Source organism: Lingula anatina, chromosome 5 (genome assembly GCF_051362555.1).
Source record: "Lingula anatina isolate TDL-2025a chromosome 5, LinAna3.0, whole genome shotgun sequence".
NCBI classification, from domain to species: Eukaryota; Metazoa; Brachiopoda; class Lingulata; order Lingulida; family Lingulidae; genus Lingula; species Lingula anatina.
In genome coordinates, this window is record NC_141771.1 from 488,896 (window position 1) to 733,674 (window position 244,779).

Genomic DNA, 244,779 nt, shown 5'->3' on the forward strand with positions numbered 1-244,779 from the left:
ATTATTTAACGGGTTGGGCTGAATCTTATCCAATTCCAAATAAAACTGCTAAATCGGTAGAAAACGCCCTGGCAAATGACTTTTTCCCCCGCCACTCTATTCCACAGATTATTATCTCTGATAGAGGTAGTGAATTCAGTGCATACGAATTCAGAGCATATCTATCGGGTCTTGGAATTGATCACAGAAGAACAACACCATATAACCCTGCCTGTTCAGGGAAAATAGAGAGATTCAATGCCACTTACAAAGGTTTGTTATCGCGCTTAGTGAACAATGATGTCAAATCGTGGGAGGGACAAATAGCAAATGCTTTATTCGCTTATCGAAGTAGCATTTCCACGGTTACAGGTTTTAGTCCATATTTTCTAGTGTACGGCAGACTGCCACGAGTCCCCCTATCTAAATTGCTCACCTACGGAGATAATACAAACGCGCTAAACGGCCGGTTAGTGGAACTTTCAGATGCGTTAGCGATAGCTAGAGAGAACCTCCAGACAGCACGAATAGAAACAAAGCGACAGTATGACGCGAAGGCCAATGCCGAAAAGATTGAAGTTGGAGATAGTGTCATTGTTACGGCACCAGATAGAGTTACATTTGGGTCAAGGTATGATCCTATATTCACAGTAACTAGGTATCGCGGAAATGTTTTTTGGCTAGTAAATCAGCAGACAGGTAAAACGCGCACGATAAATAGGCGTAGGTTGAAGTTAGTAGAACCAAACATAGCTTGGGAAGGGATTGCACCTAGAGCTCGGAGAGTTTTCCGAAGACCTAATCCTGCTGCAGTACCCGCGCAACAAGGTCCAGAATCAGCGCAAACAGCGGTTAGAACTGACATCAATGCACACGCAGAAAATCTAAATCGCGAAGAAGCGAATGATGTGGTGAGTGCAGAAAATGATAATAATAAAGAAGACACGGAAAGTGTTGACATGTCAGACTCGGAAGAATCAAACGATATCACACAACCTAAAAAGCCAATTGTCATACCATCACACTCGCATAATACACGATTTAGAAAACGATGCATGCAACACGCCGAAACACAAGTTGTCCCAGATGAAAATCAATCAAGTCCCAAGCCATTTAAAGTGAGAAAAGTGGGTCAGAATGATACAAGAAGTGATGATATGGAGGTAGATTGCTTAACTACGGCGATAGGAAGGTCCTGTAAATGCAGCATTTATGATAATGTTAAGAGATCATAGAGATTTTTAAAGGATTCCATGTAAAGATAGAAGAGAAAATTAGGAATAGGAGAGAAGATATAGCGGTAGCACAGAGTATGATGGGAAAATATTCATTATGGTAATTGGATTATTCAAGCCAGCCTGTGTCCTCACTACTAGTGGTGATGGGGCGGGTTAGTATGAGGGATAGGGCCCATCCTTCATGCTTAGGTGAGAGTCATCTAATTTCATAAATTGAAACCCAGAGTATCTGTGGGATTAATTAAGTGATAAGATTATTTTCAATGTAATAAGGTTATTTTCAATGTAGGGTATAAATTTTGATAGGATTGAGTAATACACAGGCTGTACCAGAAGTGTTATTAGTAAAGCGGGCGGACAGTTAGGTATCTTGATAAAGAAAGAAAATAAATCGAATGCGTTGATGATTTGATATATATATATATATATATATATGAACATGTATTTTTCTTTGTATTTTCCAGACGGAAAAGTCGAGAAGTGAAGGGAACTTCAAAACAAGATGTGAAGAGTGTCCATGGGATTATATTTTAATGTTTAATAAATGTATGGGTGTACTATAAAAGACACATAAGACCTACAAATTTTGAGGAAATTTATTTTCTTTGGCCTAGCAAGTGCAGGTCAGAACGATAATTGTAGGTCCGGCAGTGCTGGATATTGATTTTTGAATGTTTTATTTTTTATTAAAGCCTTTAATTTTTTCCTTTAGGTAAGACGAGCCTCACTCCAGAGAACCACAGCCCCGAATTGAAAAAAATGATGAAATATGTGGGAAATCCTATTTTACAATGTATGTTATATTAATGATTCCAATTTTTTTTTCCTCTAGACGAGACGACTGATTATCTATAGATGCCTATGTTAGGATTAGATTAACCACAATTTATATGTAATGTATATTGTTTTTGTCGGGATCGGTTTCTTTGGTTTCGGATTTGGTGTCGGTGTGTCCTTATTGCAATCTTTTGCATGGGTTTTGGTGGCAAGAGTCTCTTTCAGCGTCAAGGTCTGCGACACTGTAACTCTGGATCAGGGTCCAGTTCTACGATACGTAACGGCCCTGGAAGGAAAAGACTGCCACACCCACACCACACCACAAGACCCTGAAACAGTCCGGATACCGAACTTTTAAATCAGCGAAAAAGTGTATATTACAGAAGAAGAGTCGAGTAGTCCGGCGACTAATCCGGTTACTCTGCCAGGTCTTCCCGGCAGAGGTTGGGCGAACTGGACACCCTAACAGAATGAAAAACAAAATCTGTTGAAGATCTGCGTATCATTCCAGAGTATTGTATATGACGTGTTATAAGTGGAGCATTCATTAATATGTATACTAGGTTATAAGTGTAATTTGTTTAAAACCAAATGATTATTGGGATGTAACAATAATTGAATACATATATTTGATAAAATATAATTATATGAAGTATCCTATATAAAATTTATAAGGATGGAATGGGGTACAATTTGTACCATTTTAAACGGCGTTATTATCATAATAATTATCATTATTTCATTGTTGTGGTCGATGTGAGAGTATCTAGTTTCAATATGTTGTTTGATTTTAATCCTCATGAAAAGGTAAAATTTGTTTTGTAGGATTCATGTTTACAGATCAAGTATTACAGATTAAATTTAAAGTTTGGCACAACTGTTGAAATGGGTTTAATTAAAAGGATTTTTATATTCTGGGAATACAGGTTGTTCATGTTGATGTCATTTTAAAATAATGTACCATTATTTTTTATAAAGAGGGGAAGGCGTGTGGAATCCTGCATAAATTCCACATTGTGTAGTCATAGTTAATCAACATGTTATTATCTAATTTGCGTCTGTCCTGTATACATTTAAATATTATTTTCTGTAAAGGCCCATAGGTAGGCCTATGCTTGAGACAGATGCATATCACCTGTTAATATTGCACAACAATTAGTATGTAAATAAGTAGCAGCCACATGTACACGTATTTAAATAAGAAGCAGCCACATGTACACATAGATTCCCTGTAGATAATCTGTATATAACTTGAAACTTGTCCATAATAAAGACACTTTTGATCTGAGACTGAAGATGTGAGGTTGTTCTGTTATGCTTCTCTGTGCACGTAAAGTGAAAGACTGAGTCGAATCTGGAGTCATGTCGGAGCCCATAGATTAGTTAATTCGTTAATGGAAATTGATACACTGGAATTCAGTACAGTTATAAATTAAAGTTAAAGTCATTTTAGACGGTTCACAACAGTATGTCGAACAGTAGCTGCACCGATATTTCTTCTCATTATACTTAAATTTAGGAAGATAAAAAACTTGACTTGGACTTGTATATTTTCCCACCGGTACGATAGGTATTTAATAAACATACCGGGTGGTAGATTTTTGAAAAATTAATAAGCGTACTGGGTGGAAATGGAGCGTACCGATGGGAAGAAATTTGAAAAATTAATTGACGTACCGACCGGTACGTTTATTTAATACTTCAAGGTATATGAGGAAACACCGGGCGTGATAGCCGCCATTTTTTTAAAGCTGCAGTACGGAATTGTGGGATACGGCTCACTTCGGGAAACCCCTTCCAACCACGTGACTGGTTTTTGCAGACAGCAGAGCCTAGACAGGTTGCGTAACGTGCAGTTAGCACATCGTCGCGAAGCGAAGCTCAAGCAGAGCGAGAATAAAGCCTTCTGCGCGCGGGCAAAGATAATTGCTTTCAGATGGCATTTCTGTACAGGGTGACTTAGTTAAAATGAAAATCTATCTAGCTAGAGACATATCTGTGAATATCCGTAAAAATCTATCAGTCGCCCTGGTAGAGGGTACATATAACCATACATCCACATACTTTTAACCTATTGTATTCACATCCCCGATGTAGATTACCTCTAAGAGCCCTGTGTGACAAATTGACCTGCACATCGTACTATACCTACAAATTTCATATCTATCAGGCATATATACACACACTGGACAATAGAAGTGTCACCCCTACTGAACCAATACTTTGGGGGAGATAAATCACTGTGGAATGATATGCTCCTGGTATCATTTTATTAACATCAAATATCACAAAAAGTCCAACAGTACAATTCCATGGTACAGCGGTTTTATATACTCATTAGTCTCATTATAAGTAGACCAGGCATTATAACTTTGATTACTCTGATTCAGGGGGTGACACATCTATTGTCCAGTGTGTGTAGGAGTACAACATCATGTGATGGTTTGTTAATACAAAAGAAAATATAATGCACTCGTATACACATACTAGAAGTTAGTCCGCGTTAATCACAAGAAAAAAGAGGATGCATAATGATAATAATCACCAAGTAATATACCGTACATAGATTGATATCAGATACCATGCTTCTCAAGCATGTTAATATAAACTGGAGATATCAGCACGTACAAAACTCATACCTACATGTATGACAATCTTAAGTTACTCATTAAGAAGATAACTAATTAACGGGGAAGATATACGTACAAACACGTAAAGTGCCACCACGTACATTTTAATATAAATGTAATCTACATAATTTGGTGACAAGAAAGGCCACATTCAGAACAGTGGACTAACTAGTCCGCCGATCAAATATGGCGCCCCACTCAAAAGCTTGCTGTCTTATCCGCTAATAGGGGCCATTCAGAATAAATGATCTGAGTATCAGCTGATCCAAAGATCCAAAGATCAGATATGTAGGACCCTACATGAAAGGAAGACCGATTATTCCTGAAATGGTCTCTCCACCTCTCACACGGCATCCCACGCGTCGTCCCTCGACCGGTCGAATTAAGCCGAGATTTAATGACTGTGCCCCTGTAGGGGCGTGTGAGAGGCAGAGAGACTATGGCCCCATTCAGAACGGATGATCCGTGTACTAACTGATCCGCCGACTAAATATGGCCCACCGCAGTTCAAAAGCGATGCCGCTGATTCCTGATGGCCTCCCCGCCTCCACAAGCGCCGTCGCTGCAGGGGCCTAGCGTTTAAAACTCGGAGCAGATATTTACTCCGTTTAAAGGCGCGAGTGGATTCGGGGAGACCTTCAGGAATCAGCGGCCTCGCTTTTGAGCTGTGGTCGGCCATATTGTCGGTGGACCAGTTAGTACTCGGATCATCCATTCTGAATGGGGCCTAGTACAGGATTAAGCGGTCTTCCTTTCATGCTTGGACCTAAATAGAGAAGGACAAGTAACGCGGCATCTTCCTTTGAAGCTATGTGCGTTCGGGTAAACATTCGCCTATTGTCTCACATAATCTGTTTTGATAGCTCCACGGGCGTCTGAACAGCTTACTATCAAGGTAGCGCGCGCTGTGCTTCAGTGCATTTCTATTGTTTCTCTGCATTGATAAGGCAATTTCTCGCAGTCCCTCGTGGTTGCTATGATACAGCATTGCCGCCATCTTGCAGTTGCGAGCACACAGGTTTCCGTCAACACGTGGAAATTTATTGAGGGGTTTTCGGCATTTTTCCCCGTTACCTCATAAAAACGGGGTGTGAAGTTTGTCTTCAATACCTGCTGCCTTTCCCTGTCCGTGAGCTAGTCTCTGACAGGACAGGAATACGCACCCAACGACCGGAAATCTCATTCCTACATGTACCAGTAGCTGTGACACCCCGGAAGATCAATCAAATTTACCCAAGAACTGACTGCTGGTGAATCAGACAAATTAAAAATGGACCTTTTTAGCATGTTTGTGAAATTATATATTACCATTAGGGGCCACTCATTTCGCAGACAGCTTAAAGAAAAGTACCAAGAATCTGTGTCTGCATCTACGAAAGAAAAAGGATTGAGAAAGTCTCTCAAAAGGAAGAGTAGAATTACAGCTTGAATTATTACCTAGATTTTCAACAAACAGACAGTATGATCTTGTGCATTTATAACATTTGGGTTTTTTTCACTTAGCAATTAAGATCTTAATTAGAAATTTCATCTAGGTTTACATTTATTTTAATTAGTTATTTAAGAGTCAGATTTGTCGTATTAGTTTGGTAGAAAATAATACACCAGTAACCAAAATATGGCTTTCTGTTTTCAGTAACTGAAAAGCAGTCGTAATTCAAGAACTTATTATAAGTATTTATAATATTTGTTTTTTTTCATTCAGCAACTATCTTTCATTTTTATTTCGCTTTATTTTTCATTAAAAGTTACCCGTTTACAATATGAGATTAATTTCACCAATACTGATCTTATGGTAATAAAAAATGCATATATTTGATATAAAAAATCTTCTTTTTATTTCTTTTCACTTCCTTTTTTTTTACACAACTTTAAATAATAAAAGATTTGACAAATAAGACGCATATCACTGCAAGAGGGTCAATATCAAATGCGAGTATGAATTTTATCAGGATCAGATTTTTTAAACCTGTAGTTAGTGTATTCTGAGGTAATTGAATATGCAATTTCAATCAAGCAAGAAAAAACTGTCTAAACATATAATCCATGTTTTTTACATTTGATTTTTTTTTTCATTATAAGATAGGAAATATAAAACAACTTGAGTACATTCCAATATTTATTATTATAAAAGTAAACATTAAAATTTTAAAATGCTTGTTACAAAGCTAGTGATGATGAATAAACAATACATGTGCAGTTTTCTTGTCTTGTCTCTTTTTGTGAATGTCATGTTGGAGTTCTTTCCTATTTGTATCCAAGTAGTATTAACTTATTTATAAAAGGTATAAACTAATTTCTCATTGACCTATGTGAATTACTGTCCAAATGTTTAATTAGCGAGTCTCCTCTTGGGCAATGGTGCATTGTCCAATTTTAACTTTCTTGTGGAGAGAATCTGGAAGAGAATAAGAATGTTTTTATCACAAACTACTATAAATGACAATTGCCTTTTTTACTTCTACTTGGACATTTGAGCCACAGGTAAGCCTTATCAAATGCATCTCAAGATTCTACCTGTCAGGTAGATTTTCCCTCTAGTTAAATTTACTTCCCTTGTTAGGCATGGACTTTCTAGATCATTATCAGCCAGGTAACTAAGCCGTCTGGCCCTTTGATGATTTGATAAAGCCAGCTAGGTGCTATCCAAAGGCATGTCTCAGGATTATTTCAAAGATTTCAAGCACCTGATAACAAGATAATGCAATGTAGCAAGGCAATTACAGAGGTGAGACTCTTATCACAAATGTGATCAAGATCTACTTTTATGACCATTACCCGAGTAAATATAATCATGAACTTTGCATGTGTACATGTCCACATATACACTTTCACTATAAGACCAATGAGGGTGTTTGTCAATCGTCTTTATTCTGTTTAGGGAATCCAATTTAAAAATGAAAAACTAATAATTATTATTCTCAAACTGGAGCAGACTTTAGCCGGTCATGTGAATATACATATATACTTCAGAGTAGAGTTAATGTCAACTTTGATAAAAGGATATTAAAAGGCCCACAGGTGCGTTTTTTGTGTGTCACAATTGCATGGGTGGTGCCATATTGCAATGAAAGCCCATATTAAGAGTTAAAAAAATAATAATTATCATTCTCAGACTGGAGCTGACTGGAGCTGGTAATGTGTAAATATATATATACTTTCAAGCAGTGTTAATGTCAACTTTGATAAAAGGATATTTAAAGAATCACAGTTGCGTTTTTGTGTGTAACAATTGCATGTGTGGTGTCATATTGCTATGATAGCCCATATTGAGAGTCAAAAAAATAATAATTATCATTTTCAGTCCAGAGCTGACTGTAGCCGGTAATGTGTAAATATATATATACTTTAGAGCAGTGTTAATGTCAACTTTGATAAAAGGATATTAAAAGGATCACAGGTGCGTTTTTGTGTGTCATAATTGCATGTGTTGTGCCATATTGCAATGATAGCCCATATTGAGAGTTATAAAAATAATAATTTTCATTCTCAGACCGGAGCTGACTGTAGCCGGTAATGTGTAAATATATATATACTTCAGAGCAGTGTTAATGTCAACTTTGATAAAAGGATATTAAAAGGATCACAGGTGCGTTTTTGTGTGTCACAATTGCATGGGTGGTGCCATGTTGCAACGAGAGCCCATATTAAGAGTTAAAAATATTAATTATCATTCCATAATTCGGGCTCACTTAAGCAAGTAACATAAACCTATACATATTGTACACAGCGGTGTTGATGCCACCTTTATCTAAACCGTACGTAAAAAATACCAGACCTAAAACGATGTCGGCGAGTCGAATAAATCGGAGAGGAATTGCGTCATTTCAATTCAAAACACGATTTGAGATTAAATTATTGCCGCATCTATGGCTAATTCTTTACATAGAGGTAAAATTTCGAGACTAGAAATATTTTTCTATCGGATCATAGCTAAAGACAAGTATTCGACACCGCAGTTGTACAATTTTAAACACTCATTTTACGGCAACAAACACGATTGCCTTCACCATATTGGGCATTTTGAATTCCTCCATTAACAAACATACCTTATTCTCATCTAGCATCCAAAATAGCAAAAGAAATTGTACTTACATTTTATCTCTATATGTGTCTTGACTCATCCACCCGAACATTTTCCTCGCGTTATCACCAGCTACCTGTCCAAATGACACAAAAAGTCATCAACAGCCGCGATATGCTCGCTACCTGTACGGGAGGTCACGTGATCCGAACGCACATCGTTTCGCGAAGAGCTCGCGCTAAGCCGATTATCCTTTGATCTTTCTCCGCGTTACTTGTCCTTCTCTATTTAGGTCCAAGTTTCATGTGAGGTCCGCCATATTTGATCCTTGGATCATCTGATACGCAGATCTTTTATTCTGAATGGCCCCTATAGACACCGAATAGATTCCCCTTGGGAAGTATTCAAGTGGGTGGGCCATATTTGACCCTCGGATAGTTAGTCCACTACACTGTTCTGAAAGCGGCCAAAAAGACTTCAGTATAGGTTACAGCGTTAAGACAATTCAGGCTGGAGTAATTGTATATAGACATAAGAATTCAAGATAACACAATGGGTTTGCTGTATCGTCATTATACCATTAAATTAATGGGGTTTCAGTAGGATGAACGATCACCACAAATTGATATAAAATAGGCGTTAGGATACATTCACTCTAATTAGATATATCCAAGCTTGTTTTAATAACAGAGCAATTTCCCCACTATAACTTCATATAGCTGCATTATGTATATTTTTATACTCTGTATATACATGTATATTGCAGCTCACATAAATTATTTCTAGAATCGATCGAGGAACTATAGGTACCAGTATATTGTAGTTAACATCACAGCTGTGGCGTATTTGGTCACGTGTCTCGTGTTATTTCATTTAATGTGACACGTGGTGCTGACGTCAGGTAACAACGGCAAAGTATCAAAAACGAGAGCAAAATATGTTTAAAATTATGGATGAGTATTTTAAGAGCCCAATCCTTCATTACAGAACTTGATCTCCTTTCCATAAGTTGATCCATTTGCTTGCATATGGTCGTCTGGGCAGTGTTTTAGTAAACAAGGAGTCTATACATCCACTGCAGTGAGATTCCTGTGTGCTGTCATTCAAAATGTCACACAAGTGCAGCATTTGTTATTACCTCCGCCAAGGAGGTTATGTTTTCACCCCTGTTTGTTTGTTTGTTTGTTTGTTTGTCTGTCTGTCTGTCTGTCTGTCATCAATATAACTCAAAAAGTTAATGACCGATTTTGATGAAATTTTCAGGAACTGTCAGAAGTGGGCCAAGGAACAGATGATTAGTTTTTGGTGGGAATCCGGATCAATAATCAATCAATAATCAGTGATCCGGACCAATAAACAATCAATAATAAAAAATATCGAAATTTTAGGGGTGAAACGGCATTGGATGGAGACTTTGCTGCCTTGGCGGAGGTCTGAGCTCTCTGATTGCTTTTCTAGTTTGAATATATGACAAAAATTTCTACGGTATGTCAGCAGTGTATGAAATGGCCCCAGCCCGCCAGCCCGAGGCTAGTAACTTTCAGACCGGGCGGGTAAGATTTACAAATTACCCGCCCGACGGGCTGGTTATTTTTACAGCCTATTTTCAGCTTGTATTTTGTCGATGTTCACAAGCGATTTCAGCAAAATATCAAATCAACTCACTGTTTTCACCCACTTTCATAGAAGCAAAGAATTAACCATAGCTTGCAATCGAACGCTCGTATCGAAATGTAACCAAGTCTCCCTCTCAGTGGCCTCGTTTTCAAAGTTCCGTCTTTGTGATATGAAGTTGAAAGACAATTTGAAACGAGGCATATTGTTCAGTGCACAGCAGATAACGTTACGTCATTGTTTTGTGTAGAGGAGATACCGCGAGTAGCAATTTGTAGGTTGAGAGTAATAAAAATGTGAAAGTATAAAAAGTTATAATATTGATTAAATAGACTTACAGGTACATGAAGTGCTTATAATCAACAGTAATAAAAGCAACGGAGGCAAATTAAAGGAGAATTTTACAAAAAAATTGAATCCCAAAATTATGAGTGAACGTACGAGTTTATGCCGTGCGTCAGATGTAGTTCTTTTCCCACGTGCTTTCATCTTGGGCTGTCAAAAATGAAAAAAAATTCTATCAAGTCCGATAGAGAAGTTCACAAAAGAAAAACAATTGAGAAAAGAAATAAAAATAACAAAGATTACGACAGAACCAAACGAAAGAGAACAAATTTGGACCCATGGAAAGGTGACTTCGATTTGCAATGAGTCGAGCGGCAACATTTTTTGTAAAACCGTAACTCGAAAGTATCACGCATTGCGACCGAGCGCAAGCATCTCGATCCAATAACTCGCCCCATATAATATATTGTAGCCTCTATGTGATGTAGCTATTCTCAACAAACGATGCTTTCGAGATACGGGGCCCTGCAGGACTGTCTATGGGCCATTAGCGTGCAGGTCCGTTCCCGACCGCTTTAAGCGATATTCAAAGGGACCCTACGTGCTGAATTCTTTCTTCTTTATTGTCAGCACAGAGATCGATTTATTTGACAAGAATATATATACAGGGTTGCTACTTAATATGGAATATTTTTTATCATTGTTATTTTTGAGTACTGATTAATTTTTTTTTGGCTTGAGTCATTAAAAAAGTATGCCACTGAGTAATAAAAACATCCAGTCTTCTGTTGTGAGATATTTTGGTCAATGATATCAAATCTGACATAAGATGCTATTCAAAAAGAAAGGAACACCCCCAAAAAACCACATCAACAGTTTAATGTCAGTATTAACTTTAAGCTAAGATATTAAAGTAAATGATAGCCTCCGGACAGTGATATGTTACACATACAGTCAAAGAACTCACTACAGTAAATCATGAAAAGCCAGTAATTGCGGGTATGACCTCCAGCAGCCGCTTGCAGCGCCCTCATCCTACATGGCATACCCTGTAACACGTTTTGTAGAGTTTGGATGGGGATATCATTCCACGCAGTGATATTTGCCTGTCGCAGTTCATCACTATTTACCGGCCAATGACCATAGCTATTAATTTTGTGAGTTACTTTTGCCCAAAGATTTTCAATTAGGTTCATATCTGGAGAGTTTGTAGGCCAGGGCAGTTGCTGAACCCATTGGTTTTGAAGAAAAACAGTGATTCTGCGGCCTCGATGTGGGGTTGCGCAGTCGTCTTGGTACACAAAGTTGTCCTTGAAGATGGCTCTTACCAATCGAAGCATCGTTTGCCGTAGAATGTCTCTGTAGGAATCCTGGCTGAGGTTGCCTCTTACAAAAACCAACTGGTTCTGGGCACCGACATGAAATTCTCCTCAAACAGAGACGTTACAACCCCCTGCTTGCACCCTAGGTAGTACACAACCATCGTTTTATGTCCTTCGTACACGTCGGTGGACACGGATTCGACCATCAACCCTAAAAGATCCATATGTGGCCTCATTACTGAAAACGACGTGATTCCAGTGTTTTGGCTGCAAACGCACGTGGTCCCCAGCCCATTGCAGGCGTCGCTGTATATGACCTGCTGTTAACAGTGGTTTCCCTACTGGCCTTCGTGCAAAATAACCGGCTTGCAGTAATCTCTTGTTCACGATTGACGTTGAAACGGGCGTTTGAATGACATTCTGCCTCTCTTTTCTGAGGACACTGGTTGCCTTTGTACGACCAGCACGGCGTCCTCTAAGGAGAAGGCGATCCTGTCTTCTTGGTGTGATACGCGGACACCATGGTCGAGGTATTGGAGTAGGTGCCCCTGTTGCAGCATTTCTTTGGAGGACTTTACAAACGGTTCTTGATAAATGTTGAATTACCTGGCAATGGCTGTCCGTTTCTGGACATTTTCTCTGAGAGCAAGAGTCCCATAGTAAGCTGCTTTGCTTAGCTGTCGAACCATATCTTCAATAAGGTACCTGTCAAGTTTCAGTGCGATCCCTTTGTTGCTTCTCTAAACACACTCCAAAGATTGACCAAACCCATGCGTTTTTATACAAGGGCAGAAATTGCCGAAAAGACCACCCCTCACATTTCTGACCACAGAAAATGCAACTGTATGCATCAATTGTTTCGAGAGTTGTATGGTAATTAGGTAACACACCTGGCTACTCAGGGAGTGACACCTCAGATTTGGATGTAAAGTAGTTAGAGAGAAAATAAATATTTTGTAGAAAATTTACTCGCCAAAAAATAATATTCCATATTAAGTGGTAACCCTGTATGTATTTGGTCAAACTTGTTGCAATACAGAAAAGCAGAAATTATGATCAAATGATATCACGAAATCGGAATAAAAGTTATGAATAAATTATTGAAGAAGAAAAGAGACAGCCTGCAAGTTGAACATAAACTGAATTGACTACCCCGCCCTCCCCCGCCCGCTAAAGGGCCCTGAAAATTTTTGGTATTTTAGATGGTGAATGGTGCCATTTGGTATGGTTTAGAACTATGATTCAACTAGTGAAAAGTCTTATTTCAACAGGGGAGCGTTTTTTTTTTTTTTTTTTTTTTTTTTTTTTTTTTTTTTTTTTTTTGCAGAAATTGAAAGGGGGGGGGGGCGTCAGGACCCCCTGACCCCCCTCTAAATCCAACACTGACAAGGTATCATTCAGTAGAAATTCCAACCAATTTCTAAATTTCCATGCATAAGGCATGATATTGCCCTTTCATTTCCAAATTACTCTCCCAAGAATGCATTCTAGACCCCCTCAGCATACCTCTCTTAACTCTAGGGGTTATCATAACTAGGGCAGGTAACTACATGGCCGGGCTGGTAACTTTTCAGAGTTACCTGCCCGGCGGTCTGGCTAGTAATTTCCTTGAATTTCATACACTGCATAGTATGTGCATGCACAAACTTCTGTTAATGCAGGGGGATTCTGTATAAGCAGATACTTCAATTTGGGTTTTATGGCTAGTGTCGGGTGGGGCTATAACAAAGTAAAAAGCCGGGCGCCCATGTGACCAGAGCCCGGCAACATACAGGATGTCCCAAAAAGATGGTGCCAGTTTCGATAAAGTAGCATTTTCTGTTGAAAGGAACATTTAACAATATATTTTCACGGACCTGTCTTAAGCCTCTCTTTCAACCCATCGTGCGTGCTTAGAGATGGTGCGTTCTCGGAGTTCTTGTCAGGCGTAGCGTTGTCGCAGGATGAAAATTAAATCGCAGCGGACGTAAGAAGTAAGTACTTTATGATTAGGTGTGTCATGCTCTAAACCTGGGTCCCGCAAGTGGTCTGTACGCCTTTTTGGAAGTAGGAAGAAGTAAGGAGCACGTACGATCTGTACTTGTGTCGCATACAGTGAGTGAGATAATCGTACGTGTATTGCAAGTGAAGCGTACGTTTTTAGAAATCGTACTTACGAAGTAAGAGAAACGTAAGAGAAACGTAAAGAGCACTTTTTCAGTACTTTTGTCTTGCGTGCTACGAGCGTGCTCCAGGTGTTCTGATTGTCGCAGACAGTTTTCGGGCTGCGTGCTTGGCCAATTTTTTGCACGCAAACCGCTCGTAGAAGCACTCACGACCGGTTGTAAGAGTGGCTTTAAGCCTAGGTCCCAACTGAACGTAAGGGTTGCTACGTGTGGTCTACGGCCAAAAAAAATGGGGAAAATGTGGGAGTTCGTGCGTGAGGAGTACGTCCATCGTGCTACTTTTTGAGGACGCAAACAGCAAGTAGAAACTTTTCACCAATTACATGATTTGTTCCCTGCGATCTAGCTACGTCCTAGCCGGACGCAAGGAACCTAAAAACCGTGCGTCCAAAACGTAGTTGGGACCTAGGCTTTACTACTTGGCCAATTTTTTGAACGCAAACTTCTCTTAGAAGCACGCACGACCGGTTGTAAGAGTGGCTTTAAGCCTAGGTCCCAACTGAACGTAAGGGTTGCTACGTGTGGTCTACGGCCAAAAAAATGGGGAAAATGTGGGAGTTCGTGTGAGGACGCAAAAACAGCACGTAGAAACTTTACGACATGATCAGCAGCCGCTACGTGCGATCTAGCTACGTCCTAGCCGGGCGCAAGGAACCTAAAAACCGTGCGTCCAAAGCGTAGTTGGGACCTAGGCTTAACAGACAGATACGTTTTGTGTGGTTTATAGACTGACTTTTGCAATGACAGTGCTCAATATGGCATGGAGAATTCTCATGAACTCCGTTCGAATATTATTCTCGAGAGCATCAATAGTTTGGGTGTTGTTGACATAAATTCTATCTTTTGAGTATCTCCAAAGAACCAGTCCAAAGGGAAAAAGTCTCCAGTCGTGCTCACCGACCTTGAGGAGCACAATCTACAAACCTATCCTCTTTGGATTGTTTTATCTGGAAATATCTTAAAAACGTGACACACACAACGTAGAGACTCCTACCAACATAACATTACATAACAATAACATAACAAAACATATTTTATATATACCTTATATAATGGCCAATGATCCTGGAAAGTTCCCAGTTACCGCCCTGTGTATGTATTATATCATAACCTCTGCTCTCTGAATTGAATGGAAGAAAACCCGTACTGTGACTTCAGCTATATGTGGGTTTACTGTTATGTCAGACTGCATAAAATAGTGACAGATGACGACGATCTAGAGGTTTCAAACATTTATTCACCGACCTATTAGTCAGCGGATCAACGTTGTTGTGATGACAGCCTTACCAGCATTGTTCACATCTCTTTCAAAACTTTTGTCTACATCTCTTTAAGACTTCAATCTTTAGACCCATCTTTAAAAAGTTAATGTTGATTCCACTCTCCCACTAAACGATAGACCAGTGGCCAATTTGTATTTTCTTTCAAAGGTCGAAAATATTATCCCTGTCAGATTGTTTGATTATCTCAAGTGATTATCTCAGAAAACCCAGTCAGCATATAAGCCTGGCCATAACACAGTAACAGCACTGATTTGAATCAAAATAATTTACTGATTTGAATGATTAGGGGTGAAGAAAAAGACCTGTCAGCGGCTTTTGATACAGTAAAGCATCAATTGTTTCAACGAAATATTATTGACGACGCAGACTTTACGGTAATGATCAGCAATAAGTTGTTGTTAAATCGGTCACTTATTCTTAACTTAACCGTTTTTATGCAAAAGGTAATTTGCCCGGACCCACGCGAGCCAGCGTTCGTTTTCGCGACTTCACGATTCCGTTGTGACGGAATAACGTGCGTCATCTGGGATATGAACTCGTGACTTTCCGTCACCGTTGTTGGTGATGGCTTTGGATTTTTATGGCAGTCAAGCACACTACCGACTGGTCCGCCCACCCTCTGTACGTACGGGTTTCCTCTTATAGTAATCAAATGCAATTTTTAGAAATTTATAGCAAAAAATATAAACACTGAACATCCTAGAATTCGAACTCACGCATAAGTGTCTAGCTGTGTCCAAGACAGTGGAGTTACCACGGAAGCCGCAGAAGCTTCGTTAGTAGGCTGTAGATCAAATGGAAACTTTCTATCTACTTGTAATGTTTACATCGACAATGACAATCGACATGAGTAATTTATCCCGCTCAACGCCAGTCCCCGAACATGGTCTTATCATCAATTTTGGAGTACTTGATGTACATGAGGCCTTGGATATTTTCCCAATTGCATTTATATTAATGAAAACAACACCTTGATTTTGTCAAAAGTTTATTTATTTATTTATTTTTCTTTTAGAATCATCATGTAACAGTAATGCAAGGCTGACACTTGCACGATTTTGGCCCCGATTTTGTCGTGGCAGGTCGTGCCATTTTGGGGCACGAAGTGGGAGGCTCCCGCACTGTTCCCTACTAGTTCATGCTTAGTTCACGACGAGTTCACGACGAGCTCACGAATAGTTTACGAATGCATGTCCACATTGACACAAAGTGGCACGACAAGTTCACGCATAGTTTGCGCATAGTTTACGCACTTCCCGCATTGGCACGACGAGTTTGCGCAATTCGGACGGTGTCGTGCCGACTTGGGCACGCGATATACGTGAGCTGCTCGTGAATTATTCGGCAGTTCGTAACAGTCGTGGGTCGTGGCATGGCGCGCACTGCCACGCACTTGCACGCATCCTCTCGCATCGTCCCGACGAGATCACGACGAGTTCACGAACAGTCGCGAAATTTTGTCGTGACCAAAATTTTGAATTTCTTCACGCCAGTTCACGACTAGTTTGCGCACTGACACGACTCGAGTCTTGCCAATGCGTGCCACAGAATCGTGCAAGTGTCAGCCTTGCTTTACATTTCAGAAAACATTACATTAAATAGAAAGCTATTTTGAAAGTTTATTGAAACATCTAATGGTCAAGTCGGGCATTAAATTCACACTTTCTGAAATACTGGCGTCGGGCGTGGGAACAGTGGCATATTCAACGTCGTCTTTATCTAGTTCTTTCAGTCTGTGTGCCAGCTCTTTGGGAGACTTAAAGTCGTGTGTGTCTATGTGCCAGGACGAAGGGATGCCAAGACGCGTGTAGCTGTCCTTTAACGAGTGGCATTTTTTGCTCAAATCATGGAAGTTCATGGATATTTCCAGCCTCAAATAAAAATATAATAAAAATCGTCAAAACAGCACCGTCACGCGTCAAATTCTTCAACTTCCAACTTCCACGTGGAGCGTGAGTGAACGGCATCAGGAAGACCGATGTAAACGGAATGCAGGTACGCCCGGAATAGGAATGGTAGTCCTAATGGGACCTGTATTCCTGAAATATATATTGAACAAAAATATAAACGCACGAAAGAATATGTTGATTTATTTTCATGTATGGAACTGGAGTATATGGCCAACATTAACAGTATATTTTCCTCAACAAATAGACATCACTTTGAGAGCATTACGGGAAGTTTAAATGCATAGTCCAAGAGTTAGGGCATCAACTACACCATGGGGGTCAACATCCTGAGTTCACATCAGACACTAATAACAAGGATGGCCACCATCAGCTTCGCACAGAGCAGTACACTGGCAGCGCATGGGCATCACCAAGTTGTCAATAGTGGCCTGAGGGATATATCCCATTACTTCTGGAGTGCTACTCGCTCTTGGCGAACATTCTCGGGAGCTGGAACATGATGATGAAAACGCTGATCCAGAACATCCCACAGGTGTTCAGCGGGCGACATATCGGGTGTGGTAACACATGGTTGGCGGATATGCGGGCGGTTCCTCATGCTATCAGTGACTCTGAAGCGTGTTCTCAGACGGCTGACAGTGGAATGATGCACATTCTGGCATGTTGCAACTTCTGTTACCAACAAGCCAGCATTGAGCAAGCCGATGGCATGCTCCCTCATGATTTCAGACATCTGTGGCATGTTGACAAGTGACAGAAATGCACATTTTGGTGTGCCCTTTTATTGCATAGACTGTAAGGAGTGTCTGTTTATTGGTCATGCAGATTGACCTCCACTCGTTCATGCTCCATTAGTCTTATGGGTGGAAAAACTAAACCTTTAAGTATACTCACGGGAATCATCCAAGTGAAGCCAGACCACTATACTTGATCAGTACAAATCCATCAATTCACAAATAAACCATCAACTTCGGCATATTTCATGATTATCCATTTTAACTGACCATTTTAGTTTCGTGCGTTTATATTTTTTTTGTTCAGTATATATGCATAGGACTACTATTTTCCCTGCAGACCTGCATTCCATTTACATCAGTCGGCGAAGTGAAGGTCCGCCCGATTTTTATATCCGACACATTATATTACATGTACTACTAGGTAAAAACCAGTGACATGAATAGTACGCTTTAATTGAAGGTGGATGTTTTTTTAAAAGTGCCGTCAACGGATCTAATTTGCAAATTTATGTCACAAATGAATGGATAGGGATACTAAAATAAAAATAAATGTATGAAAATTTCTCTTGCGTTATTCTTCATAATGATATTTTTTCATTCAGTCTGTCAATATCAAAATAATAAAAGGAAATACACACATTTTATTATTTATTATATGTGACTTTCATTTAATACTAATAGGACTACCATTCCTTTTACACTGGTCTTGTTCACTGCCGAGTCCAGGTGTAACGTGACAGCGAGTCCCCCATAAGAGAGAGTCCCATTCATTTGTACAGGTGAGCCTCGCCCTAGATTTTGACCCACTTAGGTCAGACTAACCCTAACCATTATAACTATATGGAGCTCGAGGGCGTGTAACTGCATGCCAATACAGTCATGGAAATGAAGAAAGCAGACTCTTCGACTGATGAATAAATGTCTTTATTGGTAAACCACCATGAAGACCGAAAGCACTGTGAAAGCTAAAAATGAAAATAAACATGATTTACTTAAAGGCCTTGTTAAATGAGACAGTTATTTTTTAAAATACTCACTCAAGGCAAAGTTTACTCTATTACAACTGAAATCTAATCTGACAATTCAGACAACCTTTAACAATAACAAACATAACTAGTAATTAACACGGAACTCACCGTTCACGCCCTAGACCTATTGTGAATCAAGCTAGCTATGTCTATTTTCCAAGTCACAGTGAAGACTGAGAAATCAGATTTGGACTTTAAACCCTTCCGAAAGCCTTTTGCCATGAACAATACAAAAAACGAAAAGGCAGCGGCTAAGGGAAGCCAGAGTGCGGACAGTCTCGCACCAAATAGTAAAGTGGGCAAAAACAACAAAATACGAACTTATTAAAGTAAATAATATTTTTAAATAAAAGACAAAAAAGTACCTTAATTTTAATCCTGTCCTTTTGTGATATTAATAGAGAGCTAACCATGCAGCAATTCCAAGTGGGCAAACGGGCACTTACAGGGCGGACTTTCTGTCACAAGGACCCTCAGTTTCATTACGCCGGTTTTGATTGTCTCATTCGGACAGAATGGTTCTCGTTTACAGACGAAATGGTGAACATGACCGATTTGGTAGGTTAAGTGTTAAGGTTTGGGCGGGTACAAGTGGCACTTCCAAGGCAGAACTCATGATGATTGATGGAAATCTGAAGAGTGGAGAAGGATGCCCCAGGTCCGCATTCCAGGTGTGGTACATGCAGAGCCGGATCCAGAATTATTTGAAGGGGGGGGGGGGGATCCGCTGATGCGAAGCGGACTCCCCCCCCCCCTTTGGCGTGGGGTTTGGGGCTCGGTGTAGGGCCCCGAAATTTTTTGATATTTTATAGGGCGAACGGTGCCATTTTGTATGGTTTAGAAATATTACAGTCAAAATTCTAATTTCAAGAGGGGACCATTGGTGTGATTTTTTTCAGAAATCGAGGAGGGTGGTGTCAGGACCCCCCTGACACCCCCCTAAATCCGCCACTGGGTACATATATTGTCCATGAGGAGGAAGGTACTAGTCTGTATTACAACCAGGGGAGGACACACATGTAACTGAACAATGTAATATTACTTCTATAACAATATTGTATAAGCAGTATATTTAAACCATAAATATTAAAAAAATTCTTAATTTTGCCAGTTTATATCGGGGCACAGGTTCGGTGTTGTAACTACATGTAGTACTATAATCAAGGTGAGTTGGGGACAGTGGAGTATTGTTTTAGGTAATCTGCCAAAGCATTAAACCTGTATTGACCTGTTATAATTGATAAGATAAAACCTAAATTCAAGATTAGTTGGAGAGGGAGGAGTATTATATCATGCAGTCTGGAAACCCAGATATCGATGCGGTCACAGCACGTGGGGCGGTGGGGCGATCATTCCTTGCTGTGAGCAGAGTATTGTAACCAGTGACACTGCGCTATCTGGGAACTTTTTACGACCATTGGCCATTATAATATATATATATATATATGGGCCATTCCGTGGTATTTTTTTTGCCCTTACGGAAGGACATTTGACACTTCAAAGGAAAATATTTTAAAAAGTAGAAAAGTTAAAAGGTCAATTTTTTGTATGTTTATTCCTCTATAAGTAAGTTATAATTAGGCAAAAAATTAGGCTTAAAAAATTATAGTTACGAAAAAATTATAATAAATAGTTAGCATCTCGGAAGGTTGTGAAATGCACATGGAATTTCAACAACAAAATTCTGCTCTGTCTGTGGAGATGATATTAAAGTCAAATCAAAATATGAATATTTGATTATTTCACTTTCTCAATATATAAAATCAGTTTTTGGAAAAAATAAATTCAAATATTTTGCATATAAAAAAATCAAGTAGAACGCTTCTCGGAAGGACATTTTGTCCACTGCTAAATAAAATGTAAAACAAGGCTAATAATAATATTTTATGAATACATACCATCATACAGAGAGTCACCCATGATAGAGCGTCCGCTTCCCATTCATTTGTAAAGGTAAGCCTCGCCCTAGATTTTGACCCACTTAGATCAGGCTAACCATTATAGTTAAGTGGAGGGCGAACTCTATGTTACACGGACACTCAGTTTCGTTACACTGGCTTCTTACTTTGCTACAGCCCCATCCCGAAACCAGCCAAATTGAAATATCAGCTTTGACTGGGTTCCCATGCCTAGATCGATCCATCTGGATGGGTCTATCTCCCTGGGAAATCTCACTAAATTGTTATTAACTAACCGGCTTTAATGTCTCTCACGCCTACCGAATCAGCTAACAACTTTACTAAGCGTGACAGACATTTGATAGCAATTTAGTGAGACTCCCCAGGGAGATAGATCGATCCAAATATCTGTGGAAATGGTCCCTTATACAGAATCCCCCTGCATTAACAAAAGTTTGTGCATGCACGTACCATACAAACTTTATCATATCTTAAAATAACAAATGCTGCGCTTGTGTCACATTTTGAAGGACAATCTCACTGCAGTGGATGTATAGACTCCTTGTTTACTAAAACACTGCCCAGACGGCCATTTAGAGGTACTCTATACCGGGGATGTGAATAAAATAGGTTAAAAGTATATGGATGTATGGTTATATGTGTGAACTGTTAGCATGCTATATATATCATGTGATAACAAATATGTTAAAAATTCGATGTGGAATAAAAGTACTTTCACCATCGTGTGATTCAGTATTATGTGACAGTTAATGTGTTACCCCACCTTTATAATAACGATGTTGCTGGAGTCATAACAATAGAACTGTAACTTTTCATATATCTCGGATTTGACAGCCATAAATTTTTGTGCTCCATTACTACTCGTTTTTTTAAAGATAAGCTTATCTATCGGGGCCATTGAATAGGCAGTCAATCAATCAAGGTTTAATAGTTATAACTGATAAAGGCTGTACTAGAGGAGCCATATTGGCAAAGTGGGTTTACTTCACTCAGGGAGTTAAAGGTAAGGATCGAGCGCGTTTAAAACAAAAGATACCAGAATATGGCGTAATAGGAGTGCCGGGTAGGTAAGCGGTCGTACGGAAATCTACCGGTGCTTACCAACCCCGGATGACATTAACTGGGACTGGCAGTGACACAGCCAAGGACCTGTATGTGTGTACATGATTTATATACCACAAATAACCGTAAAAATAAGAGGCCAAGTCGATGCAGGGACTGAACGGTAAACACGAAATGGGGGGGGGGGGGGGGGGTGTGGTGGACAGTGGGTGGCTGGAGGAAATTGAAGGTTCAAGACAACGATGCCAGTTACATGGTCGCGCAAAGGACGCAGAAAGGACGCCGTCCAGTGTAAAGGGGGCTTAAGCGAAACACAAGTGAAAATAATTGACGAAGTTGATGCAGGGACTCAGCGGTAGACACGGAATGGGGATGGAGGTGGGGGGTGGGGGTGGGAGGGTCAGTGAACATGTGGGGTGTACAACAGGTGGCTGGAGGAAATAAAGGCTCCAAGACAACAGGTGTATCAATTTTAAAACATAATGGCGGATTCAACCCCACCTTCGCCCAAAAAATCAATTTATGCAATCTAGGGTTTTCATTGCATTGAAACTACATGGTCATGTTACTCTCGGACATGAGCATACACTGAACAGGGCGGGTGCCATATCATCAAAACTACGATGAATGCAAAGATAACATAGAGGTCTACATAGGGGTAGCTCAGCTGATTGCACACCTCAGGTAGAGGTAACAATTAGGCAGACCAAACACATTAAAGGACATTCTAAAATTACTAACAGTGTAGTTCTCATCGACTAGGCTTATTACAGGCACAGTTATTCAGGCCATTGTTTTTTTAATATCGGAAATGACACATGCTGCCTGTACAATCATCATCTTCAGTTGTCTAGCTCACATATTTCACGAACTGTTACCTGTGGGATATGTGAACAGGAAGTGGGGAGAGAGAGAAAAAACGCATGTTTAGTCACAACACGGGTCGATCATTGTTTGAACGTGTAGCCTCGATGGTTATTCTTTTATGTCGCATACAATGCTTGTGAATGACTTCACCCGCAGCTGGGGTTTTAACAATAGGATATTATTGCGCCTGTGCACAAATGTATTTCTGTCGGAATGCGCTGAAGCTCGAAAGTGTAATATATGTAATTGTTGGAAGTGTCGCCGTGGTCTAGGTAGGTTTATGAGGGGTAGATACCCTTTCTTATCAGACACGTCTTTTGCAGACAGGTTAAGAGACGCATGCAGTGTTTATAGCATTCAATAAACCTCCTGGACCTTTAGGCCGACCAAGCTGTGCTAAGATTTCTGTCCGTCGATAACTGAGCATGAAAATCCCCTCAGAGTTACTCCGAATACTGTCAGTTGCTGTGTTTGTCGCTATCATAGAGCGCAAATTAAATGTCTTACTCCCAAACAGGACGTCAGGTACGCTATCCGCCATATTTTCTGGCTCCACGTGAAAGTCGGGGGCGTTCATTCCTCACCTAGCGACAGAATGGGCTAAAGAAAGAATGCGCTGAAGCATCAGGTAAATTCTTTTCACTCACAGCATGTAGATTTTGAGGGGACTTGAAGTGTGAATTCTTGTTATCTTTGGAATAATAGGTTGCAGTTTATGGTACCGGTAGACGCTTTTCGGCTTATTGTGATGTTATTTATAATTTGTCAACAGGAGATCAAGTGGTTTGACCTTTGCGGTAGACCTTAGGTTTTTTTTATTACATGTAGCGTTAGATTTACATGTTTTAGTGCACGTGTCTGTGTGTGTGTGAGAGAGAGAGAGTGTGTGTGTGTGTGTGTGTGTGAGAGAGAGACTTTATCATCAGTAGTAACCATATACATAGGCAGATACTAGTATAACACAATTTAAGATGGATTATTAATATTCATATGTGGAAGTTTAAAACATTTCTTTTGAATATAGTAGAATGCACAAGGAACATTATATTTGTTCAAATTTAAAAATAAATTAGAAAATTAAAAATAAACAATTACCTGAATAACTGTTATAATAATAAAATATGAAGGTAACATGATTTTTTTTTGCTTTCAGATGAGTATACCCCGAACCTTTCCCAGACCTAATTCATACAGTGGGGTTTGTATAATGTAGTTGGAAATCTTCGTCAAGAAGGATTTATATAAAAGCCTGTCATCTTTTTTGATAGTTGGACATCTTTGTTAAAAAAGAAAAGACTGTCATCAATTTGGATAGTTGGACATCGTCGTCAAGAAAGAAAAGACTGTCACCAATTTGGATAGTTGGACATCTTCGTCAAGAAAGATTAATATAAAAGCCGGTCACATATTTCGATAGTTGGATATCGTCGTCTAGACGGATTTATGTAAAAGGCTGTCATCTGCTGGATAAAGGACACTTCGGAAGATTATCAGTTCACTGTATAGTTTAAGTTTATCAAACGTGATGACTTTCATTTGTTAGTCATTGCAAATCATAGCACATCATGTCTATAAAAAGAATATCCCTTTACAAAGTCGAACAACAAACAACTGAGGCATTTGCGGCATCCATCGTACTGGTACTTATGTAGATCTTCTGTCCAGCCATGACAATTAATATGAAGATATTGTTACAAAACGGCTTGATTGCAATCATCGTATCCGCACTCCTCTTTGGGATGCTTCTTTTAACAGAAACCTATAAAACCGTAACTTTTTCAAAGTTTATTTTACCACAGCCAATCTACGGAAATCATGACAAGAACGGATTTAAAAAAAGTCCAACGTTTTCAGGGAACAAAACAAAGATTTCAGAGGCACCAAAGGACGCTAAACTTATTTTATATTGGATTCCCAGTTCTTCTGGTTTTGACTACTTCGGGTTGAAAAGATATCACACCTCATTCGAAGGTTTGAAGTGTCCCGTGGGGAACTGCAAGGTGATGGAGGATATGAGTGCTGCCTACGAAGCCGATGCCATCATTTTCATGGGTAGAGCATTAGGTAAAAAACCAGAAAAACGGAACCCCAAAACGCGCTGGATATGGACCAATCACGAGAGTCCATGTCACACGTACTTATCCAATGATTGGACGTTTAACTGGACGATGACTTACAGGAAGGACAGTGACATCTACAGTCCATACGGATTTCCCCTCCTTGACGAAAACCACGATGAAGCAAAGAAAAGGGACTTTCTGTCAGTTGCCAGGAGCAAAACTAAATTAGCGGCCTGGGCAGTCAGCAATTGTAATGCTCCAAGTCAACGTATGGAATATGTGAAGGAATTACAGAAATATATGAGCGTGGACATTTATGGGAGTTGCGGGCCATTTAAATGTGGACGCGACAGGGAAGCTAAATGTGATGATATGTTTAACAAAACGTACAAATTTTATCTGTCTTTTGAAAATAGTTTTGCCACGGATTATATCACAGAAAAATTATATAAAATCCTCCCATTGGACGTTATCCCGGTCACACGTTCAGGTGCCAACTACACGCGTCTTGGCATCCCTCCGTCCTGGCACATAGACACACACGACTTTAAGTCTCCCAAAGAGCTGGCACACAGGCTGAAAGGACTAGATAAAGACGACGTTGAATATGCCAAGTTGTTGCAATTAAAGGCTGGTATCCAAGTCTCTTATTGGATTCGTGCTTATTGTAATATTTGTGCCAAGCTTCACTCTCAAACGGAACCAGTGAAATCCTACAGCGCCCAGGATATACGTAGTTGGTACGGCACATGCAAACCCCCTGATGATCTGCGGTTTATGACTCGAAGCAGGCGGAGTATAGAAGAAAATTTCATTATGTGAGGAACGGACGTTTTATCGGCTAAAAGTATAGTACGTCTTGTCGTTATAAAACACACACATCAAGGCATGTTCAGAAAACAGCAAGTAGTTTGCTACAATGTAACCATTTTATGTGCGGTTTGTTACAAAGTAATCATTTTAAGAAGAGTTTGTTACAAAGTTATCATTTTACGTGCGGTTTGTTACAAAGTAAACATTTAAAGAGCAGTTTGTTACAAAGTAATCATTTTAAGAGCAGTTTGTTACAAAATAATCAAATTACAAGCAGTTTCTTATAAAGTAATCATTTTACGTGCGGTTTGTTACAAAGTAATCATTTTAAGAGCAGTTTGTTACAAAATAATCAAATAACGAGCGGTTTGTTACAAAGTAATTATTTTAAGAGCAGTTTCTTACAAAGTAATCATTTTACCTGCGGTTTGTTACAAAGTGATCATTTTACCTGCAGTTTGTTACAAAGTAATCATTTTACGTGCAGTTTGTTACAAAGTAATCAAATTGCGAGCAGTTTGTTACAAAGTAATCATTTTAAGAGCAGTTTGTTACAAAATAATCAAATTACGAGCGGTTTGTTACAAAGTAATTATTTTAAGAGCAGTTTGTTACAAAGTATTCATTTTAAGAGCAGATTGTTACAAAGTAATCATTTAACATGCAGTTTGTTACAAAGTAATCATTTTAAGAGCGGTTTGTTACAAAGGAATCATTTTAAGAAGAGTTTGTTGTAAAGTATTCATTTTTCGTGCGGTTTGTTACAAAGTAATTATTTTAAGAGCAGTTTGTTACAAAGTAATTATTTTAAGAGCAGTCTGTTACAAAATAATTAAATTACGAGCAGTTTGTTACAAAGTGATCATTTTACCCGCGGTTTGTTACAAAGTAATCATTTTACGAGCAGTTTGTTACAAAGTAATCATTTTAAGAGCAGATTGTTACAAAGTAATCATTTAACATGCAGTTTGTTACAAAGTAATCATTTTAAGAGCGGTTTGTTACAAAGGAATCATTTTAAGAAGAATTTGTTGCAAAGTATTCATTTTTCGTGCAGTTTGTTACAAAGTAATTATTTTAAGAGCAGTTTGTTACAAAGTAATTATTTTAAGAGCAGTCTGTTACAAAATAATTAAATTACGAGCAGTTTGTTACAAAGTGATCATTTTACACGCGGTTTGTTACAAAGTAATCATTTTACGAGCAGTTTGTTATGAAATAACCATATTACGAGCGGTTTGTTACATACTAACTACATAACGTCAGTGTTGGAGGGACATGTGAGTGAAGAAGCAGTCGTTAGTTAGCGAACGGTCGTTAGCCTCTTCTTATAGTGAGGAATAACCACAAAATTCTGGAGCTTTCGAACGTTTATCCACCGACTCCCGCTTCATACAACTTCACAAATATTTATACTCAATTTCTCCGTACTGATCACGCATTTACTTGTTTTCTTTTCCATTGTCTTTGCGTGATTACGAAATATTTTCCATTCGCATGTTGCAAGTCACCACGCAACATTTCCTTATTAGGTAATCCCCAAGAGACTTGTTTTCAATTAAAGATAACTAAAATATTATTTGGATTACTCATACTTGGACCTTATCCAAAACTCAGTTATCATGTGATAAATAGATGATCAAAAATAAAATATGTTATGAAATTAACCAATCACATTAACTGTTACTGACTTTGACCTTTTCCATCTTTTTCTGACACTAAAAACATGTTCTACACTTGTTGACTCTTGGAGAAACTTAACTTACACTCAATAACTCTTTGTCCCTTTTACTCTTTTGATTCCGCTTTAATTGTTATCTGTAATTAGTGAAAGTGTAAGTAATTTGCTTTACAACACTCTCGCTAGTTATGAGTGCCGTTTCACGAAGCTATCGCTAGTTCTCTCGCTCGTTATTGTGTCGTTGTTACCATGGATATTTAACGACTGGTCAGACCAGTCGCTAACTTCAGAGTTTCATCATACGCATGCGTAATAAATGAAACAGAAAGGTTGCTTAGTCACCGTTTTCTGTCGTTTGTATGCCATGCAGCGTTTGCCTTTCTTGCCTTCGTGCTGGAAGACGGCAACGTAGACATCACGTTTTCTTCAGAGGCAAAATTTATTATAACATATGAACGATGATGCAATTTAAGAAAGGTCTTACTTGTCTGTTGTGATGGGAAAAACGGTGGAGAGGGCAGTGGAGATCCTTTACGACAACCTCAAACCAGACGTTCATTTGCTATTTCAACCGCCAACCGTTACAGAGTTACAATATTTATGACATTTCTTACGAAAGAGTCCCACTTCAGGTAGACTGTTTACGGTGAGTAACGAGAAAACTAGGAACCGAACTTAACAACAGAACTTAGCGATGGGTTAACGAAAGCTTCGTGAAACACCACACGAAAATCGCTAACTTTTCTCGTTAGCGAGATAGTTCTGTCGTTAGTTATTCTAACTAATACCCCCGTCACACTTAATCGGAATCAGCAGGAATTAAGAAGAATGAGGCTGAATGAAGAAGTTTAAGGGGACAGATAGGGTTAACTACGCTTAAAATCATGTTTTTGAGTTTTTTGTGTGTTTCTATTAATCAAAAAAGTATCTAACGTTGGCTGTAATAATTATTTTGAATTTGCACCGCAAAATGTGTCTTTTGATGAGTTTTTCAACCGGCACGCGCCCCAGTCAGGCTGACAACTAAGCCACGCCTCTGTTGCTAAGGGCCGTTGCCATGAGGGGGGCGGAGCATAGGTAATGAGTTATAAGCCGATTACGTGTGCGGTAATAGGTCATAAGTCTTACATCAGCTAAGCAGTGAAGAAGTCGAGTACGCTATGGGGAAGAGAAAAGTTCGTGTTAAAAAGCCATTTCCAGAGGAAAGAAAGAAAATTTTGAAAGAGAGTATGCGCGGCGGTTGGGGAAAACCGGTATTTGCTGAGTCGGATGACGAGAGAGAGAATCTACCTGGAGCGAGCGCTCGTAAGATACTGAAGGACTTAGAACAGCCCTCGGAGTCTTCAGACAGTGCTCGCGAGGAAGAAACCGTAGCTACTGGGACCTTTAAAAAAACATTTGAACTTCATTAGGCCTATACAGCTTGTTTATTGGGAAGTCCAACGACACAGTAAATCAGTCTTTTGATTTTTTGTAATGCATATGGAAATAAAATTGGGATTTCTGAGCAAAATGTTATCTAGATTTCAGTAGAAAAAGGCTTCATGTTACATAAAAGAGAATAACCTCATGTTAATCTTCATACCTGGTTTAAATCGCACACTATAAGCACTTAGTCATTGTTGCAGGAGTAGATAGACCTAATGTTAAAAAAATGGTAGCCAAAGACAAAGGCATCAAGATTCCCAAGATTCCTCCATGGAAACCGCATACCCAGTCTAAAAGAAGCGAAAAAAGACCATAGCTGTTGTAAAAATTACATAATCATCCTAGTAGGCATACAGAAAGAGAAAAAAGGTTTTTTGATAAAAGTTATATAGTTTGTATATGTAGCTCCCAAAAATTTTTTGCATCATTATACTTAATCTGTATACTTGGAGTAAATAAAGAACTATCCCAGGAAAGCCTATTAGATAGAAAAATACAATGCCAACATATTTTACTTTAAACCCTGTTTGTAATTGGATAAAGGTTTGTACACTTGCAATAAGAAATTTTACCTTATCTTACCTGTCTAATCTCAGCTTTCACCTGGTTGGGTATGATTGCCCTGATAAAAGAAAGCACATCTGCTGGGAAGCTGTAATGGCATCCGTCCGGCCCAATGTCTTGCTTCTGTATAAAAAAAATTACAAAAAATGAATGTTATAACCAAGTGATAGAAACTGGATAAAGTGAACTTCTAATAAAAATCTTATTTGACCTTTTAAAAGTCAGACTCTGTAAAGAAATAGCCCTATACTATTACAAAATACTTTAACCAACACATTTTACACGTTTGTAATAAAAAGTGAAAAACAACATTTTTGTCCTAATGTTTTGCAAAGGAACTCATACTGAAGATTGCTATATTAAAAATAACGTGTTTTTTTTACCTTCAATGCCCTTGCCCAAGAGCTGTAGTGCATGAAACGAATTTTAATGTGTTTTTCCTTTCATTTTTGCGGCTGTGACTGTATGATCTAATCCTTTTGCGAACTCTTTCCCATCAAACCTAAAAATAAAAGGAAGGTATGATAAATACGACGCACGTGGTACCTCAACACATCAGACTTATTCATAAGATAACTTCATTCAGTGCCCTGTGTGATCTAGTATTAGACGCAATCCACGGTAAAATGCCGACGCAACTTTTACATGCTTCAAAAGATTTGAATAGATACTTTTTTACAATCAACACGTTCGTGGTTTCAAAACTCACCTACACTGAGCCATTTCACTCAAAAGCCTTCTCTCAGCCACTTTTATCGCTGGTTCTTGTGCAGCTGAGCGTCTCCCCTTTATCTTAGCTGGCATTTTGAGAAATACTGCTATGAGATAATCGCTGGATTTTTCCGTTGATCTGACGATTACCAAGTGTCGTGCAAAATAATCCTGCAGCGTTACCCGTCAAAAAAACTCGTGTTAACACAAGTGACGGACACTTGCTCTCGACACAGTTTTATCTGATCACTTTGCCGATAACAAAGAAGGAATCTCTCAGGTAAAATTACTCGATTGCCGAGGAAGAGCCATTGAAACGATCAAATGCAACTTCACACCTCTTAATTGCGGTTAAACGTAATCGCCTTTGTTAGCGCTTCCTTCTACTTATCCTTGACACCCTACGGGGCATCACTAGGCTAGGACCCTCTCCAGAGCTGTCAATCAAAGTGGCGGCACGCTTACATGCCTAACGAGTGGTCGGAAAATGTAACAAAAGCACGATTTTCTGCCCCTTCAAAGCACCCAAACAAAATATTTTTAGATGACAATAAGCAATGGTTCCATCTGATCGTATAACCGATAACAGGTAAATTTGCCAGCTAAGCATTTTGACTAATAAGCCCTGTTAACCAACCTGTGAACGTTTTTGGCTGTTTTAACAGCTTTCTATATTGACGAGATAAGTGAATTGCTGCCGAGTATATCTCACTATCTGAGCAACCGATCGTTACAAAAGTTGCACCTATTGTTGTTAGGAATGTGGACTACAGCATGATATCAGGGGTTTAAGAGGAAATTGTTTGTTTGAAAGTTATCGCCTTTTAAAGTGAATAACCCATTGAAATATGGGCTGATTTAACGTAAAAGGTGATAAAATCAAAAGTAAATAGTTAAAGACAATTCCCTGGTACCGCGCTGTAGTGCTTTCACCCAGCTTTATGAGACCTTTTGAATCACTTGAATAGCTGTCTTGGTTATAGAGAAAATCCCAATACCGAAAACGGCATTTTTCCCCTCAAATTGGCGCCAGAGCGTCATCCGTTGGACACTGTACTTAATCCCCGTCTTTAATTGGCCTTTTGGGAAGTTTGTTTTAATTTTTTATTAAAACTTACAAGCCCAGGGCTTTGTTTCTATGACTTTGGTCCTTTTACTATAAGTCCCCTTAAAAATTCGCACCACATTCGGGAAAAAAGTTCAAATTGATCTTAATTCTTGTAAGAGTATCGTTGGAATACTCAATATGCGCTTGAATTCGCCTGGAATGAAAAGTGCACTTTCGGCTGTATTAGCTCTCAAATGCAGTTCGAATGTAGTTGGAAAACTAGGAATATCTATAATGCTGTCAGAAGGCAGTAAGAATATTTAGAATATACTTTGAATGGCGTACTAGTGTAGTTCGATTGCTGGCAAAATTAATATTTCAGCTCATCCGAGGCACATTCGAAACATTCTGGCGGGATTTTATACCCCCGTCAAACTAGAGGCGGAATGATTAAGAATGGCGTCGGAAATACAATTCTTTGTGCATTCCTGGATATTCGAAGAGCATTCTAAAAATTGCGAGTGCATTCCAAATATTTTTACACATTCTTGTGGCCGGCTCGAATGTTTTTGTCATGTCAAAAACTTTCGAAGTGCATTCCAACTGGAAAATTATCGAATGGCATTTGAACAGTATTCTAACTGCACTATGACTGCATTCTAAATATTCTCACGGCATTCTGACAGCGTTCGAAACATTCTGATCAGTTACCATTCCAGTGGCGTTATTTATACACTCTGGGCATCGTGTTACATTCTAAACATGTTAGAAAGTAATTTTAAGTATTATAGGTATTTCAGCTGCATTCTGTTTGAATTCTTTATAATTCAAACGATCATTGGCAGCCATACCGGGAGCATTTTGATTGCATTTGAGTTTGCTTCGTATATCATTCGAGGTACCTTCTTACATACTTCAGCCTGTATTCGGCAAGCAGTCAAACCACACTCGAACGGCATTTGAATTTCATTCGGAATATTCTGACTGCATTCTAACAACATTCGCAAATTCCCCACCCGGTTGTGGCACGAATTTTCAATTAATTTATTCTGGCTGGTTCTGTTTGATTCCTACTGGTTCCAGATAAGTGTGACGGGGGCCTTAAGTCACGTGCCAGTTCGAATATCCCTCGTATGTGATCAGAATGTTTCGAATGTTGCCAGAATGCAGTGAGAATATTTAAAATGCAGTCATAGTGTAGATAGAATACTATTCAAATTCCATTCAATAATTTTCCACTTGGAATGCACTTCGAAAGTTTTTAACATTCGGGCCGACCACAATAATGGGTAAAAATATTTGAAATGCACTCGGAATTTTTAGAATGCTCTTTGAATATCCAGGAATGCACAAAGAATTGTCTTTTCGACGGCATTCTTGCTCATTCTGCCTCTAGTGTGACAGCTTCATGAAACGGGCCCCAGGATATCTGAAGGACCATTCCCAGACCCTATTGTGCTAACTGTGTATCAATCTATCTCCAAGGGGATTCTCACTAAATGGTAAGCAACTTAAGCGGCTTTGATGTCTGTCACGCTTCTGAAGCTGCTAGGGGTAACTAATTATCGTTTAGCAGCTTCAGTATGCGTGTCAGACATCTAAGCTTACGCTTAAGCTTAAGCTGAAAGCGATTTAGCGAGAAACTCCTCGGAGATGGATCGACCCTGTTAGATCGATTTAGGTATGGGAACCACACACACCAAGGCATGTTCAGAAAGCAGCGAGCAGTTTGTTACAATTTAACCATATTAAGAGCAGTTCGTTACAAGGTAATCAAATTACGAGAAGTTTCTTACAAAGTAATCAAATTACGAGCGGTTTGTTACAAAGTAATCATTTTAAATCTCAGGGACAAAATATGGCTTTGGTTTCCTGTCAGGTTTAGAAAACACAAGGAGAAGAAATTCACCGACCCGGTGTAATGGAACAGAGGGTGTGTGTTGCAGAAAACCCGCCCTCCATTTAGTAAAAACGGTTAGGGTTAGACTGGGTTCCCATACCTAGATCGATCTAACAGGATTGAGCCATCCCCAAGGGATATCTCGCTAAATTGCTTTCAGTTAAAGCTGCTTAGATGTCTGCCTCGCTTACCGAAGCTGCAAAACGATAATTAATTACTCCCTAGCAGATTCAGTAGGCATGGCAGAGATGTAACCAGCTTTTGTTGATTGCAATTTAGCGAGAATTCCCTTGGAGATAGATAGATCCACAGTCATTACGACAGGGTCTCGGAATGGCCTGACCTAATTAGTGGGTCAAAATCTAGGGCGAGGTTTCCTGTAAAAATAAATGGACAGCGGACTCTCATATAAGTGTTGTAATCGTTGCTATCACTAATTGGTCCTATTTAACTTTTAAGATAAAACTTTCGTGTAATGTTAAGATAATTTGCGACCACTACATTGGATATAAAACCAGGCAACAGCCTGGAAATAATCAGAGTATAGTTTTTATAATGAAGCTGTGGTGTTGTTACTTTTCTCTCCGGGCATAACCCAAGTCGGGGAATACTGTACCGAACCATAAAACTTCAGTAGACGGATTAGAGCTCTTTGAGTAAAATATACCCCGCGGTATCTTTAAGAACTCAATACAAAAAGGGCGTAATAAAGTGAGATTTAGTTATTAGTAATTGCTACACGAAAGTTAAATAGGACCAATTAAAGTTACAATACCAATATGAGCCGCGTGCCCATGGCCGGGACTCAATTAAAATCAATTAATATTTTATCAGAAATTTTCTGCGATCTGCACACGGGGGACACTCTGTCACGTTACACCAGTGTAAAAGGAATGGTAGTCCTAGTAACGCAAGTATTTGTAACTAGTTTAACCTACGGCTTGGGCTTCGAAAACTAAGATGAACGCAAGCGAGCTACGAGTGAAAAAATTTATCCTTTTGTTCCAAGCGCAGGTGACAGGAATGGGAAACAACTTACCACATTCCAGTCACACTTAGAAAAAGACTTTGCTAACAGCCTAAGTGAATTTTATGTGACCAAAATTGCACATTTGACTAACTTCACCTGCCACCCACATACCTGCCATATAATATGGAATATTTTTTCAAACTATTTATTTACAATTTTTCCTACTTTTCTATACTTACAAATGATAACAATTAAGTTTTAAATCTTGTTTTAATAACTTTTAGTGATCTATGCAGTGTATTTGTCATATCGGCTCTTAAATTGAAGTCGAACCGTTCAAAGCGTTATTTCAATCTCCATATTTTCAAAATTATCATCTGTGAAAGAGTTATATGCTTCAAAAAGGACGCTCATATCAGTGTCTATTCACAGCAACGGCCATCGGTGCGTCTGGCCTCATCTGGCTGCTACTGGCGCTCTCAAGGTATTGCTTCTAACAGGTTTCTTGGGATTTGAACTGGGATAATATTCCAGGAATCGATCAGAGATTGTCCAATATTGTTCAAATTTGTTGTAGGACCAGTAGGCCGTTGATTCGGCGAGTACCAGCGACTGTCAGATTGTACAGACCTCCAATGTGGCGATCTTGATGGTCGCGGTAGTTGCTCAGACCCTTGGTTCTGCAAGTAATCTGCAAATACAGTTGCTATGCGTGGACGGACATTTTCATCTTGTAATTTGCAATTGTACCTAAGGTGTACATTAGCAAATGCTGGGGGGGGGGGGGGGGGCAGCTGGTTCCAAAATCTCTCTGTATTTGTTCTGGTTCAGGTCTCTAACGGTGACTACAAATGAAGATTTGGCACCAACGTGAATTGGACCCCAAATCCAAAATTCCCACCGCCCCAAGATAAAATTTGACCTCATATGTTAAAGCTGAATATTGCCAGTGCTGTGCCCAGAAACGTTAATGGTTCCCATTGCGAAAATATACCTGATATATTAACCTCCTCAGACCAGTCTGACGCTTACAAAAGGCCTTGAAAACGTTTTTTGAGGCAAATTTGCCCCTCTTTCTGGTGAGAACAGGTTGTTTTTGTTTATTTGTAGCAGCCAAACCGTAGGAACAATGGATCCTTCCGATCCATCGCCCTTCCGACCATTTACTCTTAACACCGTGTAAGGATTAATAATAATAATAATAATAAGATTCTTATATGGCGCCTTACAATAATGGATAATATACTGAAATAATTAAAATGACTATAATATTTTAATCTAAAACGCTCATTGGAAACCATTTAAAATTTACACTACTAAAATAAATATATATATATATGGCCGCAAAAGTGTGGGTTTTTAAAAGAGATTTAGAATTGTCAAAGTCTTCTGTTTTTTCTAATAAAATTTGGTATGGCATTCTACACTTTTGGGGCGTAGATTATAAAAGCACGGTCTCCATAACTTTTGAGGCACCCCTTCTCTAAAATAAAATCATTCTCAATATTAAAACGTGTAGACCACTGTGGTAAGTTAAAACAGATAAGATCAGATAAATTTAATAGTCCTTGTAAATGGATCGCCTTAAAAATAATACAAAGTATTTTAAAATCAATCCTCTGCTTCACAGGCAGCCAGTGTAATTCTTTTAGAATGGGAGTGATATGGTGTGTACTATTGCACTTAATTTGACAAACCAGTCTTGCAGCTGAGTTTTGAATAACTTGTAACTTTTTAATCTGATAGTCACAAATACAAAAGAGGAGACTATTGCAGTAATTTAATCTTGATGATATAAATGGATGTACTAATTTTTCAGTGGTTTTGTTATTTAACACTTCCCTTATTTTTCCAATGCGCCATAGTGCATAAGATGCTGATTTACACACTTCAGATACACGCTTTCCATAGTGCCTTTTTCATCGAGGGTAACTCCCAGATCTTTTTACAGATTAGATGGTTTTATAAGAACATCTCCTATGCAAATGTTAGCATTTGCTGCATTTTTCCTATTTGCCTTGAACCTTGATGTAAACCATATCAACTCAGTCTTACTATCATTTAAAGCCAACATGTTCACTTTCATCCATTCTCGAATCTCTGCAAGACAAGTCTCCATAGAAGTGATTGTTGCAGACCGGCTGCTCTTGCATGTAATGTATATACTTATGTGTTATCTGCAAAAATAACAGTGTTCAGACCATGCTTTAGTATGATATCTTCTACAGGTAACATGTATAATGAGAATAGGATTGGACCTAACACAGACCCTTGTGGGACACCATACTCCAAGTTAACTGGCTGAGATAAAACTGACTCTATTGGAACCCTTTGTGTTCTGCTTTTCAGGTATGAGGTAAACCAACTAAGTGCAAGTCCACTCACTCTAAAGCGATGCTGCAACCTGTGAAGAAGAATATTATGACCTATGGTATCAAAAGCTGCTGAAATGTCTAGAAGAACTAAAATGACATCTTTTTGTTTATCCAGGGCAAGCATTATGTCATTGTGGGCTCGAAATAAGAGCTGTCTCAGTGCTGTGGCCTTCTCTATAGGCAGACTGAAATTTCCCAAGGATATTATTTTCAGCCAGATAGCTGCTTAGTTGGGAACATGTCATTTTTTCAAGAAATTTACCTAAAAAGGGTAGATTTGATATTGGTCTTTAGTTTTTCAGGACATTTTTACACAGCCCTTGTTTTTTCAGTAATGGTCTAACAATTGCAGTTTTGCAGTTTGATGGAAAGATACCTGTTGAGAAAGACAGATTTACTAATCTCAGGAGAACCGGAGATAACACATTAATACACTCTTTCACTATATGTGTTGGCATGGGATCCAGAGCACAAAACTTAAAATTCATCCCCTTTATAACAGAGATAATATCCTTCTCTGAGACCGGTAGGAAATGGCTCAGTTGGACCCCACCACCCTGACTGGCACACCGGTCTTGAAATTCACTCGGTGATGGATCTGATTCTGAGGATCCTGTGATAGAATTTTGAGTTAAGTCCTTACGAATATCCTTGATCCGGTTTGTGAAGAAATCTGCAAAAACTTGAGGAAGTGTTGACATTTCCATGTCAGGAAGCACACTTGGCTGGCTTAACTTAGATTCTGAAATCTTGTCCACAATCCTAAAGAGTTCCCTTTGATCAGCACCTTCAATACAGGTCCGATGGAAATCATTTTTTTTTTTTTTTTTTTTTTTTTTTTGCTTTTCAAGGAGGGTGTGATAGTTAGCTTTGGCAGTTTTAAATAATTCCCGGTGTATTTCCAATTTTGAATTGTACCACTGACGTTCAATCTTCTTGATCTTTTTCCTCTCTTCGCTTAGTTCAGATGTAAACCATTCAGCCCTCTGTTTCACCACCTTGACTCTGGTCTGCATTGGTGCAATGTCCTCCATGATCTTGGATATAGACGTATTACACAGATCAACTAAGGTACTTGGATCTGTGGTCTGTACGGCATCCTCAAAAACATGTTTAAACGCATCGTTTAGGATTACTGGATCAAGTTTTGAGATATCTCTACGTTGGGTGACTCTTTTTGACTCTTTTTGAAGGTTCCGGGCATGCAAGGTCTGCCACAAAGTAGATTGCAGCATGGTCTGAAGGAAGGCTGTGGTCTAAAGTAAAACTTTGAAGGCAGAAGTCGGTGCGAGTCAGCACTAAGTCTAGGATATGTCCCTTTGAGTGGGTGGCTGTTCTGATGTGTTGAGTCAAACTCATTGATTCAATCAGCTCCTTAAACCTCCTAACATCGCTGCATATCTCGTTATCCATGTGGATATTAAAATCTCCAGCTATTACCAGGCGACCTGGAGAGAACAGATCAGCACCTTCTGAAAGCTTGGAAAATTCGTCTACGAAGCTAGATACGGTGTACTTGTGCTTCTTTGAGTAGGGTGGACGGTATATCAGAATCAAATGCAGCATATCTTTCCGGGTGGAGACATTCACATCAAGGAATTCAAAACATTTTAACTCTGACGCCTCTTTTTTCACAACTTTCATGTTGGACCGTGTCATAATGGCAATGCCACCACCTTTCCGGTGATTCCTAGGTGAGTGATGACTTGTATAGCCACTGAAAGAGGAGTTAAAGTCAGCATCAAAGAAATTGCAGTTTTTACTATTTATCCATGTTTCTGTTAGCATGAAAATGTCTGTATTATGCTGGTCTATAGAGTCACATAAATGGGGCACCTTGTCAACCACGGATCTGGCATTCCAAAGAGACATTTTGATGTTATTGTCTAGATGATATGAAGATACACATTTTATGGTACACAAAGTTTTTGGTCTCTTCTTTGTTGATAATGACAGGTAATTGTCTCTGCTTATCACTGCCTGCCCTGCAGCCCCTGTGTGTTGGTAATACAGGGCTTATACCACTTGTTCTATTGTCCTGAAAAGGCTCCCGGGCAATACCGCATTACTGTCTGTAACTTTCCTGCCAATTTCATGCAGTCTGTTCATTGAGAATCTCATCTTGGGTTGTTGTCACGGTAGTACTGAAATATCCAGGTGGTCCTTGCTATATTTGTAAGCAACAATCTCAGAAAGGCTTGGAAAAATTCTCCAAGTGACTAGAATGTCCATAAAGTGTCCAAAAGAGTCCTGGTGTATTCATAAACGTATTCCGTGGAAGATTTCCCTCCAAAACCCACACTTTCAATAAAAAACAGTAAAGTTTGTCAGAGATCATTAGCAGGGCTGCTGCAGGTGCGCACCTTGGCCTTGACCTGTGGCATATGGTGACATTTTTTAAAGCCGGGAATGGAATTTACTATCCAGCTTAACATAAAAGGAAACTCAATTGCAAGATTTCTCCTTTTCAAAAAATGTGAATAGAATTCTTATAAATGATTTTTTTTTTCAAAATGAGTGAAGTAACACTTAATTTTGACATTATTTGTTTCGAGACATTTTCCTGTTTTAATCATTTTTTCTTTCCTTTTACTAGCATCTACTATTTTTTTAAAGTTGTACTGTAAAATCCACTGAACAAACTTAGCTTTTAGACTCAAAATAATATTATTAATAATAATATTAATAATAATAATAAGTAAGTTTCCTAACATCTGCTGGTCCGAATCAGAATTCACTGGTCCGAATAAAAATGTCAATAAGATTGGATGTCTTCCCCAATTGCATTAATATTAATGAAAATAACACCTTGGTTGATTTATTTATTTATTTATTTATTGTTTTAGAACCAACATGTAACAGTTACATTTCAGAAAATATTAAAACTAAAAGAAAGCTCTTTTGAAAAAATACTGAAAAATCTAATGGCCAAGTTGGACACTATTAATTCACACTTTCTGAAATACATGTACTGTTCCAAACAAAATTTTCCAGGCCGCGGGCGGGGGAACAGTGGCTTACGTCGCAGACTGGTGCAGTGTACTAAAGTCAGAGGATCTCAGAGGATCGTACTCCAGTAATTAAGTATTCGTGTCATAAACCGCAGATCATCAGGGGGTTTGCATGTACCGTACCAACTACGTATATCCTGGGCGCTGTAGGATTTCACTGGTTCCGTTGGAGAGTGAAGCTTGGCACAAATATCACAATAACCACGAATCCAAGAAGAGACTTGAATTCCAGCCTTTGATTGCAACAACTTGGCATATGCAACGTCGTCTTTATCAAGTTCTTTCAGTCTGTGTGCCAGCTCTTTGGGAGACTTAAAGTCGTGTGTGTCTATGTGCCAGGACGGAGGGATGCCAAGACGCGTGTAGTTGGCACCTGAACGTGTGACCGGGATAACGTCCAATGGGAGGATTTTATATAATTTTTCTGTGATATAATCCGTGGCAAAACTATTTTCAAAAGAAAGATAAAATTTGTAAGTTTTGTTAAACATATCGTTACATTTAGCTTCCCTGTCCCGTCCACATTTGAATGTCCCACAACGCCCATAAATGTCCACGCTCATATATTTCTGTAATTCCTTTACGTATTCCATACGTCGACTTCGACAATTACAATTGCTGACTGCCCAGGCCGCTAATTTAGTTTTGCTTCTGGCAACTGATAGAAAAGCCCTTTCCCTGGTTTCCTTGTGGTTTTTGTCAAGGAGGGGGAATCCGTATGGACTGTAGATGTCGCTGTCCTTCCTGTAAGTCATCGTCCAGTTAAACGTCCAATCACTGTCTAAGTGCGAGTGACATGGACTCTCGTGATTGGTCCATATCCACCGTGCTTTGGGATTCCGTTTTTCTGGTTTTCTGCCTAACGCCTTACCCATGAAAATGATGGCATCAGCATCGTAGGCAGCACTCTTATCCTCCGTCACCTTACAGTTACCCACGGGGCACTTCAAATCCTCAAATGAGGCGTGATATCTTTTCAACCCGAAGTAATTAAAACCAGAAGATCTAGGAATCCAATATAAAATAATTTTAACATCCTTCGATGAATCTGAAATGCTCGTTGCATTAACTGGTGGTGTTGGACGTTTCTGAAATCCGCTGTTGTTATGATTTCTATAATTTGGTTGTGGTGAGATAAACCTTGACGAAGTAACGGTTTTATAAGTTTCTGTTAACAGAAGCATCCCAAAGAGGAGTGAGGACACGATGATTGTAATCAAGCCGTTTTGTAACACTATCTTCACATTAATTGTCATGGCTGTGTAACGTTAGTAAGTGACAGCATGCAGCGAATAAGAGCGGGGAGTGTTTTGTAGTGTCACTTTAGTTGATTGACACGACCTTATTGTACTTAAGCGAAGAATGTAATGTAGACGGGGAGAACGATGTAAGAGGCTGAACGATGAGGAACAAACTGTAGATAGCGTAGTTAGAAAGCGATAATAAAGAATATGGGAAAACATGGAATTCTTTAGTTATTACCTCGCGCCACCAAGACAAAGTCAGTGCCGTCGTCACAGCTGGACAGAAGATCTTCATAGGTACCAGTACGATGAATGCCGCAAATGCCTCAGCTGTTTGTTGTTCGACTTTGTACAGGGAAATTCTTTTTATAGACATGAATTGCTATGATTTGCAATGACTAACAAGCGGAAGTCACCACGTTTGCTGAACCAAAAACTATAGAGTGAACTGAAAATCATCTCCAATATGTCCTTTATCTTGGTAGACAGACTTTTACATAAATCCATCTTGACGAAGATGTCCAACTATCCAAATAGACGACAGGCTTTTATATAAATCCTTCTTGACGAAGATGTCCAACTATCCAAATAGCTGACAAGCTTTTATATAATTCCTTCCTGTAGATGTCCAACTACATTTTGGAATCCCCGCTGTATGAATTAGGCCTGGGTAGGGTCCGGAGTGCACTCATCTGAAAGAAAAAAATTGTTTCCTTTATTATCATAATATTAAACACGCACTCAAATTTCAGATCTTCATTTATTCAGATTATTGTCTTTTTTAATTCTATAACTTGCTGTTCAACTTACTAGACGAATTTTTTTAGAATTTTGTTACCGTCCTTTGATGTATGAGTTGCCTTTTGTTTGGTCTGCGCCTTGGAATCTTTGCATTCATCGTGGCGTTGATAATATGGCACCCTCCCTGTTCAGTGTCTGCACATATCAGAGAGTAATATGACCATGTAGTTTCAATGCAATGAAAACCCTAAATTGGATAAACTTCTATATATTAATTGGTTCTTCGGGCAAGGATGGGGTTGAATCCGCCATGATGTTTTATAATTGATACGCCGGTTGTTTTGGGGCCTTTATTTCCTCCAGCCACCTGTTGAACATCCCACATGTTCACCAACCTCCCCCACCCCCACCCCCCCACCCCCACCCCCACCCTGTGTGTACCGTTCAGTCCCCGCATAGATTGGCCTATTATTTTTACGGTCATTTGTGGTACATATATATAAATCATGTACACACATACAGGTCCTTGGCTGTGTCACTGTTGGGTTGGTAAGCACCGGTAGATTTCCGTACGACCGCTTACCTTCCCCGGCACTCCTATTACGCCATATTCTGGTATCTTTTGTTTTTAAGGCATTCGATCCTTAACTTTAACTCTCTGAGTAAAATTAACTCACACTTACCAATATGGCTCCTCGTGCTGTGACCTCATCAATTTCTGGGTTTACTGATATGTCAGACTACGTAATACCCAACTAACTAACTTTGAATTTAGGTTTTATCTTATCAATTATAACGATTCAATACAGGTTTAATGCTATGGCAGATAACAATACAATACTCCACTGTCACTAACTTACCTTGATTTTAGTATTACATGTAGTGACAACACTTGGGCTGGGCCCCGATATATACTGGCAAAATTAAATGTACATATGAACCGAGTGTTGGTGGAGCGTTGATTCCCAGTAACACATATAAACCACTTCTACTAGTTTCTTCCACGACTCAAATAAATTAGACATGCCAAGTGATAAACTGAATAAATCACCTGACCAGCCACAAAAGAGCTTTAGACTGCTCCTTTCTTTAAATTTTTTGTTCAGAAATTTAACCTACTTATCTGGCCTACTTTTCTGCCCCATTAATATACAGCATAGAAAGCTGGCATAAAAATACGTTCAAATATCATTTTAGGGTAATATTAAACAATGTCTTTTGGTAATTCTCTTAGTTATACCCCTTGCAACTATTGGCGGGCCTCTGGTTGGCGTTTGAGACAAAAAGTTGACTCCATTTACATCTTTAAGAAACACAATTCTTTTTAAATTTATGGTTTAAATTTACTGCTTATACAATATTGTTATAGAAGTAATATTATATTGTTCAGTTACATGTGTGTCCTCCCCTGGTTGTAATACAGACTAGTACCTTCCTCCTCATGGACAATATATGTACCCAGTGGCGGATTTAGGGGGTGTCAGGGGGGTCCTGACCCTCCACCCCCCTCGATTTTTGAAAGAAAATCACACTAATGGTCCCCTCTCGAAATTAGAATTTTGACTATAATATTTCTAAACCGTACAAAATGGCACCGTTCGCCCTATAAAATATCAAAAAATTTGGGGGCCCTACACCGAGCCCCAAACCCCACGCCAAAGGGGGGAGGGGGTGTCGGCTTCGCATCTGCAGATCCCCCTTCAAATAATCTTGGATCCGCCCCTGCATGTACCACACCTGGAATGCGGACCTGGGGCATCCTTCTCCACTCTTCAGATTTCAAGCAATCACCATGAGTTCTGCCTTGGAAGTGCCACTTGTACCCGCCCAAACCTTAACACTTAACCTACCAAATCGGTCATGCTCACCATTTCGTATGTAAACGAGAACCATCCTGTCCGAATGAGACAATCAAAACCGGCGTAATGAAACTAAGGATCCGTGTGACAGAAAGTCCGCCTTCCATATAGTTATAATGGTTAGGGTTAGCTTCACCTAAGTGAGTTAAAAGCTAGGGCGAGCCTTACCTGTACAAATGAATGGGAAGCGGACTCTCTATCATGGGGGACTCTCTGTCAGGTTACACAGGGACGCGTCAGTGAACAAAACCGTTGTAGCTCGACAAAGAGTCCCCCATGATAGAGAGACCGCTTCCCATCCAAGTCTTCCCAAGTCTGCATAAGAACACGTATTCTTTTACTGGTCCGAATAAAAATTCCAATAAGACTGGATATTTCCCCCCCAAAAAAATTAAAAACACTTTTATTCCTTTCTCTTTATTAAACCATTAGTGGTCTGAGTTTTACTTTTCAAACTCATTTTGGCCTTTATTGTATTTAATTATCATTACTCCATCCTCTTTTACACTAACTTTCAGAAGCCTGTGCAAAAATATATGTTTATTTTATTTATTTCTTTTTTATTTCATTAAGTTCTTTTCGCCTATCCTATATTATATTTCAATATTTTAATTTGTAAATTTGTAAATTTTATTCTCACTCCATTTTATGTATAACTTCAACCTTTTGGTTGCCATGTCTTAATAAACTTACTTACTTACAATTGCATAAATATTAATGAAAATAACACCTTGGTTGATTTATTTATTTATTTATTGTTTTAGAACCAAAATGTAACAGTTACATTTCAGAAAACATTAAATCAAATAGAAAGTTCTTTTGAAAATTTATTTAAAAATCTTATGGTCAAGTTGGGCATTAATTTCACACTTTCTAAAATACTGTTCCAAACGGAATTTTCCTGGCCTCCGGAAGGGTAATAGTGGCTTACCCCACAGATTGGTATAGTGTACTTAAGTCAACGATCTCAGAGGATCGTACTCCAATAATTAAGTGTTCGTGTTATAAACTGCAGATCATCAGGGGGTTTGCATGTACCGTACCAACTACGTATATCCTTGGCGCTGTAGGATTTCACTGGTTCTGTTGGAGAGTGAAGCTTGGCACAAATATCACAGTAACCACGAATCCAAGAAGAGACTTGAATGCCCGCCTTTAATTGCAACAATTTGGCATATTCAACGTCGTCTTTATCTAGTTCTTTCAGTCTGTGTGCCAGCTCTTTGGGAGACTTAAAGTCGTGTGTGTCTATGTGCCAGGATGAAGGGATGCCAAGACGCGTGTAGTTGGCACCTGAACGTGTGACAGGGATAACGTCAAATGGGAGGATTTTATATAATTTTTCTGTGACATAATCCGTGGCAAAACTATTTTCAAAAGACAGATAAAATTTGTACGTTTTGTTATACATATCCCTACATTTATCTTCCCTGTCCCGTCCACATTTGAATGGCCCGCAACCACCATATATATCCACGCTCATATATTTCTGTAATTCCCTCACGTATTCCATACGGCGGCTTTGAGAATTACAATTGCTGACTGCCCAGGCCGCTAATTTAGTTTTGCTCCTGGCAACTGATAGATAGTCCCTTTTCTTGGTTTCATCGTGTTTTTTGTCGAGGAGAGGAAATCCGTATGGACTGTAGATGTCGCTGTCCATCCTGTAAGTCATCGTCCAGTTGAACGTCCAATCGCTGGCTATGTTCGATTTACACGGACTCTCGTGATTGGTCCATATCCACCTTGTTTTGGGGTTCCGTTTTACCGGTTTTTTACCTAACGCAGGACCCATGAAAATGATGGCATCGGCATCATAGGCAGCACTCTTATCCTCCGTCACCTTACAGTTACCCACGGGGCACTTCAAATCCTCAAATGAGGAGTGAAAACTTTTCAACCTTAAATAGCGAAACCCACTGGAAATCCAATACAAAATAAGTTTAGCGTCCGTTGGTGCATCTGAAATGCTCGTTGCATTCATTGAAAGTGTTGGGCGTTTCTGAAATCTGCTTTTGTTATGATTTCTGTAATTTGGCTGTGGTAAGATAAACCTTGACAAAGTTACGGTTTTATAGGTTTCTGTTAACAGAAGCATCCCAAAGAGGATTGCGAACAAAATGATTGTAATCAAGCCGTTTTGTAATACTATCTTCAAATTAATTGTCATGGCTGGACAGAAGAAGATCTACGTAGGTAAAGTATGATATATGCCGCAAATCCCTCGGTTGTTTGTTGTTCCACACTGTCTTCCCATTAATTGTCATGGCTGGACAGGGCAAGGGCTGCAGAACTTCCAGGATGCGGCAAATGCTCCAGTTGTTTGACTTTGTAAGGGGTATTTTCATTTCTTGGAGGTTTCCTTTTAAACAAATGCAATGCCTGATAAAAGGTACTCACAGAAATTGCTTAAATAAAACTAATGTTTAACGAAACAAATCTAAGACTGAACTGAGATCTCTTCTTTAAAGTCCTTTATCCAAATAGACGACAGGCTTTTATATAAATCCGTCTTGACGAAGATGTCCAACTTTCCTAATAGATGACAGGCTTTTATATAAATCCTTCTTGACGAAGATGTCATACTATCCAAATAGACAGACGACAGTCTTTTATATAAATCCTTCTTGACGAAGATGTCCAACTTTCCTAATAGATGACAGGCTTTTATATAAATCCTTTTTGACGAAGATGTCCAACTATCCAAACAGACGGCAGTCTTTTATATAAATCCTTCTTGACGAAGATGTCCAACTATCCAAACAGACGACAGTCTTTTATATAAATCCTTCTTGACGAAGATGTCCAACTTTCCTAATAGATGACAGGCTTTTATATAAATCCTTTTTGACGAAGATGTCCAACTATCCAAACAGACGGCAGGCTTTTATATAAATCCGTCTTGACGAAGATGTCCAACTATCCAAATAGACGACAGGCTTTTATATAAATCTTTCTTGACGAAGATGTCCAACTATCCAAATAGACGACAGTCTTTTATATAAATCCTTCTTGACGAAGATGTCCAACTTTCCTAATAGATGACAGGCTTTTATATAAATCCTTTTTGACGAAGATGTCCAACTATCCAAACAGACGGCAGGCTTTTATATAAATCCTTCTTGACGAAGATGTCCAACTATCCAAACAGACGACAGGCTTTTACTGTATATAAATCTTTCTTGACGAAGATGTCCAACTTTCTTAATAGATGACAGGCTTTTATATAAATCCTTCTTGACGAAGGTGTGCAACCAAGGAGTTATAACAGAAGGTCTGTTATAACTCCTTGGTGCAACTATCCAAACAGACGACAGACTTTTATATAAATCCTTCTTGACGAAGATGTCCAACTATCCAAATAGACGACAGGCTTTTTGATCCTCCTTTTTTGACAAATATGTCCAACTACATTTTTCAAATTACTCTGTATGAATTACATGTAGGCCTTAGAAGGTCTTGGAGTGCACTCATCTGAAAATAAAGAACAAAGTTACCCTCATATTTTATCATCGTTCAATTAAAAAGGCACACCAGTTTTCAATCTATTTTACTGGTGTCCAGTTTAATAATAATAATAATAATAATAATAATAATAATAATAATTTAACTGAGCACAAAATGTTTCATATGAAGGCTCCTTCTACTTCAATAAAAATACAGTGTTTCATAACATACATTATCACCCCCTTCACCCCCGGCCAATTTGGATTTTCGCCAAAAACAGGACTTTGGAGAAACTTTTTTGGGGTATATTGGGGCTGCAGAGCAGCAATATGTGGAACAGCCACAGCGATAATATCGTGTTCATATACTGTAGGTAGACCCGACTACTTCGGATAAGAATAGCTGTGAATGCCCATGCTCATCCCTGAAGACAGGTTTATCGACCCCCATAAAAATGTTGTATTTTAAACTATATTGGTCATATTTTGATATTGACCATGGCATTTCGGCATGCTCTTGACCTCTGATAACTTCTAAACTTTTTTCAAATGAATATTCATGCCTTTGAATATTAGAAATAATACCTCTCACTAGTTTTTAAGTTACGCAGTTTTCATATTATATTCACTTAAACACCCCCTGCATTGGCGGCCATTTTGGAGATTGTGGCACTTTGCCATGGTTGGATTCTGGTGGAAAATGAACTGGGATATATTGGTCCATAGCTGAACCACATTCAGTTGAGAAACCCTTGTTAAAATTTCTTTCCAACCTAAGTTGTTCATTTACTGGGCTAGCTGGTAATTTTTAGTCTCTTCTAATTCCATTATGAAGGAGGAGCACAGTGGACCCGGAACAGCCACTAAACATATCACGTAATTAAATACCTCTAGCATCGTGCCTCTTGTGTAAATATCTGTATTATTTTTAATAAATAAACACAGCTTAATGCTGTTCAAGCCACCACACATACCTACACAACACAAGCAATACAACACAAAATAGTACGTTTATCACACACCACATCCATTGATTCAAGTACACGCAGCATACGCACACAGCAACCCAGTATTCACTTAATCGAAACCTACTCACCTTGACTTACACGCCCTTGATTTTAATTAAAACACAAACCCTCACAGAAACAAAATCATCACATAAGAAGCCACACATAGATCGCCGGTGTGACAGAAATGGTAGGCTACTTCTAGGAAGTCTGGTGTCCCATATGATTACCACTGTTTAGGATTAGTTGGACTATCAGGGTTAGTATATGGGGCACATGTCAACTGTACAGAGTAACGTGGAACGGAGTAGGTTCCGAGCGGACTACCATTCCTGTCACACCGGGAAGACAAAAAAGTACACACACTGGACAATAGAAGTGTCACCCCTATTGAACCAATACTTTGGGGGAGATAAATGACTGTGGAATGATATGCTCCTGGTATCATTTTATTAACATCAAATTTCACAAAAAGACCAGTAATACAATTCCATGGTACATGTACAGCGGTTTTATACTCATTAGTCTCATTATATGTAGACCAGGCGTTATAACTTTGATTACTCTGATTCAGGTGGTGACACTTCTATTGTCCAGTGTGTGTACGTGTAAATGTTATCTGTGACAGCCATGTTGTTTTCATATTACTTACAGGTAATAGAGAAGGAGAAGCCGCACTAACCTAAAAAAGCATGCACCTTAACTTGCAGTTTTGAACCCATACTGTACATATACAGATGGCTGCCATAGTGTTAACGAACTTGAAACCCCCGGATTTAAAAATAATGTATAAAGGACCCTGGGCCAGAAGACGGCCTCCGTCCACCCCTTGCAGGTGTCGAACTTACCCACAATTCTTCCGATTGCCAAAAAATACTATACCTGCTCAGGTAAGTTGGGGTCCAACTTATTCCCTCCTAATGTCGTCTCACTGGGACTTCAATTGCTTGCTATGTACCGCCAGATCAATGACAGCCAAAAATAGTTCTGTTGGACGAAAGTCTCCCTTACAAAGCAGTAGATTGAATAGCAGCTGTTTATTTGCCCTCGCAATAGAAAAGGGTATGTTTTGCTGTGTGCGGGACACACAATGAAAACATGAATACAATAGCGTTGCACGACAAGGTTATTTTTCAGTGACCCGAATTGTGCACGCTGGCTCCACAAGGTGTCGCATGTGTAGACCGAGCATTTCAATGGAAAAAGATACTTCCAAATATTTGTCCATAACTGGCATTATTTTTCATTTTATTCGCAAATTCGATAGTTACAGCAATGGTCAGTAAGCATTGCGTTTATGGCACATGCAAAATTGTCTCTAGACACACTAACAATCCACTAATAAATAAATGAACAAACAGATCTGCAGATATGCAAGCCGTGGGTTCGGTTATGTTGAATACTTATAGGGAGAAGTTTAATATAGAAAAAGTTTCCAAGGACACTCGTATGTGTACTAAACATTTTATGCGAGGATACGAACCCATCCATCTTATAATGGTATGGACGATCATTTGCAACTTATTATGAAGATGCATATTAGGGAACTAAGAAGTATTTGGTCCAAGCTTTCAAAAAGGAAATTCAGCGGGAAGCTGTTTATTATTGATCAACAGTTACAAATGTACTAGTAATTGACATTTGACGAGTTATTACTATTATCATTGCTATTTTTATTCATTATTAATTGTTATCGAGCGGAAAGGTTAATAAGTAGTTGGATAACATTTTATCAATGTTGTTGAGCACAAGCTAAAGTTTTCCTCGGTAGCTTTTGGCAAGCCTGATCGAAGGCCACCAGACTGATCTAACAGTAGGCCTACGTGTTATCACCCACTAACCGCAAGGTGGAATTGTTGTCCTTCAAAAACACGTTGTCTAAATACATGTAGTTTCAAGGAGCCAGGGAAATGCCATTGTCACAATAATAAAAGTACATTCTATTCTTCTGCCCGAGTTTTTGTGATTTTACCAACTACGCCAAATTTCAGAAACTTATCGGGTCAGAAGTGAATTATCAGATTAAGATCTGACACTGAGTGCGATGAACAGGCCACTGATCATCTTGTTGTTATCTTTACCCATCAGCTGGTGAGATTGGTTTGACCATACCTATCTTGCTCCTCTGTTTTACCTTGAGAGGCGTTTTGCTCTTTTCCCAAATGTTTGATTTCATTCTCTGCATTGCACCTTTGTTGATTGCTGAAGTATCTCTGCTTTTCAAATAAGTATTGTTACTTTGTAAGAAAGTGCTCGTAATATGATTACTTTGTATCTAACGATCGTAATATTGTTATTTTGTAACAACTGCCAGTAATATGATAACTTTGTAAAAAAACTGCTCTGTTAGCCGGTGATAATTTAATCTTCAAATTATAAAGTAATCATTTTATAAACTTCAGATCATCAGGGGGTTTGCATGTACCGTACCAACTACGTATATCCTGGGCGCTGTAGGATTTCACTGGTTCCGTTGGAGAGTGAAGCTTGGCACAAATATTACAATAAGCACGAATCCAATAAGAAACTTGAATGCCCGCCTTTAATTGCAACAATTTGGCATATTCAACGTCGTATTTATCTAGTTCTTTCAGCCTGTGTGCCAGCTCTTTGGGAGACTTAAAGTCGTGTGTGTCTATGTGCCAGGACGGAGGGATGCCAAGACGCGAGTAGTTGGCACCTGAACGTGTGACCGGGATAACGTCCAATGGAAGGATTTTATAGAATTTTTCTGTGATATAATCCGTAGCAAAACTATTTTCAAAAGAAAGATAAAATTTGTACGTTTTGTTATACATATCCCTACATTTATTGTCCCTGTTGAGTCCACATTTGAATGACCCGCAACCCCCATAAATGTCCACGTTCATATATTTCTGTAATTCCTTCACATATTGCATACGTCGACATTCAGCATTACAATTGCTGACTGCCCAGGCCGCTAATTTAGTTTTGCTCCTGGCAACTGATAGGTAGTCCCTTTTCTTGGCTTCATCGTGGTTTTTGTCAAGGAGGGGAAATCCGTATGGACTGTAGATGTCGCTGTCCTTCCTGTGAGTCATCGTCCAGTTAAACGTCCAATCACTGTATAACTTCGAGTGACATGGACTCTCGTGATTGGTCCATATCCAGCGCGTTTTGGGATTCCGTTTTTCTGGTTTTTTACCTAACGCCGGACCCATGAAAATGATGGCATCGGCATCATAGGCAGCACTCTTATCCTCCGTCACCTTACAGTTACCCACGGGACACTTCAAACCTTCAAATGAGGTGTGATAGTTTTTCAACCCCAAGTAGTCAAAAGCATTAGAATTGGGAATCCAATATAAAATAAGTTTAACATCCTTTGATGCATCCGAAATGCTCGCTGCACTCAGTGGATGTGTTCGACGCTCCTGAAATCCGCGCTTGTGAAGATTTTTGTATTTTGGTGATGGTATTATAAACTTTGGCACACTTACGGTTTTATATATCTCTGTTAAGAACAGCAGTCCGAACAGGAGTGCGGACACGATGACTGTACCAAGAACGATGTGCACATGTAGCAACACGTTCATTGTCATGGTTAGTCAGGACAAGATTTACAGATTTACGAAACAGATGGCAGGCTTTTATACAGGGGTAGAAATCCTTCTTGGCGAAGTTATCAAACTATCCAAGATGACAGGCTTTTATATAAATCCTTCTTGACGAAGATATCCAACTATCCAAGATGACAGGCTTTTATATAAATCCTTCTTGACGAAGATATCCAACTATCCAAAATTACAGGCTTTTATGTAAATCCTTTTAACCAAGACGTCCAACGCGCCAAAGAGACAAAGGCTTTTCTATAAATCCTTCTTAAAGTGGATGTTAACAAATCCTGCTATTAGGTCTAGGAAGGTGTCAGAGTACACTCATCTGAAAGTCAAAAACAAAAGATGTCACCTTAATATCTTATTACCACGCAATTAAATGGCACGCCAATGCTCAAAAACTTTTTGAAAAAACGTACGTGTGAATGATTTGATGCATCCAGTCGGTTTGGTATGTGAACCAGAAAGGTTAATCCTACTAATGGACATACCTAATTTCTCAGCGCACCTGCGCTGTGGCCGACTCTCTCTGCTGCTTTTGTAGTAAATAATTATTACTCATTCTAATCACTTTGTGATGTCCATGGTCATCAGTATGGTCATCAATAACCAATAACCAAATTACTAAGAGTTGAACGTACATGTACTACCAGCTGACTTGCGGGTGCATGGACTAATGCGCTGAAATGACCATAAACAGCAATTTCAAAAAAATTAAAGATCATTATAGAAATGATCTTAAAATGGACTGGCCCTGCTTTTAAGATCAAACCAATCTGACAGGTATTGGTCCAGCAATCCTCCGATCTCCCACAATGGGGTTACCTGTCTTCACAATGGGAGAACGTTACTAAAGTCAGACCAGTTATAGCGTTACTCATTGATTAAAACCATGTTAGATCATTTGTGATCTGAAATTGCTGTTGATAATCAATTCAGGCGCACTAACGATGTTTCCCAAAATTAACCAATAGTATGGCAAGATAGATCGCTAATATATATATATCCCATTTTGATTATTTGTTTGTGAAAGCTGTCCATATTACCCTTACTTTGTGAACTGAACACCCTGTTACTTTGGAGGGCTAGGCTTGATCAAGTCTGTGTCAAAATTCTTTGAGGTTTGCAGAAAATGTCTCCCTTTGTTTCTCTGGCTCCTAATTTAGCCCAATGTCTATATTTTTTATCTAGTCCCAGGGGCGGATTTAGAGGGGATCCAGGGGGGGCTTACTCCCCCCCCCCCCCCCCCCCCACCTTCGGTTTCTGAAACAATCACACTAATATTCCCCTCCTAAAAAGTCTTTAGCGGGCACCAAAACCCACCACAAGGGGGCCGAGGGGCGGCTTCGAATGCAAGGCATGTCATTCGTAAATAACACTGACACCCCCCCCCCCTCATATCCTGGATTTGCACCTTTCATACCACCTGTATATCGCAGATAAAAATGTGTCTTTTTTATAGAATTATTTGTCAAACAGCTATACCCTTGTACGCGGGTTCGAATCCTAGAGTGTTTAATGCAGTAATTTTGCTAGATATAATTTCTGATAATTGCATTTTTTTACTAGAAGTAAAACGTATATTAGGTGGGAAGGTGGGTGAGACACATCGCTGTCGTTGGCGTGCGCGGCTGCAAAAAAAAAAAAAAAAAAAAAAAAAAAAAAAAAAAAAAAAAAAAGCCGTCATCAAGTCACGAGTTCGAGTCCCTGATAATAACGCATGTCATTTCGTTACAGCAACGACCTGACCCTGCAATCGGGAAGTAACGGGAAAAAAAGCCGGTATAGTTTAGAATAAGTGAATAAGTCGATTTGACAAAAACTTATTGCTGTTCTTTATCTTAAATTCTTCCTTTCTCTTCACTTTTAAAGGCTTTAAAATGATGCTCAGGCGGGGATGACCATAGTTCTCTATCATTTACCATCTACGCCACAGATCAAACTTGAATGCAGTCAATAGCTAATCTGGCATGGCGTACCGCCCTTTCAACAAAAAGTGCTCGTGCACATGATGAACTATAACTTAAACATGATACCAAGTTCGCAGACTGGCGATGCGCGGTATGAAATACATATGCACGGCTCACGGCCTATTGATTGTTATAGCAGATATATACATGTACAGCCAAACTGGCCCTCTCTGTAAGAAAGGAGAAAGTTTCTATTTGTCCCGAACCCTATCAATGAAGCCTGTGTGGCTACGTGGTAACGCCGTCGTCTTGGACACAGTCAGACTATTTTACGCAGGTTCGAATCCCTAGATGTTCAATGAGATATTTTTACTCAAAATAATTTCTAATAATTACGTCTGGTTATTATAAGATGAAACTCGTTTGTTTTGAGGTTGGGCGGTTCAGTCACGGCGCAATCGGTAGCAAAAAATGCCAAGCCATCAACAAACCATGGTAACGGCAAGTCACGAGTTTAAGTCACAGACGACGCATGTCAAGAAAGAGCTGGCCCCGCAATCGAAAACGAATGCAGGCTCTCGTGTTTCTGAGCAAATTGCCTTTTGCATAAAAATCTGGTATAGTTTAGAATTAGTGATCGATTTTGACAACAACTTATTGCTCGTCATTATCATAACGTCTGCGTCTTCATTTATATTTCTTTTCTCTTTGCTTTAAAGTCTTTAAAATGATACTTATGCGGGGATGGTCAGTGATCTCTATCCTTTACCAACTACCCAACGGATCACGATTGAACTGAGTCAATGCTTTACCCAACAAGGCATTGACTGAAGGGTTGCTACGTGTAAAGGTTACGCTATCACAGATGTTTGGGTTATGTCTTGCACCCACCAATGAGAAAATGATAAAACACGTGAAAATTGAAACATAGAGTGCAAATGAAAGGTTACAGAACATGTCAGATAGAATTACATGGTTGTGGTGGAGAGGGTAAAAACAAATATTTCACAAATAATTAAAGGTCTTACCTTGAATTGCTGCTTTGTTAGTACCAGTACCAGTAGGCCTACACAATAATTCCACTAACTCCGCATATTAATCCTCGTCCTAGAGGGCATTCCCAGAGATTTAGATCGATCTTACTAGATCGACCTAACTCCCTGGGGGTTCACGCTAAATTGCAGTCAGCCGACCGCGCACGGAAGTTAATTACCCCCTTACAGCTATTAGTCGGCGGGACGGACATTTAAGCTGGATTATATGGCAGTAATCTAGTGAGACTCCCCACGGGGATAGATCGATATTAAATCTATGGGAATGCGCCCCTCGTGTTTAAAGCTCCACTGGAGGCAAGTGATAAACTCACTCATTTACATATTTTGTTTATATAGTCAGTCATTATTATCATTCACTTAGCTTCATTCTTCCATGACTATTATATCATTCTCTGTGTAAGTATGCCTGGGGCAAATGCATATATCTGATGAGTAGAAACCCTCACTTGTTAACTACTGCATTGCAATTAGTATTTAAATCAGTTGCTGCCACTTTGTTTGCAGATCAACCCGGGAGCCACCGGCTCATATGACGGTTATTTAGGAAAATATTAGATTTGGCCTCGTTTTCAAAAAGGGGAGCGGTAGCTCTAAGAAAATGGCGGGATAAGAAGGTATAAGATGTACATATGTTTATACAATGACAGGTTGATTTATATACTAAAAATTCAACAGGACAATACAGTATAGGCTTAAGTTACATTTTATACACCAAAGGAATGTTCGTGTATCGATTTCAATCAGTATTTTCTTACGTTACTGGCTAATAGCACAATGGCCGCACACAAAACGTCATTGTAAACATAGACCTTTGAATTGTGCCAAATGTAGCTTAAGGGCTTTTTTCTTTAACTGTTCCTGCTTTTTCATAGTTTGGTATTCGTTTTTGAACAATTTTTAAAATGTGCGATGGCCTGTAACTTGTAGGTTTTCACCATTTCCAACAAGCTGTATAGTCTCCGTACCGGGTATCTATCATTTAGTTGATGGAGTGATGGCAGTGGCGTTCTGGTCTCAAATATGGAATGAATGTCACCGTTTAAGTGAAATATTTGAAACTTGGCTTCTTCAGCAATTTCTTCGTGTTTTTGCGTGAATAATATTAAGTGGTTTGCAAAATGACATTGTCATCCGTCCTGCATACACGTATACAATACGTATGTGCATATGGTGGTGTTCCGGTACTTGTTTGCAAGGCGGTGTGTGTATAGGGCGGGGGGGGGGGGGGGGGGGGGGGGGGGGGGGGGGGGAGGGGGGGATTGGTAGGTACTAGTAGCTGTGGAAAATACAGTATTGTCAACTAACCATAGGCATGTTTCAAAAGATGAATCTTAAATTATGGCTTTAAACATGTTTACATTTTTGCTGAGGGGGGCGTGTGCAAATGTATTGTGTTAATCTTTTTAGAAAAAACATGTAAATCCCAAATAAGTTTGATTGCATTGGTTGGGGGTTTTGAGTGGAAGTGTGTCATAAAAATGCAAGTATAACAGAGATGAATAATATGTATGTGTGCATGTACATTAAATGAAACAGGATCTTCAATGAATAGGGCGTGATAGTGGGAAACACCGCAATTTGTGGTGCTCTGACTTGCATGTGTTTTCTAATATTTTCAGACCTTGATTCAAATTGGGTTTTTAATTGATGATGGGTGTGCAACTTTGCCTAAAGTTCAATTTCAGATGATTTTTGTTTATCATTACTGTTATGAATTATGTATAAATAGTGCAGTTTAAGGTGAAGATCGATTGTAAATAGTGCTGTTTAAGATAAAGATTGATTGTTATAGGCTACAAAGATTGCAATTAATTTATCACCAACTGGCTAATTAATGCACAATGTAATGTAAAATAACAATTTTTGCAACATACACCCCATTTCCATAGATTTTTAGATCGATCTATCCCTGTGGGGAGTCACTAGATTACTGTCAGCTTGGCCGGCTTAAGCGTCTGTCCCGCCTACTAAAAGCTGTAAGGGGGTAATTAACTATGGTGCCCGCTCGGCTGACTGCAATTTAGCCTGAACCCCCAGGGAGTTAGGTCGATCTAAAACTTAATCTTTAGATCGATCTAAATCTCTGGGAAAGCACCCATATACAGTACATGTACCCCTGGTATATATATATTTGCACAGTTTTAATAACTTAAGGGTGTAACAATCTTGACATTTTCTGTTGGTGATACCATGTTTCAGACTAGTTGAAATGTCTCAGAGTAGTTGAAATGTAAAAATAAAATAAAATAAAATAAAATAAAATAAAATATAACAATGTAACTACATATAAATTGTCTTTCATTTGTTATTTTTCATGTTTTAATGAAAGGCATACCCTCATCAGTTGGCCTCATGTAATAAAAAAAGGGTTATTTACAAGGGAAAAAAATTAAAATTCATTTACATTAGCACCATGGTAAGTGCCAAGAAAAATTATTTTCCTTGTCCCCAATTCTTAGTTGCTCTATGTTACTGTGTGAGGGAAAAATTAAAACGTGCTGAAGTGCTTGAGAAAGAACTATGTCAAAGCGAGGTTAATATACGGATGTTGTAAGTTCGAGTTCTAGGCTTACGCGGCCGTGAATTGATTTGTGCCATTCACAGCTTATGCAAATTTCTTTACATTGACAGAAAGCTGAATAAATTTGCCACAACTTACTGGTAATTAAAAGTTGTGCGGACAGCCCGAGAGCCGCTGGTTCATATGACCGTTATTTTCCCAATTATTAGATCGTGGCCTCGTTTTTAAACAGGATCTCGACTCTCCAAGAAAATACGGCGGGAAACGGGCATAAAGAAGGGTAAGATTAATACGTGATTATGGAATAACTGTAGAGGTATATCTTATAAAACTTGGCCGAACATTTTATTATATACTTAACTTATATTGCATACATCAAATGACATTTATTTCACGGAGTATTCTCTGATTTTACTTGCTTGCACCAAAATGCTTTTTTGAATTATGACAAATGCAGCTTAACGGGGTTTTTTTCTCTGTTAAGATTTTTAGACAGCTGAACAATTACTTTTGAACATGTGAACATTCTGGGATCCGGAGATACTTCTGTCTTATAGACTTTGAACATATTTCTAACAAGGTGTATATTACGCTTAATGACCATTGTGTCAAGTGGGGGCTGTGGCAGTCATGGCGTATTTCATGAAGAAATCTTCAAAATTTTAGCCGATTCACAAGTATAAGACTTCCGGTTTTTTCGAAAAGCCACCTAGTGGCAGACCGATCGCCCCTGTGCTGAAACATTTTCGTGTTAGCCGATGAAAATTCAATGTTCAAATTATAAAGTAATCATTTTATAAACTGCAGATCATCAGGGGGTTTGCATGTACCATACCAACTACGTATGTCATGAGCGCTGTAGGATTTCACTGGTTCCGTTGGAGAATGAAGTTTGGCGCAAATATCACAATAACCACGAATCCAAGAAGAGACTTGAATACCAGCCTTTGATTGCAACAACTTGGCATATTCAACGTCGTCTTTATCTAGTTCTTTCAGTCTGTGTGCCAGCTCTTTGGGAGACTTAAAGTCGTGTGTGTCTATGTGCCAGGACGGAGGGATGCCAAGACGCGTGTAGTTGGCACCTGAACGTGTGACCGGGATAACGTCCAATGGGAGGATTTTATATAATTTTTCTGTGACATAATCCGTAGCAAAACTATTTTCAAATGAAAGATAAAATTTGTACGTTTTGTCATACATATCGCTACATTTAGTGTCCCTGTCGAGTCCACATTTGAATGACCCGCAACCCCCATAAATGTCCACGCTCATATATTTCTGTAATTCCTTCACATATTGCATACGTCGACTTTCAGCATTACAATTGCTGACTGCCCAGGCCGCTAATTTAGTTTTGCTCTTGGCAACTGATAGGAAATCCCTTTTCTTGGCTTCATCGTGTTTTTTGTCAAGGAGGGGGAATCCGTATGGACTGTAGATGTCGCTGTCCATCCTATAAGTCATCGTCCAGTTGAATGTCCAATCACTGGATAACTTCGAGTGACATGGACTCTCGTGATTGGTCCATATCCAGCGCGTTTTGGGATTCCGTTTTTCTGGTTTTTTACCTAACGCCCTACCCATGAAAATGATGGCATCGGCATCATAGGCAGCACTCTTATCCTCCGTCACCTTACAGTTACCCACGGGACACTTCAAGCCCTCGAATGAGGTGTGATATTTTTTCAACCCGAAGTAGTTAAAACCAGAAGAATTGGGAATCCAATATAAAATAAGTTTAACATCCTTTGATGCATCCGAAATGCTCGCTGCACTCTTTGGATGTGTTTGACGCTCCTGAAATCCGCTCTTGTGAAGATTTTTGTATTTTGGCGGTGGTATTATAAACTTTGGCAACAACAGCAGTCCGAACATGAGTGCGGACACGATGACTGTACCAAAAACGTTTTGTACACGTAGCAACACGTTCAGTGTCATGGCTGGACAGGACAAGATTTACAGATCTACGAAACAGATGGCAGGCTTTTATACAGGGGTAGAAATCCTTACTTGACGAAGATATCCAACTATCCAAGACGACAGGCTTTTATGTAAATCCTTTTAACCAAGACGTCCAACGCTCCAAAAAGACAAAGGCTTTTCTATAAATCCTTCTTAAAATGGATGTTAACAAATCCTGCTATTAGGTCTAGGAAGGTGTCAGAGTACACTCATCTGAAAGTCAAAAAAAACAAAAAAAACAAACAAACAAAAGATGTTACCTTAATATCTTATTACCACGCAGTTAAATGGCACACCAATGCTCAAAAACTTTTTGAAAAAAGTACGTGTGAATGATTTGATTCATCCAGTCGGTTTGCTATGTGAACCAAAAAGGCAAATCCTAGTACTGGACATACCTAATTTCTCAGCGCATCTGCGCTGTGGCCGACTGTCTCTGCTGCTTTTGTAGTAAATAATTATTACTCATTCTTGCTAACCACTTTGTGATGTCCATGGTCATCAATTACCAAATTACTAAGAGTTGAACGTATATACGGTACCACCAAGCTGACTTGCGGGTGGATGGACTAGTGCGCTGAAATGACCATAAACAGCAATTTCAAAAAAATTCAAGATCATTATAGAAATAAAATGGACCGAGTTTGCTTTTAAGATCAAAACCAATCTGACATCTATTGGTCCAGCAATCCTCCGATCTCCCACAATGGGGGTACCTCTCTTCACAATGGGAGGACGTTACTTAATTCGAAGTCAGTCCAGCTGTACTGTAGTGTCACTCATTGGTTAAAGGGATAATAACTCTTCGTATAAGATCTGTACTGTAGTATTTCACAATAAAAACACTGTAATCAACTTATGGAAATATAATGTATTCTGTTTTACCAAAAAAAACGGTAGTTATAGATTTATTCTGATATCTGAGCTTGTCATCGGACCACGTGACCTCCATAGATGACTACATGTATACTATGTACATAGAAGTAGAGAAAGTGGCGCTTTCTCTACTTTTTTGACTCTGTAATAATCTCTCAAGAGATCTCTTAAGAGATAATTACGCTTTCTCTACTTCTATGACTCTGTAATAATCTCTTCAGAGATTATTACACAAAAACAATTTTTCAGAAAAAAAACAGGACCTAATTTTGAATGTAGAAATGGATTCATGAACCATTGGTAAGTATGGGAAAATTGTTATTTAGTCCAGGAAAATTCATTTTTGGCCAAAACGAACAGTTATTATCCCTTTAAGACTATTATAAATCGTTTGTGATCTGAAAATGGTTTTCGTGATCATTTCAGGCGCACTAGCGATGTTTCCCCAAATTAACCAAAAGTATGGCAGGCTAAAGCGCTAATACCTGTATATCCCATTTTGATTTTTTGTTTGTGAAAACTGTCCATGTCACCCTTATTCTTTTAACTGAACACCCTGTTAGTTTGGAATGCTAAGCCTGATCAAGTCTCTGTCAAAATTCTTTGAGGTTTGCAGAAAAAGTCTCCCTTTGTTTCTCTGGCTCCTAAATTAGCCCAATGTCTATATTTTTATCTACTCACTAGTGCCCCCAGGTCTGCTGGAGCTGCTCTTTTACAATAACGCACTGGCAGATTTTTACCTGAGATAAATATTGCCAGCGACCGTGCGTTCGTTGCATTCAAGACAAAGGCTACCTGGGAGTTAAAGGGCACTTACCCTCCAATTAAGAAGTACAGGAAGTTCTAGTCAGATGGACGATTAAGATAAGACTTTTAAAGGTAACTAGCATTATTTGCCTATGAAGGCAAGCGAGACGGGGTGTCAGAACACTGGGGCGTATATTATTTACACGTTTGCACACACAGGAGACTTAAACTTACAATCGAAGAGGATTTGCTATTATATTCTATGTAAAATATACTAAATGTTGAGAATATAAAATCATGGTCGGCCTGAAAAATGTACACACAGTGCATAAGTTCGTAGGTGTGACTAGTTACACCCTTGAATAAAATAAATAACATAAAACAAGGTGGAATATAGTGAGATACATAAAATTACATAGAGTGAAAAAGAAAATTAATTAAAACCAAATTTAAAAGTATCCCCACAATCGTTAATTTCATTCCTACGGCATGCATCCAGACTTTGAAAATGTCTCACGTACTTAGAGGCTCCAGTAGTGGAATGGTATGCTACGTCTGAAGGCTTGCATCGTGTAAAGGTTACGCTATCACAAAAGGCGGGCCATGGTAATGGCATGCACCCACCAACGAGACAATGATTAAATACATGAAAATTGAAACAAAGAGGGCATATGAAAGTTTAGCCTACAGAAAATGGTAGATGGAATAGAATTGTTGGGGTTGAGAGGGAAACAAAGAAATATTTCAAAAATATTTAAAGGTCTTACCTTGAATTGCTGTTTTGTTAGTATCAGTACATAGTACAGGTAGCTTCACAAACTCTGCGTGTTATTCCTCGTCCTGGTGTCGCTGCTCAGCATGTAAACGATGTCCACGGAGGGTCGCCAAGGTCACATGGTCCTAATATATGCTAATATATGCTAAGGTATAGATATGAGCAATTACGCAAATTACACTTATCAGTAGGTTGTGCCGAAACATGCAGATACCTTGACGGCGGATGATGATCAGAGAACGTGGAAGAGTACCCTCTGATACCAATGATATACATATAGAAAATTTACAAAAATGAAAAATTCTGATACAAAACTTAAGTAGCCAAGAATTCTCGCTTTTTTTTATCAGAGAGTATGAGTGTGGCATGTATGCAGGACAGAGGCAAATTAGATAAAACATGTTGATTATTATGATTATACAATGTGGAATTGGTGCAGGATTCCACAAGGATGGGAAAAACGAAATGACCTGGCGGCAGGAAGAACCCCTGAATGTTAGCATGATCAAAACGATTGAAGTCATGTACCCGGTATATAAAACTATAATCTGTTTTTAGTTATTAATTAGAGAATGGTAATGCACCAATTGCATTGTTGGTATTATATTAGGCCTATATTGTAAGAGGTCGTGATAATTTATGTTGCAGTACAGAATTATTAATTGAAAATTGAATTGAATTAAAAATTTTATAAGAGCTTGAACCCATTATTGTACATGTGTAATTGGTTCAAGATAAGAGACACAAAAATGAGTAGGCCCCCAATGTCTCGTGAACGTCCCCTATAACGTTAATTATAATCGAGCATATTTGTGTTATAGGCCTACGCGTGTAAGTTATATAGAAGTTTTATGTCAGAAAATCACGTATTACTCATCAATCAAATGTGCCGCGCAAAATAATAAGCCTATCATTTTATCCTGGTGGCTCTTTTCAAAGAAATTTCAACCAGATATGCATCTGTTGTGGGCGCCGCATTGATGGAGCGAATTTTCTCTTTCTAGATGAAAGGACCTTAATTTAGAAATAGAGACAAATGAATAAATAAATACATGGATGTAAAAAACACTTAAAGTCAGTTAGACCTTCGTATAGTAAAAAATAAATTGATAGATAGATAGATAGATAGATAGATCACCGATTCCCCTTAAGCGCTTTTTGCGGTAAGGCAGTCGGCAGAGTACTGGTTATACACATGTGCTTACTGTAGTAATGAGACCGTCATGTCTTGCTCTCCTGCTTTTAGAGATTCATAAACGTGACCTAGTTATGGAGAGGTGATTTTCATGGATCAGTTTAAACAAAAACATTGCCGAATTCGAACCGTTGCTCTCTGATCTTATCTCGCCGTGAGTTGAAATGCATTTATGTATTTGTTAAAAAGATATTTGGTTTTATAACTGCCCCAATAGTTTTGCATTGTGAGTTTTTATTTGACATGTGAGGTCGATTTATCCTCGATGGCGAGAGACAGTAGTCACTGACTCACTTACTCAGGCAGGGGCTCGCCGTGATCTGTTGATGATTCTAAAACCACGTAGAACTTTTAATATGGTACAAGAGACCACCATAATGGACAAAATCCCGATATAATGAATTAATTGTACAGAAAAAAATCGGAAAAAATCACCGTGACTTGCCCTTACAAGTTACATATGTATCCACTTACCAACTAGAAGTCATGGTCATTTACACTGTGGTGGCAGTACAATATAGTCTTGTTGATGAAAACTCAAAAAGACACTGAAACAATGCTAACATGATGTGGAAATGGGGATCGACACTAAGTTACATCATTACTTACGACATATATATTTAAAATTACCGGCATGGTTTCACTGTGAAAACACAGAACCAAGACATTTACTTTTACATATGTATTTTAACCAACCAACCAAACAAAAAAATATAAGCATTTGAGCAATTGTCTATCTGTCTGATTTAACAGATTTTACAATATTAATTGCTCTGCAGAGCAAAAAATACTTGTGCTCATTATGAATGTGAATTGGTTATAACAGCCTCTTCCCTGTCTTCCCTCAGGGTGGGGATGGAGTTTCACCCCACTATTCCACCAGGAGACCTTCCCCCTGCTGAGACTGCAGTTGAAGGTTACCATGACAGCAGTCTCCAGGGAGACTTGGGTCTCTATGGTGACCAGTTGCCAGGCAGCATGGAGCATGAATACAAGGAGTTCCACAGCATCTTGGTGGACGGTGGCAGCCATTTTGGAGTGTCAGCTGTGGCGTTTGATGGCCAGGAAGAGCTGCTGTGGATGGGTAACCAAGGGGTGGGTGCCAGTTATTCCGACAGCTGTCACAGTCTTAAAAATCACCACAGACATGTAATGGTCAGATGTTATACAAGCCTGTAGCCAGAAATTTACCAAGGGTTTTTTTTTTCTGAAAAAGTTACTCTTTTTTCTCCCTTAGTTGATTCAGTTTCAGAAATGGCAAAGAACATGCATCCAACTCCAATTTAGAGTAGACCTTTTCATGCCAACACCTTTAAACAAAGTGTAAATCTAACACAGTGCGACATGGTGAAAGAATTTCATATAAGTCAAACATCCAGATGATTCAGTGATGTCTAGCCATCTGCTGTTAGATGTGACCAGCCATATTGGCCACCATATGACACTCCTTTCCTTGGTGAAAATCATTGGTTATGATCCCAATGTTGATCCTTTATTGCTTGTAAGTCTAGCATAAGATTTATCCTACCTTATGGAAGTATCAGAGCCTTTACTCTGTTATAATAGCTTTATAAAATGATCTCACATACCGATGTTTATTGTTAAGTCTGTTCTTGCTACTCCACTTCAGGGTCATGTGACATCATACTATGGCCAGGGCATGCAGAAGTACACATCATTCCAAGTGGATGCCAGGTTTGATGTGAGGCAGCTCCTCACTCTGGACACGGGCGTCCTCTCCCTGATGAGGAACCATCTGAGGTGTTCTCACAGGTTTGGCAGAACGCTGTTTGACTATGGGTAAGGCTTGGAATAGGCACAGCTTTTTAGAAATTTTGAGTGCTGAAATCAATAAGTATGTGAAAAAGTGAACACTTGTTTTTTCACAAAGTGAAATAGTGAAATAAGATGTAACGATAGTTTTCTGGTCATTCTTAACTGTTGAGAGTTATATCCATAGAGCAAGTGAAATTGACTGATGCTATCTGTAGGTCAAGTTGAATATTTGCAGTGTATTAATATTCAGACAAATATTGTGTATAGAAGATGGCCCGCATTATATTACACAGAAAAATAAGAGAATACTGTTAAATTAATTGAAAAAAGAAAGGGTGTGAGTTGCGCTGTACATTGTGTTAGTTGTGCCATACATTGTGTTCTGTATTCCAGAGATGAGAGGTTACAGGACATGCAGTGTATGCTGCAGACAGGTGGAGATAAGTTATTGCTGGGAGGACACCAGACCAAGATGCTAGAGCTGGACCTGAACAGTGTCCAGGTGGTCAAAGAGGTGAGAGTTAGGACCACTGGTCAGTGATTATATGCCTTGACCACACATCAGTTTATTTTACCATACAGTATACTGTGAGACTGTGATGGTTGAGAATGTTGTAGGTGTGATTGCACTACAGAGTTATCCTGTGAGGTGTGACACTCTTTGGTTATATCTTTTATATACTTAAACATGCACAAAAAACTGAAATATTAGGGATAGTCATTTGTGTGATGTCTTTCGATTAAATATGTTGAGATATTTTTGTAGGATATCCATTATCTGACTAGGTACAGTGCTATGTGTGCTATACCAACTAGGTATAACATAGAAGTGGTATGGATTTAAAATGAAACTTTTGCTAAAATATTTCCCCGAGGTGTATGTTGACTGTGTATTTCATTGTATAAGAGATAATAAGAGCACATTGTTTAAAGTCATAATAACTCTTTGTTTTGGCCAAAAATTGGATTTTCCTGGAAAAAACGGCAATTTTCCCGTACTTACCAATGGCCAACGACCCCATTCCTGCATTCAAAGTTAATCCAGGGTTTTTTTCCTAAACGTACGGTTTTTTGTTAAAATCTCTTAAGAGATTTTAACTGACGGAGCTCTCTCTGACATTGCAAAGTCACTGGTGACCTACTTAAAACCGCGGGAAAAGCAGACAACAACAACACTATATAAGATTCATGAGATATATTCGTCTTTTTGTTAAAAATGCATTTATATCCGCAATGTGTGCCATTCTGGGCTTTTCGTTATCCGACGCACTGTACAAAAACTCGCAACTTACGTCTGCGTCTGCACTAATGCGTTTGGCGCCATGTTATTTTGGTCTCGAATGAACGCGAGAATCCGCGTGACACCATTACGTCATTAGCAACGAATGCACTTGTCGACCGGAAAAAAGGCATCGTAAGCCCTATTGACAAGCACAGATTTTAGTTTTCCTACAATAACGGCCGTTTTAGTGGTAAAATACAATAGAATATATTTCCATGCGTTTTTTACAATGTATTTCATGCGGATTTTTGAATCTCAAAGGAAGAGTTATTATTGCTTTAATTATCCTAGGTTGATGTAGAAGAGGCTGGATGTGCCATCATGAGGCAGACAAACAAGTACCTGTTCAGTGGCGACACCAGTGGCAAAGTAAGAAACTATGATAAAGGAATGATTTTAGTGGTTGTAGTTGTTTCTTTTCACACACAGAGGCTCCAAATATCTGTCAGCATGTCTCCATGAGGTCAGTGCTCTGTTACATATTTCTTTGACAAACAAAACCTGGAAAGATTCCAAAATTGTGAAATTCGAACCAATAGAGATACACAGTAAATGCAGTTAATATTATAATGATATGAAGTCTTTATGTACCCTCTCCCACAGGTGACCCTCAGAGACCCCCGCACACTGAAGTCGGAGCATGTGTTAGAGGCTCACACTGGAACACTCTCTGATATGGATGTCCATGAAAACCTGCTGATCACCTGTGGATTCACCAGCAGGTAGCACTAGGCAGGCATTTGTGACAGTGTGTTAGATGAGAATGTGTGTGTTGTGAATGTGTTAGCTGAGGATGTGTTAGATGTTAATGTGTTTGATGTGAATGTGTTAGCTGTGAATGAGTTAGATGTGAATGTTAGATGAGAATGTGTTAGATGTGATTGTGTAAGGTTTGAATGTGTAAGATGTGAATGAGATATCTGTGACTGTGTCAGCTGGGAATGTGTTGGGTGAGCTGGTGCTGACTATCAGTGTGCTCTGCTGGTGAAATGATAGGTCTCATTACTTAACAGTTTTCAGTAGAGCTTATTAAATTAAGAGAAGAGTTACTGAATCTGCTTACTTTTCATCCAGGAACAACATGGGTAACATGGCTGTGGATCGTTTCCTGAAAGTGTACGACCTGCGCATGCTGCGTGCGGTGACCCCAATACAGCTGATGATTGACCCCATGTTCCTCAGGTTTATGCCGACGTACTCCACCAGAATTGCTGTCATTTCTCAAGTACGTTTTGGTGTTTAGAAATACTTTCTGGTATAATCTGATACATTTTAAACTGTATTTTTGTGAATTTTCTTTAGGTTGTTGCTTTGAGAGCTTAATAAAAAATTTACTACGAGTGTTCCAACTAAATCAAATGAAGCAGATAGGAGTCAGTTTTGTGATTGGGAGAAAGATTGAAAATTACCTTTTAAAATAAGTTAAATTATCGGAAAAGCATGCTGTTTTAAAAGTCTTTCAAATTCTCAGCCATTACTGCCAGATACTGTTTTATCTCCTAAGTCGTATAAAATATTTTCCAAAAAGGAAAAAAGTCCTGTGCCAATATCTACTTCTCTCTCTCTCTCTCTCTCTCTCTCTCTCTCTCTCTCTCTCTCTCTCTCTCTCTCTCTCTCTCTCTCTCTCTCTCTCTCTCTCTCTCTCTCTCTCTCTCCAGCCTAACTTTGATTGCTATTCTGTCTTCCAGGCAGGCCAGTTCCAGCTAACAGACACAGGTGCTGTTACACCAGCCTCCCTGTTTATGTACCAGGTCCACACAGAGGGCGCTGGCATCATGGCCTTTGATGTCTCCACCTCCTGCCAGACTATGGCGTTTGGTGACAGTGCCGGTATGTACTACTACCCCTCCTTCTTCCCTCTCTCTCTCTCTCTCATTTTCTCTCAGTTGATTTTAGACTGCTCTGGGAAAATTTTCTCTCTCTTTCTCTCTCTCTCTCTCTCTCATTTTCTCTCAGTTGATTTTAGACTGCTCTGGGAAAATTTTCTCTCTCTTTCTCTCTCTCTCTCTCATTTTCTCTCAGTTGATTTTGGACTGCTCTGGGAAAATTTATTATGCCCTCTCATAAAGTACTTGTATATAATTCTTTTCATTTAGTGTATAATGCATAATTAGAGATATGGTCAGCTCAGTGAAGTGATGATAAGATTGGACTCTGTTCCAGGTATTTTACACCTGTATGCTACAGGAGAACATGCAGTGTACAACACCTTCTCCAGACCCACAGAGTTTGCTGATCAGGTACACCTAATGAAATGCTCTGTATCTCAACTAACACAATGGTATATCTCAACTAACACAATGGTATATCTCAGCTAACACAATGCTATATCTCAACTAACACAGTGCTGTATTTCAACTAAAGCAAGCTGTATTTCAATAAATAGCTTCTAGAGCTCAACTAATAGAACTTGTGAGCTCAACTTTGATCAAAGTTAAGTCTCCTCAAATACACTGTACTGATTATACAACACATTGTCAATATTAACTGTACAAGAATTCTCCTCACAAAACTGAATGTTTTAGATAAAACTGTTTTATCATATCCAGACATATTTCACTTAAAATTATTTATTTTGCCAAAAGTATTTGAATTCATTAATTATGCCTATTACTCTGTAAATGTACAATAGGTGTTGGTCTTTGAGAATATAGTTTATTTTTATTTTGATAATAAAAAAATTCAGTTTTCTGAATGGGACTATCTATCTTTCTGTCCAACTATCGATCTATCTGTATTTAGGACTTGAATATTGAAGTAAGTGAAAGTCATCGGGTTGATGTTATTCAGTGATTTTTGTATATTTCAGCCTCGTCCTCTCCAGCCAATCAGCATCACTGATGAGTTGACGCCCTATGCCATCATACCAATGCCATACCCAGACAGTAGCCAGAAACTGCTCTCTGATTGGCCAGAACATCTGTGTCAGCGCGTGTACAGGTAGGCAGTGTTATTGCGGAGAATAATGAGAAATAGTTCGACAGATGAGAATGCAATCCTACATATACTTTGTACCTTTATGTCTACCTGTAATTGAAAAGATGCGGAGCAAATAATTTGGTGTTAAAAACAAGACCATATGGTTGTATTTAAATTTTAATGTCATTTTAAGTCAAAGTGAAATTGCATTAATTTTGTTCATATTATGATCATAAGTTTAATAGAACTTCTAACTGCTCATAATGTCATTTCAGGAAAACTCAGAATATAGACAACGAGATTCTGCGCTCCATCATGACGCGAGATAACATGGGGTACGCCCCCAACCCTGGTATAAAACAGCGGAACCAGGTCCCTTATAAAGTCAATACAGGCACTACGAAGGGCAGGCACAGAAAACCTAGTGTTCCTGAGTCTCCACTAGGAAGAGGTAGTGTATACACACATGATATTTTAATAAATTTATAGCTCACAACCAGTGATAGCTTTCCAAACTCTGGAATAAAAAGTTTGTAGTTTGTTGTGGACTATAAGGATGTTAACAAATTGAGGTCATATTGTAATTTCCTATATCCAGGCAGCATTGGAATTTAACATGAAATTTTTAGGATAAACTAAAAAGTTCTGACAGATTCCTTGTAGAACCTAAATAGAGTGACAGGTGTGTGTATGTGTGCTCGTGTCAGTTTTTGCAAAACAAACACTTCATTTACTCCATAACAGCTCTACTGTTTTAATACTGTTTCATTTGGAATATAACTTCCATGAACAACATTTATTTCTTACAGAGTTAAACAAATATAAAACAGAGAGTTTACTTTCTCTCAGGTGATGATCCCTTTGTCTCTGTCCCCAAGACCTACCAGAAGGTGGAGGTGAAATATTCCAAGCATGGCTGGGAGGACTTTGACTTCAGACATTACAACAAGACCAACTTTGCTGGCCTGGAGACACACATTCCTAATGCCTACTGCAATGCCATGCTGCAGGCAAGTTGGGGGGGGGAGGACTGAGACAATAAGTGATGGATGCTTTTACTTCAGCACTACAAAACGGGCATTGATAAAGAACGGTAGGATGAAGGAGACAGATCTTAAGTGGGCCTGGTAATAAACTGTTTTCAGTAATTGTAATGACAAGATGGCAGACTAGAAATTTTATCAACACATGGTTTATATTGTAGGTGCTGTACTTTATAGCACCTCTTGGGGTGTTCAGGAGGGTCATACAATAAACGTATAAACAGATTTTTTGTTTTGTAGGTGCTGTACTTTATAGAACCCCTGAGATGTGTACTGGAAAGTCATCTCTGTCTGAAGGAGTTCTGTCTCTCCTGTGAGCTGGGATTTCTGTTCCATATGTTGGACAAACAGAAGGGGCAGACATGTCAGGTTGGTTGAGATACAGCATTGTGTTGGTTGAGATACAGCATTGTGCTGGTTGAGATACAGCATTGTGCTGGTTGAGATATAGCATTGCATTAGGTGTGTCACAGTACCTAAATAGAAGAGACAGATATGCCAGATTGGTACATAAGACAAGATGATGGGGCTTGGAAGTGAAACTTTTATCCAAATATAAAATTTAAAAAAAAAGAAAATGACAAGAAAAAATTAAAATTTGCAAAGCAGATTTTTGGCACTGAATCTGGAGAATAGTAATAATAATGTGTGCAAAGTTTGGCATGGTATAGGACATCTGTAGCTTTGAAATAAAAAAAAAATTGGATGCTTAGAAAAACTAAAATTTTAACTGAAAATATAAAAGCTAGAACTAAAACAGTATAACAATATATTTCTATATTTTATTGCAGGCGAGTAATTTCCTGAGAGCTTTCCGTACAATCCCAGAAGCCTCTGCGTTGGGTCTTATCCTCAACGACAATGAAGAATCCAGCGCAAAGACCAACTTCTCCCGTCTCATCCAAAGCTGGAGTCGCTTCATAGCACAACAGCTACATACTGTAAGTTGGAACAAAATATTGATTTTCAAATTATTGTCTCATGTTTTATATAATCGATACAAGTATTATGCATGCTAAATACAATATTCATCACATACTGTTCACATGAACATATTCTCAAATTAACTAGAGAGAAATCAGGTTACATCCTATGACATATAGTATATATCTTTATAACAAAATATTTTGTTAAATTTGATTCTCTGTCTAAAAAAATTGATAGATTAGTGAAAACAAAAGTGTGAATTGTCTTTGTTTTCTACCAGGAAACCTCCCAGAAGACCAAGACCAAGATAGCAGAGATAATTGAGAAAGAAGAGAGGAGACAGCAGGAGGAGCACGAACATGAACAGACAGCTGATGAAGGGACTACAGAGGCGACACCTACAGTTGAGGAGGCCACTGAAGCACAACCCTCAGCAGAACCTTCTGCAGATGAAGAGAAGGAGAAAGAAAATGAGAAAGCTGAGGAAAAAGTTGAAGTGACAAGGAGTGGAGAGATGTTAGTTAATTTGGCAATTGGTGAATTTTGGACAAAACTTAAAAATGTTACAATTCCATTCATTTTTGACATTTTTTGCACAAGTAGCCTGGTCTTAAGGACTCCTATCGGAAATTGTAGCTTGTTTTATTTGTTACTATTTGTCGTTATTTTCAGCTCCCCTCAGACCACGGTACCTGGCCGGCTGTTCTACACAGAAGTGATCAGCTCATTCAAGTGTCGCTGTGGTCTCAGCAGTTCCAGAGCAGGGACGTCCACACTGTGTAATCTTACATATCCCGAGATAGATGACAGTAAGTGTTGTGGTCTGTGGCAAACCAGACGTACTGTGTTGTCTTTTAGTTTCATTGACAAGACACTGATATTAGCTGTGCAATGTCACCAAGCTATGATGAATGTCTTTGTAGAATTGTCAGTATTATTTATTTTCATGTTGAAATTTTTAAAATTATATATATATATTACATTTGCTGTTATATATTAATATTGCCATATTTTGTAATGTAATATTTCTATATTCAGGCAAAGGTCTGGTACAGTATACATTTACTGTAAAGTATTTAAACATATTTTGTAATGTTATATTTCTATATTCAGGCAAAGGTCTGGTACAGTATACATTTACTGTAAAGTATTTAAACATATTTTGTAATGTTATATTTCTATATTCATGCAAGGGTCTGGTACAGTTTACATTTGCTGTAAAGTATTTAAACATATTTTGTAATGTTATATTTCTATATTCAGGCAAGGGTCTGGTACAGTATACATTTACTGTAAAGTATTTAAACATATTCTGTAATGTTATATTTCTATATTCAGGTAAAGGTCTGGTACAGTATACATTTGCTGATGTACTCAGACACAGTATGGTATCAGAGCAGAACACACAGGCCTGGTGTAACACCTGCTCCAGATATCAGCCTCATGTAAGGACACAAAACTTCTTGTAGATGATTACATAAGAACTTCTCATGAATAATTTGATAGTGCAAAAATTTTGTGAAAAGTCTTGAATATAATAGATAATTTTAAGTAATGTCAGCTCAGTAAGGACCAGATAATGCAGGACATCAGGCAAACTTCAGAATACGGACAAAATTGCATCGAATTAAATGAGGTACTTAAGCAAAATCGTAATGCTTATTTTGTCAGTTTGTTCAGATTGAGGATCAGTGGATTTATGATGTTTTCTAGGTCCAAACCAAAGTATTGAAGAATCTACCAGATGTCCTGGGGGTGAACTGTAAACTGGACAATGAGAGAGATCTGGAGTTTTGGAGTACCCAGAAGATGGTATAGTGATCATCATATTGATATTTCATTTGCAGGATGATAAGAATTATTTTATGTGATTGGCAGGACTATGATAATTGTTTTATCTAAATCCATTTGTTTGTTTAGCAGCTGTGTATGATGTATCAAAAGAAAAACACTGGTGCATGCAAATACATGCACGTGCACACACACACACACACACACACACACACACACACACACACACATTCATGTATCCTTTAAGAATCAGGTAAAGTTGTTTTTATATATTTTTATTTTCCTTTGACACTTTTCTTTTTATCCAGAAGATTCAGATGTTGTGCTTGTGTGTAATAATAATATAGAACCTTTATATGAAACATGACAACAATATTTGTCAATATTTCCAGTTATTAAAGAGACGACAGGAGGAAATGGAGGCCAGGAATCCAGATTTACAAATGGCCGCTGCCTACGCTGCCGCCATGCAGAGAAAGCCGTGCAGATATGGCGCTGCCTGCACTCGCAAGGACTGCCACTTCTGGCACAATGATCCAGAGAAAGATAAGATGTGAGGATGGAGAAATACAATTTATTTCTGAACTTCTACTCCAGATTTTAACAAAAGTGCCTCACAATACTAAATCAGGTTGTCTTCAAGCTTCTTCCCCTCCTTTTAATTCCGTAACATGAAGTCATGGAGGCACTGTGCTTATATTCCAAGCACCAAGCCTTGGTTTTCATTCTTTTTTACTGTGTTTTCCATTCTTTTCTGTTGTGTGCCAATCAGGCTTCTGGCAGATGCAAATGTATTGTATCAAATGTGCTTACCAGTTTACACTATGCCAGCTATTTGAAAATGCATTGAATAATGATTTACAATTTACAGCCGAGTTCTCATTGGGAATATTAGAAAGATATTTTTGTCCACATTTCCACAACTTCCAGTAAACATAAAATAATTTATCACCATTTCTACAACTTCCAGAGAAATAAAGAAGTCTGAAGACGAGCCTGGTTGGATTCCATTTCTGTTGAAAATGAGGCTGACACCAGAGGGCAGTGTGGAGGTGGAGGAACAAGAAGTGACAGAAGAGGTGAAACAACTTTTTCTTGTAGAATGAAAACTTTTGTAAAGTGCTCTGTGTCTTTTCTATCAACTTAGACCATTTAAGCCAAGGTTCTGTTTCTGTAATCTAGTTCATATAGACACCTAATGAATTTTAGCAAAATATAAACAAATAAAGATTTTTGTATGTGCACACCATTCAAGTATGGAAACATGGCCTTAACACTTTTCTGACATTTTCCACAAATCATGCTTGAGCTAGACTTCATATACTCTGACGTTTGGTTCCAGAGATTTATCCCAGAGCCAGGCTACACGTATTACGACCTACTGGCCACTGTGGCGCACGTGAAGGATGCCAAGACAGGAGGTAACCTGGTCAGCCATGTCAAGGTTGGGGAGACGTACCACCAGAGGAAAGAGGGCGTCACTTGTACACAGTGGTATCTCTTCAATGACTTCTCCATCACTCCCATAGAAGAGGTCAGTAACTTGTTGAAACAATTATTAGATATTGTATCATTCTTATATTACACTTCAAGACAATGAATTGAAGTAATTTTATCCAAGTAATTGTTACTGTGTTTCATGTCTGACAGAGGAACTTTCAGTCATATTTTGTAAAGATGATCAATTTTAGTAGATGCTTTATACTGTACATTTTCCATAGCTACTTTTATAAAGTGACTTAGTTTTAATCATCGTCAAAGAAAAAGAAAAACACTGCTGTTTGTCAATGTAGCACATATTGTTAAAATTATATATATATAAATATTGGTTATATTACAGAAATATCATATATTTGTATTTGTGTGATGCCTACAAGATGTGTGTTTATTCCAGCAAGAGGCAGTCCAGTTCAACCTGGAGTGGAAGTTTCCATGTCTGATCTACTTTATAAGAAAAGATCTTAACCAACATTATGACATACAGAGTAAGTAACACACTGCCATTTTAAAAGCACACTATGTGGATTAGATCCCAAACAAAAATTTAATTTTCCTGAAAATTTTGTCACTTCTCCTGTGATCAACACAGAATACCATATCCAAAACTGTTGACAAAGTTAGAGTCCACACACAGCTTCAGCAAAGATTTACCAGTATAGCTGGAAATTTTCTCAACAGGTGTAAATTGTTTTTTTTTCTGCCTGTCATGTGTTATCCACAGCTGGTCATAGGAGTTGTCAAAACACATGAAAATTTAAAACCACCATGCCATTGAACCTCCTCAGCAGATAACATCACCTCGTATTCAGTTTTAACTTACTATTCACCATGCTGTATACTATGATTCTAGTCAAGAACCCTGTCAGCTCAGATGTGCTGTTTGCTGATGCCTCATTAGTCAACCCCAAGAGAAGGAAGATCACCTACTCCCCTCTCAGCCTGGATGAGCTGCCACAGAAAGGAGACCTGGTGGGCCTGGACGCTGAGTTTGTCTCCTTGAACCAGGTATGTTCTCTCTCTCTCTCTCTCTCTCTCTCTCTCTTTCTCACACACACACACACACACACACACACACACACACATAAAAAACATTCTCTCTCCAACTCTTTCTCTCTCTCTCTCTCTCTCTCTCTCTCTCTCTGCATGAGGTAGGTTGTCCCCATCTCCTGGTGGGTCTTGTTTAGTTCAGTTGTCCCATGCAGTTAACATCTTGTTTATTTTGGTGGCATTCATGAATACAATGTGTTCATTAAAGCTATGCAAAATATGGTGAGTGAAAGCAATAAATAGTTTTATAAATCCATTTAGAGATCTAAAAAGTTATCTTAATCATGCAGGAAGAAGCAGAGTTGAGAAGTGATGGGACACGTTCTACCATCAAACCCTCCCAGATGTCTGCAGCCAGGATTACCTGTATAAGAGGGTAAGATGACTTCACTGAAGTATTTGATTACCTGTATAACAGGGTAAGATAACTTCACTTAATAAGTATTAGATTACCTGTATAAGAGGGTAAGACAGACTTCACTTAATAAGTATTTGATTACCTGTATAAGAGGGTAAGACAGACTTCACTTAATAAGTATTTGATTACCTGTATAAGAGGGTAAGACAGACTTCACTTAATAAGTATTTGATTACCTATATAAGAGGGTAAGACAGACTTCACTTAATAAGTATTTGATTACCTGTATAAGAGGGTAAGACAGACTTCACTTAATAAGTATTTGATTACCTGTATAAGAGGGTAAGACAGACTTCACTTAATAAGTATTTGATTACCTGTATAAGAGGGTAAGACAGACTTTACTTAATAAGTATTTGAAGTATTTAATAAGTATTTGAATAACTACCTGTAGAAGAAGGTAACACAGACTTCACTAATTATCTGTAGAATGTAAAGCTTTCTATCTAACCTGGTCCTAAAGCTACATTTCAATAATTCAATAATTTACTTTTTGCTTAGTACAGCAATATCTAAGGATTAAATTCACTGCTTGTTTAAGGTGTTTATAAAAAGTTAAATCGGTTTTGTTGCCAATGTGCTTTGTGCATTATTTCAGACAAGGAGAGGGTGAGGGGGAACCCTTTATAGATGATTATATTGCTACTCAGGAACAAGTAAGTGACAAAATTTTCTCTTTCTCTCCCAAAGACACACACACACACACTTACATGCTCATATACTATAGTGCAAAGTTTTAAAATCAACATCAGAAAAGATGTTTATAGGTAGAATGTAGAAAGTTATAATTATTGCCTTTTTTGATATGTTGAACTATTTTGTTTTGTAAACAGTATTAACAGCATTATTTACTGTTTCTATGCAGGTACATGTGTGTTATAAACTTACATTTTTTACTGTTACTAGGTAACAACTAACATATTCCTTGCCCACATATATCATGTTGTTTATAGGTTGTAAGAGATTGACCCAATTTCTTCCTGTTGCTAGGTAGTAGATTACTTGACCCAGTTTTCTGGCATCAAGCCTGGAGACCTGGATGTAACAGTGTCCTCCAAGCACCTGACCACACTGAAGTCTGCCTACATCAAGCTCAGGTATTTGGTGGACACTGGGGTGGTCTTTGTGGGCCACGGCCTGAAGAAGGACTTCAGAGTGATTAATTTGGTGGTAGGTGGTGCCTGGTTCTCTCTCTCTCTCTCTCTCTCTCTGTTCTGACATTTCAAATTATCTTTGTTGATCCATCCTCCATTTTTTGAAGGTCTTCCAGAAGACCCAGAAAAAAGGGTTATTTTAGTAAAGGTGTTTGTATACTGCTACCAGTATATGTGAATTGTGTCACTGTCATAATAATCATAGTTATTATTATCATTATGAATATTTTTAAAGACTGCTCATTGTACATGTTATGTAAAGAAAAAAAAACTTGAGGTTCTTAACAGACAATTTAAAGTTACAAACTCTAAAATGCTAAGATATGCTCATATTAATAAGACATAAAATAATGAAATGATATCCACATTCCAGGTTCCTAAAGACCAGATAGTGGACACTGTCCATTTGTTTCACCTGCCACGCCAGAGAATGATCTCCCTCAAGTTTCTGGCCTGGTATTTCTTAGGTAAGTTCTTTAGTACAAATCTGTGACAACATTAATAATATAGAAGTACCTGATGGATCATGCAAATTCTGAAATTTAAGTGGAAAGTCTGAAGTTTTCCTCAGCTACATTTGATAAAACAAGAAGTGTTAGCAGGGAAGTGTGGTAATGAAGTATTTGATGAATTATTTCATATGATTATGTAAGATGAAATTTTTTATACTGTAAGAGAGTTGCGGGAGAGTTGCATGTATGGTCTTTATTTAAATCATGCATTCAAGCCCATTTGTTTTCAAATTACAGTGTTTTCTCCCCAGAATAATTTTCAGTATGGTTTAACATGTTTTATTGTATTTAAAAGCATTTTGTTGTTGTTTTTAATCCCCAGGCATCAATATTCAGTCTGTTACCCATGATTCCATAGAAGATGCCAGGACAGCCCTGAAGCTGTATAAGAAATACCAGGAGCTCTCTAATGAAGGAGGAGATAAAATCAGAGAAGCTCTCAAAGAAATGTATGAAAAAGGGCGCCAACTTTCATGGAAAATACCAGAAAATGAACAGTGACTTTAGCTTTAAGTTAATAAACACTTTATTTTACTGATGACTAGGGGACTGCCTTTAATCTGTATCAGAAATGTTAGCAGCTCTCTTTGATGGCAGAGATAAAATAAAAGAGAGTTGGGAAATATATACATAAGAAAAAGGATGTAAAGTAGCATGGAAAAGGCGTGAAAAAGAGGAATGAATCTAGCTGTTTTTTTACCAGAGAAATACTGTGCTCTGTTGAGGATATGAGCACTGCCCAGATAAAAATTACAAAAATCTCGTTTTTATCTTGATAAAGATAGAGGGTCCATTTTTTATTACTTTACTTAACTTTTGTATCCAATTTTTTTAAATGAAACATGAAAAGGAAAATTAGTAGTGGCTTTAGTTGATTCAGTTTGTTACAAACTTGCAAGACTTAGTTAAAAATGATCGTACAATGTAATTAGAGTAATGAACCTGACATCTAAATAGTGTCTTGTAAGGAAAGCATTGTTGAAAATATATATGCTAGTACAAGAAAAATTGGAAGCAAGCATAAAAAGTTCCAGAAAAAATACACTTTGCTTATTATTATTTTTATTCATTTATATATAAAAGATAGGCATTGCTGAATTGGGACATATTTGCGCTTGTATGATTTTAGACAGAACAAATATTTTGACCAGAAAAAGAAAGTAAGATATGATTGCTAATTTTAAAATGAAAATTTATTTATAAAGAATGGTTTGACAATAAGGTAAAGTTCATTTTACTCAAAAGAACATTTTTGTCTGTAATTTTGTATGAAAGAAAAAATGTGAAATAAAGAAAATCCAAAGAGAAATTTGTTGTTAGAATTCATGAAACAGTTTTTTGAAAAGTAAGAGACTGTATTACGGTTATGGACAACAAGCTTTCGATGAGTTGAATCGATGGCCATTATTTTTAACGAATGAAGAACTTGTAGGAAATTCGATTTGAATGTAAGATTTAGCCCGTCTTGGGAGTAAACTCTTCTTACAAAGAAGGTACGTTTCACAAGAAGTCTTACCAGCAAGCAAAAGAGGGAGTGGCAGCTCATCTGTAGAAAAGGTTTAATTAATGAAAATGACTTTCGAACTGGTAAGTAGTGGCATAGAAAGTAAGATAAAGTAATTGTGCATCTACAAATGAGGTGAAAATCGGTTAGTACAGATAGAAACTAGCATAGCGCAGTAATTTGAACAGTAGGCAGACTACGGCTAGAGCTGCCGGTGAGCTGCAGGTCAAAGGCCATTAAAGAAGCTGTAGCGCATTTCTGGGAGAGTGTAAAAACCACCTGCCAGACCAGGGATCGAACCCGGGACCTCTCGCTGACAGGGTTAGTGCTCCACCGCCTGAGCTATCCGGCCGTTCTACCCTGCGTCTGGCACTACTCCCCCCCCCCCAAAAAAAAAAAAAAAAAAATGCCGAAAGGCGCGAGCCCTAGCTTCTTCAGTTTTATGATACTGTCAACTCCTTTCTTCATACAGTACACTACATCATTCTTATTTTGCTATTCGTGGTTTGTAGGAGTTCCTCAAGGCAGCTGAAGATGTCAAGAACTTGAAATCCAAACCCACTGATGCCGAGATGCTGGAGCTGTATGGGTTGTTTAAGCAGGCAATGATAGGAGATGTGAACACAGGTAACACATAGATTATTGCAGCTTAGAGAATGTGTGTGTGTGTGTGTGTGTGTGTGTGTGTGTGCATTAGAGAGAGAGATGTAGTAGATAGACCTGTAGACCTGATATAGTAGTTAGACTTCAGTTTTATAATATTATCAACTGTTTTCTATTGTAGATAGACCTGGATGTTAGACTTCAGTTTTATAATACTGTCAACTGTTTTCTATTGTAGATAGACCTGGGATGTTAGACTTCAGTTTTATAATACTGTCAACTGTTTTCTATTGCAGATAGACCTGGGATGTTAGACTTCACAGGGAAGGCAAAGTGGGATGCCTGGGAAGGGAGGAAAGGTGAGAGACATGAGCCACATTTGAATATGCCACACCTTTTATGCTAACCAAAAAAAAAAAAAGAAAGAAAGAAAGAAAGAAGTGGACACTGTTGATTGTAGATTTTAGCATCCCAACGGCTAACTTCTTTAATATGGAAGATAATCAATCACGATGATGAGTTAACATGATGTTTAAGAGCATGTAATTTGGCCAGTTACAAACAGTTATAGACAACAGGAATGATTTTATAATGAAATACGTTTTGTTGCCTCTTGTGACAAAATGACAAAGGAAATAAAATTGTAAAAAGAGTAAACATTTTTGAACCTCACATGAAAGAGTAAGACCCCATTCCCAGAGATTAGATCAATCCAAACTAGATCGCCCTAACTCCCTGGGGGTTCACGCTGAATAGCTGTCAGCCGAGCGGGCACGAAAGTTAATTACCTCCTTACAGCTTGTAGTAGGCGGGACAGACATTTAAGCTGGATTATCTGACAGTAATCTAGTGAGACTCTCCACGGGGATAGATCGATCTAAAATCTATGGGAATACGCCCTTAGTCTGGTGATCAAGACCCTTAATGAAGGGCCAGATTTAACCTGCCCAAAAACTTTTTTTGCCAAGAAGAATGATCACATACAAACTCAAAGGTTGTTGAAAGGTTGTGTTACCTGCAGTGTGAGTTTGAAGTGATTTATTCAAGATTTCAGTAAGTGCTGGGTAAACAGTGTCTTTTATTTCCTCATTTCCTAGGCATGTCCAAGGAGAATGCAATGGAGTTATATATTAGTGTGGCCAATAACCTGGTGGAAAAATACGGCATGTTGTAAATGGTGAGTGACCTGGTGACCTGTGCTGTGACCTGTGCAGTAACCTCATTATTGAACTGTAAGTGTACCCATCTCTTGGATTTAGGTCACCTATAATCTCAACTCGTTCCACGTAAAATTTGGGCTTTGTCGGTATTGGGGTCTAGGTGTGGCACTCATTGCAATGCACCCTTGTCTAAAAATGGCAAAATTAAATGCTAATTATCTACCCTAGGGAAGGAATAATGGGAAAAATTTCTACAGACGGCTTTCCAAAAGTCATATGTGTAAATTTCAAATATGCCCTTGGATTTGACCTTTGACCTTTTTTTCAAGGTCAAATGGGCCAAAATTTTCAAAAAAATGAATTTTTTTTCGAAAAAAAAAAAAATTATTTGCCCTGTTATTCAGACACCACACAGACTTAACCAATAATATTATTGGAAAGTGTTACCCTTCAGGTCATCTTTCATCTCCGTGAATTTGGGGTCAATCGGTGCATTATCACGGGCGTAGCGGCCATAAGATACCGAAACTGAAAACTGTCTCTAATTCGGGAACCGTTAATGCTAGAGACCCATTCTTTTTTGCATTTTGTAGAGCTTGTAAAGCCCAATACTGTTTTTTTTTTTTTTTGTTTTTTTTATTCCATATGGTTTTCGAGTTACGCTGTATCAAAAAGTACATATTGGTGGTGAAAGCAAAATGTACAGTACGGTAAAGAATAATAAATTTTGAACTCCGGAAAAATAAAACATAAGGCTTGGCAAAGCAGACAACTTGTGGTCAAAAATGACATTATTTCATCAAATTTGAACTTCTGGTACTTCAGAGCACCGCCCATTTCAAGAATTTTGACCAAAATGACCTTTTCTTAATTTTGATTAATTTTTTCTGTAGGAAATTTATGGCACATTATGGTAACTCCAAAATTATAACATTTAGTCCCTTATATCCCCAAAACTGGCAGAGACAGGTCCATAGTTACTATTGAAGTTGAATAGGAAGTCATATACTGGCAATCTTACTGTGACCTTGAAATTGACCTTTGACCTACTTTTCACCATGAACTAAACTTTGCAAATTTTGGTTCCCTTTTATCTCCAAAACTGCCAGAGATAGGTCCATAGTTTCTATTGAAGTTGAATAGGAAGTCATATCCTGGCAATCTAAATGTGACCTTGAAATTGACCTTTGACCTACTTTTCACCATGAGTTGAACTTTGCAAATTTTGGTTCCCTTTTATCTCCAAAACTGGCAGAGATAGGTCCATAGTTTCTATTGAACTTGAATAGGAAGTCATATACTGGCAATCTAAATGTGACCTTGAAATTGACCTTTGACCTACTTTTCACCATGAGTTGAACTTTGCAAATTTTGGTTCCCTTTTATCTCCAAAACTGGCGGAGATAGGTCCATAGTTTCTATTGAACTTGAATAGGAAGTCATATACTGGCAATCTAAATGTGACCTTGAAATTGACCTTTGACCTACTTTTCACCATGAGTTGAACTTTGCAAATTTTGGTTCCCTTTTATCTCCAAAACTGGCAGAGATAGGTCCATAGTTTCTATTGAACTTGAATAGGAAGTCATATACTGGCAATCTAAATGTGACCTTGAAATTGACCTTTGACCTACTTTTCACCATGAGTTGAACTTTGCAAATTTTGGTTCCCTTTTATCTCCAAAACTGGCGGAGATAGGTCCATAGTTTCTATTGAACTTGAATAGGAAGTCATATACTGGCAATCTAAATGTGACCTTAAAATTAACCTTTGACCTATTTTTCATCATGAACTGAACTTTGCAAATTTTGCTTCCCTTTTATCTCCAAAACTGGCAGAGATAGGTCCATAGTTACTATTGAAGTTGAATAGGAAGTCACATACTGGCAATTTACTCTGACCTTGAAATTGACCTTTGACCTACCTTACGATGAACTTAACTTTGATTGTACCATTTTAAGTTATATATATATATATTTTTTTTTTTTTTGCATATTTTGAAAATTCTTGTTGATTGCATTTTTACAGCTTGTCAAGCATAAGACTGGTGGCTGTGTCCCTTTTTTTGTGTATGTGGAGGTCTATACGAATGCGCTTGCTCCAGCTGGTGGTACAATATTCGGAGGCGGTATCGCCTCTCTGATCCTCTAGTTCTCTTTGTCAGTCTGTTTTGAGAAATGGCATTGAACTTGGATCATATTTTGATTTTTTTTTTTTTTTTTTTTTTTTTACTGTGCTTCCCCACAGTGTGATAGTTGTCTTCTATGTGACACAATGATTGTGACAGAGCTGGCACAACTAACACAGTCAGCCAGTGCTCTGCCACATGTAGACCAGGGCCCCATATCTCTAAAGCTTCGCTATGTTGCGCAGGGGTGCGAGCATGGCGATTCCGTGCTATTTGCGAGTGCAATTGCACCCACCTGCTATCTTGAAGCCTTAGCAAACCAAAAAATGATTTTTTTTTTTCACCATGATGCTTATCTAGAGGTTGTTTTTATTTATAAGAATATCAATTATAAATACTGATATTTGAAGTGTTTGACACCAATAAAATGTCAAAAAACAATTCAATAAGCGAAGCTTGGACTGACACAATTACTGACACATTGGTGAGTAGTGTTCAGTCTCACAATAATAGACATTGTGGAAGGTCACGGTGCGTCCGAATGCTTAGTTTCTGCAGACAGTCTGCTTTTTCATTTTGTGTAGAAAATGACACGTTTAAATTTATGATTATTATCAATAGACTACACAGATGAATTATATTCATCAGAAAATATAAAATGATGTATGTTTAATTTTAAAATTTTAATGCATAATAAAACATGACTTTAGCATTCTTGACGTGAACATTTATCACAACTGTATTATTATAAAAATTAATGGGTCATCTACTTGTAAACATCATTTCACTTGAAAGGAAATGGTCAGACAGTGGTCTCTCTTTTAGTATAGCCAGACGTCTCCGACCACACTCTTTAATAATAATTTTACCAACGTAAGTCATCTTCCTACCCTGTAATTAAGAGCATTTACCTCTAGCAAAAGTCGATTGTTCAAATAGACTATATAACCTGTATGTATTCTCTGAGAGAGGTAGTAGTAGCTGTAGTAGTGGTGGGAGCAGTGTTGCTAAATAAAACCTGGGAAAACTAAAGGAGTGTTGTGTTCCTTCCTGGCTGTGAAATATTTACCGCAAGTTTTTCTATCAGAGGTACCGAGTGGTTCAATCTATTATAAGCTTTCATGTTTTTGTTATATGTTTTGTTACGGTAATGTGCCATGAATTTTGAACAGTAGAAATTCGAAATTCATGAAATGGAGGTTCTCAGAACTTCCGAAAGTACGAATTTCATGGAATTCTGTCAATTTTGACCAGAAGGTGTCTGTTCGTCGCTAGGCCTTCTGTTATCTTCTCCCGACGATCTATTTAGAGTTACCATAATGTATGATGTGTGAGTGTCGGTAATTGCGACCAAAGGTATACACGTACTTTCACCCGATCACTGTGTATGGCCCATGGATAGAGCGGTACTGTTGTCTAGGGCCGCAAAACAGCATCTTTATCAGTAGTGTCGTTTTTCAAAAGCGATTCTGGCAGCCAGAAACTAGTGTCGTTTTTCAGAAACGATCCTGGCGCTCAGAACGGGAGTGGACGGAGGGAGAGACGGCTGACGTTTAGCGTCTGCCACAGCCAGATAACCTTTACTATGGAAGCTTAGTGTTACCGTTGCTCCTTTCCGTGCACTGAAACCGAGACGACAGCCGATCAGTGTCTATGGCGCACGTGCAGGTAGCCTTCATCTGCGATAAGTGTCTTCCGCGACCAGTTTCGTTGCCTTTACCGTTAAAGTCGGGCGGAGCTTTACGCGCGAATGCGTCCTCATCTCGCCGTTCGCGGGTCGGTGTCTCCGACGCATACGTAGCCTTCCCTGCAGAAGCCGGCCTCGACACTACGGCCTCTCCTCCGTGCGGGGAGGCCACTACGACCGCAGATCGGTATGTGCGGCGCACAGGTAGCCTTCGCCACGGTAGCCGAACTGTGTATTACGGTCTCTCTCCGTCGTGCGCTGCGACCAAGATGACCACTGATTGTTGTCTGCGATCAAATATACTAGGTTTGGGGGGGGGGGGTGCAGGGCCGTTTTTTTTTTTTTCGCTCAGGCAACCCAATCTTAACCAGCAGCAGCAACTGATTTCCTGGCGCATAGTTGCGTCAATGTACGCATTTGAAAAGCGTGTATGTTTTATCATTGGAACCATCTTCAAGCGCGAGAGATAGGTAATCTAGAGTAAACCGAAAAGGCAGTTTTTATATTTGTTCAAGGGACTGGAAGATCGTCAATGGGAGATAGTGAGCGATCTGAGCGCGACAATAAGCCAATTTTCACACTAGTTCAAGGGACTTCATTACTATATTCGTCAGCAAGAGATCGTCAGCCATCCGAGCAAGCATAGAAGCTTGGACTTTTTGTCATGCTAGAAGGCAATTTTCATGTAGTCAGCAGAATATGGTTTGCTGGCTTGCGACAGGGGCGTAACCAGGCATACGCACGGATACACTGTGCGTATATAATTTTTTGGCCAACCATGATATTATTCTCTATAAATCTAGTGTACTTTTTAAGGAATATTATCGAAAATCCCCTTCGATTATAAGTTAACGTCACCTGAATGTACAAATTCTCTGTATAATTTATATATGCACCATTGTTCTGACACCCTTCTCGTTTGCTTTCACAGAACTGAGGTAAACAATACTAGTTACCATCTGAAGTCCGATCTTAATCGTCCATCTAGCTGGAACTTGCTTTACCTCTTAATTAGAGGGTAAAGTGCTCTTCAGCTCACAGGTAGCTTTTGTCTTGAGTGTATCGAACGCGATATTTATCTCAGATAAAAATCTACCTGTGTGTTATTTTCAAAGAGCTGCTCCAGCAGACCTGGGGGCACTAGATAAATCTGATCATCGGGCTAAACAAGGAGCCAGAGAAACAAAGGAAGATTGATTTTTCCTGCAAAGTTTCAAAGAATTTTGACACGGACTTGATCCAGCTTAACCCTCCAAACTAACGGGGTGGCATGGACAATTTTTACAAAATTTACAAACAATTAAGCTTAGATATATTACAATTTTATCCTTTAATATAATTTTGGGAGGCATGCACCCGCATGTAAGCTGGGTGATGTCAGTAAGCCCCTAGTTAAATAAATATACCCTTATGAGCAAGGCTTTTCCCAGCGAACCGTCCAGCCGTCATTTGGACGGCCGCTGACATCACGGGACGACCTATTTTTTCAAAGACGGCTAGACGGCTTGCGACTTTTTTTTAATGACGTCTTGGCTTGTCGGGACAGCCGTGGACGTTGTAAGAAATTTTCTTAGAGTAATATGACGTACCTTGCTTTTATGATGCGTCACAGATGAATGGTACTACTTTGTAGTGTACGCTGATATTCAGTCACGACGAAACTACTTCCTAAAGCTTACAGAACACAATAAAATGTTTCTATGAACTTTAAGATACACATTCCACGCCGTATGCAGCAGTGACAAGAGTGACCTTCATGCGGTACAAAACACTAAGCAAACTACAGGCCAATTTGTGAAAGGGGACACCTTCCGGACCTTCATACGCACGGCAACTGACAAAGCTGATTGACAAAAAGGAAAATTTCAAATTTTCAGCGAGAGATAGTTCGCAATCTGAGAGAGACCAGGAGGCAATTTTCATATTTGTTAAAGAGACTTCGTAAGCCAAAGGGCGAGACGAGAATGCAATTTTCGTATCGTCAGCGTCGCAATCCGCGTGAAATGAGAAAGCTCATACTCGTTCAGTGGCTTTCGTTTGCGGAAGATCGTCAGCCGGAGATCGTTCTCGATTGTTTTTAACCCTCCATCCCTCCCCATTGGAATTTATAATTTTTAAAAATATTTTTCATTTCATTTGTACATTTCAAGGGACTTCATTAGCGGAAGATCGTCAGCGGGAGATCGTGAACGATCTGAGCGAGACAAGAAAGCAATAATGGTAATCTTTATTGCAGCTCTTAATATTGCTCTTTTGTTCTGTTACTGAAGTCTCTACTGTTAACAATGCTATTGTGCACCTCAGCAAAACTACCGATCGCTATCTCACAGTGAATATTGCGGTAAAGAAACAACAGCCCGACAGTACAACTCTTAAATAGATTCTCCTGTTATCTGAATGAATGGATATGACGATGTTGTTTAGCGTCTTAAACTAACTGTACCGATCGTTATCTTGCACCTTGGGCCGCACACGTAGTACTCAGGTAAAGGTATGCTAGGGCAACATTGCCGACTGTTAGATCTTTATATGCGCGAGAATAGCCCGGTGGCCGATTTTATGGTGTACGAAATTCACGAAATCAAGATCGCGCAAAATTGCTTACTGGCCGAAATTCATGGTCCAGAAAAAACTCCAGACGGCCGATTTTAAGATCGTTCGAAATTCAAGAGCCGTTCGAAATTCATGGCACTTTACCGTATATGCTATTATGACTAGCAACCCATACTTGCCGCCATGTTTAATTATATGAAAGACACATTAAAATGACGAATTATGCATATGCATACGCAGAGGCCATTGCGACTAGTTTGTATCGCCCCTAATAATAGCCTCGAAACTAATGGTGATATCGCCATAAGTACACGGCCGCAATTTGCGAAGCTTTCGGGATATGGGGATGCGCACGCTCGCCATGTAGCCAGCAATTTCCAAAGGGGGGTACCATTTCCGAAAAAGTGGACTTTTTACAATGATATTTTTGTGTGCATAGATCAATTTTTATCCAGAATGGACTTTTCCTGACAAATAGGGCAGTCCTTTCAAACCTCTGGGGTCAGTTACACATGGGAATTAAAGCTTATACCAGTAAAGAGGTCTCAGGGTTTAGACAAACACATTAGTCTGCTTGACATAAGGCTGCTATACTTTTCTTATTATGAAACAGAAGAGCTTTTAATTTCATTGAACAATTAGTCTGGGCTCCCATACCTGGGTCAATCTAACAGGATTGATTTATCTCCAAGGGGTTTTTCGCTAAATTACTTTCCGCCTGAGATGTCTGGCACGCCTACTAAAGCTGCTTAACGATAATTAATTACCCCATAGCAGCTTCAGTAGGTGTGGCGGACATCTAAGCTGCTTAAGTGATTGCAATTTAGCAAGAATCCCCTTGGAGATAGATCAATCCAAAGTTTGTATGATAGGGTCTGGGAATGGTCCCTTACTGATTTATTTTTATCAAGGCTGACTAAAATATTGGCCTTAAAGTTTGGACCAATTTCTGAGCGTAAGACGGTTAAACTGTTCTATTATGTCCAGGTAGTGGACACAGTGACCACTGACACTAGACAGAGATAGAGATAGGTAGAGATGGGTCAGTGTTGTCTCCAAATCAGATACTTTGATGTCACTGAGATGATGTGGTGACACTCAGTTACTGCGGGGGTTTTTTGATGATACAATGTCTCTCCTTTGAAGCCTGGTCCTTTCTGTCTGCCATGACTGCAGTCTTCAAATCACACTATTGTACATGTAGACTTCAGTGATAATAATTATTTGTATAGTTTAACATGTCTGTTTTATTGTTTTTAAAAGCATTTTTTTCTCCCCCAGGCATCAATATCCAGTCTGTTATCCATGATTCCATAGAAGATGCCAGAACAGCCCTGAAGTTGATAAGAAATATCAGGAGCTCTCTAATGAAGGAGGAGATAAAATCAGAGAAGCTCTTAAAGAGATGTATGAAAAAGGGCGCCAACTTTCATGGAAAATACCAGAAAGTGAACAGTGACTTTAGCTTTAAATTAATAAACGCTTTATTTTACTGATGGCAAGGGGGCTGCCTTTAATCTGTATTACAAATATTAGCAGCTCTCTTTGATGGCACAGATAAGATAAAAGATAGTCGGGAGATATATCCATAAGAAAAAGGATGTAAACTATCATGGAAAAGTCCTGAAAAAGAGAAATGATTCAAGCTGTTTTGAACAGAGAACTACCGTGCTCTGTTGAGGATATGAGCACTGCCCAGATAAGAATTACAAAAACTTGTTTTTATCTTGGTAGAGATAGAGGGTCCATTTTTTTTTTTTTTTTTTTTTTTTTTTTACTTTAGGCCACACTTTTTTATTTTTATGGATGACATCCTCTGGGAACGCCGAAATCGGTGTGAGAGGGCGAAAAAAAAATCTGCTTAAGTAAAGGAATGCTGTCAGTACACAGCTGGAAACACAAATTTACCACAGAAACATGTATCCAACTAACAATTTGTCTTTATCCATGCTCTCAGAATATTAAAGCATTATGGACACTTCACAGAAATGTAAAAAAAATATTAATACTACCAAATCTATTAAAGGTTATTTCAGTCGATGCCAATTTGTCTACTTCGACTCACTCGAAGCAGCCAAACTGTTGGGTGGCCTGTCCGACCTTCAGCCCACCAAATACCTCGACGCCCTTGTTGACCCTTTTTTCGCTAAAAAAAAACAAAAAAAAACGGTAGGTTCTGCTTTGGACAGAATATGTCACTGAAATTTTCCAGGCGATAATCACTCACCACCGCCAGCCTTTCGTTTAATTGTAAAAAGGTGATATCTCCATACCCAATATCAATGGCATATCAATCCAAAACAATGGCCCCCGTTCTCTTTTATGACTTTAATTGTTGTGTAATTTGGAAAGTAATCCTAGAGATGAATTTGACAGCAGAGGGGCCATATTTCCATGTGGCGATAATACGCATGCGCAGAAAGCGCATTTTCCGGCAAATTCAATAATGACGTTTGCCACCCGACTTCATTGGAGTTTTTTTTTTTTTCGGAGAACGGACGAAAATAGGTGCGCGCACAGGATGTCATCCATAAAAATAAACAAGGCAGCAAAGCTGTCAAATGTACAGACAAAAAGCAGGAAATAACAATGCAAAAAAATAGGCTACTGTCAATTCTGATGTAAAAATGCATTATGCTTAACTACAAATTCAACATCAAATTTTAATTATGCTCAACAGGTAATACCAATGTAAGTAAAATGTGTAACAAGCATAAGGCTTCAGGCCCAGGGGAGTTAAAGTTCACACTTTGAAAATGCCAGAATGAGAAAAATGAAAATTTCACACAAAATTGTATAATTCAATAATAAATGACAACCCAATTGAGCTGGCTTTCTAATTTGAACTGCATGCCAATCTTAAAAATCATAGTTGTAAGTTAAAAATAATAAGTAACACAGTTTTCTTTTCATAATTTTTGTAGTAGCAGTGCAAAAAGATTTCTGTCCATTTTGATGTAACATTACGTAATATATTACAGAATAATTATCACCAATTTTTGATTATTGACTATAAATAGCATGGACATGTAGAAAATTTGATTACCATTCAGCTTCATGTCCATGGGAGCTCAGAGTCCCACAATTAATATGCCAACCCGAAAAAAATGGATATTTCACTAAAATGTATAACTTCCAAAAAAAAGAAGCCAATTAGACTGCTTTTCCAACTCAGGCTGCATTTTAGTCCTGTGTTTCTTTTTTGAAAGTTTGACAATCATAAGTAACATGGTTTTCCCATAATGGTCATCATGGCAGCAGCACCAAAAATTGTGTTTTTTCTATTTAAATGCAATATTACATAATGCTTAACAGCATAATGACCATCAACTTTTAATAATAAAATATATGTATAATGGATTTTCAGAAAATGTGACTAGCATGGGTCTTCAAGCCGGTGGAGGTTCTAAGTCACACCTTGAAAATGCCAATATGTGAAAAGTTAAATTTTCACAAAAAAAAAAAAAAATGTTTAATTGCCAGAAAAAATTTACCAAAAAGATTGCATTGCTTACTGAAGCTGTATTTTAGTCCTGTGTTTCTTTCCTATAAGTTTGAGAACAGTAAGTGACATGGTTTTCCTTACATGGTCATCATGGAAGCAGTGCCCAAAATAGGGGTTTCTTCAAATTTTGATGCAATATTACATAATGTTTAACAGTATAATGACCATCAATTTTTAAGCATGATCGGGCCACTATTTTAGTACTTATGCGTTTTTTTCATTTTTCAGCATATATGCAACACTGTAAACACAATATAAGAACAAGGCAGCAAAGCTGTCAAATGTACAGACAAAAAGAAGGAAAAAACAAAATAGGGTACAGTCAATTCTGATGCAAAAATACATTATGTTAAGCTGCAAATTCAACATCAAATTTTAATTATGCTCAACAGGTAATACCAACGTAAGTTAAATGTGTAACAAGCATAAGGCTTCAGGCCCATGGGAGTTCAAGTTCACACTTTGAAAATGCAAAACTTCCAGAAAAGGAAGCCAATTAGACTGCTTTTCCAACTCAGGCCGCATGTCGATTTTTGGAATCGATTACTCCTGAGAGTTTCATGACAACAGGCCTATCGGTTTTCCTTGAAATGTGTTTACAGTGTTGCATATATGTTGAAAAGTGAAAAAAAAAGCATAACTTCTACAATAATGGCCCGATCATCCTGATTTTCGAACTTGACCTGCATTTTATGAAAATTCCTCAGCTCTATAAATATAAAGCCCAAAAGTAAAACTGCCTTCCACTTATCGTGTTTACAATGAAAGTGCAAGGCGCCGGCGTTGGCGATGATGGCGACGACAGACGCAGGTGATGGCAATATGTACAGACACATTTATATATATTTACTGTACTGTTTGAGAACAGTAAGTGACATGGTTTTCCTTACATGGTCATCATGGAAGCAGTGCCCAAAATAGGGGTTTCTTCAAATTTTGATGCAATATTACATAATGTTTAACAGTATAATGACCATCAATTTTTAATAATAAAATATTAGTATCATGGATATTCAGAAAATGTGACTAGCAAAGGTCTTCAGGCCCATGGAACTTCAAAGTCACAACTTGAAAATGCCAAAATGTAAACAAGACAGCACTGTTCTGAAATGGGTTTATTTCCATTTTTAACAATTTTTAACATAAAACAAAATTAACAGTTTACTGCCATTTTTATATGACCAACTAAGAAAATTGATGAGATGGGAAAAATATCAATAGAGCAGTGTTAAATGTCCAATTTCTTCCATTCTGAGATTCTGAACACAGTGAATGATTCAGTCTGACAAATTACAATGATATGAGTTTATTTCCATTTTTATGTACAGACACAGATGTGTCTGTACATATTGCCATCACCTGCGTCTGTCGTCGCCGATGGCAATGCCGTCGCCGTGCACTTTCACTGTAAACACGATAAGTGGAACACAGTTTTATTTTTTGGTTTTATATTTACAGAGCTGATGAATATTCATAAAACGCAGGTCAAGTTCGAAAATCAGCATGATCGGGCCATTATTGTAGAAGTTATGCTGTTTTATCACTTTTCAGCATATATGCAACCCTGTAAACACATTTTAAGGAAAACCGTTAGGCCTGTTGTCATGAAACTCACAAGAGTAATCAATCTTACTAAAACGCAGATCAAGTTCGAAAATTGGCATGATCGGGCCACTATTTTACTAGTTATGCTGTTTTTTCCTTTTTTTCAGCATATGTGCAACACTGTAAACACAATATAAGAAAAACCGATAGGCCAATTGCCATTAAACTCACAGGAGTGGTCAATCTTACTAAAATGCAGGTCGAGTTCGAAAATCAGCATAATCGGGCCATTATTTTAGAAGTTATGCTGTTTTTTCACATTTCCTCAGATTCAATTCTTAGGCATGTTAACAGTCTTATTATTTTACTAATTAGATACATAAAAGTGTTTGTTTGACATTTCCTGCATCTTTACAACATTGTTAGTTGATTATGTAAAAATGATGGTAAACTTGTTATCGTGTATTGTGAAATAAAGTGTCAAAAATGGAAATAAACTCATATCATTGCAGTTTGTCAGATTCAATCATTCACCATGTTCAGAATCTCAGAATGGAGGAAATTGGACATTTAACACTATTCTATTGATATTTTTCCCATCTCATCAATTATCTTAGTTGATCATATAAAAATTGCAGTAAACTGTTCATTTTGTTTTATGTTAAAAAAGTGTTAAAAATGGAAATAAACCCATGTCAGAACAGTGCTGTCTTGTTTCACATTTCCTCAGATTCAATTCTTAGGCATGTTAACAGTCTCATTGTTTAACTAATAAGACATGTAAAAGTGTTTGGTTGACATTTTCTGCATCTTTACAACATTATTAGTTGATTATGTAAAACTGATGGTAAACTTGTTATCGTGTATTGTGTAATAAAGTTTCAAAAATGGAAACAAACTCATATCATTGCAGTTTGTCAGATTCAATCATTCACTATGTTCAGAATCTCAGAATGGATGAAATTGGACATTTAACACTGTTGTATTAATATTTTTCCCATCTCATCAATTTTCTTAGTTGATCGTATAAAAATGGCAGTAACCTGTTAATTTTGTTTTATGTTTAAAAAATTGTTAAAAATGAAAAAAAAAATATTTCAGAACAGTGCTGTCTTGTTTACATTTTGGCATTTTCAAGTTGTGACTTTGAAGTTCCATGGGCCTGAAGACCTTTGCTAGTCACATTTTCTGAATATCCATGATGCTAATATTTTATTATTAAAAATTGATGGTCATTATGCTGTTAAACATTATGTAATATTGCATCAAAATTTGAAAAAAATCTATTTTGGACACTGCTCCCATGATGAGCATTTAAGAAAAACCATGTCACTTACTGTTCTCAAACAGTACAGTAAATATGTACAGATGTGTCTGTACATATTGCCATCACCTGCATCTATCGTCGCTGTCACTGTCACTGGTGCCGTGCACTTTCATTGTAAACACGATAAGTGGAAGTCAATTTTACTTTTTGGCTGTATATTTACAGAGCTGATGAATATTCATAAAATGCAGGTCAAATTCGAAAATCAGCATGATCGAGCCATTATTGTAGAAGTTATGCTGTTTTTTCACTTTTCAGCATATATGCAACACTGTAAACACATTTCAAGGAAAACCGATAGGCCTGTTGTCATGAAACTCACAGGAGTAATCGATCTTACTAAAACGCAGATCAAGTTTGAAAATCGGCATGATCGGGCCACTATTTTAGTAGTTATGCTGTTTTTTCATTTTTCAGCATATATGCAACACTGTAAACACAATATAAGAAAAACAGATGGGCCAATTGTCATGAAAGTCACAGGAGGGGTCAATTTTACTAAAATGCAGGTTAAGTTCGTAAATCAGCATAATCGTGCCATTATTTTAGGTGTGCTGTTTTTTCACATTTCCTCAGATTCAATTCTTAGGCATGTTAACAGTCTCATTATTAAACTAATAAGATACGTAAAAGTGTTTGTTTGACATTTCCTGCATCTTTACAACATTGTTAGTTGATTATGTAAAAATGATGGTAAACTTTTTATCGTGTATTGTGTAATAAAGTGTCAAAAATGGAAATAAACTCATATCATTGCAGTTTGTCAGATTCAATCATCCACTATGTTCAGAATCTCAGAATGGAGGAAATTGGACATTTAACACTGTTCTATTGATATTTTTCCAATATCATTAATTTTCTTAGTTGATCATATAAAAATGGCAGTAAACTGTTCATTTTGTTTTATGTTAAAAAAGTGTTAAAAATGGAAATAAACCCATTTCAGAACAGTGCTGTCTTGTTAAAATTTGATGTTGAATTTGCAGTTTAACATTATGTACTTTTGCATCAGAATTGGCAGTAGCCTATTTTGTGCATAGTTATTTCCTGCTTTTTGTCTGTACATTTGACAGCTTTGCTGCCTTGTTGAAACTTTATTACACAATATACAATAACAAGTTTAAAATCATTTTTACAAAATCAACTAACAATGTTGTAAAGATGCAGGAAATGTCAAAAAAACACTTTTACATATCTTATTAATTAAATAATGAAACTGTTAACATGCCTAAGAATTGAATCTAAGGAAATGTAAAGAACAGCATAACTTCTAAAATAATGGCCCGATTATGCTGATTTTTGAACTTAACCTGCATTTTAGCAGGAATGACCACTCCTGTGAGTTTAATGACAATTGGCCTATCTGTTTTTCTTATATTGTGTTTACAGTGTTGCATATATGCTGAAAAGTGAAAAAAAAGCATAACTACTAAAATAGTGGCCCGATCATGCCGATTTTCGAACTTGACCTGCGTTTTAGTAAGATCAATTTTTCCTGTGAGTTTCATGACAACAGGCTTATCGGTTTTTGTTGAAATGTGTTTACAGTGTTGCATATATGCTGAAAAGTGAAAAAACAGCATAACTTCTACAATAATGGCCCGATCATGCTGATTTTCGAACTTGACCTGCATTTTATGAATATTCATCAGCTCTGTAAATATAAAGCCAAAAAGTAAAACTGTCTTCCACTTATCGTGTTTACAAGGAAAGTGCACGGCGGCGACGGCGACAGCGACGACGGCGACGACAGACGCAGGTGGTGGCAATATGTACAGACACATCTGTGTCTGTACATAAAAACAGATACACCAATTGTCATTAAACTCACAGTAGTGGTCAATCTTACTAAAACGCGGGTTCAGTTCAAAAATCAGCATAATCGGGCCATTATTTTAGAAGTTATGCTGTTTTTTCAAATTTCCTCAGATTCAATTCTTAGGCATGTTAACAGTCTCATTATTTAACTAATAAGATACGTAAAAGTGTTTGTTTGACATATCCTACATCTTTACAACATTGTTAGTTGATTTTGTAAAAATGATGGTAAACTTGTTAACGTGTATTGTGTAATAAAGTTTCAAAAATGGAAATAAACTCATATCATTTCAGTTTGTCAGATTGAATCATTCACTATGTTCAGAATCTGGGAATGGAGGAAATTGGACATTTAACACTATTCTATTGATATTTTTCCCATCTCATCAATTTTCTTAGTTGATCATATAAAAATGGCAGTAAACTGTTAATTTTGTTTTATGTTAAAAAATTGTTAAAAATGGGAAAACACCCATTTCAGAACAGTGCTGTCTTGTTTACATTTTGGCATTTTCAAGGTGTGACTTTGAAGTTCCATGGGCCTGAAGACCTTTGCTAGTCACATTTTCTGAATATCCATGATACTAATATTTTATTATTAAAAATTGATGGTCATTATACTGTTAAACATTATGTAATATTGCATCAAAATTTGAAGAAACCCCTATTTTGGGCACTGCTTCCATGATGACCATGTAAGGAAAACCATGTCACTTACTGTTCTCAAACAGTACAGTAAATATATATAAATGTGTCTGTACATATTGCCATCACCTGCGTCTGTCGTCGCCATCATCGCCAACGCCGGCGCCTTGCACTTTCATTGTAAACACGATAAGTGGAAGGCAGTTTTACTTTTGGGCTTTATATTTATAGAGCTGAGGAATTTTCATAAAATGCAGGTCAAGTTCGAAAATCAGGATGATCGGGCCATTATTGTAGAAGTTATGCTTTTTTTTTCACTTTTCAACATATATGCAACACTGTAAACACATTTCAAGGAAAACCGATAGGCCTGTTGTCATGAAACTCTCAGGAGTAATCGATTCCAAAAATCAACATGCGGCCTGAGTTGGATAAGCAGCCTAATTGGCTTCCTTTTCTGGAAGTTATGCATTTTCAAAGTGTGAACTTGAACTCCCATGGGCCTGAAGCCTTATGCTTGTTACACATTTAACTTAAGTTGGTATTACCTGTTGAGCATAATTAAAATTTGATGTTGAATTTGCAGCTTAACATAATGTATTTTTGCATCAGAATTGACTGTACCCTATTTTGTTTTTTCCTTCTTTTTGTCTGTACATTTGACAGCTTTGCTGCCTTGTTCTTATATTGTGTTTACAGTGTTGCATATATGCTGAAAAATGAAAAAACCGCATAAGTACTAAAATAGTGGCCCGATCATGCAGATTTTCGAACTTGACCTGCATTTTAGTAAAATTGAGTACTTCTGTAAGTTTCATGACAACAGGACTATTGGTTTTCCTTTAAATGTGTTTACAGTGTTGCATATATGCTGAAAAGTGAAAAAACAGCATACGGTAATGTGCCATGAATTTCGAACAGTAGAAAATAATTAAATTTGGGAAAAGATCGTTCTGGCCGAAATTCATGAAATGGAGGTGCTCAGAACTTCCGAAAGTTCGAATTTCATGGAATTCTGTCAATTTTGACCGGAAGTTGTCTGTTCGTCGCTAGGCCTTCTGTTATCTTCTCCCGACGATCTATTTAGAGTTACCATAATGTATGATTGTGTAAGTGTCGGTAATTGCGACCAAAGGTATACACGTACTTTCACCCGATCACTGTGTATGGCCCATAGATAGAGCGGTGCTGTTGTTAAGGGCCGCAAAACAGCATCGTTATCAGTAGTGTCGTTTTTCAAAAGCGATTCTGGCAGCCAGAAACTAGTGTCGTTTTTCAAAAACGATCCTGGCGCTCAGAACGGGAGTGGACGGAGGGAGAGACGGCCGACGATTAGCGTCTGCCACGTCCAGATAACCACTAGTGTTACCGTTGCTCCTTTCCGTGCACTGAAACTGAGATGACAGCCGATCAGTGTCTATGGCGCACGTGCAGGTAGCCTTCATCTGCGATAAGTGTCTTCCGCGACCAGGTTCGTTGCCTTTACCGTTAAAGTCGGGCGGAGCTTTACGCGCGAATGCGTCCTCATCTCGCCGTTCGCGGGTCGTTGTCTCCGACGCATACGTAGCCTTCCCTGCAGAAGCCGGCCTCGGCACTAGTGACTACGGCCTCTCCTCCGTGCGGGGAGGCCACTACGACCGCAGATCGGTATGTGCGGCGCACAGGTAGCCTTCGCCACGGCAGCCGAACTGTGTATTACGGTCTCTCTCCGTCGTGCGCTGCGACCAAGATGACCGCTGATTGTTGTCTGCGATCAAATATACTAGGTTTGGGGGGGGGGGGGGTGCAGGGCCGTTTTATTTTTATTTATTTATTTATTTTTCGCTCAGGCAACCCAATCTTAACCAGCAGCAGCAACTGATTTCCTGGCGCATAGTTGCGTCAATGTACGCATTTGAAAAGCGTGTACGTTTTGTCATTGAAACCATCTTCAAACAAACGCGAGAGATAGGTAATCTAGAGTAAACCGAAAAGGCAGTTTTTATATTCGTTCAAGGGACTGGAAGATCGTCAATAGGAGATAGTGAGCGACCTGAGCGCGACAATAAGCCAATTTCCACACTAGTTCAAGGGACTTCGTTACTATATTCGTCAGCAAGAGATCGTCAGCGATCCGAGCAAGCATAAAAGCTTGGACTTGTTGTCCATGCTACATGTAGAAGGCAATTTTCATGTAGTCCGCAGGATATGGTGTGCTGGTTTACGACAGGTGCGTAACCAGGCATACGCACGGATACACTGTGCGTATATAATTTTTTTGGCCAACCATGAAATTATTCTCTTTAAATCTAGTGTACTTTTCAAGGAATATTATCGAAAATCCCCTTCGATTATAAGTTAATGTCACCTGAATGTACAAATTCTCTGTATAATTTATATATGCACCATTGTTCTGACACCCTTCTCGTTTGCTTTCACAGAACTGAGGTAAACAATACTAGTTACCATCTGAAGTCCGATCTTAATCGTCCATCTAGCTGGAACTTGCTTTACCTCTTAATTAGAGGGTAAAGTGCCCTTCAGCTCACAGGTAGCTTTTGTCTTGAGTGTATCGAACGCGATATTTATCTCAGATAAAAATCTACCTGTGTGTTATTTCAAAGAGCTGCTCCAGCAGACCTGGGGGCACTAGATAAATCTGATCATCGGGCTAAACAAGGAGCCAGAGAAACAAAGGAAGATTGATTTTTCCTGCAAAATTTCAAAGAATTTTGACATGGACTTGATCCAGCTTAACCTTCCAAACTAACGGGGTGGCATGGGCAATTTTTGCAAAATTTGCAAACAATTAAACTTAGATATATTACAATTTTATCCTTTAATATAATTTTGGGAGGCATGCACCCGCGTGTAAGCTGGGTGATGTCAGTAAGCCCCTAGTTAAATAAATATACCCTAATGAGCAAGGCTTTTCCCAGCGAACCGTCCAGCCGTCATTTGGACGGCCGCTGACATCACCGGACGGACTATATTTTCAAAGACGGCTAGACGGCTTGCAACTTTTTTTAATGACGTCTTGGCTTGTCGGGACAGCCGTGGACGTTGTAAGAAATTTTCTTAGAGTAATTTGACGTTCCTAGCTTTTATGATGCGTCACAGATGAATGGTACTACTTTGTAGTGTACGCTGATATTCAGTCACAACGAAACTACTTCCTAAAACTTACAAAACACAATAAAATGTTTCTATGAACTTAAACTTTAAGATACACATTCCACGCCATATGCAGCAGTGTCAAGAGTGACCTTCATGCGGTACAAAACACTAAGTAAACTACAGGCCAATTTGTGAAAGGGGACACCTTCCGGACCTTTATACGCACGGCAACTGACAAAGCTGATTGACAAAAAGGAAAAGTTCAAATTTTCAGCGAGAGATCTTTCGCAATCCGAGAGACCAGGAGGCAATTTTCATATTTGTTAAAGAGACTTCGTAAGCCAAAGGGCGAGACGAGAACGCAATTTTCGTATCGTCAGCGTCGCAATCCGAGTGAAACGAGAAAGCTCATACTCGTTCAGTGGCTTTCGTTTGCGGCAGATCGTCAGCCGGAGATCGTTCTCGATTGTTTTTAACCCTCCATCCCTCCCCATTGGAATTTATAATTTTTAAAAATATTTTTCATTTCATTTGTACATTTCAAGGGACTGCATTAGCGGAAGATCGTCAGCGGGAGATCGTGAACGATCTGAGCGAGACAAGAAAGCAATAATGGTAATCTTTATTGCAGCTCTTAATATTGCTCTTTTGTTCTGTTACTGAAGTCTCTACTGTTAACAATGCTATTGTGCGCCTCAGCAAAACTACCGATCGCTATCTCACACCGAATACTGCGGTAAAGAAACAACAGCCCGACAGTACAACTCTTAAATGATTCTCCTGTTATCTGAATGAATGGATATGACGATGTTGTTAAGCGTCCTAAACTAACTGTACTGATCGTTATCTTGCACCTTGGGCCGCACACGTAGTACTCAGATAAAGGTACGCTAGGGCAACATTGCCGACTGTTAGATCTTTATAAGCGCGAGAATAGCCCGGTGGCCGATTTTAAGGTGTACGAAATTCACGAAATGAAGATCGCGCAAAATTGCTTACTGGCCGAAATTCATGGTCCAGAAAAAACTCCAGACGGCCGATTTTAAGATCGTTCGAAATTCAAGAGCCGTTCGAAATTCATGGCACTTTACCGTAACTTCTACAATAATGGCCCGATTATGCTGATTTTTGAACTTGACCTGCGTATCATGAATATTCATCAGCTCTGTAAATATAAAACCAAAAAGTAAAACTGTGTTCCACTTATCGTGTTTACAAGGAAAGTGCACGGCGCCGGCGACGGCGACAACAGACGCAGGTGATGGCAATATGTACAGACACATCTGTGTCTGTACATAAAAAGTGTTGCCTTACTTAACTTTTTGTATTCAATTTTTTGAAATGAAACATGAAAAGGAAAATTAGTAGTGGCTTTAGTTGATTCAGTTTGTTACAAAATTGCAAGACTAAGTTAAAATGGTGGTACAATTTAATTAGAGTAATGAACCTGACATCTAAATAGTGTCTTGTAAGGAAACCTTTGTTGAAAATATATATGCTAGAACAAGAAAGCTAGTATAAGCATGAAAAATTCCAGAAAAATACACTTTGCTTATTATTATTATTTTTTAATTCATTAATATAGATAAAAGATAGGCACAGCTAAATTGGGGCACATTTGCTCTTGTATGATGCTTTTAGATAGAAAAAATATTTTGACCAGAAAAAGAAAGTAAGATATGATTGCTAATTTTAAAATGAAAATTTATTTATTTATTTATAAAGATAGGTTTTACAATAAGGTGAAATTTAATTTACTCAAAAGCATTTTGTCTGTAGTTTTGTATGAAAAAAATATGAAATAAAGAAAAACCAAATAGAAATTTGTTTTTAGAATTCATGAAACAGTTTTCTGAAAAGTAAGAGACTGTATAACGGTTATGGACAACAAACTTTTGATGGGTAACGTCAATGGCCATTATTTTCAACATATGAAGAACTTGTGAAAAAATTTCTATTTAATGTAAAGATTTAGCCCGTCTTGGGAGTAAACTCTTCTTACAAAGAAGGTACGTTTCACAAGAAGCCTTAGAAGCAGGCAAAAGAAGGAGTGGCAGCTCACCTGTAGAAAACTTCGATTTTATCACTGAAAATGTCTAACAGTCCGGTAAGTAGTGACATAGAAAGTAAGATAAAGCAATTGTGCATCTACCAATGAGGTGAAAACTACCCAGTACAGATAAAAACCAGCACAGACAGCGCAGTATTTTGAACACTAGAAAGACTACGGCTATCGCAGCCGGTAAGCGGCAGGTCAAAGTCCATTAAAGAAGCGTTGTCTGGGTTCCTCTGTCTCCGCTATGACACGCCAGGGCTGTGGCCAATCAGTTGTGTGTGTTTAGTGTGCTGATAACATTGTCAGGGTGTTTGTAGTACGTGACTGGCGTCAGCAACTTGGCTAGGGGATGTATGGAAGCTTGAGTCACATGCTGTCGGCTACAGTTCACCTGTCAGGGCCGTAGCCTCAGGGGGGGCAGCTGCCCCCCCTGGAAATTGGGGTGCAAAAAAATAATCGCAAAGGTAAAAAAATAATTGCAAAGTTGGTATCAATTCTGTGAGAAAAGGCACTCATGGCCACTAGACAATCATTCAAAAATCTGTTTACAAAGGTGTACTGTTTTTAGCCAACTCAGTTCATGCCAAAAAGCTCACCCTCTCTGAGGGAGCTATCCCCCAGGCCAATTGGCATGTTGTGTTGAAAAAATGACTGTACTTATGGCAAAATGAACCCACAATTTCTGACTTCTGATTGACCAATAAATAACAGTTAAAATGCACCAGAGCAGTATTATACATAGAGTTTTTAAAAATTTTCCACACCGTGGGAGGGGGACACTCCCTCCCACACCCTCCCCCCTCAGGGGCTTTGCCCCTTGTGTCCGCTTACTGCCCCCCCCCCTGGCATTTTGCTCAGGCTACTGCCCTGCCTGTGGAGTATCATGGTACACTTATGATTTGTTTAGACGATGTGTGGTGAAGATCAACAGTGAACTTTTCTTCCTCAGACATTCCAAGAATCTGTGAGCGTCTTGATCTATGGCAGAAATTGTCTTTATCTCTGTTTTAGACTATACGTCACTAACGTGGATAAGTTGAAATATGAATGGCAGGTTGGGGGGGGGTGGGGGGGTGGAGACATCCCTCCCTATCTTCAGAAGCAGGCCCATAGCCAGCAGTTTCAAAAGGGAGGTTCTTTTTCTGAAAAAGTGTACCTTTTTCCATAAAAACTTTATGAACCTAGATCAAATTTTACTCAGAGTAGACCTTTTCCCACCAAAAGGGGCGGTTCTTTCGAATCCCTGGCTCTGATAATAAATTGAAAGGAACCAGACCTTAGTTTAACCACTGTGCCCCACCAGGGCTCGATAGTAAGGGTGACCCACTGGCCCTGGGCCACTGAAAACCAACCTAGGGCCATTGAATCACTGGGTTCACTGGCCCAAAGGGCAAGTAAAATGTCATGTGCCAAATAACCCTTGCAATATTTACCGATATCTCAGGCCAGTATTTAGAAAAGTTAGTGTCAAGCCCTGCCCACCCCATTGACCAACAAATTGTAGTAAAATTATCATTGGTCATCTGTTGTTTTATATTTTGCCAAGACAAATGTGGCATTTTTTTATCGTCCTTAACAATCATAACAAAATCCAGTAAATACGAACAGAACATATGTACATCTAAACTTGCATACAAGCTGCAATGTTTTTATAGTTTAGACAAGTTCACATCAGGTCAGCCTTAGACTTGGGTACATACTCATACTCAGGTGTAGTTAACTCTATGTACCTGTGCCAATGGCTTTTCATTCCTTAACTGAAACTTCATTCAGTGTGTGAGAACTTTATCATGATGCTGTGGCTTACTTAGACATTCAGAAGTATTTCACAATGAAAACTGCCATTTTGTGATGTGAATTAAACAACAGAACAGTGGCTCTTGGCACCCATTACTAAGATATTCACTCATAGTAAACCATAAATTGATATATGGCATATCAGTTATATATTTAAATAGATAGGTGTAGATGTCTCCACATGTTTTCTGGGAGATACAGCAGGCTGACATCATTATGTATTATAATTTTGATATTCAGCTGGATGATTATCATAGGTTCTTTAAATTTTACTTGATCGTCTTATTTCACAAATCTCCATACATCTAGTTCTAGTAAGCCCCTGATCTTATGACTGTGAGATCACATCAAAGTTCAAACTAATGAGTACTAGTATTCAATTGTGTTTGACCCTGTGCACAAACATATTTAGTATAAGACTCCAGTGCTATCAGTCTGATCACTACACTTATATATCTATGGGGGGCCAAAAGGGCAAAAATTCATGTCGTCGATTCAGTTATGTTCTGTCGATTCACTGCCTTCCCATCGATAGACGAGAATAGTTACACGATCGACGAAAATAGTGACAGCATTGGTTTTAATACACCGTAGATGAGAAATGTTTGACAATTGAATTGACGAAAGTAGATGTTGAATTTATGACAGGATCGTTGAAACTTGAAACTGAATCGATGGGAAGGCAGTGAATCGACGAAACATAACTGAATCGACGACATGAATTTTTGTTCTTTTGGCCGCCCATAGATATCTCTGTTGATGAATGCAAGCAGTATCCAGTAACTGTTTAAAAAGTTGACTAAGACAGTAAAAAAAAAACTCAAGAAGAATATGGAAAACGAACTTATTCCTCTATTTGCGGTTTGTAGGAATTCACCCAGGCAGCTACGGACGCCAAGAACCTGAAATCAAAACCCACTGATGCTGAGATGCTGGAGTTGTATGGGTTGTATAAACAGGCAACTATAGGAGATGTGAACACAGGTAACACAGATTATTTCAGCTTAGAGAATGTGTGTGTGCGTGTGTGCGTGTGTGTGTGTGTGTGTGTATGAGAAGGGAGAGAGAGACCTGTAGACCTGATATAGTAGTTTTATAATATTATCAACTGTTTTCTATTGTAGGCAGACCTGGGATGTTAGACTTCAGTTTTATAATACTGTCAACTGTTTTCTATTGTAGATAGACCTGGGATGTTTTATAATACTGTCAACTGTTTTCTATTGTAGACAGACCTGGGATGTTAGACTTCAGTTTTATAATACTGTCAACTGTTTTCTATTGTAGATAGACCTGGGATGTTAGACTTCAGTTTTATAATACTGTCAACTGTTTTCTATTGTAGATAGACCTGGGATGTTAGACTTCAGTTTTATAATACTGTCAACTGTTTTCTATTGTAGATAGACCTGGGATGTTAGACTTCAGTTTTATTATACTGTCAACTGTTTTCTATTGTAGATAGACCTGGGATGTTAGACTTCAGTTTTATAATACTGTCAACTGTTTTCTATTGTAGATAGACCTGGGATGTTAGACTTCACAGGGAAGGCAAAGTGGGATGCCTGGAACGAAAGGAAAGGTGAGGGCCTAAAAACATATAATAATGCTGAAAGAAATTAAAAGAAGGGGACATAGACCCTCAGGATTGTAGATTTAAGTATCCCAACTGCTTACTTCTTGAATATGGAACAATGCCATCAACCTGATGATTAAGAGCATTTAAGTTGGCTAGTTACAAACAATTTTAGACAACAATAATAATTATATAAAGAAACATGTGTTTTGTTGCCTCTTGTGACAAGATTATTAAGGAAATAAAAAAGTAAACATTTTTGAACCTCACATGAAAGAGTTAGTGTGGTGATCAAGGCCCTGTGATGAAGGGTCAGGGTTATCCTCCTCAGAAAAACAAGAACAATAAGCACATACAAACTGAGAGGTTGTTTTGAGAATTTGTTTACCTGCAGTATGAGTTTGGTGCAATTAATTCAAGATTCCAGTAATTCCTGGGTACACATTTTATTTCCTCATTCCCTAGGCTTGTCCAAGGAGGATGCAGAGAAGAACTATATAGATGTGGTCAAGAAACTGCAGGAAACATATGGCATGAAGTAAACGGTGAGTGACCTGTGCAGTGACCTCAGGAGTGACCTGGTGACCTCTACAGTGACCTCATTGTTGTACTGAAAACCTGTCCAGATTCATGTCAAAGGCAGAAAATTGGAAACTTTTACTCTCTTAGTCAATCCATTTTGAGAAATGGCATTGAACCTAGATCAGATTTTGATTTTGACCTTTTTTGGACCAAAAGAAGGATTTTTGTGAACCTTTAGAATCACTCCTGTCTGTTGGTCTGTTGGAAGTGACCGTTAGGTCAACTGAGGTGTTATTTCGTTTATTTAGTCTCACAGAGTCATTTGGTATGGAAGTGATAATAAGAATATGGAAAGGTTGAATCAGAAATCCATGTTTCCCAACAGTGTAATTGTTGTTTTCATTGTGACACAAGGGTTGTGACAGAGCAGGCACAACTAACACAATCAGCCAGTACTCGGCCACATTTAGATCAGGCTGTGTGACACAATGGTTGTGACAAAGCTGGCACAACTAACACAATCAGCCAGTACTCCAGTAGACCAGGCAGTCATTGTGATCTGCCCTGAGTGTGACTGGATGTGAATGTGTGGATCAGATTTCATTGATAGCAATAACATCAGGAACGGTAATAATCCCTCACAGACCCTTATGGCTGACCTGGGGACCCCAATCACACCTTTAACTTATTTCCATTTTTATCTGGTGATACTGCCATGCCTGTCTTCTTATTCTTCATATTTGATGTCCAGTGTCCAGACTAAATTGGGCAGTATCCATATGAGGTCAGTAACACCTAGGAATTAAAGCTTATAAAGAGGTCTTAGTTTTAAGACAAACACATTAGTCTTCTCTACATATTCAATGCTTTACTTGTTATGAAATAAAAGAGCTTTTCATTTTATTGAACAAGCACTGATTTATCTTTGTCAAAGCTGACTAAAAATTGGTCTTAAAATTTGGGCCAGTTTCTGTGCGGAAGACAGTTAAACTTCTCTGTTATGTCCAGGTAGCGAACACACTGACCACTTACACTATGGTAGAGATAGGTCAGTGTTGTCTCCATATTTGATACTTTGATCTTACTGAGATGATGTAGTGACACTCAATTACTGCAGGGTTTTTTTGATGACACAATGTCTCCCTTTGAAATATTTAACCTTTCTGTCTGCCATGACTGCAGTATTCAAAGACTGGACCTTAATCACACTGTTGTAGACTTCAGTTATACTGTGGTGGTACTCAGTTACTGTGGAGATATTTTTGAGACGCACTGTCTCCCTTTAAAGACTGGCCCTCTCTGTCTTGACTGCCCTGTAGACTGCAAAGTCCACATAACACTGTCTGCAGCAAATTGCTTTGTTAGTTACAATCTTAAATCTTACCACACTTAACAGACAGCAGTGGAAGGGAGGTATTGAATTGTTATTTAATCTAAAAAAATAATTTTAGATGTTTTGAATGGTTTTGATACTGTCAGATAAAGAAGGAAAAGTGACTCTCATATTTGGCACTCAGATGATGATGTAAGCTCTGACATTTTGTCTTTATTCCATCAACTTCTTCAACAGACTGATATTTTTCATCATTATTTAATTGAACCCAAAACTTATCAAAATCAAAATATACACGTTGTTTTAATACAGATTTATTTATTTGTGGCTGTTTACGTTACAGTACAATATGCTATTATGGAGATATGTACATATATTAGTAGTGTCATAGTTTATCTAACTGAATACACCCCTGTAAAATGAAACGGTGGTAGCAGCATTTCAATCTCCAACAGAAATGAAAGAAAAACACAACAAACAGCAGGAGTCAATAACAGTGAGCTGCAACTTTTATTTATCAATGAAAGAAAATTAGGGAAGGGGCATGGACAGCCATTCCCATTTATAGAAATGCATTGCACATTTGTTGAAAGCTAATTTTCGAAAAAGAAAGAAAAAAAAAAGGCGACATAAGGGCATACTTGTGTGCAAGGCATCTGAGGTCTTGGGTCTTTTCTTGTTGAAAAAAAGGAAACTGACCTTCTTAAAGTGGGTTAAGTGTCCCCTGTCCTGTCATAGCTTATGTCACTGAAAGTTGACATTATGACACCTGTAAACACACCTGTACTGTAATGTCACCATCCTGCTTGACACCATACACCAGCAGGGGATCTGAGTCATTACATCAGACAGAGACTTGATGACACCTGTGATGTAAGACCCACCTGGCACTAGCACTGTAGAAGAATTATGCAGCTAAACACCTTAATTGATACACCTTCTAGGCTGTGGTTACAACAGAACCAACTTAAGCTAGAAAAGTGATAGATAAAGATACAGAGTAAATTATCTACTGAATAAGCTGAAGGTAACATGTTCACAAAAGAAGCAACTTAGGTCAGAAAATGAGACTGCTAAAGAGAGGATGGAATGTCTACTAGTAAGCTTAAGATGGGTTTATGTGGTAGTTAAGTGACATTTGTAAGTCTGGTTCTTGTCGAAGTTAGTCTTCATATGAACATCTACTGGTACATGCATCTTCTGCAGCATTTATGATTGGAAACAATCCCGTGAGATCAGAAAAAGAAAATTGTCATCTTGTCTTGTCCTGTCCTTTCACCCTGTCCACTGAGTTGTAGTGGTGTGTGACTGGCCATTGACCAGTTTGTTTGAAGTGACCGTCACCTCGTTGGACCCCAAGGTGGTATTTATGTAACATTTCTGTTTTTAAGAGACAATTTAGCCAGGAGCAAATTGGAGGCACATTGTGTAAACAAACTTCTCTGGTGTCTGACAACATTCCTGTCATTATTCCTGCTGCCATCTTGTGATGAGTTGTTCACGGTGTGAACAGTGTATTATTTGGGTTGATGTTCCCCTTTGTTAGTTTATCTTGTTAACTCCTCTACACTGGATATAAGGAATGATAGGCGTCCATTTTCCTCCCAGTTTCTTATTTCTGTAGATTCTTTGAGATTTGTTGTTTCACTGTACCTTTTCTTGTGTCATGAATTGAATTACTTGGCAGTAGCTTTGACTTGAATTTTGTGGTATTGGAGCCAGTATTTCATTTTTAATATTTAGCAATATTGACAGCAATTTGAAAACTGATTCTGATCAATCTTTTGATATTTTATTTTTTAAGATTAAAAGTCTTAATGTCAGGTTGAATTAATGAATTTATTTATTCCATCAAAACATTTTCCTTATCATTTTCCTTTCATTAAAACTGACAAGCATTTATCTGAAAGTTTGATCATTTTTGCCCATTGAAAAGATCAAATAATAACTGTAACCTAGTAACCCCCCCCCTTTTCAGTTTACCCAACCTGAGAAATGACATAGAAATTGAGCAAAATTTTTATTAGGAGCAGCGCGTAACCAGGCCCGTAGCCAGCAATTTCAAAAGGGGGGTTCTTTTTCTAAAAAAGTGTACCTTTTACCATATTACCCCCATGTACCTAGGTCAAATTTTACCCAGAGGGGACCTTTTTCCAGCAAAAGTGGGGTTTCTTTCGAACCCCACGAAACCGCCCTGGCTACGGGTCTGCTGTTTCTGTCCTCCCCCCCCCCCCCCCATGGCCCTGCTGTCTGTGCGTTAAGTGTCCCCCAGCCGTGAGGTGTCAAGTGGTTGTAGCATGGTGACATGTTTGGTGATAATTTCACACAGGAGTGACACACTTATCACAGGAAATGTGGGAAAGGATCAGAGAGAGTGAGGCAATTACCTGATAGCTGAAAATGGCCACAGTCCACAGAGAGAGAGAGAGAGAGAGAGAGAGAGAGAGGATATGTGTGTGTGTGTGTGTGTGTGTGAGAGAGAGAGAGAACGAGAGAGAGAGGGTTGTGTGTGAAAAAGAGAGAGAGAGAGAGAGAGAGCAGTAACATAGAAATTTAGAGTTTATTGCTGTGTATTTGACGTTTTGTTGTTTACTTTCAGATCTTCAGTAGACATTCCCCAGCACACAGCCTGTCATGTGACAGTCAAGTGACCAGAAAATGATGACAATAAATGAAAGCTGCAATAAATTTGTATTTGATCAAAATGTAGAACTCTTTTAGTTTTGTATTTCTATGAATGACAGCTTGTTTTGTTGATGTAAATCTGATAGCTTAGGTAGCGTATATTTGATGTTGTGACTTGCGGTATTTTTTATTATGACGTAATAATTTTTATTTAAAAGATGATGTGATTTCAATTTTTTTGTAAAAAGGAGACGCAATTTTTTTTATTTAAAAGAAAAGCCACTATGAAGACCTCTTTCAACTGATAGTAATCAGTAATTACATTTCTCTGTTTTGAAAGAACAATTTTTAAAGATATGGTTAAGTAAAACCCAGCAATTAGTAATGACATCTTTGTTTTGAAAGAACAATTTTTAAGATTTGATTAAGTAAAACCCACACTTTATCTTGGTACAGACTGCATATAAGAACACTAAACCTTCAAATATGTCTGTTCTTTTGAGTAGATGATATTATATGGTAGTGTGTGATACAGCTCAGGCAGTTCTAGATAATATGAGGTTGTTAACATTTATAATACTTAATTATAATACAGTATGTCATCATCTCTGAACTATTCTGCACATTATCATTCAGTTGAGTTGTAATAATTCAGGGTAAAGACTTATATGAGTACAGTACCTTTAACATTTGAGAATGACATTTAACTACTTTACATTATTCTGAAAACTATTTTGAAATTCAGTCTTTTATTAAAATAATCACCCTACTGATAAATGTACTTTGGTTTTAAACTAATCATAATTCTGTTTAATTATTCTTAGCAGTTGTTTTGTATCTGTGAATATTTGGTGTGTTTTTATACCCTGGTGTGAACACTGTGCTTTTGTCAAAATACATCAGGTACATCAGGTTTAGAAAGGGTAATACTTTTTTTTTACAACTTTGATGATCATATTTTACAATTATAACAAAACAGGAGAAGATTTTTGCTAAGAATCAAGTGCTTTAGGTTTGAAGTAGACACAGGTGCTATATAAGATATATAAACATTACATAATGAAGAAGAAAACAAGAGCAGATTACAAAGTCACTCCTCCACATCATATGATGGCTAGAACACCTCAGTTAAAAGTAACAGCCCTGGCCTCCAGCAAGCTGATACAGTGACCAATTCCTTAAGTGTGGACTTTAAGACCTTTGTGACAAACAACAAAGGGAGGGACGGGCAAATACCGTTCATTTTAGCACCTGGGTGCGGGGTACCGGGGCCACAAAGAACTAATGTTTGCTGATCTGACTGAGCCTTGTTTGTGTAGGATTTGATGTAATAACACACAAGGAGACTATGTGATGATAGAAATTACCCGGTAATTGAGAGATTTGTGACCGGCAATTCTACAGGTTTTTACTCTCTGTGTGATCAATTGCTCAATAAATATTGACTGTGTAATGAAATTGAAGACTCTTGTGTTCACTATTCCCCCTACTTAAGGAGGTTTACCTCAACACTTAAGACTAGCGATAAAAGCCCCCGCATGTTTCCGTCAATTCTACCCTGGTTACTTTCCCCTGTGATGATGGAGAATTAAGAAGAAAGTTGTTTATTCTGACAGGGAGCTGTGTCGAGTTCTTTACTTCATTTCATCTTGGTGGATAAAAACACCCTAACATTGTCGTGTGGAATGGTGGTTTCTCACCTGTCGTACAGGTAAAGTGGTGTAGAGTTTCGGGTATATTAACACAAGCCCCAGGGACGGGGGGAGATGAATGAAAAGATGCTAAAAGTTTTGGTGTGTCCGTTATACCTGCACCGTAAGAGGGTGAGAATTGAATAGCAGGTAGATTTAGTGTTTGTGTATATTAACTGCGTCCATTGACTCAAAAAACACCCTAGGCGTCCGTTGGAGAATTATACCGTCAAATTTCAAATAAAGAAATATTTTATCATTGTTGGTCAGACCCCTGGGCGACCCTTGTGTGTGTGAACAGGAGAATTGTTCTCCGTCACGCCCCACGGAAATTATTTTAGCAATTGTGGAATCTGTTTTATATAAGATTTAAATTCGTAAACAATTTATTTAGAAAATAAAGCATGACGAAGTGCATGCTGCTGGCAGCCCCTAATGGAAGAATGAGTCGTATGTGGCATTTCATTGTATTACAACTTTATTTCTATGCTCAGAAATAGAATTTTAAAATCAAGCGGAGAACGTCAGAAATGCCTGCATTTGTTCTTTTCTGAAGAAAATGTAGCAGTCAAAACTGAGAATTTCACGATTTTTATTGACTTGAAATCAAATCACATACACGCGGGTGTAAGAAATCGTAATAAATCTGATTACAATGCCTTCAATACTGCCGTCACAAGATACACTGTCTTCAGCAGTACATCCAGAGTAGAGTCGGCAAAAAAGTTGACATTTCAGAGCTGAAGCAAGATGTCGGTCAGCGTCTTGCGTTTTAGACCACACGGACGTCTCCTCGGACAGCGTCTCCGTGTCTTGTGAGCTCAGATTTCTAGCTCTTTCTAGTTTCCACTCTGATAAATATGTTTGCTATCCACTGCTCTGGTAAAAACCATTCACTTCAAGACTGTAAGCAATTTATTGAGAAAAAGAGAGTGAGAGAGAGAGAGAGAGAGAGAGAGAGAGTGGGTGAGAGAGAGTGAGAGAGAGAGAGATTTAAAACTGAGTTTAAAGCACGGCCTGGAGATCTAAATTAATGCTCCGCCTTTTCGGAGGAGTCGAAAATAATTATTTCACTGTAGTGATACTTTTGCTCTCAAACATTTGATAGAAAGTCGGGAAAAATAATCAAATGAAAAGTTTTACTAAAAATTGCGTTTCTCTACTGTAGTACATGTACCCGCTGCACTGTTTCCTCTCTTACAATCTGTTTATTAACAAAATCAACGCCTATACGTATTTCTGAGACACATTAACAAACTTTTCTGTCCAACATGTCCACCTAAACTTAAAGAACAACAACTTCTGCGATCATTTACTGGGATCAATGGATCCTAGGGACAATAACGCGTGCACCCCGCCCACAAGACAATTACCAGAATATCAGAAATATGCAGTTTTCTGTACTGCGCCTCGCTGAGTGGAGCGACTGCGGTACTAATTGTTACAAGTGTTTTTAAATGTCTCCACACGCCCGCTTTTAAATTTATAGAAATCTACCGGTAAAACTTTCTACGTTCATCACTGGCGCTTACCACGAGACTAATCTTGATGACTCAAGAGTGCGTTAATGTCGCAATTTTTAATTTCAAATTGAAAGGCGTGTCGCCTCCTGTCGAGTTAGGAAGTCTGTGCTCCCGAGAAATAACTGCTTTTATTATTCTTATTGAGTTTATTTTGAACGGAAAATAAACGCAAAAGAAACAGCTGTTGTGCTGACCAAAGCTTTAGACACCCATAATTCCCCTGCCATCATTGTGCCATGGTGTCTTGTATTTAGCACAGCGTCTCTTCACTGGGACGTGCTACAGCCAGAATTTCAAAATAATTCCAGACAAAAAACGCTTTGAATGTTATAGTACTATCACCGATATTTATAATGTAGGGGGCCGGGTACTTAGGTTCAGGTAGTCGTCCACTTTATACGGATGATGGACCTAGTGAACAAACAGCCAGAAACAGCTGGTGTTTTAGACCGTTAGCTACTTTATCCTGGTGAACTGCTATGTATTTATCGCGGATCAAAGTATAGTGAAAACTGGTCTTTTCAAAAAAGTTAAAAACGACTTTTATTGAAGGGCGGCGTAGCATGGGTTCCCTGCCGGGGTTGAGTGCATCATGGGCAGCCCATCTCAGCCGCTGCTCACCGAACTGATTCCCAAACTTTTCAGGGGTAAAAAAATGTAAAATTACACCAAAGAGCTTTCAGCTGAGAGGATATCGACATCGACCAGGTGCTGAGCCACACGCCGATACCTTCCCTGGCGAGACCGACTCCTCGGGAGCCCCGCCCACACACTGCTGCCATCTAGCGGCAGTTGTGAAGATAAAGTGTAGATTTCCCGGCTGCAGCACGGCAGACAGAGTGTGTTCTCAGATCACTTCACGTTCCTGTAAACTATTCTTGGTTCTAACCTTTCTCCGTCTCACAGCTGCGGCAGGAATTGATACATCTAGCGGCAGAAGAGAGTCACAGATATTGTAGAGGATATCATAAACGTGCTGAAGTTTTATCTCGGAAGATAAAGGAAGACTTAATTTCACGTGGTGAGTGTAATTAATTAATGGCGAGATAAATGCATGTTGCCATTTCGCGCGCTGGGAAGAAATTATCGGTTATTGATTAGGAATTTTGTTACATCATGTTATGTTATGCTTGTTGCTCTGGTATGTCGAAACAGGTCGTCGTTTTCAATAACAGCAAATCATGCATTATAAAGGCTCGTTTTTGGAGATGTTCTTGTCAAATTGTGAAGTTTAGCACTTGTAAAAATGCATGTATTATGTACAAAGTGACAGAACGGGGCAGGGAGCTATAAAGCGAGCGCTAAATTTTTTACGCAGGAGTCCCTTTTTTTTCAAAGTTACCATTTTTTAATTAATTGCATTGTACATTCCAGACTATTTCTAAACAATAAGGTAGTAATATAGATAAATAGATAAAACAGTAACTCTGGCAAAATTACGTCTTCCCAATATTAACTTTTTTAGTATTTTAAAGTTAAGATATGTAACTATAACTGCGTTATTCTAAGTTCATGTTCTTCAGCACATTAGAACAAATGGGGAGGATTTGCAATGTTGTGACTGGTGAAAATTTGGCAGATTTTAAAATAAATTATCTTAGCTGATTAAATTACTTTCTACTTAAAAGATTCTTTGCAATACTTAACTGATCCCATTGAAAATGGTGACTTTCTGTCTAAATTTTGTTTGGAAAGTGAAGCAGATAAAACCTGCAGCAAGACTACAGGAATAAAGAGAATGTTTCAGTAATAAACGAAAAAAATAATTTAATAAATAAAGCATACAGAATCACATCTTTGTGAGAAGAAGAGCAGGATTTCTTATGACCAGTGTTAGTGTTACAAATCAAAACTTTGCAAATGTGAAAAGTTTGTGGTTTACTAGTAATGAATTCATAAGACCTATACATGTATTAACAGGCAACTTTATAATTGCTAATTATCCCATTCCATGATCTTATCAGTTTTACTGTCAGGGGAGTTATTAACAGGACAAACTCAGGCATGGATTTCAGTCAGCGGCAGGAGCAGTTTTGGAGAAGTTCTGTTCAAAACCAGTGCCAAGAGTTCCACCTAGAACTGTAGATGTAGTGATAAGGCACAAGACTTAGCAATATGATTATAATTGTAGTGATGATGTCTTGGTTATGATGAACTTACAGCAGTTTAATGAGAACTTCTTGAATTTAAATATATTTTGTTAACAGGATAAAGAGTCTTTTTGTTGGGCAAAAAGCTGGGTATAACTGAGTGCATATGGGGGTGGTGGGGGTCAAAGAGTGATAACATGTATCCAACTGCATCTAAGATAGAAGACAAGAACATATATCATAGGGTTCTATACATAGCAGGCACAGGTGAAGGAACAATCATATAAAGATATATGAAAAGACAGAGCAATGCCTTGGTTTGCCTGAGGAATCACAGTCATGCGGTATATATATATATACCACAGAATACCTGGGTGCCTTGATCTGTATTCGGGGGGGGGGGGGGGGGGGGGTTTGCAGGTGTCTGGTACCCTGGGGATCACAGGGAACTATTAGAGGTGATATGACACATGGGATTGTTTACTGGTTTATCTTGGGCATTGTGCTGGTTATATCAGGGGTAACTATCAGTATATATATATATATATATATATATATATAGAGAGAGAGAGAGAGAGAGAGAGAGAGAGAGATTATCATTTAAATTCTTTTTTAATTAGCACATATTTTACAATTTTCATATAATTTTTAGCCAAAAAAGTACGGGTAACTATAATAGTTGAATAAGGTATTCCAGTGTGTTGCACTCATTGTTTTGTAGAATGAACTTAAAATCAAGAATGTAAAATCAGTGATGGCGCTAGAAGAGCCACAGTATATTTTATTAATTTGTATATTTTTGGTGGAAAAATTTTATGATTATTCTTATTGCACATCAAAATGAAATATAGCTGATAAAGATAAGAGCACTTAAAGGGATAATAACTCTTCGTTTCGGCCAAAAAATGAATTTTCCTGGAATAAACAACAATTTTCCCATACTTACCAATGGTTAATGAATCCATTTTTACATTCAAAGTTAGTCCCTGCTTTTTTTCTAAAAAGTTTGGTTTTTTGTTAAAATCTCTTAAGAGATTTTAACAGAATATAGCCATCAATGGAGGTCACATGGTCTAAAGACAAGCTCAGATATCAGAATAATAGCTATAACTGCCCTTTTTGTGGTAAAACAGAATATATTATATTTCTATGAGTTATTCACAATGTTTTTATTGTGAAATATAGATCTCATATGAAGAGTTATTATCGCTTTAACTTATTAAGTCACACAAGATTGTTCATATATAAAATTAAGTGAATTGTTTTCCCTTGCAATTCAGTTGATGTAACTCTGCCAGTGTTTTTAGTTCATCCCCAATTTTTTTGCCTAAGTGGAAAACTCTGGATTGAATTAGTGCCTTTTGTAAGTCTCAGTTTGCAACTATTCTCCTAGCGCTATCTGTGGATAAGTAAATTAAAAGTTGAACAAGTCAGCAACAGTTGTTCTCCTTTCAACGTGTACTTTGCTCATTTTTCAAACAGCGGGAAATCTTCAAGCTTAACTTTACTAGTCAGAAAAAATGCTGTGAATTTTTGTTTTCTTTTTTTACTTAACTGGCTGTTTTTTTTAAAGGAAGAAGTATATTTTAACTATTTAAAATGTCATCAGCGTCTACATTCAGTGAACTTTGCCTTCAGTTAAGTTGTCAGCATGGGGTAATGCTAAAACATGGATTAAAATGATGGTTTAAGTAAAGTGATAATGAAATCACCTGTTGGTACTGATACATTGTATAAGAGCTGTGACCTGTTGGGGCCAAGAGAAATACAACCTGCTGCTGCTTCCAGTAAATTGTACAACTCACACACTGCTGATAATAAACAGAACTACTGTGATTTTGTTAAGGTATGTCAAATATAACAAGTAGTTTTGGCCGTGTGTTTTTATGACATTGTTTATGTTTAGGATGACGTGTCATTTTTGGGAAATCTGAAAAAATGTTTTTTTTATATAGTGAGGTTTGCACACTTATTTTGCACACTTAAAAAATTATATTTCCATGATGAATTGTGTGACTATGTATCCTGCTGTATCAACTGATTCTTCTGACTTAAGACTGCTATATGACTGAATAATAATGTTCCTGACTTTTTAGTGCTACAGATGGCAGCAGTGTCTAGAGTGACACTGAGAATCTCATCACTGCTACTTCTGGCTGTCTATCCTCCTTTTCTCCACTCTGTCCTTCTTCTTGTTTTTACCTATTATTATTATGAATTTTAACAGAACTGATTTGCTAATATTCACAAAGTAATGCTTTATTGTTAGTTCTTAAAAGATACTGAAAAAAAAAATGAAAAGTTACTTTGCTTTTTGTAATAAAGGTCTTTTTTTTTAGCTCGAAAGTTCTTGTTAAAGTAAAATATTAGTTATTCAAAAGTTTGAAAATTTTAGATAATGACCATACTCCAGTAATCTAGCTTCCAGAGTGAATCAGACTCAGGTGGTGTACTGCTGAGCAGGTAAGGGACTGGCCAGGTTGGTCAGTAAATGTGATGTCATTAGTACTAGTTCAGGACTGGTTACATTTGGTAAACCCCATTCCCAGAGATTAGATCGACCTAACTCCCTTGGGGTTCACGCTAAATAGCTGTCAGACGAGCGGGCACGAAAGTTAATTACCCCCTTACAGCTTGCAGTAGGCGGGACAGACATTTAAGCCGGATTATCTGACAGTAATCTAGTGAGACTCCCCACTGGGATAGATCGATCTAATATCTATGGAAATGCGCCCTAAGACTCTAATCAAGATATCTAACTGACGTGGACTGCCTGTAGACAACTAACAGAAAGATGTAGAAGCTAGATAAGTTGGTCGTTGGTATTTCTTCAACCCAAAGAATCCAGATTTTATGTCCAGTGGTGTTTGTTTAAACTGGACACTGGCTATTTCCACCTGCCATAAGAGAAGAATATACCTTGGCTTAGAGAAAACTGATAACATCCAGATCATATAACTGACATGAGCCACCCATCATCAGCACTTCTTCTCTTCTCTCTTAAACTCTAAACAACCCCATGATTCCCACTTCACAGCTTCAGATGTATTCAGATCAGATCTAACTTAGGTCAGAAATGGCCCTCCTGAACTCCTGCTATGTGCAGTGGAATAGTGTACCCAGCAGGTGGTTTAGTAGGTTATGTGTATGTCCCCCTCCACCCTTCCTATAGCTTTAAAGTAACTCGATCCCTTCACTATCCTAATTAACAGTATAACAAGGAAAAAGCCTCGTAGCCAGAACTCATAAAGGGGAGGGGGGATTATATTTTGTAAAAGTGGACATTTTACCATGTCACCTCAAGTACTTAGCTTAAAATTTTACCAAGGGCAGACCTTCTCCAAAAAGATTAGTTTGCTCCCCCCTCCAAAAGAAAAAAAAATCCTCCCTGACTACGTTACCAATCAAATTAAAGCCATATCTTTTTCACCCCTTCCCTGGAAAGTCCTGGCTCTAGCAGATTTCGGTGTTTGCTCCACCAAGAGATGAGCCAGCATACAAGTAGAAGTAAGACAGATAGCTATCTCTTGTCTATGTAGACACTTAGCTGTGAGCCGCCAGCTCACAAATACAGCATCCATCATACAAAGGTGATAGAGGGGGTTCAGTAGGCAGAAAAACTCCTAGAAATTTGGCAGAATACTCAGATTATTCTGAATTATGTGGTTTAGGATTGCAGAAAGTGATTTCTCTCTCTCTCTCGTTTTCTATTTTCTGTTTACATTTCATAGAAAAAACTTTCCACTGACAACTTGTTGAGGTGAAACTTCCAGTAGAATACCTTACATGACATAATAGTTCATGTGACCTATGCCAACTGCTTCTAAATATATTTTGTTTTTCTCAACTATCAGTTTCCTGTAAATGAATAAATAGTTACTATTTAATGATGAATTTATTAGAGAATAATAATATTTATAAATAGTGTTATTGAAAATAATGAAAACTAGAATTCAGTGAAGAATTTTGACTACTTAATAAATCCTGGTGTAGTATTGGTGTACATTCAATGTAGCCCCCATATGTCAGAGAACATTAGTTTATGTCTTCATCATATTACACAAGTGTGTGAGGCTGCAACAGAACAGGAAATCTTAAACTAAGATATCCTTAAATCAATTTAAGTGTTTTAGCAACAATGCAGGGTTGAGAGTTAAAACTATACTTTCTGTCTTGAGTAGCAGTGCAGTTTTAAATTTTAAAAATGACTGAAAAAAAAGCATCCTGTCTGAATTAAAATTTTAGATACATGTTCAAGTTCATTACATGCCTTTAAATAACCCATAGTGTCAGCAGCAATCAGAAGCTGACTGCATCATAATCCTGAAGTATATGTTCCAGCATGTTGATCTCTCAGTCTCAGTTAGTGTCATCGTCAGCCAGTGATGGCATGGCGGGCTAGGGGGCACCTGTGACGCTGAATTATGTACCATATTATGAATTGTGATATGTGCTGCCGTAGTGGGCTGTCTGATAATGTTTATTACGTGGATTTTATAATATCAAAGTTTCATTTGAGTGTGTTTGTAAAGCAGTCTTTACTCCATGTATTGGATGTCAGGGGGGAGAGACAGCTGAAGGTCTAAGGCTGGTATTTATACTCTGTTCAGTTGCTCTAAGGTACATGAATGTCTATATATTGATTTAAACTTTGTAATCATAGTTATTAGAAAGGAATTAATTTGTCATAATGCATTGATTATGTATTGTACAGTTCTTCATCAGCTGTGGAACAAATGTACTTAAGACTTGAAATATTAATGAAGTTGTTGATAGGAAATTACTATTTTTCTTTGTATTAAAAGTTGTCAAGATTTTATCAAAATCCATTACTGAGAACCTGTATTTTGACTGGCTATCACTTAAAGCTAAAGTCCAGGATTGTTGCAGAAAATGGAGACATTTGAGAAACGTGTTACAGAGTTTTATTCATTGTCAGGTATACAGGTAGGCAGTGGATGTCGCAGCTTGATAAATCTTACTTTAAAATTTTGTCAAAGAGTTAAGAGATGCTGCAGCTTACTAAAGAAAGAGAAACATTTTACAGAAGTTTTGTTTCTGTTGAAAAAGCAAACAATTTATTTGGCCTAAGATGTTCTGGAAAAAACTATTCATATAAAGGAGCTGATCCTGTCTTGTGGTCTTGGACATCTCAACTAAGAGGCAGGGTCAAAATTTGATGGTAAAGGGTTAAGGTCTGGTTATGACAGGGTTAATGTCTGGGTGTTAAGTTCAGTGAGGTTTTATTAACAGTTTCACTGCAGCACGTGTTCACAGACCAGGGTAACTGTATGCGCACTGAGTATGTGAGAAATCCAGTTTTCACATTTTTGAAAAGTGTTTTAAGTGAAGCTTCCAGCAGGTGAAGAGTTTGGCTGTGTTAAGACAGATTTTTTTATAGTTGAGCTGTTTAGTTCTCAGGTTGAACATTCCGTATGAATTTATCATGTATGTGAGACTGCCCTCTCTCTGTCTCTCTTGACCCCCCCCCCCCCCCCTCCATGCCAGGAGGATCATAGTACTAAAGACACTGGAGCTTTGGTTCAGTTGTATGTCAAGAAATTTTAAGTTGTGAATCAGTCAAACTTTAAACCTTGCCTGGATTCAGACATGAACTAAGAAGAAATCATAGTTGAAGACAGCTAGCCTGTAGTATATTATGTTCTAGATTTGACTAACACCAAGAAAATAATATGAGAACACATTTTTAATTGCTGAATGAGCATGAAGAACAATGCTATATTAAATTAAATGTTCACAGTATGATATTTTTGTTGTGATGATGATTATTGTGGTAGGAATTTCAGTGTTTTCTTTAAGTGCTTGGCATTTTCGAAAAAAGGGCAAGCACAAGAAACAAATATGCATAAATCTCCATGTGGTAAATTGTTGTGGTAATTTTTTTAACCAAAATAGAAAAAAAAAGGATCAAAATGACAAAATGTGTGATGTAAATAATAGTGATGAAAATAATTTTGTTGAAAAGTATTTGTAAATTTTTTAGTTATTCATTGAAAGTTAATGCTAGATCTAATCAGGATTAGAACTTTAAAAAAAGGAAAATTTTCAAAGAAAGTGCCATTGTTTCAATGTCTGAAAATAATGATAATTATTAAAAAATAAAATGTAACAGAAGTTTGAAAATGTTAAGTTGGTGCTGTCTAAGAAAAAGAGTACTTACAGATACATTCAGTCGTACGTTGTCAGTATTTCACATGAACTAAGTCTGAAGTAATCAGCTGTCATTTCAGTTGAGATAATCCTCTCAGGGCGGAGCTTAGCCTAGTGAGGGGGTAAGCTGGTGCTCTATGGATTGTTGGATTATCAAAATATACAATATAATCTTATTTATTAATATTATAAACCTGGTGAACTCTTCAGTGATGGATGATCCTGGGAGCTGAGGAGTGCTTAACAAAGTCTTTACGGGTAGTTAAGCTCAAGTTTTGTGGTCACTTTATGGCAGTTAACTTAGAACTTCAACCTTATAAATGATATCGTTGTCCTTGAAATAATATCCACTGTTCAAAACCATTTGTTTTGACATATGACAGCTTATGACATTAAAAATAATCTAGTTTGACAAGTGTAAATGAATGTTTGGAGTGCTCACTATGAAATGTCTTTGATATAAATTGAACTGTCTTTTATATCTTCTTTTAAATAACTGTAACCTACATTTTATAGGGATTAAGTGGAGTCAAGAAAAGGATAGAGTAATATTGCTTTAGCCACTTGAAATCTTTGGGAAATGAAGTTCAATATGAAAAAGACTTCTTCTATGGAGCTATTGTTGGTAGGATAAAACTAAGCTGTCAGAAATGGTCAAAGCTAGAATCGGACTAAAGAAAATGAAAATTTTTTTATGCTCTATATACTACAATATTTTTTTTCAAAATTTTATCCAACATAAACATTACAGGTGATAGACTTAATTGAGTTCCATGTCAACCATAATATAGCATGTGAAGTTCAGCTTAAGTCCCTCCTTAATTCAATACAGTGTACTTCTTTTTTGCATGCAAGTACAAATTTGTAGTGTTATTTTGACAACTTATAACAACATTCAAAGAACTTTGTTTTATTGTTTAACAAGTGACATTTGGTTTTTAGGTGCAGGTAGCATCTCAAGAGATAAGTGATTTTTAAAGTAAAAACTCCTTTAGTCAGTGAAATGGATTAAACTTACATGACTGAATACAATTTCTTCCTACACAGAAAAAAAAACACTTGTTATTTTGGCCATTTTTTTATTATTTGACTGAGTACAAGTTATTTGTGAAAAAAGAAAAAAGCCCCCCCTCCCTCCCTCCCTAGACCCTGTACTCTTAATATCAGCCTCCTCCAACTTGGTATTACTGCCCATGGCTACTTTTTCTCTGACGTATGGTGCACTCAGGTAGTGGGAGAACCTGGCTATTGTAAATATTTTTGGATGCTTAATTTGTTTACAAAGAAAACATGATATTTTATTAAATGAAAGAGATTCAATGAAGCATAACAGCTTGGTAGTATATTAAGTAGAGATATGGAAATATCCTTGGTCAAGAAGACTTACATGTACTCTAGGACTTAATTCTGTTTTTTTTTTTTTTGTATGAGGAAATTATTCAGTGTGTGCACAGTTAAGAAAGTTTTATATCAATTTATGTAAAGAGCACAAGTGGAATATGTTGAAAATAGAAGAAGTCTGGGAGTGGTGAATTTGTAGAAGTGGGTAGTATTGAGTGGAAATACTTGATGATTTAGGATGGTCTGTACCACTGTCTTTGATCAGCTTTCTGCTGGAATAAATTATGTAAATTCATCTACAAGACAACCATAAGTCTTCACTTAGCATGCGACAAAGATATAATTTGTTGTTGTAGTTATCTGTAAACTGTTTTATTTTCTTTTTTCCTTCTTTCTTCTTTTTTCTATTTATTTATTTTTTATTTTTATTTTGCTATTATATTGATCAAAAAGAGGCAGTAATGTTTGTTTGAAAAAATATGAATCAAGTTGATATTCACAAATCTGATTTGTTTCACATTTTTCTCCTTTCATCAGAAAGACGTCCACAGCCTAGCAGTCTCTCTCAGTTTTTCAAAAATCTTAATAAATGACAGTTATCCAATGTCCTCAATCCATGGTCTGCAATTTTGCTGCTGAGCTATGGAAATGCTGCACTATGTATGTGCTGATTGTGGGTATACATTAAAAGAGGTGTGCTTGTATCTCGATTCCACAGATGCAGACCTTTGACGAAATGAAATATGTCTATTTTCACACCTTTATAGACCAGACTGTAATCGGAGCAGGAGCATCGCTTTCTTCAGTAAACTTTTTTATCTGCATATGAAATAATTTTTTCTTTCAACCTTTTTTAATTGAATTTCAGTAGGATGCATTTTAAATACTAAATAAAGAAAAGATTCAAATTAGTGAAATTATCAAAAGCCCAAATTTTGACTTAGTTATATATGAACAGTTTATTTCATTTGATTAGAAATACTGGCATTTCTCCACCAAGAGGACAAACCTTTCAAAGATCCTCAGTAATTCTTTCCTGTATGAACAACTAGCACGGAATTAAGACAGTTTTTGAATTCACCTCAAAATAAAGCCAATCATGATGCATCATACATTATTGCAAATATTGTAATAGCCAATCAACCTTGTTGTTACATCACAGATGTTGATGTCTTCACAGCTGCGCATGTAGAAACAGGGTAAAGGGGGCTAATTTGGTCTTCTGCTCAAAGAACGGGAGGTGCAGCATTAAATGTTTGCAAACGTTCTTAGCCTGAGATGTGGCCTTCTTGTGGCCAATTATTGCCTGCAAGGTGTAAGACAGAACTGTGAACTACAAATATAAACTCCAGATTTCAGCACATATATATGTCCCACTGTTATATCAAATAAGATCAGAATAGAAAAACACATGGCATTTGTTTCAGTACCTTAGATAAGTTTAATGAAGACAGTTGGGTTTACATATGAGAAAAAAAAAGTTATTTTATGATGTGTTTTGATATATCTGTGTGTGTCTACTGCTGGTGGTACGTACCCTGAAGGCTGCTTATACCTCTCTGAATATTAGGACAAAAAGCATTTTTAAAGTACACTTGGGTGCCTCTGGATTTTAGAACAGATTATTGTAAGAGAAATGTGAACATTCAAGATGAGGAAAATCCCTCATCTTGTCCCAGGAAGAAGAAAGAATTCACCAGAACATCATTTAATGAATCTGCAGGATTACAAAATAGCTGGCATTTGTTATCAGTTGAAAACCTGGAGTCAGCTGGCAGCGGAGATCGCAGCAGCAGGGACTTAATTACAAAGAATTCAGATTTCCAGGAGTTATGTCTGATGCTCCGGGAATTCCTAGACTGTCAGGTAACTCCTGGAATCTGGAAATAAGAGGAAGGAGAGCTAGGCTGGGTATTAAGGTGCAGTGAAGAGGGGGGAGATGGGGAGGGGGGGGAGTCTCTCAACTGATGACTTAAATCTACCGAATAGAGAAAGCAGGTCTTTGTATCACAGGAAATAAGTTTTAGTCCCAAAAACTGACTTTGAGACTTCTGTGATAGGGTTGACACTCTCCCCCTTCTCTCTGTATAGCCATTACACAATCAGCGTTATGATCAAGTTCTTTATGAATTTTTTTAAACACAGTTTTCATATTTTTACTATACAAGTTTTTATATCATTAACTTCACTTTTCATGTGTATCAGTTGCCACACTCCACTCATTTGAAAAATTTATATTCAGAGGTGTACCAAACCTTTGTCATATCCTCAGTTAAGGCAGGGTTAGATCAGATTGGGTGAGGTTTGTACCCCTCTGTGTGTCCTGTGTCCACCTGTACACACACTGACACCGTCCATTACCATGTCCAGACCAATGGACAATGGCCATTAGTGACCGGCCAGCAAGCAGGTTAGATAGATATCAAATCAAATAAATATATCATGGCTAACTTTTAACCTAGGGGCATTTTCTCTCCTGACCAAGTGAAACATGAGCCCTGTTTACACAGAGCACTCCGGTTTCATGCCAAACACCCCTGTGTAATTAATACATGGAGGAGTTGATTACGTAACTTCACAGAGGGTCCACAGCATGTAGAACAACAATCAGAATGTGACTGTTGGGAATCAAGGATTGTAATCAAGCCTGTATCTTTTATGTAGTTTTCTTGATTTTGAACAAAGTGGCCATGCATAGACTTAGACTGGTTTTCCATCACTAGATCAATCTAACAGGATCGATCCATCTCCAAGGGGTTTCTTGCTAAATTGCTTTCAGCTTAAGCGGCTTAGATGTCTAGCTCACCTGCTGAAGCTGCTAAACCGTAATTATCCCCTATCAGCTTCAGTAGGCATGTCAGACTTCTAAGCCGCTTAAGTTAAGTGCAATTTAATGAGCATCATCTAGGAGATAGATCGATCCAAAGTTAGTGTGATAGGGTCTAGGAATGGTCCCTTAAATATCATACTGGAGTCCAGAGATAAACGTGACACCAAGGATGGCAACAGACACAGTCCACGGCCACATGTTGACGGGTGTGAATGGAACCCTCGGTATGGGTGCATGTTATTAGCTGGTCCATGGACGACCCGTGAAATGAGTTATTAGAAACCTGCTATTGTGCAAGCTACTCACCTCTGCTAGGTGGCTGGTCATTATAACATGCATGATTTATTTTGTAGAAATTATTTTCATGAACTGTGGCCTCTGACTTTTTGTGGAAATGTCTGTAAAGGAAAGAACTTGGCACAAGATAATCTATTTTTTTTAATATTGCTTGCTGCTATTTTGCCGCAGTAGAAGTTTTAGAATTGAATACATAGGATAGATTTATACTTTCAAGTTAAAATTTAATTTCATCTGCCATTATAATATCTCTTCTGTTTTAAGTCTTTCTCAGTTTTATCTCTGCTAGTGGCTATTCTATCCAACAATTTACTTCACAATTTTAAAATATATATGTAGCTGTTGTCTGAGTAAATTGATATTTTAAGGTCAAAATCAATTAAGTGTGATTCATAAGACTTAGTTTGGAGTTTAAAAGAAATGTTTTTATTACCCCTTTAAATTGTATCATTGACATACATAATCAATATAAGAAAACTGGTCCAGACCCCTGCTAGAGACCCAGCTGTAAAATTACATAACATATATTGTTGTATAATCAGAAAGATTTCTTAAGGAATTAAGAGTATGTTAAGCATAATTAAGTCTGGATAGTAGTTAATAATGCCATTTTAAGTCCATTATACTTGGAATACAGTAACTGTTAATGTATTGCAGGTCTTTAATGAAGTAGAGAGGTATATGAACTGGAAAACCAGGGAGGGGAAGGGGGGGGGTGGTTGTTCAGCTGAATATATAATAATTGGGCTTGTATTAAGGGCTGAGTGTAATTAATGACAGGACTTAGTGAAGAAAGGGGTAATATTCAACTTAATACTTTATGCAACCTGCGTTATGTCAGCTAGTGGAGTTCCCAAACAATTATTTTGGTTGACTGGGTAAGGTTTACAGTGCTTGGCTCTTTAGGCAATGTATACTTTATTATGCTTTATGAAAGACACTTTTGTCTTCAACTTTGACATTTTCGTCTACCTGGGAACATTGTTTTATTCCCCTTTTATTTCTCTTGATCTTTCCTTGTAATGTTTCATCTGACAACTTAATGGCTTTTGATAAATTTGTCTTTCTATTTTACTTATTTTATGTCTTCTAGCTGTTGATGGTACCCATAAAACTTTGAGAACAGAACCCAGCAGACAGGGTTGAAAATGTCGGTACATTAAGCATAACATGTCTTGTACAGTTAAGAAAGTTACATCAGGTATTACCAGCAGTCTCCACCCCCTCAGCCACGCCCCCCTCCCCCCTTCTTTGATCTGTAGCCTTTTTGTTTGTTGTCCCTCTTACGTCTTATAATATGGGTGAGTGGTGATAAAATATTTAGCTTTGATTTTCAAAAGAAGTTACCAGTCCAGGGTTTGAAGTCAAAAGCCTTGCTGGACTTGCTTCTGCAATATATCAACAGATAAAATAATTTTCAGATGGGTGATTTTGAAAAGACAACACGTCTGATATGTAGACAACCTACCTATAGACTTCTCTGCTTAGTCTTAAGATACAAAAATAATCACAGACTGTGAATTATGTTCGCTTTGAATAAAAACAGAGTCGAGATAAGATGCGTGTTGTTTCAGCAAAGGTACAGTTTTGGTCAGGAAAGGTGGTGTAAATTTAGAGGGGGCATTTGTGTCCCAAAAGTAAACTCTGACCACCTTTCCAATGAATTCTGCCTAACAAGAACCATGGCAATTGATGATACGAGTAGTTTGTAATTTTCTGTACATGTAATACTTGCAGTCAATCCAGATGTGGCATGTGAAGATGGCTTGGGGGGGGGGGGGGGGGTATCTTCTTTAGACTTTTCTTTTTGCAAACATGCTGAGAGAAGAGAGACAGATTCTTACAGTATTATCCTTATGTTTTTAAATGTACATACCCCTGTATTTCTTTTGATGAATGAAAGGAAAGAAATGTTTATTTGTTTATTTAAGATATCCCATAAAAAGTGTGCACAGTGTAGAATTTCTAACCCTCACACCCTCAAGTTTAATTAGCCAGCAGGCGTTGGTACATTTGGTATGAAGAAATGAGGTAGAGAAGGTATCTTTAGGTACAGATTTAACTGTCCTATTAACACCTCACCGCACATGTTACCTCAGCACGGGGACCACACACATGTGAACTTCTTCACCAGTTTACTTCTATTATCACTGCTATGGTGAGCAGCATACAGAAGGCTGTCTGAGGCCACAGACTACAGGAGATTAGAAACTGGAATTATTATATATATAACGCTGATACAGACAGGAAATTTAAAAAGAAAGGAAGAATTTGTTGGAATAATTCACTGCAGCGTATCTTGCTGAGTTTGCAGGTATTCACATTTAAGAAAAAAAAAATGTTTATTATTCTTAGACAGTGAGACATCTTCAGTGGAAAATTTTAATTTGTGAATTTTTTACTCCATGCCAATATGTGTGCAAACATAAGCTGTATGCTGAAGTTTGTGTTCTCTGCTCTCTTATAGCATCATGTTAGAATTTCAGTTTTAAATTCATTTATTTCAAATGTTGCTACTTTCAATTTAAATAGCTCATTTTGATGATTCAAAGTTCTAACCTTTTAAACCAAGAAATCACATTTTTTCACTTTAATTGTAAGTGAAAATAAGAGCTTTAAATATTTCAACAAAATATACTAAGGCATTATAAATATTACTGTTTAGAAAAACAATATGCTCCAAAATATGTCTGAGTTTGCCATGGCGGTGGGGTAATCTGGTTAATGTTGAAAGATGCTATAGATGATTGAGATATTTTATAAAAAAAATTGATTCCCAGTTTCTTCCTGCTGTCTCTTTAAGGGTGTCAGCCAGCACACACACCCCTGCTGTCAGATTAGGAAGCTTTTTTAAATCCCTGACATGCCAAGCCACCTTAATTAGATTTTAAAAGCTGGGTGTTATTTCAGAAGTGACATTTTAAATGCAGGTTAGCTGAATTTGATTAAATGAAGCTGATCAAAATGTTTGCTGCTAATCCGTTCACTGGTTATTTATGTACAGGAAGTTTAAGAGAGATGAGAGATGTGGAAATACTGGTTTTTCAGTTTGGCAGTTGGCAGCAAATGTTCTTTTGCCACAATCTTATATTTTATGATATTCACAGTATCTATAATTAGCTTTTGATGTCAATCTGATTAATTGTTAGTTTGTGACAAGTTAAGACCATTTGCTACCAAGGAAGATAGAAGGTGTTTTATGCCATATTAATTAGTTTCTGCCCCCCCCCCTCCCACCTCCAAGTTAAGGTGGTCACTGGTAGCCCACCTCATCAGCCATTTCCAAAATAAAGGGATATCCCTTTGCTTATTTGTTAGTTGAAAACACCACCAAAGTCAAGTTATGTTAGCTAGGGGGACCTGCAGTAATTGAAATATTAAGACAAAGGAAGCATTTCAAAGGAAACATTTGCTTGGAAAGAAAAGTTTCCACTTCACATTAAGAAAATGGACCATGTGATTTGAAGCTGTTCTCTATTTCTTTGATGGGTAATTTGTAATTTCAACATGATTAAATTCTAATGTTTGTTTCTCCGATTGGAGTATTTGTACAGGGAGATTTTTAGTGTTTGTAGTGTGGTTTGAATTAGATTAAATGTTTTGCCAAAGAACTTACATGTTAGGAGTTTGCCTTTATTACATAATGATTTTAAAAATCTCCCCAACATAGGTTTGATGATAAAATAAAACTTTTAACTTGTTTGGTTCTGGAAAATAATGCAGTATATTGTTTGAAGTTATGGATGAAAGATTCAATTAGATTGTCACTCAGAGAAGATTTAGTTTGTTTCTCAATTATTTTTTAAACTTATTATTTCAATAAAAACAAAAAAACAAATAGGTTGATCAATAATGGTTTGGCTATGGGAAAAAAAACAATGATACAGTACGTACACCTCAGATGTCTGTATCAAATGTGAAACAGAAGTAACATCAGTAGTCATTTGTAAACCTTCACATTCTGCAGGGTTAGTTAGGGTGGATACAACTGTTCCAAATGCCAACATTATTTCTTCTCATTCTGAGAGCTCAATAAACTGATTCTATATATACACAGTAAGACATGGAGGGCAGTTAGGAGAAGCTTTGAAGTGGAGTGTAAAGGAGTTAAAAGAACAGGTGCCCTGCCTGGCTCTCTGCGTGCTCTCATGATGCGCTGTAAACAAGTGGGGTTAGTTTTTTTTCTTATTTTTTATTTTTGGGTGGGGAGGGGGGGGGGGGGAAGCATAACTTTTTTATCTTTTTTGGAAGTTGGACTCAGAACTTAATACTTTTGATCGTGAATGATGTGTAACTATGTCCTCTTAATTATATTATGATCAGATTGTACCTTAGTGTTTAACATTGTGGGTATCTCATCCCTTATTATATATGAAGGTAATATCCATCTGTACATTTCTCCCAGCTCATACTGGTGCCTTAGTTAAAATAAAATCTTCTTTAAGCTTTTTCAAGATCTAATCCTCCTTTCATTCCCTCAGACACACAAAGAACTGAAAAGAAAAAAATTAAATAGTTATATGCCTCATCTTCTCTGGAAATTCAGAGTTGGTCCATGTAAAATGAATCAGATAAATTTTAAAAGCTGCTGTCATTAGGCTATGAACTTGATGACTTCATCCAGTATCATGATGGTCATGGCAACACTTAGAAAGTGCTGACAGCTGAGTTGACCTGCTATTAACAGAGGTGCTGACAGGCACCATTTGATTGACTTCAGGAGGGTAGCTTGACTATATAGGACATATACTGATTAGGAAGATTATTTAAGAATTCACTGAATACTATCATTTTTAAGAAGAGTAGAAATGGGAGCAATGAGTCCAGAAGGCCATAGAGATGTGTCCTCAGGGTTGGGGGAGTGGGGGCAGATTTGGCATGTTTTCAGAGAGTAAATGGTTCACTGACCCTGAAAAGGGTAAGAAACTATTTTAGAGCAGTAAGTGTGGCAGTATTGCCAGGGAAACTTAGTGGAAAGTTTCAGTAATTGATAAATTCATACAACATGAATAATAAATTCCCCCAAAAAATGTTTTTCGTAGCATCTTAGAATGCTAATTCAAAACATTAAAGCAAAGATATGTCTGAAAGTGCATTTATGTGAATAACAAGAAATGATAAGTCTTGCAAAAGAAAAATATTTTTTGAAAAAGTAAGGTATTCAAAATACGTTAGTGAGGTTAATTGTACCACCAGCGTAGGCGCTGGCGGTACACATGGTTTTAGTCCCGACCCATATGTTCCGCCGGCTCCGCCGGCTCCGCCGGCTCCTGCGGCTCCGCCGCCAAGTCACCGTTACCGCTTCTCCTCCTAGACGGTAATGGCCTCCATACCCATCTCTTGGATTTAGGTCACCTATAATCTCAACTCGTTCCACGTAAAATTTGGGCTTTGTCGGTATTGGGGTCTAGGTGTGGCACTCATTGCAATGCACCCTTGTCCAAAAATGGCAAAATTAAATGCTAATTATCTCCCCTACGGAAGGAATTATGGGAAAAATTTCTACAGACAGCTTTCCAAAAGTCATATGTGTAGATTTCAAATATGCCCTTGGATTTGACCTTTGACCTTTATTTCAAGGTCAAACGGGCCAAAATTTTCAAAAAAACAAAATTTTTGCCGAAAAAAAAATTATTTGGGGTCTTATTCAGACACCACACAGACTTAACTAATAATATTAATGGAAAGTGTTACCCTTCAGGTCATCTTTCATCTCTGTGAATTTGGGGTCAATCGGTGCATTTTCACGGGAGTAGCGGCCATAAGATATCGAAACTGAAAACTGTCTCTAAATTGGGAACCGTTAATGCTAGACACCCATTCTTTTTTGCATTTTGTAGAGCATGTAAAGCCCAACACTGGAAGTGGTCTCCGTTTTTTTGTATTCCATACGATTTTCGAGTTACGCTGTATCAAAAAGTACATATTGGTGGTGAAAGCAAAATGTGCAGTACGGTAATGGATAATAAATTTTGAACTCCGGAAAAATAAAACATAAGGCTTGGCAAAGCAGACAACTTGTGGTGAAAAATGACATTATTTCATCAAATTTGAACATCTGGAACTTCAGAGCACCTCCCATTTCAAGAATTTTGACCAAAATGACCTTTTCTTTATTTTAATTAATTTTTTCTGTAGGAAATTTATGGCACATTATGGTAACTCCAAAATTATAACATTTAGTCCCTTATATCTCCAAAACTGGCAGAGATAGGTCCATAGTTTCTATTGAACTTGAATAGGAAGTCATATACTGGCAATCTAAATGTGACCTTAAAATTGACCTTTGACCTACTTTTCACCATGAACTGAACTTGCAAATTTTGCTTCCCTTTTATCTCAAAAACTGGCAGAGATAGGTCCATAGTTACTATTGAAGTTGAATAGGAAGTCATATACTGGCAATCTAAATGTGACCTTAAAATTGACCTTTGACCTACTTTTCACCATGAACTGAACTTTGCAAATTTTGCTTCCCTTTTATCTCCAAAACTGGCAGAGATAGGTCCATAGTAACTATTGAACTTGAATAGGAAGTCATATACTGGCAATCTAAATGTGACCTTAAAATTGACCTTTGACCTACTTTTCACCATGAACTGAACTTTGCAAATTTTGCTTCCTTTTATCTCCAAAACTGGCAGAGATAGGTCCATAGTTTCTATTGAACTTGAATAGGAAGTCATATACTGGCAATCTAAATGTGACCTTAAAATTGACCTTTGACCTACTTTTCACCATGAACTGAACTTTGCAAATTTTGCTTCCCTTTTATCTCCAAAACTGGCAGAGATAGGTCCGTAGTTACTATTGAAGTTGAATAGGAAGTCATATACTGGCAATCTAAATGTGACCTTAAAATTGACCTTTGACCTACTTTTCACCATGAACTGAACTTTGCATAGTTTGCTTCCCCTTTATCTCCAAAACTGGCAGAGATAGGTCCATACTTACTATTGAACGTGAATAGGAAGTCATATACTGGCAATCTAAGTGTGACCTTGAAATTGACCTTTGACCTACTTATTATCATGAACTGAACTCTGCTAATTTCTTTCTCTTTTAACTCCAAACCTGGCAGAGATAGGCCCATAGTTACTATTGAAGTTGAATAGGAAGTCATATACTGGCAATTTACTGTGACCTTGGAATTGACCTTTGACCTACCTTGCGATGAACTTAACTTTGATTGTACCATTTTTAGTAATATATATATTTTTTGCATATTTTGAAAATTCTTGTTGATTGCATTTTTACAGCTTGTCAAGCACAAGACTGGTGGCTGTGTTCCTTATTTTGTATATGTGGGGGTCTATATGAATGCGCTTGCTCCAGCTGGTGGTACAATATTCGGAGGCGGTATCGCCTCTCTGATCCTCTAGTTTTGTATCGTGATCTGCCTGAAAAACTGGCTCAGTTATCTGCACTTAAGGGCAGAGACTCGCATAGACTGGACTATATTCATTATGATAAAAAAAGTTATAAAAATATCACAGTCCTATTATAAGGAAATTATTAATATTTCTGGAGAACTGGAATGTCAAGTCAGGTGAATGCACCAAGCTAGAGAGGGGAAGTTGACTTTTGGCCCATAGGTCATGTATAAACTGCTGAAAAAGTCTTTAAAATAAGTACCAAAATGAGCAGCATAAACCTCCCAAGTTGAATTCAGCAGACCTGTCAAAATACTTCCATAAATACCAAAGAGTATCAGAAAATAATTGTTATATTTTCATTGTTGGTTGTATGCAATGTGTATATAAGATGAATGGCAAGTTTTTAATGAATATCTTTTTATCTGAATTGTCATTATCTTCTTTCATGTGCTTTTTTTAGTTGATTTTATATCACTTTTCTTGAACTAATCATAAGAGGCCGTAAAAGACAGGTGGTGATGTCACAGCTGGTAGTCTGGTGGTACCTTCTCACTTTATTTTTCAAGTTCCGTCGTGTAATTTTTTTCTGCAGTTGAAAATTTTATTATTCAAACTGTGACTGTAAATGGTCATATTACATTGGAAACAGTTGCACAAATAACATATAACAATTTTTAAAAGTCTCTCTCTCTCTCTCTCTCAGCTGAGTTGTAGGTACATGTAGGTATAGAACATGTAATTGGACAGAATTGGCTTTGACATGAATTGCATGGTGTTACAAAAATACCTGGAATAGGTGATGATAGAACAGTGATTAGCATTCAGGTAAATTGACTCCGTAGTTTTTAGTACATTCAGACACCAGCAGCTCAAATAGGCCCAAGTCTATAAAATATGACAGTAGAGGAATAAATTGATCTACAGGTCCCTGGTAATAGTATTAAAGAACATATTTTATGCCTGAGTAGGCAGAGAAGCATCCACCAGCAAACTTATTGCTGATTATTTGATAATATTCCGTTCACATCAACATTCTCCAGAAGTAATGTCAACCACAATGTTCTCCATATATTGCAGACGTTTTTATGTTAAGTAATTGATATGTATGTATTTAGGCGAACATTAAATTACTATCTGCTAATAGTAAAGTTACCACTAATGAGGGCAAAAGGCAACAAACAATTACTTAAGTTCTGTCATACATTTGTTCAGAGCTGTGTATTTCTGCTTTATCAGGCTTAGGAGATGTTGTGTGTGTGTGTGTGTGTGGGGGGGGGGGGGGGAGGGGTCGATGGGTGGGGGGGAGATGAAGAGATGGTGAGAGATGAACTCATAATTAGCTTCCAATTTGACACAGTTTACTACTAGTACATATACTGAATACATGTTAACACTGCAGCCTTTACTGATCCATCAGGTTTTGATTATCAGATCAGTTGCTATATGTACAAAATAAAATCAGGACAGGTATTGGTTGCCAACTTGCACTTTTTGTTTTGATATCCTATTATTTTTTTATATTGTTGATAAAATTGTAAACATTTAGTGACACCAAGCTAGGCCACTATATGAATCCTGCTTGTCACAGTAAAGAGAAATCACACACCTTTAAATTTGTTCATAAAATATATCAAAACCATATATATAATAAACTGAAATCAGTTTCACCTCCTTTATTTCCAAATATTTCCAGAGAAAGATTTGCAGAAAGAAAAACTATAATTACAAAATAAAAAACATCAATTTGAAATCGAATCTAAAGATAAGAAGGAAGACATTATTAAAGATTACTAAGAAAGAAAGAAATCGGGAATATGTATTTAGCTGGGACATTGTTTGCAGAAACCATGTAGTAATTTCCAGCATCTCCAGTGAGATCTCTGCAGACCAAGTGAAGTGAACTGTGAATGTCTGAGGTTGATAAGGTCAGCACAGTTGTTCTACCTGTTTAGGTATCATATTATTGTACAATATACCACTTTAATTATGGCTCTCAGCAGTTTGGTCCACCAGGCTGGTAGCCAGCAATTTCAAAAGGGGGGTTCTTTTTCTGAATAATTGGACCTTTTTCCATAAATACTTTATGTATCTAGATCAAATTTTACCCAGAGTGGACCTTTTCCCAGTAAAAGGGGCGGTTCTTTCGAACCCCCTGAACCCCCCCTGGCTACGGGCCTGTCCACACTACAGAGGGTGTTTGCTGAGGCTGAGGTGATACATGCTTCAAATACCTGTTTTAACGTTAATTAGAATTAATACTCTGCTGTATGTATTGGATAAAGTTGTCATACAGGGCAAATATATGGAGAATAATAATACAAATTAAATATTTTTCGCCAGCTTAATTCACCTTTACTTGGTTATTTAATGAAAACATTACAATCACTTTATTCACCATAGCACTTCCTAAATGTCCTCAGGACAATTTTTTCTTAGATTCCGTGCTCTAGAATTCCTGTGATATTGGCTTTTTCACAGATAAAGTTTGAAGTCTTAAATCTGAAAGATATACTTCAGATTAATTGCTTATCTATCAGTAGTTACATTGGATTGACTTGACACAAAAAAATGCCCTGTTTGCATTTTTTAAGTGGAAATCACATTACCAAACTAATTCTCAAAAAATCAAAATGGTTGTAATCCAGCTTTCTGTATGCATACATTAAGACCCTTGCTGAATTGATGTAGTCATTATGGGATAAGATTTTCAACGTAAAACACTGTTTTTTGTATCAAACCATTCTGATCTTGGCTGTAGATCTTCTCAGAAGTGATCTCAGTGAACAGAGCTGTAATCTTCTTCATACAGACATCTGTCTTCATCTGGCTCTGCTTGGAAAAGGCTCTCAGGTCGATCTCCAGTGGAGATGCCAACATTTTATTACCTGCTCTCTCCATTTTTTTCTGCAGATAAACCAGGTGTACTTATAACTGTGATAACTGCACATTTATTAAAACTGTACTGTATATGTATATAGTCTGCAATAGTTACCTGGGGAGATAGCTGTAAATAATATGCAAGAAATCAAAACTTGTCTCAAGAAAACTCCCAGAATGATAACATGTGAGATTTCCATTTGATTTTCATACCATAAGCCCATGTCCATTTTATTTTGCTTAATTAAATAAAAAATAATAATAGTGATAATTTTCCTTTACGAGCCATATAACATTTTTTCATGTGTGTGTAGGTAAAATTCCATGCCATTTTTTGCTGTAAGTTTTTTTTTTCTTTTTCTGTAAGTGGCAGGTCATAATTAAGTGAACCTAGCATTAAGATAATCTATCCTGTCTGACAGCTTCTTAAATACCTTCATCTCTTCCATCCATTAAGAACTCTTTATTAAGCCAATTTCTTGGTTAATTTGATTTTCTCCACATTAAAACATCTTCATTTGTACCAGCATAGTTTGATGTTGCTATTTACAGACCAGCTTGCAGCTAGGAGTTGCTGCTATTCTTTAATGTGTTTATGGGCATGATTTATTCATCAAATACAAAATTTTAGCTGCTCTGGAAATAAAATATTACAATCACAATCAGATTGGAGGTAAGCCTTTTAGTTTTACCTATAGTAAGTCTTAATTCTCACTGTTGCATACTAGCATGTATATAATACAATGCAATATGTTTGTGCAGCCAGTAAATTGTGTGTTTTCTACCTTGTTTTCCAGGAATCTAAGACATATGCCCCCCCCCCCTCCTCACCTATCTCATAGGCTTATATTTATTACCTAGATACTTCTGGAACAACTTGATGCTCACTGACAAGGTTACTTTTACTGCTGGGTGGATATTGTAGAAATTCCTCCAAGTAGTAGGTGAAGGATAACCCTTTTCTTTTTTTAATAAGAACTTAAAGTGCATTATGGAATTTTTAAATATTTTTGGTTAATTTGATGATAAGAGCGGTATTATACATATATATATCTCTGTTAAATTTTGCAAATTTTGTATTTTGTGGTATTTATTTTAGAAGCAAATGAAGGCACTCTAGGTCATCAAGAATAATTTGAAATGATCAGAATTGTCTTCATTTGTGATTTTCCATAAATATGTATTAATTTTTCCATAATTCTTTGATGATGAATGGATTGGAATGATGGACCTCATCAACCAATGTTTTTTTGGAAGTGAGTTACACAGTTTTAGATTAAACCCATGTAATTTGAATAAAGTGACTGAAATCTTTAACACCCTATAAGTAATGTAGTGTTAAATCAAAACATGTTATTTTACTAAATTACATATGTTGTACTGATTCAAGAGATCTGTTAGAATAAACCAGGGGTTACACAATAGGGCGGAATTCAAGGTGGTAGATGTTATAAGATGCAGCTTCCTAAACATCCCGCGCAGCCTACTGCGTCCTGCGCCATTCTGCCATGTTTAGAAATCTTTAACTGAAGTCAGAACCAATCAAATATCTCTTAAAATACAAAAGATGTAAAAGAAGGCAGATGTTGGAAACAATAGTAAGGATATTTACAAAACGTGGCAATGGTTTTTTATTTATTGAACAACATGGGTGGTCTCGAGTTTTATTGTTGTGAGGTGTAGTATTTTTAGCTTTTGGATGATTTGCTTTTTTCCCCTTTGCTTTGTGTATGATTGCATGGTGTTGGTGCACTTAGACTTTGGATGCTAGCTAGGCACAGCAAGATTCAAAAGACATTACAAATTCTCATTTCAGATTTTTAAAAAATGTGGTAATGGCTGAATTTTTTAATTATTTCAGCTTTTTTTTTTAAACTTGTTTAAATTATTCATGTGGGTTAATTTAAAACTGCGAGCAGAACTTGTTAAAAATGTGCATGTGTGTGCCGGCCTGCATGCATGTGTGAGTACTGTATGTATGAGTGATTGCATGTGTGCATGTGTGTGTGTGTGTGTGTGTGTGTGTGTGTGTGTGTGAGTACATGTGTGCATGTGTGTGTGTGTGTGAGTACATGTGTGCATGTGTGTGTGTGAGTGCATGTGTGTGTGTGTGTGAGTACATGCGTGCTTGTGTGTGTGTGTGAGTACATGCATGCATGTGTGTGGGGGAAGGGGGGGAGAGAGATTCTTCACTTAATAAATTAACACTCATTTTGATACTAAAAATTAAATGGATGAAATAAAACTCCAATAACAAGCCTCCAGTCCCCAGGCTCAGCCACATGGTTTTACTATTAACGTGAACACTCTGCAAGTTATTGGCATAAACTGAGGTAAACCCTGTGTGCAATTTCACGGCAATCTTTTTCCACTGATTTTCTCAGCATGAGCCAGGATCTGCCGCTAACAGTGGTTGACATTCAGAGGAATAAATTCTAGGAAATGTTTCTGAGATGGACCCCTGGGGTGAGGCTACATTTAATTCCAATGCCAGGAGCTACGGATGAAAAATGTGAAAAGTAAGATTGCAACTACAAATATGCAGGGCTGTGGAATCTGGGGTTCACGCTGTTTGTACCTAGTTTGTTCACACTGAGGGAAGTCAATTTGACAAATAAGTGAGAATTCTGCCAGATCTGGTTGTACAAGTTTACTGCCAATTTCCTGGACTGATGCTGATGAAACATTTCCTGGAGGAACTTTAAACAGCATTAAGTAGTTCAGATTTAGAATGAAACCAGAACTGGTTTGGCTTTGACAGTGTTAACCCAAATGTCAACAAAATAGATTTAATATCAATTCAGTGAACTAAGGCTGTATTCCCAGAGCTTTTAGATCGATCTATCCCCGCGGGGAGTCTCACTAGATTACTGTCAGATAATCCGACTTAAATGTCCGTCCCGCCTACTACAAGCTGTAAGGGGGTAATTAACTTTCGTGCCCGCTTGGCTGACAGCTATTTAGCGTGAACCCCCAGGGAGTTAGGTAGATCTAAAGTAGATCGATCTAATCTCTGGAAATGGGGTCTAAGATAAAGGTGGGGTATCTTTTAAGACTACACTCTGCACAGAAACTGAGAGTGTATGACAGCATTCTGCTCAAATTAAGTTGTATATAATCCACAAAGAGGTCAAATCGTTCAGGTATCATGTCTGCTCAATCAGGCCCTGTAAGACAGTTGCTGTCACCCAAGTCACTGCATGAGTTAATGCACTCAACCTGCTGAACTGCTGAACCAATATCAAAAGATCAGCATCTTATTTTGATGGAAGCAGGTGTGTTCCCAGCTATACTTGGTAGGTGTGAAGGTTTTACTCGCTGATGGTAAAATAGCAAATATGGTGAACAGGAATGGCTCGCAGCAACTTTTTGTTATAAAATGTTATTTTTAATTAACTCTGAGACCTCTGAAGTTTCAGAAACAATGCACCTTTGAACTAATGAATCTTTTGACATTTGGGTAGCAAATCTTGGCTGTAATGCCACTCAAGTTGTTCAGGATTATTTTCAGCTTCCAGATATTGGTGTAATTGAACAGTTATGTATTTTCAGCTTCCAGATATTGGTGTAATTGAACAGTTATGTATTTTCACAGTAACGTAACTGGCATCAGACAAGCATGTTTTGTTTTAGTCTAAAAACTGTTTTCTCAGTTTGAATGAAAAAAAAATTCATATTTTCTGTTACCAAAGTAATAATATCTTATTTTAAAATTGGGGAATTTTATATATGCCACTGTTAGCCTGTTTAAAAATTGATTTAATAAAAAGCCTTGGTAATATATATATTTTGATGATTAACAATAATTGTATTTATTTATTTATTTTTTCCAGCTCGTGTCAATGAGTTAAAGTGACAACATGAAGTTGTCACGAAGTTTCGTCATCTTTCTCGTGCTGAGTGTACTCATCATTGGGTGTGCAGACAGCAGAAAACGCAGGCGAAATCTCTTCAAACGATGGAAGAACTTCAAGAGTGACAGGGTAAGTTGTTATCCAGAGCTCTTCATCACTGAAGCATTAAATTGATACCTGTACGACATCCATTAAAGCATGTTTGTTGGGTATATATCGTATAAATACAGAAGACAAAATGATTTATGTGATTGGGTTTCTCAGTACTGCTACAACCATTGTAGTGCTCTCATAAAAATCAGAGATGTTAAGTGATAAAAGTGAAAAAAATCTAAGTGTGGAAGTTACAAGCATTTATTTCCTTTCTGATTACATCTTGTTGGGTATGCTGCTTCTACATCAAAGGTATTCTTTTTTTTTACTTGTACATAACCATCTTTCTTGATTGTTGTAATCATTGTAGAAGTCGCTGAGCACTCAATGATAATAAGTATATCAAAGAACAAATATTTATAACAATAACTTACTGACAATTTAAAGAAAACTCTCTGGAATCACAATTTCACAATTTAATGTTTAAGGATCTGAATTCTGAACAAGTATTCTTGGCCCAAATATCACCTTTGAGGAGCATTGTACTGGTACAATATTGTAGTGAAGTGATATTAACAGCATTACCAAAACCAATAATTAACAGGGTGGCTTGGAAGATCTCCATTTTCCAAAAACATTAAACATACTGTGGACAACTACCAGTATCCCAGACAGCCTCAATAATCTGGCCCACGTCTGGCCCAGATCTGGCAACGTCTGGCAATATCTGGGCCAGATTTTGCCAGACACTTGCCAGATCTGGGCCAAGTCTGGCAAAGTCTGGCATTTATGCCACATTTTGCCAGACACTTGCCAGATCTGGGCCAAGTCTGGCAAAGTCTGGCATTTACGCCACATTTTGCCAGATGCTGCCCAGACTTGGGCCAGATATGGTACTTTCATTTTCAATTTTTATTTTCTATTTATTTATTTTTTATTGACCAGTGAGCTGAATGCTTTTTTCTTCAAAGTCCCCTCATAAGTGTGCTATTTGTTTAATTTGACTTGACATTTGAATGAATTCACTGATCTAAAACTTTTTTGGACTACTCGTTCCGCTGTTGTAAGATTCCGCTTTTTATGCTAAGCCGGTCAAGGACCCGGATGTAGCGTTTCTTAGAGTTATGGATATGAAAAAAGCACAAGCGTATCAAACTGATACAATTTCGTTGAGTGATTTGATTCGTGGTGCGATTTATTTCGAAGGCATCAACACTGGCGACGAGGATAAACACTAGTGCAAAACTGTGAGTCAAGTTTCTTTGAAAAAAATGGAGAAAAAATGTGAAATTACGGAATTCGAACCGTACAGAAGTCCGGAGACATTGGGTCACGCTCGACGCGATGGCTAGACAGTTTAAACTTTTCGCTGACGGAAAAAGATTGATCTTTTCAAAACCAACGAACGGCATGAATAATGAACAAAGATAGAAAATTAAAAATACATGACAAAGGAGACGCGCGCTTATGTTGTATTCAGCAGGGACAGGTGTACAACTTACAAGATATTTTCAGGACTCTCCCAAACACAGGTTAGAAACATGAATATACATAAGACAGTTAACGCTTTGAATGAAATTGGAACACCAGAAACTGAGTATGATGAAACTGAAGTCATTTGACAAACCAAGCCAGTCTAAACATTACGAGTTTAGACATGAAAAACGAAGTAGAAACTCCCTGACTGAGAAAACATGGAACGTTGGATCACTTTGCAAAACTCTGCAAAACTGAAACTATTATTCATGTAAATGACAGCTTTGAACATGAAAATCCAGGAGTGCATATACATTTGGTGTGGGAACCAATGCACAGAAGACATGGAGGAAATAGAGGAGGTGTTAATCTCAGTGTATTACCAGATTCAGGTGCATATTGTAATATCATTGATGAAAATACATGGAGAATGCTGAAATCCAAGAAAAATAAATGTGGCTCTTGTGGAGGACCAGAAAACAAACAGTATTATTCATGTACACGTCTGAGAAACCTTTAAAAGTGAAGGGAACATTTGAATATGACGTAAAGGCAAGCAAAGGAAGAGACCAGTAGTAGTGAAAGGACATGGGATTTGATATGAGTTGATTAGTTTTGAGAATTTTCAGTGTGGTTTAAGGAATAAAAGTTGGAGTTCATATGCTATTCTGCAAATGTTTGAAAAGACATTTTAAAGACTGAACTGTCAATTAACATGTTTTGAAAGGACCGTTTCTCTCCAAGAAAGGAAGGGATGTTGTGTTTGGACTTGACATTTGAATGAACTTTTGTTAACTTGGTAGAGTTACTTGTTCCATTGTTGATTCCTTTAATAATTATAAGCTTGTCAAGGAGGTGGGTGTATCATTTCTTAGTGTTATGGATTTGAAAAAAGCGCAAGCATTGCAAACTGGTTCAATTCATTGAGTGATTTGATTCGTGATGTGATTTAATTCAAAAGCATTGATACTGGGGTTTGTTTTTGTGCACATGTAATTCTCTTTTAATTGTACATCTATATCTGTGCTGGAGTATACATATTTTTTTTTCAGAATTTACATGTATGTACAGTACTGTAGCCAGCATGCAAGTTGAATTGAAACAGTTACTGCATGGTTATTTATAATTTTGTTTTAACTCTCCATCATCTAAAAAAGAATGTTTTTTCATTCATTATTCAAGATTTATTCATTACAAAACTATATTCATTAGTGATTATTATTATTAATGATATGTTTGAATTAGTTTAAAAATGACAATGTATAATATTATTTAGGTTGAGGTGTGCAAAAATATTTCCCCCTCTAATCCCCCCCCCCCCATGTACATGCATAATTAATTACAATTTTTGTAATTTGTGTTAATTCAGATTCGATGAGCAGCTTTGTGTTGAAAAAAAAATTGTTGTTATAACTGTTTTCTTTACATGTATGTAAGTGACATTTCCTCCTGTTAAGTGTCTGTATATTTGCCTTTTTGCAGTGTGTTTTTTTTTTTTTTTTTTTTTTTCAAACATACAAATTGTTTTGTACAAAAAGACAAGGAGTGGCCCTTAATTTGTTGCATGTTAGTTGCCAGCAAGGTTATATAATGTGTAATAATTTTGTTTAGGCTTTTAGCACAGAATAAATACTTGAATCTTGAATCTTGTATGTCTTTTTTTATAGTTATCTTATTGAATAATTAAAAATAATTAAAAAAAGAAAAAAAAAAAAACAATCTGGGCCATATGTGGTCCATGTCCGGCCCTAATCTGGCCCACATCCGGCATGCCATACCTTTGCCAGATATTGCCAGATCTGGGCCAGATCTGGCCACATGAGCAAATGTGAAATAATAAAAAAAAACAATCTGGGCCATATGTGGTCCATGTCTGGCCCTAATCTGGCCCATTTGAATATGATCTGGCCCATATCTGGCCCACATCTGGCATGCCATACATTTGCCAGATATTGCCAGATCTGGGCCGACATCTGGCCATATGAGCAAATGTGGACTGGGCCAGATGTGGCAATGTCTGGGCCAGATCTGGCCCAAACATTGCCACATCTGGCCCACATGTGGCAAGCCATACCTTTTGCCAGACATTGCCAGACGTTGCCAGATCTGGGCCAGACGTGGGCCAGATCACTGAGGCTGTCTGGGATTGGTCCAGTAACCAGTGGCAGAATGAGGGCGGGTGTCAGGGGTTCCTGCCCCCAGCCCCCCCCCCCCTTCAATTTCTGGTCCCCTCTCAAAATTAGAATTTTGACTAGCTGAACTTTAGTTCTAAACCGTACCAAATGACATCGTTCACCCTCTGAAATACCATAATTATTCTCATCTGCAGCCCCCCCTACAAATAATCCTAAATGTGCCCCTGCAGACCATTTTATTTGCTGTTTAGAAGAAAAAAAATTAGACAGGTGAAACCCTCTGACCAGTGAGTTGGCTTTCTGACCATGACACAATGATTTATATATGTGTACATCTGCAGCAGTTGTCCTGGAAATATGGTGATAAAACCTTTTTTCAGGACTCACCAAAGTCAGATTGCTTTGATGATTTTTGTCTGAAAAGAGGGAGAATAGAAATGATTTTTCAAAGTTAAATATAGTGTGAAAAATACCTGCAAGGCACTTAAAGGGTATGCTTTCCTTTCTGTAAGTCTACTTCAAGCTAAGCAGTGTTAAGTGCCCACATTAAATGTAAATACCTTTAAGTATCTAAACTTTAAAAAGTTAAGAACATTAAAATAAAATCAACTGGTCTTGGTAAGTGTTGACTGCCTCATCAGATAGTCCTTGATTATGTCACCCTGTAGACTGTGTTTGAGGTCTGTTATGGCATTTCAATAGATTTTGTCTTCAAATAACCAGGATCAGACATGTAATCTGGCAATAATGATTGGGGAAAGGCAGCCAGATAACAGGTAATGTAGGTAACTCTGAAGGCAAGGGAGTGAATTGATTGAAGAGAAGGATTATAATCCAGTTGAACAGATTATGATTGGGGATTTATCTTCGAGATCAAATGTCAACTCTGGTCTGATAGTCCTGTAGATATCTACTCTGAACATGTATCAAACATGATTTTATGATCAATGTTTTTAATTAAGGGTTGACTTAATCTCATATTTTTCTGTCGGCTCTCATTATAAACAGCCCAATACTTGCTGTCTTTTTTCAGCTATTTTATCTAATTGTTCGTGGTAATTTCATTACAGAATTAACTTAATTTAAGAAATTTGATTTAATTCTGAGTGGCTGTTTATTCATAGTACTTAAATTGATAACATGTCACATTAAGTTTCTTAGCTTTAGTCATTTATTTTTTATTCACTGACAGTTACTAAAATATTAATATTGAAATTACTGTCAAATCAGAACATTACAGGATGCATTACTTTTTTTAATATTACAAGCAAAGTATGCAGTATTTAATGATTGTTAAATTTATTGGGAAGTACCATAAATTTATCACCATGAAACCAGCCACCTTCTAATTATCAAAGATATTATCCTATAAAAAGAAAATAAAAATATTTTGAAATTTAAGAAGAAATAGCCAGGTATACAGTAATAAGAGCTAAACTGAAGCTTAGTTATGTAGAAAAAAAGATAACAAAAAAGAAAAAAATACAAGACTAAAGACCAAAGATAAAAATTAAAATTTCTCCCTTTTCCACAAATGTGTTCTTTTTTGTTATATTACTACTGCACTAGAACAGTACTGGTAGCTAGGTGAACTATCTCACACTTTCACATGTGAGAACTGTTATTGTGACAAGGATCTGGTGAACTTTCTGCTGTTATTGGTTCTGAATTACAAAATGTCTGTGACTGGAGATGAAAACATTGGCTTGAATTTCCCTGCACAAGTTTATTTTTTCTCCAGCTTCTGTTACTTGACCACATATGAAAACTTTCAAGTAAGTTTTTTTTGCCAGTTTGGATTTTATTTGATTTCTGGTTTGTCTATCATTGCAAAAGAAGCAGATATGACAGGTGATACAGGTGTGATAGTGGATACAAGTGTGACAGGTTAGGCAGGGTTTCATGTCCTCAAGCCCCTGTTTACAGGAAGAAATTAGCAGACATATTCATCCTGACTTCTCTATCTTTTTACTTGGTTTCAACTCTAATTTGAAAGCTGCATGCTGCTCTCTGGTTTACAGATAACTTATGGTTGAAACTAATTGCATTCAATTGCTCATTTCCATCTCTCCTGCCTGGTGGGGCGTAAGTGTTAGTATTGGGGAAACAGGCTTTAGCTGCTACTTGTGGATGATATCATGTCATATGTATTTTTGCTATTTTGTTTTATGGAGAAATGATAAACATATCTGATGAAAACTCAACTGATGTTTTTGTTTTTGTTTGTTTTTTTTTCAACATCTATATTTGATAAAATACAAGTACTGGTTGATTGATTTATAAAATGAATGTGCACATTTGATTTATGAAGACATCTGCCTTAGAAATCTCTGTAGAAAAGATATACACTCCAAACTGCACTCTTACAAAAGCTTAATAAAAAAAGTCAAATAAAGCCGAGTTTTTTTTTTACCCTGAGAAAAATGTGGTAAATGTTAAAAAAGAAGGAATGACTTCTGCAGATTGATCCCAGCAAATGTGTGAACCTGTTGTTTGTTTGCCCAGCAGTTTGATGCTGACTGCAGTTTTGAAATATCTCAACAACATCCCAACCCTGACCACAATGCTGGCCATAAGGCTGACCACAAGTATCAATAAATTGTCCAGCCTAATGCAAGCATTGCCAAGTTCACTGGTGGCATTTTATGTTTTGTGCTAATTAAATGTCTAATATGTACACCTGTAGCAAAAGAATTGATTTTCTTAAAAATTGTAACAATTTTTTTCTGAATCAGTGGTGTACCATATTCAGATTATTTGACAAAATGATGATCTTTAACCCCATTTTAAAGTAAGTTTTTTTATTACTTCTTGTGTTAAGAGTGGGGAACTGACGGATTATAAGACTAAGTTCAAAATTAAAAGAGTCCTGTTTTTAGTTGTATGTTCAGCATTTGTATATGTTCATATTGTCCAGTTGGTCATCAGTTTGATCACTACAGGGTATAGGCAATTAGTGCCAGGTGCTCACAGAATAAATCTAAAAATGTTCTTGTTAATTTCAATGAACTTGTATATTTGGTTTTTTATTTAAATGCTCGTATATGAAGCTTATGAAGCATGCATGAATTGATCTCATTTTGATACCTACATGTATAGAAAACAATAATAGCTGTATGTGTGCAAATGCCTCTCATATTTTGTCTTTTTAAAATAAAGAAAATCCAGGAGGTCCTGTCATGTCTACCTGTCTTCCATCTCTCAAATGTTCATGTTTACAGGGTAAAGAAAACTTGTTTTCCACTCTCTGCTGTCTAAGATATATATGTTTGTGTAAGTACATAGACATATGTGGGAGAGAAGGCATGGTAGTACTTGTCTTGTGTACTTGGTGGTCTGCTGTCTACCTTCCTACAGAAAATTCCTGGAGAAAACTAACTGAGCTATTCCTGTACTCTCATACCTCATCAGTACCTGGAGGCTGCTCATAGCCAACCTTTTGTATCATAAATGTGGCCTTTTTAGTTGTTATTGTTATAATTGTAGCTGTTTATAAGACATTTTAAGATGAAGGAGAATGATTAAGTGATTTTAATAGGTATAAGAGATAAGATTAGCTTAATTTGAAGTGGCTGATTCAGAGGTAACAATTAAGTAAGATTTCCTAACTTCAGTTCTGTTAGTTTGATACATCACAATGCTTAATCTCAGTCAACTTTGAAATGGTAAAATTTCCATATTTAAAGTTGCCATGATTATTTTTTTCATGAATAGAATCACTTTGGATTAGGCAGTCATAATGGGTGAATAAACTAGCTGGTACAGGGGAAGTGATATTGGGTATACAAAGAAAAGTATGGTGTAAAAAATCTGTTCAAAGTTGGTTTTATGGAATAAGAATGCTAGTATCACAACAGTAAATGTTTTTTATACATTTGTTACTAAAAAGATGTACCAATCTGAAAATAAAAAGAGACACAGCTCAACTACCAGAGCAGCTTGAATAGCTCTTTCCAGTCAGAATGAGGTAATATCAAGTGCCTGATTAAGTTCAGTTACAGTGTTTACCACCTGATGCTGAGTGTGAGGGTGAAGTACTGTGACATTTTCATGGTGAAGGTGTTCCTTATCTGACCTGTTCAAGAGTCCTGTTGGAGGAGCATGTCTGGGGGAGTGGAGTGCTTCGGGATCCCAGCATTCCTCAGAAAATTCCTCCATGGAGAAGTGGAATATGGTGGGAAAAGGAACAGATTTTAGGCTCCCCACAGTCTAAAAGATTCTAGTTATACAACATTTTGAAGAAAAAAAAAAGAAAAAAGATAAGCCACAAATATTTTACCTATAATTTGTTAAGAATTTGCTGTTTTGGATGTAGAGTAGAATTGCATTTGACTGGGGTAGGGGGGTCTTCCTCTAGCAGTACATTCTTCTGATATCTCACTCTTTTAGGCAATTAATTTCCCAAAATACATCTACCACCTTCGTGTTAAGTGTGATGAATGGTCTTCACTTAATCTCTCACCCTGGCCAGGCTTTGTAATACTTAACAAAATTAACTTAATATCAGGTAGTCCAGCAAATAGAGCATTGCATCCTTTTTATTGTAAATAAATAATTTAGGCTGGCACTCTCATGCGACCGTAGTGACCCTTGTATGCGATTTCCTGACACGCCGCCCGTCAAAGCGATTATGCCTCATTTTCTTCATTTCATTGCGGCATATTAACTCATCAGAAATAATAACATGTAATAGAAAGCGTGGTGTGAGAGTGCTGACACGTAAGGTAAAGGTCTGCTGGTATGGCTTTCACAGAACCACTACTGTACTGGCGTGTGTACTGGAGATCACATAGACCTCCACTCAGGCTTATGTCAATGTTAAAAAATCTAATTTTTGGAAAGTAAATTTTTCCCTCTCTCCCAACCTGCACATATGCACCCTTCTTTTGGATGGAGATGGTATTAAATCAAAGTATAAAATTCTGTTTTGGGGGTCTTGGCAGTTCATGTGGATTAACTTTACCAGATTTTTTACCATTTATTGCAGTCTACAAAACTACAAATACTTGTTAAGCCCAACATCATTATGTCATAACTGCATGACTCGACTTTTTTTTTTTTGAGAGGGGGGGGGGGGGGGGGGGTGTCACAATTATTTCAGACATTTGCACACAGAATTAAGAAAGACCCAGTGGAAAGTTTTATTTTGTTTTTTAAATTTAGAAAATACCCAGATAAAGGCGTGTTTCTGTTTTGGCGGAAATGTTGCTACATCATAGCTTAAGTTGGGTGTGAGATTACCCAAGTATGTCACTAGTAGGCATGTTGTGAAGTTATCCACAAACACTCCCCAAACATGGTCAGACCAAAACTTTTGATATTCAGCATGCTGATTGGTGTGTTTGTCTTTGCTGTAACTGGTGATGTCCATTCTGCACATTTTTTAAAACTTTTTCTTGGGTCTAAAATTTTATGACCCAAGCACCTGATAAAAAGCAGATGTGCACATCTTTAGAGGTGTAACTTTGTCAACCCTCTGATGAAGCAGCACCTGTCAAATTACCCTGCTCTGTTTTATAGCAAACACATTTCCATGTGAGACAAATTTAGTTTACAATTTCCTCTACTATTTATAACTTGTAACATGCGGTAATGTTCAAATATTTGTTGAGATAACATTTGCAGTAGCTGGTCCTACTCATTGCATAACATACAGTGATGAGGAAGGGAGTTTCCGTAACACAAGTAGCAGGTAATACCTCATCAGAAGTACCTGTGAAAAAAGTTATAAGAACCCCAGTAAGAAGTCTCTTGTAGTACTTGTGGCAAATAAACATTGTCTGCCAAATACACCTGTTTCTCTCTAAGAACACTGTATGTGTGTTAACGTCTCCATTAGCAGACAGCTTTGAAGATGACCCGTCATGGCGGTAAGTGGTGGCCTCTCATCAGCTGCAGCACTAATGTTTCTGTGTTTCGAGCTCCCAGAAGGCTGTTTACCGAGGGAGAAGTATGCATGCTTTGGCACGGCTGCCAACGGAAAAGATCTCAAAATGTGAGGAGCTGTTGTTTACTGTGGTATGAACATTGGAAGAACACCAGAAAACAATACAAAGAACACAAGAGCCGTGTGCAGTCAGATATGTGTAAAATGTGCACATGCAGATTAGTGCAAGCTAGGGCGGATTGAGGCCGTTCTCTGGTTGATAGTCAGAATTCTTCTGGGTCTTCTGGACGACAGTCAGAATTTGCATTGAAGGGCATCTAATTTTTCTGATGAAAGATGGTCAGAAATGGAGGATGAATCAACAAAGCTTGATAATTTAAAAGACTGTCAGAAAATATCTCTGGATCCGCCCCTGTGTTAGTCACTATGTTGTGTGGTATAACTTCCTCTGATTTGAGGTGTGGCATTTCTCTAGGTATCCTTAGTGTTATGCCACAGAGCAGGGACTGTCCTTTTATGCTGTGTTTATTCCTTTTATGTGAAAAACTGTTACCCTTTAGTACACTGCTTTTTAACAGGGAAATTCACAGGTTTTCCTTCATAGCTGGCACTCTGTCTACATATCTGATTTAAAATGTGACGGTGTGTTAGGTGTGACATTGTGTAGGGTGTGCAATTGTGTCAGTTGTGGCAGTGTATTAAATTTGTGCAGTAAAGACCCCCCCCCCTCCAGTTAACTGATGGATAAAACTGCATTTTGGCAGGCATAATATGTCTCCTAGTAACATGACATTTTGCACCTGCCAAGTAGCAGCCATTGTAGTGTTTATCACCATTCTGTGGTTTTCTTTTTGTGATCACTAATTAGATTAGTTACAGATCGGTAACCTCTTTTGAAGATTATTTTTAGAGTTAAAAAGCCAAAGTAAAAAAAAACTTTTAGTGAAACTTGGTCTTAAGAAAATAAAGCCGCACTTAATTTCAGAGACTGTTCTATTGGAATACACAGTTGCTGCTGGCTATATGACATATTGCTTTACTGTCTATTTGTCTTTTTATATTTTCTTAACATAGAGGAATCATCTTAGAGAACATACAAAATCCCCAGTAATTAAAAAACATGGCCATCACAAAGTATAGTAAAAAGATAGTCAGAAGTTTGTACAAGCAAAAAAACTTGGTTTTGACACTTCATGTTTGTATAAGGAAATAGACAACACAAATTTTCTGTAAACTCTTACAGCTAAAGGGCTCTTTAATGAATTAATTTAAATTACATTATAAAGTCTGAAGGGCATATTTTCCACCAGCTTCCCCCCTTTCCAGCCTCTCCTCTCCCTTTCCAGCCTCTCTCCCCACTTTCCAGCCTCTCTGACTGACGTTTCACTCAAGTGTGTCTGACTGTTACATGTACATCTGTCTGGGTGGTCATGTTTAGTTATCAAAACTAGGGAGGAAAATCCAGGAAAATATCCCCAGGAATCTCAGAAAATGAATAAATCATGTCCATCCTCCTGTGCATGTTAAGTTGATAGGGTTTAAGAACTGATTGGTAGCTGCAGTGTGGTTGGGAGATCAGTGAAGGCAGACAGCAGGGAGGGTGTCTCAGCAGTGACGAATGCAAAGTTCTGAAGGGAATATACATTGTCTATTTACAATTAGAATAAAGTTAATTCATAGAGAAGAAATATGTGGAATATGTTCAGGTGTCTGAATTAAGTCAGCATAAAGTTGCTTTGGCAAATTGGCAGCTCCAACATATAATGTACTGTATACTGAGTGGGAGGTGCTCTAGCGAAACTGAGTGCTAGTAATATAACCACTTACTTCCCAAGTGATCATGCTTATTGTAATTTAGGAGATTTAAAAGATTTATAAAATTGGATTTTTTTTTTTTTTTTTTGTGATTTTCATTTCTTTTTTAAACCACTGAGAGACCATCTCCAGACTTACAATTAATTTTGTCATTATTCATTAACCATGTACTGGATACTTAATGATCTAATTTGTTCTATAAAGCTGATTGGTTTGCCACAATCTCTCTGTGCTCTAACTTAAACCACTAATATACCATTGTTGCCAAAAATGATTTCCCAAAAAATTCATTCACTTTTTTCCACACCGTCATGAGTAAGATAAGTGCAGTTTTAAAACATGTTTTACCCTCTTTAAATAGAGTTTTTTATTATAATAATAATAATAATTATTATTATTATTATTATATTCTGTGGAGTTATTTACAATGAATGTATTATAGCACAGAAAATTACCAATTACTGTTAAATGTCTGCATTTCATCTTGGCTGAGTCCCATGTCAAATATGTCCCTGTCCTATGATGACAAAGACAGGGAGAGAATGTACTGGCTTTCTGGCTTGTTCTTCCACTTAGCAAGTATGACATTTGTTGAAATAGAGATTTCAACAACAATTGTATAATTATTTCTGAAGTGAAATAACAAACAATTCTAAGAGGGTTGCCTTGTCTTTACGTCAGTCTGCCTGCTGTGTGCATGTGATGTAGTAAAGTGGTTTTATTATTATGAAATTCTTTTTATTTTAAGGAGCTGTTATTTATTGAAGTGTTTGTGTCTTTCTTCTCCGAGCAGGACAATAGAGTGAGATAATTTTTAAATTTGTGTAACTGATAGACATGTTTAGTATGTATTTGGATGTATTATTTTTCGAGACATCTCTGTGCATTTTCTTCAGCTCAGTCTGGTGCAAAAGTATTAAAAATTATTGTTATTATCTATATTATATAACTGCAGGAAAAGGGTGTATGAAGTAATTCTGATGTTACTCAGATATCACTAGGTCTCAAGAAGACAATGTCTTACACATTCCTGACCCCATCTTCAAGTGTGGCTACATGAAGTCTTCTCTTCTCTCTCTAGGACTCCAAGTATGCCTTTCCTCACTTTCCCTTTGATCTTAATTGTATTTCTTTCTTGTGTTATTTTTACCTCATCTCAGCCTCCTACCATTTCAGCTGATCACTTACGCCCAGCCCGTTAGCTTTACAAGGAACTTATGGCTCTTTTCTCCTTCAGTTAAACTTATTTTTCTTCACAACTTTTGGGTTTAATCAAATAGTTTAGAATATTTTCAGAACCTTGCCATTTGGAAAATGTAATTTGATTTACATTTGTATCATGGTGAACAATTATATTTTTTGCAGCTTGCAAGCAATTACAGTATAAGTTGCAATCGCCCTGTGCATCTTTCTGAAATTTGTAACCAGTTAGAGGGAAGACATGTTTGGCGTCAGAAGGTCAGTCATCAGATGTCTAAGGTTGCTGCTATCCCCCAAGGCCTTCAGGATTTTTTCCTTAGAAAATGGCATATCCAATTAACCTGTGGCTCGATGTAAAATTACCCAATTCTCTCCAATCTGTGGAGCGCTGATAAAAGGTATCCGGTCATGCCATATCGCCACGGTAACAGGTGGATGGGGGTGTGTTGCTGGTTCAGTACAAGATGTTTGTCGGAGGACATCTGGTCTTTTTCGTTAAAAAAGGTGGGAAGGTTTGCTTCCCAGTCTGGGTGCAAGTTGTGGTAACACTAAACAGGCCTGTTGTTCACTCATTATAAGGTGCACTTTTGTGCTGTTCTTTTTTCTTTCCATTTTTTTATTCATTTTTTTAACCAGTTGATTTGTTGTGAAGTTTTTTTTAAGTGCAGATGTTGAGAGCATTGGAAGGGTTCACCCTGAATACCACTGGTAACTTATCTCAAACCAACAGGTGCTTCCTTTAGGTTTGTTAATAGTAGAGGTGACTGAGTGTCCAGTACAAACAGTAACTCAGGGTGGTCATAACATTTCCAGGGGTGGACAGAATTAAGCCATCTTCTGGGTCTTCTGGAAGACAGAATTTTTAATTTTACCTTGACGAGCATCTAATTTTTTCTGTCATGACAATCAAAAATAGAGGATGGATCAACAAAGACAATTCTGAAGTCTGTCAAAAAATATCTCAGGATCTGCCTCTGAACTCCTGTGATTAAGGTTTTTCATTTCACTATATGTACCTTCTTAAACTATTTTATTGAATCTTGATTTTAAAGTGAAGTGAGAACCGAATTAGTAAAATTTCATTTTTGGATTTTAAAAAGATTTGAATAAATAACTCTGGATGGAAGTTTAATAATATTTCACTGCAATTGTGGTCTTGTTTATACTAATGTGACAACTTGGTGGTGAGTGATGTAAATCCATCTAGTCAAGCAGATTTATGAGTAAAAAAGCACAACTTCATAACGTCTGGATAAAGTTATAATGGTTTTCAAAGATTTGTCCTGTACTGAAGTCTTGTTAAAAATGAATAGGTCCACAGAACTTTCTCATTATAATAATCCTTCACTTGCCATTGTATCATTTTTGGTTTGTACTTATGATTAAGATGCCAGTAGAGAATACATATTTACGTACTGATCTCTTTCTTTCTTCAGGCTATCAGTCGGTACTTGAAGTGGTATCGCACAGACTCCATGTTGTGGAAGTGTAGGAACGCCATCAAGAGGTACATGGACTGGGGCAAGGAACCCATGTCTTCACTGGGTAAGTAGTAGAATAGATACAGGGTCCCATGTTGGGTGGGTGGGGGAGGGACTAGTGATCACAGTTTACAGGAAATAATATCTTTACAGGGGCAGAATGAAGCCATCTTGTGAAAGATGGTCAGAATTTTTAAGCTTACATTTATGAGCATTTCTTTTACATACATCTCGGAGGGAGGGGGGGGGGTAAAATTGGCTCTCACGGGTATTGAAAATACCCAATGGGACCCTCTAGATAGACTAATTGAACAGCAGCAATATTCCATCAGGATTATGTCGATATTGGAAACAACTTATCTTCTCCCAGGTACACCATTGACATAATTATGATGCCTTTTTGAGGCATTAACTCTGTACTCCAGTCTGTATAAAGACAGGGCTCTCATGTTTACCAGTTAAAGTTTTCTTACTAAGCCAGCAGCTTGACCCAGCCATGGATTGCAGTAGTTGGTCAGTGAATTGTATCTGGATGTGCTCACAGTGTGCTAGATGGCATACAGAAACTAGACCACCTGTGAGATAGTTCACCAACAGATCGCTGCAGTACATCTTTGTCATTATACTGTAGCGGTTTTTGAGTCCAAAGGTAGCGTGCTAATAAAAGTTCAATCCCAAGAAACAGAGTTCTTTTTATCAATAAACAGTTTTATTTAAATCCAACGAAGTTTGTAAGGAGGCAATAAAAAGTTCAATGTGTCCAGATATAATTTAAATGATAATGATGAAGAGTTTAATAAAAATGCATAATCCAGGGTGCTACTAGGTAAAGTCAATAATCCTAGGAGGTATAGACATCGGTTAACATCGTACTGGTACTGGTACTGGTGGGCTTCACTTCGGAATTATTCCTGCCGACGGTAACCTAGGGTCCCGTAGCTACGCTGACCCTGTCGGGATAATCTGACTGATATATCCCTTAACGTTGGTGCCCCTAGCCCGTAACCTAGGGTCCCGTAGCTACGCTGACCCTGTCGGGATAATCTGACTGATATATCCCTTAACGTTGGTGCCCCTAGCCAACGTATCGCTTGTCCTAATCGACCTCCTGCCTAAGGTCTGCCTACTCTACACGGGAGATATTTCCCTCGTCGTTGGTGCCCCAGCCAACGTAACTCAGGCCTTCGTTTGCTACGCAAAGCCTGTCGGGAGAATCTGACGGAGATTTTCCCTGTCGTTGGTACTCCTGCCAACGTATCACTCTTCCTAACTAACCAACAATCAACCGCCCCAGTGAACCTGCCAGAGAAAGTAGAAACTTTCTCAATCGGAGCCTCGAGCGTAGCCTTGTCCCATCAGATTCGACCAACCGCCCCAGTGAACCTGCCAGAGGGAGTAGAAACTCCCTCAATCGGTACCTCGAACGAGTAGTATCCTCTGTGTCTCTTCCGTGGTATCTTCACCCAGCGTGAGGTGGGCTCTGTGTAAGGAGATAATTTTATCGTTCTCACCTATGAAAGGGGAAGGGGTATAGGTAAGCTCGTAAAGACGTTGTTAGCACCAGAACGTTACTTCTGTACCGCAAGGTCGTCCTGCTCATGTTGTGTAACTCGCCAGAATTATTGGCCACAGTGCTGACGAGGGTAATGGTTCCAGTCACATGAATCAATAAGTTGTTACAAACGCCCAAATATTTACCGGACGCTCCCATGGGGGTCTTTATGGCCCATAATGATAGGAATTACTTTGATAACGATTGTTAAAAATTTGTTTCATTACAATACCATACTCCAGCTTATTTCAGGACACCTAGGTTATATCCAGTACATATGACATGTCTATAGACAGGAGAGTCTTCAGAATTGATCAAAAAATCCAGATATTAATTTTGGGTGTTATATTGTGCCCCCCCCCCCCCCTAAAAAAATAGTATAACAGAGAGGGTTTCAGTATCTCAAACAGAAAAGAAAGCAGTATTATCTGTAGTTTCCTAGAACTTTACAGGCTATGTTAATTAACAAGTCTGGTATGGTATGGTTTTCCCTGTTGGTTATATGTCTACTACGTGCCGTTGAGACAAGGCAGCTAGTGTACTGAGATCTGAGTATAATACAGCATGGTGTAGGAATGTCTGGCATTGAAAGAACACAGTAACTCTACACAGAGTTCAGTAATAAGATGAGAAAGTTCAGGATAAATGAGATAACTCAAAAAAAAAAAAAAAAACTGTTTCCTAGAATTCCTGGAACATTTGTATAAGGTCATCAGATAAGCCAAGGCAATAAGACTGATGACTATCTGAAGTGGTCTCCTACCTGTTACTGGCTCCGGGCTGATCTTGACTGATGATCTGGCTTGTCTTGTGTCTGGGATGATGTGTGGGAGGGAGATGGCAACTGTGGATTGGAGACCAATTAGTGTGTGTGTATGTGTCTGTGTGTGTGTGTGCTCATGCATCTGTGTATGAGAAAGTGAAATAGAGAGATAGACAGAGAGGGTATGTGCTTGTGTGTCTGTGTGTGTGTGTGAGAGAGAGAGGGAAAAAAAGAAAAGCGTGTGTAGGTGTGTTTGAGAGAGAGAGAGAGAGAGAGAGAGAGAGAGATTGTTTATATTTGAGGACGAATATGATAGAGCCTGTGTGTGTGTGTGTGTGTGTGTGTTTGTGTGTGAGAGAGAGAAAGAGGGAGAGAGAGCTTGTGTGTGTGTTAGACTAGCACATTACTGATATCCTGAGGTATAGCAGCCCTCACCATTTATTACTAAGAGACTTGTTATTTCCCTCCACCAGGATATATCTCAGTTCCCCAAGCCCCATGTCACTGGTACAGGGCCAAGAGTTGCTGTTCCTCAGTTACTAAAGATATCCCCTCTTAACATTCCTCAGAATTGAGATGAGCCGTCTTCACCTGGTCTTGGTTTATCTTCATTCTCATCTCTGACTCTGCTCCAAAAATGGATTTTACTTGGATTGAAAGTGAACTGAACAATGTGATTAACTTCTCCAGTATGCAAGGGTTTATGAAGAACCTCATATGGGCTTTTACAACCTCATCTTCCAGCCATTGAGATTGGCTGAGGTAGGTTTGTTTATTTGGCATGCCCTGTATTTAGCAGGGCTGGGGTTTCACTGATACCTCACTTTTACATCTCAAGTTTTGAAATGTTTTTGTTTACACCTAGTTCTTGTTACATTATCACAGTCACTGTCATCTAACAAAGTGTTATCATTATTTTCAGAGCTGTACTGTGAAGTCCTGGGGACAGTGAAGTCCTTGGATTGGTACCACAACGGGAACAAGCTCAACCTAGGTCAGGTTTCTTAGTTTATTCCTACAGTTTTCAGTTAAATTTTATCAAGTAGAAGGTGTTCTATTTGGAAATCAAGCTACAAATCTTATGTGTTTTCATGGAGATGGAGTCTCTGGTGTATAAGTGTGATAGACATTGTGGTTGAATCTCATCCCAACACAATTTGTTTGGCACACCTAACGCAATGCAACTTCAACATTTATATTCAGTATTCAATATGTCAGATGTGGACAGTGTTGATTAATACATTTGTAATCCTTCATTTATCAGGTGGAAGGTACGTGTTGATTGCTTTTCCTCATTATCGCAAGGGGCGTTACTTCTCCAAATGGCTGGACTTTCGTCTGCGGATGTATTTCCCCACAACCGAGGACTCTGGCATCTACACAGTGAGACTACAAGGCCCATCTGGGAAGACACATGAACAGAATATATTTGTGGACATTTCAAAGTTCAAGACAGCCAATCAAGTGACAAGTAAAGCCAAGACCTGGTGGAAACCCAAAGTGTCCGCAAAGACATCAACTAATAAAAACTCTGTCACAAAGATTTAGAAATTGTACAGTTAATAGTTACAGTATGAAGATACAGCAGTGGAATGGTCATAGTTATGAAACAGTTATGGTGCTGGACATTTTTAGCCCATAATCATGATCAGTTGCTTCTTGATTCGTATCAGCCAAAAAGAACCACAATCTAGCATCGAATCATGGCTAATATATATGCTGTTGAATTTCCAACGTTAACAGCATTTTCTAACATGGCCATCTGTACATATATACGAATTAGTAAAAGTTTGGTACATAGCCTTATCACTGAGCAACTTTGATTGGTCAGTTTCTGTACCTGGAGCATTTCTGTCTTGTGATTGAACGACAGAGTTGACCATTTTTGAAGATTAGTGCAAATTTTATATTTTTTTGCATTTTTAAGTTCTTGATTTTCAGTATTTATTTTATGTTTACTTTTTTCAACTTCATGCTTTCTTTTCTTTTGCAAAATTTAATTGGCAAATGAAAAAAAACGCAAACTAGAGGTTGTTGTTATCAGTAATTGTAAATGAAGCACTTTCTGCTGATCTGACAAGTCCAGGTGTCTTCAGTGCAGGAAATGCTGTTTGTAGTAAACAACCTGTGTGACAGAAATATATTGTAAATTGTACACAAAATACTGTAAATAGTTTAATCTAAATTAATATTGATGTGAAGCATATATTCACTTTATATATTGTAAAAATAATAAGAAAAATAATATCACTGATGGAAATTTGTGGATGTTATATTGGGAGTGTGGTTTGATTTGATTTATCTGTAGATAGTTCAACAAGGATGTCACACAAGAATATTTTGATAGTTGTGTACTGCAACTTTTAAAACAACTTCTGTTGATTGATACAAAAGTTGGATGTAAATTTGGAGTGTGGCAGGTTTTGGCGCCCAGGGTCTATATCTGACTTGTTCACAGAGTGATGGGTGTTTTTTAACATGAAGTGTAACATTAAACTTGGAATACATGCATTGTATCAGTTGTTATTTTAAAATGTGTATATACAATAAGTAATAGCTGACCATGACAACAACTCTTTGTTGATCACCATCTTTTGTTGTACAGTAGAAGCTCAGATTCAAGATATCACATCAGTCTCTTAAATCTGGGTCTCACATTAAGTAACTCTTTAACTTACCAAAGATAATTTACAACTTGGCATTGATTTATTTCAAAATGTTACATTAATGTAATGTTCTTTTTAATTTTTACAAGCATGTATCTTGTTTGCGTTACATGATACAAAAGCCTTGGATATATGTACATAGTTAATCATGACCGTTAACCCTTTGTCACTGTTCAACATCCCACATATTTACACTTCCTCTCAATGGCTGGCAGTTTTAAACAACACGGATTGAAAGGGTTAATTTGTTCTTACACTTATTACAATAGTCTGACCTTAAGATCATTTATTACAATAGATTATAATTTATGTTCAAGACTTAAACTTACAAAATAGCCTAACTATTAATTATTCCCCTATACAATTGCACTTTCATATGATATGGCATTATGACAATTCAAGGAACTGTCACTGTTCCTGTTACTGGTGGTTAATGTTAATACTTCCCCCACTGCTGTTCCCAGCTGTGTTATGTTGTCACAGAATAAATCAGTATTACCTAAACTTGACATAGTTTTCATCTTGTTCATAAACAAACATATTTTTGCCTTGTCCTATGTGAAACATCCGAGTTCACAGCTAACACAGTGCATCGATGTCCCAGTTCACAGCTAACGCAATGTGCTGTCTCCCAGTTGACAGCTAACTCAATGTGCTGTCTCCCAGTTCACAGCTAATGCAATATGCTGTCTCCCAGTTCACAGCTAACACAATGTGCTGTCTCCCAGTTCACAGCTAATGCAATATGCTGTCTCCCAGTTGACAGCTAACGCAATGTGCTGTCTCCCAGTTGACAGCTAATGCAATAAGCTGTCTCCCAGTTCACAGCTAATGCAATGTGCTGTCTCCCAGTTCACAGCTAATGCAATAAGCTGTCTCCCAGTTCACAGCTAATGCAATAAGCTGTCTCCCAGTTCACAGCTAACACAATGTGCTGTCTCCCAGTTCACAGCTAATGCAATAAGCTGTCTCCCAGTTCACAGCTAACGCAATGTCCCCTTGTTCATAGCAAACACAATAGACAATGCACTCCCACTTCACAGGAACACAATGTGCTGTTCACAGCCAATTCAATGCAATTCGCAGTGACACAATGTGTCTTCCCAAGTCACAGCTAATGCAATGTAGTTCACAGCTAACACAACATGCTGTCTCTAAAGTCACAACTAACGCAATGCAGTTCACAAAATGTGCTATCTCCTGTTGGCAGATTCCTCCACCATTGCCACCAGTCTCTGTCTTCCTCTTTTGTTGATGTGGTCCACACAGTTGATAAGAGAGATCAGTTGTTTGGGAGAGTATTCCTGAAAAGATAACATTTCAGCAACATTACCTTTTTATTGCACAATATTCAATATAAAAGTAGTTTTTGAAGAAAAGCACTTACTTTAAGCATAGCAATTTTGGTCACTGTATGAATCACACGTTATGGTAAACGTTAAATTCTGAACCGTCTACTGACCACAAAAACTGAACAGATAAACCAGATAAAAGGGCAGTATTTGTCTGTATTTGTCTATATCTTGACCACTGCCCACTCAGTGTCCACTCATTGACCACCGTCCACTCCCTTACCCTTCTGTCCCTGACCCAGAGCTCTAGCTGTGTCTCTGGCAGGTAATACGCCTTGATGTAAGCGTCCACAAACTCCCGCTCTGGTATTGGTCGGATGTTGGTCAACTTCTCCAGCTTCATCAGCAGCTGTTGAAAGTCCAGCTGCATCAGGGCTCGGCCCTCATTGGTACACTTCTTAGCACTGGCATAACTGGAAACATGATTTCTTGGTTTACTCAATGGTTTTATTCTATTTAATTAAGTATTCATCCTTTTCCCAAGCACTCCTAAATTTAGCAAATTGATTTAAAGACAAATATTTAAGTTCTTTAATAACCATTCTGATCAACTGTAACAGTTTATATCAAATGACACGTTAACATGCTTCCTGTCCACACGACCAGAAACTGGAAATGTGCTATTGTTAACTTGTTATTTCAGCTGTATTTTGTTTGTATTTCATTTTTTTTTCAAATTACTAAATTTGTTTAACAACTAGACAGCAAAGCTGGCAAGTATACAGTCACCATACAGGAAACAAGGCAGTTTTATATACAGTGTCTGTATTGATTGATTTGATAACAAATTTTACAGATTCAAATTACAATATTATTCTGGTCAATTGCGTTAACCATCCTTCATAAAACCTAGTGGTTGCAAGATGTCTGTCATGACCAGACTGCCGCACACTTACCCTTCTACTAGCGTCCTATTGGCAAGTCCAATCACATGCTCCCACATTACCTTGGAAACGGCTTCAGGAAGCGGGACGCGGCGACTGACCCCATTTAACCTGTTACTGAACACTTGAAGTTCCTGTAAGGAAAGACTTTTCTTAAAACTAGAACACAAACATGTCAGGTATTTATGATTTAATATCACTGAAGACATACAAACAACTACCTCTAACTTGTACTGGATAGCTCAGTTGTCTGATATCATTTCCAGATGCCCCTTGACTCTATAGCCAGTCTATAGCTAACCTTACCCTCAGTATGACATCCACATAGTTATTATAATTGTATATTAATTCAAGCTTATAGTCAGACTTTATAGCCAGTCTCTATAGCCAAGACACTTAGACAAGACTCTATAGCCAGTCTATAGCTAACCTTACCCTCAGTATGACATCCACATAGTTATTATAATTGTATATTAATTCAAGCTTATAGTCAGACTTTATAGCCAGTCTCTATAGCCAAGACACTTAGACAAGACTCTATAGCCAGTCTATAGCTAACCTTACCCTCAGTATGACATCCACATAGTTATTATGCTGTGACATGATGTCCTTGATGTCCCACTTAACACTGCTGACAGACTGCAGGAGTTGGTCAGTGTTCAGACACCTGCTGGTGACACATTGATAGACAGGCTTACGGAGCTCCTGGGCTGTACTCACAGTCTGAGGGTAATAATAAAACATTTCATTATAACAATTAATATAACACACTGGTAGACAGGCTTACGGAGCTCCTGGGCTGTGCTCACAGTCTGAGGGTAATAATAAAACATTTCATTATAACAATTGATATAACACACTGGTAGACAGGCTTACGGAGCTCCTGGGCTGTACTCACAGTCTGAGGATAATAATAAAACATTTCATTATAACAATTAATATAACACACTGGTAGACAGGCTTACAGAGCTCCTGGGCTGTACTCACAGTCTGAGGATAATAATAAAACATTTCATTATAACAATTGATATAACACACTGGTAGACAGGCTTACAGAGCTCCTGGGCTGTACTCACAGTCTGAGGGTAATAATAAAACATTTCATTATAACAATTAATATAACACACTGGAAGACAGGCTTATGGAGCTCCTGGGCTATACTCACAGTCTGAGGGTAATAATAAAACATTTCATTATAACAATTGATATAACACACTGGTAGACAGGCTTACGGAGCTCCTGGGCTATACTCACAGTCTGAGAGAAATGATAAAACATTTCATTATAAGAAATATAGCACTTTGCCTGTGTGCTAACAGCATATCGAAAATGTAAAAATGTGTACTTCATATTCGTATCATGATGCAATTAATTTAAACTATATTCTATAAATGTTAAAGGCCAAATAAGCTCAAAGCCTCTAGCATAATTTTTTAAAATTATGAAATCATAATTTTTCTACAAAACTGCATTAAAAAAATCAGCAAAAATCAATGACATAGATAAAATGTGGTACTTGACTTACAAAACTGGACAAATATCCTACATTTTTCTGTGGGTAAATCTTATTGGAGAAGTCATAAGTACCCACCTGTGAATAAAACTGCATGAGGAATGCTTTCTTAGTCTGTGGGATGGATTCTTCCAGACTGGGTTTCAGGAACTCAAACTGCTCTGCCAGGAATACTCTGGAATACAGGAGAAGGGGGGGGGGGTTAAGACTTGGGAAGTAGAATTACAATCAGTTCTTAAATACCCTAACACATACACACACATACACACACACACTGTTATTATAAGAACATATAACACTGGAAATTCATTCTCATCAGTACTAGATCTTAAATTTTAAAATATATGAAATAACAAAATCATAAAAAGATCAAATTAATGAGCTCATAATAATTAAGCTGAGCAGAGTAAATATTAAAACAATTCAAGCACAAGATAAACCTACATTCTACAAATAACATTACAGACCACTTTTACAAATAGCAGAAGATAATTCCTACATCAAGCACTTGCCACATAATTTCCATCACTGTAATACTCACAGAGACTCAGCGGCCACCACTCTCTCTGGCAGACCAAACAGTGAGTCTGGGTTGAGCAAATTGACGACGGGAGAAATGTGGGGCTGTAGAACTTTGTCCTAGGAGACAAACAAGGTTATGCATTCTATTAACATATGTCAACATATTACATGACAATTAACACAAATATACACAGTGATTCTCTCTCTCTCTCTCTCACACACACACACACACACACACACATTAATTTTCTCTCTCTCTCTCTCTCTCTCACACACACACACACATTAATTTTCTCTCTCTCTCTCTCTCTCTCTCTCTCTCTCACGCACACACACATTAAATCTCTCTCTCTCTCTCTCTCTCTCTCTCTCTCTCTCTCTCTCTCTCTCTCTCTCTCTCTCTCTCTCACGCACACACACATTAAATTTTATACAGATTTCAAAGGTTGCAAGCAGAAATGTAGAGCAGATGTTTTACCCTCCTCTCCTCCATACTATCCATGCCATTGTCCTCTAATATCAAGTTATCATCTATTCTCTTCAGTGTGGTCCTCAGTTTGTTACTTAGTTCTCTGTCCTGGAAGGAATAATGGAAAAGATTCAAGTCTACAAACAAATGTAAAGAAAAAAACTTATCTTTAACAAATAGAAGAGATGAACTTTGAAGTGGAACTTTTTAAAAGAAAATGCTAGTTAAGAAAAGAAAAGTAGGAGAAAGAAAGAAGAGTATCTTTTGTTTTGTAAACCTACCTCAGCAGCATATTCAGAACCAAAGAAGCTGTACACCTGGAATATGAAAATACAAGTGTCAGATACATATTGGAACTGATACCACATACTGCCTACTTGTCCTCTGCACAAGGCTTTAAATAAGGTCTCAGTGTAATACAGTGTTATCACAGATTACTTACTGTTTTCCTATTACTTTATCTCCCTAATAATGTACTAGACTAGTCTTAACATTCAAGGTTACACCTGGCACACGCCAGTAGACAGTACACAATGCCTCTACATCCAATAATTAATTTTAAAATGGTCATTATAAAGAGATCACAGTTTTAATATATTCTTCCCTCTAATAGATAAAGACATGTTGTTAAAAAAAACTGGTTGGGGAACTTACAGTGTACATATAAAAATCAAACAGCTGGGACATACAGAAGATCACATCAAAGGAGATGGGTTTGAGGACGTTCATCATCTGCATGTATTTCCCTGGAAATAGAGGGGAGATAGAGAATACCATATTAATATATGTTTTTAAGAACTGCACGATAAAAAACTGATGGCCATAATTACAGTTAGCCCAAGTTAAGAGCTAAGTAACTAGATACAACAGATAAAGTGAGTCCAATGTCATGGGTGAACGTTGTAGAAACTGAAAATTCTGTAAATTCTGACATTAACAAAACGAACAAAAACAGCGCTGAAAATGCTGAAAACTTTCACCCATGTCAATGTTCACTTTTAAAGACTTTCAGAGTGTGAGCAAACTATAACCATTACCCCAGAGTCTCATCACATTAAGTGTAGTATTGGTCACTACTGGAGAGAGCAAACTATAACCATTACCCCCAGAGTCTTATCACATTAAGTGTAGTATTGGTCACTACTGGAGAGAGCAAACTATAACCATTACCCCAGAGTCTTATCACATTAAGTGTGGTATTGGTTACTACTGGAGAGAGCAAACTATAACCATTACCCCACAGTCTTATCACATTAAGTGTAGTATTGGTTACTACTGGAGAGAGCAAACTATAACCATTACCCCAGAGTCTTATCACATTAAGTGTAGTATTGGTTACTACTGGAGAGAGCAAACTATAACCATTACCCCACAGTCTTATCACATTAAGTGTAGTATTGGTCACTATTGGTGCCAGTCTGTCTGATCTTAAACTTCCTCTTCTTATTGAAACCTTGGGCCTAGAATGAAACACTTGAATTTTACCTTTCGTTTATATTTTATATTTTATCTTTTTTTAAAATATACATTCGTACGTATATAAAGGATATCAGACCTGAAAGCACTTTGTCATAATTATTTTAAACTAACTCTAAAATTATATTTTTTGCAAACACTGTTTATAATATTATAATATCAGTAATAACATAAGATTGATAAGGTGTGTCAGGTGTGACAGACAGGTGTGTTCCCAGGTGTTCTATGGAGTATATAACATTCTTTATTATATGAATCACCTCCTGACAGCAGGCACCTCTCCTGTCTGTTCATCAATGTAATCCTGCTTCAGTTCCTCAGGGATGTCAGAGTCACTGTCACTGTCGTGGTCTGGGGTACCCTCGTGGAAACCCTCGCTGTCAAACTGGAACAGACAGGAGATGAAGGTCATACACTGGTATTGTACACAGTCATATATCATAGAGCTGTAAATATCATGATTTAGGCACCACAGGTGAGATGAAGATTATTACACAGAGATAGTGTTAGTCTACTAAAATGATAATGTGTCCACCAAACCCATACAAAACATTTCTAAAAGTGACTCTATGGGTTACTCTACAGGAATTGTATTGGATGTGCTACAAGCCATATTATAGAAAACCTATGTCCTATAGAACCCTTCCATGAGAGAGAAAATATACAAATAAATATTAAAGAAATCATACAATTAATCAGACAATAATTCACCGAAAAAGCCTTTACTTCTTTCTTTTTATTAAGTTTTTTTCATTTCATTTTACCCCATTTGTTGCTAGGACGTCCTCCTTTTCTTCCTCCTCTGCCTGAAGATCAAAGGGACTTCCCTGATCTCGAAACTTCTGGAACACGCTGGTCTTCACACTCCCTTGCGACAGTGAGCTCGCATTGCTGTGTGTGCGCCGTAGTCTGTGGCGCATAAACTTGTACTCCTGTTAATTGTGGAAAAGTTATAAGAACACTTGAATATTATCTAAAAACATGCTATTATTTATCAAATATGTTTAACTTACTAAATTTAAATACAACTGCCGAGGTATTCCTAATAGAATAATTCCAAAATTATGTATTGTATTCAATAAGGCATAATATAGGAAGCAGATACATGGGAAGAAAAAAAAAAAAACCTAAACTAAAGTATTACAGCCTGAACACTGTTTACTTCAGCACCTTACACTAAGTAACACATTGGCATCACAGATGTCATACAATGAGCAGAACATTAAGTCATTTCTGTACAGAATGACAACAACATAGGACTGCTGCATGGATCCAGGGAAGACAGATAGACAGCTTACCTGGAGTTGGAGTATACTAAAGTTGGACTTCACAGGACACAGTTCCCAGCCTTCATTTTCTAGGAACATCCTCAGTTCATCTAGTCTGGACCTGGAGTAGAGGAGAAAGTGTGTTAGATGTGATTGTCTTATATGGCAGTGTTGTAGATATGACAGTGTTGTAGATGTGACAGTGTGTTGGATGTGACAGTGTGTTGGATGTGACAGTGTGTTGGATGTGACAGTGTGTTGGATGTGACAGTGTGTTGGATGTGACAGTGTGTTAGATGTGACAGCGTGTTAGATGTGACAGTGTGTTGGATGTGACAGCTGTTGAGTTGCCAGGCTGTGTGAAGCTCTTGTATTTTTTTGTATTTTTTTACTGAGTTTGAATAAGTTTGTGGACTAAAACTTATTAAAGAAAACATTACCAACTGCTGCCACCATTGTTTCCTTACCTATGATAATTTCTAAAATAGTTGACACTTTGCTGCCTGAGAGAATCTTGTAATCCTTCAGATTTACTTCCACAGAATTCTTCACCAACCTGAATTAGCCTGTGAAAAGAGAATACAAGAACAAATAACCCTTGGTGAGGGAAAAGATAAATCCACTTGATGTTTTGCTTTACTAAAGGACTATTTTTAAACTTCCATTAGCATTGACTTAAATAAACTTGTTAAGCTGTGAAGCATTTGTGTGTCTCATCATAGCCAGCAAACAATTGCAAATTGTTTACATTAAAGTGCTGATGTGACTGAGACTAATAACAGTTGCACAGATTCTGATGAGAAGGGACCTGGCTTCACAGGATGCACAGTTATCTAGAATACAGATAAAATGCCATGTATTGAAATACAGGTGAACAACAAGAAAATCCTTTTTTTTTTAGTAAACTCAGTGTCGACTGTATATTTGGTTTCTGAATTTGTGCGCAATAAACCAAAACCAATGTTTAACAGATATCAAGTGCTACTGTGTAAAATAAACATTTTAACTCAGTGCCACTGATATCTCACCTGTTGACAATGTCCAGCACCTGGATGAACTCATCGAATTTAAAAGTGGACATATCCAGACTGAGGACATAGGTCTTCACCTTCTGCTGGACGTCTTGCCAGATACGCTCCAGTCCGTGCTCCAGCTTCTGCTTCACATATCTCCTGTTGAACACGGCCTCCACACTGCTGCCATTGGAGTCTGCAATATCAGAGACTGGTTGAGATTGTGTTAGGTGTGACAGTGGAGATTTTACATTGTGTTAGGTCTGAAAGTGGAGATTTTACATTGTGTTAGGTCTGAAAGTGGAGATTTTACATTGTGTTAGGTGTGACAGTGGAGATTTTACATTGTGTTAGGTCTGAAAGTGGAGATTTTACATTGTGTTAGGTGTGACAGTGGAGATTTTACATTGTGTTAGGTGTGACAGTGGAGATTTTAGATTGTATAGTATCTATCACAGTAAGAGAAATGCTACAAATTCATCCAAAAATTGTAGCTCTGTTCATAATAACATCTATCCTATGTTTCCTTTTAAAATATTTAAAATTGGTGAAATTTATACTTTTAAAGTTTAAGCAATTGAAATTCTTCAGAAATTTAATGTTAAAAGTGTTATGTTCATGCACCACAAAGAGAATTGATACATTGATAGCAACCTGAATCTTGAGCCTCTTGTTCCTGTCTCTCGTGCCACTCGATGGTTTGATAATAACTCTTCATCACTTCCCACAATGCCTTGCACAGGTCCACAAGACATGGGTAGAACGTTTCTATACTGATGTGCTGGAACAGACAGACAGAAGGGCTCAAAACAAATATACTTAATCTTTTCTGTAACATTTATTTCTTTGGTCCTGTAAGTTTTTGATTATTATTATTTTATAAGGTGTTTAAAAAAATAGAGATGAAAAAACAGGTTTGAAAATATAGCACTGATTTCCCAAGATAGGGGAAAAAATAAAAGGGATTTTCTGTAACAAGCAGGGTAAGAACAGAGATGCTGCCCTTCTTATCTTCCTTTAGTTAGAATTTCTCGTTTATTTAGATCAATTTCAGGCAGTTTCAAAATAACAGAAACAAAATTCATATCTATGAAACAACACACAAACAGATCTAAATTCATGAAATGTCAAATGGGTGAAAAAAATAATGAAATAACCAATAATAAACAAACCAATCAAAATACAAACAGATTCAAATTGCAGCTTGCTGAATCATTTTCTTATCTCTTTTCCAAAAACGTATCATTCTAGAGGGGTATGTGTTAAAGCCCTTTGATATATAAGATATCTATCTCTGTACCAATGGCAGTATGATGTCCCAGGGTTTGAAGCAGTGGAATGCATTTTTGCAGATGGTTCATTAATTGTAGTCCTAATTTTCTGTTATAAAAGCACCAATTATACAAAGATTTTTTCTCCTCTTTCAACTTTTTTGACAACCAAACTAAATAAAAAACTTTCACACAATTATGCAAAAATGTTGATCAAACGTAAATATTTTTAATCACCTCAACAAAATTGCCACACAATGTTAATATTGCTGAGATTAGAATGTCTGAGGTGTGTCATCTTCTGGATGTGTTAGGTGAGACATCTCTCTGAATGTGTTTGGTGAGACATCTCACTGAGTGTGTTAGTTGAGACATCTCACTGAGTGTGTTAGGTGAGACATCTCCCTGAGTGTGTTAGGTGAGACATCTCCCTGAGTGTGTTAGTTGAGACATCTCACTGAGTGTGTTAGGTGAGACATCTCCCTGAGTGTGATAGTTGAGACATCTCACTGAGTGTGTAAGGTGAGACATCTCAGTGTGTTAGGTGAGACATCTCACTGAATGTGTTAGGTGAGACAGCTCACTGAATGTGTTAGGTGAGACAAATTCCCCAAGCCACATCTAACACAACCACACAGGGCTGCATGGATATCAGCAGTTAGTTGAATGAAAATATTCCTACATACTCACCACATTGCTAAACAGGCGCTATCATAAAATCCAATACAAATATGTTAATCTACCTGTTACAGTGCCATTAAATTTACAGATTCAGAATTCAAAGAAAGAAGTTTATCAGCTAAGATAAAAGAAAGGTGACACAGAAACAGCAGTTGGATTATTCAAGAAATTTTTGAGACATAGAACTGTTAGAATTTAGATGTAACAGGTTTAAACTCTAAAATCATACATCAATTTTCTCATAGTAAACAAGACGCAGGTTCTCATAGTGCCATGTTTAAGCAAAAGTCTAAACAATAAAAAACTCTACTCATCCAGAGACAAAAAGTCCCCAACTCGGCTCTATAACCTATGAAGGAGCTAGCATGCACTAGTCTTTCACATATAATGTCAGTATACTTACCTTACACAGGTCAGAGTACTGTCTCTTCTGGAAATTGCTGTCTGCCGTCCCCGAGGTCAGCTCTACGTAACCCAGTACAATGGTGAAGGCAGTGTTATGGATGGCACTAGTGAAATGCATGTGTAACTGGTCCATGGCAGTCTAGAGATAACAAGGTATAGATATAACTGTGATAATATATAACCCAGTACAATGGTGAAGGCAGTGTTATGGATGGCACTAGTGAAATGCATGTGTAACTGGTCCATGGCAGTCTAGAGATAACAAGGTATAGATATAACTGTGATAATATATAACCCAGTACAATGGTGAAGGCAGTGTTATGGATGGCACTAGTGAAATGCATGTGTAACTGGTCCATGGCAGTCTAGAGAGAACAAGGTATAGATATAACTGTGATAATATATAACCCAGTACAATGGTGAAGGCAGTGTTATGGATGGCACTAGTGAAATGCATGTGTAACTGGTCCATGGCAGTCTAGAGAGAACAAGGTATAGATATAACTGTGATAATATATAACCCAGTACAATGGTGAAGGCAGTGTTATGGATGGCACTAGTGAAATGCATGTGTAACTGGTCCATGACAGTCTGGAGAGAACAAGGTATAGATATAACTGTGATAATATATAACCCAGTACAATGGTGAAGGCAGTGTTATGGATGGCACTAGTGAAATGCATGTGTAGCTGGTCCATGGCAGTCTAGAGAGAACAAGGTGTTATATGATGTTACCATGTCAACAGCACTGAGTAATATGAGGCACTTTCACATGCGGCAATATACTTTAGCGATGTAAAGTCTACATTTGGTGTATTTTGAGATGTTGTTGGATGTAATTACACTAGAAGGGGTCTACTCTCTTTCAGATATAGTCATTGAATAATATATGATCCTTTTCACAAGAGCAATATACTGTAATCATATACAGTTAAGATGCGATGTATATTAAGAAGTTGTAACCTGTCATTATACTATGGGATGTATACTCTTTTTCACAAATTGTCCAGAACTTTGCTGGCTGGTCTAACATGCATCATCAAGCCATGCACAGTGTCTTCATGTAACTGACTGTCTTGTGTCAAAGTTGTGACATGTCATAGGACAGTGTCAGTTCTACCTACCTGTGTCTTCCCCAGAAGTCTGTATGCATGTTGAACTTTCTCATAGTGTCTGGTGTCAAAGTTATGACATGTCATAGGACAATGTCAGCTCTACCTACCTGTGTCTTCCCCAGAAGTCTGTATGCATGTTGAACTTTCTCATAGTGTCTGGTGTCAAAGTTATGACATGTCATAGGACAATGTCAGCTCTACCTACCTGTGTCTTCCCCAGAAGTCTGTATGCATGTTGAACTTTCTCATAGTGTCTGGTGTCAAAGTTATGACATGTCATAGGACAGTGTCATCTCTACCTACCTGTGTCTTCCCCAGAAGTCTGTATGCATGCTGAACTTTCTCATAGTGTCTTGTGTCAAAGTTCTGACATGTCATAGGACAGTGTCAGCTCTACCTACCTGTGTCTTCCCCAGAAGTCTGTATGCATGTTGAACTTTCTCATAGTGTCTGGTGTCAAAGTTATGACATGTCATAGGACAGTGTCAGCTCTACCTACCTGTGTCTTCCCCAGAAGTCTGTATGCATGCTGAACTTTCTCATAGTGTCTGGTGTCAAAGTTATGACATGTCATAGGACAGTGTCAGCTCTACCTACCTGTGTCTTCCCCAGAAGTCTGTATGCATGTTGAACTTTCTCATAGTGTCTTGTATCAAAGTTCTGACATGTCTTGGACAGGGCCACGTCAAGCTGTTCCTCTATCATCTCCAGAGTGTCGTGGAGCTTGGAGCTTAACTCACTGAAAATACAAACACAGCAATGAAGTTTGGTCTCTCTTTCTCTCTCTCTCTTTCTGTATATATGTGTGTGTGTATGTCCATCTCCTAGACTATCACCAGAACAGACAAACATGTGCTGAGTTGATGTACATTGTAAATCAGACTGTAATCATTGGTGTATGAAATGTGTTAGGTGAGATAAACTGTCTCACCTAACACAGCTGATGTGGTGTATGAAATGTGTTAGGTGTGATAAACTGTCTCACCTAACACAGCTGATGTGGAGTATGAAATGTGTTAGATGTGATATGCTGTCTCACCTAACACAGTTGATGTGGAGTATGAAATGTGTTAGATGTTATAAGCTGTCTCACCTAACACAGCTGATGTGGAGTTTGAAATGTGTTAGATGTGATAAGCTGTCTCAACTAACACAGCTGATGTGGAGTATGAAATGTGTTAGATGTGATAAGCTGTCTCAACTAACACAGCTGATGTGGAGTATGAAATGTGTTAGATGTGATAAGCTGTCTCAACTAACACAGCTGATGTGAAGTATGAAATGTGTTAGATGTTATAAGCTGTCTCAACTAACAAAGTTGATGTGGAGTATGAAATGTGTTAGATGTTATAAGCTGTCTCAACTAACACAGCTGATGTGGAGTATGAAATGTGTTATATGTTATAAGCTGTCTCATCTAACAAAGTTGATGTGGAGTATGAAATGTGTTAGGTGTGATAAGCTCTCTCAACTAACACAGCTGATGTGGTGCATAAAATGTGTTAGGTGTGATAAGCTGTCTCAACTAACACAGCTGATGTGGAGTATGAAATGTGTTAAGTGTGATAAGCTGTCTCAACTAACACAGCTGATGTGGTGCATAAAATGTGTTAGGTGTGATAAGCGGTGTCAACTAACACAGGTGATGTGGAGTATGAAATGTGTTAGGTGTGATAAGCTGTCTCAACTAACACAGCTGATGTGGTGCATAAAATGTGTTAGGTGTGATAAGCTGTCTCAACTAACACAGCTGATGTGGAGTATGAAATTTGTTAAGTGTGATAAGCTGTCTCAACTAACACAGCTGATGTGGTGCATAAAATTTGTTAGGTGTGATAAGCTGTCTCAACTAACACAGCTGATGTGGTGCATAAAATGTGTTAGGTGTGATAAGCTGTCTCAACTAACACAGCTGATGTGGAGTTTGAAATGTGTTAGATGTGATAAGCTGTCTCAACTAACACAGCTGATGTGGAGTATGAAATGTGTTAGATGTTATAAGCTGTCTCATCTAACAAAGTTGATGTGGAGTATGAAATGTGTTAGGTGTGATAAGCTGTCTCAACTAACACAGCTGATGTGGTGCATAAAATGTGTTAGGTGTGATAAGCTGTCTCAACTAACACAGCTGATGTGGAGTATGAAATGTGTTAAGTGTGATAAGCTGTCTCAACTAACACAGCTGATGTGGTGCATAAAATGTGTTAGGTGTGATAAGCGGTGTCAACTAACACAGGTGATGTGGAGTATGAAATGTGTTAGGTGTGATAAGCTGTCTCAACTAACACAGCTGATGTGGTGCATAAAATGTGTTAGGTGTGATAAGCAGTGTTAACTTACACAGCTGATGTGATGTATGAAATGTGTTAGGTGTGATAAGCTGTCTCACCTAATGCAACTGTAATGTTTAAATGTACTGGCAGCTTTCTGGCACTCCAGACACAGCTGTATTGCACCAGGGTAGTCCTCCTCCTGAAAAATCACCAAATAAATCTATATATGAGTAGCTTGGATATATTGACCTAATAGTAATAAAATGGCAATACATTCCTTAATTAAAACTGATTTGAGAAATAAAACTTATGCAGTCAAGCTTTATAAAATGGAAGAAACTAATTTACTATAGATGTATGTATGTATGTAGGTATCCGTCATCATTCGACTTCAAATTAATATGATAAATAAGCCCTCATACCCACCTCCATCATTTCTCTGAGCCTTATGTCAGTTCGTTGCTGAAAAATAGGAACTTTTAATAATAAGAGAGAGAGAGAGAGAGAGAGAGAGGGAGATGAATGAATACATTTCTCTTTCTTGTTTCAAATTTCATTCATAAATTTATATAACATTTTACACAGCAATTTAACATGGAGTAAATACATTTAACATGGAGTTAATACATAAACAGAAATTCTCCATATTACTAGGAAATGTCATACTTACCAATGTCTTTATCATCCTGAGAGATTTCAGTAAAGCTATGAGTTGTTGTCTTTTCCTGAAGTTCTTCAGTAGACCTAAACTGGCAGTGGTGAAGACACTCTTAGCTAGAGTCAGCTGACTGGAAGACAGAAAGAACATTTGTGTTAGGTGTGCCACAGAGTATGACTGGCAGTGGTGAAGACACTCTTAGCTAGAGTCAGCTGACTGGAAGACAGAAAGAACAATTGTGTTAGGTGTGCCACAGTATATGACTGGCAGTGGTGAAGACACTCTTAGCTAGAGTCAGCTGACTGGAAGACAGAAAGAACAATTGTGTTAGGTGTGCCACAGAGTGTGACTGGCAGTGGTGAAGACACTCTTAGCCAGAGTCAGCTGACTGGAAGACAGAAAGAACAATTGTGTTAGGTGTGCCACAGAGTGTGACTGGCAGTGGTGAAGACACTCTTAGCCAGAGTCAGCTGACTGGAAGACAGAAAGAACAATTGTGTTAGGTGCACCAGTCTATGGTTTATCATTGTGTTAGGTGTGCCACAGTATATGACTGGCAGTGGTGAAGACAGCCAGAGTCAGCTGACTGGAAGACAAGAAAACCAAGACTTATCTGTAGATATAACATTGTGTCAGGTGGAGCAGTGACTGATTTATAATATTGTATTAGGTGTGACAGTGTGTAAGATGCATTCTGTAGATATAACATTGTGTCAGGTGTGACAAGTGTGTTAGATGCATTCTGTAGATATAACATTGTGTCAGGTGTGACAAGTGTGTTAGATGCATTCTGTAGATATAACATTGTGTCAGGTATGACAAGTGTGTTAGATGCATTCTGTAGATATAACATTGTGTCAGGTGGAGCAGTGACTGATTTATAACATTGCATTAGATGTGACAGTGTGTTATTTGCATTCAGTATAACAGAATGTAGTGACAGTGTTTAATGTGACAGTGTGTTAACTGCAGTAGTATGTTAGGTGTAACACTGTGCCAGAGTGTTTGATTTATCATTGTGTTAGGTGTGCCAGAGTGTATGTCTTTTAAAAACTTGAGTTAAGTGTGTCAGTGTGTTAGGTGTGACAGTGTGTTAGATGTGACAGTGTGTTAGATATGACATTGTAATACAACAGCCCCACCTTCTCCCGTCTGCACATATTGCACTGGCGTGTTGCAGTGTGGCCTGGAGCTCCATCACCCTCTGAAGTTCTGCCGCATACGCTGGGTGGTTCTCCAGCACAAGTTCTGACACTTTCTTTGATACCTGGAATAATAAGGTCAGAGGTAATGACACAGTTTACAGGTCAAAGGTCATAGGTAATGACACAGTTTACATGTCATCAGTGACTTAAATGCTAAGAGAACTATATATGAAGTATGTGCAGATAAATGTCTTGCAAAAAATATCTTAATTACTAAACAAAAGGAATGGTTTTCATTTGAAAACCAAGTATGAATGTGTTCTCTACACTGTTATACTTACAACTTGTAGCTGTTTTCTCAATTTTGTCCTGTCATCATCTATCTCCTGAAGGTTTAACTTCTCTGGAAGTTTCTGGAAATCATATACACACAATTTTTAAATTCATAATGCATAATTTTTTTGATTTTTTGGAATTTCGGCAAATCTTTAAAAAATGCATGCAAACCCTTATAAACAACAAAAAATAAGAGCATCAATGAATATGGATATGAATAAGTTGGCACAAACCAATTTCTAAAGGAAAAGTCACTAAAAAAATGATAAAATGTTTTGTTAAACATTCCCTGTCTATTATTCTCCCCTCCTTAATCTGTAAGACTGGGTTCCTGAACCTTGATCGATCTAACAGGATCAGTCTATCTCTTACCGGTTTCTTGTGAAATTGCTTTCAGCTTAAGTGGCTTAGATGTCTAGCATGTCTACTAAAGTTGCTAAATGATAATTACCCCCTAGCAGCATCAGCAGGCGTGCCAGACATGTAAGTCAATAAAGCTGATTGCAATTTAGGGAGAATCCCCTTGGAGATAGATTGATCCACAGTTAGTACGAAAGGGTATATATTATAATATGAATACTTACAGCCAGTTTAAACTCACTGGAATCATACATCACATTAACCCTGGTATATGTTATAATATGAATACTTACAGCTAGTTCAAACTCACTGGAATCATACATCACATTAACCCTGGTATATGTTATAATATGAATACTTACAGCTAGTTCAAACTCACTAGAATCATACATCACATTAATCCTGGTATATGTTATAATATGAATACTTACAGCTAGTTCAAACTCACTGGAATCATACATCACATTAACCCTGGTATATGTTATAATATGAATACTTACAGCTAGTTCAAACTCACTGGAATCATACATCACATTAACCCTGGTATATGTTATAATATGAATACTTACAGCTAGTTCAAACTCACTGGAATCATACATCACATTAACCCTGGTATATGTTATAATATGAATACTTACAGCTAGTTCAAACTCACTGGGATCAAACTCCTCCCCTCTGTAGTAGTCAGCCTCTATGGACTCCAGGAGATCTCTGTCAGCATGAGGGTCATTGGGCATGTCTATGTGGTGGATATGTTCCTACAATACAGGACATAATGTGGTAGGTGAGACAGCTGAGCATTTGATCTCAACCTTACAAATTGTAGTAAGTGAGACAGCTGAGCATTTATCTCAACCTCACACATTGTGGTAGGTGAGACAGCTGAGCATTGGATCAACCTTACAAATTGTGGTAGGTGAGACAGCTGAGCATTAGCTCAACCTTACAAATTGTGGTAGGTGAGACAAATGAGAAGGTACTGTAAAATAGTTACTTTCTTTCACTTACACAATGCAAACATCTGTTGTTATTATCAATGATAAAACATTGTATAAGTGAGAAAACATGTTGGTAGTACAACTGTACTGATTATAGCTAAGCATCCTGCCAATAACACTGTTTATGCTTTACCAATATATAAGTTTAGTTTGAAATCCCACCCAAGTATCGCAATTGATATCTCTTTTGTGACCAGCCTAGGTTCAAATATCATCAGGATTCAACATTAATATATCCTACATGTAAACTGACTGACTTTGCACTAACTGTACACACACTATACATGATTTATTACTGTATGCAACAAGTTACACCTTGTAGGCACACAGGGCACTTAGGCTTAAATAAAGCATTGGTACATCAGTTATTGTCTCTTATTATAACCCATCCGTTTACCTTGTACAAGGTATTGGTGCATCAGTTTTTTTATTTCTAAAATTCTAATCCAGGCATTTACCTTGAACAAGGTATTGGTACATCAGTTTTTTACTTCTATAATTCTAACCCAGCTGTTTACCTTAAACAAGGCCACTGCCGGCTGACCCACCAATTCATCTGCAGCAAAGTCATGATCAGGAGATCTGGGGTCCTGGAAGAAATGGGGAGATTATGATTATTATTATTATTATTATTATAAAATGACAAACCCTGGTGGAGGGGCAATTCTACAGAAATCCTGGCGAGTAAAATTCACGTTTATTTATAAAACTTATATATTCCAGTAAAGTTGGCTGGTAAACCCCACCCCATTCCACTTATAAACTCTTATGCAGAGCTCACCATGTCCTCTGGGAGTGGAGATCATTTCTAGACTGAATATTTCCAAAAATCTCAGAAAGCCAGCTCATTAAGGGCCAGAAACTGTCAGCCCTTAGTCTGATTTTTACACTTTTTTCTGCCAACATGTACTATGCCTCAGACATTTTCCTGTGGTGGCTGAAGACTGAAGCTTGCCTTCTAACTTACAGAGTTTAGGCACAAAATTACCACCGAGTGTATTGAATAAATTGATACACAAATCCACCACATATGGCACAGGTGATCAACGACATCAAGTACGAACGACGTTTGCACTTAAAGTATATTACTCTTAAACAGTTAGTTAAAGCAAAATAATCAGTCTGTTAATAATGAAGTATCATTAATTACACCCATTACAATTTACATTGGGAGTGACACACTGACAATACTTTACTGGCAATTATTGTTTTAGTTCCCGTAGAATAAGTGTAATTTGATTTTAAAAAGATTATCTAAAAGCACCTCACCTGCTTTCCAATGAGCGACTGCAATTTCTTCCGAAACGCCATGTTAATTCAAATCTCACAATATTTTATAAAAAATCGTATAATTTACTCCTCCCCTGGGTAGCCATGTTGGTTTCCTGTAGTCACGTGACAAACATTGAGCAACTCCACACCGATATAACATAACATGTTGCTCATGCTGCACAAGTTGCTGCACATGTAGAAGTTTTGTAAGCCTAGATATAGATAAGATAATATATTTACAATATCTTAAGTGTGTAGGATTCGTGTAAAACTTTACTTTATGCACTGGAGGTCATTTGAATAGTATGGCGTATCTTGGCCACTAGCTGTCAACGTTATATATTGACATTTGCCGCAGAAGACGTGTTTTGTGTTTACAGTGTTGTTATTGTTAATAAGAATCGACGGTTACCAAGTCATAGAAGCGAACGAAGAGAAGGGCATTTCAGGCAAGAAAGGTTGTTTTTCATAATCTGCATTTAACTATTTAACTGACTGGGATCATTCATGCTAGTTTCCACTTAATAAATGGAAGATGTCCTTGTAATTTGCGTGTTAAAGTAGAGGGTGGATATCTTTACTGTTTAACTGAAGACGAGTATCCAAATGTTATATGGTTATTGTTAATATTAAAAGAACTGACCATATAAGGTACAATATGCCTAACAGTATATTTCCAATTTTTATAATAATTTTTAAATATACTAATATAACTATTTTGTTATTCCCGTGTTGCTTGTGCTGCCGCCAAGCAGAAATAAAAATCACTAATTAAACAGTCCCTTATTGTAGCTATCCCAGGATGAACTCCACCCACTGTCTGTCAGGAAGAGTGCTATGTGTGGTGACTGGAGCCAGCAGAGGACTTGGTCGCTGCATTGCCACACAGTTCTCCTCAGTAGTTGGAGCCTCTTCCAGGTTTATCCTCACTGGTCGCGATGCCTCTCTCCTGGCAGGTGTGAAGGAAGAGATTGTCAAGTCGGCCAGCGGGGTGGAGGTAGACTGCCTGGTCTTGGATCAGTCCCAGGTGACCTGTGATGACGTACTGAGAAAACACCTGGCAGAGAAGGCAAACCCCAAAGATTTCGACAAAGCAGTGATTGTCCATAATTCTGGGTCACTTGGGGATATAACGAGAAATGCGAAAGATTTTGACAACATGGCTGAGGTGCAGTCGTATTTTGATGTTAACCTGGCCAGTATGATAGCTCTGAATGGCGTGTTCTTGAAGTGGTGTGGACAGGAAGCGAAGCCACTGAGGACAGTCATAAATATCACCTCAATATCAGCTCTACAGCCATATAAAACTTGGAGCTTATACTGCGTAGGTATGGGCCTTGTGAAGGAATTAGGGTTGACAATCTGAAGCTTCAGATTTGTGAGCAAAAGTGTCCAAAATAAAGAAATGAGCCAGGAATTAAGAAGCCCAATGTAAGATTTGTAGTCATGTGCACAGCGTTAAGAACCACAAACTGTTAAACCACTTTTCTGTTCATTCCGTATGCTCTGTATAAGCTGAAATTGTTGAGAGCACATTGCTGTCATATTAAAAAAAGAAAAAGGAAACCAAATGTATACAGCCAAAGACCTGGATGAAAGCTGGACAAGTTGTTTCTGTGGTCTAACACTGTGCTGGGGGTCACTCATTTTATGTTGGGGTGAATTAATTTGTGGCTGGAGTCTTTGGCCTCATTTGGAATAGGGGACTAACAAGTACGAGGGTCAAATATAGCTGACCCACTTGAATACTTCCCTACGGGATATCTATTCAGTATTTATTACCGATTAGGATGTAGTGGGTAGCCTTGATTAGTACAGTGTAAATCCCCTAGTCTGAATGGGGCCTGTGATTTTTGCTCCCAGATCGAGGCACATGCTAGCAAAGGACATATATTGTTTATAAGACCTGAGGTAGTGCTACTATTTATTATTAATTTTTATTTGGTTATTTACTGAATATTACCATATTGTAATGTAATTTAACACAGGGCTGTCTTTCATTCTGGTTTTTTAGGGCATCCACTTTCAGCAGATCTATTATTTTACTATTTCCTTTAAGATTTTCTGTGATGTCACTTTGTTAAAATGTTAAAATTCAAAGGGCTCTTTTTTATGGTTTTGAAATGAATACTTTTTATGTTTCTTATATACATATACATATTTCCCTTCATGATGCATGATATGGCAGCATCAATTTTTGTGTCATTGTATAATGTCTATTTCCTTCATTACTCAGGAAAAGTTGCCAGGAACATGTATTTTCGCTGCCTAGCACTAGAAGAGCCCCGAGTGCGTGTTCTCAACTATGCCCCGGGGCCTCTGGACACAGACATGCAGGCAAAGATTAGAGAAGAGTGTGGAGACGCGGAGATGAAAAAGACCTTCATTGGTGTGTGCCTGATGTTTAATGTAACAGCTTGTTTAAAAGCCCAGATTTACTGACTATCACAACCTAAAGTGAACACAGTCATGTAATGTACACTGTGGTCTGAACATAGATTAATTTTGGCCAGTTTGTTCATGATAAAAATTAATTTCTATTAATTTTTTGTAGAGAAATTAACTACCATATTTGTATGGAATAAAATCCACAAACACAATAAAGAGATGTCCAGTGAGCCTTTCATTTGACAGTTGAGTAATAGATTTTATTGAATCTCTTTATTTTTGTTCTTATATTTTTCAGAAATGCATCGTGATGGCAAACTTGTGGATCCTGCAGCTTCAGTGAAAGTTTTAATGAGGCTGCTGAAGTTTGACTCATATGAGTCTGGAATTCATATTGATTACTTTGATGAAGCATAGAAGATTTAGCTTAGTTTTATATGCTAGTATAAACTGCAGTAGGGAGTGTGTTAGGTGAGAATAAACTGCAGTAGGTGTGAACTGTGTATTGTGGTTAATGTGAATTAGGCAAGAATATTGTGTTAGGTGTGACTATTGTGTTAGGTGAGAATAAACTGCTGGTGTGAACTAGGTGTAAACTGTGAACTGTGTATTGTGGTAGGTGTGAATTAGGTGAGAACATTGTGTTAGGTGAGACTTGCCCATTGTGCAGGGTAAGAATATCCTCATAAGTTTGATTATGTAAGTAAAGATGGTTGACTTGGATTTAATCCATTATACAAATTACTTACTGTGTTTAACCATTTTTGGCATTTCTTACTTACTCATTTCATGAGAGTTACTGTTGGTGAATTTCTTAGGACAAACAGTTTCTTGTACTTAAACAATGCAACAAACGCACAATGTAAGAATTATGCATTATGCAATATTAATTAAGCATAGTCAAATAAGCCTATAAGATCAGCATTTTACTTTACAAAATACTTATAATTATACATACAGTGTACTTATTATTACATGTATTATACTGAGTAACATATTTTACTTTATAATAAAGCAATGTTTAAGCAGCAGTATGTTAATTTTTAAACAAATGCTGTAACAGTATGTATAAAAAAAAACTTAGCTGTAAGTTTGTGTCAAAGTTTTGTATCTTGTAAATATAGTGTTGTGTATAGTTGAACACTGCCTTCTTGTACAGCTGTACATTGTGCAATCATTAATACTGAAAAATTTAAATTCTGCTTGTGTACATTAGTTCTTTTTTATTTTTCTCATTCAGTTTAAAGTTTTTATTGCAAAAATCATGTTTTCGTGTGTTTATTATAATCAAACACATATTCTATCATTGCATTAAATAATACAGTCAATACCAAAACTCTCTTTTAGTGAATTTTTTAACCTACATGTGCATCAGGCAGACTGACTACTAAACCACGCCTCCGTTGTCAAGGGTTGTTGCCATGAGGGGGCGGAGCAAGTTTAATTAGTTATAAGCCCATTCACTGTGCCTTACCAGGCAAGTCTTATGGCAGCAATGTAGTGAAGAAATGACACCATGTGGAGGTTTAAAACTTGTGTCAAATATACATTTTCTAAAAAAAGGAGGAAAATTGCAGGCAGTCCACCCCCACAATGTTTCTTTTTCTTGAGTCCACAAGGCGAGACCCCTCAGCCTCATTAACTCAAGCTAATAACACAGATATCTAGACACCAATTAATCATAATCTAGACGAGTATGCAGTGTAGAAACTATACCTCAACAACGATTATTATTATTTTTTAAAAGTTTTTTTCAAGCGTTACGCGGCTTTTCCGCCGCTACTAATATCATGGACATAATGAGAGAAGGACGCGAAACGCGGCATCTTCCTTTGAAGCTATGTGCATTGGGGTAAACATTCGCCCATTGTCTCAGATAAGCTGTTTTGATAGCTCCACGGGAGCCTGAACAACTTATTATCAAGGTAGCGCGCACTGTGCCTTATTGAAATTCTTTTGTTCTATTGCATGGATAATGCAATTTCTCGCGGTCCCTCGTGGTTGCTATGACACAGCATTGCCTCCATCTTGTAATTGCCAGCACGTAGACTTGCGTCAACAAGTGGAAATTTGTTTCTGGTTTTCTCTCATTATGTCCATGCTAATATTAATCTCCCGAAGAATAGCCACCCTTTACATTTATTTGATAACTTGTCGTACTGGTTGGAAAATAAGAAGCATCTGAGAAGCATCTGATTAGCAATTTTCAATCATAAACAGGGTGAAAAATAATCAGAGAAACACACACACACTGGTACGAACACGCATGAAAATAGCTTTTCATCAAACTACAAACCAGAAAGTTTTATCATCTTTTTGTGTGAAGTATTGACAAAGTCAAGGTGAAGGTTTCCGAGTTTATTATTATTATTATTTTATTTTTTTTGGGGGGAGAGTTAGTTTCCAGAAAGTTTGTACCTTTTACTTGATGAAGCTGGGTCGTCAACAAAAGAATTTATTTGTAACACATCGCCCTTTGAAATGAACGGTTCATTGTTATATAATGGAGTAGTTTAATGTGAAAGCTGATAAAATCATAAGGAAGTCATTTAAAAGAATTTTGTGGAATCATGTTGATAGTTGTCTTGGTGATAAAGAAGATACCAAATCCGACAAGGGTATTTTTCTTCCCAAATGGCGCGTCACCCGTTCGACACTGCACATAAATTCTTTATTCATTGGACTTTTGTGAAGTTTGGCTTGTTTTTATGTTTTCATCCTTTTCCCTATTTCACCCTAAAGATTTACATTTTGGTAAACTTTGTTTTTGGTTGGGACTTGTACGCACAAATTTCAAAAGTCTGTTGACGTCCCTGCATTTGATTATAATTTTACGGAAATAACTATTTTCCTTTTCATAAAGTATGATCTAATCATAATGTGTAAAGATTTCTCTGGTTAATTAGCATATAAAAGGATTCACATCATAAAAAACATTTATTTTTTGTAAATAGTATATATATTAAGATATATATGGCACTGTCTTACATTTCAATTAAAATATGAAAGTCTTAAGAATTACAACACTAGAAGACAGACGCTATAAAAATTTTTTAAAAACTAATAATAAAAACTTTTTAAAAGATAAGTTTTAAGAGAAACTTTAAAGCTGACATAATGACTTTCAGATCTTATATAAAAAGCCATTCATTCCACAATAGTGAGGCATAAACAAAGCTCTTTCTCCATAATATTTGTCCTGCCGCTCTTTTCCACAGTGGCTATGTGTAAAATTGTTTTAAAAAATTCTACCTTGCCTTTGTGGTTCAAATCGATGAAGACGTTCGGCACAGTAACCATTTTACACAGTAATACCTTTTCCATTCACATCATAAATTTACTTTAAATTAAAATAGTTTCTATTATGGAAAGATGTAAAACAGCAATGGTCCCCTATTCATGATAAGAAAAGACTTATCGTACAAGCTAAAATGGAATGTTTTCGGTCAAATGTGTTTACAATTCTTTTCACAGATAAATAGAGTGACAGTGTTGTATTTATATAAAACTGCAGCTACAATACAAATTAGAAAAATTGTAAAAGTATGTCAGGAATGTTAGAGGCAAATTAGACCTATACAAGGTGTAATGGGGGGGGGGGGGGGAAGGGGCAATTACAAAACCTCAATTTCAGCATCAGCGCCTTAAAACCCTGATTACAGCATAGTTTTCAAATGTAAAAAAATATATCCCTAAATTTCTTGCCCCCTCCCATCCGCCACCCCACCACACAACACTTTAGTCCTTGAGAAAATGAAAACCTGGAACATACTTTACAAGGAATGGAATGGTATAAAATCATAATCGCTACTAAGCCACGAAATCATAATCGCTATTATAAGCTGTAAGTTTTTTATACTTGAGCTATTTAACTTTTCGTATATGACATATGAACATCAAAATCGGCCAAAATGTTGTTTTTAAACAGGTCAGTGTCATTAGAACTTTCGATGGATCAAAGAGATGGCAAACAATTTGATTCGTCTAATTTTTCATCCGTCGTCACGGTTTACTGGTCAGTCAATCACACTGTAAAGGATGCTCTTTAGTAATTGGTGGCATTTGGTGTTGAGGAATCTTTTTAATTCATGTAACTCCTATACGGCTAAGCTGTGTGCCCTGTGAAGCTGTCTGCTGATATATATGGTTTTCGCCTGGCATATTTCATAAAAGTATTAACTTTCGATTTGCTTATTGCATATTCAACACCATTTGTCATTTTGACAGCCCCACACCAAGTAACCGTCGTCTCCCTCACATCTCCGTACACTCCACAGACAGTCCAGAACTGGCGATTCCAAACTCTGTCACCACAGCTAGGTACGGTGATACTTGGTGAAGGGCTCGCAGAAAATCTTCAAACACGATGCGACGCAGTCCCTCTGGTTGAGTGTCCAAGTAGGACAAGACGGACAACAGTATAACAGCCATTTTATACTTAGGATTGGTGATGAAGATAATTTTATAACGTTGTTCTTCCGTCAAGATATAAGAGTCACGAAGCAGATTAGCAAATGTCTGGATCTTGTTCAAGTCAGTGAGACTGGCTATCAGAGTGAGGAACATGAGAAGGATCCACCATCGTTCTGGAGAGTTGTTGTTTACTACTGGTTTAGCCATTCTCAGCCTTTGGGTATACTATTGTTGGATAATTTCTACAAAATAAATAAAGTGAATAAATGAAAAGTAATTATAAAAACGTAGAAGATAATACGCGTTATAGAGATGGAGTCGTTATCTTACATTGAGTCGTTATCTTACATCAGGTTTAATTACCTGTCACGTAAACTTGGGGACCTTCGTTAATTAAACTGTAGCAGAAAAGGTATTTTGTATAATTTCAGATTTGACCAATTATTTATGGGGTTTACGTAAGATACTAGTACCACAATGTAAAGATCGATAGATGTATGCATCATAATTTCCAATCAGTTCCGTTTTCCATGTCAAAATAAACGATGGCTGCCCATAAATACATAAAAACATAAATTATAACCAGAGGAAGGAAGTATAAAGGATGTGTACAGGGCATCAAACCTACCGTGTAGCTATTTAGTCCCCGGTCACTTTAATAGCACACGCACGGCGAACGTGCGTGTGCCCCCGACAGTGTTAATGATAGGGGGATTACGATAGACAGCGCAAGTCGCTCACAGCGGGAGTCACTATCGCCGCTGTTAGGCCGGTAATTAAGTCTTTAACTTGACTAAACATGTTTCGCTTTGTAACTTGCGTCCTTCAGTCTTGCTGTTGCGGAAGCGCCGGCGAGAAATATCTCCACCTTGCCGATATTTATCCCGACTCCCGACTTGAAAAGTAAAATTGGTTTTGATTTTATCAAAGTCTTATTGTATCAGAAAACCTGCATATTTTCATACGTTAAGAGAATTATAGAAACTGTAAAAAAGCTACTCGTACATCAGGGATAGAAAACAAGACCTTGCAGCACTATAATCTATTATTCATCACCAGAAGTTCCTGTTTCACTTTTTTCTCCCAAATTACAAAGTCTGGTGACAACTGAAAGGTTTTAGCCATTATACCTCAGGGCAGTGAGAGAGTTGATTAAAAGTAATAAAATTATATATTTTGAAGAATTTTCCTAGCCTTCGGCAATTTCCGCAAAGCTTCGGCATGCGCGGCAATACAGATCTGTCGATATCGGTGTGAAAGTGTAATAGCACTGGTGGAATAACGGTTAACGTCGTTGCAAACGTTGTAACCTACCCGACGGGAGTTCGTACCCCAAAGGTACTTTTGAAATTTTGGAATTATCATTATTATTGATATCTTTTAATATTAAAACAGTTGTGGCTGATTGTTTTTGCAACGAAAAGCAGAGTAGGGAGGATTGTTGTAATTGTTAAAGTTATTATGACTGGGGACATAAATTAGTATGCTAATCGCTTATCATGGTATAATGATTGATACGATGGGTATCAGATAGTTTTCATTTGATATAAACGACGAAATAGCGGCCTTCCAAAGATCTTTGCTGAATGTTTATAACGTAGGTACTATTATGCGCACAAATATTGATACATGACGCAAACGACATTTACTCATTTCGGTAATATTAATTTTAATTAAAAATAAAATAAAATTAAATTGAAATTAAAATTAAAATTTGTCTAAACGTGCATATTACCATACACCGTGTTTAAAGGGTTCTCAACACTTTACATCCTAATACAGCTTGTCAATTTTCATGTTTGCTAGTTTATTTTGATTTGAGTGAGGACCGACCCTCTACTAGGACCGCAAATTATATATGAGTATTTTTCTTCAGTGCAAGAGACTGCATAATGAAAAATCAATCTGCAACTCTGGTATAGGATGGCCTTATGTGTGTAATAATATACAAGTAGGGGCAGGGGTACAATTTTATAGTACAATAAGTCATTTATACATCTATTGATCTCATCGTCGGGTCACTGTTTACAATAGCGCTTTGTCGCTGTGCGTACCTTTTTGCATTTGAGTTAGACTCAGTCAGTAACAGCTGGTGATTTTGTCTCTTTTTTTTTTTTTTTTTTTTTTTTTTTGCGTTTCATTGACAATATTTTGGCCACCTAAGTAGGGAAATGTGGCTCTTTGTTTTGAAATGACATTTCCATTGTTCCTTTGAACACGCAAAAGTCTTCACCAGGAAGCAGATAACACTTACGTCAACATTCTTACTTTGTAATAACCATCCAGGGGGAAAACAAAAGCCTCATTAGGTGTCGTCCTTCACACTGTAAAAGGTGTTAATTTCATGCTTCTATTGTTTGCCCATGAATCATTATGACGAAATTGTAGGGTTGCCAGATCACTCGTGCTCCATTCAATTCTCTTTATCTGCCCTGCAGCCTGGGATGAGTGATACTTGACTGTCCTTTGTTTACATCTGGAGATTTTCTTTATAATTTGATCAGTGTGCATATTATAATATATTTTCAATCTGGAAAAATACGTGATAATGTAACGATTCTTATTTTACGGATAGATAATTACAAAAATTAATTTCAGATATAATACCCCCTATTTCAGCGCCTATTCCTGGCTGCGTTAATTATGGGGGGTTGGAAAGTAATCCGTTAGGACGCGGATGTGATGATAGCTACTCTTACCAACAGTACATCATCGATCAACTAAACTCAGCCACCTGAAGCAGAATAACCAACAAAAGACATATTGGACTACATCTGCCCTCTTGATGAAACATCTTATGTAAAAAAGGCGATGGCGGTCAAAACATACGTGCCTCGTGGTGTATTAAATGTTCATCGAATTTTTTCGTTCATTATTCTTATGACTTAAGCAACCTCACCTCCGTAACACCCTTTTTATTTATTTAAACCATTGTTAGACAAACCAAGGGTTTCACTCCAGATTTCACGATCGAGCAAGTGATCATGAGGAGAGTGTAGCATGCTATAGTAAACTACCCCAAATATATACCCAACACCTCCAGGGTTTCACGATCGAGCAAGTGATCATGAGGAGAGAGTGTAGCAGAGAACTTCATTAATGGTCGTCATAATTGGTGGTTGCCTTGGGAAAATGAGTTACAGGATTACATAATACAGATACGTGATAACAAAAGATAAATACTAATTTTTTCCCTGATACAAAATCCCCTATTTCAGCGCTTATTCCTGACTGCGTTAATTACGGGGGATTAGAAAGTAATCTGTGAGGACGCAGGAGCGATGATTGCTACTCTTACCAACGGTAAATCACCGATTTACTTGACTCCGCTATTTCGAGCAAAATCACCACGAAAAGACAAATTAGACTACGTTCGCCCTCTTATTATAACAAAGAATGTAAAAATTTGATGTCGGTCAAAGAGGCCTAGGCTACGTGCTTCATGGTTTATTAGATAGGCCTATTCATAGGATTTTAGTTCATTATTATAGCTTTACCTCGCGAGACCCCTTTTATATATTTAAAACACAGCACCCCACAGGTTTGGCGATCATGAAGAAAGGGAGTGTAGCAAAGAACAGAACCTCATTAGGCCCCTAATGGTCGTAATAATTGGTGGTTGCATGGTAGGCCTAAAATTGTTCATTTTAGTCGACAAACTAAGGTAGAAGAAAGAACAGATCATTATCGCCTCTCTTTACTTAGGAACAATAACTGGCTAGATGCAGCATTTACAAGTTCTTTTATTTAGAAACTGCCGATCCTTTGTCTGGGACTGCCGTTCAACGCCGTTTAAATGACGTCCGAGAAACGGCGATAACGACAGAGACGTTCTCGAACATTTTTGGACTCAGTGAAAATAAAATAAAAATCCGTTAAGAAGTAGCCTTTTAATGTCCTGGCAAATAACTTTGCGATGGCTCAGGGAGTTCTAGAAAGAATGACAAGAAACGACATTAGGGTTAATAATAGACTTAAAACTATCAGAGTGTAGGCCTGTCTTAATTACTTCATTTCTAAGACCATCTTGTGATACGAGTCATGCTACACTACAATAGAGGGGGTAGCAGTGGATGATTTAATACAGGGATACCATCGATAGTTTATCAATAGAAAATCGCGATCCTCAAATGTTTTTTTTAATTCATTAAATATAAACTGTTTTTTATCGTGCAATGGGTCTGGTATAGTTGTATTGACCTATCAGTTGGAAACACGTGGTTCGTCTACAATTGCAAATGGCGGAGGTGCCCTGGAAGTTATTGTCGTAAAATTAGCTGGATACATGCACGTGAGAAAATTATTCATTAAATTCAGTTTTCAAGCGTCAGCTTAATCTGGTAAAATGCCAGACGAAAAAAAAATCATAGATAGAGCCTTATGACCCACTGTAGAATGATGCCAAATAATACATCAACGACGAAGTTTATCGGCAGATAAACGTGTTTCCATTCTCGGCTGACTGAGGAATGGTTTGAGAGAGCATTTAAAGAAGAGGCGGGCGAACCAATAGTGAGTAGGAAGTGTGCTGCAATCAAGACGAACAATACCGATCATAAGTGGACAACTAATAACCCCTAATTAAGCCCGGGTTACGCACTGCTGTGTTGACTCCTTGCTGGGGAGCGGTAGCGGCCTCCTACTGCTGTTAGTAATCACGCATTGTCTTCTAACTTGCGGCTTAGTTGACTCCTTGCTGGGAAGGGCTAGCGGCCTCCTACTGCTGTGCGTAACACACATTGTCTTCTAACATGCGGCTACACGTCGGTTGCATTGTATTAATAAAGTAATACCTATTCATAAGGAAGGGGGCGGATGGTAATCTGACGAGAATTAAATCAGTTATCGATTAAACGCGTACCAGCAGTCTTGTTTTTTATTGGCTATACGGTATTTTAAACATTCGCAGAAGTGTTTAAGGGACCGGTCATTATTTAAGTCGCAGAATTATACACGGGGTGGGGGTGGGGGTGGGGGTGGGGGGGGGTGGAGGAAAAAATGCCTGTGACCCCCCCCCAAAAAAAAAGACACCACCCCTAATAGCATTCAAATTTTTTCAGGACCCCTTTCATGGTCCCGCCTCATTAAAAAAAAAAATATATATATATATATATATATATATATATATATATATATATATATACAGACTTGACATTTAATATGGAATATTTTTTTCGAAATACTTTTTTATCAGTTTTTTCCTATTTTGCTGACTGATAAATGAAAATAAGGATTAATATCGTGTTTTAATAACTTTAAATTATCTCTTTGATGCCATTGTGACATCAGTTCATTAATGGAATTCGCCAGAGAAGCAAACAAAAACACATTGCCTATTCTATGTCATACGACTCCCATTAAAAGAGATATTTTGGATCTCCATATTTTCCAAATTATCGTCTGTTAAATGGCAATACGCTCCACAAAAGACCCTCATGTCAGTTGCTAGTCACAGTAATGCTCGTTGTTACGCCTGGCCTCTTCGTGGCTGTTGCCAGCGCTCTCAAGCGGCAAGGCATCTCTTGGGGGTAGGTTTTTAGAGTTCAATCTGGAATAGCATTCCAGGCATCGGTCTAAAATTGTCCAATCTGGTCCAGTTTTGTTGTAGGACATGTAGGCAGTTGATTGGTGAATAATGGTCTACCGAAATATTGTCTATGTGGTTCAAATGTGGCGATTTTGATGACCAGGGTAGCTGCTCATTCCCTTGGTTCTGTAAGTTATCTGCTATTAAAAGTGCTCTGTGTGAACCATCAACCTCATCGTGCAACTTACACTTGTTCCTAAGGTGCCCCCTATCAAATGATAGTCAAGTGGTTCCGAGAGTATTCCTTTATTTGATCTGGTTCAGGTTTTCGTCGATGACTACCATTGGTGTTTTGGCACCAATGTGGAATCTACTCCAAATATTGACGCTGTCAATCACCCTTGTCACTTTAGACCCGGCATATGCTTCGTCGTAGGCCTCTTCTGGATATCTGTAAACTCTGTTTTGACTAATTGGGCGGTACAGGTGAAATCTGACCTCAATAAAGAAAGCCAGGCAGTTTCAGTGTTCTACCCAGAATCGTTCATGGCACCCAATTCATGAGAGAAACAGACGACGATGTTTTGCTGTATACAGTGGGTACCTCGGAGGTCATTTGGTATTCTTACCTGCTATAACCAGTTTGGTGTTCGCTAAGGGCTTTGAAAAACGCATTTTAGTGGCAATTTACCCCTCGTTCTGAACGGACTTAATGTTTTTTGTTTAGTTGCAGCAGCGTATCCCGATAGACAGTGGGTCCTGTACCCTGTAGGTAAAAGTTTGATACATTGGGGGTGACCTCTGTGTAGGTACATCAGTCTGGGCATTACTCTATAAAACTGTGGGGACCGTTCCGTTTGGCGCTATGATCTGTCTGGTTATGCTTGTCTTTTTCGCGCCATTCTGCCTTAGATTAACAACTTTGTAATGCACTACTTGACTCATTTTACGCACTGCAAAACTGACCGCTTGCATGCAAAATGTCAAATTTTTCTATGCAGTAGTTGTCGAAATATGGATACTTTTTTGACAGAACCAAGCCTTGCCTAAGCCAAGCTTTGATCAGCCCGAAGGAACACTACCCAATTAAATCACTGCAAATTACATAATGTAGCAGCGCAATAGGCATGAAAAACAATTAATTGGTAGTGACACACCTTACTGCACACTTTTACATTCACAAATCTTATATGAGATAGGATGTTTTTGAAAAAAGAACGTATTTTTACCTAGGCATACCTTCGAAACTGAAATATTCCATATTAAATGTCAAGTCTGTATATATATATATATATATATATATATATATATATACACACACTGGACAAAAGAAGTGTCACCCCCTAACTCAGAGTAATAAAAGTAGGCAGATCTTGGGTACTTATAATGCCTGGTCTACTTATAATGTGACTAATGAGTATAAAACCGCTATACCATGGAATTGTATTGTTGGTCTTGTACATGTACAGCAAATGTTATTCCTGTCTTCCTCCAATATGGCAAGATACAGGCAATTATCTAACGGTTATAGGTGCAAGTTATTAACCTGAAGAGGCGGAATATAAGCAATGTCAGAATATCGATACAATTGAATTATTCAGTCAGAACCGTGCAGAGGGTCTGATATCGGTATAGAAACACTGGATCAAGAGACAAATTGCCTCTGATGGGTCGTCCAAGAAAAAAATACTGGCCGTGAAGACCGACGACTGATTTTCATGTCCAGGTTGTCAAAGTTCGACACTGCTTGTCAGTTGACAACACAGTGGAACAATTTCACACATAAGAATGTGTCTGTGAACATTGCTAGGCGTCGGTTACATGCTCAGAGAGTGTACAGCAGGGTAGCAAGACTGAAACCTCTTATATCGTTACAAAACAGGCAACGTAGAGTAAACTAGGGTCAACAGGATCTGGAACTGGACAGTTCATGACAATTGGTCCTATATATTTTTTTTTCTGATGAGTGTCGCTTTGGTATGACCTCTGATGACAGACGGGTACTATGCTGGCAAACTGCTGGTAAAGCATTTGAACCACATGCACTTAATTTTCGAACCCGGAGCAGCATATTCGTCATGGTGTGGGGCTGCATCAGCATCCATGGCTTGGGCGAATTGATAGTGGTTAATGGAAACATGAATCACTAGAAATATATCGATGTTTTGGAGTCAGGCTTGCTACCATCTATTACTAACATGTTTGGTGACAGGAATTATCCATTTGTTCACCAGGATGACAATGCTCCTTGTCACAGGCCCAGAGCAGTTGATGATTGGTTTGACCAACAGGACATTCGCAGGGTGATGTGGCCTGCCCAGAGTCCGGATGCAAACATAATAGAAAATGTGTGGAATGATTTGTCAAAACTTTTTACAAATGCCCGTCTAACCAGCAGAGAAACTCTGTTATATTCAGTGTTTCATGCTTGGGCCAGCATCAGCCCTGAACGCATCAGACAATTATATGAAACCTTGCTTCGTAGACTGGCACCTATAATTAGGTCACGTGGCTATGCCACTAAGTACTAATTTTGGACTTGAAACTGCATATTTTGGTAGAATGTACATTTTGTTCTCATTTTGTGATTTTTTTGTGAAATTTGATGTTAATAAAATGGTACCAGGAGCATATCATTCCGCAGTCATTTATCTCCCCCATAGTATTGGCTCAGTAGGGGTGACACTTCTTTTGTCCAGTGTGTGTATATATATATTCAATGTAACTGATTAAATGAATTATCTAAAATACGGCATAAAATTTATGTTTAAACACTCTACTCATTTGGTGACTTTAATGAAAAATTTCATGTTTCAGTCGAAAACAGAAAATCCTGTTACCTATAGCACTATAGATAATTGCTTGGACTTAGACACGAAAAACATTTTTTTTCGAACATTTTCCCCGGGAATAATACGCTACGTTAGTTTCAGCCATGAGGCAAACCCCCCTCAGTTACAGTTTTTAAACTGTAAAAGTATAAAAAAGACCTGTCAACTATAATTTTCCACATGACTGAATCACTACGCACGTATTGGAGCACGATAAAATAAAAATAAACAAAAACTTTCCCTCAGAACATACATTAACGGAACACCGTTTGGTAACATTAATCGGATGATAAGTTTTCCATTAAATAACATTTTTACCATGATGATGCCCTATCGCCATAGATCTATCGGTTGTATTAAAAAAGGGAAATCCCCCTGACCTATATTTCAGCCCCACTTAGCAAAACGTAAACATTGCGGGACGTCAGTGAGAAAAAGAATTATTTTAAAGTCGGTTATAATAAATGCACTGAAAATTTCTCAGACACATTATAGAAAAGTACACATATATACCAAAAGCCAAGCAATGAGTGGATTTGATAGAAGTTTTCCTGACTAGTACGCCGACATACAGGTGCATGAGTACTAGAGAGTGTAGGGAATACCCCCCCCCCCCCCTTACTCACCAATCACCAAAAATTAAAACAGCAGATATATTCAGGCCACTCATCAATCACCAAAAATTCCTGAATCACGTTTCACGCGGAATATTGGGGCCAAATTAGGCATCACGCTCGAAAAATAAGACATCACGCAGAACGTAAAAAGGTATTCCCTACCCTCTAGACTAGTAGAGGCCGGCGTAATTTATAATTATATATTAAACTATTTGTTATAGTTTCTTAGTTTTTTTTTCTTTTATTTTCGAGAATTCGCACATTTTCCCCCTGTTTGTATGTTAAACGTTTGCAAATCTACCACTCACCTGGCTGATTTACTTCGAATCCCAACCTGATTCCAAATCAATAAACGCTCACTTTTGAGTGTGTATTACTATTTATTTTTCAAGGTTGTGACGTCACTACCCCTTAGCGGGGACTCTGCTGTGGGACGATGTACGTAGTGTGTTAGGTGAGATTGGGCGATTTACGCATGCACGAGCAGTAAGGAGGAAATTTTAAATGATCTGTATCTGTATACGTCTAAGGATGCTTTCCCAGACATTTAGATCGATATAGGCTGTATTCCCAGAGCTTTTAGCGATCTATCCCCGCGGGGAGTCTCACTAGATTACTGTCAGATAATCCGGCTTGTCCCGCCTACTACAAGCTTTAAGGGGGTATTTAACTTTGTGTCCGCCCGGCTGACAGCTATTTAGCGTGAACCCCCAGGGAGTTAGGTCGATCTTAAGTAGATCTATCTAATCTCTGGAAATGGGGTCCTAGAGATTAAGATTTAGATCGACCTAACTCCTTGGGTGTTCACGCTAAATTGCAGTCAGCCGAGCGGGCACCATAGTTAATTACCCCCTTACAGCTTTTAGTAGGCGGGACAGACGCTTAAGCCGGTCAAGCTGACAGTAATCTAGTGAGACTCTCCACAGGGATAGATCGATCTAAAAATCTATGGAAATGGGGTCTAAGGAGACCAATAATGGTATGAGATAGACGGGTAGAGGAGAGCGCATGGGAAAACTTAGTCACATAGTCATCCTGATCTAAAGCCTTCCACAGTTTCAGCGTTTACTTGTTGATCACTGAGTCCATTCCAATCGGAAACTGTTCTGACGAAGAAAGAGTTTTTTTCTAACAAGTGTTTTACAACGTTGTGAGCGGAAGCAGCGACTGTTGTTAGAACTTTTCACAATATTTTCCAAAACAAAGTCAGTGAATGATTTAGCCCTTATGCGACGTTTGTTGTAGACTGGCACGAAGTAGGCTAAGTGTCAATTTATATAGAACATCAAGATTCATGATCACGACTAAATTTATATAGAACATCAAGATTCATGATCACAACTAAATTTATATAGAACATCAAGATTCATGATCACAACTAAATTTATATAGAACATCAAGATTCATGATCACAACTAAATTTATATAGAACATCAAGATTCATGATCACAACTAAATTAATATAGAACATCAAGATTCATGATCAAAACTGAATTTATATAGAACATCAAGATTCATGATCAAAACTGAATTTATATAGAACATCAAGATTCATGATCAAAACTGAATTTATATAGAACATCAAGATTCATGATCAAAACTAAATTTATATAGAACATCAAGATTCATGATCACAGGCTCATAATCCCAAGAAATTGAAAGAAATTGAAAGAAATTGTACTTATTACAAGAAATTATTTAAATCCACCCTGGTTCCTACATGTACTCTTCTGACAGGACAAAAAAGGGGATTTCAGAGAAGCCAGTTGCTAAATGGAAAATGCCCAAGGTTGTTGTGTTTTGAAATTGGTGAATAATTTTAAAAAGTGTACTGCTGTTAGTGAATGTTTAATACATCGTAGGCATTACGACAAACGTAACTTACCCGAGACACACTGACCTCCTTTTTTCATTGATAATTTTTAATTTTTTCCAGCCTGACCATAATTCATGTATTCAATGCAGCCTTCTCCCATATCTATAATAGAAGGAAAAAAACTTGAGTAGTGTTTAGATATGCATGTCAAATTCATTATCACTTTTGAGAGAATTTCTGTTTCAACACTGCAAGATGAAATATTTTCTTTCAAGTAATGAATAAACCTTAATAGAGTTCTATTCTTTCATAAAATGAACTGAAACATCCAAGCTTGCCACCTAACATGCCAAAGTAGTAAAGTATAATTACAGTAGAGAAGCAAGTACCCCTTAATTATAGAGGTGTCTTCCATACCTTGACTCAAAGGGAGATGTGTAGTGATATAACAGGTAAAGTAATTGTGCCTAGGTGAACTTAAAACCTTAAGACTTTAAATTAAGAAGCACCAGGATTCATATGTGTTCTTTTTTCACAGGTTCAATTTAAAGATTAAACGAGACTTACCTGTAAGTTGAAGTTTGATTGGAATTTAACTCTCATCTGGATCATTTTACACCCAAACCCAATATAGAGGTGCAATTGATGTCACAAGCATGTTATTAAAAATATTTACTGCACAGATTGCTAACTGTGTTTGATTATTTTAGAGTCCCACATGAAGAAGCTTGTATAAAAGTTTCACTCTCCTGGAACCATGAATAATTAAAAACAATTCATCGTTTAACCCCAAAAAGGAACATACGTTACTGTCACAAATACAAAACGTCCAACAGTGAAACGTTCTACTCACTTTGAAAATACAGTCATCACTGGTTTTGTTCATTGATCTCCTACAAGTATATCGTTGCTAAAAATTATAATAATCTTCTGTATAGACCAGTTAATTGTTTTTGAGCGACTTAAGTTTGCTTGTCACAGAATATTAAAAAATGGGGAAAATATACCCTAACTACAGTAAAATAAGAATTAAATAAACATGTTTCCCTTCAAAGATTATATCAGAAATGTCAAACTATCATGGAACCACAATATATTTCTTTTAATTCGAATTTTATAATCTTTGTAAAGTCTACTGAACACATGTTGGATTTTAGACTATAAATAAATATTATCATTATTATTAATATATTGTTCGGTCAGCAAAAGAAAACATTGTATCTCTTGCACACAAGTACTTGAACAAAATGAAACATTTTGACAATTTTTCTAGGGAACATACGTTACCTAGTATAAGCCATGACGCAAAGCCCCTTGAGATACAGTTTAAATATTTATTAAAACGTCCTTACGTCATGTCTAATTTACCATGACTGAACCACTATAAAACATATCGGAACGCGGCATAAAAATGAAAATTAAATGGCAAGAACATACGTTACCGTACGTTTTTTGGAACATAGGCTACGTTACCATATAGAGCTCTTTGCGTAATGTTAAAGATATGGTAAAAATTGAATTTCAGTTGAGACAGTCGTGGATTTTTGTTCTATACACATATATGTTTTGAAATATTGAATTCAATTAGGAATTCATTCATTTTTATTTTTTGACACTTCAGCATGTGAATTGCATCTCTATATTGGGTTTGGGTGTTATGGATTATATGAGAATTGCATGCGCATGCGTAGAGCTCAAACTTGGAAGGTGAGTGTTCATGGCAAAAGAGACAGCATAAACTGGGTGGGAAGGGTGGGCATATACTTCGCCTTTAATTATTTCATCTTATTAAAATAAAGCTTATACACAGGCTAAAAGTATATAACCATGCAATCTCTCTGCCAGAAATGAAATAAAATGACCGCACAGAACACGTGTGATACCCATATTTATACTACCCTCTTAATTTTCCACAGATATTCTCAGATATGTCTCTACGTACGGTGATACTTGGTGAAGGGCTCGCAGAAAATCTTCAAACACGATGCGACGCAGTCCCTCTGGTTGAGTGTCCAAGTAGGACAAGACGGACAACAGTATAACAGCCATTTTATACTTAGGATTGGTGATGAAGATAATTTTATAACGTTGTTCTTCCGTCACACCTTACGACCACAAAACGAATATATATATATATATATATATATATATATATGCAATCAAGTGACTCGACAAGTATAGATAATTCAGTGGTGCAACACTCGCACTGTGAGCGTCCCGGGTTCGGTCCCTGATCGAGTCGGGCATTTCCCCCCTTATCATTTCAACAACTTTAGTATACATTAATTGACATCTAACTGTGATATTTATCTTGAATTTTAATATAGCGTACGTATTTGTAGCTGGCTTTTAAAGTGCACTACTGAAAACATTATATACCATCAGTACTTACATGTACGATACAATGTTCCTAGTTTATATCGTTAACACTAACAAGATAATGATTAAAGAAACAAATATTCGAAAACCTCACGAAAATATATATCATCTTGTATAACCTGAGGCTAGAATGGCTGGACTTGGTTTAGAGACTGAGATAATATGCATGAATTAGTTATCTGACCATTTCAATTGCCGTTTCTCACAAATCCCACACTCTTCAGTGACTGATTTGCTATTTTCATACCTTCACACCAGGTGCCATACTAATAAATGTTTCATGACCGTCATTTCCCGCTCGTTTCCTAGTTTTGACAGTTTAGGTTCTTTTCGCTCTTATAAAATGATTATAGAATGCATTTTAAAAGACTTGCCAGAACGATATATTACATTGTGCACAGCAAAGGAATGTTGACATATTATTTATTCCACACAGTATTCACTGATTTTACATGCCAGCACCAAAATAGCGTCAGACAAAACTCCAATGTAAACACGATTTTTTGAATGGAGACAAATGCAGCTGAATAGGCATTTTATTTTTCTGTTCAAATTTTTAGATAGCTGAACGATCATTTTTACACATATGAAAATTTTGGAATCCGGAGAAACCTCTGTCTTATAGATTTTGAGCATTTCCAACAAGGTATACGCTCAAAACAGATCATTGGGTCAAGTGGTAGCAGCCTCGTTGGTGTCGTAATTATCGTTTTTGTTTGACAAGGATTTTAAAAATCCAGAAAAAAAGTAAATTTGAGTTGACAATGTGCAGATACTTGCTCTATATTTACAAACATCGTTGTTAAAGATGGATTTCCATAATTGCTTTCACACATATTAGATTTCAAACTCACTTTTTCACACAAAAAATATGATATTAAAATGAGATAATCATCATTTTAGGAAAAAACAATGAGTGGGAAGAGAGGAATAAATCCAAGGATCTACGAAGTGCCATAAAACCTTAATGCCAGGTTGAAGAAACCTTTTATTTGACTCTACCTTCAGAGAACTGCCCTGTGGAACTTCTTACAAGTGGCGGTGTAAGTTTTTACTTGGGGAATATTTTGTTGAGAATTTCTTACCCAAATAGTTGGATGATTTCAAACAAAGGATAATGTGCAGTGTAATAAAATAAACCATCGTCAGCACCTGCGTTTTATCAGTATTATACACTCCTATCCCTTCCAAAGTACTGGTATAGCAGGTTATATTATCAATGTACTTGTAGGTCTTACTCTGTTAACTTTAGATTCCACGATGGCATTTACAGTCTCAGAAAGTTGCACCGAATGAAATGTTTGAAATACAGAAAACGGGCCTTTCTTGCTTATGCACTGTATTTATATATATTTCAAGCAGACGTAATGTCCCAGCCAGTTGATCCAGTTATCATCATATGGAGAAAAAGAACTGTGTCATCACAGCATGAGGAAAACGAGTCTCATTTCCCATTGCCTTGAGGCCTAGCTATTTCTCACCTAACACAATGGGTTAATTCTCACCAGAGAACAGAAGACAGGGACTCCGGACAGCTTGATATAGGATACACTACTTTGAAGATATACTATTTACATATTGAATTTTTTCCGATGTGATAAATATGATTATTTGATTTATCTGCTTACTGTTTCTTCTGCTCACTATGACAGACTTTGTGATGTACCTTATCATTCACTGAGCTGTGAGATTTTGTCTTTTTAGTAGTAAATTAATCTAAAACCAGGTTTTAAATAGAGACATTTTACACAATAAGGAAAAAAAAAATGAAATATCATTTGTTTCCATAAGTAGTATAAACCTACACTGTGTCATGTTCGTCATTGGATTTTAATGTGAAAGACAAACTGTTTACTGGTATATAAGCAGAGATTATAGTTATATTTGCTAGATACTCCATAATGAGAAATGTAAAGTTCACTTGTTCATTCCTTATAAAATTCATAACAAATGTGATGTTGAGGTCTGGTGACATACTTAAGTCGTTCTCCCACCCCAGCAAAATTCAAGTTCTACCAGTATTATTTTCAGTGTTAAAGCTGGCATCAAATTTGTACTAAAAAGCACCTTATACGTCTCTAGTGGTATCTTAAACATATGTTGATATCTTAAACATATAATGATATCTTAAACATACAGTGATATCTTAAACATATAGAGTAATATTGTTTGTGCAAGCGGGATAGATGCAATAAAGTTTGACATAAAATACTGTTATTTTTGTTCTAACATGAGCCTTATACAGTTCTCTTGGCACCCGACCCGGTACCCCCCCCCCCCCCCGGCACACCCCACCCCTTTGTATACCCCACTCCCCTGGTATACCCCCACCTCCAGGTAAACCACCACCCCCTGGTACACACCCCTTGGTATACCCCCACCCCGGCACACCCTGTGGTATACCCCCAACCACTAGTACACCCACCCCCCTGGTATGCGCAACCACTGGTACACCCATCCACTGGTATACCCCCACTCCCCTGGTACCCCCCCGGCACACCCCTTTTTATACCCCACTCCCCTGGTATACCCCCACTCCCCTGGTAACCCCCCACCACACCCCTTTTTTATACTCCACTCCCCTGGTATACCCCCAATCCCCTGGAAACACCCCCCGGCACACCCCTTTTTATACCCTACTCCCCTGGTATACCCCCACTCCCCTGGTAACCCCTCTCGGCAGAGGGGCCGAACATGGCGCATGGTCAAGGGTCACAATACTTATATCAGTATGAGTTCAACCTTGTTATTTAATTAGTTTATATATGTGTAGTTCTCCCTTCCTCGTAAATTCATATTGTGTAACTTATGATTGTAGCCATATGTTTCACGGTTTGCGTCTATGGTAAATCTATATTCAAACCAAGGAGTTATAACAGATTATAACTCCTTGTTCAAACTTAGTTAAATATCAACTAGAGACTCGTAATGCACCAATTGTATTGTTTTTTATTATATTACATTGTACAAGGTCATGATTATTTATGTACCAGTACAGAAATAAATTGAAATTGAATATAATAGTGTGTCAACAATGAAGACCCCATTTTTTTGTTTTGTTTTATTGGGCAACTACAACTTTAAATAGAATATCGCAACAATGAAGACCGCGTTTCTTTTGTTTTATTGGTAAACTACGACTTACAATGGAGTGTGTCAACAATGAAGCTTACTCAATTTTTGACCCCCTTATAGCTTACAACAGATTATTTCAACAATGAAGTAGACTCTAACTGTGTCAAAAATTCTTAGAGATTAAACTTCAGCGCCATGTCTATTTATGAATGAGAGAGGTCGGGCTTACATGTTGGGCTACCACGGTTGACAGTAGAGTGCGATAATATCAGCGCCTTGACTATTTATGAATGAGAGAGAGGTATAATAACCAAATACTTTAAGTGATATTGTGTGGTTTACAAACACAGTCAATATGCTAGATTGACCTAATCTTTTACTGACACGAATGCTGTAGTTGCGTGAACAAAGAGCCGTCAGCTAGTATACTGTTGATTTGACTATAATGGATGGCAATATTTGTTTATTGACAAAGTAGTTTTATTTACAGAGGGGTGTACAATCACATCAATGGAATATATGTTACGCCTTTAGGGAATATTCCCACAGATAATGGGATCTATCTATCTCCCTGGGGAGTCTCACTAAATTGCTATCAAACTGACCGGCTTAAACAGTTCTACTTATTTTTTGTCCAGGAATATTTTTGCATCATGTAGCTCCTACAGAGCTAAGCTGTATGCCCTGCAAATCTGATATATTTGGTGTTCACCAGGCACATTTTTATAAAAGTTTGAACTTTGCTTATTGCATATTAAATACCATGGATAAAATTGACAGCCGCACACCAAGTAACCGACGTGCCCCTCACTTCTGTGTGCACTCCAAAGACAGTCCACAAAAAATAAAAATAATGAATAAATAAATAAATGAAAAGTAATTGTAAAAAAGGAGAACATAAGTTATAGAGATTGAGTCGTAATCTTACATCATGTTTGATTACCTGTCACGTAAACTTGGGGGCTTTGTTTAATTTAACTGATTATTGTATAATTTCGGATTTGACTTATTGTCAGTGGGGCTTACGTAAGATACTAGAACCGTTTTCCATGTCAAAATGAACAATGTCTGCCCGTTAAAATGAGTAAAAACATAAATTATAAATAGAGGAGGGAAGTATAAGGGACTTTCGCAGGAATGTCTGAAGGCCGGTCATTATTTAAGTCGCAGAACAGAGAAGAAAATGTCTGTGATCCTCACCCCCACATAAATGAATTACTACGCATGTATTGGAGTACGATAAAATAAAAATAAACAAAAACTATCTCCCAAAACATAGTTCCCCATTAAATAACATCTCCTAACCATGATAAATATTACATTTACAGGTACAGTATTTTATCGAGACAGTCGTGGGTTTACGTTCCATATACACTTTTAAAAGTTGTATACCACTTCAAATTCATTTCACGTTATGTTTTGAGACTTGTGGCTTTACAGCTTGTGAAATGCACCTCCACATTGAACATTGGGTTTAGGTGCTATTTTATGTGCCTTTAATGTGCCCTTATATTATAATTGCATGGTTGTATTAAAAAAAGGGGAATCCCCCTGACCTGTATTTCACCCCCAGTTGGCAATATGTAAACATTGCGGGATGCCAAGGAGAAAAATTATTATTTTAAAGTCGGTCATCATAAATGTAGCCTACTGAAAATTTCTCAAACACATTATATATAAATATTTTATGTATGAAAGGTACACATATACCAAATGTCATAGCAAGACCAAGCAATGCGCGCGGATTTGAAAAGAGTTTTCTCAACTAGTAATAGGTCTAGTATGCCGCAGAGGCCGGCGTAATGTATTATTATATATTTAACTATTTGTTGCTGTTTTTTTCGGGAATTCGCACAATTCTTCCATGTTTGTATGTGAAACATTTCCAAATATATCACTCACCTGGCCGATTTACTACGAATCCCAACGTAATTGAAATGACCGAACATTCTCCCAGTGGGAATGACGTCACATGGGTGTTGTGTTAAAGCTAGGGATATGAAAATAGCATCCATGCTGAATAAAACCTAGATAAACTGATGATGCAGTTCTCATATCCCCCTAATCAACAGTAAGTTTAATCAAGGAGTTATAACAGAAGGAGATTACACGCGTGGGGGCGGAGCCCGTATTACGGTCTCTCATTGGTCGGAATGAATAGAACCCAGATAACAATGGATGCCTATCTCTGTTACGCTTAATTGTTGCTCTCGTTTAAATCTCGTTTGTTAGTATCTGTGCCTTCGTCTGTTGATTTTTGAAGACAGAAACAGAAACGGAGTCCCAAGTTTCTAAAAAATGAGAAAAATACAGAATTTATATGATATTACGTTGGACAAGGTTTTCAAAAAACAGGTAAGTGCTTTTAAATGCATAACTACACGAAATATGAAGATAAATTGCAACTTTTATGTCGTAGGGTCTCACTGTGTAAGTGTCCAGCTACACGTTGATCTCGCGAGGTGGTGTGTGGAGAATAAATATTGCACGAAAAATATTTCCCACTCATAACAAGTGCCTATAAATATAGTATCAGATGAAGAAAGTTTGGTCTTTATACAGTTGCAATTGTTAAGTAATTTGTGGCAATACCAAAGAATAAAACTTAGGTGCACTTTTAGTAGCTGAATAACAAGCAGATGCTTAAGCCGCCATCTTGTTAATATTTCGAAAAAAAATTACTCCAAAAGACATTTTCCTCCTACTTTTTGAAACTTGTGTCACATGACAGTCATAAAATTTAACTAATTGTTATGTGTGCAACACACTCGCTTGAGCAGTATCGTTTTTTTTTTGCGATTTTACATGTGGTCTAGCTTGGATACGACAATTGACAATTTTCATGAGTTCCGATCAGAAAGTGTTACGCTTGTTACGGCCAAAAGCCTTACCGCTTTTTGTACTTTTCAAATGCAAGATTATAAAAAAAATTGGTGTGTTTAGATTCTTGAACATCTTGATCGTGGCGTGGTATATATTGCATGGATACTGCTCCAATATTTCTTGGAAAAAATAACCTGATTTGTTCAGAATACCAATTTTTTACTCTAGTGTTATGGGTAAATGTACCATTTTGGCCTTTACCTTTTTCATGTTTAAATCTAAAAAGACTTATCATGACAGTTGGTCATCATTTTTCTTCTCACCATGGTGGGTGGCTTTGGAGTGGTAACTTTGTTGTTAAAGTAAAGTGCTCAGTTTTTTTTGACTGGAAAATTTTGCCTCCACCCAGCATTTTCCATCATGGCGGTCTAACAGGAAGTTTGACTTCATGGCATAGTTATTTTAAACTTATTTAGTCTTCTTTTTACATATATATGTTTTAATTCATATTAAACCTTTGAAAAAAGAACACACATGAAACCTGGTGCTTTTAATTTAAAGTCTTAAGTTCACCTAGGCTCCACCAATTACTTTACCTGTTATCTCACTACACATCTCCCTTTGAGTCAAGGTGTGTAAGACACACCTTATTGTGTAAGACACCTCTATAATTAAGGGGTACTTGCTTCTCTACTTTAATTATACTTCACTACTTTGGCATGTTAGGTGGCAAGCTTGGATGTTTCAGTTCATTTTAAGAAAGCTTTGCCTTGGTGGTTACAAAAGAATAGAACTCTATTAAGGTTTATTCATTACTTGAAAGTAAATATTTCATCTTGCAGTGTTGAAACAGAAATTCTCTCAAAATTGATAATGAATTTTACATGCATATCTTAACACTACTCAAGTTTTTTTTTTCTTCTATTATAGATATGGGAGAAAGCTGCATTGAATATATGAATTATGGTCAGGCTGGAAAAAATTTTAAAATGTCAATGAAAAAAGGAGGTCAGCGTGTCTGGGGTAAGTTACTTTTGTCCTAATGCCTAAGATGCATTAAACATTCACTAACAACAGTACACTTTTTAATTTTTTTCAAAACAACAACCTTGGGCATTTTCCTTTTAGCAACCAGCCTCTCTGAAATCCCCTTTTTGTCCTGTCAGAAGAGTAGGAACCAGGGCGGATTTAAATAATTTCTTGTAATAAGTACAATTTCTTTCAATTTCTTGGGGTTTTTAGCTTGTGATCATGAATCTTGATATTCTACATAAATTTATTTGTAAATTGTTCATTTATGTGGTGAACATTTCAGTCAAGTCATAACAAGACACATTGAACTTCACTGCGTAATTCCATAATGTCTACATGGATACTAGTAGTTCATAATGCTATTATTATGTTTTTTTTTCTAACCTACAGGTTTCTCTCTTTTCTGAGTGGCATGGCATTGGCAGGCAGAAGAAAAGGCCCTGAAGAAATTCTCACTTGGTTTGTCCTTTTTGGAGAAGAAACTGGATAAGACTGGCCAACAGAGATTGCATTAAATTAATAGTGCTCCTTCATGACATTTTAAAATATTTTCAGTCACCTAACTGACTCTATACATTTCAAAAGTTGACATAAATTTTATGTTACTGTCACGTGGAAAAAATCAAAACCTATATATAATTTGTTGAGTGCCATGGTATAACAGTCTGCTTGATTGCCAGTAAAATTTGGACTGTTTCAGTGAAATTTCTTTAAAGCAGTCACTTACTGGCCCAGTTAATTTTTTCAGCTGTAACATGTACTCCAGTTCATTTTATAAATGTTCCTACTAAGTGTTGTCTTGACTTATAATAACCTTTTGAAAATCTCATGTTTTTTATCCTATTTGTAAGAATTAGTCTTATCTTCTAGGGTTTTTTTTTTCATTCAACCCATTAGATTCTCAGACCTTGCTGGCCTGTGAGTGGAATAGTATCTGGCACAGACTGGTATCAGCAAGTCAGATAAAAAAGAATATAATTATTTCTATTTGCACGGTTGAAAAAAATTCCAACACAGACTGCATAAAACTTGGAAAACTATAGCAACTTAATCATTCTTATGACTTCATTAATTACTGCTTATGTGTAAAATTTTGTTTTTGTTCTTCTATTGATATAATAAAATGGTTTTACTCACAGATGCTACTATCATGATGCTTGAGTATAGAGTTGACTTAAAAGATATTTTAAGTTAATATAGTAAATAATAGTTTGAAATTCAAAATTCTCATCTTTACTTGTTTCACTTTAAAGAGCTCAGTTAATACTAAAATTTCTGATATATTTTGTACATAAATATATTTATGAATGAATAAAAATTATTCTTAATGTTTAGCACTGTGCACTTGTTTACCGACAAATAAGAAGTGTTAGTGTGTGTCAAAATAATCCTGACAATAAAAAGGGAGATTTCCAAGATAAAGAAATTTATAACGAGTATTTAATAAACTGACATGTCGTGGCATTGCCTTAACCTTTGATTAAAATTTCACTTTAATGCATTATGATATTAAAATTATACCGAGTGAGAGAAAAAAATACTTAAAGAAATTTAAAACCAGTCACAAAGCTTAGGCACTGTCTCAATGTAAATGTGTATGGGACAAAAGGGCAGGGGGTCCAAACGTTTATGTATTAATATTATGCCCTTTGGCAGTGAGGACAGACGTTCACTTGAATGTCATTTTCACAAACCACAGTTGGGACGTTTTCTTTTGACTTATCCTTGGTGATTTTTCACTGTGTTGTGCAAAAGAAAAGTCATCTATCACCGACTCAAAAAAACTCATGGCGACCATCCTCAGTCACCACCTTATAATCGCTTTCTATAATATCGTTCCCTCCCAGCACATCGTCCAAATAACTACCTGTGAAAAAAATCGTCAGCATACAGCGCCGCTTTGACACTACTGATCTCGAATTCTAACGCGAAATAACGCATATAAAATCAATCTCCAAGCGGAGGAGAGCGACCCAGACGAAACCTTGAGACAGGAGGCCCCCCGTAGCTAGCTCCGCCCCCCATAACAGACATCGGACAATAGAGAGGCTTGCGTGTAATCTCCTTCTGTTATAACTCCTTGGTTTAATATAAGGTTTAGTGCAGCCTATTCTAGTTGAATAAGAGTTTTTTTTTTTTTTTTTTTTTTTTTTTTTTTTTTTTTTTTTTTTTGAGGGGGGGGGGGGATCCCTGTATTGATCTATATTGTGTAGTACTTGTAATTTTTCACCTCTCTTTCCCTTTCCAGCATTAGTTTAGACATGATAATGTATATCTAACTTACGGTAATCACACTGCGGATTACTTCTTGTATTTGTATTTGATCATGCCCGGATGTAGGGCGATTGTCAATAAACTTCTGGTATGTAGTTGTGGCTTTGACAACGACAGCCAAGATGGCCGGTTGGGAGGACATAGAGCTCTCAAAAAGTTATACCAAAATATCTATACCAGCTACAAATATGCAACTGAATCAGTGTTGAATTTGTTTTTAAAGTCAAAGGCATACCACTGGATATAAGGAAAAGCTTATGTGAAAAGATTTGAAAACCTGTAAAAGATTTGCAGTGGGCAACAAGACAGTCTCAACAAAGATGGGGACATTCACTACATTAAGCTAGGAGTGAAACCTGATGCAACTGCTGGAGAGCTAAGGGATGCATTCACCTCAAAGGCAAGTAACCTGAATGAGTTAAATGCGATCTGACACACACCTTGAAAACGGGTAGTGTGGTCCGATATACCGGTTAATTCAGGATCCTTGGGTGCCGAGTCTGGTAGTTGGGTAGGCCTGAATTTGATTCGTCTAATTTTTCATCGGTCGTCACGTATACGATTTACTGGTCAGTCGATCACACTGTAGAGGATGCTAACATCTCTAGTAATTGATATTTTTGGCGCGGCGTCGCGTTCAGGTCCAGGAATCTTTTTGCCTCATGTAGCTCCTACAGAGCTAAGCTGTGTGCCCTGCAAATCTGATATATATGGTTTTCATCTGGCATATTTCATAAAAATATTAACTTTCGATTTGTTTTTTTGTATATCAAATACCACGGATAATGTTGACAGCCCCACACCAAGTAACTGCCGTCTCTCTCACATCTCCGTACACTCCACAGACAGTCGAGTACTGGTGATTCCAAACTCTGTCACCACAGCTAGGAACGGTGATACTTGGTGAAGGGCTCGCAGAAAATCTTCAAAAGCAACACGACGCAGTCCCTCTGGCTGAGTGTCCAAGTAGGACAAGACGGACAACAGTATAACAGCCATTTTACACTTAGGATTGGTCATGAAAATAATGTTATAACGCTGTTCTTCCGTAAAGATATAATATTTACGAAGCATATTCGCAAATGGCTGGATCTTGAGCAAAAATGTTCATTAGCTTGGTTGTTGGATATACATGAAATTCTCAAACACAAGCTTCAATTTTTTTCATACCGTTAGCTTACGGCCAACCTGGTCGAAGGCCTTCATCAGACTGACGTGAGAAGTTGTTCACACTCACTGACCGCTAGGTGGTATAGCGGCCAGGACCCTCTTGTAAATGTCAGGTAGATCAACCCCCCCGTCCCTATTCATGGGTGGCTGGTGTCGGCTGATGTTGATCGCCTCTCGTATTTTTCGCGGTGTAGTGAACCGTTAATTAGAACTGATAGTCTTCTAAATTTGCATACATCAGATATGTATATATTTGTACGTTTTAATTATTCAAATGTATATAGACATGACATGTTGCATGGCAGTTTAAGAGAAGTTCATTTAAAATGCAAATCAAGATTTAATTTTAATGTATCTACAATTAAGTAAATGTATATAGGCATGGCATGTTTCATGACAGTTATGAAAGCTAATTTGAAATGCAGATTAAGATACATGTAGAGTATAAAGGCAGTGACTGAGCCACTGAGGGGGAGAGACTTACAGACTGAGAGAGTGAGAGTGGGATATAGATACTACAGAGCGAGATGGTAGCAGAGACCTGAGCCTTCATTCGGTTGAATAAATCATGTAGCAAAAAACTATACCTGCCTGACTCAGTTGACTTATTGGTGAAAATGTAACTCTAAGAAAAGTATAACCACCGACTGGTTATTACAGCGGGATGTCGGATGGTTCAGATTCAAGAAGTTTCGAGTTTAGAGACTGAGATTTAATTTCTGGAATTAGCAGTCTGAGCATTTCACTTACTGTTTTTCCTACTTTTGTTGGGAGAAAATCCGACACTGTTTAGTTTTGAAGGGGTGTCTGCCGCCCGACAGGCATCCAGCGTGCAGCTGTAATAACCTGAGAAAATAAAAAAGCGATATTTTATAAACGAGATCCGTCGATTCATTATGCATGATATTTATGTCTAATCAATTAAATAAAAAAAATGTATGATGAGACGAAAAAGCACACTATACCTTAGTCAGTAATGGGTTGCACGATTTTCACGATTAGTGTGTTAGGGAAATCCAAGTTTAGGAAGAATAAAAAGGGAGAGGGGGAGTCAACTTATAGGGAAACTAGGTCCATTTTAAAAACTATTTATTCTTTAATCCAATAGTTTAACTTGAATGTACAGGTTCATGCCAACTGGATGTGCAATTTCAGTTATCAGTTTTTCAAAATAATAAGTTATGCGTTAATTTTTTAAAATAATTTGTGATTTTACTATTTCAAATCCTACTCTGTTTCCCTAGGCCCATGCCATATTCTGCGCATGCCCTTTTCTCAGCACTTTTTTCACCAAGTTTGTACCCAGTGGAGATTTTTCCCTTTTCGCGTGTGTAGGAATATTTACACTGTATGCGCGAATGTAGTGCAGTGAGAGAATTAGTGTTTTTTCTAATTTTTCCTAGCATTTCTTGTATGTTGCTGGGGTTAATTTGGGTGTCAACTAGCAGGCTGGGGTGTAAACTACTGCCAGTTTTTTTTAGGACCAGGCACAGGCGTGCAGTGTGAGGCCTTGGGCGGAGGGGACTGCTGACTGTGAGCGGTGCAACGGTTTGGCTGCTTGTGTACGAGGAAATGTCGTCCGATAAGAACACACATGATTTGGCGTGCTTCCAGCAATTCATTCAATATCCCCATATTTATAAACGAGATCCATCGATTCATTATGCATGGTATTTATGTCTTATCAATTAAATAAAAAAAAAAAATGTATGATGAGACGAAAAAGCACACTATACCTTAGTCAGTAATGGGTTGCACGATTTTCACGATTAGTGTGTTAGGGAAACCCAAGTTTAGGAAGAATAAAAAGGGAGAGGGGGAGTCAACTTATAGGGAAACTCGGTCCATTTTAAAAACTATTTATTCTTTAATCCAATAGTTTAACTTGAATGTACAGGTTCATGCCAACTGGATGTGCAATTTCAGTTATCAGTTTTTCAAAATAATAAGTTATGCGTTAATTTTTTAAAATAATTTGTGATTTTACTATTTCAAATCCTACTCTGTTTCCCTAGGCCCATGCCATATTCTGCGCATGCCCTTTTCTCAGCACTTTTTTCACCAAGTTTGTACCCAGTGGAGATTTTTCCCTTTTCGCGTGTGTAGGAATATTTACACTGTATGCGCGAATGTAGTGCAGTGAGAGAATTAGTGTTTTTTCTAATTTTTCCTAGCATTTCTTGTATGTTGCTGGGGTTAATTTGGGTGTCAACTAGCAGGCTGGGGTGTAAACTACTGCCAGTTTTTTTTAGGACCAGGCACAGGCGTGCAGTGTGAGGCCTCGGGCGGAGGGGACTGCTGACTGTGAGCGGTGCAACGGTTTGGCTGCTTGTGTACGAGGAAATGTCGTCCGATAAGAACACACATGATTTGGCGTGCTTCCAGCAATTCATTCAATATCCCCATATTTATAAACGAGATCCATCGATTCATTATGCATGGTATTTATGTCTTATCAATTAAATAAAAAAAAAAAAAAATGTATGATGAGACGAAAAAGCACACTATACCTTAGTCAGTAATGGGTTGCACGATTTTCACGATTAGTGTGTTAGGGAAACCCAAGTTTAGGAAGAATAAAAAGGGAGAGGGGGAGTCAACTTATAGGGAAACTCGGTCCATTTTAAAAACTATTTATTCTTTAATCCAATAGTTTAACTTGAATGTACAGGTTCATGCCAACTGGATGTGCAATTTCAGTTATCAGTTTTTCAAAATAATAAGTTATGCGTTAATTTTTTAAAATAATTTGTGATTTTACTATTTCAAATCCTACTCTGTTTCCCTAGGCCCATGCCATATTCTGCGCATGCCCTTTTCTCAGCACTTTTTTCACCAAGTTTGTACCCAGTGGAGATTTTTCCCTTTTCGCGTGTGTAGGAATATTTACACTGTATGCGCGAATGTAGTGCAGTGAGAGAATTAGTGTTTTTTCTAATTTTTCCTAGCATTTCTTGTATGTTGCTGGGGTTAATTTGGGTGTCAACTAGCAGGCTGGGGTGTAAACTACTGCCAGTTTTTTTTAGGACCAGGCACAGGCGTGCAGTGTGAGGCCTCGGGCGGAGGGGACTGCTGACTGTGAGCGGTGCAACGGTTTGGCTGCTTGTGTACGAGGAAATGTCGTCCGATAAGAACACACATGATTTGGCGTGCTTCCAGCAATTCATTCAATATCCCCATATTTATAAACGAGATCCATCGATTCATTATGCATGGTATTTATGTCTTATCAATTAAATAAAAAAAAAAAAAAATGTATGATGAGACGAAAAAGCACACTATACCTTAGTCAGTAATGGGTTGCACGATTTTCACGATTAGTGTGTTAGGGAAACCCAAGTTTAGGAAGAATAAAAAGGGAGAGGGGGAGTCAACTTATAGGGAAACTCGGTCCATTTTAAAAACTATTTATTCTTTAATCCAATAGTTTAACTTGAATGTACAGGTTCATGCCAACTGGATGTGCAATTTCAGTTATCAGTTTTTCAAAATAATAAGTTATGCGTTAATTTTTTAAAATAATTTGTGATTTTACTATTTCAAATCCTACTCTGTTTCCCTAGGCCCATGCCATATTCTGCGCATGCCCTTTTCTCAGCACTTTTTTCACCAAGTTTGTACCCAGTGGAGATTTTTCCCTTTTCGCGTGTGTAGGAATATTTACACTGTATGCGCGAATGTAGTGCAGTGAGAGAATTAGTGTTTTTTCTAATTTTTCCTAGCATTTCTTGTATGTTGCTGGGGTTAATTTGGGTGTCAACTAGCAGGCTGGGGTGTAAACTACTGCCAGTTTTTTTTAGGACCAGGCACAGGCGTGCAGTGTGAGGCCTCGGGCGGAGGGGACTGCTGACTGTGAGCGGTGCAACGGTTTGGCTGCTTGTGTACGAGGAAATGTCGTCCGATAAGAACACACATGATTTGGCGTGCTTCCAGCAATTCATTCAATATCCCCATATTTATAAACGAGATCCATCGATTCATTATGCATGGTATTTATGTCTTATCAATTAAATAAAAAAAAAAAATGTATGATGAGACGAAAAAGCACACTATACCTTAGTCAGTAATGGGTTGCACGATTTTCACGATTAGTGTGTTAGGGAAACCCAAGTTTAGGAAGAATAAAAAGGGAGAGGGGGAGTCAACTTATAGGGAAACTCGGTCCATTTTAAAAACTATTTATTCTTTAATCCAATAGTTTAACTTGAATGTACAGGTTCATGCCAACTGGATGTGCAATTTCAGTTATCAGTTTTTCAAAATAATAAGTTATGCGTTAATTTTTTAAAATAATTTGTGATTTTACTATTTCAAATCCTACTCTGTTTCCCTAGGCCCATGCCATATTCTGCGCATGCCCTTTTCTCAGCACTTTTTTCACCAAGTTTGTACCCAGTGGAGATTTTTCCCTTTTCGCGTGTGTAGGAATATTTACACTGTATGCGCGAATGTAGTGCAGTGAGAGAATTAGTGTTTTTTCTAATTTTTCCTAGCATTTCTTGTATGTTGCTGGGGTTAATTTGGGTGTCAACTAGCAGGCTTGGGTGTAAACTACTGCCAGTTTTTTTTTAGGACCAGGCACAGGCGTGCAGTGTGAGGCCTCGGGCGGAGGGGACTGCTGACTGTGAGCGGTGCAACGGTTTGGCTGTTTGTGTACGAAGAAATGTCGTCCGATAAGAACACACATGATTTGGCGTGCTTCCAGCAATTCATTCAATATCCCCATTTGTGTACAGTGTGCTCGGAGTTGTGAGAAGACTTCTCCTTAACCTCTTCCAGGGTGGCATATTTTTTTAGATTTGCTAACTTCCACTTAAATGAAGTGAAAGATCAATTCCACCTCCTTAATTCTAGAGTGCAACAAATACGATATTCAATACGTGCTTCCTTCAGTGGCGGATTTAGATGGGGGTGGGGGTTAGAGGGATCCTGACCCCCCCCCCCCCCCCCCTTTCGATTTATGGTACCCGCTGGAAATTAGAATTTTGACTAGCTGAATCCTAGTTCTAAACCTTTCCAAATAGCGCCGTTCACCCTCTTAAATACCAAATATTTTCACCCCCCCCCCCCAAATAATCCTGGATCGGCCCCTGGGTTAGTAGGTCAAACAATGCGGGAACAATGTATTTATCATGAGGGTCAATACCTACACTCAACGTTATTATACATCGAGTATTGTAAATTAGAACACATTCAGAAGGGGGCAGCTGTCGGAGTTCCTACCCTTAGCTGACCTCAGCAATAATAAACTGTTTAATGTCCTTATGGGTGCTCAAGACTTAGATATTCTTAGAATATTTCATAAATAGATGCTTCCAACAAAGAGAACAGGCCCTCTCTTAATACATTGCACTCTTTTCAGTGTATGTATTTAAATCCATCACATATAGCTTACCACTATACATTTTATTTATTTTTTAAGCTAACTTATAAATGGTATTTTTATTTATTTAATTAGACCTAAGTGTGTGTCCATGTCCTGTAGATTTAGCTTGAGTTGTATATTTAACCACTGTGATTTTACCTTAATTAATTGTATGTAAAGGTTGAGATCAAGAAACATTCCTGTATAGGGGACCTTTAGGCAAAAATGGGAAAATCCAGGGATAGTAAAATGACCGTCTATTTATCTACAGGCATATCTGTGAATATCTTGTGAAAAGTCAATCTGTGGCCCTGGTAGAGGGTACCTTCTCCCCCAGTACTGATAAATATATATATATATATATATTTGCTTATGTTCAAATTTGGCCTAAATTTGTAACTCTGATTTTCACAAAAGGAATGTTAACTATGTGTACTTTAAGCTGTCTAGCGGTATTTACTTGTACATTCATTTTATTTTGTCATTGTGACATGTTTTACCTGGCTAGTTAGATTAGATATTTAGAATATAAACATTAGATGAAGGGGGTTTATACCCTGTAGTTTTTGATCCATAATCTGAACATTATATCCATTATCCACAGATGACAGATCATACATTTTGTAATGTAGTGAAGAGTCGGAGAATAGTTCAGGACACCAGAAAAGGAATTGCCCTGCTCAAATTACATTGACCAGGATAGTGCAGTTTTTCTTGACTATAGAGTAAGCATGTCTTTTTACAGGTCTTATAGCTTATTGTTACATAGATTTATTGTTGTTACTATGTAATGTGTTCTTGTTGATTAAAGGACATCTTGACTTTATTGCTGTAAATGTTGCCTCTGATGTAGAAAGGAAAATATGATATTAAAATAAAAAAGGGATCATTTTAGGCCAAAAACAATGAGTGGGAAAAAAGGAATAAATCCAAGGATCTACGAAGTGCCATCAAACCTGAGTGCCAGTTTGAAGAGGCCTTCTATTTGACACTACCCTCAGAAAACTGTCACATGGGACATCTTACTAAAGGCGTTGTAAGTTTTTTCATAGGGAGTATTTTGTTGAGAATTTCAAAACAAAATAATTGGATGATTTCATATAAAAAAAGATTTGTAATGTAAAAAAATGTTAGTTTTCTGTCATGTTTGTAATTGATTTTAAAGAATACTATAAGTATCCATAATTATATGTAATTGAAATATACTGTTCCTTTATTTTAGGACGAGCATTTTGGTAAGACACTTATATATAACTTATATTTGTCCTGGTTTTGCCTTGTGTGCTTTTCTTATGTAAAAGATCTTATTTCATAATTCCTGCACTACCCAATTTATCTGCATTTGCTTACTTTTGATAAATATATATTAATATGGTGGTTGGGGCTTTGTGTGATCTTGCTTTGTGTGCTTTTCAGATGTAAATGATTTTATTCCACTATTCCTGCACTTTTCTATTTATCTGCATTTGCTTACTTTTCACAAGTAATTTCAGTTTAATATGGTTATTGGGATTATGTATGATCTTTTTTTTTTTTTTTTTTTTTTTTTTTTTTTTTTTTTTTTTTTGCTTTTCTGATGAACATAAATGTTAGCTCACAATTGCTGCACTTGTTTGTGACAATATTTCTAATCTCACACTATACACCTGATTCATTCCAAATTCTAAAATTCTAATTCTAAAAAATGATTTATTAAATCTCCCTGCTTTGTGTAAGTGATCATTGAGGTGAGGGTAGTTTATAGTGTACCTGAAGGATGTCAAAGGTACAATCAAGTTGATATGTGACATTGTTTAGTAACAAAATGTAGGTTTTGCTGCGAAGGCAATGTTGGTAAGTAAATATGCCCAAACTACAAGACACAAAATTGTATTCTAATAACCTAGCTGAACATTAAGTTTGGTAGAAAATGGCAGCTTTTCCATTTGGCAGTAATGCTTAGGGAAAATACTCATAGCCACTTTTATCATGGCTGTCATACTAATTATTATTATTATTAGGATTCCCCATAGGGGAATACTATTGTTTTTGGTATTATTATTATTATAGTAATTATTCTTTCCGCGTGTTTTTTTTCGCAAAAAATCTGAAATAATTCTCATAGGTAGCCTATGGCAAGAATATGCCACAGAACCAGTTTCAGTGCCCTTGACCTACTTTTCAAGGTCACAGGGGCTTTTAAAGGCAAAATTTGTAAAATTTGAAATTGCCATTAGGCCTAAAGTATAAGCCATATGGCTAAGGGCCTTATGGCCAATGATACAGAGACAAATCCACAGATAATGACTTACTTTTATGCAAGTAGGTCAAGGTCAAGGTCGCTAATGGCCAAACGTGCTCAAAAAATGTTTGTTTCCGAGATCTCAAAAACCGGAAGGCCCAGAGCCCCGATCGTGGTGGCAAATGATGCCCTATATATTTATCTAAGGTTAGCTGTACTTTAGTAGTGACTGCTTAATTACTTTTTTAAATATAGATTTTTAAATATTTATGACATTGCAGAAATCTTGAGTTTGGCAATTTCTCCATGAAACACTGGTTTTTGGTCATAGCATGCTATAGTAAACTACCCCAAACATATACCCAAAACCCCAAAATTAAATGTAAAATTTGACCTTGACCCTCATTTTCAAGGTCATTCGGCTATTTCATGGAGAAATATTGAAATGAGCTAAAAGTGATGTTTTGTTGACCCCCCCCCAACCCCCAATTCGCACATGCTCTTTCAGAATATTGGGTCAAATTTAACCCATGACCTTAACATGACCTTGTAAGAGCATTTCCACACCTATTTTGCAGGGGAATCCTCCGCCACTGGCTTTAGCCAGTTGCAGTCTAGTTATTATTATTATTATTATTATATCAGTGATTTCTTCTTAAAAATGGAAGGTTATACATTCATATCTTTATTGTCCATTGTTGCAAGTAAGCAAGGATGAAACAAAATAATTATTTACCCTCACATGCTTAAATATTTTTGTAAATCAAAACTTCTATACAATTTAAGTTTGTTTTATTTTATATATAAACCGTTTATGAAATAATATTTTTAGGATAAAACAGTTGCTTCAATCTGATTAGATTTTTATGTCATCGTTATCATCACCATCATCAGAGTTATCAACCAAAGGCCACTACACAGTTCTTTTTCTCCATCATCAGTGTCCCCAATTTATTGGTGCTCTTTGTCAACACTCCCATATCTTTCGAAGCAGTTTATTTTACTCTGTCCACATGAGAATAGTACATTTGCAGTCTTAATTGAGTAAAATGTTTAAGATACACAGACGTTTTATACTAATACACTGTATTTGCATATATTTCAGGCAAACTTAATGTCCCAGCCAGTTGATCCTGTCATTGTCAACAAGATAAAAGAACTGTACCGTCACAACATGAGGAAAGCAAGTCTTATTGAGACGTACATTCATCTTTTTGTCAAAGATGATGTGTTCAAAGGCAAAGAATGTCCTTCACGTCTAAATAGACGCTGGTTCCCGACATTAAAAGACATAAAAAACATTGCTACCTGCCAGTCAAAAAACCCTAATGAACAAGTTAATCTTGCTGATTATGTTAATGAACAGAAGGCAATGGATCCAGAAGACTTAATATTTTTTAGGGTATGCTATTTTTTAAAAATTATGTTACAAAATCATGATGTTGTAAGATGTCACATGGTAGTGGGTAAAATGATCTCTAGAAGGTGTTGTCATCTCTGAATGATACTGTGGAATTGAACTGATACAAAATTCTGAGGAATCATCCTTCATGCTAGATTACTGGTATAATTATGATATATTATCCAAATTTTTTCATTTGATTTGTCTAGGCTTCTTCCTTGGGAGAAAATCAAAAGGTGAACTTCTTGTTTGTATATCAGACAAAGTGGCAAAGGAGACTGCTGAAACGATATGGCAACCACATAACACTCATGGATGCTACTTACCGCACCTCTAGGTAAATTATATGAATTATCAAATATATAAATTCTATAGCGCTTTATGTTGCAATTTGTTTTGGAACATCATTATATTTATTATTTTAATATTATAAAATTTGAAGCATCAAGAGTAGAAAATGAGCCAAATCATGCTTTATGCAGACATGAGGTTTTTCTGCAGAAAAGCGGAATTCCACGTTTTTTAAATTCAATTCTGATGGTTCCTGAGATTCGTAATGGTGTTTTTTTAACCTAGGCTCATGCCTTATTATATGAGCAAATATCTAGATTAATTTATTTTTCACAAATAATTGGCATTTTAGAATAAATATTATGTATTTAATATTTGTAAATTGGTGTTGCCTAGAATGATAGGTAATTAACTTAAGATTTATCTATTATTCACTCAGATGAAAATAGTTGCCAAAAGAGGAATTCAAATTCACTTGGGCAAATTGAAATATTTCAGCAATATTTTTGGGAAAAATACATGCAAAATGTTTTTACTCACTGGGGTTACATGAACCTACATTTTATCCTACAAGACAAAGCAAGCACTACATACAGGTGTATTTAATCTGCCCCTGACAGTAAATAAAATAACTTTAAAAAAGGCTTTTTGTCAACATTTTAATGTTTCATTAAATTTTTTTCTTCTATTTTTTTCCTGGGCCAAATGTTTCTTTCTTTTATAACTAGGTATGCCATGCCCCTATTTTTCATTTGTGTGAAGACCAATGTCAATTTCACAGTGGTGGCATCCTTCCTGGTAGAAACAGAAAATCAGGAATCCATCATGGAGGCCCTGGCCATAATCAAGAAATTCAGCCCAGAGTGGGATCCTGAACATATGATGGTGGATTACAGCATGTCTGAAATAAATGCATTAGAAGCCTCATTTCCAGGTTTGTGCACACTTGTTTGACAAACATTTATACTTAACAGCAGATGCAGCTCAAGCGTATACATCTGTATTTTAAAGATTTTGAGCACAACTAGTAAAAATCACAAATGTTAAATTTTTATAAATTAGGATTAGTCAACCTCATTAATCAACTTTCCAGTCTTGTCTGCCTTACCCACCCTGGTATTGATTGATTGATTGTATTTGACTTGATTAACAATTACTAATCTAGATAATATATTTTGTAACGGGAAGGATAAATGGCCTTCTATGACTTGTTTTATTTAGAGAAAAATGTATTGTACCTAGAGAAAAAATTACAAATAAAATTTTTTTTTCAGAAACAAAAATCCTCCTATGTGATTTCCATCGTGAAAAAAGCTGGAGAGAATGGGTGTCAAAAATTCAGAATGGTGTGTCAGGGTGCCAAGAAGAATGCCTTGGCATCCTAAGAGCTCTGGCACACAGTCCAACAGTCACAGATTATAAAGAGACACTGGCGCATTTTAAGTCCAGTGATTTGTGGAAAGATAATCCCAAATTTAGGACCTATTTTTCCAACCACTGGGAATGTAGAGCTGAGGTAACAATTAACTGCAGAAAATACTCGATTATGAACTAAAACAAAAATGTTAATCCTAACCATTGTTTTAAATTTGCATAGATATGTTATATGTAGGCACTAGTGTTGTATAAAAAATTTTGTAAATGCAGTGTCTTGAGGTGCTGATTTTAATTTTTATGCTGTCATAAATGATAGGCGGTTGCTCTAAAATCTTATTTCAAAAGTGGGTAAAAGCATACAGGGGCACATTGCTGATCCCCGTCAATTCCAACAACGGATTGGAAAGGCAAAATCTTGCCTTAAAGGATAGTTATCTGCAGGGATTTAAGAACTGCACTGTAGAAGCTTTGGTGAAGGTGTTGGTGGAAATGTTCATTCCCAACTCATTTGTCAGGTAATTAATTTTTAAGAAAAAGGGCAATTACCGGGGGGGGGGGGGGGGGGGGGGGGTATTAACAGAATGGACTAGGAAATTGGGAAATTTGACTTTTTTGTTCTTTGTGGACTATGTAGTTTTATATGTACATATTTATATGAAAGTATGTCTACTTCCTTCAATCCTACTGTACTACTACTTTTATCATCTGCATGCGTAGGAGCTAGTGTAGTACTTTGGATCAGTGTGTCGCCAGTCAATCACATCAGTTTTCCCTTTGCAGGACAATTTATTAATTGATAAATGCACCAGGGTTTGACATTCCATTGCATAAGAGATTTAATGAAAGGAGTGCTTGTTAATTAAGTAATGCATTTTAAATCCAATTTTACAGATACATACTTTTACTTAAGTCCATATTAATGTGTGTATTAGTATAATTTGATAGATCGCTTAATTTTTTTAGGTACCAACAACTAAACATCCGTTGCTCTGCTGAAAAAAGGCAGTACAGTCAAGAAGTACCAACTTTCCTGCACAACAGACCAGTGCAGTTTGTAAGGCACATAATGGATCGGTGGACAACATTTAATATCAGCAACGTCAAGAGGCTGTCATCAAACCATTTCAAAGCAAAGAATGATGACCAGACAGAATATAACATTTCACTGGATCCCTGCTGTTGTGAGTGCCCTGATTTTTGCCAACATAAAATTCCATGCAAACACCTTTGTGCAGTCCTGAAATTTCCAGGGGTGTCTTGGTCTTCACTGGGTTCAATTTTTAACAGCAATCCAGCATATTTGCTGGACGAGGATGTCATCGACCAATCTCCTGTGTCATACAGTGATGAAATTTCAACGGTAACATCTGAACCTTCCTATCTTACATCTGAGTCTCACCCTACTGAAACAGATGTCATAATAAATGACCTTCCCAAAAGAAAGAAAAACGTGGCCAAAGAACAATCCATCTGCATTTCCTTGGCCAAGGAATTACTGGATTCACTCTATCAGATAGACTCTCTCCAAGACCTGCAGCGTATCAGGAAACAGATAGGCATGGTGTTAGAAGAAGCAAAAGGGGCAATTCCACATGAGTATGGATTACCAAAAAAACCTAAGTCTCCACGTAAAAAGCCAAAGGTATCACCCAAAACAAAAATTGGTTCTTTACCCCAAAGACAGAAGAAGCTGCAGTTGATGAAAAGAGTGGGAAAGGGAGCAGAAATAGCTAGAAGAAAGCGGGGATTATCTGATCTCAACTTGAGTCAAGCAGGTATTTTTATATCAATTAATATTTTAGAGGTTTTGATTATCCTATTAGGTTATCAGGCTGCATTAGCTATCTTGACAAAATGTATGAGTATGTTTTTTTTTTATTTCTTTTAGGCAAAGATATTGGGCATGCATAATGTATTTTGTATAAATTACTCATAATCTCTTTAAATGTTTAATTGAGGGGTATAAAGTGAAGCATTCAAATAAGAATTATTAAATTATTTTGTAGCAAAACCATCAGCAGTTCCACCAATAAAGAAAGTATGTGTGGAAGCAAAAAAACAAGAGTCACCAAGCTCACCAAAGGCACAAAACAAAATCAAAATACATTTAAATCGATGTAAGTACTAGAAGGTTTTGACCAATGCTATGCAGCATGGGCAGTGGCAGTAAGATAGGAGGAGTACTCATTGGAATATGTGTAGGAGTATGTTTGTAAAAAGTAGTAACAAAAAATTATATCCTATTACATTTTAAAAAGAATAAAAATAATGAATGCCTTTTCAACTTTGAACTTTTATCATTAATAATAAGCTTTACATTTATCATTGAAGATGCTGTCCCTTCACAAAACACCAATGTGACGCTTGGAAAATACAAGTCGCATCATATAACGTATGACAGTATTACATCTATAAATGGGATGCTTGCTGATGAAGTAAGTAAACAGGTTTGTTACACTGGTAAAAAATAAGGATCTTATCATATCTATTGTTAAAATGAGCTGCATATACTGAAATGATGCCTTGCAGCATTTGCCTTGTTATTGATAGTACATACTCAATGTAAGAAGACGTTAATTTCTCTTTCTGCTGCTTGTTTTTTTTTTTTTATATATAAATGAGATACATAACATGCTTAATGTTTTTAGGTAATTGACAGTTATCTGGACATTATGATTAGCAACAGTGGCAAGAAGGTAAGGATTATAATGAAGTGCAATAAAATGACAGAATTAAATGTCATTGAAAACACCAATAACATTTGGTTATAATTGATGAAATGGTAATAATGATCAAAGTAATAATAACAACTATTATTAACTTTATTATTGTAAAAATAAAAATAATAATTATGTTTATTAAAGGGATAAGAGCTGTTCATTTTGGCCAAAATAAAAAAGGATTTTTTTTTGGTCAAAATGGACATACTTACCAATGGTAGATACATCCATTCTGACAATTTAATTTAATCAAGGTTTTTTCTAAGCTTGGTTTCTTGTAAGAAATTAAGAAATTATTGCAAAAGGTAGCTGTCTGTGGAGGTCTCATAGTTCGATGGCAAGTACAGATTCCAGAATAATTGTGATAAATGACATTTTGGTGGTAAAATAGAATTTATTATATTTCTGGGATTGTTTCTAGTGTATTTATTATGAAACATAAATCTCATACAAAACGTTTTCTCTTTAAGCTTTAAATGTCAGATTGTGTATTCTAACTGGCTTTCTTAGCTGGAATTAAAATTGTAAAATACACTGCTGCACTATATACATATCAGTACTACAGACACATATACTCTAGTTCATGATGGCATGCTCACGTCATTACAAGACTTAGTATATCATAGCATCATGCATGATAAAATAATACATATTATGCATTTTGAAGCTGTCGAGATGTTTCCAAGATCATAAAGAGAAGGGTGATTCTTTGCTCATATGAGATACAAACGTCATCATTTAAATTATTCTTTTTACAGGTGTTCCATGTGAGCCTTCATGTAATGTCCAGGATTGTATATGATAGAGACATGACTTATTTTTCTAAGGTTAGCCATATACACATTGAATAGTTATGCCTTAAAGAAAGAACTTTTAAATTTTTTTTAGCCATTATTGAATTTTTTTAACCTCCTTTAACTGTACTGGCACTTCTAAAAAGGCATTAGAATATATGTAATAGTTTTTTAAAATGTTATCTTCCAAATTTATGTTTTAAAAAGTCATTATTCTCAATACTTTGGTTTCAATTTTTAATTTTCATAGATATATAAGTTTGGTGACATTCATTTAGTAATTGTAATAGTAATAGTAATTTAGTAATTGTTTCCTATCCCAGTTGCAAAGAATAGCTTCATTTGAGTTTAAATTCTTTTTCCAATTTTTTTCTTTGTTTTTAATATAGAAAGACCTCCGAGAATATGACATCATTGTGGGAGTTTGTATTAGACGAGGACACTACTCTGTCTTGGTAAATATTCAACCCTTACATGGGACTCTCTTAGATTTAAAATTTGGATTTGGGTTGTTTTTACTTATGTAGGCAGTTTATCTCTCCAAAATATGTAACACTGCTATATGATATGCTTGACATTAGGCAATAACAAATCTATATCATTTTTAATTATCCTGTTTTTGCAAAGAAAACTCTACATTTATTTGTATATTTAAAAGACAATTTGGAAAATTTAAGTACTTTGTATTAGATCTGATGTTTGATTAATTCGCCACACCAACACCAATTGTGTTTTGTGCTACTTTGAAAATATGTTGTAATGACTGGGGCTTATTTTTTCACTTGTGCCTATAGTATTGTGGAAGAAAGGAGGGGAAATACACCTTTGTCAATTCTCTTGGAGAGACTGACCAAGAAAAGGACACAATCACAAGAAACTGGGGGTAGTTGAATTTAAAAACATTAAAAAAAATGATAATATGTCATATTGTATGGCATTAATAATATATTTTATTAATTATGTTATTTATGTGTGCAAAGTGCAGACAAATCAATGTTATGATTAGGTATAATTGTCCTAGTGATGTATTTTTAGCACCTTTTCCAAAAGAAAAGAAATTGGATGCCAGTTTGTCACCATCGATCATGAAAAACAAATAGATGGCTACACTTGTCGGCTGTGGTCTATACATGTGAGTTATGTTACCTAGGAAGCACACATATCAATATAAGTTTTAAAATTGTACACCACTGAAGAGTCCCCAAGCGAAACCTTCATAGGGCAGTAAAATTTTTTTAAAATTTATTATGTAGTGTGGGGGCATTTGAGGATCTCACTGTTTTTGTAGATTTCAAAATAGATGGGGTCATATCTGTCTGGAAATGTCACCGAGTTTGCCCTTTGGTTCGATGATTAATACTGATAACAATTTATCTTTTTCTTGATTTTCAGTTGTTGCAGACAAAAGACACCTAGAATTAAGACCTGTTGGGCATAAGATCAAATTAATTATGTCCTAAAGCAACACTTAGTGTATCAAATCCTGGAAATTATGTTACTATTATATACTACCTACCCTGAGTGTCAGAGCAACGTAAAAGCTAGCTTGCTAAATATACCTTGTGGTGGAGTCGCTTTTACTGGTATTGCTACTATGGGTTATATATGAAATCAAGATCGAGCTGGCAATACCGGAATCTAGAACCTAGGGTAATACTACCATGCACTTATATCAAATATTATATATACAGAATATTGGATGAATCTTTTGCATTAAAAGTGGACATTCCATAATATTTTTTAAATATATTTGTATTATTACCTTTTACATAAATTGCTATTGGGATGCTGTTTTTTTTTTGTTGTTTGGGTGATGGACTTGTTAACAAGCCATGTGCACTAGCATCTGAATTAATTATATATGCTGGATAATAATACTGTAATGTATTTATGTCTTCATTTTTACATAATTGTGGAGAAAAATAGTTTTAAGATCTTAACAAAAAAAAAAACAGTCAATCTTAAGTTATGCCAGAGCGCTCTAAGTTAATTTTATGAGTAAAATTATTATACTAAAATACAGTTAAATTGTTATTTAAAATAAAATTAATTTTGGGTGGGTCCAAATCCAGGGTCTTTTTATCACCTGCAGTACACATACCTTATGCACTTTCTAAGAGGGATCAATATAGGGCGATCAATATATGTGCAACAGAAAAGATTAACATAATGATTGTTGTAAAATATTAATGAAAAGATGAGTCTCTCTTATTGAAATCCGCCTGTCTATCTACCAGTTTGACTTTCGTAAAATCATACACCCGCTATAAACTGGCGAAAATCAGGTCTTCCTGAATTCCAGTTTTAAGGAGCCTTCTATTTGACTCTACCCTCAGAGAACTGCCCTGTGGAACTTTTTTTTTTTTCCTTGGGGATATTTTTTCGAAAATTTCTTAACAAAATAGTTGGATGATTTAAAAAAAGATAATAGTGTAATAAAATATTAGTTTTCTGTCATGTTTGTAGATGATTTTCAAGAATATTTTACTATAGTATGTATCCATAAAATATATAAAATATGTCAAATAAACTGTATTTTGGTAAGACACTTATATATAAATTATATTGGTCCTGGTCTTGCTTTGTGTGCTTTTCTGATATAATAGATCTTAATTCACAATTCCTGCACTACCTGGTTTATCTGCATTTTCTTACTTTTGATAAATAAATATACCCTAATATGGTGGTTGGGGTTATGTGTGATCTGTTTGTCGATACTGTTGATAAATTATTATACCTTAATATGGTTATTTGGATAATGAATGATCTTGCTTTGTGTTTTTTTTTTTTTTTTTTTTTTTTTTTTTTTTTTTTTTTTTTTTTATGTACATAATGTTAGCTCATAATTGCTGCACTTACCTTTATAATTATTTACCCTCGCATGCTCATGTTTATGTTTGTAAATCAATATATATGTATATATATATATATATATGCTTGTTGTAAATATTTCAGGCAAACCAGCTGATCCAGTTATCATCATCAGGAGAAAAAAGCTATCACAGCATGAGGAAAACAAGTCTTATTTTCCATTGCCTTGAGACCTATTTCTCACCTAACACAATGGGTTAATTCGCACCAATCAACAGATTTTGAGCGTATTCTATTTATATTTTTAATTATTACGTAGTTAATTTTTTTCATTTATGATAAATCCATTTGTCTGATTCATCTGTTGACTGTTACTTCTGTTCACTCTGACAGACTTTATGATGTACATCAGCTTTCATAGAGGTGAAAGGTTTTGTTTTAGTAGTCATAAATTCATCTAAAACCAGTTTCTAAAAAGAAGATGCATTTTACGTAATAAGGAAAAATGAAATTCCTTTGTTTCCATAACAAGTATTATTGTGTACTGTTTCATTTTCATCATTCGATTTTAAGGGAAAAGACAAACTGTTAACTAGTATATGACATAAGGAGAGACCATTATTGTGTATTTGACTGAGGCTCTTTAATGAGAAATATTAAGATCACTTGTTCATTCATTACAAAATTCATAACAAATGTGATCTTTAAGTCTGATGGCTCACTTTAGTTGTTCACCCACCCCCAGCAAAATTCAAGGTCTACCAGTATTATTTTCTGCACATCTTCTAGATTTGATATTTCCACCTTACTTCTCTAGTGATATTTTAAATATATATAGTGATACTGTAAGTGCAAGCAGGATAGGTGCAATAAAGTATATACTGTTTATTTTTTTGTCTTGCATGATCTTTATTTACACTTCCTTTCGCACCCAACCCTGCACCCCCCCCACCCTCGGCAAACCCTACCTTCTGGTACACCCCCCACCTCTGGTACACCCCCCACCTCTGGTACACCCCCCCACCTCTGGTACACCCCCACCTCTGGTACACCCCCCCACCTCTGGTACACCCCCCCACCTCTGGTACACCCCCACCTCTGGTACACCCCCCCCACCTCTGGTACACCCCCCACCTCTGGTACACCCCCCCACCTCTGGTACACCCCCACCTCTGGTATACCCCCCACCTCTGGTGCACCCACCCCCTGGTATACCCCCCACTCTGGTACAACCCCACTCCTTGTAAAACCCACCCCCTCGTCTTCTCCTCCCCCCCCCCCCCCCCACTGACATACCCCACCCCTGGTTTAGCAGAGCCACAAGCTTATACAAAAAGAAAATGTTCAACAGACTATTAAGCTCTTTATTCACGTAGGTCCTTTAGAAAAATGGTGAAAGTAAGAGAAAATAAAATATAATGGAGATAAATATGTGAAATTTACTGTCTTAATCTATATTCTCTCTACCAACAGTTCTACTTAGGAAAAAACCGGGGCTAGTTGCCCATATCACGTCTCTTGAATAAAGTTACTTTAAGATGCTACATTATTTCATTTGGACTCACTGCCGACGCTTTCTTAGCACTATTGGATACGGTCACTTCACAAAATGATGTGATCAATTCTTTTACCCCATAGTTACTTTGTCATAAATTGACGGGGGGGCCAACTTACCCCGGGGTCCAACTAGCCCCGGTCTCTCCTAACAACTTAGCAGCTAGGGTATTTCTTCAAATGTAAAACACTCGCACTTTAAGCGTAATTCGTACTTGAAACCCGCTGTTATTTGTAAAAATACCACCAACATACCCATACCAAAAATTACATATATATGACAAAAAAGTACTATATTTAGTAAAGCACCACGCCCTGAGGCCTACATTACTGGTTCAAAATTATATCTGAAACGTGTAATTAGCGATCGTGATAGGCTACAAGCAGAAATCAATTGCATAAAGATACTGTAGGCCGTAATAGAGACACTTTTTATTAATCATTGAATTTCATTCGAATTTAGCTTATACACAGGCTAATAGTTTAAACCATACATCTTATCTCTGCTAGAAATTAGATATAATGTCCGCACAGCACACGTATCACTGTATATAATAAACGAACACTGTGAACAAAATGAGTAGAAAAAGCAGTCCCAACTAACACAATACGATAAATATAGTAACATCGATGATCAATATAAAATACAGTAACATTAACATAATTGCCAGTTTCGGTTGACAACTGGTATACCCCCACCCCCAGGTAACCCCCCAAACCCCTGGTATACCCCCACCCCCTATATATATATATATATATTTCCCAACCCCCTGGTTCACCCCAACCCCTGGTATAGGCCTACCCCCAACTCCACCACCACCACATACGCTCTTTTTACGTACACGCGAGCACAATCTCGCACATAAGTTATTTCAACATGAAATAGCAGATACAGCGCACGTGAACTGAACATTCAACTGTCACATGTTTACATAACACTAGCTGTCGATGAATTACTAAAGCCTCGGTCACAACCGGACGCACGAATTTCAGGCTAGGATCGTACGTCCCCTGCGATTTTTGGGTGAGATGTCCTTTCAAACAGGGACGCTAACTGCAAGGAGCGATGGCCGTGGAAATTGTACTCATTTATTGAGTTTGTCTTGCTTCCTGTGTACGTGGCACACACTCACCACTTACGAAGGGAATGCAACGCACGGCGAAAGTAGTGCCCTTTTGCGTCAGTTTTGCTTCACACTTGCCTCACGCGTTTGTGGTGACGTACTGACGGCGTACGTCAGTTTTGCTTCCTGTTCTCCTCTTCTTTCTTCTTCCTCCTCCCTTTTTCTACTCTGTAAGTTTCTTTCTTTTGCCTTTTGGAGGCATATTAGAAACTAAATTGAGCAAAAAATTTTAAAAAATTAAAAACTGTTGTATACGTTACACAGTCGACGTTCATTGTAAAGACACGAGCAACAATCTAAAGCCTTAGAGAACATCCAAAAAAGAGCTCTTCATATTATATACCCTGAACTCGCTTACAACGAAGCAATGGACATCACTGAATTACCTACCTTGAAATCTCGGCGTACTGACTTGTGCAAAAAATTATTTAATGAGATTAAACTGTGTACCCATAGATTAAACCATCTTTTACCTAAGACTCGTGTCATAGAAAAGGACCTCAGGAATGTTTTACCAAAATGTCGGACAAAAAGATATAGAAACACTTTTATCCCATACAATTTCCAATTTCCACGTCCATCGCTCCTGGCAATTAGCGTCCCTGCTCGAAAGGACATCTCATGTGGCCCTTGCGACTGGCAAGGCAGACTTTCCTCTACCTCTACGACATCCACGGCCTCCGCAACACCCAAAAATCGCAGGGGACGTACTCTCCTGAAATTCGTGCGTCCGGTTGTGACCGAGGCTTTAGACGGCTAAGCTGACAGTATTCTAGTGAGACTCTCCACAAGGATAGATCAATCTAAAAATCTGTGGGAATGGGGTCTATATTCAGTAAAAATATTTTAAAACATATTCAAATGATATTATCTAGAAATATCCAAAATGAGGTATTAGAAAACGAGGGGGTGGCGTAAGAATTGTCATCAGTGTTAGGCATTTTGAGAGATCAATTTTTTAATTGAATTTTGGTGTACTTTTTAACACAACTAAATTTCATTTTATTTGGCAGTTAAACGCCGCAGATCAGATATAGGAGCAATATGTACTGTGGTAGTGATACCAACCGGTTCGAAATATCAGCGTATTACAACGTGAACAGCACGATTTTGACTATGATCTCATACATTTAACAGATTTATAAGTTGGCTATTAAAAGGAGGTGAAGTCAACAAAAGGCAATAAGACAATGAGTAACTATGTCGGTGCTGGAAAGTACAAACCGAAATAATATCGTTGGTGAGTATGAACTACAGCTAAAACAGAAAGTCCCTTGACAGTCGCGAAACCGTGGCCTAGGCCTCGCGAGGCCTGATCGTGTAGACTCGCCCTCCGCCCCCTTCTGGACAATAGAAGGGGGAGTGTCGCAAACGATGGGGGCGTTGATGGAAGCGACGCTTGGAGGATTATACAATTTGGCACGTGCCTTGATTACAGCCTGGGTCATGAGTTCGTCACTTCAAATAACCAGACATAATTAGAGGTCAGTAGCTGTAAGACCGTCACCGGCATCGCACAGTTGGTGTCACCTAAACAGTATAAGGATAACTGTACCGACTTAAATTTTATTCCCGTTCATTACTTGGAACTATTTGCTTCAATAACATTTTGTCTATTTTCTATTTTCTATCCACTTTGTAATATGAAGTAATTAAAAAAAAAAACAAATGCATGCAATCGCCTGTTGAAAAAAAGGGTTTTCGTTACTACAGACTTGACATTTATATTTTTTTCGAAATAATTTTTTATCAGTTTTTTTCCTATTTTGCTGACTGATAAATGAAAATAAGGATTAAAATCGTGTTTTAATAACTTTAAATTATCTCTTTGATGTCATTGTGACATCAGTTCATTAATGGAATTCGCCAGAGAAGCAAACAAAAACACATTGCCTATTCTATGTCATACGACTCCCATTAAAAGAGAGATTTTGGATCTCCATATTTTCCCAATTATCGTCTGTAAAAGGGTAATACGCTCCACAAAAGACCCTCATGTCAGTTGCTAGTCACAGTAATGGTCGTTGTTACGCCTGGCCGCTTCGTGGCTGTTGCCAGGGCTCTCAAGCGGCAAGGCATTTCTTGGGGGTAGGTTTTTAGAGTTCAATCTGGATTAGCATTCCAGGCATCGGTCTAAAATTGTCCAATCTGGTCCAGTTTTGTTGTAGGACATGTAGGCAGTTGATTGGTGAGTAATGGTCTACCGAAATATTGTCTATGTGGTTCAAATGTGGCGATTTTGATGACCAGGGTAGCTGCTCATTCCCTTGGTTCTGTAAGTTATCTGCTATTAAAAGTGCTCTGTGTGAACCTGCAACCTCATCGTGCAACCTAGAATTGTTCCTAAGGTGCCCCCTATCAAATGATAGTCAAGTGATTTCGAGATTATTCCTTTATTTAATCTGGTTCAGGTTTTCGTCAATGACTACCGTTGGTGTTTTGGCACCAATATGGAATCTACTCCAAATACTGACGCTGTCAATCACCCTTGTCACTTTAGACCCGGCATATGCTTCGTCGTAGACCTCCTCTGGATATCTGTAAACTCTGTTTTGACTAATTGGGCGGTACAGGTGAAATCTGACCTCAATAAAGAAAGCCACGCAGTTTCAGTGTTCTACCCAGAATCGTTCATGGCCCCCAATTCATTAGAGAAACAGACGACGATGTTTTGCTGTATACAGTGGGTACCTCGGAGGTCATTTGGTGTTCTTACCTGCTAAAACCAGTTTGGTGTTAGCTAAGGACTTTGAAAAACGCATTTAAGTGGCAATTTACCCCTCGTTCTGAACGGACTAAGTGTTTTTTGTTTAGTTGCACCAGCGTATCCCGAAAGACAGTGGGTCCTGTACCCTGTAGGTAAAATTTTGATACATTGGGGGTGACCTCTGTGTAGGTACATCAGTCTGGGCATTACTCTATAAAACTGTGGGGACCGTTCCGTTTGGCGCTATGATCTGTCTGGTTATGTCTGTCTTTTTCGCGCCATTCTGCCTTAGATTAACAAATTTGTAATGCACTACTTGACTCATCTTACGCACTGCAAAACTGACCGCTTGCATGCAAAATTTCAAATTCTTCTATGCAGTAGTTGCCGAAATATGGATACTTTTTTGACAGAACCAAGCTTTGCCTAAGCCAAGCTTTGATCAGCCCAAAGGAACACTACCCAATTAAATCACTGCAAATTACATAATGTAGCAGCGCAACAGGCATGAAAGTCAGTTAATTGGTAGTGACACACCTGACTGCACACTTTTACATTCACAAATCTTATATGAGATCGAAGTTTTTTGAAAAAAGAACGTATTTTTATCTAGGTATACCTTCGAAACTAAAATATTCCATATTAAATGTCAAGTCTGTATTATAGGTATTTTGACAGGCAGGTAAGTTGTTCAGATATTGGAAGCATCGTCGCCATTCGCCGCTTCTACCTTCAGGAAAAAATATCCTCCGCTTGGATCACCGGCAATTTTGGTTATCTAAAATTTTTGTTAATATACGTTTTAGCAATTAATTTTGATTTATCTCATAGTTTTCACGTTCGATGTCAGACTTCAAAACTTATTCTCGTGTTGCGAATATTTAAACATGTATTCAATTTTTGGCCATTTGCCACAATGAAGATACATGCGTAACTACGACGCCGTACACTGTGGGACCGAAGCGTTGTACTTGCTCTCTCTCTCTCTCTCTCTCTCTTATTCGAAGACAAACTGGCTGAGTAATACTAAACTTATTATTTATAGATCTACCGAAGGCGTAGGTTTATATAATTTTGTCTGATTATTCCTTTTGTCTTTTCACGTCGCTGTGCCGCTGGTATGGTTCTAATATGCAAAAACAAATTTCCAACTGATTTTAGATGTATAACATAGAAACCATTGATTAATTAGACCTCGATGTCATACATTTTAAATCAGGCGGGTTTTGATTGATCTCAAAATGTGTAGGCTTACCATTTGGTGACAAAGATGTGGTGTGACAGCTTGATTTTTACATTGGGGTAGTTTTTCTTTCTGATTAGTTATCTTCACCCGCCTATCTTGTTATCTGCCCCTTCCTTTTAAAATATCCCAAGAGCTTGTCAGTGTGCTGGTGTCATGTAGGCCTACCTCTACGCGTGTGCATGCAAGTGTTTGTGTGCATGTGTGTTTGTGTGTGCATGCGAATGTGTGTTTGTGTGTGCCTGTGCGTGTTCCTGTGTGTTATTGCTGAATTTCCAAAAATAAATGATTCAATAGCATTGTTCACTCTCACTGATAACAATCTCTGTATGTACTTTAATGCACCGTTGTAGTCGTTCATTCTCTTTTTTTTTTTCTTTTGTTGATCCACCTTCCTATTTCTATAGCCAACTTAAATGTATGAGATTAAAATTAAAACTAAATAATCAATGAGTGACTTTTTAACCAGTGCGAAATACAAGTTATAAAATTGACTGATAGACTTTTAGTTCAGCTTTAATCTTTCATTTTAGTTATTTTGTTTTAAATTTGTTCACATATGTCTTTTAATATTCATTTGATCTTATTTCGCCAGTGGTTTTATTCAACAATGATGCATAGAAGGTATTTAACCAACCTTCGGGTTGCAAATTTGATAATAATAACAAAAAAAAAACTATGATTATAGACAAAATCGTGTCGTTTACGTTGTAATACGCTGATATTCCGAACCGGTTGGTATCACTTCCACAGTACATATTGCTCCTATATCTGCGGAGTTTAACTGCCAAAGAAAACGAAATTTAGTTGTATTTAAAATAATTCCTATTTTGGCGTAAACAAAGTATGAGAAGATTTTTTTTGGGGGGAGGGGGGGTGTTCTAACCATGAAAGAATATAAAAAACTGCCCCAACGGTTTTCAAGTTCGTCAACCAGGTTTGTAAAAAAGTTTTCACAGGGTACAATCGTCTGTAACGGATTGTCCCTATACGTAACGGATTGTCCCTATACTGGATTTTGTCTGTAGAGGACCACAACTGAATAAGTCTGTCAAAGTAGAAGAGACTGACCGAGTAGTGCTAATTTCTAAGTTATTATTTAAAGATCTTCCGAAAACATCTGATTATAAATTTTGTCAGAATATTCCTTTTTTCACGCCGCTGTGCCGCTGCTTCAATCAAAATTTTTTGGAAAAGGTTCAAATAGTGGTAATTATGTCTCATTTTCTATGCAAAAACAAATTTCCAACTGATTTTAGATGTATGACCAAATGTTACAAATTGAGATCAATCAAAAACCGTATGATTTAAAATGTATGACATAGAGGTGTAATTTATCAATGGCCTCCATGTTATACATTTAAAATCAGTTGGACATTCGTTTTTGCATAGAAAATGAGACATAATTACCACTATTTGAACCTTTTCCAAAAATTTTGATTGAAGCAGCGGCACAGCGGCGTGAAAAAAGGAATATTCTGACAAAATCCATAAACAGACGTTTTCGGTAGATCTATAAATAAAAAGTTGGAAATTAGCTTTACCCAGTCAGTTTCTCTTCGACTGATCGAGAGAAAGCGAGAGAGACAGCAAGACTTCTGAAACACTAATGGTATACAGTGACATATAACGGTATCAAACAGGTAGGTCATATTTTATGCAAAGCATGTATTTGTATTTTAATTTCTCGACAACATACAGGTATTTAAAAAATATTTGTATATTACATAAGCCAGACTGAAATACAGGCTGAATTCAAAACCGCCTAGGTCAGATCGATATTAAAAGTTACAGATAATTTTAAATAGAATAATCTCATCCCTCGTAAAAACATTTTATGTAAAGAATATCAGATCAAGAACTCCTTGTTTTAACTTAGTTGCATGCGGAGAATTACGAATAATTTACTTTTGTTTTGTCTCACACACGGGTTCTTTTAACTGTATGTCAGGCCTGTGTCTACTTCGACAAACATTTTGAAAATTCTTTGCTGCTTACGTGACACTTTGAATGAAACAGTTCAGAAAAAATGGTTCAGTTTCTCAGTGTTCATTAGATTGCAGATCAGTTAGGTGCGGAAAACTTGCCTAGGCGGATTTTAATTCATGCCTGGTTTTCAATGACCTGTGCACGTGATATATGTGAGTGTGATACTCGCTAAATTGTCACGCCTACTGAAGCTGCTAGGGGGTAATTAATTATCGTTTAACAGCTTCAATAGGCGTGCCAGACGTCTGTAGAAGCAGCGTAAGCCGAAAGCAATTTAGCGAGAAACCCCCTGGAGATGGAACCCAGTCAAACGTTTTGTAGAATCATGGTATTTTGCACAATAGCATGTATATATATATATATATATATATATAATGTATTCACTATGTTGTGCGTGATATTTTGTACTGTTTTCATGAGACATCCCCCGCACGTAGTACTTCGCCCTTATTGCGGCACGGTTAGCTGCGTCTCATGGATTCTGGCACAATTTCTAGTCTTGCATGACGTCAGACTGTGCCGACAATTAGGATATCCCGGTGTAACGTGACAGAGAGTCCCCCATGATAGAGATTACGCTTCGTAATCAATTGAGTCAGGAAAGCCCTGCCCTTGTTTTTGACCCACTTAGGTCAAGCTAACTCTAAACATTATAGCTACAATGGATATGGAGGGCGGACTTGGTGTTACGCGGACCCTCAGTTTCGTTACACCGGACGAGTTCTACCCTTGATTTTTATATTGTGTCTATTTTTAGTGATTCACGTGTTTAAGGATCATCTTTGTAAGCCAAATTTCTGCACCTGAAAATCGCTTTTATTATATCTTCTAGGAACAACTGAAGATGTTTTCTCTGCGCATTGCTGCCATTGCTGTGCTGCTGTTGCCGCTGATTGCCGCCCAGAAAGGCAGTAAGTCACCTGTACATGACTTTGATTAACGGGATTTTTTCTATCCGATTTGTCTGTAGTAAAATTATAATGAATAAATAAATAGAATTGAATCTCCTCTCTATTTCAAGTACTTATTCCCGCATGTTTTATTCAAAATGAAGAGAAATTATGCTATTTGCTTTGCATTATGGCAAGTATGTGTGCTACGTTATATTATTGCACAATGCCATGAAATGTATGCACATGCACAAGTATTATTACCAGGAATAAGAATCAAGAAATAGAATGAAATTGAATTGTTATTTAAGCTTCCAAATACCACGTAAAGACTTTGGGTGAAAATGTCTATAATGACATTTCGTGAATTCTAGTATTATTGGATAGAGCATTCTACAACATATTACTTTCAAAGTACATTGTTGCGACCGTTAAAATAAAACTTGATTTCAATTTAATTTTTTTAAATAGTTTAAATATTAAAATGACAAATATCTGTCTTCTATTTTCTCCCTTATATCCAAATAAACAAAAACTCTTGGAGATGGGAAATAATTTCTGAATAATAATGACTTATATATTTTATTCCATTACAGTTGTGCTTCTTCGGTCCCAAAATTTTGGGGCCCACACCTGGGGACTGAGGGACAATGGCGACGCGTACATCAACCAGGGCTACAGCGGGCATGCCTTTCGCATTGTGCCAGGGTTAAGCGGGAAGAAGGACGGGAAGAAGACCGTCTCCTTCATGTCCCTGGAGCATCCGTGCTCCTATCTCCGTCACTATAATTACTTCCTGAACCTCGAAAGCTCGAAGAATCCAAGGAATGCTAACATCTTTGACGAGGACGCCACCTTCGTTCCTCGACCTAACCTTTTCTTCCAAGGGTACACGGCCTTCGAGTCGGTGAACTTCCCCAACCACTTCATCCGCCATGCTGGCTACAGGCTGCAGATTCGTCCGAACGATGGCTCTCTTTTGTTTAAGAGGGATGCCAGTTTCAAGCCGGAGAAGATTGGTTCGTGAATATTTTGTTGTTTACAACATATAACGCATGTTGTTATTCTTCTGTACTGTTGACATGATGGCATATACTGTGCCCGATTTCTCGCACGCTACATCTTTCTCTCTCTCAACCCCCATCTCTCTCTCTCTCTCTGTCTCTCTCTCTCTCTCTCTCAACCCCCATCTCTCTCTCTCTCTCTCTCTCTCTCTCTCTCTCTCTCTCTCTCGTACTACATGCTCGCTACTTGTTTATGTGTTTTTGTATCGTTTCAGGTAAGCCGAAAGGATGTGGCGAGTAAACTCGTGTCAGTCACGTCTAGGCCGGGGACGTTTGATATGCACCTAGAAAATGTCACGTATAGTGACATAACATCGAAAAGACTGGATGTTACCGATTTTAGTTTTAAGACATTAATTTTTCCTTCGGTTATTTGATGGAAAAATGAAAAAGGATTCCCGGTTTCACAAAAGACTATCAGACAAACGATTAGTGAAGCGTTTGATGTTTGGATTATTTCAAATTATTTCAAACTGATAATAAATACAAAAAAGATATGCTGTTGTTTTTAATTGAACAGACACTTGGGGAGTACACGGGGGGGGGGGGGGGGGAGGGGGGAGTGGGGGGTAAATATATATTTACTCAAGGTAGACATCAGAACCCGTAATCTCCCTGCTCCCTGCTCTAAGAACTGTGTGTGTGTGTTTGTGTGTGTTTGTGTGCGTGTGTGTCCCCGCGTATGCGAAAGCGCGCGCGCGTGCCGGGGGGGGGGGGGGGGGGTTAAAGCTGTGATCGTAAACGATTTTCATATGTTTTTTTTTCAATCTGTCTGATACGTTGGTCCATATATCGGTGTGAGGTATTCTTTCTCCACTACCACTGCCACCGCGCACTAGATGTATGACTGGTGCTGCATTGTGTCATATTCAAGTTTATGTTGACCGTTGCTAGGAGAAAATGTAGAACATCAAATTACTATAATGAAAGAAAACAACTGCTTCTAAATTCTAAATACACATTTAAGACCAGAAAACAGGGCACAGACCTCTGCCAATTCCAGGCTGCTCATTTCTCAGTTTTACAAGTTAATCAAAACCAATTTAATAATAATAATCATTAATAATAGATTAATAGATTCATGTAATAGATTCTTTTAGTCCATTTCTTCAGCTTCTAAAAATTATAAAAAGCCGTCAAACTTTTCTAAGTTAAGCGATTAAGATAGGTTGCATTGGCTTACAAAGTCCGTGCGATGCCTATGCAGTGCCCGTATATCCCCTTTACGTGCAGCGCCAGTATGGAGGCTGGCGGTGGAAATTTTTATTAAAGATGGTTAAAGTGGATGCATGCCTTCGAGAAGTAGTTTTTAAAAGTATTTATGAATAATTTCGCAGCAGCACTATATTTAATTTACCAAACGAATATTTTACACGAATTAACATCCTAGATTTAAGGCAAATTTTTGTTTGTAATCCGGATCATCATTTGGATCCATGAATTTTTAAAGATACTTCACCATTGTGAGATATGGTCAGTAATCTTGACCCAAAGGTGTATTGAGGTCATTGCTCTTTGGATGTGTTTGGATGTCCTCTTAACTACTGCAATTTAGTCCTTGGCGGAGGTCTTCGCTCTTAGGGTGCTTTTGTAGTGTAGGTAGTATTGTGTTGCTTAGAGCTGATCACAGCCATGTAAGACAGCTGTTACATTATGTAATGTGTATTTTATGATGTACATTAGCCTTCACCGACGTGCGAGATTATGTGTCTGTAATCATAAATTAATCTAAAATAAAGACTTGAAACCAGGTCGCATTTAACAAATGGCAGGAAAATGTTGCCTTTGTTTACATAAGCAACAGTATTGTCCAATATTTTGTTTTTTTATCGTTAGAATGATGGCAAAGGGCAAATTGTTGACTGGCATGCCGCCAGAGCAGAAATTATTATTGTGCAGATGTATCTATATGACCAGTGTGAAGTTAACTCGTCCATTTCTTACCTGGCATACAACAAATGTGATCTTGAGATCTGATGGCGCTAAAAACCGACATGGCGCCATGCTTGCCATACTGCCCTTTCACCGGAGTGTGCTGTCTTCTCGACGGGATTATCAGCAAGACAACGTTTTCTTTATTATTATTTTTTTAAAGTCAAGTCACCGCCATTGCTTTACCCAATCATATATTTTGTTGCTTTTAATACCCTCCCCGCCTCTCCGGCCTTGCTTATGAAGGCTGTTCATATGGTCATACAGGACCTCGGGCAACTCCTCAGTGGACATTAGAAATGGCAAAGACTACTCAAAACTAAAACCGCCAAGGTGTGAGCCGCTTTAGCTCTCGTCCTGCTCTATAACGACACAGGTGAAGTCAAATGTAGTCTCATTGTAAACCAATATGAAAATAAAAGCACAATTCATTTTGGTTAACACCAGCTATAACATATTTGAACATTTTTTTAATGATTCCCTCTTCTTAGGAGCTTGCTGAAACTTAAATCGTCCCATTATGCTCTTTAACGTCATTGATGATACCAAGCTAAATCTCGGATCAAAACAAAGTCATAATAAAAAAGGAATCTATCTTGGAATGCTCAATGTCGGCTCCTCAAACAAGGCTTCTTGTACATCACAAACTTAAACGTTCAATAATAAGGCAATGTTCGGGGACTGGTGGTGAGCGGAATGAAAAACATTTGCACGATTCAAAGGCTGTCGATTGTAGACATAAACACGTGCATTCAAACTGGCCCTCTCCGTGACAAGGTAGAAAGTTTACATATACGTTGACGCCTTCCAACGAAGCCTTAGCGGTTCCGTGGTAACTCTGCTGGCTCGGACACGCCTAGACACTCAAACGCGGGTTCGAATTCCAGAAGGTCCGATGTAATTTTTGTTGCTAGAAATCATTTCTAAAAAATTGTTTGATAACTATAAGAGGAAACTTGGAGTGACGTAAGGTGGGCGGTTACACTCACGGCGCAATCGGTAGCGTGCACGGCTACTAAGTAAAGAAAACAAACTCATGTGCAACAACAACGGCAAGTCACGAGCTCGAGTCCCGCATGAGGCATGTCACCTGCCCGTAGAGACGAGCCCGCCGCAAGATCGGGTAGGCGCGAAAACGAACGCAGGCCCCTGTGTGTCCGGGCAGTTTACATTTTGCGTAAAAAGCCGGTATAGTTTAGCATAAATGATCAAATTGACTGAGTAATGCTAATTTCCGGCTTTTTATTTATAAATCTACCTATAAATTTTGTCAGAAAATATTCCTTTTTTCACGCCGCTGTGCCCTGCTTTAATCAAAATTGCTGAAACAGTTTCAAATATCCGTAATTATGTCTCATTTTCTATGCAAAAACAAACTTCCAACTGATTTTAGATGTATAACCAAATGTTACAAATTGAGGTCTATCAAAACCCGTCTGCTTTAAAATGTATGACATCGAGGTCTAATCTATCAAAGGCCTCTATGTTATACATCTTAAATGTCTGAGAAATTACCTTTTGCATAAACTGGTTTGTTTAGTATAACTGATCTATTTGACAACAACTTATTGCTGGTCGTTAATAATATTATTGTGTCAGCAAAAATACTTCCTTACTCTTCAATTAAAGGTTCTTAAAATGATGCATAAGCGGGGATGGTCATTGATCTCTATCCTTTACCGCCTACGCAACAGATCAAAGTTGAATGAGTCAACAGCTAATTGGTCCACTTCAGTTATATCATGGGCGTAACCAGGCATACGCACGGATGCACTGTGCGTACAATTTTTGGGGCCGACCATGATATTTTTCTCTATAAATTTAGTGTATTTTTCAAGGAATAAATCGAAAATCCCCGTCGGTTGTAAGTTAACGTCACTTGAATAAACAAATCCTCTGTATAACATATATTCACCATTGTTCACATTACTGAGGTAAACAATACTAGTTACCATCAGAAGTCCTATCTTAATCGTCAATCTAGCTGGATCTCCCTTTACCTCTTAATTAGGGGGTTAAGTGCCTTTCGGCTCTTTGGTAGCCTTTATCTTGAAAGTATCGAACGTACTTTCGCTGGTGATGTTTATCTCAGGTACAAATCTACCTGTGCATTATTCTCAAAGAGCAGTTCCAGCAGACCTGGGGGCACTAGATAAAATCTGAACGTCGGGCTAAACAAGGAGCCAGAGAAACAAAGGAAGAAACGAAATTTTCCTCCAAAGCTTCAAAGAATTTTTACACGGACTTGATCCAGAATAACCCACCAAAGTAACAGGGTGGCATGGGCAATTTTTACAATCACAAACAAATAATTAAACTTTGTCTTGGCTTGTCGGATCGGCCGTGGACGTTGTAAGGAATTTTCTTAGAGTAATTTGACGTACCCAGCTTTTATGATTCGTCACAGTTTAATGGTACTATTTTAATCTGAAGTGCACGCTGTTATTCAGTCATGACGAAACTGCTTTATTTCAAATCCTCCCTCCCCACTGAAATTTATTATTTTTTAAAATATTTTTTCATTTCATTTTACCCTGCCTCCCCCCCCCCCCCCATTTTGGACAGCCTGTTCCCCAATCCTGGAAAAAGCTTTGCTTCCGGCTGAAATAATGTAATGGAACTTAATTAAATCACTGGAATGTATTTTACTTTAGCTGATGATTCTATTACTGATGAAAACTGAGCTATGGTATTTGGCACATTTAATTTTATCTGCCCTTTATCTGTTTGCGTAAGTGTACATTTAGCCGTACCTGGGACTTTTGAAAACCTGGGACTTTTGCGTACAATTCTAAAAGGTCTGGTTACGCCCCTGAGTTATTTACCATCTGTGAGGCGACAAGAGCTCTTTACATTACTGTTACGTTTCCTGTCATGTCTGCCAATATGTCTCTTGATAGGGATTGTGGCATCAAATGGCAGATCCAAGGGACATTGAAATCCCTATCCCTGGATAACCCCCTGACACACACACCCCCTGGTACACCCCTGGTATACCCCAATACCTGGTATATCCCACCCCCTGGTATACCCCAACTTCTCCTGTTTGACTGAAGAATTGACTCAAATTCAAACTCAAGTTTTATGTTTTTATTATAAAACTGTGATCAACTGAAAAAAAATCAAAAGCTGTACAGTAAACCACACAACTGCCCTGGTAATGTTGGGGATTGGAGCTGAGCATTTGATTATAGAAATATAAAAATAAATTCACATATCTGCTGAGTCTTACACTATAGTTAAGTTTGAGTGGCACAGCCGAGAATGTTGTGTAAGCACACTGGTTATTTAGAAAACACAAATACAAAGCAATATAAGTGAACAAAAAAGAAAAAACCTTAAAGACTTATTTCAGCTGTTACATGTTTACATAAAACTAGCTACCTGTGAATTATTTAACGCAGCTCTGTTCTCCACAATAGATCTGATCTAGCTAACACCTTTATGTTATACATTTTAAATCAGACTGGTTTGATTTGTATTTTCCATCCTATTACAGATATTAATTCTCTGCATTATGCTTATGACAAGGTTTGTATAATTAACGGCAGTAGTTATCTGTGTAAACCTCTATGTCAAGCATCTGAAATCAAACGGGCTTGGATTTGTAAAAATGAGTTGCATTGTTTGGTGAATACTCCTCTTCTTTGGTGCCAATTTTCATGATTATGTTCATTAAATATAAACTTGCAAAAATATGATGGGATAAAAGGCTAGGAGTTGGTTGCACAAAAGAATGAAAATTGTTTTTACTCCAAGAAGATTCCTCAAGCTGAGTGTGGTAACATGTAACATTTCTTTATTTGTTCTGTTTTCTTTACACGTTCTGATCCGATACAGACAAAATCCGGTGCAGACAAAATATAATTTGAAAACTTTTGTCCTTAACATATTTAGAAAGTTTCGAGCTTTGAGGAGATAAAATTGACAGGAAAAACATTTGGTTATATTGTAATATCACAGTGAGAACAAGCCAAACTGTCTAAAGCATTGGCAATGTCCGTGTGAAGTACCAGTATAGGCACGTCTGGTGAACAACAAGATTAAAAAGCAGCAAATGTTTTGAACAAAACTTTACTTCAAAACCTTTTTAAATAATACAAATGGGTATAGAAAAGATCGTTATGAAGTGAAAAAAAAAACGAAGGGGGGTTACATTGTCATAAGGATGATTTGAATGTTACACTCGCCAAATATGTGGTCGTGCACACTGAAAACGTTGTCATCATAACCATACCTTGCCATCATATCTTCCACATTTGAGGTGCTTATTTTGTCAATGTATAATGCAGCACACATGTTCGTCAGCAGATTTTACCAGAACAGAGAACACACACACAGTGTTGTGAATACACTGCATCAGTTCTTTATGTATAAATTAACGTTTGTTGATATTACTATAGTTCTAGATCGAGCGAATTTAAAATGATTTGAATAGTTTTTCCTCAGCCACAAGTCTACGAATAAATTTGTTAGTCATTTCGATAAATGATTTTCACTGGAGTGGTGAAGATATTTAGTCTATAGCTGCCACTAACTGCTAAATTTGCAGACACCTATAAAAACATCAACTACATAAGGATTTTTTCTATAGGACTGAGAAGAACTGAAAATGGGCGGCCCAGCTGCAGTGGGAACGCGACTCTGTTCTGGTCTTAATTGGTGCCCTCATCAGAATAATGCCTTTTAGGAAAGTGTAAATAAACAGGAAACAGGGCCTCAGGAAAAGAATCTGTTTCGTGGAACACTATGTCCAAGCTGGCATTCATTAAATATTTTTTATGAATGAAATATCTTTGTTATGAATGGGTCTGCTTTGTTTTATAGTCTGTCCCGTCACCACATATTTTGTTCTTTCACTGAATAACTGCAATGCCAATTTCAGGCCTGTAGAAAGAAAATTGAAGTGGAGGTTGCTTATCATCCAGATATAACATAGCGACGCGGTGTGTGGGTTGGGGTGGGGGTTGGGGGTGGGATCCCTTTTATCCTCCATGTTGCCTGTGCCTATAAACGACATGGTTGACGAAAACTTGCCATATATGGCTGGTAAATGGAACTGTTGACGGGAGTCACAAATCACAAAGAAACAAATAGTTCATTAGCCTTTCCTCAGACAACTTAAATTGTGACGTTTATTTGTCTATCTCTTCCTATACGTGTATAAAAGTTACATGCTATCAAGTAACGTGTAATATTGCACGAGTAAAAGATCAGTGTGCAACAACACTAACGTTACCAAGACAGTTACTGCCAGGTGATAAATACAGAGATTGACGAATTCAACACCATGGGCTTCTTACTGGTTACCCTGTGTGTTACTGTGGTTTACATGCCCCAGGGATCCTCTTTTCCAATTTTCCAGAGTGACACCAATACAGCCAGTTACACGAGCGGAAGCACCTATTCCGACTACTGGACCACATCCCCTTCCACCACTGGATACGCTTCAACAGGCGACACCACTTCCTACAGTACCGCTGGACCTACTTCTGCAAGTGGCACCACTTCCTCTGCTGAAAGTGGAACAACAGCTGCTAATGGCACCACTTCCTCTGCTGAAAGTGGAACAACAGCTGCAAGTGGCACCACTTCCTCTGCTGAAAGTGGAACAACAGCTGCTAATGGCACCACTTCCTCTGCTGAAAGTGGAACAACAGCTGCTAGTGGCACCACTTCCTCTGCTGAAAGTGGAACAACAGCTGCTAGTGGCACCACTTCCTCCGCTGAAAGTGGAACTACTGCTGCAAGCGGCACCACTTCCTCTGCTGACAGTGAAACTAATGCTGCAAGTGGCACCACTTCCTCTGCCGAAAGTGGAACAACAGCTGCAGGTGGCACCACTTCTTCTGCTGAAAGTGGAACAACAGCTGCAAGTGGCACCACTTCCTCCGATGAAAGTGAAACAACAGCTGCAGGTGGCACCACTGCTTCTGCTGAAAGTGGAACAACAGCTGCAAGTGACACTACTTCCTCAGATGAAAGTGGAACAACAGCTGCAAGTGGCACCACTTCCTCTGCTGAAAGTGGAACTACTGCTGCAAGCGGCACCACTTCCTCTGCTGAAAGTGGAACAACAGCTGCAAGTGGCACCACTTCCTCAGATGAAAGTGGAACTACAGCTGCAAGTGGCACCACTTCCTCTGCTGAAAGTGGAACAACAGCTGCAAGTGGCACCACTTCCTCTGCTGAAAGTGGAACAACAGCTGCTAATGGCACCACTTCCTCTGCTGAAAGTGGAACAACAGCTGCTAGTGGCGCCACTTCCTCTGCTGAAAGTGGAACAACAGCTGCAAGTGGCACCACTTCCTCTGCTGAAAGTGGAACCACTGCTGCAAGCGGCACCACTTCCTCTGCTGACAGTGAAACTAATGCTGCAAGTGGCACCACTTCCTCTGCCGAAAGTGGAACAACAGCTGCAGGTGGCACCACTTCCTCTGCTGAAAGTGGAACAACAGTTGCAAGTGGCACCACTTCCTCTGCTGAAAGTGAAACAACAGCTGCAAGCGGCACCACTTCCTCCGCTGAAAGTGGAACTACCGCTGCAAGTGGCACCACTTCCTCCGCTGACAGTGGAACTACTGCTGCAAGTGGCACAACTTCCTCCGCTGAAAGTGGAACTACTGCTGCAGGTGGCACCACCACCCAGGCCTCCAATGCAACTGAGCCTAGTGCCCAAGGCGACACCACAGATAATTCGGAGTAATTATAATGTCCTATATAAAAGTAGAAAGTGAAAGCAAAATGGTAGTAACTGATTATTTATTCTGGTGTATCAGATTATTCTATTAATTTCACATACTTTAGGTATTTGTTCTTCAAATTAATGTTCTTTAAAACAGAAAAAAATTAAAGTACTCTGAGGCAGAAATCTAGAATAGAGAACCGATTAAACTCATCCCTCTCAATTTGGACACTTCTATCATGCTGACTTTCATCTAAATCTTCCGAAGTCAAAAGCAATAAAGGTGAACTGGATTTATAGTTCTGCAGGACAACAAATACAAATGTTTTAGTTATAAATACGAAGTCGAAGCCAACGGCTTTCTACAACTAATGATAAGCGTGTTAGTAATGAACAATTATTAACATGATGCAAAATTTTGTCGCTTCAGAATATCCAATAAAATTGGTTGTCTGTAAATCTAACAACAAGAATTTGCGCCTTTGGGGGGTGGGGGGTGGGGGGAACATGAGGATCTAGAAGTTGCCAGACAAACTCTTGCACTTATTTACGCAATATTTACAGCAAGTGTCTTTTCAATAAGTTTTCATTACAAAATGCTTTTACTTTGTGAGAGATTATTTCCTATGTTGAGACACTCAGTGTGTCTGTAAATATTCTGATCACTAGCACTGCATCTGCCCGTGACGTCCAGACGCCGTTCCACACACCTGCTGTTCATCCTACAACTGACAATCCTTATTTTTGCGTTACTTCATATTTACTGAGTAGATTTGTTTGGCAAAGGCAGATTCCTTTCGAAAATCGACATAATCGGATTATTTTTTTTTTGAAGTAATTTATTTTTTTGTTTTTTTATTGCAAGCACTGTATTTTGGCGCCATTCGCCCTAAATGTGCTCAACACCTTTTTTATTACACTTTAAATTTGCTAGGTTGGTTTGTATAGTAAAACAAGAGGTGAAGATAATTTTTAATTTTTTTTGGTAAATATTTTGGTAATGTTTTTTTTTTGTTAGATGTCTGAACATTTGCCAGCTTTGCTATCGAGTTTATGTGACTTTCATGACGAAATATCCCGTTGTCATAGACTTGCAATGTCGTGGATACTTCCGTTCCCAATTGTTTGTTAAAGACTTATGTAATGCGCAAGCCCAAAAATTTTGCTTTTTACAGCGTTTTTTTACTTGAAGAGTGCTGGTCCGAAAATAAAAAAAAGCCTCTTGAAATTAGAGTTTCATCCGAACACTTCCAAACGGTACACCCACCTATAATGTTGAATGAACTTTAAAATATCTCATTACCAAATGATATACGGTTTAATATAACACCATAAATAATTTGTCTTGAAATAAGGAAACGGCGACTCCACCTCTTATTGCGTACCAGACATGAAGTTCGTGGTTGGACAAATAAATCGTTTAATTCCTATGTTCGTGTAATATCTGCTAATAACCTGATCACGTGACATGGCGGCGTGCTATTAAAATTTCAGCAGGTTCCCTCATCAGCAGAGGTGTCCTGGGAACGCCTTGATGAATCAGCAAAAAGGGAAGTACATGCAATATATTTGTTTCTTAGAACACGACTTCAGAGTCGGTGTAAGGAAACTGGTGTAACAGAAAATCCGCCATCCATATAGTTATAAGGTTAGGGTTAGCCTGACCTAGAGGCGGGTCAAAATCTAGCGCTAGCGCTAGCGCTAGGCTACAAATGAGTAGGAAGCGGACTCTCTATCATGGGGAACTCTCTGTCACGTTACACTGGCATGTCTTCAATATTCTTTCTTCTCTCTCTCTCTCTCTCTCTCTCTCTCTCTCTCTCTCTCAGCCTTCGCCACTGGCACAATAACTGGACCTTCAATCCACAGGCATGTAGTCAGCAATTTCAAAAAGAGGGCTCTTTCTCTGTAAAAAGTGATGCGATTCACCCCCTCAGTCAACTCTAACTGAGAAAGGGCATAGAAA

General features: G+C 37.6%; 15 protein-coding genes and 4 long non-coding RNA genes across 32 annotated transcripts; 12 read left to right on the forward strand and 7 right to left on the reverse strand.

Annotated features, from left to right (window-relative positions):
- Window positions 1–6,337: 6,337 nt before the first annotated feature.
- LOC106154459 (uncharacterized) lies at window positions 6,338–8,956 on the reverse strand. Its single transcript, XR_001237522.3, has 2 exons — window positions 8,720–8,956; window positions 6,338–7,022 (listed from the first exon to the last, which is right to left on the reverse strand). It is a non-coding gene; the product is annotated as an uncharacterized LOC106154459 (long non-coding RNA).
- A 12,885-nt stretch (window positions 8,957–21,841) lies between these two features.
- On the forward strand, window positions 21,842–27,380 carry LOC106159865 (lewis-type alpha-(1,3)-fucosyltransferase). 2 transcript variants are annotated; one of them, XM_087013893.1, is made up of 2 exons: window positions 21,842–21,914; window positions 23,994–27,380. In XM_087013893.1, the coding sequence occupies exon 2, from the start codon at window positions 24,508–24,510 to the stop codon at window positions 25,720–25,722; it is 1,215 nt and encodes a 404-aa protein (XP_086870019.1). In that variant the 5' UTR covers window positions 21,842–21,914; window positions 23,994–24,507; the 3' UTR covers window positions 25,723–27,380. The 2 variants fall into 2 exon arrangements, with proteins under 2 accessions (XP_086870019.1, XP_086870020.1); XM_087013894.1 differs by lacking the exon at window positions 21,842–21,914 and adding an exon at window positions 22,403–23,468.
- Window positions 27,381–29,086: 1,706 nt separating this feature from the next.
- Window positions 29,087–30,089, reverse strand: LOC147761423 (uncharacterized). Its single transcript, XR_015334819.1, has 3 exons — window positions 29,770–30,089; window positions 29,405–29,509; window positions 29,087–29,112 (listed from the first exon to the last, which is right to left on the reverse strand). It is a non-coding gene; the product is annotated as an uncharacterized LOC147761423 (long non-coding RNA).
- Window positions 30,090–36,609: 6,520 nt separating this feature from the next.
- LOC147761424 (uncharacterized) lies at window positions 36,610–38,338 on the reverse strand. The gene has a single exon (XM_087014147.1). The coding sequence runs from the start codon at window positions 38,260–38,262 to the stop codon at window positions 37,549–37,551; it is 714 nt and encodes a 237-aa protein (XP_086870273.1). The 5' UTR covers window positions 38,263–38,338; the 3' UTR covers window positions 36,610–37,548.
- Window positions 38,339–39,203: 865 nt separating this feature from the next.
- LOC106159862 (core alpha-(1,3)-fucosyltransferase-like) lies at window positions 39,204–41,765 on the reverse strand. The gene is made up of 2 exons (XM_087014240.1): window positions 41,456–41,765; window positions 39,204–41,337 (listed from the first exon to the last, which is right to left on the reverse strand). The coding sequence occupies exon 2, from the start codon at window positions 40,655–40,657 to the stop codon at window positions 39,449–39,451; it is 1,209 nt and encodes a 402-aa protein (XP_086870366.1). The 5' UTR covers window positions 40,658–41,337; window positions 41,456–41,765; the 3' UTR covers window positions 39,204–39,448.
- A 2,447-nt stretch (window positions 41,766–44,212) lies between these two features.
- On the reverse strand, window positions 44,213–45,229 carry LOC106159863 (lewis-type alpha-(1,3)-fucosyltransferase-like). The gene has a single exon (XM_013536295.2). It carries the CDS (start codon window positions 45,227–45,229, stop codon window positions 44,213–44,215), a length of 1,017 nt encoding a protein of 338 aa, XP_013391749.2.
- Window positions 45,230–48,913: 3,684 nt separating this feature from the next.
- On the reverse strand, window positions 48,914–61,331 carry LOC106159861 (lewis-type alpha-(1,3)-fucosyltransferase-like). Of its 3 annotated transcripts, XM_013536291.3 has the most exons (3): window positions 61,118–61,259; window positions 59,126–59,304; window positions 57,084–58,940 (listed from the first exon to the last, which is right to left on the reverse strand). In XM_013536291.3, the coding sequence occupies exon 3, from the start codon at window positions 58,701–58,703 to the stop codon at window positions 57,552–57,554; it is 1,152 nt and encodes a 383-aa protein (XP_013391745.2). In that variant the 5' UTR covers window positions 58,704–58,940; window positions 59,126–59,304; window positions 61,118–61,259; the 3' UTR covers window positions 57,084–57,551. The 3 variants fall into 3 exon arrangements, with proteins under 3 accessions (XP_086869331.1, XP_013391745.2, XP_013391744.2); XM_087013205.1 differs by lacking the exons at window positions 57,084–58,940; window positions 59,126–59,304 and adding an exon at window positions 48,914–51,601 and having other exon boundaries at window positions 61,118–61,331; XM_013536290.3 differs by lacking the exon at window positions 59,126–59,304 and having other exon boundaries at window positions 61,118–61,258.
- A 975-nt stretch (window positions 61,332–62,306) lies between these two features.
- Window positions 62,307–77,998, forward strand: LOC106176990 (PAN2-PAN3 deadenylation complex catalytic subunit PAN2-like). The gene is made up of 28 exons (XM_087013853.1): window positions 62,307–62,474; window positions 63,169–63,415; window positions 63,951–64,120; window positions 64,490–64,610; window positions 65,670–65,747; window positions 65,982–66,100; window positions 66,453–66,603; window positions 67,067–67,208; window positions 67,542–67,618; window positions 68,188–68,318; window positions 68,573–68,748; window positions 69,147–69,307; window positions 69,581–69,709; window positions 70,132–70,281; window positions 70,548–70,783; window positions 70,940–71,076; window positions 71,606–71,712; window positions 71,981–72,079; window positions 72,451–72,611; window positions 73,029–73,137; window positions 73,401–73,592; window positions 73,953–74,043; window positions 74,409–74,563; window positions 74,896–74,981; window positions 75,622–75,679; window positions 76,014–76,193; window positions 76,551–76,644; window positions 77,012–77,998. Exons 2-28 carry the CDS (start codon window positions 63,176–63,178, stop codon window positions 77,188–77,190), a joined length of 3,729 nt encoding a protein of 1,242 aa, XP_086869979.1. The 5' UTR covers window positions 62,307–62,474; window positions 63,169–63,175; the 3' UTR covers window positions 77,191–77,998.
- Window positions 77,999–78,162: 164 nt separating this feature from the next.
- LOC106159866 (acyl-CoA-binding protein-like) lies at window positions 78,163–87,776 on the forward strand. Of its 2 annotated transcripts, none has more exons than XR_015334765.1 (5): window positions 78,163–78,276; window positions 78,706–78,820; window positions 79,093–79,155; window positions 79,894–80,028; window positions 87,607–87,751. XR_015334765.1 is itself a non-coding variant. In XM_087013861.1 (5 exons), the coding sequence occupies exons 1-4, from the start codon at window positions 78,256–78,258 to the stop codon at window positions 79,968–79,970; spliced, it is 276 nt and encodes a 91-aa protein (XP_086869987.1). In that variant the 5' UTR covers window positions 78,163–78,255; the 3' UTR covers window positions 79,971–79,973; window positions 87,607–87,776. The 2 variants fall into 2 exon arrangements, 1 of the variants encoding a protein (XP_086869987.1); XM_087013861.1 differs by having other exon boundaries at window positions 79,894–79,973; window positions 87,607–87,776.
- LOC106178652 (acyl-CoA-binding protein) lies at window positions 84,399–109,628 on the forward strand. 2 transcript variants are annotated; one of them, XM_087013863.1, is made up of 6 exons: window positions 84,399–84,421; window positions 100,306–100,368; window positions 102,984–103,098; window positions 103,634–103,696; window positions 104,156–104,235; window positions 108,145–109,628. In XM_087013863.1, exons 2-5 carry the CDS (start codon window positions 100,354–100,356, stop codon window positions 104,230–104,232), a joined length of 270 nt encoding a protein of 89 aa, XP_086869989.1. In that variant the 5' UTR covers window positions 84,399–84,421; window positions 100,306–100,353; the 3' UTR covers window positions 104,233–104,235; window positions 108,145–109,628. The 2 variants fall into 2 exon arrangements, with proteins under 2 accessions (XP_086869989.1, XP_086869988.1); XM_087013862.1 differs by lacking the exon at window positions 84,399–84,421 and having other exon boundaries at window positions 100,194–100,368.
- Window positions 109,629–109,730: 102 nt separating this feature from the next.
- On the forward strand, window positions 109,731–157,797 carry LOC106178655 (uncharacterized). Of its 3 annotated transcripts, none has more exons than XM_087013859.1 (5): window positions 109,731–109,881; window positions 138,200–138,349; window positions 152,263–152,371; window positions 155,545–155,616; window positions 155,887–157,797. In XM_087013859.1, the coding sequence occupies exons 2-5, from the start codon at window positions 138,227–138,229 to the stop codon at window positions 156,168–156,170; spliced, it is 588 nt and encodes a 195-aa protein (XP_086869985.1). In that variant the 5' UTR covers window positions 109,731–109,881; window positions 138,200–138,226; the 3' UTR covers window positions 156,171–157,797. The 3 variants fall into 3 exon arrangements, with proteins under 3 accessions (XP_086869985.1, XP_013417385.2, XP_086869986.1); XM_013561931.3 differs by lacking the exon at window positions 109,731–109,881 and adding an exon at window positions 112,179–112,405; XM_087013860.1 differs by lacking the exon at window positions 109,731–109,881 and adding an exon at window positions 117,959–118,094.
- Window positions 157,307–176,442, reverse strand: LOC106178657 (syndetin-like). 4 transcript variants are annotated; one of them, XM_087013854.1, is made up of 27 exons: window positions 176,297–176,441; window positions 175,546–175,617; window positions 174,668–174,787; window positions 173,675–173,746; window positions 173,331–173,455; window positions 172,201–172,318; window positions 171,957–171,992; window positions 171,647–171,729; window positions 169,855–169,996; window positions 168,141–168,281; window positions 167,747–167,764; window positions 166,440–166,566; window positions 165,801–165,981; window positions 165,240–165,338; window positions 164,803–164,893; window positions 164,269–164,436; window positions 163,765–163,889; window positions 163,397–163,488; window positions 162,683–162,774; window positions 162,310–162,345; window positions 162,038–162,136; window positions 161,579–161,676; window positions 161,116–161,212; window positions 160,089–160,247; window positions 159,537–159,658; window positions 158,864–159,053; window positions 157,307–158,592 (listed from the first exon to the last, which is right to left on the reverse strand). In XM_087013854.1, the coding sequence occupies exons 1-27, from the start codon at window positions 176,336–176,338 to the stop codon at window positions 158,482–158,484; spliced, it is 2,856 nt and encodes a 951-aa protein (XP_086869980.1). In that variant the 5' UTR covers window positions 176,339–176,441; the 3' UTR covers window positions 157,307–158,481. The 4 variants fall into 4 exon arrangements, with proteins under 4 accessions (XP_086869980.1, XP_086869981.1, XP_086869982.1 ...); XM_087013855.1 differs by lacking the exon at window positions 167,747–167,764; XM_087013856.1 differs by lacking the exons at window positions 157,307–158,592; window positions 158,864–159,053; window positions 159,537–159,658; window positions 160,089–160,247 and adding an exon at window positions 160,493–160,603 and having other exon boundaries at window positions 176,297–176,442.
- Window positions 176,443–176,479: 37 nt separating this feature from the next.
- LOC106178646 (sepiapterin reductase) lies at window positions 176,480–179,889 on the forward strand. 3 transcript variants are annotated; one of them, XM_087013858.1, is made up of 4 exons: window positions 176,480–176,757; window positions 177,079–177,627; window positions 178,536–178,688; window positions 178,986–179,889. In XM_087013858.1, the coding sequence occupies exons 2-4, from the start codon at window positions 177,102–177,104 to the stop codon at window positions 179,102–179,104; spliced, it is 798 nt and encodes a 265-aa protein (XP_086869984.1). In that variant the 5' UTR covers window positions 176,480–176,757; window positions 177,079–177,101; the 3' UTR covers window positions 179,105–179,889. The 3 variants fall into 3 exon arrangements, with proteins under 3 accessions (XP_086869984.1, XP_013417368.2, XP_013417370.2); XM_013561914.3 differs by having other exon boundaries at window positions 177,092–177,627; XM_013561916.3 differs by having other exon boundaries at window positions 176,480–176,748; window positions 177,092–177,627.
- Window positions 179,890–192,068: 12,179 nt separating this feature from the next.
- On the forward strand, window positions 192,069–195,987 carry LOC147761425 (uncharacterized). Its single transcript, XR_015334406.1, has 3 exons — window positions 192,069–192,529; window positions 194,430–195,598; window positions 195,808–195,987. It is a non-coding gene; the product is annotated as an uncharacterized LOC147761425 (long non-coding RNA).
- Window positions 195,988–201,549: 5,562 nt separating this feature from the next.
- LOC147761426 (uncharacterized) lies at window positions 201,550–204,340 on the forward strand. Its single transcript, XR_015334760.1, has 3 exons — window positions 201,550–201,700; window positions 203,099–203,191; window positions 203,591–204,340. It is a non-coding gene; the product is annotated as an uncharacterized LOC147761426 (long non-coding RNA).
- Window positions 204,341–215,831: 11,491 nt separating this feature from the next.
- LOC147761427 (uncharacterized) lies at window positions 215,832–217,478 on the forward strand. The gene is made up of 3 exons (XM_087013149.1): window positions 215,832–215,969; window positions 216,652–216,857; window positions 217,198–217,478. Exons 1-3 carry the CDS (start codon window positions 215,944–215,946, stop codon window positions 217,476–217,478), a joined length of 513 nt encoding a protein of 170 aa, XP_086869275.1. The 5' UTR covers window positions 215,832–215,943.
- A 174-nt stretch (window positions 217,479–217,652) lies between these two features.
- Window positions 217,653–222,606, forward strand: LOC147761428 (uncharacterized). The gene is made up of 10 exons (XM_087012445.1): window positions 217,653–217,815; window positions 218,264–219,075; window positions 219,307–219,417; window positions 219,632–219,735; window positions 219,949–219,996; window positions 220,779–220,847; window positions 221,204–221,269; window positions 221,609–221,697; window positions 221,850–221,946; window positions 222,207–222,606. The coding sequence occupies exons 1-10, from the start codon at window positions 217,790–217,792 to the stop codon at window positions 222,228–222,230; spliced, it is 1,446 nt and encodes a 481-aa protein (XP_086868571.1). The 5' UTR covers window positions 217,653–217,789; the 3' UTR covers window positions 222,231–222,606.
- A 9,141-nt stretch (window positions 222,607–231,747) lies between these two features.
- On the forward strand, window positions 231,748–234,693 carry LOC106180106 (uncharacterized). Of its 2 annotated transcripts, XM_087014353.1 has the most exons (5): window positions 231,748–231,896; window positions 233,075–233,153; window positions 233,729–234,151; window positions 234,412–234,470; window positions 234,501–234,693. In XM_087014353.1, exons 2-4 carry the CDS (start codon window positions 233,087–233,089, stop codon window positions 234,435–234,437), a joined length of 516 nt encoding a protein of 171 aa, XP_086870479.1. In that variant the 5' UTR covers window positions 231,748–231,896; window positions 233,075–233,086; the 3' UTR covers window positions 234,438–234,470; window positions 234,501–234,693. The 2 variants fall into 2 exon arrangements, with proteins under 2 accessions (XP_086870479.1, XP_013419451.1); XM_013563997.3 differs by having other exon boundaries at window positions 231,749–231,896; window positions 234,412–234,693.
- A 6,580-nt stretch (window positions 234,694–241,273) lies between these two features.
- On the forward strand, window positions 241,274–243,280 carry LOC106180099 (uncharacterized). The gene has a single exon (XM_013563992.2). The coding sequence runs from the start codon at window positions 241,419–241,421 to the stop codon at window positions 242,832–242,834; it is 1,416 nt and encodes a 471-aa protein (XP_013419446.2). The 5' UTR covers window positions 241,274–241,418; the 3' UTR covers window positions 242,835–243,280.
- The last annotated feature ends 1,499 nt before the right edge of the window (window positions 243,281–244,779 follow it).

Bases quoted from the DNA above. Each gene is read 5' to 3' on its own strand.
- LOC106159865 (XM_087013893.1), top strand. From the start codon at position 24,508: ATGACAATTAATATGAAGATATTGTTACAAAACGGCTTGATTGCAATC.
- LOC106178652 (XM_087013863.1), top strand. The intron at 103,099-103,633 runs GTAACACAGATT...TTTCTATTGTAG, and splicing joins TATAGGAGATGTGAACACAG to ATAGACCTGGGATGTTAGAC. The intron at 103,697-104,155 runs GTGAGGGCCTAA...CTCATTCCCTAG, and splicing joins TGCCTGGAACGAAAGGAAAG to GCTTGTCCAAGGAGGATGCA.
- LOC106159863 (XM_013536295.2), bottom strand. From the start codon at position 45,229: ATGAATGCAACGAGCATTTCAGATGCACCAACGGACGCTAAACTTATT.
- LOC106159861 (XM_087013205.1), bottom strand. From the start codon at position 51,261: ATGACAATGAACGTGTTGCTACATGTGCACATCGTTCTTGGTACAGTC.
- LOC147761428 (XM_087012445.1), top strand. From the start codon at position 217,790: ATGTTCATTCCCAACTCATTTGTCAG. The intron at 219,418-219,631 runs GTAAGTACTAGA...TTATCATTGAAG, and splicing joins CAAAATACATTTAAATCGAT to ATGCTGTCCCTTCACAAAAC. The intron at 221,698-221,849 runs GTAGTTGAATTT...ATGTATTTTTAG, and splicing joins ACAATCACAAGAAACTGGGG to CACCTTTTCCAAAAGAAAAG.
- LOC106159866 (XM_087013861.1), top strand. From the start codon at position 78,256: ATGAAAATGACTTTCGAACTG. The intron at 78,277-78,705 runs GTAAGTAGTGGC...CGTGGTTTGTAG, and splicing joins TGAAAATGACTTTCGAACTG to GAGTTCCTCAAGGCAGCTGA. The intron at 78,821-79,092 runs GTAACACATAGA...TTTCTATTGCAG, and splicing joins GATAGGAGATGTGAACACAG to ATAGACCTGGGATGTTAGAC.
- LOC106178657 (XM_087013854.1), bottom strand. From the start codon at position 176,338: ATGGCGTTTCGGAAGAAATTGCAGTCGCTCATTGGAAAGCAG. The intron at 173,747-174,667 runs GTAAGTATTCAT...TATGATTTCCAG, and splicing joins CCAGTGAGTTTGAACTAGCT to AAACTTCCAGAGAAGTTAAA. The intron at 165,339-165,800 runs GTGAGATATCAG...CTCTTTTCACAG, and splicing joins GTGCTGGACATTGTCAACAG to GCTAATTCAGGTTGGTGAAG.
- LOC106178655 (XM_087013859.1), top strand. From the start codon at position 138,227: ATGAAGTTGTCACGAAGTTTCGTCATCTTTCTCGTGCTGAGTGTACTC. The intron at 152,372-155,544 runs GTAAGTAGTAGA...CATTATTTTCAG, and splicing joins GGAACCCATGTCTTCACTGG to AGCTGTACTGTGAAGTCCTG. The intron at 155,617-155,886 runs GTCAGGTTTCTT...TTCATTTATCAG, and splicing joins CGGGAACAAGCTCAACCTAG to GTGGAAGGTACGTGTTGATT.
- LOC147761427 (XM_087013149.1), top strand. From the start codon at position 215,944: ATGGATGCTACTTACCGCACCTCTAG. The intron at 215,970-216,651 runs GTAAATTATATG...TTTTATAACTAG, and splicing joins GCTACTTACCGCACCTCTAG to GTATGCCATGCCCCTATTTT. The intron at 216,858-217,197 runs GTTTGTGCACAC...TTTTTTTTTCAG, and splicing joins ATTAGAAGCCTCATTTCCAG to AAACAAAAATCCTCCTATGT.
- LOC106176990 (XM_087013853.1), top strand. From the start codon at position 63,176: ATGGAGTTTCACCCCACTATTCCACCAGGAGACCTTCCCCCTGCTGAG. The intron at 69,308-69,580 runs GCAAGTTGGGGG...TTTGTTTTGTAG, and splicing joins ACTGCAATGCCATGCTGCAG to GTGCTGTACTTTATAGAACC. The intron at 76,194-76,550 runs GTAGGTGGTGCC...TCCACATTCCAG, and splicing joins TCAGAGTGATTAATTTGGTG to GTTCCTAAAGACCAGATAGT.
- LOC106180106 (XM_087014353.1), top strand. From the start codon at position 233,087: ATGTTTTCTCTGCGCATTGCTGCCATTGCTGTGCTGCTGTTGCCGCTG. The intron at 233,154-233,728 runs GTAAGTCACCTG...ATTCCATTACAG, and splicing joins GATTGCCGCCCAGAAAGGCA to TTGTGCTTCTTCGGTCCCAA. The intron at 234,152-234,411 runs GTTCGTGAATAT...GTATCGTTTCAG, and splicing joins TTTCAAGCCGGAGAAGATTG to GTAAGCCGAAAGGATGTGGC.
- LOC106159862 (XM_087014240.1), bottom strand. From the start codon at position 40,657: ATGACAATTAATGTGAAGATAGTGTTACAAAACGGCTTGATTACAATC.
- LOC106178646 (XM_087013858.1), top strand. From the start codon at position 177,102: ATGAACTCCACCCACTGTCTGTCAGGAAGAGTGCTATGTGTGGTGACT. The intron at 177,628-178,535 runs GTATGGGCCTTG...TTCATTACTCAG, and splicing joins TTGGAGCTTATACTGCGTAG to GAAAAGTTGCCAGGAACATG. The intron at 178,689-178,985 runs GTGTGTGCCTGA...TATATTTTTCAG, and splicing joins GATGAAAAAGACCTTCATTG to AAATGCATCGTGATGGCAAA.
- LOC147761424 (XM_087014147.1), bottom strand. From the start codon at position 38,262: ATGTCTCTTTGGAATGCCAGATCCGTGGTTGACAAGGTGCCCCATTTA.
- LOC106180099 (XM_013563992.2), top strand. From the start codon at position 241,419: ATGGGCTTCTTACTGGTTACCCTGTGTGTTACTGTGGTTTACATGCCC.